At 40.1% G+C, this 252,138-nt stretch overlaps 6 protein-coding genes, 2 long non-coding RNA genes and 1 pseudogene across 10 annotated transcripts; 4 read left to right on the top strand and 5 right to left on the bottom strand.

The window, feature by feature from the left end:
- Positions 1 to 39,776: 39,776 nt before the first annotated feature.
- On the top strand, positions 39,777 to 63,369 carry C6 (complement C6). The gene is made up of 17 exons (XM_027714592.2): positions 39,777 to 40,002; positions 40,817 to 40,973; positions 43,202 to 43,346; positions 44,308 to 44,449; positions 45,298 to 45,436; positions 47,313 to 47,513; positions 50,569 to 50,809; positions 51,398 to 51,520; positions 52,456 to 52,622; positions 53,938 to 54,163; positions 55,307 to 55,478; positions 56,498 to 56,609; positions 57,033 to 57,165; positions 58,149 to 58,340; positions 58,853 to 58,943; positions 60,791 to 61,032; positions 62,932 to 63,369. Exons 1-17 carry the CDS (start codon positions 39,845 to 39,847, stop codon positions 63,111 to 63,113), a joined length of 2,823 nt encoding a protein of 940 aa, XP_027570393.2. The 5' UTR covers positions 39,777 to 39,844; the 3' UTR covers positions 63,114 to 63,369.
- A 19,036-nt stretch (positions 63,370 to 82,405) lies between these two features.
- C7 (complement C7) lies at positions 82,406 to 107,885 on the bottom strand. Its single transcript, XM_027714593.2, has 18 exons — positions 107,408 to 107,885; positions 107,056 to 107,111; positions 106,464 to 106,539; positions 105,344 to 105,485; positions 104,426 to 104,567; positions 103,487 to 103,625; positions 102,716 to 102,838; positions 101,408 to 101,651; positions 100,642 to 100,755; positions 96,824 to 96,990; positions 95,582 to 95,810; positions 94,873 to 95,044; positions 94,415 to 94,502; positions 93,017 to 93,149; positions 91,737 to 91,928; positions 89,319 to 89,415; positions 85,414 to 85,598; positions 82,406 to 83,508 (listed from the first exon to the last, which is right to left on the bottom strand). The coding sequence occupies exons 1-18, from the start codon at positions 107,411 to 107,413 to the stop codon at positions 83,321 to 83,323; spliced, it is 2,493 nt and encodes an 830-aa protein (XP_027570394.1). The 5' UTR covers positions 107,414 to 107,885; the 3' UTR covers positions 82,406 to 83,320.
- LOC113984518 lies at positions 98,665 to 99,815 on the bottom strand (annotated as a pseudogene).
- Positions 107,886 to 115,502: 7,617 nt separating the features above from the next.
- Positions 115,503 to 121,441, bottom strand: LOC120324434. 2 transcript variants are annotated; one of them, XR_005565741.1, is made up of 5 exons: positions 121,056 to 121,441; positions 119,323 to 119,450; positions 118,549 to 118,621; positions 117,122 to 117,265; positions 115,503 to 116,197 (listed from the first exon to the last, which is right to left on the bottom strand). It is a non-coding gene; the product is annotated as an uncharacterized LOC120324434 (long non-coding RNA). The 2 variants fall into 2 exon arrangements; XR_005565740.1 differs by having other exon boundaries at positions 118,549 to 119,450.
- On the top strand, positions 121,314 to 123,766 carry RPL37 (ribosomal protein L37). The gene is made up of 4 exons (XM_027714594.2): positions 121,314 to 121,405; positions 121,974 to 122,109; positions 122,398 to 122,482; positions 123,655 to 123,766. The coding sequence occupies exons 1-4, from the start codon at positions 121,403 to 121,405 to the stop codon at positions 123,722 to 123,724; spliced, it is 294 nt and encodes a 97-aa protein (XP_027570395.1). The 5' UTR covers positions 121,314 to 121,402; the 3' UTR covers positions 123,725 to 123,766.
- LOC120324433 lies at positions 122,798 to 125,268 on the bottom strand. Its single transcript, XR_005565739.1, has 2 exons — positions 125,116 to 125,268; positions 122,798 to 123,429 (listed from the first exon to the last, which is right to left on the bottom strand). It is a non-coding gene; the product is annotated as an uncharacterized LOC120324433 (long non-coding RNA).
- Positions 125,269 to 125,327: 59 nt separating this feature from the next.
- PRKAA1 (protein kinase AMP-activated catalytic subunit alpha 1) lies at positions 125,328 to 144,720 on the top strand (the record flags this gene model as incomplete). The annotated part of the gene is given in 10 exon segments (XM_027714577.2): positions 125,328 to 125,366; positions 125,368 to 125,515; positions 130,907 to 131,048; positions 132,280 to 132,373; positions 133,613 to 133,757; positions 135,473 to 135,560; positions 136,444 to 136,668; positions 137,992 to 138,478; positions 138,876 to 139,002; positions 141,579 to 144,720. Coding segments are annotated over 10 exon segments (1,740 nt in total), but the record flags the coding sequence as incomplete, so codon positions are not given.
- A 914-nt stretch (positions 144,721 to 145,634) lies between these two features.
- On the top strand, positions 145,635 to 180,900 carry TTC33 (tetratricopeptide repeat domain 33). Of its 2 annotated transcripts, none has more exons than XM_027714579.2 (5): positions 145,635 to 145,712; positions 145,907 to 146,135; positions 167,661 to 167,742; positions 173,220 to 173,351; positions 180,241 to 180,900. In XM_027714579.2, exons 2-5 carry the CDS (start codon positions 145,915 to 145,917, stop codon positions 180,589 to 180,591), a joined length of 786 nt encoding a protein of 261 aa, XP_027570380.1. In that variant the 5' UTR covers positions 145,635 to 145,712; positions 145,907 to 145,914; the 3' UTR covers positions 180,592 to 180,900. The 2 variants fall into 2 exon arrangements, with proteins under 2 accessions (XP_027570380.1, XP_039243007.1); XM_039387073.1 differs by lacking the exon at positions 145,635 to 145,712 and adding an exon at positions 145,747 to 145,837.
- A 7,035-nt stretch (positions 180,901 to 187,935) lies between these two features.
- On the bottom strand, positions 187,936 to 198,519 carry PTGER4 (prostaglandin E receptor 4). Its single transcript, XM_027714578.2, has 2 exons — positions 197,563 to 198,519; positions 187,936 to 190,079 (listed from the first exon to the last, which is right to left on the bottom strand). The coding sequence occupies exons 1-2, from the start codon at positions 198,391 to 198,393 to the stop codon at positions 189,486 to 189,488; spliced, it is 1,425 nt and encodes a 474-aa protein (XP_027570379.1). The 5' UTR covers positions 198,394 to 198,519; the 3' UTR covers positions 187,936 to 189,485.
- Between the last annotated feature and the right edge of the window lie 53,619 nt (positions 198,520 to 252,138).

Genomic DNA, 252,138 nt, shown 5'->3' with positions numbered 1-252,138 from the left:
TCTGCTCATGCCCCAGCCTGTTTTGATACCGGGTGTTGCCCTGACCCAGGTACAGCACTTTGCACTTGGTCTTGTTGAACCTCATGAGGTTCCCATGGGCCCCCTTCTCGAGCTTGTCCAGGTCACTCTGAATGACATCCTGTCCTTTAGGTGTGTCAACAACACCACTCAGCTTGGTGTCATCTGCAGACTTGCTGAGGGTGCACTCAATCCCTTCATCTATATCATTAATGAAGATACTAAATAACACTAGTCATAATATAGACCCCAGAGGGACACCTGCTGGTGCATATTTTCCCTGGTTCTAGCAGGAACACAGTTAAGCCAGCTTGGAGCACCACTTCTTCCCAGGATTAATATTATGTAACAGCTTGATCCAGTATCCACTGAATTTAATAGGAAAATGTCCTGTGTTTAGTATGGATTGATCATAAGATCGGTAAGTTGTGTGCCCTATAAGATGTGCCGTAATTTGTCCCATAGTGGAAACCTCATTTCTGCAGGACTGAAACTGCACTTAAAAAAAGATAGGTACAGTCTAAGCCTCTCTTTAAGGCAGCTATGAACAGAACACTTCAACTGATTACAAAAAATCAGTGCCAGTTTCATCAGTGAAAAACTTCTGTGGTAAAGAATGTAGTAGTTCAATTCTAGCAAATAGCAGTACTTTATAGTCTTTAAGTTGTCGGATATAATACTGCATAACACAAGATTGAAAGTCTACTGAATGGCACTGTTCTAGCAACAGAATCACTGATCATCCTACTTTTAATGAAACACATATAAAAAATATATTAAAAACATAGTGATTTATAAACTGAGAGCATTGCAACTGTATGACACCTAACTGGATAAAATGCAATCAGTCATATCTCCCGCACACATCAATACATAGGTACACAACTTTGGAAAGCAAAACATTTCATTTGTGCAAAACAACAGATGCTATTCCATCTTACAAGGAAAATGCTCTTTGAGATATTGCAGGGATTTATGGGATAGAACTAAGGTCAAGTTTACGTTGATATTACTAGAACTTTTGGTTGAGTGAGGAGAATGGCATCATACAATCCTTTGCTATTTTCTGTCAGATGGCTACCATCTCCCATCAGAGTTTAGAAAATCCAAAATGGTCTTATTGAACAGTTGGGCTACAGGGGTATTATAGAATTTTTGTTGGTTTTAGTTTAGGAAGTGGAATAAAAAGGACACTTGCTGATATTTTATGCAGAGAGGATGCCTTGGAAAAATGTGTGTGCTAGTATGTGTGTACTGTAAAGAAAAATGTTAAGTGTGTAATATAATGACACTTTAAATGTATGTATGTGACACAAAGACATCCGTGCACACTTGCATAATGATATTGGTGGTTCCGGACAGGAGTATTATAAATTTGTTTGAAAAAAACCATATAGCTGTTATAAAGTCATGATGCCTCCTTCAATAGCGTTTTCTTCTGTGTATGTTAGGACTGTAAGAGTCATCCTCAGTGAAATCTGTGATCTAAGCCAGTTAGGTTCTTTACAGCATTTAAACTTTATCCAGACTGCCCCAAAAATTTACCTAAGAGTCACAGTTTATCTTTTCATTGGAACAAGGGATAGGACTTTCACGCACAACTAAGCAAGATGTGGGGTGGTTGATACACTTTGTTTTGGGTTTCCACAAGCTCTCCTAGTAAAATTTATGTAACAGACGCATAAAATGAAACATCAAAATATATTTTTGAACCCACACCTGTGTGGGTGTCCTATACAGAAATGTGAAAATCTTTGCTTATTTATTGGCAGTGTGGTGTGAAATGCTTTTTTCAATTTTCCGTTTAGCTGGATTTAGTTGCTTCGACACTCTTCCTGTGATCCTTCAGCTGCTTAAATATAGTCAAAAGAGTTAATCTATCCTTCTAACATAGTAAAGTGATCTGAATCTTTGGGTGGAGTAAAAATTAGGTTTCTTTTTTTGGATTCTGGTTGAAATTCTGTTGCATCTGAGAACATCAACACCAGGTTCCTGCTGGTACCCCCTGCTCAAATCAGGGCATCACACACCAGCTACACTAGGCTTTTTGCTTACAAAGAGGTGTACTCAAGGCAAATGCTCTGCTGTATTTTAATAAAGTGTGTATGTGTGTGTGCCTGTATATGTGTGCCTGTATATATGAATAAGTATAGAGCTATCTAGAGTTTGTTAGCATTGTTATGAAATATTTGCTTAGTGTCAGTTTTATTCTAATTGTCATTTGGAAATAAATGAAAAAGAAAAAGCAAAGCAAAAAAAATCCTCTGACAAAAACCAGTAATAGACAAATCATATAGTTTCTCCATTAATGGGGAAAAATACTAGCAAAATGTTAAATTCTGGTCAGAAAAGTATGTTTTTGTTTAGCTGTCGATCTTTCTATTGGAGAAGCACAGCACTTTATGGTAGGAACAGGTAAACAATCTTGCCTTAATTACTAAAAGAAAAAAGTGCATTTGGGGATATGCTATCCATGCTCTTCTGAAGATTTCATCTGTGAGGGCCCAAAACTCTAAGTCCTGATAGAGATGCACTCCCTGTTGATATTGTTTGGGGATCTTGCCAAAAAAGAACAAGCCAGAAAGTACTATGCAGCACAACTGGACCATTCAAGAGCCCAGTTTTACCACCCATATGCAGCTAAAGCTCTCTTTGATTTCAACCAGAAACGTGCTTGCTGGGCTGGGTCAGATGTGTTATTCTGACCTTATTAATGTGGAAGGTTTCTTCATATGTATTATGAGGAATCTTGCATGGGCAATGAGATGACTGTAATCAGCCCATCAAGGAGAAAGACCTGTCTATACTATTCATCTGCATAAGCATCTATTTATTCAAATTGTCACGTTGTTGACTGCCAGAACATTTTTTTGCTTCCTATGCTCATTTTCCCCCCTGCTATGTTCATGATATATACATCAAGTACTGTTGTTTTCTGACATTTTTATGTGATTACTTGATCCTTTCTTTTCAACCACACATGAAAAATGGCGACTGTGCTACACACACAGAGTGTCTCAGCTGGTGTAGACCCACCTGGCTCCATTTTTCAGTTTACACATGCTGAGACATCTTTGTTCAGTACTGATCTAACCTGCAGCAATATGGACCAAACAGGAGGTGATTCCTGGAGTCCAGTTCCTGCCTGGTTTGGTGAGGGGTAAATCAGAATGAGACCACAGGAGCTTGGTTTTAAAATTAGTGGGTTATTTGCATTTTTTTTTGGCTGTTGGATACTTTACTGGTTTTGTAGGTTTCAAATCTACAAACCATTCTTTTAAACGTACATATGTATGTATATATAAATATATATGCATACATGCATGAGAGGGAACGTATGATCCTGTATGCTAGGCTAAGTCATTACTGATACAAATCTAGACCATTTCTGCTAACTTCAAAGTAGCTATTAAGCCTTTACCCTGAGATGAGAGGGAGCAGATAGTCAGTGTGTAGTAAGTATATGCTGTGTTGCAAAGGAAATTTAAAATTGTGGAGGTTCGTTCCACAAAATAAAAAAGGCAGAGTGCCCTGAAAACACAGTTCCAGTGCTGTCTATCCTGAATTTAGTATATGAAGCACTACTTATTAGCAACTGATTAGGCTATTTGGTGATTTCAAGAGGTCAGGTAACACCATTTTAAAGTTCTAAACTCTTTTTCAGTGAAGTAAAAGCTAATAGTGTATAATGTATTTGCCATATCTCAGTGGTAGCTTCTGTGTTACATACAGTCAATGTTGTTCTGAATTGTATATGTTTACCCAATGATGAGGTTTAAAATATGCTGTATAGTATGTGCAACGTATTGATTACAAGTATGTTGGAGTTCAGTGGTCTATTTAGTTTTTACTGTGCTGCTGTTTCGTAGGTATATGTGTGTATGGGATTATGAATTGTCTACAGTGTACAAGAAAATAATAATTAATCCTAAAGGAAAAGGGCAGTTATGTAACCTGCCTTAATGCATTAGTATAATATTGTTAAATCTCATAATTATCAGTTCTGTTTCAGATGTTACCAAGGGTTGTCCATAGAGCTGACTCCCTCACTTTTTGGCACTAAGGAGTTAAACTTGAAGTAACTTGGAGCTCACTTACATATTTGTACACTAAGAATAGGATGTTTGCCTGATCAACTACCTTGATTGTACAAGGTGGCAAAGACATGGTTTCCAGTGTGTTACAGATTAAATCACTTCTGCGCACACACAACTCCTGCTGAAGTCAGTGGGAATTGTAATCATGTAATTGAGTGGCCTAAAATTCATCTTCTGGAATACAGTCATGATAGGAGGATGGGGATATCCTGGCTTTAAGAAAGTGCCTGGATGCTATGCAATACTGCTCATGTCCTGTGTTGGAACATAGCTTTAAATTTGCAGGAAGAGCTTTGAACACTGCTCCAGTGTAGGTTGGACTGTAAAAATCCTCATGTGAAAATTATAAGTGTGATAGCCTGATCAGCCTGGCCTGCCCATATACAACATTCAGCTTTCAGGAGTCATGGCAGCTTTAAAAAAAACCAAGCTATAATAATTTCCCTGTGGCTGGCAGGACCTACTTAGGAATCTCTACATTGCCTACAGGTATGACTCCTCTACCATTCCCACAACCAGGTCTAGCTGTCGCTTCATGATTTCTTTCTAAGATGCCTCTGCATGAAGCCAAGGGTAGTTATGAAAGTTGTACTAATTAAACACACAGAGGGTCCACCTTGTGCCTGGCTGGTCAGAGTAGGCAAAGGGTGGTTGCCCTACAGCAGCACATTTGGTGTGAAATCAGCTTCAGTCAGACCCATGTGAACAGTTACTGAGGGAAAGCAGAAGTCTGATTTCAGACCCTCTTCTGTTATCTTTGTCTAGTTAAAATGCAGCATCTTTCCACTTCTCTCCTTTGCCTCTTCTCATGCTCCTTATCTGAACTTCTGCATACACATCCCTCTACCTGCCAGCTGTGAATATTAGAAATTCGTCAACCTCAGTACCCCGTAGCAGTCCACATGCTCTTATAAGATGCTAAGTGTGGGGCTAAAAGATGGCAGTGGACCTCATCTGATGTCCCAGGATAATTTATCTCCACACTATAAGTTGGGCACACTATAAGTTGGGCATCGTCTTAGATGGGCCTCAGCTTGGCCAATGCATATCTCCTAAGATGGAGGTACACTTACGGGGTTTTTTTCTGCAGTGAGATGGCAAGTACTAGCTTCTTCCTTCAGCCCTGGGTCCTAAAAATGTCAGTTTGACGGGGAGAGATTCCTTGAGTAGCTGCAATTAGTTTTGCTGTGAAGCTGAGAACCTTAAAGCAGAATCCTAAGGTTATGTGTAATAACTATTACTGAAAATAAAAATCTGTGGTTAAAGCCACAGTTTTAAGAAGAAAAAGAAAAATTATTTGGGCTTGCCAGGACAGCTGTTAAGTTTTTGACTGCCTCAGTCAGCAGTAGCTTTAGGATCATCTGGGTGATGATTATTAGGATGTTATTGCCACACTGCCTCCTGACACTGTTCAGGGTCTCTTTACAGAAGCCTTATTATTCCCAATGAGCATTAATGCATTTGAATGACTTTTCTCCATTTTGGTGGGAAAGATGATTGAGTAACACTGAGGACATGGAGCTCCCTGTGTGTTGTGCCCACAAAGGTTCACAGAGCTGCACCTTCTCGTTTTAGGATCTGTTCAATGGTACTTTAATAAATGTTGTGTAAAAAATGCCTACAGTTCTCTATAGCAAATGTGAATTTTTATGACAAGAATGTGTATTTAGAGTTAAAAAAAAGTAATATAAAATCCAGTTTCTTTGTACACAGTGAAACATCTAATAAAGCTCTGGTACCTGTATTCTTGGTTTTTTTTGTATTCTTGGTTTTTTTCATTGCTTCATTTAAGACTTTATATGCAGGAGGCTTTTTAAGCACAATTTTGGGTTATGGGGTGGAGTCGTATGTTAGGCTGTGCTTTTATGTTAGGGGCGTGCAAGGACTGCCCCATGAGGGCATTGCAGTGAGAGTGTCGTTTCTCCTTGGTTTCTGTGGGACCCTTCCATACCACAGGATCATAATGTGCTGTTCACACTGCCCAGGACACAGCAGGCTCTTGGCTGCCTCTTTCCCCAGGGGGGTTCTCCAGCCTCAATTTGCCTCAAGCACCAAGGGACCCAGCTGTGTAGCCTGCTCGAACCCAGGCTGCTGACTCCTGCCATTGCTGGTATCTTGTGAGAAGGAAGGAGACAGATCACAGGGATTGTACCTCTGAAGTGCCAGTCTGTGCTGTTGTTCCCCTGGGCCCTCCCAGCACTGCCGCCTGCAGCCAGTGTAGGCACAGTGAGCACTGACCACCACTGAAGCAAAACAAAACCTGCTTGCCTGCAGGTGCAGGTGGAGACTGCCTGCTGCCCCAAGTCTGGCTCCAGGACATGCCAGCGAGTAAGTGAGTCCCTCCTATCATCTCCCTGGTGTCTCCTGCGGGTTCAGGGACTTCCCTCAGAGGGCGACACAGGCAACTACCCACCAAGAGTGCTCTGCACCCAGGAGCACGGCCAGCAAGGCGTGGCTTTGCAGTGTCCTGCAAGAGTGAACTGTGGTATGTTACAAACTAAAAGCCTTTCTGAATGGCAACAACTCAAAGTTTAAGGTTTGTATTGCTTTATCTTCCTAGTGAGGCCGTAAATGTTGTTTTCCAGGACAGACCTCTTTTGCTCACCTCTCCTACTGCATCATGGCAAATCTGGCCCAAGTGCACTGCCTTCCTACACTCTGTGGCCTCTCACTTGGCCCAGGTGAAGCCAAGGAGCCAGGCACAGGCTGCCAGGGTTGCAGAAGAAGATGCCACGAAAGATGAGCAAGAGTCTCAATGACTCCCTGCAGAAACCCATGAATTAAATTTGCCATCTCTTGAAATGCCTCCCCACTTCTTCCTACCGCACAGGTACTTACCAACAGGAGTGTGTGACCTGCTCTGTACACAGCATGAATTTACATCGTTGCTAAGTGGTTACTGAGCAGTAAATGTAATCTTTAGTTTGGATCAGTATCAATCAGCAAAGCTTCCATCTCTCCTTTAAAATGTTGGAAGTCATACCAAATCGTCATGTAGTCAGTAATAGTTAGCAAACCTGCCCAGAAAGGAGGGCAGCTGGAATAAAATCTACAGCTCTTGGGAGAGGGGGAGAATTTAACTCTAGTGCTGGTGGAATGGAGCATGTCGGGGGTGGCACAAATTGCAGCAGGAGCAGATCAGCTGCAAGGTACCCAAACACGGGGCTGAATTTAACAGGATGGCTCTTAGTGCTTTTACTCATGCATCCAAAACTGAATGTTCAGGCTGGAAGGGGCAGGAAGGGGTAGGGGGAGGTCAGCAGGAAGATATGCACACAGAAGCTTCCTGCAATCTTGGGAGACCCAGTTGTTCCAGTCTCCATCAGCATTTCATAGCCTTTTACAGGCCAATGTGCACCAATGTCAATGCAAACAACTTCCCCATCTCTGTAATAAATTAACTGTGCAATCATCCAGTCAGTTCCTCCTGCAATACCCCCCTGGTGTTTCTATCTTAGACAAAATACATTGAACATGAGAGATATTGGGAAGGGAGAGGGAGTATATTGGGGGAGGGGAGGATACACTTGAAGATATGACTATCTTTCGCCTCTACCACAGTCACACAGATTCAGGCCAGCCTGAAAGTATGGTCTGAAAGACATACATGAGCACCTGTACCTCCAAATAAGAATATCTGAGCCAGGTGAAGCCACAGAAATAGAAAAACTTGAAGACTAGAAAACAATGATCTGCAGGCAGGTAGGATTTTGCAGGGCTTCTGGAGAGACATTGCTCCCTCACAGTATTCTGACTAAAAGGAAGAGAGCTTTAAAAGACTCCTGCTTGATTTACATGATGCACACTGTCCTTTCTCATTAAGCCTTTCCATCTATGCAGATACCTTCTCTTTCTGGTTCCTCTGTAGTTTGCATGGGTGTGGTGGTTTGAAACGCCCAAGAATCTAATTTTTAAGTTCAACCCCCCCCCCTCCCACAGTTTGCCCCTGGCAGAGGGTTTAGTGATGGTATGGACTTGATATCTTTTTCACCCCATGTGGAGAGTTTTCAGACAAAACACAACCATTCATTATTGGGGGGAGGGGAAAATATTTACAAAGGTTTATTTACACCCACATATATATTTACATTAAATTAAATTTCTCCTCTTCTTCAATAAAAGTCCAAGAAGAAAAGAGAAAAGTCTATCACCTCTCAGGCCACAGCTCCTTCATTTCAGTTTTTCGTGGCACTGGTTAGTGCCCTTCATTTTCCTGAGGCAGCAGATTAAGTATGGCAGTCAGGACTTTTGTTCTTACTTTGCGGAAATTTCAACCCCGAGCCCGAGCCTTCGGGTGATTTCCTTGTAGATCTTCACTCCTCTTGGGTTAGAACATTGAAGGCAGCTTTCAGTTCAGTCTTACGAATGCTCTTTTGCTCTGTCCCAGCTCAACAGCTTGATAGAAGCAGCAGCAGCAGCAGCAGAGGGCACGGCCACCTCCTCTGCATTCCGTCCTGGCTCAGCTCTCAGGACAAACTCTGGTTTTTCATCTCCTTTCTCCCTCTCTCTAGCTGCTGCTGCATTTCGAGACTCCCTAAGGGTTTGGAAGTCCACCCCTCCTCTTCAGAGAGTCTCTGGTTTTGGGAAAATAATACAGTTTGTATTATTATAAACCAACTCTGTTGAGTTCACCTCTGTTTTGTTGCCAGCTCTCCCTCCTGCAGGAACATCTCTGTGTCTTTCAGCTGGCTTCACGTTATCTCGTTGCTACTGGCTATCTTTTGGCTTTTAGCCATCACTGTCTCTGTTCAGGACTGCTCCGCTGCTGCTTTCAGTGTCTTCTGCTGCTGCTCACAGTAAGGAAACTTTTCCAGTTCTTGATTACGGGACAATGGGTGAGGAAGCATCATCCTCATTAGCAAAACCACTTAGCAAACCACTTCCATTCCCTGGGTAGCCATCACATTTCTGAAACTTGTATAGTTTTCAAGGAAGAATTGGAGGGCATGAGCTAGGATGTAGGTTAGATGTGTCAGGTACCACATGGATGAAACAGCCAGAATATATTTTACCTTGGAGTACAAAAACCGATTGGGTCCTGGGCTGGCTGGGAGTCCCCCGGGAGTCCCCCCCCGGCCCTGTGCGCGCTCTGCACGCGCGGATCAGGTCCCAGGTGCAGCCGCAACAGGAGAGGTGAGAGAGAGAGTGGGGGAGCCTCACCAGCAATTGCTGCACGCCCGTGGAGGAGGAGAGAGCAGCTTCGGAGCACACTGAGGTTTGCCGTTCCAGGTTCGGGGGGGAAGGGGGAAGGGGGTACAGGGGATGGGAGGGGGGGTACAGGGGAGTGGGAGTGGTGGAAGAGAGGGGAAGGGTATCGAGTGGGCCATGGGGGTCCTCTGATTGGCAGGAGGGAGAGCGGGGCACTCCTTTATGAAGTGTCACAGGTGAGCAGTGCGCCTTAAGATACGTGGTAACACAGTGGAGGAAGGATATGTTCAGGGTGGATAGTGGGGTTCCGTTAGAGTCATGGGGGTTACTGCCAAGTCAGGACCTTGAAAGGCACCCCAGCCTTGGAGGTGTACAGGGGCCAGAACGGTTGGTCGGTTTGTTTGTCTGTTTGGTTTTGGCTCACCTGCGGCTACTGCCCAGGTTCGGCAGGGTGGGCAGGACAGAGGGTTGTTCCTGGGTATCTCCTTATGACTGTATATAAATAGGTGATAATAATAAGTAGAAAATGTAAAACTTTCCCAAACCATTCTAACAGGAACGTAGCCTGTGTAATCCTATGCGGTTGCGAGCTATGCTGGCGATGGTACATGCCTTCAGTAGGGTCACCCATGCCAGACAGGTCAAAACCGCAGGGTCAGATACAGTACATCCGTGGGCAGGATGAGCTCATTAGCCTTCTGGCAGTCATCCTAGGGGAAGGACAACTCTAATCCCAAACCTGGGCAGATGGAGCTCGCTTAGCCCTGTAAGGCCATCCATCTAAGAGAAGGTTACTCTAATCAAACCTACGTCCTGAGGACCTTGCTGCCACCGTCCAAGCTCGCTCGGCCCCAGCAGATGAACCTCAGGATTAAAGGGTGGGTTCAGTTCCGCGCATACTGCATCTCACCTAAAAATCCATTGCGCAGGCTTGAAGGCTTTACCCACATGCAAAAAGTCCTGTAGCGACGGGCGAGGCTTGAAACGGCAGGTGAAAGGTGCACTGGCAGCCGCAGACCCAACCCTGCATGCAGGTGGTTCAGGATATCGGTCATTTGAGACTGACTGGAGATGACAGTCTCTTGGGGCAGCACCCTGAACGACCAAGCAGCCTTTTCAAGGACAGCACTGCTTGCTCCATTCAGACAGGGGCCTAGAAAAGGTGGCCTAAACAAAGCTCATCTCCACCTTCACCCAGTTGGTCAACCGCAGGCCAACGGGCATCTTCTACTAATGCGGTCACACAAAGATCAAAAGACAAAGGCATATACACCTGCCTCCAAAGGTGTACCTAAATTAACTCTAGCATGTTGGAACATCAGAACCATGCTTGATTCTGCGAATAGCGGATGTCCTGAGTGATGCTCTGCCCTAATTGCCCATGAACTGGCTCGTCTTAACATCAACATTGCTGCTCTCAGTGAAGTTCGCCTTCATGAAGAAGGCAGCCTCAGAGAACATGGTGCCGGTTACACACTCTTTTGGTCAGGCAAGCCCAGAACAGAAAAACATCTCTCAGGAGTCGGCTTCATGATCAAAAACTCCATTCTTCCCAAACTCAAAAATCTGCCGACAGGTCACTCTGACCGCATTATCTCCCTACGCCTTCCACTCCACAACAAACAACTTGTTGTCGTCTTTAGTATATATGCCCCAACTCCAAGCTGAAAAAGATAAATTTTACGCTGACCTGCGCTGCCTTACCCAAAAGGTGCCTGCAGATGACAAGAAAGGAATATTTGGCAAGCATGGTGTTGGAAACTGCAACAATAATGGTCGACTTCTGCTAGAATTTTGTGCGGAGCAACAGCTCACCATCACTAACACTATCTTTCAGCAGAAAGAGTCTGAAGACAACCTGGATGCACCCCAGATCTAAGCATTGGCACCTCATCGATTATGTCTTGGTGCAACGGAGAGATGTTCGCGATGTCCTCCATACCTGCGTGATGCCCAACAAAGAATGCCAAACAGACCATCGGCTCGTGTGCTGTAAACTCAACTTCAATCTCAGATTCAAACCTAAAAGGGGCAATATCCCAAGGAGGAGACTCCAAGTTAACAATCTCCAATCAGCCACAGTAAGAGACAGATTCCAGGCAAACCTTCAAACTAGGCTTGAAAACCACTCCACAGATTCTGCAGATTCCTCTCCTGAAACAATTTGGCACCATATTAAAAACAGCATCCTGCAATCCTCCGAAGAATCCTTAGGGTTCTCCCTCAAGAAGAACAAGGACTGGTTTGACGAAAACAATCAAGAAATCCAGGACTTGTTGAGGAAGAAGAGAACCGCCCACCAAGCACACCTTGCACTGCCATCCTGTCACGCAAGAAAAACAGTCTTCCGTCTCACATGCAGTAAGCTCCAACAGAGCCTTCCCAAATTTTCGTTTGCGAAGCCTAGCCATGAATGAGTGAATGACAAAAGCCCATTATTCGTTAATGATCTAAGTCCTCTGGCTTTGCTTTTCTAGTAACTCAGGAACATGGAAACCATCTGTCAGCTTGCATTCCAATCCAGGAAAACAGACTTACTGAGTAATACCTGAGTGAGTTGCTTATTTCTGAGCATCCAAGCCCTGCCTGCCTGATGCAGATCTGACCTGCTGCAGCCAAGAGCACAGACACCAGTCAGGGTTTAGCACTTTCATCTTGCTATACTCATGACCCTGGCAGTCTTCTGACCAGAGACATCGAAGATCTTGCAGAAGGTTTTAGAGGGTTGGTTTCTTGATAACAAATTGGCACACTGTTTCCCTGCAGTAATGGCAAGATTTACCCATGTTCATTAAACACTTGGCCCAAAATCTGAGCAAACTCCTTTTTCACTGTGTCATGTACCTGCAACCCCATAAAATTCACCTCTTCTTTTCCTCCAATTACAGTACTGAAAAATAGAAAGCGTGAAAAGTTTTCATAAATAAGACATACTGAGTGTACTTTTACAGGCATTAAGCCTTGTAGCTGATATAGACTTGCTGGAAGCTCCCAAAGTGGCCAGTACATTTTAATAATCCCATTGGGATTGCTTCAAGAATAAGTGTCTGGTTTTATATTTTAACTGAAATTAAATATGCAATTAACAGAGAACACAGACAGTGAATGTCTGTAGTCTATTTTCCAGGCTATTGAGAAATGTGTATTTGTCATTTGTCTACCTTTTGAATCTCTATTGACTGTTACCATCAGCACTGAAACAAATTGTAAATAATGGGGCAATAAAATTCATTTGTTTTGGTGGTGAAAAACGGGATCATGAGGAAAGAAATGGGAACAAACCAGAGCACATCATTATGAGTTAATTTGGGCAGCATCCTCATTTCAGTACTGAGTGCAGTTTGGTTAGGCAGTATTAGGGAACATGTGGCAGACGTGAAAAAGACACAGTAAAGTCAATAAGGATGAACAGAGCTGTGGCAAACTTTGACCTCGGGAAAGACAAGGTCAGGACTCTTTGGACTGGAGAAGAGGCTGATACGAGGAGGTGTGATAGATGGCTATGAAAACATGAGTATCATGGGTACAAGTGGTGGTCCACAAGCAGTGGAAGGAGGCATCAGCTGAATCTTTGCAGAGGCATGTTCAGAGCAAACATGAGGAGGGGATTTCACCTCCTGTGTAGTTACAACACTCCTTGCCCTGGGGTGCTGGGGTGGGTGTTGAATGGTTCCATCAGCCCAGAGGACGATTAGGCAAGTTCATGAAAACTAAATTTATTAAAGGTTACTAGCTACACAGACAGTGGACTCATCTCAGGGAATTACTAAACTGTGAATGGTTTGGTGCTGGGAGAAACAGTTGTTTCATAACAGAAAGAAAAATTATTACTTTTGATGGTAAATAAAGGATAATCTTTCACACGAATCAAAATCTGATAGCACTTGTCTAGTGATGCGTAAGGAAAAAGCTAGTTCAAGTTATATGGATGTGCAGATAAGCTCTGCTTGGGTAGCTCCCCCTTGAGCACTCTGCTGATTTGTTATCATAGGGTCACAGAATAATTCAGGTTCATTTATTTCCATATTTAATCCTTCTTAATACCCTTGGCTAGACAGGACTACTAGGTACTGAAAATATTTTCTTGGAGAAGATCTTGCTGTGTCTTCATTCATCTATTTGATGTACTGATTTTCATAAGACTGTCTGGAAATTCACGTAGTCCACATTTGTATAACAGTAGTTTTGTGGTTTAAAGATTTGAGCATGTCATTTAGGGCAGAGTGGAGAGCCACAAGCACTTTATTAGCTGTAGTCACAGCTTGCCACAGGGCCTGGTATCAAACTGACCTGCATGCCTTTTCTCCACAGTCCAATCAGAGAAGCTATTATTGTGTCTTCATTCTCCATGTTCAATGAAATAAGGAACACAATAGTCTTTTCCAGACGAAAAGCAAGCTTCCACATTGAATGCTTTGGGATGATTAACTACAGAGTTATATAAACAGGTAATCATACCCACGATTCATGGACTTGCACAAAATAGCAGCGCTGCAATTAATGAAACCTTTCAGAGATGAGTTTGTTGTCTACTTGAATTACTGCACTGCTAAAGCTCTAATATGGTCAGATCAGGAGCTTTTTTGTAATATGAGGATTATTACTCTGTACATCTGTTTGTGCAGACAACCTAGTCTGCAAGAAAATCAGGTAATCTGTATTCTCCTTACTACAACAGTTAAATGTGCAAGCTAAACTTGGCTGAACCTTTTTGTACATCTGCATAATTAGTCTGTGTGTAGCTGGGAAGCGAGGAGGAAGCTTTCGAAAAGCTTCTTGCAAAATCTGACGGCACCACTGTAAGAAACTGACCACATAATCTGAACATTGAGATTTTAGCTTCCAAACTCAAAGGTGAAAGGGAGATAAGGTGTATGGCCATTAGCTGTCCCCTCTTTGAAAAGCATCAAGGCCAAGCTTGTCTATGTCAAGGCTAGTGAAAATTAATGGGGGCTATTGTACCACATGTTGCCAGCAAGTACTGAAGTACACTTGCTGTTTCAGCAAGGACTAAGGCTTATTGCGTTTATTGCAGAAGAGGAGCATGAACTACCCAGCCAGCCATTACAGAGTACTTAAGATAAAAGAAATTTAGGCTTTTGGGTCTTATTGGCAATAATTAATTAAGAGCTGATACCCTTAATTCCCACTCTGTCCAGAGGAAAGTACATCAAGCATGATCTCACATTTCTAAAGGTTCAACTAAACAGTTCTGTTTTTATGAAATTTGGCTGCAGTTTAGCCTGATTAGGACAAATTGGTGATTTAAAACCAGAAACAGGAGCAGTTGAAAGCAAATGCAACCCCACCCTTCCTGGGCTGTTTGCTGGTGAAGGGAATAAGCACAGCTGCGGCTGCTGCTGCTGTCAAATATCTGTCATTTTCCTTCTGCCTTTTTTTTTTTTTTTTTTTTTTTTTTTTTTTTTTTTTTTTTTTTTTTTTTTTAATAAGGCCTTAGTCCTAAATTAGAGTTTGCTAAGAGGACTTGACAAAAAGAAATGTAAATCAACAATTTATGATGAAGCTGCTTTTCAGCTTTTAGGGCTGTTCTTTCTGTACATTGAAAACATCAGTTGTACAAAGGCTGCAGTTAACAAGTATGTGTAGTGTGTTAATTTGTCTGTAATCATGAAGTTTGACACAGTAGAGCTCTGAGCAGCTTTTCCTCTGATGTTCTCTTTCTGCAATCAAGATTTCATTTTATTATTTGATTAAATAAATGCAACTTTTAGAGTAAAAAAGAAGCCTAATTGAAAAGACCAAGTTACTGATACTGAGAACTTGTATATACATAACTAAATTATTCAGTGAACCTACTGCTATTTTTTTTTTAATTGGCCCCTTTTTCCAGACATTTGGAAAAAAAATCTCTTGACCTTTGAGTAGAATTAAATAAATAGCTTAGAGAATTATGCTTAGACAATTTTTGTGATAGCTTTTAGTCCCATAGCATTGAGTACAATAATAGAGGATTGGACTGGAATGTCTCACTTTTCATATCAAAACAAATGCTTGAGCTGCTACTGCTATAAGGTGCTTTTTTTCTGTTTCTTGGGCATGATGGACAAAACAGGACAAAACCCTTATGCTGTTAGTGAGTGGTGTTTAATGGCAATGTCCAGCAGCTCCTGTTACAGCCTTTGAGCATCAGTTAGATGAGCTGAGTGAAAGGAAGTGGTTCAGTGGAATTTCATGGTGGCAAAATATCAGTGGTAGCTTTAGTTCTCCTGTGTCTTGTGGGACCTAGTGCATGCTCATAAATAGTTTGTTAATAAATACAAACAGCATTTATTTACAGATTTGCACAAGGTCTCTCTTTCTTAAAGCCAAGTGGTAAATACTGTAACTTTGATGATCTGAGTGCTATTTTGATGCATTGAGAATTTATCATACTGAGGTGCAAGAACTTTGTCAATTTTTTAGAATAACCATGTAAAGGATCTGAACCAAACTATATTTACAAAGATCTGCCATACATCTATGTATTTTTATTTTTTATGTATTTTTATTCTCTAAGAAAAAAAGAAACAGTGATTCTGCCCTGTAAACATAGTGCATTCATAAGTGTGAGCACTTTCATGTGAGTATACACTTAAAAGAGAGAGATGACCTCTCCAAAGAGGAACTGTCTTGTGTTGTTATAATGTACAAGTTATCTACTGATTTGGGATTGGACTTTTTTCCTTTTTGAAATTTGTTTTCAGAAACAAGTTTTTTCAACACGAAGTTGCTGTTCTCTGTCATGTTAGACCAATACTTTCATGGTGCAAGATGACTAGACTTCAGCCCCAGGCAGTTCCCCAGGAACAGCTGTATGTGTCAACTGGTCTGAAGCTCTTCCATTCTATCCTCCTGTCACTCTTTTATGCTGCATAGAACGCTTAAATACTAGTAGATGTGGAAAATAAAGTATCTTGATTCAAGTCCATACTCCCCTAATAACTGGATAAGATGGAAGAGAACAAAATGGTTTGGGAACCTTTCTCTTGCTATTTTTGTGATTATGAAGGGGACAGGTAGCTTCAGAAGAGTAAAGAAGAGGACAAAACATGTTTGTCTCCTGTTTTTTCTCATGCATCTTTCCTTGAATTGCTATACAAAATCCGTGTGGCAGGTGGTTCAGAGCACATTGACATTCCAAACAGAAAACCCTCTTTCTGAGTAAAAGTAGATGTAGATTCTGCCTGTGTTATGTGTAGCTGCATATGTGGAGCCATTTGGGGGTCAGGTGCCATCTTTTAACATGTAATTATCTTGTGCTTGCCTCTTACAGTATTTCTCGTGTAGGAATGTGCCCTGGTTTTGCTCTCTTTTGTCTTTTTCTCACTATATTTGCTCCTCTACCTTGGAGCTTGCCCGACATTTATATTTCATGCATGGGTAAGATGGGTGCTCTAATTTGCAAGTATTTCATATTTACATGGCAGAAGTGTAAAGCCTTGGGAATGGGAGCTTCTCTGTAGATCTTGCAGGCAGCTAAGGACAGCAGTGGTGGAGGCTTGGAGTCTGGCATGTGCCCAGCTGCCCAAGGGAGAGCAGGAACAGCCTTTCCATGTGCTGGGGAAGGCAACATCTGCTACATTATGTTGCAAAGGATATTCCATTTTAAAGTACAATATGACTACCAGTTTCTATACCTTCAAGCTGTTCTGAAAAACCAGCATTTTCTTTGCCTGACTTGTATCTAAGCTGTGTTATTTGAGATCCTATTAACTACACTTTTATGCTAGATGGAGATGGCTCTTCAATTTCTTCACTGTATCTCAAAGTTTGTCTTCAAAGGTGGAGCTAGCTCTCCTGTCTGGCTAACACCTTCCTGATAGTTCCCTGGCACGTCAGGATATAAGCACGGCTCCATAATAAGTCCAAGTACCTTTGTGTTGCAGCTGTGTGTCCAGATGGCAGATAGAATACTGTCTCCAAGCTACACTAATCCTGTTGCTTTGAAGGTGATGAACTGCGCAATTCCAAGCATATTTGTGTGTTGCTGAAAGAAAGAAGAATTTTCAGGAAATTCAGGAGAGACATCTGACTCCAAAATGAGCTCATTCTCCAGACCAGACATGGGGCTTGGGTCAGTCTCAGCCTTTAAGGACCCAGTTCTTGGTTATTATAAATCCATGTGGTTCTGTTGCAGTTCCTAAAGCAAAACATGTACTAGCTTATTGCCTGGGTCTCATCTGTGCTTATGTCTCACTTATTTTTAATCACACTGAATCCATCCTCCTAGGCATCATCAATGGTTCAAAATACTTCCAGGCAAACTGACCTGCAAATCCCAGGGAAAGACTGTTGCACTGGTACAGAGAGTTTTACAGGAATTTTGCAGTGGTTAATGGTGAACTAAGAACGTACTGGTTCTTCTCTTTTCAACTGAAAGCCTAGCATGGAGTTTTTTTTAGTAGGGGGAAGGAAAAGGAAACATCTACTTTCAGGACAGTGTCCTCTCCTTCCCCATCCCCTCCCTGCCAGAAAATGTGTTTGTAAAACCTTAATACACTGAATTTTGATAGGATTTAAAGGATCTGGATTGTATCAGTCTGTGATAATTCCTTTCACAGTGTTGCTCAAGGATCAAATCAGGTGAAAAAGGGCTTTTGAAAAACAAAGAATGTGCAATGTGGGCAGCTGTGAGGCTGTGGGCACAATTTACCTTAGTGCCACCAGCCAAACATTGAAACGTGTTTGCGTGGTACTTTGAACAAATCAAGACTTAAATCAAGATAAGTTGCTGCTTTACAGCAGTGTAGCAACCTATAAATCCTACATTAAGGAGCCAAACACAAGACGTGCTTGCTTTGTCCTGAAGTCCTTACGTGTTGTCCTGCAAATACTCACTGTATTATTTCCAATGCCAACCACTGTTAAGGATGGCATGACTTGTCTTGTAAGTCTCTGCTGCTTGATTCAGCAGTGTTGTGACCTAAGAGTTATATTGCCATGATGTACAAAACACAGTAGTTCTTACACAAATCCATACATTCCAATTGTATGTTAGTCCTGGACTAAAACTGAATAGTAAAGCACTAAATAGTGGTGTTTCTTCTGCTCAAAAGGAGTGATGTTGAGGCTGCAAATCACACTCCTGAATGCAGATAACAAGGTTGTGGTGTGACTTATTACAGACCTGACTTTCATGGTTATCCCTGAGGACTTGAAAAAGATCAGTTATTGCTCATATTTGTAAATTCTCACATGAATAGTGCAGTGAGACTTCAAGTGATATTTAAAAAATTAATTCAATATTATAGTAGTGCCTGTTCAGCATTCTTGTCTTGTGTTAGGCAGAAAACAGTAAGCCTGGCTACAATAAACAGGGGCGCCTGCTCAAGGCAATATTTGTATTAAGTAAGTTGTGATTTCTTTTGGGAGAACATTCAGCACAAGCTCCCTCTTGTACAGCGTTGTGCTGAACGTGTCCTACAAATCTACCACACATAGCTTTGCTACTATTATGCTTTATTTAATTTAGTAGTCCTAAAACTGCTTCTGGATTACACCATCTTTCGTTTTAGGCAGATTGTGAGGATTCTAGAAATGGGCAGTCTGTTGTGAGGTATCGGCTGGTTCATGTTTAATTAGATAGTGCACACTCTGGGTAATTAATTTATTTTTCTTGAGGCAATGGATCCTTCCTTTCCTCAATGGTTCTAATTCTCCTACTAGGCTTTTATAGTCATATTCCTGTCAGTAAAGCTGAATCTCACCTTGTTCATTCATAAGAAAAATGGAACTGAGGTAATGTGATGATACAAACACAAACACCCTTTATTTAGGTATTTTGTTCCAAAACAATTAGAATGTCTTGGTCATACAGAACATGATCCTCTTTGTTATCATGCCCTTCTCCAAACTTCCAGTTCTACTTGCTCTACTAATCCCTCCTCTGCATACTCACCTTCTGTTACACTCATTGAATCTGACAGAGAAGCTTCTCACCTGATTAGTTTTTAATTTTTTTAATAATTAAAAAAAATATCCAGCCACGATCACAAAATATCTCAATCATTTCAAAATGAAGAGTCCTTTATGTTCTTCCCAGGGTCTTTTATGACCTCGCTTGTATGTATGACCTTTTCTAATCTTTGTCTGAAGGAATAGTCTTTTTATACCTAGAGATGGAGCTAACCATGGCTATAGCATTGCAATTGCACTGTTTCTATGCAAAATTCAGATCACTGGCCATTTTCTTACCTCTGCAGAGCAAGTTTAACACTACAGTGTCAGTTAGACATTATTGACTTATATTGCTTTTAATGAAATTAAAGGTATTTTGCATTACCTTCTTGCTCAGGGTGAATAGCAGAAAAAAGAAGGCAAATGTGTGATATATGTTGACTCATTTTTTTCTACAGGTTCCCTTAGGCTAAATTATTCCAGTGATGCAATAAGCTTTCTTCATCATCGTTAGGAGTGCTGCAAAACCTCTCATTATGGCTATCTTTATGGGGCAAAGGTGGTGCTGAGCAAGTGTTAATGTAATATACCTGGCACCTGGCAATTGCAATATGCTGATGCTGACGTAAGTGTTCAGCTCATTCTATGTTCTTTCATGAAGACTGGCTTCAAACATTGGAATGGGAATCTGTATAACCAAAACCGTGATCTTGGAAGATCCCTTTCATAGTCACCACAAGGCTTACTTGCAGCTTGTGGTGCCCCAGTGGAAAGGGATATGATGGCAGTCTGGAGCAGTCCGTGGAGAAGAAACCTTAACCAGGGTACTCCAGAGTGCTGCCAAACTTCTGTGCAAACAGGAGGGGTGAGTGGATATAGTCATGGATGGATAGATGAATGGATGGATGGATGGATGGATGGATGGATGGATGGATGGATGGATGGATGGATGGAGAGAAGGAGACCCATGAAGGACAGTGGCAACCGGTCATTGCAGCATTATAAATCGACAAGGAAAGATGAGTGTCACAGCTGTGGTGGTTATGTACCAGGAATGTATACAGCAGCTGGGAGCAGGGCTGTCCATGCCCAAGAACTGGGAATACGTGGATTTTGTGGAGGAAGTGTGGGTGGAAAAGCAAGCCTCAAAGTGCCTGCAGTTAGCAATGTTGATGCACTAGGGGCCCGAGTGTGCTGTTAGTCATGAGACCTCCTTCCTGTGCAGTTAAAACCTGGAGTGTGCTGTAGGCTGGCACCTTCACCAGCTGCCTTCATCAGCAGCCTCCTCTCATTCTGCATCTCTGCAGCTCACAAGCACAGAATGAAACCCCTCCTGGTATATTGCCTGCTTCTGCACAGCTCTGAATTCTCTCTCTCCAGTGCGAGTTTGTACAGCTGCAGGGAGCAAAGAGGGGAGTCCAGGCTGTTTGGCAATGTATGATGAGAAGCAGACCTGGCTGTCAGTGATGTCTTTATCCAGGAAAATTAATAACTTGAAGATTGTGTAGAGGGATATAGAGATGAACAATAGGGGATATAGAAGTGAATAGATCTTTTTTTAAGTAGATGAAAAAAGTCCCTGAGTCTAAAAATAGCTGAGGAAACGAGCAAGAAAAGTGAGTGACTTGGCACAGTCCATAGAAAAGGAGCTATGAGACTGGGTGTTGTAATGTTGAGTTCCTAACCTTGTGTTTGGTTGTCTGGACAACGCTTTCCTCTGCTGTCCTATCTTGAATTTCATTAATTTAATTATTTCAGTGGGAGTAGGAGCAAGACCTTAGGCTGGGATTTTCAAGGACAGTTGAGGGAGTCAGATACTTATGGCTGGTTTCTAGAGTGATTTTGTTGGTTTTGAAACCTATTGGAATGCCAAGATTTCAGTTACTTGTAAATGGTAGCTTAGGCGATTTGAAGTTCCTTTGTTCACCTCCTTCTTGATAAGCAGGAGGTCAGAAGAATTATGTGGACCCTGGTAGAGCTGTCGGTTGATTGCTGTGTTTGTTGGCCATTGCACGTAACTTCTGAGTTCCTTCAATAGTATATGCATATGCTTTCTACAGTACATTTTTAAGAAAATTAAAAATAAATACAAAACTAAGAATTGTGAGACAGGTAGATTTACAACAAAATCACAGTATGACCTACTTGATCCACTTCTTCAACACCTCAAAATGTGTTAATACAATAAGGCTGAAGATCATAAACTCAAAAATTACTCACTGAGGACCTACTGACACCTTGAGCAGAGGAAAGGATAGCCTGTGACTGCATGGATGTACAAAATGGGCTCAAGTAAGGAGTTGATTTACCTTCTTCATCACTCTGTGTGGGTTTCCACCCATCATCTGTTACAGAGGAATTAATGTGAGTAGATCATGCATGGATAACATAGATCCCCCTTTTTTCTCCTGGGTATGCAATGATTTATTGTGCAGCTCAGAGATTAAGGCTGCCAGATGTAGTCAAGCTGAGAGTTGGGTGAGCCTGAGAGTCTCATCACACACCTGAAGAAACTCAGTGGGAAGTGAGAAAAAGAGTGTCAGGCAGAATGGCTGCCTGAGCCATACATACATTACATAGCATGTAATTTCTCTCCCATCTTCATACATTTGTTCAAGGAGCCATGCATGCATGGATGCCGAGGTATTCACATTAAATTTACATTACACAGCAGCTGCACTCTGCATGCAGGTCACATGCGGATAAATGCAGCAAATTCAGAATGCAACTCTCCCTCAAACACGCAATGTCAGCGTAAAGCATGAGAATTAGAGAGCCGCAGCTGAAACCCTAGCCATTAGCATGCAAAGGAGTTCCAGTATCATCAGAGTTCCCTGTGCTTTGTCTTACCATAAATGGATCACGAATAAGACATTCTGAGTCATGGAGGAGAGCGCAGCTCCTGTAGTTGCAGGTGAGTGATGTAAAGATGGCATGGCAACCCCACCACCTCCATCCCAAGGACACAGGCAGTGACAGAGAAACAGTCATGTTGGCTCCATCAGCAGAGCTATCTCAGCAGTCTGTCTGCCTGCACTGAGGCACATGTGCACCTGCAACTATCCTGGCTCTGCTGGGGTGTTGGACTGGGAGTTTAGATCCATCCTAAGGCTTGGGTGGAGAGCTGAGAAAATGCCTTTCTAATGCAACAAACTCCTCCACTGACTTTTGGATTTCTTCTGGAAATTCCATCCAGTATTGAACAGAATTGCTTCACCACAAAAATGCATACATGTAAACATTTATTCATGTTTTCAGAACCGCAACTAAAAAGGGGACAGAGCTGATTTTGAGAAAAAATTCCTTTCAGGATTTGCGGAAAGGAATGGTGTCAGTGGCAAAGATGTTACTGTCCAGCAGGAACTGTGGTGAAACCTACCATGTCTAAAGCTTTTCTATAAGGGTAGGGACACTGATGGCAGAAGAAAAAGGTCATGTTTAGTCTCAGGAAAAGCAAAGCAAAATGCAATTTCCAAATTTGGCCTTTGTATGGGGTTCACTCTAAGAAGAAAAATCTGCTGCTTTCTTCTCTACTTCTGTTGTGGATGACCTGTAAAATAAGCACACAAATAGGCATGCACACGTCTGTCGTTCCAGCTGCAGTTCTGATTAGAAAGATCTAACCGCATACTTGTTCAAGTTACTTTCTAAACCCCTCGTGACTGATATTGTGTTGTTACGTTTCTTGGAAGCAGCCTGCTTCAGGTCGCAGAGTGTAATTAAAGGCAATTAATGCAATTACTCACAACTGTGCTACTGATAATGCTCCAGATGCCATTACAACACTATGCCTCCTGCTGCTGGTCCTCACAGCCTGGCCTTTATGTTCTCCTGGTGTTGTCATTGTGGTTAAACCAGGGGGCTGAAAATGGGAGTACAATTTATTGCTCCTAACTCCCCTCTCTCTGAAAATTTCAAGTGTGCTAGGCAGAGCTTAAACCCATTTGTTTACTCACTGACTGAGGAAGAATAAGAAAGATTCTTATTCTCTGTGGAGATTGCCACAGAAAATGGTCACACTTGAAAGGTTATAAAAAAAAATATAAAAATATGTTTTACAGTAGTCTGTTTTACAATTAAACATGTACTAAATCTGTTTATTTCTACTAATGCATTTTACAATTATGGAGTAGCTTTTCAAAGGGACTATAAGTTTAGGCAGTAAAATCTGAAAGACTTGAATTAGCTGTGAACTTCAAACTTTTCATTTGCAATTCATGCCTTCATTTCCCTTTTGTCTCAGCCACTGCCAAGTAATTTACAGTTCAAGAAAGGCTAATGGAGCTATAAACAAAGCACAGATGCCTCTCACATTTACTTTATTGGGCTGGGGTATGAAAATAGCCACTGCTTCCCTAGAATGGCACACACATAATTACAGAAGTACCTCAAGTCTCCTGCTTATCTGCAGGTAAACTGTACATCATCTTTCATCTTCAGTGGGGTTCACTTAAGCGGCTGAAACCTACCTGAATTCACTCCCTGCCCTCTGAGTTTATTTTTGTAAAGTGAGTGTTGGTCTACTGGGATGATCATTAAACTCATTAAGGCTAAAGAAGGATTGACTGCTCTAAGCTCAGTTTTAAAAGCTGTCTCAGATAGATAGCGGGATATCTTTGGATCCCCTTGTGAGCCTGTCAATCACTGCAAATACATTAAAGTTCAACATTTCCCACTTGCAGCAGCATGAAGCAAAAATACCTCAGCTGAGCTGAATGGTTTTGAAACAGTTTTATAGCAATGCAGTTGTGACTGAGTTCATTAGCACCAGGTCAGGGCTGCCTCCTGTTCTCCTGGGCCTTTCCCAAAATGCAAGCTCAGCAGTGCTGGAGCCTGGGCAAACAGCACTATCCTGTTGCAGCTGATGTCTTCAAGTACAGCCTGCCTCCAGGGCCAGCTCCTGCTCCTGCTGCTGTTGGAACAGGGACATGGGGTGGTCCAGGCAAGCCAAAAGCTTTGGCAGGGAGGGCTTAGCCCATCTTATTCCTTTCCATGAGTGTGGTTGCAGTAAAGGGGAGTCTGTGTCCTTGGAGAAACACAGTTGGATCCATACAATGTTTCCTTTAGAGAAGGCTGACTATGAGCAGGTGCTGGTAGCTGATGGTCAGAATCACTGCCAGGAGGTGTGTTAGTGCACACCTGGGTATTTCAGGACACAAGTGCAAATAAGCAGAGGTCAGCTGGCCTGGACGTGCACCTTGCAGTTCATTCCCCTGTTTGCTGAAGTTGTGTTTGCTGGGTCTGGGGCCTTGAAGGGCAGGCAATCCTATCAGACACAACTGGGCTCTCTGCAAAGCTGAGGCTGATCTTCAGCTGCAATGAATAGGCAAAGAAACTATGTCATGTATGTACCAGCCAGAGGTAAAGCTTTCCAGACTGACAGTGTTCATGAGCCCTAATGTTAAGCATTTGCATCTCAGCTGAAAAGAGCCATGGTTTGATTTTTAGTTCTGCTCAGAAATACCACTGGTAAAGGATGGTAGAGTTGCAGCAGAGACCTTGGGACCCCTCACAGCTTGGGACCCTTTTCATGCACTCCTGCCTGACACCAAACTTTGCTTGTTCCACTGTGTGTGATTCACAAGCACTTTGGAGAGCAGACATTTAGATGGGTGATCTGGCTATAAAGGGAGGTCAAAACCCAGATCTTTAATGTAGAATTTAGTATTTCTAATACTAAAACTACTTTACCAACATAGGGCATTGTTCCATTGCTACATTGTACAACCATATAGTACCCAGCAACTCTCAAGACTTTCACCCTCTTTATGGTTTCTCTTATCCATCTTGGCAGAGTGTATCAAGCATAAAACAGGTATGCACCTACTGCTCTCAGTTCCATTTCATTTCAGCTGCTCCACTTCAGCTCCCATTCCTATTGTCCTCAAACACACAGTGCCCAGGTGGACTAAGGAGTACCTGGCTGGGCATTGGAATCCCTGGCCAGCCCAGGAGCACCACAGTGCAGAAGCCATCCCTCTAAGTGTGGTCAGGAATGTCACCTTAAGTGTCATTGCAATGTACAAGTGAGCAGGAGTTTTCCTACTGAATTCAACTACACCTTCTTTTCAAATTTAGAGCACGCTCACTACAGTGAACTGACTACTGGAAGGAACAAGGTAAGAAATAACATGCCATTGGGGACAATGAAGACTAGGAAGATCTACAACTTGAGTGGTTCCTGAGCCACTGAACAATCAAGTTCACTGAACAATCCCATCTTCTAGTGTTAGAAACAGAAGATAGGACGTGAAATGTTATGGTAATCACCAGTTTATTGGAGTCAAGGTTCTGTTGACTTCAGCCTTGCTTTCGTTTCATTGTTGTGAGGCTCCTGAACACCCCAGTGGGACCTGACTGATGGAGGGTACAGCTAAAACTAGAATAGCCAGAGCACAGTCTGACACTGTGCTTAATGTCACCCCACCCTGCACAGGTGTTCACAGCAATGCTGACATTTTGTGTCAAACTCAGAGAGAAAGGGAAGATAAGGAGGACTTGTGATTCCAGCAAGAAGAAGAACTGAAGTTGTACAGGGTGAGCTGTTAGCAATCATCTCTGGTCAGTCCGTTCTGCTGTGCAGACTGGGATTTGAGCTACAGCTCTGAATTTTCTTTGTCTGCCTCTGAGTCATTGCCAAACACTGACAAGAACCCCTGATCTTGATTTGGCACATTGAAAAACAAGCTGTTTGTTCTCTTGGCTCTGTAATGTACTTTGGGTTTGACCTAGAAAGTTCATATCTGGTGGAGAAAGAATGCTTCACTGCCTGGTATTTTTATTTTTTGTCGTGATAAAGTTACCAATCATACAGAAACTTGGAAAAAAATGAGTTGCAGAGATGAATCAGCAGAGCTTGATTGGTATCAATTTACAGGCCTTGACTAGTGATCAAATAAATTAAATTCGCTTGCCCCATTACTTCTGATTCATCTAGTTTCTCGGTGGGTAGTTATAAAAAATCACAATTCAAAATATTTATTGTGTCAGTGTTAAATGCATTCTGTATTTTGCGTTTGGAGTTTGATTTCAACAGAGAAGCTCTAAAAAAACTTTTGTCTGTTGGTGCTCCCTAGTGGTGAAATTTGCCTTCAGTGAAGCTGCAGGAATTTTGCTAGTGATTGTCCAGTTCGGTATCTTAATTGCTTTACGTCGCTCAGAAAGCCTTTTTGGGGGTATAAAGTCATTCACACGTTGCAGGCTTTCAGGACTGTGCTTTCGTGTAGCACAGGGCCTTTATGATGTGAAAAATGGACACTGAAGCAAAGAAAATCCTTTTTCCTTCCCAAGCTTTTCTCAGTACTCTCCTTAGCATTAATGTGCGACATGAACTGTCCTAAATAGGGTGAGATATGCCATTCTTGTTCTTTTTCTCATTCTGTGTCTGACAGAAAGCTAGGCTAAATGCAGTGTGTTTGGCTCCATGGCTCCCCATAAATGTGCCAGGCTGGGGACAAAGCATTTGTGGAAAGGACTTTGATAAATACCTAACTGACCTCACTTGTGGGTTGAACTTTATGAACTTGAGAAACATCTGAGAGTGGAGGAAATCCCACAGCACAGGTCAATCCCTGCCTGCAAAACAGCTGCCATGTGCCACAGCTTCCTGCTCCAGGGAAACTACCACTAATCCTGGTCCAGGACAAGGCTGACTGTTTAGGTTCTACAGAGAAAGGAAAATTGTCGAAGGACTTTGAAAGACCCTGGAGAAAGCAGTGGAGCCAGAGCATCACTGCTTTTTGCCCAGAGGAAGTGAGCCTGGGCAGGGAATGGGCACACAGAAGTAGTGGTTAGGAATACACCCAGTTCCCTTCACCTTTTACGGGTGGCGTGGCTTTCAGATGCTGTTTTAATCAAACAAGGTCACTTACCAGATGCTTTGATAGATGATTATCAAACTTGTTTGATAGTAATTATCATTGTTTATCAGGGATCCTTTTTGCTTCATACCGTTTCTTTTGAAGCTTTCTCTATCCTTTTTTTTCCTGTCAGACAAGATATTATCTTCCTACCTTCAGTGTTTCCAGCACCACACTACCTCTTTCAGGAAGGTGAGATCTACCAGCAAACTGGCTGGAAGCAAATTGAAATAAATCTGTGGAACCTGTAAAGGAAAATTTCACCTTCTAGTAGTTGCCTTATGTACACACATTACTAGACCTTCCCTCCGCGTGCAAGAAAGCTCAGTACAGCAGATGACTCTTGCAGTTGCCAAGTGTACTTCCAGTGGCCTGGAGCAGTACCTTCTCCCCACATACTTTCCATAATTTGAGGCAACTTCTGAGAGGTGTTCCCCAGGCAGCATCCACAGCCTGCAGGCAGGCAAAACACACCCTGGCTGCCTCATTGCAGACAGGGAATAATTGCTGGTAATGGTGGGGAAGTCAGCTGTGACACAAGATGCTGTCTCCTGGACTGTAGGTGTGCTCGCAGGTACTCATGATGCCACCATCTGAATTGAGCAGTGATACAGCTGCAGAGTTAGTTGCATAAAAATACAGGTATTTTCTTCTCTCTTTTATTTAAAATACCTGCTCAGCTATGGGGTACAAGTGCCTCACAGCTCTGTTGTCCCTTCTGTTTTTGCACTCCAGAAGTACCATTTCACAACTTCCATCATGGCTGCTGGGTGAAGTCCTAGGGATTCCTGATCTCGAATCCTATTCACTGTCTCAGACCTCAGCAACCATCTCTCACTCCAGTGCTCCAGTGCCTATGGTACCAAAAGAAAGTGAATTTGTTTAATGACTTGTGCAATCACTGCCATATGACAGACAACGGTGTAGGATGAAGTGATGGTGCCATCATGTACATTGATGCTCATGGTCCAGCACGAACCATGGGCCAGGTTGATGAAGCAGAACAAGAGCATGTACCAAAAAGCTGCCATCCCTCTCCTGCATTCACTCCTCTGTGGCTGCGGACACTTATGGTAATCTGGGTGGTCCTTAAAAGCCTTGATGGAACAAAAACCATTCATTTTTGTGAAGGTGGAAGTCACGTATCTCGTTTGGATTGCACAGGAAAAACTTGCCCTTTATAGCTCCTCCATGCTGAATCAGGGTACACAGTTGTAACTTTTGCTATGTCCTGACACATGAACCCCTCTTTGAGTTTTCCTCCACAGAGGAATCCACCATGGTAAATTGTGTGTTTACAGAATTCAGAAATCATACAAAATATGTATTCTATATTATACCTGTAATCATGGCTGGGCTTCGCGAACGAAGATTTGGGAAGGCTCTAACCACATTTGTTACAGGCACATTGGTGACTTATGAGGCCAATACGAGATAGACATATCCGATTGCAAAAGGCACAGTAGAAAGACTCTTTAGATGGTAAATTCTGCAATACACGATTCTTTCTGCATTGCCTTTTCTTCTCGAGAGTGATCCTGCGTGTGTTCTCAAAGGAGACAGCTGCGTTATAGATGGTGTTTCTCCAGGCCTCCCGATTGGAGGGCAGAGTAGACCAGTTATGGTGATCAATATGGCCAAGGCTGAGATGTTGTTTCAAGGAGTCCTTGTATCTTTTCTTCGGGGCTCCTCTCTTGCGGCAGCCAGTGGCAAGTTCACCATAAAGCAGGATCTTAGGGAGGCGGTGGTCCTTCATCCTGGAGACGTGCCCTGCCCATCGCAGCTGTGTTCTCATCAACATGGCTTCTATACTTGTGACTGCTGCTTGCTCTAGAACAGATGTATTGGTCACAAAATCTGACCAGTGGATGTTTAAGATTGTACGGAGGCAGCGTTGATGGAAGCGTTCTAGGAGACACAGGTGGTGGCGGCAGATGACCCATGATTCGGAACCATATAAGAGAGTAGACAGCACTATGGCTCTGTAAACACTGATCTTGGTACTTTTCTTCAAGTGTTTATTACGCCATACTCTTTTGTGGAGTTTTCCAAAAGCTCTATATGCCTTTGCTAACCTGTTGTCTATCTCTCCGTCAATCTTACCATCCGAGGAGATGAGGCTGCCTAGGTAATTAAACTGTTGGACTGATTTGAGCTCTGATTGGCCAATGGTGATGTGGGGATGATGGGGGACTTCCTGAGGTGCAGGTTGATGGAGAACCTCTGTCTTCTTTAAGCTGACTTCCAGCCCAAAGAGCACAGCAGCATCTGCAAAGCAGGATGTTAAATGCTGCAGGGCTGCTTCTGTGTGGGCGACAAGGGCGGCATCATCAGCATAAAGCAGCTCCTGGACAAGATGGTTTAAGGTCTTGGTGTGGGCCTTCAGTCGCCTTAGATTGAATAGGCTTCCATCAGTACGATATCGAATGTAGATACTGTCCTGATCATCGAGGTCTGCCATGGCCCTTTGGAGCATCATGATAAAGAAAACTGTGAATAGGGTAGGAGCGAGAACGCAGCCTTGTTTCACACCATTCTTAATTAAAAAGGGCTCAGAAAGTGCATTGCCATATCTGACTTGACCGTGTTGATCCTCGTGGAGTGAGATGATCATTTTAAGGAACTTGGGGGGACATCCTAAACGTTCCAAAATCTGCCACAGACCTTTTCTACTCACAGTATCGAAAGCCTTGGTGAGGTCGACAAAGGTTGCATAGGGACCTTTGTTCTGTTCCCTACACTTCTCTTGCAGTTGTCTGAGAACAAATACCATGTCTGTGGTGCTCCTGTTGGCTCTGAAACCACACTGACTTTCAGGAAGGATTCCTTCTGCTATAGCGGGTATCAGTCTGTTCAAGAGTATTCTTGCCAGGATTTTGCCAGCAATGGAGAGTAGAGTAATACCACGGTAGTTTGAGCAGTCAGATTTAATTCCTTTCTTCTTATACAAGGTGATGATGACTGCATCACGAAGGTCTGATGGTATTTTGCAGAGTTCCCAACAGCGCACCACGAACTCGTGAAATTTGGTGTGGAGTGCAAGGCCCCCATGTTTCCAGATTTCAGGTGGAATTCCATCAATCCCAGCTGCCTTGCTGATTTTCACCTGCTGTATGGCCTTGAGGGTTTCTCCTAAAGTGGGAGCAGTATCCAATTCATACTTTACTGGTTGTTGTGTGATGGACTGAATTGCTGAGTCTTGGACTACGCGGTTGGTACTGAAGAGAGTCTGAAAGTGTTCAGACCATCGATTCAGAATGGAGGTTTTATCTGTTAGAAGCGTTTGACCATCAGCGCTGAGTAGAGGGCTTTGTACCTGGTATGTAGGCCCGTATGCTGTTTTCAAGGCCTCATAGAAACCTTTCTATGTGTTCTCATCAACATGGCTTCTATACTTGTGACTGCTACTTGCTTTAGAACAGATGTATTGGTCACAAAATCTGACCAGTGGATGTTTAAGATTGTACGGATTGTGATCACCTGTATCTGCGCATAATTGAGTTTTTTCAGCTAGATTGGTCCACCACTTGTTCTGGATGCAACGGAGTTTCTGTTGGAGCTTGCTGCATGCAAGACGAAAGACTGTTTTTCTTGCGTGACAGGATGGCAGTGCAAGGTGTGCTTGGTGGGCGGTTCTCTTCTTCCTCAACAAGTCCTGGATTTCTTGATTGTTTTCGTCAAACCAGTCCTTGTTCTTCTTGAGGGAGAACCCTAAGGATTCTTCGGAGGATTGCAGGATGCTGTTTTTAATATGGTGCCAAATTGTTTCAGGAGAGGAATCTGCAGAATCTGTGGAATGGTTTTCGAGCCTAGTTTGAAGGTTTGCCTGAAAACTGTCTCTAACTGTGGCTGATTGGAGATTGTTAACTTGGAGTCTCCTCCTTGGGATATTGCCCCTTTTAGGTTTGAATCTGAGATTGAAGTTGAGTTTACAGCGCACAAGCCGATGGTCTGTTTGGCATTCTGCGCTGGGCATCACACAGGTATGGTGGACATCGCGAACATCTCTCCATCACACCAGAACATAATCAATGAGGTGCCAATGCTTAGATCTGGGGTGCATCTAGGTTGTCTTCAGACTATCTTTCTGCTGAAAGATAGTGTTAGTGATGGTGAGCTGTTGCTCCGCACAGAATTCTAGCAGAAGTCGACCATTATCGTTGCAGTTTCCAACACCATGCTTGCCTAATATTCCTTTCCAGGCATCAAAATTCTTTCCTACTCTGGCGTTGAAATCACCAAGGATAATGACCTTATCATTTGCAGGCATCTTTTGGGTAAGGTGGCGCAGGTCAGCGTAAAATTTGTCTTTTTCAGCAGGGTCAGCTTGGAGGGTTGGGGCGTATATACTGAAGAGGATGATGTGTTGGTTGTTGTTTAGTGGAAGGCGTAGGGAGATAATGCAGTCAGAGTGACCTGTCGGCAGATTTTCGAGTTTAGGAAGAATGGAGTTTTTGGTCATGAAGCCGACTCCTGAGAGATGTTTTTCTGTTCTGGGCTTGCCTGACCAAAAGAGTGTGTAACCAGCACCATGTTCTCTGAGGCTGCCTTCTTCATGAAGGCGAACTTCACTGAGAGCAGCAATGTCGATGTTGAGACGAGCCAGTTCACAGGCAATTAGGGCAGAACGTCGCTCAGGACGTCCACTATCCACAGAATCGAGCATGGTTCTGATGTTCCAACATGCTAGAGTTAATTTAGGTACACCTTTGGAGGTAGGTGCGTGCCTTTGTCTTTTGATCTTTGTGCGACCGCATTGGAAGAAGATGCCCGTCGGTCTGCGGTTAACCAACCGAGTGAAAGTGGAGATGAGCTTTGTTTAGGCCACCCTTTCTAGGCCCCTCTCCGAGTGGAGCAAGCAGTGCTGTCCTTAGAAAGGCTGCTTGGTCGTTCAGGGTGCTGCCCCAAGAGACTGTCATCTCCAGTCAGTCTCAAATGACCAATATCCTGAACCGCCTGCATGCAGGGTTGGGTCTGCGGCTGCCAGTGCACCTTTCACCTGCCGTTTCAACCCTCGCCCGTCGCTACAGGACTTTTTGCATGTGGGTAAAGCCTTCAAGCCTGCGCAATGGATTTTTAGGTGAGATGCAGTATGCGCGGAACTGAACCCACCCTTTAATCCTGAGGTTCATCTGCCAGGGCCGAGTGAGCTTGGACGGTGGCAGCGAGGTCCTCAGGACATAGGTTTGATTAGAGTAACCTTCTCTTAGATGGATGGCCTTACAGGGCTAAGCGAGCTCCATCTGCCTGGGTTTGGGATTAGAGTTGTCCTTCCCCTAGGATGACTGCCAGAAGGCTAACGAGCTCATCCTACCCACAGATTTATTGTATCCGACCTTACAGTTTTGACCTGTCTGGCATGGGCGACCCTACCGAAGGCATGTACCATCGCCAGCATAGCTCGCAACCACATAGGGGTACACAGGCTGCATTCCTACTATTAGAAACGATTAGAGCAAGTCTTACACTACCTAGTTTTCTGCCATCTGTCTATATTCAATCCCAGGGAAACACCCAGGATCAGCCCTTTGTCCTGACCAACCTTTCAGGATGTAACAAATAAATCCAGGACATACCAAATCTTGGGCGGCCCTGCGCGGGACCGGGGGCGGCCCCCCGCGGCCACGCGAGAACCACCTGTAATATAATTTAATATAATTACAAATTAAATTATAAATTTTATGAATTACAGATTGGTCTAGACAGCCTATGCAGGAGTGATGCAAAGGGACTGCCCCAAGATGCTGCCTGTGTCTGTGGGCTCAAGCTATGGGCTGCCTGCTCTGCACATAAAATAGGAATACCAGGAACGGAAAATGCTGTTTTCTCCATGGACAGGCCTCAGGGTATGTGTATAGGTTTCTGACTGCAGAAGGGGAAAGCAACATTGGAGACTGCCTGGCCCAGTAGCAGGGAGCTCCAACTATTACAACTATTACAACCAGTATGAAGAAGGGGCATGTTTCTGACATCAGAAGAGGCTAATGGTTTTCAATTCTGGCAGTTTCAACTGATTTCCAACCCTTTCAAGTCAAGAAGAGACCTTTCCTGGTACATCTTTTAGGAGATTTTTTTTTTCTCAACCTTATTGCAGGTTTGTTCTGTCTTACCTTATTTGGATACATGAAAAACTCAATGATAACTGTGTTGAGGAAATTTTGCTCTGATTTGTTCCTGTCAAGCTTAATCACCTTAATTTGAGTATTCATAGGGTTGTAGGAAGGCAACTCTGTACATATGTGATTCAGGTTTTCCTGAGTACAGCACAGATTAGATCTATTTAGCAGAGAAAACTTGGTGGGAGGGGGATGCAAGGCAAAGAAAAAAGTCCATAATTTTGAAATTAATTTCAAGCATTTTTCAAATGAAAATTTCTATTTTTTCTTGAGAAGGAAAAAAAAAGACAGGAAAAACCCTTCCCCATTTAAAAATATCAGTCATCATAAATGCAACTTTTCATTAAAAAAAAATAGGGGGAAGTAGGTATTTTCTATAAAATGTTAAAAAGGCAATTTTCACTATAGCTTTGACATAGATTTAAATTGATCTCTCATAAATATAATGATCAGAACATGTTTTACTGGTCATTAATGATGTCATTCATTAGTACTTGTGAAGTGTTAATCAAGAAACAAAACAGTTAAGTGAATCACTTGTTCCGTATAGTAGGCATGCTTTAGATGCAAATTCCTCAACCCACAAGCAGTTTGAATAGTAGCTACTTAATGATAGCTTTTATTTATTCTGAAAGTGTTGTAAAGTAAGATGATGTTTACCTTTGCTAATACAAGGTGTGGGCCAAGCAGCCCAACTCATGCATCTTCCTTCCAGCTGTGCACTCAAATCCCTATCTAAAGCTGGGTGCTTCTGACCTCCTTCCTTCCTTCCTTTCCTTCCTTCCTTTCCTCCTTTTTTTCTTCCTTTCCTTTCCTCCTTTCCTCTTTCCATCCTTTCTTCCTTTCTTCCTTTCCTTCCTTCCTTCATTTCCTTCCTTTCTTTCCTTTCTTCCTTTCCTTTCTTCCTTTCCCTCCTTTCTTCCTTTCCTTCTTCCCATCCTTTCCTTCCTCCCTTCCTTCCTTCTTTGCTTCCTTCCTTCCTTCTTCCGATTCTGCTTTCCTCCTCCCTTGGTGGCTCGTTTGAAAAGCAGGGTGCTGCGCAAAGGGTGGCTGACTTTCCACCCACCCTCCATGAGGGTGGCTGAGTACTGAGTGAAGAATGCCTGTTATGCAGTGTTGGTTCCCTGTCCTCTCCTGTGCCGGTAAGGTGGCCCTTACAAGCATGGAGCCTGGGATTTAAATTCTCCATAATTTTATTTTTCCACTGTGTGGTAGATGAAACCCTCTGTTTAAGCATTTCAGTATCTGGCAGAAGGGGTGGTTTTTTTTTTTTTGGTTTAGGGGAATGTACCTGTGCTGTGGTTGTGCTGGGGCAGTCCTGTGGTTGTGCTTCAGTGCTTAGTCCTGGGCTACTACAGATGCACCAAATACTTCCAGCTTACCAATTAAACTCGGTGAAGCAGCAAATTCTGTATAAGAGAGAGAATTCCTGACTTCATTCAACAAAGCACCCAGAGAAGGAACCAAATTCCAAATCCTGCCTCATAAAGTCTGAATCTGCATATCCAGTCCTTGGACAGAAATAATTTTTCTCCACAGGTGCTGCTGTTTCGCAGAATCCTCTGTGCTGATACAACCTCTCTTCTCAAATCTTTTGGCTCTGCTCTTCAATCCCATATCTTCTTCAGATCTGGAGTGGCAGCAGGGAGGAGGCAGCAGCGTGGGCTTCCTGGTGAAGCAGAGCACAAGCGACGGGCGCCTGGCTGCCAGCAGGGTTGCCTGCCACCACTGTGCCATACCAGCGGCACTGCCACCCCTGTTCTCAGACAGCCCAGTGATGGATTGAGTATATAAGATATTTCATGGTTCATTTTTCTTATTGCCACAGGATGTGTCAAAACAGCTAAGTATTGAAGTCATTCAGATGGCCTTTTGTGCTTAAAGGCATCTTCATTTTTTTTTGTTTGTTTTAATATCCCTTCTCACAGGGAGCATAGAGGGAGGAAAAGCAACTCACTGAATTCTTAAATTTAAGTGCAGGGTGTATTTTCTTTCCACTCCATCCTGATAGGAAATTTTGATCTGCCATATAAGGATGAGAGATTTCTCTTCTGATTTGTTTTCAGGAAGATTTTGGGGGGGTGTGTGAAAAACTATCTGGTGTATAGTATCATTTCATGCTCTTAAAAATCCAGATTTTGTCAGAAAGCAAACACCTGAAACCATGTCTGTAAAATCTGTGTGACATGAATGATGCAGTGCAGTAAACTCTTGCTATTCATCATCCAAAGGACTGGAGGTAGGTTGGTAACAGTCCACAGTTGTGAATTTTATGAGACAGGATGAATGGCTTTTCCCATCTCTGCACCTAGGGGATCTGGAAAACACCAGGGGATGTCACTTAAAATTTGAGAGCTGTTAGACTTCTGTTTTGCTTACCTCTCAGAAAATGTTGTGGTATTTGGCCCCTTCCTTCTGTTCTTTCCCGTTTATAGTTCTAGAGTTTCTCCCTTGAGCAGTGGTTTGTGGTGAAAATGTGGGCTACTCTAAGAGGAGAGTTAGAGGTTGACTTGGGAAGATAACAGAGTTTTTTCTCAGTATGAGGAATTAGATATAGGATGAAAGAGATGAGACATGACCTTGTGAAACCCAGCTAGAAATGATACAATGTCAGGCAGAATACTTGTTGGATTTCTCTGCTCCCTTGGAGATAACATTTCCACATCCTTTGAAAAATGATCTTTTATAAACACATTGCAGCAGAGACAAGGGATGCTATGTTTGTTTTGCTGGATAAATATTTCTTGTAGAAATAATGAAATTGAGGCCATGAATATGTGCACAGACATTTCCAAAGTTTGAGTGTTGTAAAATGGCATGCATCTGTACACTGACCTCTTTGGGCTGCTCCTAATTTGATTCAAGTGCTTTGGTCTTCTGGGAATACTGCACCAGAGGTTGAGACCAGAGACTTGGTAAGGTTCAGCATCAGATGGGCATGAAAGCCTGAAGGACCACAGTCCAGAGGAAGAACATTTTTTGGTGCTGACACTTTTCCATGTGAAAATCAGTCCTAGATGACAACCTTGTTGGCATGAGCCATCATTTGCCATAATGCTGACTGAATTTCTGAGAGCTTGTATCTCTAAGCAGACTTATTTGATTTCTCATACTTTTAAAAGGTCAAGAGGAAACCTTGTGAGTAGCTGACTGTAAGAACAGAAGGTGAACACGAAAACTAGGGTATTGCCTGCTGTTTAAGATGCCCTAACACATCCTGTGGTATAACAGAAAGGTGTACATATGCAAGTGTGGACCTCCAGCCAATGCAGAGAGAGTGAGATTGCTTTGAGGATATCTTGTAGACAAAACTTGTGAGAAACAGGTAAATGAAGTGCAGTCCTGCAGTGACAGGTAGTGAGCTGCTATGCTTGGGAAAAACTGCTTTCTCTAGTCCCCCTGGTTACCAGAGTGCCCGTTTTATTGTTCTGCTCCAGGCCCTTAATTCCTCTCATCATCTGGCCTGTTTGCAGATGAGCGGACAGCTTCCTGGGGCACATCAGCAGCTGCATGTAGTTCTGCCAAAATGTGAGTTAGCAGTGCTCTTTGCTGCGGTGGCCCATCAGTTTCAGGCAACTGAGTTAAGTTCACATGAACTCCCATGTATGGGTGTACTCATGCTGTCCTCAAGCCCTGGCTTTGGTGAGAAGTCTATCAGTGCCTGTATCCACTTAATATTTCTGATAATGCTAACTGTGGCGCTTGCCTGCCAGCTTGTTCTCTAATTACAAATGGCACAGTCTACTTGTACACTGTGTGGTGTGCCTTTCCTTTGTAATCCTTTTAAAATTTAAAAACTCTTTAGTGACTCCTTGTTTTCCAGATAATAAAAAGTGTAAAAGTAGTCTCTCAGCTAGAAGCTTCTAGCTGTCTGCCTTACACTACTGTGAACACTGACTTGCAGCTCACAGGTGTGGTTTGTTTCTACAAGGCTTGAAGAAACCAGGCATCTACTCTTTGGGGTCCCAGTGGGGCTGGAGAAGCTGCCCTCAGTGAGCTGGCAGTGCTGAGGCTTAGAAGATGCCTCTTGAAGGGTAGAACGCAGTATTTTTCAAATAACTTTAAAAATCCCACCCAGCAGCAATGATGGAGCCAGTGATGACTATTTTGATTTCCCATGGCAAGTTTAAACAATGTAATAAGGATCTGGCAGAACATTGGTTTGCTAATTGTATGCTCAAGTTGTGTAACAACAGTTCTTGGCCAAACTCAGAATCGAAAAAAACTTGCAAAAGCAACTGGACATGAAGCTATGCAGGAAGCTCTTGAGTTGTTTTTCTTTTTCAAGGATACATATGACCTTAGATCCCAACAAATTGGAAAATATGTTTTGAGGACTCTGATGTCTTGGCATGTTTCTGCCAGTATAACAGAGAGAAGAGGGATTCAATGCAACATTGCTCTCTGGATGGGATGCATGCTGGGTATTTGGCAGCTTTTGAGTTCTGTTCCGTACTTTGATTATTTTTTTAGGGTGAACTAGTTCCTTGTTTTGTGCTTTTCATTGTTGTTTCTTTTCTGCATGGGTGTATCCTCTCATTTTCCATTTTAATTCCTGCCCTGGCACCTCAGTCATGGGGTCATGCCCATGTTGCAGGACAGAGGCTCTAAGCAGTCCTCGTCTGCTGGCAGCACTTCCCCAGGGTCATTGCCCAGAGCTCACCACCAAGGGCAAAAGGCGAAGAGCTGTAAATAACCCCAACTGTATTTGGAGTTTCGCTTTCTCTGGGAGCCTGACTTTTGGAGAGATGGTGCAAGAGCAGGCAGGTATTTTGCCTTGGCCAGGACATTTCCTGATGAAAGCAGTAATGAATTGTGAGCATGAGCTTTTTTTATCAAATTCTCGGTCTCTTGCCTTCAAACTGAGAGCAGAAGGGTTGTGCAGCTTTATCAGGCAGCACAAGGAGACCTAAAGTTCACTGAGCCACTATGACCTAATGCAAATGTGTTTTGATTCCTCAGCTCATGTTGGGCAGCTGCATTTGTATGAAGAGCTGTTCCTCCACAATGCTTTAGAACATACCTCCAGGGGTGCAGGCGGAGAGGCTGTTTTTTTCTGACCATTCCTGCCACCAGATCGATCTGCTTTCATTAAATAATAACCAAATCAAACAAACTCTCCAGCCTTTCATTTCAAAGACTGCAGCAAACCACACCAAGGTCGCACCAGTCTGCAAAGTAGGCTGACTTTGCAGCTGACTGTCTTACGGTAAGTCAATAATGTAGGGGTTGATTGGGGTTTTTTTGTTGGCTTCAGTGCACACAGGTTACAAGACACATGGAGAAGTCTTCAGTGGGTTTTGTTTTGCTTTTTCTTTAAGATTTTGAATTACCTCTCTCATATATTTTTATGGCTGTCGATACGCTTCTTATGCACTGGTTGGTGTTTTGCTCACTGATGGGGATAAACAGTGTTTTTCTATGTGCAGCACAGTGAAGGAATGAAGAAAGCAATTGTTCTATAGGACTTCATCTCTTTTAAGCTGGCATTGTTGGTGCAAGAAGCCAGAACTCAGGTAAGAGAAAAAAAGGTAATATCTGTTCTCTTCTTGGTCCTCTGGTATGACTGCGCCTTTCTCTGTCTTCAGTTTTACCATATTTTTGATTTAATTATACTTAAATCTCTCTGAAAGACTTGTTCATTGGTGAGTTTTTTGTGTAAAAAGTGCTTCTCACTATGGCAGCTGTGTGAAGACTTACTGCCTTTCTTTACTAAGGGAAGAAGCAATGTTTTGACTTGATGAAATGTTGTTTTTTCTCAGGAAGGTGTCAAAATCCTAACAGCGTATGTGCCCAAAAACGTAAAGTAGAAAACAATTTCAAAATTAATTTCAAACTTTTCAAAATTAAATATTTTTGAGTATTGTTTTAAAATAAATACCTTGATCTTGAAACTTCCTATCGGGTTTTGGTTTTTTTTGAGGTAAACCAAAATTATAATGTTCTACTGTAACAACCTATCAAATCTAGTGTTGATTCAATCTCATGATGAGAGGGGATAAATATTTTGTCTGCAAATTTTTTTTTTTTAAGTTTACTAAGCATTATTACTTCCTAAAGACTGCCTATAACCTTCTGTCTCATCAAATAAAGTTTTGCTGGAGTGAGAAATAGGCTAGATGTTCTGTTTCTACTGCAGATAGAAAATTCAGATGAGCTTTGAATATTGATGGTTTGCAGTTCAACAGGCTAATCAAAACTTTGAGAAGAGAGGATTCACTGCACTAAAACACTTACGTGAGGAGGGCTTAAAGGCATGTGAAAATGAATTGGTTACAGGCTAATAGATGGGGCTACTTACTTTTATGATCTTGTTTGTTGTTTTACATGCTTTATAGGAAGAGTTCTTTCATGTTTTTATATCTAGAAAATATTTTGGAGAATGCTTCTAAGCAGTGAAGAACAATAGCACGTCTTTATTTGTCACATTCAAAATGATTTATGAGCAACTTCTAAAACAGAAACCATGCACAGTCATGGTTAGTACTCCTGATAAATAAGTGACCAAAAAAACCATTGTGACTTCTGGTTCTCAAAGTTATGAACTGAATTACTGCTAAATGTGTGATTGCCCCTTTCTAGATGCACTCTTTAGTGCCTTTGTGTTGTGAAGCAGATTTATATGCATATTGGAAAAGACATCTCTGTAAGGATACTGGTATGACTGTGATAGCTTTTTGAGTGTTTGTTGCCTGTTCGTGTGCTGTAGATGGACACCTTCACCATGGACAAGACTCTGCTAACGCACCTGGTCCTGCTGAGCCTGCTGATTGGGAGTAGCCAGGGGTGCTACTGTGAACATTACCCGTGGGGGGCATGGTCTGCCTGTTCACAAACCTGCAATTATGGCACACAGACCAGGCACAGGTAGGGCCAAGCTATCTCAGTACTTCTATGTTTCTGTTTATTCTCTGTGAAAATACCAGTTCTGGGAAGGGGGACCTGTGTCTGAAGCTCTGCCTTCCACAGTATGCTGAGAAAAATTGTCATGTTCAAGTGTTTACCAGACAAATAATCATCTTTTAATTGCAAGACTTTAAAATTACAAAATTATGTATGTAGAACATTACTGCCCGTGGTGGGGGGATTGGAACTAGATTATCTTTAAGACCCCTTCCAACCCAGGCCATTCCATAATTCTATGGTACAGTGCTTCCAAACAAACCAGTATCTGGAAATATACATAGTGAGTACAGCCAGGTCCTTGAATTCAGCCCCTGCAAGCACACACGGCTGGCATTCAGTGCCCTGTGGTGGGAGCTCTGTCCAGCACAGAACACTGCCATGGGAAGGGTGACCTCCTGCATGGCAAGCCTGCAGAAACTTCCACCCTGCACCATTAGTTTTATGACAACAGTTAAAGTCAAAAAAAGATTCAGCAGCATTAGATTGGATGCAGCTCTGTGGTATAATCTAAACTTGTGATAAATCCCCTCTTTTCCTCCTGGCTCTGTCTGTACCTGTCCTCTGGGATGTCTGAAGTGACATGAATCAAAAAGAATTGCTCTTTAAACTTCAGACATATTTGGATTTTTCTTGTAAGCAACATTCTGCAACTACATATTATGTCTCAACATTTTTAGCTGGGCTCAAATAACTTTGTCAGCCTTCACCCACAGTTAAAGAACACCTACGATCTGTCTATTCTTTCCTAGGATAACTTGTTAATTTTTTTTTTTAGGCAAATAAGAATGGATGAATATTATAGCCAAAACTTCTGTGACCAGCTGTGCAAAAAGCAGGAATCTCGTGCATGTAACCAGCAAACATGTCCTATCAACTGTCAGCTTGGAGACTTTGGCCCTTGGTCAGAATGTGACCCATGCATTAAAAAACAAGTAGGTAGAAAATGTATTATATGCATTAAATGCAAGAAATTATGCTTAAGAGATCTCCTTGTTTCAACTTTATGACAATTGATCAGTAAAATGGCAGTTTAAGTTAAGAAGGGAAATTGGTTATGAATTATACAATAGAAGATGGAGGGAACAAGTTAAAATAAGCAGACCAAATCAGAAAAGGGCGATTGAGTGGAGTAAATCCTTTTATGAGAACTTGCTTCAAAGTTTCCACTGCCATAATTAAAGGTGAGTTTTTCACATAACGAATAAACTAAGCTGTAAAGTTTGCGTGTCTGTTTAAGCAAGAGCAAGTCATGGCATCTCAGCTTAACCATATCATTCTGTATGTTCTAAAGCAAGAAAAATAGAATTTAATCATCTGTTGAAAACAGTTAGCCAACAAATCCTAAGCCCCATTGGCTAGAAATGCTCAGGCTGTATCTTATAGTCAGGATCAGTTTGAGGTTGCTATTAAGAAATACAGAGCACCATTCCCCCAACCTTCACAGTATACACAAAAAAACCCCCAGGTGCAAATGTTTACTCTCTGTGGGACAAAGTCCTAGACAGTGTTTTTTCCTCTTCGGCTTTTGTCTGTTGACTGAGGGTAGACTTAGAGATGAGACAGTAGAGAGGGAAGAAGTGAAAAGTCATGTTCAAGTGAACTGTAGAAACCAAGCAAGCCTTGTCAAATCTAAGGTTGTAGAGGGTAGAGGAGAGTGGAGTGCAGATTGTTTGGGGTAGTTATATGTCTGGTGGGTCTGAGGTTTGAAGCTGACCATGATAGCAGCTCTGAGGTCCTGTGCAGACACAGCCTACAGCACTCTGAAGGTACCCCACAGCTTCAGAAATCAGTTCTTGAAAACCAATCCTGAAACACCTGTCAGACATCATAAGTATATCTTACATACATATATTACTTTCTGATGCCCATACAGAGTGAGAAAGCTGTTCTAGATGTGAGATGTGAGCCACCCACAACTTCCTGTCTTGCAACTGAGATAGACAGTGTGAGGGCAGAGCAGGAAACAGTGAGAGACTGGGAGACAGGAAGTTTCAAGAGCTGGAAGGGAGCATTTTTCTCAATTGAACTGATTTCAATATCCCCTTAAAATCTGAGGGTCTTACCTTGCATCCATATATAAAAGCATTAATTTTTACTAATTTTAAGTATTGATGCAACATATATGCTTCTTCAAGCAAAAGGTGCTTTTTTTGGACTATAATCCATTTTCCCCTCCAAACTATAAAGATCATTGCTTGTGATCCTTAACAACCAACAGAATGGATGATGTGATTTACAAGGTAAGAGTGAAGACTAGTCAAGCAAGTTCCCACTGAGGGAGAGAGATGAAGAAATGGGAGCTCACTCAAATAATATAGTCAGTGTTATGGGTCTGACATGGAGTACAAAGAAGCATCCTCTGAGGCCTGAAAGCCTTCTGGTGTTGTTCCCCACACTCTCCCTTTATAGTCACTTGGTTACTGGTTCTAGAATCTTCCTCCATTTTTTGTCTTCAGGGAGGGAAGTGACAGAACTCTGCAAGGGACCATGCTTTTCCAATGGAAAGAATTCTTAGAGATGGAACTGTTCAGTCACATGCAGACAGGTCTTCCAGAAGTCCCTTGAAGTGGATTGGAAAACATATCTGAAGTGCTTTATTGTTCTGCATGGAGGGTACTGACTTGGGGAAAGAAAACCCAGTGAGCTGCAGATTTTGCTCTCAGATCTTTTTTAGTAACAGAAATTTTCAGGAAAATCATTTTTGTCCTCCCCAGTCATCCAGTACTCTTTGGACAAGGGGCCCCACATGTGGGAACCAAGTCAGCTGGTTAGGGGATACATGGCACTGTTCAGACTATTTCTATTTCAATAGAGATGGTAAAGAACAGGAAAAATCTCTGTAAGCTTGTTCACACACACTTCCCTTCTGTACATTTAAAACTGAAGATACAGAGACTGAACTTTTGATTCCTTCAGTGCTGAAGACCAGGTTATCTACTATTTAATCATGTATGCTCCATCAGGGCTATTGATGCTCTTGGATGTCAATTCCCTGCCTGCCTTACCTGGAATGGTAGAATATAAGGACAAGAATAACTGATTATTTCCTTCAGGGCTCTGGTTTTGACTGATCTTCAGCAGCACTGAGGCGTGTGACTCTGCCTGGAGCTACAAAACCTGCTCATGCAAACAACCCTGGGTTATTTCTTCTGCCTTGCAGTTTCGTACCCGGACACTCCTGCGACCATCCCAGTTTGGGGGTCAGGCCTGTACCGAGCCGCTGGTGGATTCCCGCCCATGCTTCCCAACTAAGCTTTGCAACATAGTGGAAGTTGATTGCAAGAATAAATTTCAGTGTGAAAGTGGTAATTAATTGTTTAACTGTTGCATCACTAGTCAAAAGATTGGACACTGAGACAAAAAAGATCCAAATGATCCAGATCTTGCACATTCCGTGCATAAATTCCAGGGAAGAGGGACCAGGGAGAAAAGCCTGTGTAAGGATTTTATATGGCTTGGTAGAAGCTTATGTTTACAGTTTCTTTTGTAAGTAATTAAAAATGCGGGGCCCCCTGGTGGTCTAGTGGTTAGGATGCGGCACTCTCACTGGCCCGGGTTTGATTCCCGGTCAGGGGACTTCCCCGGGCAGATGGAGCTCGTCAGCCCTGTAAGGCCATCCATCTAAGAGAAGGTCACTCTAAACAAACCTACGTCCCGAGGACCTCGCTGCCACCGTCCGAGCTCGCTCGGCCCCAGCAGATGAACCTCGGGATTAAAGGGTGGGCTCAGTTCAGCGCACACTGTGTCTCACCTAAAAAATCCACTGCGCAGGCTCGAAGGGTAAAGACCTTTCCCAATCTTCGTTCGCGAAGACTGGCCATGAATTAAAAATGCAATATCTAGCCTGGCATGTCACTATGATCATGATAGCTAAACAGTAGCACTGTCACAATAATATTTCTTTGCACAAATTTTTCATGTACAAACATACCTATAGAGTTTCTCTGAACACAGATTCTCACTATTTTTATTAGGCTTGTGGCAATTTCTTGTTTGCTTCATTTTAAATATACCTGATTAGCCCCAAAGAAACTTTATCCACACATTCTTTTACCAAACTTAAGATTAAGCCTTTGCGGGCTTCAAAACAAGACAAAACTGGCAGAATTGAAACAACCATTTCTAAATTGGAATAATCCAGGCATTATAGTGCCTCACTGCTGACATCCACAGCAAGTTCACACTTTTACTACGGGAAAAGATAAGACTGCCCTTTTCTGCGTTCAGACATGATGAATCCTTGCTGTTGCTGTTTCTCTGGTGCAGGTCACTGTATTTCAAAAACCCTGGAATGTAATGGAGAAAATGACTGTGGGGACAACTCTGATGAAAGAAACTGTGGAAGGAAAAAGACTGTGTGTAACCGAAAGTATGAGAGCATCCCTGGTGTGCAGTTAATGGGCAGTGGGTAAGCCAAGTTTGTTTATTTTTTCATAAATTTAAGATTGCTATCTCACTAATTTACATAAAGAAGATAATTCCCAGCTAGCATGTGAGAGTATTCATTCAAACATGTAATCTCTCAAATTAAAATTATCAAGAAATTATAAAAATACAATAAAATCATCAGACTAGGACTTGCCCGCTGCATCTTCCAGTGTTACTCTGGCACTGCTGGTGTAGCAGATGAAGACCTGTCAGGGAACACGGCCTCTGAGCAACCTGTCCTGTCTCATAGCACCCAAAATATCATGGATGGGAAACTTCCAGCTCTTGGAAATACTTGCCCATGCAGCGTGTCAAGTACTTCAGAAATTTTGAGGATGTTCCTCAAAAGCTGTTGTTTGTCTGTGTTATATTTCACATGATACCAACCCCTTCCAGGCTACTAATTTAAGCAGTATAAACTCTAAACATGGGATACCTGTCCCATGGAGTCTTGCATTTTTAATTGAATTTTCATCTCAATGTGCTCCAGTAATATCATTTATGGTAGAAATGAACAACTGCTTGTTCTTTTTCCCAGACTGTTTTTAGGTCTTTCTCTGTTTAAGACTGACTGTCTCATGCTGACATTGGGATTATCAGTAGGATGAGATAGTGCTGGAGGTAGGAAACTGCATTGATGCTACTGCATTTTTCAGGTGAATTCAATGTGAATGACAATTTCTTGTAGAGGAGTTTCTTTCAAGGCAGTAACACAACCCAGATGCTTATACTCCTACAAAAGCTTCAATATATCTATATATCATGAAAAGTTTCAAGTCCATATGTCCTTCTGGGGTTGTTTAATCTCTGGAAATAATTTTTTGTTAGGTTTCACATTCTGGCAGGAGAAAGCCGAGGGGAAGTCCTTGGCAACTCATTCAATGGAGGACAATGCACAACAGTGAAGCGCAATGAGACGAGGAAATTGTATCGTGTCCCAGCGAATCTGGAGGCTGTCAGCTTTCAGGTACTCTCAAGCAGCAGCTCCTAGCTGAAAAGCCCTTGCTGTAACCCCAATCCAAATTATGTGCTCAAGTCTTAGGTAGTACTGTGTTTTAGGACAAGATTTCTCAACCTGGTGAGGCTTGAACATGCCTCAGTTGATGTGTAGAAGTGGGATATGTTTTGTGGCTCACTGAATCATATATCAGAGTCAACATGATTGATTTGAGCTTCTCCTGCTTCCCTGTGGCTTTGGATGTGCCTTTGTTCTGACTTGGTGCCAAGGACATCATCTAGCCAGAGGCTTGTTCAAGTCCAAAGCTTATTCTACCATCACTACTGTATCCTTGAAGTACAAAAGGCTGCAGCTCCTAACTCCAGCTTCCTTCCTGTTAGCCTTGGGACAGAGTTCCTCCCTGAGCCATTTCAACCCCTCAGTCCCACCTGTTCCCTGCTGAGCCCTTTCACAGAGCAGCAAAGAAAGAAGGCAGACACCAAGTTTGGGAGGCAGGAGGACAAAACATACACAGTCTGGAGAGGAGGCTTGCAGGACAGGTCAAGGGCAAAATGAACCTGGTTTGTATATCATAAAAAATCTGGGAACTACTGATTTGTCATTTTTTGTTACACATTGATATTTAGAAAATACTTTGAATAATATGTTTGGGGCACAACATCTGGCTGTATACATATGGGCAGGCCCTGAAGCCAATAGGTATTTTGCACTGAGAAGGAGAGAGTGCAGGTCGAGGAAAAAGGCTCAACTAATGGATGAAAACTGAACTGCTGGGTTTTGTCACAATTGTGTGGTGTTAGAATTACTTTAACAGGAACAACTGAACAAAGGATACCTTACTATGCTCAATGGAAACTGCAGTTAAATCGGCCATGACATGTAGACTTTGTCAATAATGGAGAAAAATTACTGTGGGCAGAAATATTCAGAGGGGAAAACCAATCCTTGGTTTGCCCAGGTCTCTTTATAGCTGTGAGGTTCATTAAGTTACTTATGTCAATTTGCAGGACTATTAAGGGTTTGTGAATCTCACCTTTGAGAATGCATCTGTATCTTCTAGCATTTAGAGCAACTTTTGGTATAGAAGTGTCCTTATAGAAGGAGCAGACTTGTATGACTTGTAAAACGGAAGTGTATTGGGAGAATGGACCACCTCACCTCCAAAGGTCCTTGGGAGCCCTATTAATTAAACAAGTCTAGAGGAGGGAAAAAAATCACATCTTTCAAAATTCCATAGGGATTTGCCTGAATTTTGGAAAATAAGTAATTTCTAATCTGATGCTGAAGTTGTCTTGGTGCTTTGCCCAATACCCTCACTAAGGTTTATCAACTTGATTAGGCAGGTTTGCTCACAGTTCCTCGTCACCTGCACTTAGACCATCATGTAGTATGGGTGAAACACTCCAAATATACTCTAAGACTCTCCTCTGGAAACCTGTTCATTCTTCTAGCTGGGAATTAAGAGGAAAGGTCAGAAAACATCAAGCTAGAAGCCACAGGGCTGGAAAGTAGTCATAGTGTGGACATAACATGAATGTCTGAAATTCTTTCAAAAGTGTTGAAACGCTTGTCGGAAATTATTCCTAAACTTTGGGGCATGGAGGTGGGGAATTTTACAAGAAAGTGTTACATGTTTTTTTGTTGTTGTTGTTATACAAATACCTATTAGAATGTCTGCTTCTTGGGTTCATCTTGCCTATTAGCCTTTCTCAGCCTCATCTTTTATTTTCAGAACAGTTTCATAGCTTACTTCCGGGTCTCATATAATCAGACATGTTTTTGCCATTAATAGAAAAACAAAAGGAAATCAAGAATTCATTTCTTAATAGGTTTCTGCTTCAGATTATTATTTGGGCAAATGTATTTTGCTTTACTGAATCTCCAGGTAGTAGATGAAGAGGATGATGTCACATCAGACTTCTACAAGGATTTAACTCCCCTGGGTGATAGTGTTTCTCGAAGTAGTTCATCCAGTCATGGTGCTCGAAGATCTTCTGGTATACCACTTTTATTCTCAAAAAAGACGCGGGTTCAAGTTACATCATCTTCCTCCTTCAAGAAAGCTATTAAAGCCTCATATGAAAAGGTAATTAAATCTTGTCTTTAGTTTCTCTCCTTCGATTGATTTCTGTCTGGTCATTTCAGAACTGAGCTACCAAAGGCTACTTTCCTTATCAAGGCATTGGCCCACTAGAATAATACATTAGAAAATTCCTCTTCTGGTACTACAAGATGTTCTTGCTTGCAACATACCTTCTATAGTGCAACATAGTTTTCTGGGTTTAGCACAGAAATCATAGCCTTATTCCATTTTAAAAAAGCATAGATTTGGCATTATCAGATTGGGTAAACCACTCCTTTTCCTATCCTAATTATAGATTAAGAGGGCACAATACCTAACAGTAGCAGACAACTCTAAAAATAAAGGAACTTCACTCATTAATGTTATACATATGCATGTATTAAGTATTAATCTACATTAGCTCTTTATCTGGTAACTAACTTGCATATTGGAGTCTCATGTTTGCCAAGACACATTTGCTCATAAAGATAATTTCAGAAATAACACATCCACAGAAAAGTTTCTCTCAACAGAAAACATTTTTCCTTAAGGTTCTGCACTTTTAATGCAAGTGAATACTACGGAGTATAAAATTATGTACTTTTATAGTTTAACAGCAATAAAGGATGGGCTATGGGAAAGGCCACAGGACTGAACAAATCTAGGGACTGTTGAAACCCAGAAGTTCTAATGCAACTAGAATGGAGGGGGGAAGGGCGGAGGAATTAGATGATCTTCGAGGTCCCTTCCAACCCAAACCATTCCATGAGTCTATAAAATAACATAAACCCACCAATAATTTCATCTGGTGTTGGCTAAAGACAACACAAGTTAAAAGCCCTTCTTAGTGGATCCATAGCAGGAGTTTTGAGTCTTCCTCATGTTCTCTGCTGTATCATACAGTAAGCCTCATTTTTATCTGTATGTGTGTGTGTGTATGCACATGTGTGTATGTAAATAAATAATATTTGTATAAATTTTATTAATGGGTGTGTGTAGATAGATATGTACTTATGTATGTTTGAGAGACCTAAAAAGGAATTTTTAATACTTTCCTAAATAGTGCAAATAGGAGTTTATATTGATAACTTAAAAGGAGGGGGAACTTACCTGGGCTTTATGAGGTCACATTCAGACCTATAGGTTAAACTGTGTGCATAAAAGTTTCACCTGAACATTCCAGGGTCTTTAGAAGGCCCTAGCCACTTATGCCTTTTTCCATATTGACATGGAAGATATAAGAAAACTTGATGGTTTTTAAGTTTATGTTTGTTTACCAGAAACTTTCTTTAGCTAAGTTGTCTGGTCCTCCAGTATGTCTTCCTGATTTCTGGTCCTTTAATCATAGAATCATAAAATGATAGAATAGTTTGGGTTGCAGGACACTTTTAAAGACCATCTAGTCCAACCACCCTGCAGTCAGCAGGGACACCTTCAACAAGACCAGGCTGATAAGAGCCCCATCCAACCTGGCCTTGATTGTTTCCAGGGATGGGGCATCCCCCATCTCTCAAGGCAATCTGAACCAAAGTTTCATCCTTATCCTAAAAAATTTCATCTTTATATCTAGTCTGAATCTACTCTCTTGAAACCATTACCCCTTGTCCTACCACTGCAGGCCCTACTCAAAGGTCTGTCCCTATCTTTTTTATAAACCTCCCTTGAGCACCAAAAGCTCACAGTGAGGTCTCCCTGAAGGCCTCCAAACTGAATAACCCCAACTCTTTCATTCTGTGCTCATAGGAGAAGTGCTCCAGCCTTCTAATCCTTTTTCTGGCTCTTCTCTGGACCCACTCCCACAGGCCCATGTCTTTCCTGTGCTAAAGACCCCAGACGTGGATGCAGAACTCCGGGTGGGGTCACACAAGGGCAGAGTAGAGGGGCAGAATCACCACTCTTGACTTTCTGGCCATGCTGCTTTGGATGCAGCTCAGAACACGTTTGGCTTTCTGGGTTGTGACTGCACATTCCCAGCTTATGTCCAGCCTTTCATGCACCAGCACCCTCAAGTCTTTCTTGCCAGGGCTGCTCTTGATGGGTTCTTCTCCCAGTCTGTACTCATGCCTGGGATTGCCCAGCTTGCATGCAAGTGCATGGTAAAACCAGCTAAGGATTTAGAATCAATATTTGCCAAAGTGATCTGGAATTTCGTGTCATAACTGAAATGTTAGCTGGCACTGCTGAAAATTCAGAAAGTGTGGCGGAGAAGAGCATCATAATCCAACAGAAGAAGTGATGTATAAATAAGTAATTGTATAAAGTGCTTTATAATGAATCTTTCCTATCTGCTGTTTGGTCATTTGCTCCTGTTTCCTGCCCCTGCTTTTTCTCTTGATCTCTTTGCTTTGGCCTTGGGATATCAGTTTCCTTTTTCACTTTAGAAATCCCTTTTTTCAGTATTTGCTATTCCTTTCCTTTCTGTTTAGTTCAACTCCCACATAAACAGCCTCTAGCATTGAAAAAACACAACAAGCTCTTTCAAAAACGTATATTTTTCCCAACATGTAAGAGATGTCCCTTCCAGCTCAGGATATCCTATGATTCCATGTTCCCAGTGTTTGAACATTCTCTTTTTACCTCTCATTAACAGCTTGACACCTGAACTCAATAAGGTCTTTAACCCTACAATTTCATTTTAGTTTTAGTAGATTGATAAATTGTGGAACTTTATAACAGTGAGTTAGGATCCAAAATACTCACTTCCAGATTAGTTGCAAACAACCCATAGATCATTATAAGGTGAAGCTTTTCCTCTGAAACTTGTGGTTGTCTGATCAATTGCTGGTGCATTTTTTATGGCAAGAATCCTTTCGGATTGGTAGGTGAATGATGAGTCCTATTTTTTTATTGGAATACAAATATTGGAATATTGGCTATATACTCCGAAAATGTAAGGAAACCTTCAAGAACCTCACAGAACTCTTGGAAAACCCACAGCTAGTTTGTTCATGGTTAAAGCATCATGATATACAGGATTATTTAGTTCTTGCAACGTATATCAGGATATACTCTTGGTTCCTCTACTTTCTGCACTTAACTCCCTCTGAAGGTGCTAAGACTGCCCTTTTCTTATTTCTAGAATTCCAACTTTATTAGAGTCCATAAAGTAATTTCTGTTGCAAACTTCACAATGAAAGAGTCAGATCTGCATCTCTCAGACGTCTTTCTAAAAGCACTTAACCACCTGCCCCTGGAGTACAACTATGCTTTATACAGCAGAATATTTGATGACTTTGGCACTCATTACTACACCTCTGGGAAGATGGGTGGTTCCTATGACATTCTTTACCAGTACAGCTCTGAGGAACTGCAGAACTCGGGTACGTAATCTTTAACAAGAAAATATTTGTTTACCAGTTTTTCTTATCACTGCTTTTAGGTCTTACACCACATTCTTCAACAGCAAGAAATTCTTTAGACTCTCACAGACATAGGAATTACTCACCCTGCCTACATACAGAGCAAGAAGAAATTTTTGCTCTATGCTGTCTTAATTTGAAAAGTTCAAGAGATTCTTTATTTGGTAAATGTCACTGTGTTCAGGGAAGCCACTTAAGACATTCAGATTAAGAAAAAGGTATTCCAGCATAGAGTTGTGTGGGACTCAGAGGTCTAAGTGGTACTTTTTGAGATACAGTTAATAAACTTTATGGTATGGATTAGAAATTACTCTAAAATTTTCTCATGACTGCCAGACTGTCAACATGAAAAAGCAATACCACAGAAATGGAAATCAGTCCAACACTCTTTGTACCTGGGGAAGCAGTTGCCTGCAGAAGTGAAGTTTCCAGTGGTGGGTGAGGAGCAGGGAAACCTGCTGGGTCACCTCAATGTAGGAACCTGGGGGCAGGGTGCCTGCCATGTATCATGGTTATGGTGATGAAGCTGCTGCTCTGTGTTATTTCTAGGCCTGTCAATTGATGAATCAACAGAGTGTGTCCGAACAGAAACCACCAAGCGTGTGTTCTTCCGGAAGAAAAAGAAAGTCAGTACCAGATGCACCACAAACAGGATGACTGTGAGACATGAAGGTGACCATGATGAGAACAAGGACCATGTCCTGTTACTTACCCTGAGAGATACCATTCCTCTCAGCTGCTCCAGATGACCTCCCAGCTTTGTTGAGCTATGGATGCTCTTCCACCACTGTCAGAGGAGCCAGTCTGCATCTGATGCAAGCACTGAAATCATCACCTTACTTGTAAATGAAATTATGGTGTAGGAGCAGTCTTCCTCTGCTCTAGAACACCATTATTGGGTAACCCATGGCACTGGTTCTCCAGTCAGTCACAGATCTGACAAACATTCCCCATGGCCTTGGGTCCAGGGCCAGGCATGCTAAACTGGAAGATAAGCACAAGTAGAAATAGGTGTTCGTAGCTGAGCCCCTGATCTTCTTTAAGGGTTGATCAGGGCTCATTGAGAGAGTTGGGCAGCAATAACACACTACCTGACCTTCCCCTCCCACCTTCCTTATGCCAAGCAGACATCTAGGTATAGGAGTGCCAGAAATGTGTCTCAGAAACTGCAGAAAGCTGGTGCATTTTCCACAAGAATGGTAAGAGTCATGTTCTTCATCACTAAAACCAGGGATTTCATCCTGTCCACCATATTTTTGTCCTCATTAGTCAATCAATTTCTGTTACTTAGGTGTTTACAGCTAGGACTAAATATCCTGCCTTGCAGTGTGTTCTAGAGGAGGCATTTTCCACGACTGTCTTATACAGTTCTGAATATCTCCATGGCTCATGTCTCAAACACATGTGGAATCTTATGGCAGGCTGCTGTCATAGTGTCATAGTGGGGATTGTTTTTCCAAGCTTAGACTTCATTTTTCCAAGGGTAGCTTCAAAAAATAAATCTTAATGTATTCTTTTATATCCTTTTACACTTTTTCTTAGAACTCTGTTGTTACATCCGCTGTCTTTGGAGGCCATTGTCTAAAAATACTATTTAACCATTTCAGGTTCCATTTTGGAGTCATCAGAACGGTCAGTCTCCCTAGTAAAAGGTGGCAGGTCAGAGTATGCAGCAGCTCTGGCCTGGGAGAAAAAGGGAGCTTTTCCAGGACACACAGTCTTCACAAACTGGCTGGAATCAGCAAAGGACAATCCTGTGGTGATTGACTATGAGGTAAGAGAAGAACAAGAAAAACACTGAGATAGCAATGACTCACGAGTTAGCAGCTCTTCAGAGAGCTCTGCAGGTGCTCTTTCATGTAAATAGAGATGATGCTGTGTGTGATATGAATGCACATTGTCTCAGTCTAGAGCACACATACATACAGGATTAACATAAATATACAAAATATTTTTTAGGACTACTTGTTTGGGTTTATAAGCCACACCAGGTTTGCATGGTCTGTGGACAGTGGGAGTAAGACCGAGGAGTATGAATTGATTGCTCTGGCACCAGCAGGGTGGCATGGGCAGGGGTTAGTTACTGTGCAGGAAAACAGTGCATGATGCTGGAAATGCTTTTTTCCCCTGTAATCATTCTCTTGTAAGGCATATGTTGCAGAGTATGTCAAATTAGTGAACTGAAAAAAAACCCCTGTGTCTCTGTGCTGCTCATTCAACCCAGCATGCCACTGCTCCTGTGAGTGCACTGAACTGTCTCCCTCCCTGGCTGGCACAGCAGCCCCTCGACATCAGAAGAAAAGCATTTGAGGCAAAAAACAAAACCTGCCTGAATGCAGCATGCAGTGAGGTTTCTCCCGCTGCATCTGCTGTGCTCCTGAAAGCAGTGTAGGGAAGTCTGACATGGCAGATTCTGGATGTAAGCAAACCCCATATCATCTATAGTGTCCTCAATTTTAAGACATAATATCACAGAATATGCTGAGTTGGAAGGGATCCAGAAGGATCATCGAGTCATGCACGGGTCCATCCCTAAGAGTCACACCATCTACCTGAGAGTATCGTTCAAATGCTTCGTGAACTCTGTCAGGTTTGGTGCTGGGACCACTTCCCTGGGGAGCATATTCCATTGCCCAACCACCCTCTGGGTGAAACACCTTTTTCTATCATCTAGCCTAAACCTCTCCTGACTCAATTTCAGGCCATTCCCTTGGGTTCTGTCACTGCTCACAACAAAGAAGAGATCAGTGTCTTCCCTCCCTTCCCCTCATGAGGAAGTTGTCACTGCAATGAGGTCTCCGCTCAGCCTCCTCCAGGCTGAACAGACCAGGTGACCTCAACCACATCCCACTTGGTTGATTTTCCCGTGGTTCACAGAGCCCTAAATTGGGGAAATAAAAGCAGTATGAATGGGATAATATAGATGTATAGCACTGTCATGCTCCTTTAAAGTATCCATAACTTTCAACATATCCAACTCCTGTGTGATATAGTTTCATATGTAGGCTCTAGTGCCTTTAAAATCCTTCTGTTACACCCAGAAGGACCCTGCCATGTTAAGGTAGCTGCTTACTGAACTTGTCTACCAGGTGTCGCCCATTGTGGATCTGGTGAGGAACGTGCCGTGTGCTGTGACCAAACGCCGCAACCTGAGGAGAGCCCTGAGGGAATATGCGAGCAGGTTTGACCCTTGCCAGTGTGCTCCATGCCCAAACAATGCCAGGCCTGTGCTCTCTGGGACAGAGTGCCTTTGCCTGTGCCAGGCTGGCACCTATGGCAAAAACTGCGAGACACGAGCTCCAGGCTACAAATCAGGTATTTGGGGTGACAGTGTCATAATGTAAACATGGTCCTTCTGGCATCCATTTGTCAGTGATTAATCTGACATAACCTTCCCTTACTAAATCCATAGCACTTCTTACCACATGCCAATGTCCACAAAGTATAGGAATAAAGGTAGGATTAAAGATAAAAGAATCAAACTGAATAAGCACATCTCAAAAGATATCATAAGACAAAAGATTCCTTAGCTATGTGATTAAGATAATAATGAATGAGTTGTTCAGCGATAAGGGTGAAGTTGAGATCAAAGATTATTGATACAAAAATTAAGAAACCATTCCTTAGTTTTCCCTATAGTGTATTATGCTTAAGACCAAATGGCTAATGAAGATAAAAACTATTGATTATAGTATAGAAGGAAAACGCAGTTGTCATAAGGAGAGGGAACCTAATCATCGTTCTGGAGAATTTAAAGAACAGTTTAATGCAAAATCATTTTTGAATGAAATTGGCACTAGTGCCATACCCATGGGAAACATATGTTTATATTCCAGGACCAAAAGTGGACAGAATAGAAAGTCACTTATGTAGCTACAGGTCTCATTATCTGATCCCGATAAAGAAATATTTTGAAAGAAATAAACAACTGAAGATGCACAGAAATGGATGTAAAAATATATTGTATGCTGTAAAGAAAGGGTGTGTACAGATAACATATGCCAGGGGTTAAGAGAAGTCAGTAGTAGTAGTGTTTTAATTTAACTGGTGTGGGATGTAGATTTGGGATTTAAACATGGTGTTAGAGCTCATATTTATTTAAAAACTCATTAAATACTGACCTATCTCAGAATGTTGTCAGCATCATGAAAACTCACACACCTGTATGTGCAATAAAAATAAAAAATAAGCTGCTGCTGGGTTTGGATGTTACTTGTAGTCAAAACTAGAAAGGTAGATATATTTTAGGTTTTCATGAAGCAGTTTGGAATTTGGGTGGCCACCTTTTGGAAAACTTGGCACTTTAGACACAATCTACTCTATTAACCGTAACAATTTTAAATCCTTTGAAAAAGGCTATTATGAATTTACCATCATCCCTCTCATATGTGACCTTAAAAGAAATATTGTATATGGTACAGATCTGCCAAAAGATGGTGTTTCTTTTGTTTCTTGCAGTTGCTGTAGATGGCAGATGGGGTTGCTGGTCTGAGTGGACTTCATGCGATGCTTCCTTCAAAACAAGAAGGACGCGAGAATGTAACAACCCCTCCCCAATGAACGGCGGGAAGCCATGTGAAGGAGAGAGGGAAGAAGTGGAGGACTGTTATGTCTCTGTGTTCGCAGACAGGTAAGAAAATAGTAGATCAAAAGAACTCCATAGTCATGGGACAACTAAGAAGCCCTCCAGAGTAGCTCTGTGACTATCAAGGAGAAATAGCAGACAACACTACTCTCTGAACTCTTGTGGTGGAGCAGGGAGAAGGGAAAGTCTGAAAATCTCTGCAACTTGCTGCAAATTTGGTTTTATTGATTGTTTATTCCTAGAAAATTGCTGATGAATTGCATACTGAAGTATACCTGTAGTTCTCGTATGCTGCTTTGCACAGCTTTTTGTCTAAAGTCATCTGCTTTAGTTCATGGGAGTTCACAATTTCCATTTTTTTACTGTCACATCCTCTTCTCTTAGCAATTTATATCCGAACACAGTCTCAGAATTCCAATGAAGCTACTAAGCTTTTCATATTCCCACTTTAAGTATGCCTGATTTACTGATTTTGCAGTTTCAACTTCAAATTCTAGCCCTGAACTGGCTTAGGCTTTTTCATTTTCAAGTGCAAGGCTTCAGTCTTTCTGCTGGGACCAAGAGCTGAAGCAAGATTTTCACTATCCTTGCTGTAGTGGCTGCAGAGAAGATTCCAGAGAGAACAGGAGAGGATTACAAGCACTGGGTTCCACGGTTCTTTGTAATTCATCTCAGTTAGACCCTGTGGGCTGTACAGCTCCGTGCTGACAGAGACCAGCCTCCTTTAACCACTGCCTGGTGGCAACAGAATTACAGGGACTGCTTAGAGACTTCCTGTTATGCTGTTCTTTGACTCTTTTTCTTACTCTATAAAAATATGTATTTAATTATGTTGATAGATGTATTTAGTACTTTTTTATTGCTCTCACATTCTTCCTCCTATCAACACCTTCAGTTTTTTGTCTACAGTCTTTTATTTGACAGAATAAAGTTTTCTCACTGTCAGGGAGGGGGGACAGGACACACTTGCAGCTCTCCTGATGAACATTCCTGACATTTTGCCATTGTTATTTGGTGACACCAATGCTTCAGATACATCCTTACAGCAAATTTTCCCTTTTCAGAGGTGCTCCTTGTATAAATGATGATGAAGCCAGAAGAGAAGAGAATGTCTTGACTGGTGAACCCGAGTCTGGATGTTCCAGGCCAGACCCACCAGAATATGGCTTTATCAGGGTGAGCATGAAAAACGATACAGAAACAAAGTATAGTAGTTGCAGACATGGGAAATTTTACAGCTTCTTTGCCTGATATCCAAGCTAGCTGCTGTGCTTGTGAGTGTGTTGCTATGTACATAGTGTTCTGTGGGACTCTAATCCACCACAATACATCAGCAACTGAAGAAAGTCAGGGTAAAACCCATTTCAAGTGGTCCTTGAATTCTTGTTTTGTAATCATGACATCAGTTAGTGCAACTGGACAAACTTATCATTATACTGGTGAATGGATGACTCCTATTCCAGAGTAAGAAAAGCGAATTCATTACATCTTATCAGCGTTTTGCCACTGTTTCCTTTGACAATTTTCAGTCTCATTACCATAGATTTTTGAGGGACTTTTTGGTTTCTTTTTGCTTTTTTTTTTTTTTTTTATTTGTAGAATGAAAAGAACCAGTATGCTGTGGGGGAAGAAGTTGAAATTGCCTGTGTGAGTGGTTATAGCCTCATTGGCTATCAATACCTTTGGTGTCTGCCAGATCAAACCTGGACACAGCAACATGTTGAATGCCAACGTAAGAAAGGAAACTAATTTAGCCCAGTAACAAAATAGAAGTGAAACAAAAAGACGTGAAAAAGATTTTAATACAGCTTTTAACAAGAGAATCTGTAATGACATCTGAAAAGATTGCATTTTAAGAGGGTATTTCATATAGAGATGGCAAAAATATACTGAGTCACTACATCGCTCCTCTTTCAATTCAGAAGTGTTACTATTATGCTCTTTGTAAGGATATTGTAATATTCAGTGCATTAGAGAACTCTCAGATGGATGCTATGAGGTCCTTCTCTTGTCTAGTTTTAAATACCTTTTACAAAAGGACTCACCTTTTGTTTTCAGACTTCAGATATCTTTAGGTTGATACAGTTGTGATGAAGAAACTATTTGTATAGAAATTTGTCTACTATTTTTTATATTAAATGGATGATGTGTCTTTAACCATGACCTCCCAGGCTGTCTTGAGAATCTCCACTATAAATCAATGCCTTGAAGTATTTATAGTGCAGTTAAGATTTAGAGATCAGAATTGGCCTGTGTTTGCTAGCAGGAGAGATTTCAGTAGTTTTCTAGAACTTGGTGTGATTTCATTGACTTAGTGTTCATTTTAACATAAAAAAAAGTTACTTGAATATACTTAGGAGCTTTCTATTGTCATTCATTTTGTTTAATTTACAAAAGAAAAATTAAAATGTGTTGTTAATGCCATTCCTACCATTTTTAAACTGCAAAATTAAATTACTCACATTGGCATACATTAGAAACATTATTGTAATTATTTAGTTATTACTTTAAAAATATTTTAAAGGCTATGACAGTGCACTGAAAATTTCTTGGCTTAATTGTGTTAATGTTTTATTGGTTTTGAATGTCAATCAAATGTTCAGTGTTACTGAATGTCTTTATATGGCTCTTCAGATAAAGCATTATGACTTGCTGTAAATATTCCACACACCATAAACACAACAAGAACTATGTTTTTTTTATTGTTTATTACAGCCTCAGTATGCCTCAGGCCACCAATATCTGACAATGTCACAATTTCCCCGTTTAAGCAACAGTACAATATTGGTGACACCATGAAGCTGAGCTGCCAAGCTGGGTTTATAGTCAGTGGTCACACAAGGTATACCTGTGAGAAAGACCTGTCCTGGATACCTCCTATTTCGAGGGCTATTACATGTAAGAAAGGTCAGTATGCCTGCAGATACTTCCCTGTTTCTATATTGCTGGTATGAACAGCACTGTTTATTTTAGCTAGCTGGAAATAGGAGGGGTATAAGATGCAGAGCGGCTGTTTTACTTTGTGCCTACTATGGTGACATATAATTTCATCCCCAACTTCTGCATCAAATTTATAATTTTTGGGTGCAATATGCTGTAAACTTTAATAATGAAATTGAGACACTGCAACTGTTTTCTTAAAAACCAAACCAAACCACGCTGTAATGAGAAGGTTTTATGAAAGCGAAGTAGGAAAATGCAATCTATTGACACATCAGCTTCTCTTCTTGAACAGAATTTTCCAGTGATTTTTGCAAAAAAACTGATGGAAATACATGTAGCATCCCAACCATGGGAGCTTTTGAAGAGATAAATGTGGGATGAATAGAAATAAACCCATTTTTAGCTTTTAAGGCAGGAATGTAAGATGCTTCTGTTCATTTTTACTAGTTACAATAATTCTCACTCTTTTGTTTCAGATGTACAATCTAAAATTAGAGGTGTTTGCAATCTAGGACAAAAGCAGGTTGGATCTCAGTGTGTTTGTATGTCTCCAGAAGAAGACTGTGGGTAAGTTAAGCACATTCAGAAGAAAAGTCAAAGTTTCTGTAATGATAGACCAAGAGGCCATTATGACATAGAACAGGAAGAGCAGCAAAAGATAACTGCAAATCAAGACAGCTCTCTGTTCAGATACTAGCTACCTATTCCTCTGTATGCAAATTACAACCCCACTTATAGCCTATGAAATAAATGAACAATCACAGAATCACAGAACGGGTCAGGTTGGAAGGGACCACAGTGGGTCATCCAGTCCAACCTCCCTGCTGAAGCAGGGCCATCCCAGAGCACATGGCACAGGATTGCATCCAGATGATTCTTGAATATCTCCAGTGAAGGAAACTCCACAACCTCTCGGGGCAACCTGTTCCAGTGCACAATTACCCGCACAGTAAAAAATTCTTTCTCATATTCAGATGGAATTTCCTGTGCATCAGTTTCTGCCCATTGCCTCTTGTCCTATTGCTGGGCACCACCGAGAAGAGCCTGGATGCATCCTCTTGGGGCCTCCCTTTATATACTGATAGACATTGATGAGGTCCCCTCAAAATTGTCTCTTCTTGAGGCTGAATAGGTTCAGCTCCCTCATAAGAGAGCTTTTCCTCATAAGAGAGATGCTCCTGTACCTTAATCATCTTTGTTGCCCTCCTCTGAACCTGCTGCAGGAGCTCCATGTCTCTCTTAAACTGAGTAGCCCAGAACTGGACACAGCACTCCTGATGTGCCCTCACCAGGTCTCAGTAGAGGGGCAGGATCATGTCCCATGACCTACTGGCAATGCTGTTCCTAATGCATACTTAATGTACCTAATTACATTAAGGAAACAACACACCGTAATCCATCCTTTCAATCTACATTACCATCTGCTACTGGAGTACCCAACTCCTTTCCTTCCCTTTCCCTTTCCCTTTCCCTTTCCCTTTCCCTTTCCCTTTCCCTTTCCCTTTCCCTTTCCCTTTCCCTTTCCCTTTCCCTTTCCCTTTCCCTTTCCCTTTCCCTTTCCCTTTCCCTTTCCCTTTCCCTTTCCTTCATTTCTCCAATTTCTATATTTTCACTGTCATCATCTTGCACAAAGAGCATGCAAGGATGGAACTAGATGACCTCTAAGGTCCCCTCCAACCCAAGCCATTCTATGATTTTATGATTCTCTCTTTGGGAAGAGACTAAGCTCCACAAAATTATGTTGCTTGGAAATGCACACACTTTCTAGGAATGAATCCACTCAGTAACCAAGAGCAATACATAAAGAAAGAAACTACAAGCAGCTTGGCTGGTTTTGCCTGCTTTTGGCCCCAAGATAACTGTGCATTAGAGGCAGACTTGCAGGAATGCATTAACTCAGAAAAGCCACACCAGAGCCTGAGGAAATTTCACATCCTTGTGGAGGTAACAGCATCTCCTTTTTCTTGTACAGGCACATGTCCTTTACTGTAGGGTGCACATGTCCTCATATAATAAGGAAAAACATGCTCCTCGTGAGATGGTGAACAAAGAGAATTTATTTCAAATTCGGCACTGGTTTTATCCCTCAAAACCATGTGACTTCTTTGACCAATAAGGTTGTCTACGTCGGCTCATGCTCCCTTGGGCACTCTTGCCCTGGTACATCCCCTGTACCTTAAACACGCCCCCTACACTTTACCTCCTATCTGTTGGATGGGACCACAGCTTCCTCATCTCACAGCACTTGTATCAGGGCCAGGTCCTGCAGCAGCTGGGACAGCCTTAGGTCTTTAGACCAGTATCTGGCCTAGCCATGGCTTTGCTGTGTTTCATCCGATGCTGGTGGAGAACTTAGAACTATGGACTTGTTCCAGAGAATGCTAAAATAATTTTTCTTTACTTCCTTTGGACAGCTACTACTCAGAAGAGATCTGTGTGCTACATGCTGTTTCTGAACAGAATGTAACCAAGCCCAGCTGTCAGTATTCAGCTGAAATGTGCCTTGGAGAGCAGTCATTTCATTTCATGCATGCTGGCCCTTGTCATGGTGATTCCAACCTAGACTGGGCTATTGAAAGGGCAAAGCTCTCTACAAATAGCTTGAAGAAAGTGCCCTGTGGCTATGACACCTGCTATGACTGGGAGGATTGTCCAGGTATGACTTCTGAATGGTGAGATTTATCCAGCCCTTTGGATCTAAAAGTGAAATGTGCTGACTCTTTCACTGCTCCAAGAATGGCACTTATAGACGTTGTGGTCCCTTTGGGCACAAGGAGTGTGGAAATGCAGTAAGTCCCGAGTCCCTCTTAGCAAGTGTTACACTTAAATATGTGCCTTTTCTCTTACCCACAACTACTCTATCGTTGTTACTTCCCATGAGAAAGGCACAAGAGGAACTTGGATATTAAGGGAACTTTTCCAGGAGAATTAACATTTGAACCTTTAATCACAAGAATGTAGTTGGTAATGTTATCACACATTCCCTGTGAGATACTAACCACTAGTTTGTTCTTCAGGAATTAATTTGGGCCACACCCTCTATAGCATATAATTAAATTGTGAAATTAGATCATGATACTACTTCAAAAGCAAGACTGGGGCCACCAGGCTTAATGGGATTTTAATGGTAAAATTTGCAAATACCCATATGTGAAAACACTGCTTAAGAGTTTTAATGAACTAGCTAAGCAGGTCAAATCCCTAAGAGGATTATTTTATAAATACTGTTGTGCAATTTGGCTATTTACTGTGTAACCAGGTGATAAGAGCAGTAGGTTTTCCTGTAAATGTCTGAGGTGCTGCCTGGCTCTGCACATCAAGTGCTTGCTAGGAAAAGGCTGAGTGGCAAACACGCTCACTCCAGCACTTGCTTCCAGAGACAACCATGATCCTTATCACACCAGTCTCCTTAATGGCAAATAAAGCAACAGCAGCGAGCAGCAATCCTAAAACCCTGCTTTAAAGATGCAAGATTTCTGCAACATAGGATTTGAAGCAGGAAGCTGTAAAATTACTGCATGAGATGTTGTTCTGTGCGGTGCTTGAGCAGAGGGCATGACCAGGTGTGTCTGTTGGGAGACATGCTCTGGTGGAGCCTCTAGGTACCTTTTGCTCCTGGGAAAGTGGTTATAATTTTAAGAAAACATTGGGCTTATTTATTCCAGGCCGTGTAAGAAGACTAGCTGTGCTCCCGCTGTGCCAGTGTCTTAAGGCTAGATCCTGTGCCAGCACTTCAGTATTTTTCTCTCAAAAGCCTACAGAGGTGCCCTGTACAAAAAAAAAATAAGAGGGGAGAAAAATACATTAAATAAAATTAGTGTTCATTGAGATCAAGAGATTTGAATTGGACTCCTCACCATCTCCACAGAAGTCTACTTTTCACGAATGTGCACAAATGTTTAGGAAATGAAAGTTCTGGTTTTTCTGAGAGTGAGTAGTAGGTATCAACACAGAGGCAGAAGATACTGCAGTGCCATGAAAACAGCCAAATGGAGGAAAGGACACATTTCTCATGTTTTAAGAAAGTGAAGGCAGAAACTTAGTTTCCTGCCTAGGGAATTTCTGGGAAAGAATATAAAGAGTCAGAACCTGATTAGATCAGAAATGGGTAATGAAATAACTGCCAGGACTGAACTTTACCACAGGCCAGCAGCAAGTAGCTTAGCATTCATAAAGGGAGCTTTAATGAAATAGGAGCTGACACAATATGGACCTTAAGACTCCATTTCATAGCAAGACTGTGTTCAAGGATAATTGGGAACAGAAAGTCAACTTAATATCTTTTTGTTTGGAAGAAAGGTAAGGGAAAGCCAGTGGATAAAAATAGTTAGATCAATTCTGCTTCTGTATGGGCCACTACTGCAAAAACTGCTATTTAAAGCTGATTATTCTTAATACCCCACCATCTAGTGTGTGCACTACAGGCTTTTTGTGACTAATATATCACAAACATCCAATGATGTTTTTCCCTGTTGGACTTTGAAATGTCATCAAACTATAATATTTGGTTTTAGTCATCACAATTTTTGCTAAATTTCCACACATTCATTCCCAGAGACACAGACCCAGTGCTCCTGCCTGATACCTTACCAGTGCCCCAAAGAAGACAGCCGCCCTCATTGCATCCAAATGGAGTCGACAGGAAGGAGGAGGACAGTCAGTCATTGTGTGCTGGCAGCCATGAAATGTGCAGGCATCAAACTGAAGGTGCTAGAACATGGGAACTGCCTGGCATGACCTTTCGACTCTCTGCAAACACCATGATCACCACGTCAAGCACAGGTTGAGCCAAGGGAAAAAGTTGAATATGAAGCAACGAGAAGATCAAAAACAAAGGATGAGAAAAAAAAAAGTAGAGCTCACTTTATCAGATTTTTGGGAGAAGGGTGGCAGTGGGCTTTTTCCTGTATGAAAACAATCTAGGGTGTGGGATACAGGGACTGCTGTCACTGCTGGTAATTCTGCAGATGTGCAGAGGGAGGGAGGGGACCAGATGGGAAGGGAGAAAAAGACTAAGTCTCCCTTAGTCCTGCGTGAAACTTTTCCTTTCCTCAGTCATTTGTTTCTTTGTCCTTGTGCTTGTGACTGCTATGCATTTTGGCTGTCTCAGTGCCTGAGTACCTGCTGTACCATCCAGGCAGGCAGACCAGGCACTTCAGCACCAGTGCACATTCTTTCTGATGCCAAATGGGGAGGGGGTAGCAGGAGGCTACCTGCACAGGCACTCATGGTACAAACTCAAGGAGAAATACAAAATACTGAAAAAAACACAACTATGCAATAACTGAGTGAAGTCTTCAAAACTATGTGATTTTTAATTGAAGGGAAGGGGTGTTTGCTTTTTGTGCTTGTTCTGGGCTTGAGCTTTAGACACTGCTGGGGAATTTTTATGGTGTCCTTTGAGGTGAATTAAGCACATGTTTGTACTTAAATATAAAAGAAACATTTAATGAACAATGCATTGGGCAGATGCACTGCAATACTAGGTTCTACTTGAAGAGGTTCTACTTGGAGTCTGCAAAGATGCATCTCAAGCAGGTTCCCTATATACACTTGCACCAGCACCAGTCCTGAGAGCACCTGTATGGAGCACCTCAGCCCAACCGTAGGTCCATTCCACCATCGTTCCTTGATCACAGATCATAACTGCTGAGCAGTTACAATTAGAATTTTCCCTTCAACACTAGCAATTTTACAACACTAAGGAATATAAACTTGCTTTCTGAGAAGGAGAAAACAGGAAGTCACTTTTTTTTTTTCACCAGCAGTTATTGAAACAATGAAAATCAGGCAAAAAGAGCATAGAATCGAATCAGAGAATTATAGAATTTCCCGAGTTGGAAGGGACCCACAAGGATCATTGCAGTCCAACTCCTGGTCCTGCACAGAACACTCCAAGAATCACTCTATATGCCTGAGAACATTGTACAAATGCTTCTTGAACTATGTCAGGCTTGGTGCTGTGACAACTTCCCTGGGGCGCCTGTTCCAGCACCCAGCCATCCTCTGGGTGAAGAACCTTTTCCTGATATCTAAACCTCCCCTGACAAAGCTTCATGCTGTTCCCGTGGGTCCTATCACTTGTCACCACTGAGAAGAGATCAGTACCTGCCCCTCCTCTGCCCCTTGTGACAAAATTGTAAATTGTAGACCACAATGAGGTCTCCCCTCAGTCTCCTCCAGGCTGAACTGACCAAGTGCCCTCAGCTGCTCCTCATACGGCTTCCCCTCAAGGCCCTTCACCATCTTCATTGCACCCCTTTGGGTGTTCTCTAATATCTTAATATCTTTCTTACATTGTTGTGCCCCAAACTGCACACAGGACTCGAGGTGGGGCTACCCCAGTGCAGAGCAGAGTGGGACAATCCCCTTCCTTGCCCAGCTGGTGATGCCTTGCCTGATGCACCCCAGGACATGGTTGGCCCTCCTGGCTGCCAGGGCACTGCTGACTCACGTTCAACTTGCCGTTGACCAGGACTCCCAGGTCCCTTTCCACAGTGCTGCTCTCCAGCATCTCATTCCCTAATCTATACACACATCCAGGACTGCCCTGTCTTCAGTGCAGAATCCAGTATTTGCCCTAGTTAAACTTCATATGGTTGGTGACTGCCTGGTGCTTTGATTTGTCAAGGTCTCTCTGCAGGGTCTCTCTGGTTTTGAGGGAATCAACAGCTCCTCCCAGTTTTGTGTAAAAAATTTAGTATCCCTTTGAGTCCTGCATCCAAGTCATTCATGAAGATATTGAAGAGCACAGGGTCTGAGACGGAGCCCTGCAGAACCCTACTAGTGACAGGTTTCCAGCCTGATGTGACCCCATTCATTATAACCCTTTATGCCTGATGCATCAGCCGGTTGCTCACCTATGTCATGATGCATGAGAAATGTCCACTGGTGAACAACCTGCCCCATGTGTAAGTGTCGCACCTTGTCAGAGGCTGGGCAGAGTCACCTGGGAGCTGGTAATGAGCTGGATGTGAAATGGTTATTTTTCTGTCCAAAGAAACACATTTGGAATATTATCAAGCTCCCCAGAACAGCAGCTAGTCTCAACTGGGTGGAGCTCAAGAAAAAGAAGAAATTAATCCTGCAACTAAATACAATAAAGCATTATGCTTTCTTGTTTAAAATGTATAGTAAAATTTTTTACCAAAACCTGCATACGTTTTCCTTTGTAGTTCTATATTTCTTTCCTCCAACCGAAGATCTATAATAGTATGCTAGTGGTGGTCTAGGAGGGGGTTGTAAATTTGTTTGTCTTAATTTTTTTTTTTTTTTTAGTGCCCTTATTTCTTCTTGTTGGTTGCATTCTATGGGGGAAGAATCACTCAGAATGGTTGTGTATGCTTTTCTGCTCCAGCAACAAACAATGAAGATTTCTTGCTCCCAACCCTCTAACCTTAATGATGGTTTCATTCCAGACTGATTACAGTGTGACTGCCTAGCAGTGTTTCTGCTAAAAGGAATTTTTTTCACTTGACACTTCTCACCATACTAAATTGCCAGACAAAGTTATTTCCTGGTAAACAGAAGGCAGCCAAGTGCTCCCTGACTGTCCCCATTTCTCCAGCACCTCTGGTTTCAGAGTGGTTGTGTGCTGTGCTAGCACTGGCATTAACTTCCATTGTTCTCTCTTGCTGGTGGGGGTAACTCCTGTAGTTTCTGTTTTACAGTTGAGCATTATGGCACAGAATGGAGACATCATCTGCCACTCACTGAAAAGGTCGTGATTATGTCATAAACTGAATCCAGAGGAAATCTTCAACATGCTGAAATTAGTGGGAGTTTTACTATTGGCTTCAGTAGTGTCTGGACTGCACTTGCAAGGACTTTGGGTTTGCTCCTGTGCTCTGTCACAGGGGTCACCAACCCTCACATCAAAGACTGTAGTTCTTTAATATTTCCTGCAACAACTATCTTTTCGTTAGATATGAGAACTTCTATTAGGTAATAATAGTTTTCTTGTTCACTGTGGGCAAGGAATGCCATCCCTCCTTTGCCATTTTAAGCTTCAAGCAACGTACCTGGCTTGATGGATCATTGCCTTGGGTCATAAATTATAATTGGGAAAGATAAAGCAAACCTGAAGGAATCTGTCAGGATAAACAAGGTCACAGAGACCTTACCAGTTCTCAAGGGACAGCTTTCTTGGTAATGCAGCTTCACTACTGCACAGAAAAAAAAAAAACACATCTATTTGTTCTTGTCATTAGAGAGGAGGCATTATCCAAAACAAATATAATGAGCCTTTCCATTGATGCAAACGTCCACACAACAGTGCAGCATATCTAATTTTTCACTGGCACAAGACTATGTGAAATGTGTATAGAATACACTTACCACATTGAGACAGCTGAAGCATGACTCAATGGCTGGACAATCAGCACCTGCTCTTGTGGGCTTCTCACCATGGCTTTTGTATAAATAGTTGTTGTAACGTAGAATGCAAAATTTGAGCAAATATAAAAGATAATTGAACATATATATTTATAGTGTCTGTTATAGTGATTATCCTTCTGCAACCTCAGAAAGGAGTAAGTAATCTAGAGTTTTCTCCATGAGTTTGAAGTAAAGTCTCATACATAGGTTTAAATATCAACAACCAAATTTTTGCTGATGAGCCACTGCTTAGGTATAGTATTAAATGTTTGAGTCCCGATGTCTTTATTTAAAATGCTGTGAGTGGTAACTGTCTACTGATTTAAGATTTTGGTGTAAAACGAGACTATGACTACTAAATGCAAAATTGCTAGATGCAGTAAGCACAGTAGAAAACAGGTACCAGTGCATTTACTAGTAACAATTCCCCAGTGAGTGATAAAAGAGACCATCACCCAGGTTTTTCCCACTGGGTTCCTGCAGAGCTCATTGCTCTCTGATGCACTCTTGAGTTTACACTCCAGCCAGGGCAGGAATGCATCTGCAGCAGCAGTATAAGTTGTGGCATTCATGACAGCTCAAGCTCAATGCATTCAGATATGTATTCGGGGGAAGAAGTCCATCATATTTCTTGTCACGCAGAAGTCCTTGATCAGTAGGCTTTGACTATTCAGAAAAGGTGTGCTTCAGCTGTATCTGTAACAGAAGCGACTTAACTTCACTGATGAAGGGTTATGGGATAGAGATGCCACAAAAAACGTTGTTTATAAACCAAAACTTAACCAAAATAATAACCCTCCTACTCAGAGATCTCAATTACTGTAAGGGCTCTTTCAACAGGCTCCCAAGGCTGTGTATTCATACGTGAGTAGGTGTGAAGATTTCCAGTGCAGAAGGATTTTGGCAATATGATCTTTCTTCCTTAATTACTGGGAGTGAGATTGCCCCTAAAGGTGTATGGCTGCACCTAAGGTAAGCATGTTTCACTGTCCTTTTAATCAGTTGAGGAGAGAAACTGTCCCTTGGAGGACAGAATTTCTGTCTTGTTAGGTAGACATCTCAAAACAGTTTGGGTGAGTCATGCCCTTAAGGTGCCTGTATTCCTCTGTTGACTGTGAAGGGAGCCGGGGGGTGGGGGTGTGGAACTAGGAAAAATACACATACTTACGCTATGGATATCTAAAATTGGATTACACTAATCCTACTTCTTTTATTTTTTAAAAATTAATATATATGTATTTGAAATAGATAAGTGTATATACTCGTAACATATGATTTCCAGCACCAGATTGTCTTCCAGATCAGCGTTGTTTATATTGCCACTTTTTTCAGGGATAACTGGCTCCACCCACAAGGGACCAAAGCTGCTGTGGGATTTAGCACTGTGATAACTCATGGTTAGAGACTGGCTCCCAAAGGGGTGTTAAGGACCAAATGAGGTGCCTGTGCCTCCTTCCCATTGCATGCTCTGTCAGCTAGAAACCATCCAGAGTTGTTCACATGTGGGTGGAAGAAACAGTGGTGTCTGTATGAGACACAGCCAGCCACCAACAAAACAGGATTCTGCCTTGCTCATGACGCAGTGAACCCAGTTGTTCCAGGACCTGCAATAACCAAACTCAGAGCAGACAAGACTTTTTTTTAGCTGAACCGATTGTTGCCTTTTAGATAAAGCCTGATTGCTAAAATTCCCATTTTGTCTTTGGAAGCTGTTACTTCCATAACTTGCAGGGTAACAGAGTCTTTCATCCAGCATTATCCTTACCCGGAGAAATCATCTACCTGGAGCACATATGGAATGTCAAGCATCAGGGCATGAGGGTCATATGCACATCTACGGCCCAGACCATCTTCCCGTGGAATTCCCTACCCTATCCATGGCCTAGGAAACCATTTCAGCCCCTCAAGGCCATCAGGCCCTGCCCTGCCTGGCCGTGGACCTCATTGGTTGGGATCCCTGCTTATGAAACAACATCCCCTGCTGGCCTTGGCCTGTCCCCATTCCCAGGAGGGTGCACAGGGCTAGGGCTGCCCAGCTCTCTGGGGGTAGAGTGGGAAGAGGATCTGTTGGAACGAGTCCAGAGGAGCACCATGAATATGACCAGAGATCTGGAACACCTCTCCTAAGAGGAAAGACTGAGAGAGTTGGAGCCATTCAGCCTGGAGAAGAAAAGGCTGCTGGGAGACCTTATATCACCTTCCAGTACCCAATATGGGCCCCCAAGTAAGCTAGAGAGGGGCGTCTTACAAGAACATGTAAGGACAAGGGGAAATGGCTTTGAACTGAAAGAGGGTAGATTTATATTAGATATTAGGAACAAATTGTTTAGTGTTACAGTGGTGAGGCACTGGAACAGTTTGTCCAGAGAAGTTGTGGACAGCCCAGATTGGATGGGGCTTTGAGCAATCTAGTATAGTGGAAGGTGTCCCTGCCCATGGCATGTGGGTTGGATTAGGAGATCTTTAAAGTCCCTTCCAACCCAAAGCATTCTATGATTCCATGATGGGTTTGAACTGCCAGGTGCTGCCTGCTGCTCTGAGGGTCCCTAGGGAGACTGAAGCCCTTGTGGCACCCTGACAAGAAGGTGAAGTTCATATTTATCTGGAAATTAAAAACATGTCAGCAAGTGCAAACTTTTAACAATATTTTCTTTACTGGGCATATAACCTGGTTACCGAGACTTTCTCCCTCTACTGTTCTCTGCTGCTGAGACCTAGCTAAATAATAAAATCAGTCATCTTCTTTTATTAGATTCTTCTGTGAGCATAGTGTAATTGTGCAGCTGATAGGAGAGCATTAGCTTTTATGTGATGATATCTTATTTTTCAGACAAATCAACTACAAAATCTATCACACTTGAGTGACTGCAGGTAACTGCGCACCAAGTGGGAATTTCAGGTCCCTGCTGAACAAGCAGGTCTTGTCAAATGCTGTCTCAGACACTGCAGGTTCTGGTCAATGTGACCCATGTATTAAAACCCACTCGGGGAGAAAATAAAGCTGATTATCTGCTGTTTCCTCAGCTCACTGGCTGTTTACGTGTCTCAGGAAGGCTTTCTGACACAGCACTGTAAAGCAGCCTATCTATAGCTTCATATTACTAGTCCCAAGAGAGAGCTGCAATAAACAGCAGAGAAGAAATAAGATCTGTTCCTGGAAATCAGCTCAGCTAGAGACAACTGAAACTTATAGCAGAATAAACCATGACTGGTTTAAAGCACTTAATATTTTGTTTATAATACACACCTGGTGTTTATAATACACACCTAACCAAGGTAATGCAGGTTATATCAAGAAGATGGCATAGGTGCCACTGCCACAACCTCTTTCCAAAAATGAGTCACTGAACATGCCACCAGCCTCTTTGAGGGGTGCAGGACTGAGGAAGGCTCTGACTGCACTGAAGCCCATCAATGCTTCCCTAGCACAGCTAAATTGCATTAAGAAAGGTGATCATCTTGGAAAAATATCTGTGAAAACACAACTTGTCTAAGGACTGCGTGGACAAAGAACCATGACGCACGCCAGCCAGGCTGCTGGATTTGACAAGCATGCTTCAGATTTCAGAAGGCAAAAATAAACTGACCTTTTATCAAATCTGGGGAGTAAAGATCTTTTCTGTTTAAGTTTTTTCTCCTTTGATAGTGACATCTCTGGAGATATTTGTGTCCTCAAAGCTGCAGAATAGAAGAAAATGAAGCCAGATTTCCAGCACTTGATTGAAAATGTCTCAATGTCTGGTAACCCCTCTTTCTGTGTCTTGGTCCCTGTAATTGTGACATTGACATGAATTTGGCTACTGAAAAGATAAAATCTTAGTGAGTATTGGAAGGAGACCTGCTACCACTGGGAAATGCATTCTTCAAATGCCTTGATTTATGTCTCACATTTTCAATGTTAAATTTGATGGTCAGTCCTTGGATTCACAAAAGTTCAGTGACTTCTGGTTACAAAGCTTTATACTGTATGTAAGGACCTGCTGATTTCATTTGCAAAAGTTTGAAAGGTACAAATAAGCCTGGCAAGCCAGTACCTCTCAACAAATCATTTTGGGAGCTTCTGTTATTACCAGTGATCATTCTAGAAAAAAAATCATTTTGCAAATAAATAGCACTTCAGAGTTGGACTTTAGCAATGGGCTAATTTTCTGGAATTATTTCAGAACTGTTCCTTTATAAAGCAGTTGCTTTTAAGATTTAATTTCTTGTGTAAGTTCAGGATATTTTTTGAGAGGAGTGATTTACATTCTTTGTCCCCAGAGGGAGGGGGGGTCACTGCTTCTTCCCCAGAAGAAGCAGAGGGAGGGTCACTGCGGAGGTCAATGACCTATCATGATCTCAGGAGAGGCAAGGAACTGGAATCCTTTATTGGACATACAACTTCATATTTAAAGGATCAGGGTTTACATATTCAACAGGGGGTTCTGCATATTTATGGTATTAAAATTGGGGGGTTTCACAAGGATGAGGTAAGGGAAAAAACCCAGGTTAACATTTTTGGGGTCTTAGGAATTACCTCATGGGAAAAACCCACTTTAACTTGGGCGGTGATTTTACAGGGGGGACGGGTAACACAAAAGGAGAGATAAAACACAGTGGGTCTTCCTATGTGTTGATCAAATCAGGGTATGATCTCTTTGGTTCGGGCAGGGCATTTGATAACATCATGCAAGGAATCTCTTCCATTGTGCTGGAGGAGGCAGGAAGAATCTACAGTGATGAAGTTACTACAAAGGGGTTTTCCCCAGCTTCTTTGACTCAAGATTTTCTGTTTAAGCCTAGCAGTTTCTTTGCTCATATCTAAAATTTGGAATCCAACAGTGTAGGGAGCGTGTTTAAGGTACAGGGGATGTACCAGGGCAAGAGTGCCCGAGGGAGCATGCGCTGACATAGACAACCTTATTGGTCAAAGAAGTCACATGGGTTTAAGGGATAAAACCAGCGCCGAATTTGAAATAAATTCTCTTTGTTCACCACCTCACAAGGAGCGTGCTTCCTTGTGGGAGGCGTGTCTGGAGGCACGAGGGATGTGCCAGGGCGATGGGCCCGAATGAACATGCACGGTCACATATAACTCTATTGGCTGAAGAAGTCACATGGTACACAGGGATATAAAGAGTGGGAATTTTGAAATAAACTCTCTTTGACCACACCATCACGAGGAGCTGTCCCATTCCTTGTTATACAAGGGCCACGCCGCTACACTTCCTTCTTTACCATGTAAAGTACCGCCATGCTACATATGGCACACCCAAACTTGGGACTGTGAACTTATATTAAGTCAGTTTAGCATATCCTGAATCAGGCAAAAAACTTGGTAATTCCAGTATTGTCTCAATTATCTTGAGACGGGAATTTTCACCAAAAAAAAACCACAGACGTCTTTAAGTCGTTGTCTCAGAGCATCTGAGAAACACAATCCTAGTTTAGTGAGCTCCAAAAATATTAGAGATAGTGCACAGGAAATAGAAGAAAGAAGAAAGAAGAAGAGAAAAAACCGACAGATCGAGGTAGTCGGAGAGGCGGAGCGGGGTCCAACATACACTGGAGCGGTGAGTCACGCTAAGAGGCAGTGCCAGCATCCTATGCAGCAAGGACTCTTCCCCTAATGATGCCATGTCCGCAGCTTGGAGACCCAGGTGGCGGAGCACCTTAAAACCGCCGGGGAAGCCCTGCTACCCGCCACTTGCCACGGCTCGGCTGTGTGTGTAAAGCGGCTCCACCGCTTCTGCCTTCTAACATCCTCAGCGCGGCCGCCAGACCCTGCGAAGCCCGCATCAGTTTTCTACCTAGCAGAAACTGCTGCAGCTCACTGCCGCAGCCTGCCACATCCTGCTGGCCCCACGCCATGCTCAAAAGCCACGCGGGACCAGCCGAAGCCGCGCCGCGACCCTGCCAGGCCTCCCCCTGCGCCACGTTCAAAACCACGCGGGACCTACTGAAGCCGAACCGAACACGCGCCGCGACTCCCCGCTGCAGCGTCAGAACCCCCCCACCACCCAGCAAACTGCGGGAACCCCGGAGCCGCTTCCCGCCGCCGCTGAAGAGCCCCATGCCAAGCTGCCCACGCCCGCCGCTTGCAGATGCCGCTTGCAAACGCTGCTTGCAGACACCGCTTGAAGATGCTGCTTGAAGACGCTGCTTGAAGACACCGCTTGCAGATGCGCCCGCGTCCGCGCTCACCAGCCGATCGCCTACTGCCGAGCACTGCCGCAGCCTGCAGCCGCCACGCACCTGCCGCAGCCGCCTGTCACACATGCCACGTGCCTGCCGCCGCCACCGCCCACCGCAGACGAGCCCGCCGCAGCCCACAGCCACCACAGCCCGCGCCCGCGCCGACGAGCCCTGCCACTGCCACCAAGAAACAGCACCTCTGCCACCCACGCAGACCCAGTCGACAGAGAACCGGGAGAAGCCAGCAAATAGACAAAGACTTTCCAGCAGCGCACGTCTACAGTGCCGAGACTGAAAGGTAAAATGAGATATTTTACCTCTACTGAGATATCACAGGACACAGATGCACTGGCTATCCTGCTAAAACCATATCACATACAAGCCACAAGGGCGGAACTAACAGAACTGGTATGCTTTATTTAGACAGCTGTCCCTGAACTGCCATTAGTTGAAGCCCTTCACATAGAAATATGGGACAAAATAGGAAACCTTATAAAACTAAAAGCTCAGGGGGGAGACCCCCAAGCTAACAATGCCTTTCCAACCTGGCAAGTCATAATGTCTGCACTAAGCCGAGCACACGAACGAACAAGACATGCATCCAACACCAACACACACCCCCCCGCTCACACTGCTGGCAACAGCCCGACTTCTAGGTGTAAGACCTCAAACGCACAAAGTCCGGTGGGGGAAGGGAGAGGAGCTGTTCGTGACTTAAGTTTTGGGTCAGGGACCAGGAGCCAAGGGGACGCAGGTCAGCGGGAGGAGACAGGGCCTGTGATGCGAGATCCCAGCCCATGGGACCAGCGCAGAGGACCCTGTAATAGCGATGGGGGGGTAACCCAGCATATTTGCCACCCCGCACCACAGATGATCACCGGCCACGTGCCCAGGGATGGGTGCCACCCTCTTGCCCGCCACATGGACCGGAAACTGACCCATCTCTCCCGGCCCCAGCTCTGCCCCACCCCACCCATAGGCACAAAGGGGGAGGTAACCCCGCCCTCTCGCCGCCTCCACCACCCACCACCACCTCCCCACAGGGAACCGGGTTCACTGGGGTCACAGGGGGAGAGGAATGGGGAGATGAGGAGGAATCCGGGATGGTTCTGCCGGGAGGGAGCGAGGTAGCAAATGGGGAAGGATCGGTTCATAAGTATGCCACACAATTGGAAGACAACATGTGGCTGGCTGATTTTAGGGAGAATTGCTCTGCTTATGCCAGTGACCCACAGGCAGGTGTAATAGCACATCAGTGAACCGGAGATAGAAATTATAGTTCAATAGATACACAATCTAAATACCATAGAGAGATATACGATGTAATAGCCAAACAAGCCCTGAAAGCTATGAAAAACCTTCACACTACAGACCAAAATAGCAACCTGCCCTCTACAAAAGCATTACAAAACTATTCTGAACCAAATTCAAGATGTTTAGATCTGCTGCAATCTGTTTTAAACAAACAAGTGGAATACAATTGTTGCCGTGAGAGTTAGGTGCTGAAAAAATCTCCCGGAGCAGTTAATTAGGGGTGAAATAAGAAAGAGTGTATTATGCCAAGGCAAAGATGTTACAAGACGCCTCCGGCCGTGCCTGAGAGGTTACATTTTATAACACCATCCATGCAATCCCAGATGTGTCCACCCTGTGGCCTTTACTCTGGACCGCCCCGGGTCCACCCCCTGAAAATGGGTCTGAGGGCTTTTTGGGACCCTCTGTTCATCCCATCTTCATCTTCATCAGAGCACAAAGGGTACATAGTCACCCAGTTTTTGACCCTGTTCTGTGGTTTAGGCCCTGATATGCTGTTCTGCCAACAATCTAGGCCTTGCCTTGACAAAAGACTAAACATTTCTGCTGTATTCAGGGGTAGGGGTGATATAGGGAGCATAGAATGGGGTAAGAGGGTTAAGGAATGTGTAAACAAGGGTACTAGAGGGAAAGGGATAAGGGAGGAAGGGAGGGATGCTGCTTTTAGAGTCTACTTCCACCACTAATAGAACTTACAAGTATTAGAAAAATAAAAACCATTAGGGGCTTAAGGTATCACAATAAAGCCAGAGACATGCTGTATAAGCAATTGGTTTTTGAAAAGGCAAGCTCAAGCTGTGGAGAAGCTTTGCAAACCCCTCTTGAAAGGGAAGGTTACAGCATTGCTGAGTTAGTTCAACCCTACCAAAGAGTTAACTCTGTGAAACACCAATCTAACCCTTTTGCTATAACCCTAAAAGCCCAGTTAGGAGTAAAAGATGAGGCCAGACACAGAGCTAGTTGTGTTACATGTGGTGACAGTAACCACTCTCAGAGAGATAGCCCTTGGAGACCCTTAGCAGCAACATCCCACAACTACCTAAGCAGCAGGGAATGGGCTGACTTATACCAAGGGTGCCATAAACAAGGCAAAGGCTATGCCATAAGCATCATACTTTTGCTGCCGTGCTGCTCGCTATCCTCCTCTCTGCCACCCGCCTTCCCGAGCAAGAGAGGAAGCAGCTTAAGGCAAGACACAATGTGCCAACAACCAGCCCCAAAAATACCCCTGTATTCTGCACCCCCAAGAAAGGTGAGAAGTGGAAAACACTGCAAATGTTAAGAGTAGAAAACACAGTCATAAAGCATGCGGAAGCTTTGCAGCTTGGACTGCCCTTACCTACAAGGCTTCCAGCAAATTGGCCTCTAATGATAATTGATTTAAAGAACTATTTCTTACCATCCTTCTGCACCCTGAGAATGCGCCAAGGTTTACATTTTCCATCATGGCCTTGAACAATGCACAGCCCATGCAAGACCACCAGCACTGCTGGGCTGTCCTTCCTCAGAGGATGCAAAACAGCCCAACGAAAAATCAGACAATTATCATACACCATCATATAGATAACACATTAATAACCACGGCCACAAGAAATGAACTGCCATTTGTTATTACTGCTCTAACCAAAACTGCCCAAGATGCAGGATTTCAGATTGTTTCAGAGAGGATCCAACCATCACAACCCTGGACTTATCTTGGATGGAAGATCACACAGCAAGAAATTTCCACACAGCCACTGCAGCTCGAGGTAAAGGACACTTTAACTTTACATGAGTTGCAAAAACTCTTGGGGGCCATAAATTGGTTAAGGCCTATTTTAAACATAACCACAAAGGAGCTACACCCTCTATTTGTGCTGCTAAGGAGAGACTCCAGCCTAACGTCTAACCAGTCTCTGACAGCGGAGGCAGGCGTTAGACATTTGTGCCAAGGCAATAGAGAATAGGCAGGGCAGAAGGAGAAATCCTGAACTGCAAATCTGCCTAGCCTTAGTTCCCAACAGGTACCAGCCATTTGCAGTCTTGTTTAAGTGGGATCAGAAAGACCCACTGCTAATTCTGGAGTGGCTCTTTCTGCCCCACACACAACCTAAGACTGTGTGGACCATTAACGAAATGTTTGCTAAGCTTGTCATTAAAGGCAGAGAACGACTGCAGGAACTGGACGGAATGGATCCTACCATCATCTACATCCCAGCTACGAAGGACAATTTGAATTGGATGTGGGCTGAAGACGTAGGATTCCAAGCTGCCTTGACAACCTTTGATAGCAATATTTCAATCCATCTCCCTAAACACAGATTGTGGGCAGAAATTAGTAGTTTACCTTTAAAGGCCACAACCAGATGCAAACACAAACCAGTGAAAGGCCTCAGAGCCTTCACAGATGCATCTGGAAAAACCAAAAAAAGCTGCAATGACTTGAGTAAACCCCGCCACAGAACAGTGGGAATGAGAAGTACAGACCATGAACCAAACTCCTGTACAGGTTCTGGAACTGGTTGCCATTCATATTGCCTTGGGGAAATTTTCTGAACAACTCTTTAATGTTGTAACTAATTCCTGTTATACTATAAGGTTAGTCCCCCGTTTTGAGAGTTAGTTTCTTCGAGATATTGTTAACCCTCACCTGTTGTTTGAAATGCGTTCTGCTTGGTTTCTTGTGATTCATAGAAGGTTTGATTTCTATAAAATACACACAAAATCACACATAAATTCTCTTTGTTCACCACCTCACAAGGAGCGTGCTTCTTTCTTTACCATGTAAAGTACTGCACGCTACACAACAGGTCACCATTTCTGTGCTCTGTCAAGCGGCCTGGTGGTATCTGTGCTGCTAAAATGAAAGAGGACCAAGTTGTGGGCTTTAGAAAGGGGCACATGAGTATCCTTCCTGTTGAATTATTTAATGTGCTTTTGGTCTGTGCTAACTAGGCCTCCCCTAAAAGAGCATTTGGGCACAGCTGAACTACTCACATGGGCCATGGACTGTTACCAGCACAACAACAGTTTTGGGGGGGGGGATGGTACTGGAAATGAACTGACCTACATCCTTTTGCCTCTGGGACTGTAAAATAAGGCCTGTCCAGTTTTATTTACTGATTATTTGCTCTTTCCCAGGAATTCTTAGACTTGATTTACTTTATTCACATGCCCATATCTGTTTTGAAATTCTCTAACATGCATTAGGGACAGACAACAGTCCACTAGGGACAGGCAACAGTCCAAAGGGTCAGTGTTCAAGGCCACAGAAATGTTCCAATTTTTGAAGTATAAATGAAACACTTGACCACAGTGTTTCAGTCATCTGAGATCTCTAAATGGGGCTGGGAAATTTTAAGAAACCAAGATCTCTTTTCAGTATTGAACAAAACCTCAAGCAAAACTCTATATGTTCCTTGAAGTTATTTTAAGTTAAACTTGCACAGTACAGTACCTGATCATATTAGATAATTTATGATAATCACCTCATATCCTTGGCTTCATCCCCTAGGGAATAATTTCTTAATAAATACATGGGAAATCCCAGGTTATTGCATTCGCATTTGTGAATACATGGTTATTTTGTCTGTGAAATTCCTCTGAGAGTTGCTGTGTCAACATTTGTTGTGCAACACTCTTATTTGCTGTGTAACAGGGTGAGAACAGCAGTGAGTTTTCCTGTAAATGTGAATTTTTTTCTTGGCTGGCACAACGTGTAGAGCCCTGCCAAGAAACACTTGGGTAGCGGCTGCATTCCTTACTGGCTTGATTGGTGTGCCTGGGGGTGTGTGCAGGCATGTGTCTGCACACGTGTGCAGAATATACATCTACTGGATGGACTGAAAATGCTTCAGCATTGACACCAGCACATGCTCCCATTGCTGATACAGCCATGGATGTTGTAGTCCCCCATTTAGGCTACAGCTGACTTGAATATGTGAGCATGCAGAGAGAGACTCCACCAAAAAATGTCATTCTTGTCACTGTAGGTACACACTGTATGTCAGGACTTTGGCTTAGTTTTTAGCCTTGTGATACATGTCCTATTTTTCTAAAATCAACAAGATTTGTAAATACTGAGAAAAGCCTTGACTGCAGCAGCAAAGCAGCAGGAGCAATTTGTGCTTGCTAGATGCAGTTGTGGCTGGCACTGCTGGCCCCAGCTCTGTATTTGTGCCACCTCTTCAGAGCCTTAAAGTTGGCTGAAGTCTCAAAGCACTGCCCTGTGCTCCTGTTAATCCATTCCAATCTCCCCAGGGTTTAGTAGCTCAGCAAATGTATCACCCTAGTGCAGCTACATGGTCTCTAGATCAGGCTATCGTGTCTAGACAGCTTAAAGAGCAGGAAGAGTAGATATGCATAGCCTAAGGCCATCTTTGGGATTCACAGAGATTTAGCTGTCTCAGAAAGAGACTTTATTGGTGATCTTCCATAAAATCTGGTAGAGGAAACAATGCAGGGAGAGAAAAAGACCAAATCTCCAACAATTCTGTAGCCAATGTCCCCAAATTTTCCCTCTGAGAGACACAGTACCTCTTCCTCTTGTTTCAACCAGTGTTTGAAAGATCAGGAGCATTTTGGTTGCGTCTTGGTGGGAACTTCACTCTCTCAGATAGACAATATCCAGTATATGTGTTCTGGGAGCAATGGTATGTACTGAAACAAAGATGACAATCCTATTTTCAGGGAGATATCAACATGTATGTGTCCTGGGAGATGATCCAAATAAATTCACTCTCACTTAAGAAATGGCAGTTTTGGCATCTTTTTCTGTTTTGAGAGAATTTGCAGCAGCCTTTGATGCTACATGTGCCTGGACTAATTGCACAAGGAGAATGCTTGTGCTTGTGCTTTATGCATGTCCCAGTACTTATGTAGTTCTCGTCATCATAAGATTTGATAACCTGCGTAACAGTTCCCAAAGTAAAAGAACATTGTTTGTGTTTTTTGGTTGCCTGTTGGGATCAATAAGGCTCGTAGTATGAGCAAGTGCAGTTACCATCATACATTGTGCAATTATTTAGGAAGTGAATTCTGCAATCACTGCAAAAGTATCAGTGTGCTTGCTGTGATCCAGTCTGGTTAAACTATCATTCTGCTCAAAAGTGCTATATGCAGCTGTTTGTCACTGCTTTATTTTGTATATTCACTCTTAAAACAGTTCTTAGAGGCTTTGATATAATAAAAATCCAGTTAGAGAGGTGCTAAAGTGAGTTGATAGTTTTCTCCTGCCTGCTGTGGTGTAGGGCTCTACCCACCGGCTCCTGACCACAAGAAATGAAAACAGGTGCCTGAGGAACACATGCAGGAGAGCAGATCCCAGAGGCTGAGCTCTGAGCAATCTGAGTTAAGCCAGCAGACCCAGTGTGCCAGCACTATCCTTCTGCTGGTAAGAGGCAACTCCTCTGTGTTTTGCAGTAGAGAGAGAAAGAAATCAATAGCAATTTGTATTCCTGTGACCCCTGTCACAGACAGGAATGTATGGCTCTGCTGTTACAGTGGCAGCTCATCACAGTGAGCAATGCAGCAGAGCCACAGTGTGATGGGAATGCAGCTGATCTGTAACAGCCTTATGAATATGGTGATGCAATGGTTTTAGGCGGGGGCAAGACCAGGGCAGGAGGTTATTCAATAAGATTCTGTTGGAGCTGGAGAGAGAAGAACAAAGAAGTGATACAACAGCTCCCAGACTGGAAGCAATTGGTAAAATCATCAGGTGTAAAGATATGTCCCCAAAGAAATTTCAAGCGTATTTCATCAGTTTATGACTGTCAAGTGAGGGGAAACAGCAAGTTAAACTCTGTGAGAAAAGAGATGGAATAGTGGAAGTGGACTGACCAAAGTTGTCTAAAGAAGACATTAATAGAATAGGAGAGAAAAGGGACCTCTCAGTGGAGGGGAAAAATATATCTTGCAAATGTTATTTTTTGACAGCTTTTTAATGTTTTCAGGTTATGTTATACTTCAAAATATTTTTCTTTCAGTTAGTGATGTCATGCTTTCCTCAGGGCACCAAACTGCTGATCTGTTGTCACCTGGGAGGTTCCTGCCCAGGACTGCAAATCAGGGAATGATTTGGGAACCACAGCAGTCTGCTCCATGTGTCTCTCACACAGGAAGGCAGAAGATGCCTATGGATGTCAGGGTATAAGCTCAAGGATCCATGAGAAGCCCACTAGGGATACAGACTCTCCTGTTCTTGAACCTGATGCTCTGCATGAGGCAAGCCTTTTTACTGAGTAGTTTGTTATATCTTCCAAGTTACTGGCCTCAGATGATCCTATCAGTAGGGATAAACAAGTTTTTCTATACCTAGATCTGTTTACCTTACATCAATGTGAGTTAAATGTAATCTGCCACAGCTGTCCAAAGCTCAGGTCATCTATTATAAAATACCTCCCAAGTACCTTGACACATGGTGATGAGGCAAATGCTCACGCAAAAAAAGCACGTGTTTTATTTAATTCAGGTAAAACAAAGGGGTTTACCACTCTCTGCCAGGTAATTTTGATTCCATGGAACCATGGTCCCGTCATTGTTCCTCCCATGTGACACAAATTCATCTGATTTTGCTTTCTTACCAAGAAAAAATATCCTGCAGTTCCTTGTTAGTTTAATATCAGTATGGTGGACCAGAGTGACTGGAGATGCTTCTGTACTGAAAGGGCTAAACTGTGGCCAGCAGATGTGCATATCATGGGGATGGATATAGGACTGGACAGACATTCGTCCCAGACATTGTTCTTACACCAGTACCTGGTTTTCCTTCCAGACATATTTCTTTGAAGAAAATTTCAACCTATTCACCTTACCTTTCCTCCCAAGCAGCATTAGACAGTCAGCTGATTCGTTAAAAAAATCAAAAAAAAGACACCATGTCTGTTCTAAAAACTGTAAGATATCCTCAGGTTTTCAGGAGAGGTGATGCAACTGAAATGCCCCGATGTGCCAGGGAAGTTGTAAGTCAGGCAGGGAAAGGACTGTGGTGTCACAGCACAAAGGGGAGCAGATCCTTCCTGGACACCTGCAGTCAGGCAGCTATGAGGGAAAGTGTCCACATAGAAGGAGCTGACTAGGTTGAGAATCAGGAGGGGAAAAGATGGAGTGGGTAATTAGAAAGAAAGAGGAGAGAAAAAGGATCCCTGAAAAGATTTAGATGGGTCAGACAAAGTGAGATGCTGGGGACTGAATGAAGCATCTCAAATGCAGCCTTCATTAATATTTTGTTTGCGTTGTCTCAGACTAATTTAGTTTATGGACATGGAGAGCTGTTTCTGCTGATGTATTGAGATGATTATCATACAATCTTATTGTTTTTTGGAACAGGAATTCTCAGCATTTCTTGAGGCTCTCTGCTGGTTTTCTACATTTCCCTATGTTTGAAGACATGAATCATCAAGTCACTATTATTTCTGGGTTATCTCTCATGAAATTTCCAAGTGATTTTCTCTTTTCTTCAGCAGCTATAGAAGCTATTGCTACCCAGTGGGCTCAGGGTGCAATCACATGTTGTGCCAGTTGCCACAAGAAAAAGGTTAGAAATTGTGGACAAGTGACTGGGGAGTAATCAAGTGGCAGACAGCTGAATGCTCTACAAACATGGTACTCCTGAGCAAATAATAAAGAGCTAATAGCCAATTAAATTTATTTGGATTTTATTCTACTTGCTTTCATGTGTATACTATTCACAAAAAATTATTATTTGCTATTAAAAAAAAATATATTTTCCATACAGCATAAAGGTCAGGAGGTCCTTTCAGCTAGTGTGGTGGTAACCTTCCCCCAACATAGCTGCCCCCAAAAGAGATAGTCTCCCACGAAAAGCACGCTACTCCTGTTCTGTCTTACTCCTCATTGTAAGCATTATCCAAAGCAAAGCTTTTCCAGCTGAGGGTAGGGATTACACAAGGAAGCTACTGGTAAAAACATGACTACCAAGAAAGATGTTTCATCTTACTATCTCATTGATAGTAAGAAATAACATCCCTTGCTTTAAAAGCATGCATGTTTCTTGCTGGCAGTATTGCACTTGCCTGAACACCCGTTTGCTATCCAGGCTTTTGACCTTGTTTGCATTCCTGAACAGTCAGAAGGGATGGAACTGCCAGCACAGGTTCATGAATGAACTTGTAATATGTAAGCAAAGGTGTCAGTATCTGACTACACCAGAGAGCATGCTTAGCTGTGTAAGGAAAGAGCGTAAGAGACTTCTTTTATTCAGGAACAGTCTTTGAAGACTGTCCAAAGGTATCTTCAGGGGGATTGAATACAGAATGTCTCCATTGCTGTGAGGATAAGTTTTCCCTAACAGCTGTCTTTAACCAAGTTTTACTATGGTGGAAGGCCTCTTTGTGCAACGGTCTGTAAGGAAACTGGTCTTGGCACAAACAAAAATGTACGTGACAGATGCAACTGAGTTACCTGTGCTCCACGTAGCTCATGATAACAATGACAATGTAAAATGGCAATTTTTCATTAAGTGGTTCTGTGCACAAGAATCTGCGAGCATAGCTGTGTTCTCAATGCTTTAAGGTAGCTTTCCCATTAACGCGCACTGTTTGGACCTTTAAGCCCATCAGGCTCGACAACAGGTTCAGTGCTGTGCGCACTGTTTGCTCAACTGAATAACACACAGTAGGAATAAACTGCTTTATTAAAAGAGAAGAATCATACCTCCTGCTCTGTAAAGCTTAGTCTATATGTTTTGCTGATATAGATGCAAAGCATATGTGTGGCTTTAGTAAAAACAAATTTACCATGTCAGACATGGTAATCCATCACTATAATAGCTACTTTGGCACTTGCACTTCAGCAATATTTTTTAAAATCTGATGGAAATATGAAGTAAACCTGCCAGTGCTAAGGCTAGTGCCTAAGCAAGAGCTCTATTGTGAGCAGTAGTGGCAAGTACATGTCTGTCTAACGAAGAGCCTCAGGCCTTGATTCAGAGCTGACCAGATGCATAATCTCATCAGCTGCAGTGGATTTCACAGCAGAGCTTACATTTGGCAGAGCAAGGTTCAAAGTATGTCCTGCCCAAGAGCTGACACATTTTGAGATATCCCCTGGCAATAACCAAAATAAACTGTAACCGTATCTTATTTACTCTGCACGTCGCAGGGCCTTATGCTGACAAGGGTGACAGCCTGCCCCTGGCATCTGAGCTGCCCAACCTCGCACTCCGTCATGGTCCGACGGGCAGCAGAGCCGCTCACTTCAGCACAGACCTGTATGCCTCCGTCCTCGCACAGACCGTCTTCATCACAAACACAGTTGTTGGATTGCACTAAACAAAAAGCACAGAGGAAAAACATTCAGGATAGGATCCAAGTCACCAAAAAAAACCAAAACAAACCCAGACTAGAATATTTCCAGTAAAACTGTAGGTCTGACAGAAATTTTCTGGAGGGTGCTCAGCACAAGGAAGACATGGATCTGTTGGAGCAGGTTCAGAGGAAGAAACAAAAATGATCGGAGGGCTGGAACACCTCTCCTGTGGAGATAGGCTGACAGAGTTGGGGTTCTTCATCCTGGAGAAGAGAAGACTCCTGGGAGACCTTATAACACCTTCCAGTATCTGAAGGGGGTTTATAAGAAAGATAGGGACAGCCCTCTTAGTAGGACCTACAGTGGTAGGACAAGGGTTAATGGTTTTAATCTGAAAGAGGGCATATTCAGACTAGATATTAGGAAGAAATTTTTTCAGATGAGGGTAGTGAAACACTGTATCAGGTTGACCAGCGAGATAGTGGATGCCCTATTCCTGGAAACATTCAAGGCTAGGTTGAATGTGGCTCTGAACAACCTGGTCTAGTTGAAGATGTTGTGGCTGATTGCAAGGGGCTTGAACTAGGTGGCCTTTACAGGCCCCTTCCAACCCAAAGCTTTCTGTGTTTGTGTGATTGTTTCCCTAACCTAATTCCCTAATCCTTTCAGTAATATTAGCTTAGGTTCTGCAGAACAACTAGAAGTAGAAACAAGTGGGGCGCTGCTGGGGCTTCCTCTGCTCAGAGAGGCTGATCGTGTTTGTGGGAAAAGCTTGCTCAAGGTGCCTCAAAGATTTCTCTGATATTACTGCTTGAACTGGTTCATGTATTTACAACTCCAGTGCTCAGATAACACGTAAGATGAGAGATCTGTCCTTGGACACTAACAAACTGATCATGCAAACTCTTACGACTCGTATCTTTATTTTCATACAGGCAGTTTCACTAAGATTAAAGTATTTGCTGCTATAAATAAATGTATGTAGCTGTATCAGTGACAATCACATAAGAAGATTTTACTTGAGATTTATTTTTCATAACAGTGGCTTTGTTTTGGTGTTGTATGCTTACTTTTTTTTTGCCAGTTTTTGTCTCTGCTGAAGCTTCAGCCAGTTTTATCTTTGGGTTTTTGCTATTATTTTTGTCTGTTCAAAAATAATAACTGTTAGACAAAACAGATGAACTCATATCAAGTAATCCTTTTTATTTTCAAATTATAACAATAACTGTGCCTCTAGCTTGGGCACTTCTAAAACCCTAATTTATTTCTTCATCTTACCTATTCCTGGCAACCCTCCATTAAATGCAACATAGTGTAGGACACTCAGGGAAAATATATCAGGGAATTTGAAAACTTCCACTGCAGACAGGTTACAAAACACAGGAACTATTTCCTCTGAGGGAAGAGAAACTGTGTGAGAAACTGGGGATAGACAATGAAGTACAAACAACAGTAACTGGCTTTCCTAGCTAGTATGCAATAAGACATTTAAATCCTTGCCACAAGATACTGCTGGGGAGACTGCTTGGCAAATTTCTGGAAAGGTTTACCTATTCCTGTGGGCAGTAAGGACTCCCAGAGGTAGAAATAGTGAAAAAGAGAAGGGCAAGGGTTTTACCCAAAACTTCCAGTGGACCAAAATGTTGACTCACTTAACAGGGACTAGGAATAAGCTTTGCCTGCATATAGTGTACTTTGCTACAATATCCTGTGGGGTTTTCTTTTCCATGGTTGGAGATTCCTGCTGTGTTTGGACACCAAACACTGGGTTGATGGTTTGAATCAGCTTAGCAGTGCATGGTGCTTCTGGGAGGAACTGGAGACGCCATACCAGGACAGACCAACTGCTAATGTGTGACTGGGGGTAAAGACTTCATTTTGGTCATATGAAAAATTTTGCTTAGAATTGTGACGAATCTCTTACCATTGCATTTTTCCCATGAACGACATGATCCACAAGGTATTTCAGTTGCCTGGGACATTTTGCAGTTTTCTGCATTATTGAGAGAATATTTTCTGCCTGTGCACTCCAAGGTATGCATCTTGCAAACAGTTAAATGTGTGTTTCTCTTGGTTCTTTGATCTGTAGCACAGGTGTCCAGGGAAGGACTGAAAACAAAAGAAAGGATTGCACTATTTAAATGTGCTTTGTCTTGGCACATCTTAAAAAGAGCCGAGAGAATGGAAAATATTCAGAGTCCAGTTCCAGTTTCTCTGTTCATTGAAGTACATCCTAAGAGGGCAGCAAGGAACTAAAGACATAGACACGCGAAAAATCCAGACTTCTTCCTTTTCCATATGGCACCTTAGCAAAGTCAAGATCTGTCCTGTGTGAAGGACAGGGATATTACTCTCTATTTGCCATTGACCTCTGTAGCAGTGAGAGACTTTAGATAAAAATACTTCAGACTTCAATTATTCTCTAATTTATGACATATACAGGAACATAAGTACATACACAGAAAACATTTTCATACATATAATGATATATATGAACATGCACAAATATTAAAATATTTTACAAGTATTTCTTAATTTTAATACATTAGGATATGCTTATAGATCTTTACTCTGCTGTCCTTTAAAAATCACAGCTTTTACTAAATAAAATCTTATGATTCACCATCAGAGACCAAAGATATTTCTGGAAATACACATCCATCTCCACAAAAAATTTATGAAAAATATTTATCCAGGAAACTTGCCGGTGTATTTCTTGAAATGTGGATAGTAACTTAACACCCACAAAAAATGTGTAGAAGTGGCAACAACAATTCTTGGACAACCTTGAACTGTATTTTGGGGACAGTTCCAGGAAGTTGTCATCATTTGTGATTCATGCTCTAATTGTAGGAGCGAAGGAAAAAAACCCTCCTATTACTTCAGTGTTTTAATCCTCAAACCCCTATTTTCTCCACTTGTTCTCAATGCAATCAGTGGCATGTGTGGAGTGAGCAAAAGAACAACCGTCTGGCACAGGGAATGCTGTACTTTCCTGGATGCACTTTACAGCCATGGGTAAGGTGCAGCACAGGCTACCAGAGAGCAGAGATGCTCCTGGGAGATGAAGAGCTTCGAATTCAGCCCTGAAGTTAGTGGAGCACTGCTTTAAGTGAGTTTCCTTTGCAGACAGAGTTCTAAGAAAAACTCCGTCTTTAAATGTAGTCTTAAATTTGGGAGAACAAAATGTGTTCCAGGAAAAGCAACTAATCTGTATTTAAGTTGTTTGTTATATTTAAAATTGTTCAGACACCTTCTTTCCTTGCCCATGTGATAAATCTCAGTATCTGAGTCTTAAGGTCAAAATTTTGTACACAAGGCAACCTAATTTATCTGAAAATATTAAGACCAGACCTATGCACTAATCTGCCTGCTTTGCACCACTTTAGCAACACCCAAAAAAAGAAAGGGACATGATTTAACCAGCTGCTGAAGTATGAATCCAGGAATTCACGGACTGTGTTGCCAAACTCACACTACAGTACAATGCTTCAAACTGTCTTGAGAGTTCTTTAAATATTTGCTATAGCTGGGTCATCCAGGAGAAAGCCAGTGGGCATCAACATGTTCAGATGCATAAGAAAAAGAATGGAGAATCTGCACTCAGAAGAGATATTAATAATTTGCACTCATTGCTGAGAAAGGATATTTCCCAGGGCTGGGAGCACCACAGCAGTCCAATAAAAATTATTACAGACAAGGAATAATCCTTGTAGAGTGAATGTGAGAAATGTAATATTTTTACCTGAAGAAGAAGGTTAGGATAATAAAAACATTTTACTAATATTTTATATTGTGAGAAATTAAATAATATCTGCAAGTCCACAAATACCTTCTTCCTCTCACCTACAATGAGAGGTAGGAAACTTTTGGTGAAGTGAAAAATTCATCATGCAGCGAATGATATTAACTTCCTAAAATTACATTCAAGACCCTAAGTTGTAATATACCACAATCTAAGAACTCTCAGGAGAGACATAGACACTATGCAAATAAATTTGGAGGAAAAAAGAGGGGATAGTACTTAAAAATTGTCAAATCTCATGTTTCACTGTGGAGATAGCTCTTAGCTCCTGGAGACTGAGGTTCCATCTGTATTAACACATCAGCTGTTCTCCGACCCCTTCCTTGTGCTAGAGACAGTTCACACAGAGTAGCTGGTGTCCATACTCTCTCTGCTCCCAGAAGATGGGGACTGCATCAGACCAGAATGGTCTCTGACCCTAGTAACTCCTATGCTGTGCCTGGGAATTATCCAGGAATTGGCTCTTGCCAGAGGTCTACCAGGAGCTGCTTTAGTGATTTAGCAGCTTTGGTGCCAGAGATTGTTCCCTTGCTCTAACTGATGAGAATTGATCTAACCTAAGGCACCATACCATAGGGACAAATTACCCCTCACCAGCCTGTTCTGGGGGTTTTGTGCTGTCCTGGGCAGTCTCTTGGAAACTGAAAGGATGGAGAAAGCCATGGTGTTCCTAAGTTCCCACACAAACTCTTCTTGTTCCCAGCTCTCTTCAGAGAAGAGGCTGGTGCTGAAAGTCACTGCCACAGCAAAGCAAGTTACTTCTGCTTTCTGAAGAAGGACCAAGATCTGCTTATATGCCTTACTCCTACAGCCTTAACAGGCTGGAAGATTAGTCTGCTTTGACAGCTGATGATTTATCTTTCTGTCATTAGATGTGTTATTTCAAGACAGTGAAAAGATGGCATCAGGTAACAGGAATGACTGTTATCTATCTTCTTGCTATTCTGAACATAATTAAAAAAAATAGAAAGGCAAGTAGTAGATTAATTATAAATGAAGCTTAAACAAATAACTAAATGTAATTCATTTAACTTCCAAGGTTACTATGAATCTGCCCATGGCCTTCCCTAGCATTGTGACTCCCCTCATATTCTAAGTAACCTTAACACATCCATAAACCAGAGAAGGAGTTGTTGCCTTGTTTAAGTAAGTATTGAGAGAAAAAGACCATAACCAGATTATATAAAATATTTAAGTGTTATGGATAGGAATAGTTACTTGAGATGACATCAAAGTTTCTTCCTCCTACTACACATGGATAAGACAAATTGGGTTTGTTATCCTGGCGTTTCCAAACTGCTCAGCTCCTGCTGTCACATAAACCTGGCCAGATTTCATCTAGAGCTCACACTCTGTGTGATGACTTTATAGGAGACATCATCCAGTCTATGCAAACCAGACCAGATGTTGGAGTGCTGAGCTCTTTGGCACATCTGACCATCAACGCCAGGTGATGTAATTTCCTTACATTATTTCTTCTGCATTGCTTATTGCAGAATATAGCCTCAGATCAAACAGGAAACAATAAACCCTGATCTGAAAACCATGAGGTCAGGAAAGTGATGTGATTGGACTACGAAAACTGCTCTGTAAATGTGAGATGAAATTAGATTACTGTGCCTTTCATAACTCCACAGTCTCTCAGCAGTGAAAAGAAATCTATTTTATTTCACTAGCTTATAGGTTTGATATTTATGTCCCAAGGGCCTCTGTTTTAAGGTTTGCTCCATCTTCTAAATCCTGAAAACATAATTTTATCTTTTTCCATCTATTTCACAGATAAAGCGAAATTCTCTCTTCACCTTTTGTCATCCAACCAAATTCCATCACTACTAAAGCCCACTGACAGTTCTGACAAGGCAGGTAAGTGATGAATAGGACATTGATTGAGCTGTAAAGCATATTACAATGCCTCCTTCTCATATGAGTAAAGCTTTCTCCTCTGTTATGGACTTAAGACTTAAGAACTGTAATGGCTCTTGAATAAAGTGAGAATGTAATTGCCTAATTGAGCCTGAACTTACCCACACTCATAGGGCATTTTGCACACACATTGTGACTGATATATCTTCTCCCATGGCTGACATTTAGGCTCTGTCACTTCTGGTTTCACACTGGGCACTGAAGTAGAAGAACACAAACAGTGATATTAGGGGTCAGAAAAACAAGGGTTGTTAAAGGTCTACTCTGAAATTATCAGTAGAGTTTAGCAGGCACTGAATTATACAATCATGACATAAAGTCACATTCTGCATGTTCATTAAAAGTATCTACTGCATGGAAGGAATCAACACTATTGAAAAGATACAATACACTTTGCAAAGTTACTGTGCAATAATTTATCTATGGGTCACAAGTCAGATGGAAAGAGACAGGTACTGTGTTCAATCTTAAGCATTCATCTAATTTCTGCTGCAGCTATTTGTTTCTTCTAAATTTAGCACTGCTGAATCGTAGATGGGAATGGCTTTGTCATTAGGTTTCAGAGTTACTGACTTCACTGCTGTCACTAGAAAAGCTAAGGCTCCAAAGTCCCCTGTAGAAACCTGAACCCAAATATTCTTATACACTGATAGTAATGAAAACTACAAGTTCCATCATTAGCCCTCAATCTGTACTAACTTTAAAAATAAAAGCAATAGTAATTCTTGGGGAATTTTCATCATTGCAGAAGTTCCATTCTTTAAGCACACAGTTGTATTCCAAACTTTGCTAAACATTTCTCTGGAGGTTTCTCTAGCAAGTAACAGCAAATCTTGCTAAATCCATTTGGACGCAAGTTCTGAGGAGGTTTCATCCTGATTTGTATTTTAGATTATGTGTCTGTTAACATGAAACTTTAGTACTCCAGAATGTTGTTGCCTTTCTCAAAAAAAAAAAAAAATCTCCAGCAGGCCTAACCCTGTCTTCCTGCAGAGGGGTAAATTTACACCAAAAATCACTGCATTTTCTTCATCCCTTGATGAAGGGGTTGCTGGTTGCATAGTTGATGGTTGCTGACACTCTTGCTGACTAAATACTCCCATCCAAACATATCTATGCCACTATGTCTGTGTATACATATCTTCTTAATTTTTACCCTTCTTATCTCATATTCCTTGGGTTTTTAACTCCAATTCCTTGGATTTCTAATCCAACTGTTGTCCTTTTTTAACAAACTTTTGTATTAATACAATGCTGCCATACAGTAAGGCACAAGCTGTTTCTAAAGGTAGAAGCATTTGAAACTTTCTAATTGTTTCTGGAATTTTAGAATGTGATGCAACAAGACAACAACAAAATAAAACAAAAACAAACAAACCCCAAACAAAACAAAAAACCGAACAAAACCAAAACCACCAAAATTCCCAAACCAACCAACCAACTAAAAAAACTAAGTTAAAATCACTGAAGCTAAGCCTAAGTAACTGGCAAGAGCAATTCAGCATTTGCTGCTCTGGCACTTTAGCAGCAGTGATTTGTTTACGTACGGCTATGTAATTCCTTCTGAAATCCCTGTGCTTCCTGTGAGTTTGGTTATGGCACAGTAGCAGATGACTTACACCAGGAATTTCACAGGACTGTTGTTTTTTGAGGTCTAAGCCTGACTGTCACCTTCGTCTTCCTGTAGGTGAGGAAACCTCAGGTAGCAGTTGGTTGATAAGGACAGGACAGACAAGAAACATAGGACAAGACTACTCTTCTGCAGCAGTGACTGTTGTCCCCAGGAGAATACAGGAACATCTGGGACCTCAGGTGAAGTTGTTACTGGCTTGAAGCAGCAAGCTGCTTGGGTGCCCCTGTGTGACTGATCAGCACTACAGCAGTGCTCAAGACAAATTCTTGTCCGTCTTCCACAGCTGGAAAAGACAACAGCTGCTGAGTGCTGTAGCCCAATTCCCCTTCTGCTAGTGTCTGTCCATATCAACCCAGAGCTTACAGCACTCACCATGAACTTAAAGCAGCATTTTCCCATTGCTTCCAGTTCTTGGACATTTACTTCATATCAGCTGTGTGACTGTCAGATGAGCAAAAGGAGTCACCCAGCCCTCTCCTTCTCTGCCATGAGAGGCTATGGTGTACGGAACAGTTTCCACATAGAAAAACTCTGTCTCTACGGTGCAGTTCATATAGTGGTGGTTTTATACAACATGGGCAGAAAGTGAAGTATACTTGGATGTCAGAACAGACAGCATACATCCCAGGCAATCTCTTAAAATGTTGTTAGTGACAATATGTGATAGCAATAGGGGAGTGTGAAGCAAAAAGCCATAAGGAAATCTCACATAAATTGCCTTAAGGCATCTTGTTTGAACAGACCACAGAAAACACGTTTTCTGTGCTTCCTCCTGGTGGCTTATCACTGGATCAGCAATAGCTCGGTCTATACTTTAACTACATAAGGCACAGTTGGTCCAGGAAAGAAACTCCTCCATTGTACTTGCAGGACTGCAACGGCTTACCTGGTGTCTTGCACTGGACAGTCTTCACGTCAGGAGACCACTTGAGACTGGGCTCACACAAAATGGACTGTGCCCCTTCTAAGTGCATGCTGTGTGGGCAGGACAGAGTTATTCTCTCACCAATCTCATACACAGCTTTCCATGGCTCTCCTTGCAAACCCCCCTCCAGGTTGGGCAGGAGACAAGCAGTTTCTAAGGATTGAAGCATTTGAGATAGCCACAGTGAATCAGTGGATCGCATAAAGCAACCACATATTTTATCGTCTTCTAAATTCCTTAACAAATTGAATGGTGAGATTGCCTATTTTCCTGTAGAAACATATCAGTCATGTTAGTGCAGGATATTAACTCATCACACCTGCCAAATAAGCAATACTAAGGACATAGTGGCAGCATCTGCTGCTGCTGCCTGCAGGTGCAGTCTAGCTTTATGAAGGCTTCTCTGTCCTTAGGACCCATGGTTCTGTTGAGAGTTCACAATAGGGAGTAACGTCCTGTAGAGAGTGGTCATACATACAGGATGCTGGGGAGGCCATGTATTGATACACAAAAAGATAACCTTTAAACAGCGTGGACTAGCATATATGGACAGTCGGTTCTGCTTGGAAGGAGAAAAGGATGCTGTTGAAACATCATGGCTAGGCTTCGCGAATGAAGATTTGGGAAGGCTCTATCCACATTTGCTACAGGCCCGCTGGTGGCTTATGAGGCCAATACGTGACAGACATATCTGATTGCAAAAGGCACAGCAGAAAGATTCCTTAGATGGTGTATTCTGCAATACACGGTTCTTTCTGCGTTGCCTTTTTTCCTCGAGGGTGATCCTGCGTGTGTTCTCAAAGGAGACAGCAGCGTTATAGATGGTGTGTCTCCAGGCCTCCCAATTTGAGGCCAGAGTAGACCAGTTATGATGATCAATATGGCCTAGGCTGAGATGTTGTTTCAACACAGTGCTGAAAATTCCCATGGTTCTTGCATATGGCTATAGGACTTGCATATAGCAACGAAGTGTTTCCACAGGAAGGAATTCCTGGACTGGAATTTAGTCTCCGTCACTTCCAGCCTTTCTTAAAACCAGACTTTATGGGTGTGTTTCTCATTCAGTATTACAATATCTAGATTCACAATAAAAGTCGGTTTAGACCTGATTGTGACTGGGGAACTGGGAAATGAGGGTGTGTGTTTTCCCCCTGCTGTTGCTGGAAAGCAGGTGTTCTGAGATGTTTCACTAGAATTCAGAAATGGAATTGTATTTCAAAACAAGAATCATTTAGACATACCTTGGCAATATCTGTCTCCAACTTGCCATTGTAAATTATCACCACACTTAGCAACAGGATCACCAACAAGAGAATATCCATGTCTGCAAGCATAAACAATGCTTTTCCCAACAGGGTATGAGTTTTCAGCATTCTGAAAGAAAATAAACAGGTGAAATTTTAGATATACAGTATTAGAATTAGCAGCAGCACTGAACTCTCTTTGATTTTGGGATGCAGTGGCTGAGGACAGTGAGAAGTATTAATGCTTCTCTACAATGCACTGATGAGAGCATCTGGAATATTGGGGGCAATCCTGGTTATCAATAGTCAGTAAATGTGATCAAAAGGGATATGGAACAGTACTCTTCTGATGATGCATAAACTGACTGCAAATACGGCTATTATCAAGCATTAGCAGGGTAAGATAAGATCTTGGACAACCTTGGGCTGGAGGAAGATCAGTAGGGTGATAATGGCTTTGCTAATTCTTAGGATGGCATGTTATCAGCTTTCAAAAGTTTAATATGGTGGACTGGAAGACACAGGTTTTCTCTCATTTTATATCCCACTGTCTTCCAAGGAGACATCTTATGAAAAATTGAGACTACTCTATGAGTTGCACCTTTAGTTTGTGAACCAAAAACATCAATGTAGGAGACAACTATTGAAAAAAAAAAAAAAAAAAAAAAAAAAAAAAATCCTGGCAAAAGAGGGAGAGCAAAATTTTGGATCTTGCCTCAGTTAGCAGTTGTGTAGAGGCAACCAACTGATTTTTCTAAAACTAATCCTTTTATCTATTTATTGAGCAAGGAGAATTTTGACGGCCTGATAACATGGAGAAGGCATAATCCATTCCTCCAAGGGAGGAATTTGGTCTCCTTCTTTAAATAGGCCCAAGTTACAGCTAGCCAAGTACCTTACCAGACCGCAGTTTCACCAAGGAACAAGAAAGTGGAATGGTGAGTTACAGAGTGAAGATTCCTAAAATTTGTTTATAATTTTGTTATATTTTGTTTGTTGGATGATTATGGGCAGTTTACTTTCTGTGTGTTTTTTTCTCTAGTTTTCTCTAATTTCCTGAGCTTTTATATGTAATCCATATGGCTCAGAAAACTTTTAATAAATACATAGGTTAAAGGACTTTTCTCTGTAGGTATTATCATGCAGAAAAGCAAAGATTTTGTTCTGGTTTTGGGGGTGTGCTTTTTTGGATTTATTTAATTTTTAGCGTGAAGTTTGGGATATTGTCATGTAAACTTCAGCCAGTGAAAAATGCTGCACAAGCTGCTATACAGTAGATCTGATACTAAGCTTACCAAGAAAAATACAAATTTGCAAATGAATGTCTGTATTAACTATAGTAAAGACATTGCAGGTAGGGATAGGAAAGATAACAGAGCGATAGAAATAACTTACTTGAACAAATCCATTTTCCAAAGGAGGAGGAGGTGAACAGAATTTTGTAGGAGTTATGGATAAATCAAAACAGTGTGGTTCAATCAAGCTATGAAGCAAACAAAAGTACAATTTAGTTTAAATTTAGTCTTTTTTCCTTTCAAAATGCTACACTTCTCAGTGAAGCCTGTTTTCAAGGCTATTATGCTCACATTTTCATCACAATTATATTTAAATCAGGCACTGCCAGGCTATCCAAGAGAGTGGTAAATAGTATGCTGTCAAGTTTACTGGCTTTTACCCAATTTTCTAGTCTTACCTTGTATTGGATTCACAGCTTTTGAATTTCATTTTCTCTCAACTGAAATACTAAAGCTCAGCAAGTGATCTTCTCCCTGAATTCAATAGCTTATGCACCCTTCTGAAATAAATTTTTAAATCTTTCTGAAGTTGTGCTCCAAATGTTTTTGATTGCTTACCGAAGATGCTGCAACTCTTCATCTTCACATGGTCTGCTTTCACTCTGCTCTCCTGTGCAGGTCTTCCCACCCCCATGTGGGGAGGGGTTGTTGCAGGTTCGACTCCTCAATTTCCTTCCCCCTGAGCAAGGACTCCAAGAAGACCAGCAGCTCCAGCGTCCATCAACAACACCTATTAAACATTTGGGAATATTTCACATTAAACCACTCTATTTAAACCACTCTCTCTTTAAAGCACTCTCTGTGAGTGATTTAAAGGCACAGGCTTTTCAAAGCTAGTGATAGTCCCAACTGTGTCCTTACAGAGAATTCCAGGTTGCAATGATCTAATCTTCCATCTTTCCCCAACTTGCCTTGTACATCAGTATAATTCCACAAAGGCTGTATATTATCACTTTCTGAGAGAAATTTTTGAAGTTATTGATACTGGTTAACTCAGGATATGTACTTAATTATAGATGGTAACATTGAGTAGTTACTATTGTCCACTGTATTTAACATTAATAATAAAACCAGCTCTTTGGTAAGTACTGTTTAAACATGTTAAACAAAGACTCAGGTTTGACATGGCCCTCCCCATGCTGTATGTCTGCAATGGTACCTGACCCAAGCAGGCACTGCATGGGTGTGCAGTGGGACAGACAGACTCTGGAAGCAGGAGGGCACAGTTTGTTTCTTCTAAACTCTCACAAATTCAAAGAGTGCTGACCTGGCTGATCTTGCATGAGAGTTCCCAGCTCACAAGCTGCTCCAAAAGTGTAAGGCTTGCAGTAACACACACATTGTGTTCCTTCCACAGCTGGTTCACCACCATTCTGGCAAGGCTGACATTTGCAGGGATGATTTTCAGCCATATATTCTTCAATTGCTTGTTTTAGGTAATGCTTTTTGACTGAGGAGCAGGGCACTTCCTTTACCAGCTCATATAATGGTGTTAGCTACACAGAGTAGAGAAACATGTAAATTAAGCAGTTATGATTGGGATATAAGGCTTTAAAAGCATGCAAAATAATTTGTGACATATGCTCCTGCACATGGGAATTAGCACATTAGATGTTTTAATTTGCTGACTAGCTAAAATCTTATGTTAGTATTTAATATTAGCCTTTTTCTGAAAAGTTAGCTCTGCTTAACACCATCTTTTAAAGCTGTTGGTAGATCAGTCATGTTTAAACATATTTGAACTATGAGGATATGGTTGAGACAAAAGTGTAACACAGACCACCAGCAACCTGGATTCTCACTCAGCTGTTCCTAGCATAAAAAAACTGGACACTTGAACAATCCACTATGGTGGATTTCACAGAACAGTGATCAAAGGTAACAATAATTGAAAATATTTTTTAATTTCGATTGCCTATTTTATATTATATACTTATATACCTATATTATATACTTTTACATTTAGCTGAAAACTTCCTGACAGAAATACTTTGGGTTTATACCATTCTTCAGTATATGAGCAGTTCCCAAAAGGGACGTAGATAAGGTTGTAGTGCGTATGGCCACACCAAGCTCTGAACTGTCTGTCTCTCAAAATCTCTAGTTATTCTAAAATTCTGGATGCAGAGTTAAGGCGGAGGGATAAAAGAGATACACAGGAGTTTGTAAGTGAAGTGGAAACCACACAGATATGTTAATATGCATTTCAGGAAAGAGGCTATTTCAAGTCTGGGCTTTCTCCAATGCTAGGGCGACCCTCTATTCCTAATCAGAAGTCCACTTAAGTCACTGAAGGCTGGTAAGATTATAGGTATTGACCTGCCTGTGGACTTAGATTTGTAATGTAGCTGATCATATTAACTTCATGGCATTTTCTTCCTGAGAACTTTTCTTTTTTACAAAGTGATCTGAAAACAAAATGAGTGTAGACCACAGCCTGATTAATCACCAGCTGTAGCTTAATAATTTCTCCCATCTGCTCACCTCTGGTTCAGGAAAGTAGCCTTACCTTTTTTTTAATTACTCTAGGATAATCTGTCACTGATGCAGCCCACAAACTGTAGCTTCGAGTGTTCCCAGCAGGATTATTCAGCTCTAGATAACTAAGGCCAGCAACAGCACCTGGGCTTCCTCCTTCTATGTAAGGGTCTCCTTTAATCTTATTACCACTGCTTCCTGTAGATTCAGGATAGGAAATACAGAAAATATTGGCATTGCTATATTTACAAATGAAAATAGAAACATTACACACAAAACCTATGCCAGCAAGTAGTGAAAGGACTCGCTAGTGCGGTTCAACCACCTGTGCCTGGATCAAGAGCTCTGTAGTGGGTTTCTGTGGCTGGGTTTTGGTAGCAGAGGGGCTACAGAGGTGGCTTCTGTTAGAAGCTGCTAGAAGCTTCCCCTGTTCCGTGGAGCCAATGCCAGCCAGCTCCAGGATGAGCTTCCTGCCGCTGGTCAAGGCTGAGCCAATTAGAAGTAATAGTAACACCTCTGTGATAACATATTTAAGAACAAAAAGATTGTTGTGCAGGAGAAACTCCAGCCAGGGAAGAGCAGAGTGACAACATGGGAACAACAATGCAGACACCAAGGTCAGTGCAGAAGGAGGGACAGGAGGTGCTCCAGGCACCAGAGCTGAGGCCCTGCAGCCCGTGGTGCAGACCATGGTGGAGTAGCTGTGCCCCTGCAGCCCATGGGGGACCATCGGGGTGCAGAGACCCACCTGCAGCCCATGGAGGAGCCCATGCTGGAGCAAGTGGATGCATGAAGGCGGTTGTAACCCCATGGGAGGCCCCAGATGGAGCAGGGTCCTGACAGGGACCCTGTGGAGAGGGACCCTGTGGACAGGGACCCTGTGGAGAGGGACCCTGTGGAGAGGGAAGCCCACACTGGAGCAGGTTTTTCCCGGGTAGGATTTGTGGCCCCTGTGGGGGACCCACGTCAGTACAGCTCATTTGTGAAGGACTGCACCCCATGGAGGAGTGACCCAGGGAACAGCAGTTTGGGAAGAACTGCTGCCTGAGGGATGGACTTACGCTGGAGAGGCCCATCAAGGACTGTCTCCCGTGGGAGGGACCCCACGGGAGCAAGGGAAGGACTCCTCTCCCTGAGCAGCGGCAGAAACAACAACTGACTGTAACACCCATTCCCCATCCCCCTGCACCGCTGGGGGGGAGGAGGGAGAAGATGGAAGGAAGGAGGGGTGGGGGGAAGGTGTTTTTAAGACTGTTTGATTCCTAACTCTTTGGTTCTTATCCTGTTAGTAATAAATTTAAGTACTATCCCCACTTTGAGTCTGTTTTGCCTGTGAAGGTAATCAGTCACTGACCTCTCCTGCTCTTATCTCTACTCATGAACCCTTAGCTGTTTTTTTCTCTCTCCTCTGTCCAGTTGCAGAGGGAGAATGAAAGAGTGGCTTTAGTGGGTATGTGGTGCCTGTCCGGGGTTATCCCACTACAGTCTTTTTGGTGGCCTGTATGGGGAATCATGAGGATTTTGAGATAAGGATAATAACTGGGAGAGGTAACAGGCAAAACAAGTACTGAACAATGCTAAAGAATGAAATGATCGTGGGGAATTTTTTGCTGTAATTGTGGTAAAGGTACAAGGGGTGGATTTTGTGTAAATTGTCCACTTAAGTTTGGTGTTATAGTGATGTTATTTTGATTTCTGGTTGGGGGAATTTTTGTTATATTCTGTTTTGGTAGGTTGTTACTTTTGTTTATGTAAGGGTAGGCTGTGTGATGAATGTGAAATTTAAGACTCTTAAATATGTGATTCATAGAGGTGAGGGGTGGAATGTCCCAGTTGGTCCATCCTGTTCGTCCCCACCATCCTCCTTGTCGGTCACATTGGTGTACTGGGCCAGGAGAGCAGCCTTCCTCTGTTTCTTCTCCTGGGAGGAGACCTCCTTGGCACGATCATGGAGATGGGCTCAATGACCCCCTTTAGGGTGAGGATTTTGTAGAACTGAAAGACCTCACAGGCTGACATGTCCAGGCGGTGCTTCTGCATCACCTCCAGTCCTTTCTGTGGGGCCGGGGAGCAGAGTTCCATGAGGTAACTCAGATAGGACTTGTTGGAGCTGATCTCGTAATAGCAGATGTTGCCATCGCCCTTCCCAGCCAGGTACAGCATGTGGTAGCATGTCAGTGTCGTAGAACGGGAAGAGGAGCTCCGAGAGCCCATCGATCTACTCCTCGATCAGGGGCATGAACAGGTCTTCCTGATTCCACAGGGCAATCTGCCATGTTTTCCAGTGCGACATGCCCATGGTGAGTAGCCTCTTAGTGCTGCCCAGGAACACCACCTTGTTGACACAGTGGTTCTTGCAGCCGGCCTCCTGCAGGACCCGCCCAGAGTGTGGCTCCACCACACGCAGCTTCTTGTCCTTGCAGGGGGTGGCCAGGAGGCTGCTGTCTGTGTTGAAGGACATGCACAGGATCACGTCCTTTTGGCAGTCAATCATCTTCACTGGCTTCCCAATGTCCAGGTTCCAGATCAGGACCTTGTAGTCGTAGCCGGCACTGAAGAGGATGTTGTTGGTGGTCGGGTGCCACTCGACCAGCCCCATGCACCGGCTGTGCCCATAGAGCTCCAGGATGGCCTCCATCATGTTCCTCATCAGCCCACCCTCAGGAATCTCCCAGATCTGCACCGTGGCGTCCTCAGAGTAGGATGTGATGATGTTCTCAATGAAGGGGTTCCACTTGATGTCTAGCACAGTGCCCCAGTGCCCACAGACCTCGGGGTAGTTTGGTTCAATCTGGCCTGTCTGACAAGGAAGGAGCCGCCACCGGCGCTCTTGGTGACGATGGCAAGGAAGAGGGCGTTGACAGCACAGAAGTGGTTGTCATGCACGTTCTTGGTGATGGGAATGCCATCGAAGCAGTGCTCAACTGCCTTCTGGCCAGTCCATAATCTCTTCCAGGATTCCTGGGAAATTGGGTTTTCCCATTCGGGCTTGCTGTGTGATCAGAGCTACTCACTGGCTCCATGTAGCACTGTTGCATGATGTGTTGAGGGGATGTTCCCTTTGAGCATCCAGTGCAGCACGGGCAAACGAGGTGCCAAGAGGAGACATGCTTCTGTTCCAACAACTTCTGACGTGGCTCGAACCCCCTCATAGGCTGCTAATATCTCCTTTTCAGTTGGCGTGTAGTGGGCTTCTAATCCTCGATAACCCCAGCTCCAAAACCCTAATGGTTGACCTCAGGTTTCTCCTGGTATTCTGTGCCAGAGCCTCCAGGTTAGGCTATGCTCTCCAGCTGCCGTTTGGAGGACATTTTGCACAGCTGGTCCTGTTCAAACAGGCCCCAGAGCTACTGCATGGGCTATCTCCTGTTTGATGTGCTCAAAGGCCTGCTGTTGCTCAAGGTCCCACTTAAAATGGGTCTTCTTCTGCGTCACTCGATAGAGGGGGCTCACAAGCTGACTGTAACCTGGAATGTGCACCCTCCAGAAACCCACAAGGCCTCTGCAACCGGGCACAGGAGAGAGTGAGAGAACAGCTTTAGTGGGTACCTGGTCTCTGGCCAGGGTCAACCCACTACAAGCTGATAATATATAAGAAGTATCTGTTTTTGCAAGTGTCCTGGCAGCCCTGACTTAGGGTGTCCAGAAAAGTGCTGTTTACGGGAAAGCATTAGCAATAATTGATGAGCATTGGAGAGCCTTTTAAATCAGGCACTTGGTGTCTGGGTTCAGCATGGTAGGACAGAATTCAACAAAGTTATCAACACCTGCTCCTCATTTCGATAGTTATTTAAGATGAGATGAAGGTTGGACATATGACAACTGTATGAGTCATCATTGAATATTTACCTGAAGAACTCTGCAGTAATTCATCCAGTTTGGTGCATTTCACTTTCTTCTTTTTCACAAAGAATGCATTCCATCCTGATGTGGTACACTCGTATAAGTTTGTTATGCTGACACCTGCAGATAATCCATCCATTAACAGTACTGTACACAGAAAGTGTGTTGGATTCATTTCTGAGTTTCCTGTTGGCTAGAGAGGTCATGAAGTACTATGCCTAAATTAGAAGGCAACTAACAAGTATGTGTGTGCTGTGGGAAGATCCACATGTTGGAGCCTATGGATGGAGGCTGAGAGATGAGAGATGCATCTGGAAAAGGTTTAGTTTCATTTATTTTCTCAGCAGTCCCTAATCCTGCAGCACTGCTCCACACTGATTACCACCATAGGTGTCACTTTAGTATTTTCTCTGTTTGTAATTTACTGTGTTTTACACAGTTTTACCCAACCTTCATCTCCAAATGACTTTAAAACTTTAACATTGTTTGAAATTTATATTGGCACTAGAATTGAAGCTTAGCCTGATGAGGTCCTCAACTGACTATCAAATATTTGCTATCCAGAGTGCTGCAGGTCAAACACATGGATCTAGGACTAAGTGTTGTGGTTTGAGCCCTGTTTTTAGTTTTCTTTCTTTTGCTCATGAAGAGAATGTGGTGACTTGTAGAAGTCTTTTACTTGATTTTAGATATTAGCTGGGAAAACATGCAAATAAATTTTTATTCTTGATTATTGACTTTGTTTCCTGCAATGAATACACTAGTACTCTACCTTCTGCTTTCATTTTGTCAGTATCCACGTAAAAAATAACTTTGTAGTGTCCTCCTAGAGATCCAGAGTGTAAGAAATGAGTCCCAAAATGTTCAATAAGTCTTCGATAGATGCTGTAGTCATAGACAACGGGAAGGTTGAACAATTCCTTCCAGAAAGACTCCGCAAGAGTGAGGAAGTCAGGACGGTTGTTAATGAACTGAGCAACTTCCACACTGTTCTCAACAACCATCAGCTGCTTACTCTGGGGGAAGGAAAAGGCATCAGTCATGCTCCATGTCACTATCAGAGTGGCTCCCAGTAGCAAGGTGGCATGCATATTCCATTGGCTACTAATCAACAGCCTTACATAGCTGTCTCATCAACCCAATCAACCTAAAAAGAACACCTTGAAGTCAAGAAATATCATTGGACTTTTATTTATACTTGCTGCAACATCTTTCTTTTCCTCCTGTGTACTTGAAAACTAGCATAAGCATAAGAAAGGAAAATATCACTCTGCAAAGCTAACAGTGGCTTCCAGAACCAGAAGCCTGGTAGTAGGAGGTTAACAAGCTTTTTCTGAAAGCAAATCAGAGGCAGTAGAGAGATGTCCTTTGCACTCTGTTTTGTCTAGATAAGTCTAGGGTCTCCAGCCATTTTGAGGATGCTTCTGAGTTATAAAATCCTATATGCCTATACAATATTATTCATTTCAAACTCTCATAGTTGCTTTTGAACTTTGTTAGGCTGAGTCTCAAAATCTGTCATCGCTAGTGTCTGCTTGGGGGCCACAAAATACACGTACTTGTTACTTGATTTTTTTTGCTATAACATATATAGGTTATACTTCATCATTGAGAGTTACTTCCAAATTATTTATCTCCTTTTAAAATAAGATGAAGGCATAAGCACTGTGACCTCCTGGCTGTTAAAGACATAAGATATCTCTCTCAATGGAGTTCTACAAATGGCACATGCATTATAAAGTAAATAAACATTAATCACAGAGTTATTGCAAATTTTTTGCTCCAATATACTGACCAAAAAAAAAAAAAGGCAATAAATCCCTAGTAAAAACGGAAAAGATGAATCAAATACCTAAAGAAGCCAAAAGAAGTCAAAGTTTTTCTCCCCCAAATAGTGAGGAAAACAGCTAGTAAATAAATAAATGACTAACAAATAGGTTTTATGGGATATTTAATGTCATGCACTTTTTACCAAAAATGTCTGAATAAAATAAATATTTGTATCTCACTATAAAAACACATAAAAAATGATGAAAATGTTTATGCAAAATACTAGGCCACAGTGACAACTTATACATACCTTTCGCAGACTTTCATTCTGTGAGTAACTGTGTCTATTTGAGTTTTCATACCTCTCTGTGTGTTTCATATAAGACCAGGTGCTGTTGAAAAACTCATAACTGAAATCATTCTGAACTTTGACCTAGAAGGTGAAAGATAGAAGTCTGTATGAAGAGGTTCATACAGGATTTTAAAATGATAACATAAAGAGTAGAGCAAGTCCTTACTGATGAAAAAAAAACTGATGTGTTTTCCAGGCTGAATCCATTTCAGATTTCATAAAAAGTACTGAATACTATTGGAAAAGCATTCATCCATATATATGGATGTTAATATGTGGATATTAAGTATTTATATTATGAAATAAAGTACACTAAGGATTGTTTGGCATGCTTTTGATAAATGTGAGACAAATTGAATCTCTGAGACAGTGACTTCAACCAAAGCATATCTCAAAGATTCACACAAAGCACCCCAAAGCCTTGCATTTCACCCCCAAAGCACTTCTTAGGGTGATTCAAACCATTACTTATACTAGGGAGATGGCTTTACATTCAGTCTAACTGTGAGAGATTTAGAAATTATATTCAGGGTTAATTTTTTTTTCCTTTTATTTTAACAAGACATACACCAATTTGCATTTCAAATAATAAGTGACTGCAGAGAGGGAACAGGTGTTGTTGAGCTGTGTTTAGGAAACATACCTGCCAAAGGCCCCTGTAAGCTTTGCATCATTCTCCCAGTTTTAATCATGACTGTAAATACAAAGCTGTGCTTAACGGAAACATACCTGGAAAGTATAAGCAAGAACACTTTCACTCAGCCTGTAGTATTCTCTCCCATCGCCACTAAAGACCTTTCTGCATTGCCCTCCAAAGCTTTTTGTGTGAATGACTCTTCCCTTGGTCTCACCAGTAATAGCATCAAAGCTAAAAGAAGAAAAAATATGAAAGGTCATTAAGACAGGGAGCCAAAAATTACAGAGCCATTATAACTGAATGATGGATCTGCAAAGTAAGATCTTTGACCCAAGAAAAGGGGTTATCACCTGATAGACTTCTATACATGCAGAACTGCAGTATGGATAGCATGTTACAATACTGAAAGTGAAATGTTGGATTTGTCAAGACAAATGAACATATTTCATTATGTCTTAACATTAACACGTTCGTGTCTTTCTCGACTGATTTTAAATTCTATTGTTCAAGCAATTACTGCAACACGAAAACAGCAGGGCACCCATGCCAAAATGTGGGTGGTTTTATTATATATGAAGTATATTGCATAACAAGGGATATAACAACACGAAAGATACTTAAGATAATTATTTTGCTAAGTTGCAGATGGGATGTATAAACAGAAATCCATATGGATCTACAGTACTAAATGCAACAGCAATGAATAAAAAGAATGAGCATTGCTGACTCATTTTTTCCATGATGTAAATCAGGGGTTATTAGTTGAAATTTAATTTTATATCTTAAAAGCTGTTTTTCAATAACAGGAATGAAAGACTAAAAGCTTTATTCTGTGCTTCAGATCAAAGGACCCGTACATGCTGGCTACACTGAGCCACTGGCATGATGGAGGCAGTTCTACCGAACACTTTTGCATATGGGATGTTTTACTATAAGCCCAGGAAGTCTATCTGTACATCTAGAGCTTGTAAACACATCAAAATGTAAATGTATGTGGCACCAGTAATATTGAGCCTGGTACGGAACATTACCCTGCTCCTGTGAGTTCTGAATTTGGAGGTGTTTTGTCAATATCACATACAGTTTTCTTCTCTTCACATCGATCTTCATCTGCACCATCTTCCTCACAGTCCTGATCGCCATTGCACACAAGGGATCTGCTAATGCACTGACCTAAATCAGAACAAACACGCACAGGCAAAGGAGTTTTTGTTAATTTAAAAACAGATCACCTAAAATCAAAGCAGAACTCCTTTTTATCTATTACATTAATTAGCATATTCACTCCCACAGTGAACAGTCTGTGCCCACAACAGCTTGTTGAATACAGCACACTTGAGGGAACCACAACCATTTGAGGCTTATGACATATCAATAAAACAGTTGACTTCTAGATTTATTTCCGAAGCTTTCACCCTTTGACCATCACTTATGATTAACTGTGATTATCTCTCTGGTAGCACCAAAACACGTTTATCATGGTCCTCTGTAATAAATGTCTACCTATTGAGATAATATGCTCTTCTGTGAAGGTAATGGAGGCTGCTTGGATACAATGATTGTTCTACGGAGCATTAGTTTCCAGGTGATTTCCAAGATACTTGGATATAGCACAGAACAGCTTCAAACGATCACATCTAAGGTTGCACTCCTTAACTACCTTCTCATAATGAAAAAGACTGTTCTCTGGGGCAAATAAGTAAGGCAGAATGAATTAAAGAGGGTACCAGGGCTACAGCATATTATCTGCAATGCTCTGCAATGCTCCAGATGAAATGAAATCCATGCATAGTTAAGGCTGGGAAAAAAGGAAACATCTGCCTAAATCAAATTCATCTGTATATCAAGAGTTCTGCAAAGACATTGCCCATTTACTAAAGTTCAAAGATAACAAGGTTTTCTTCTTAACTTCATGACTAGAAAATGGTGAAAAAAATCTTGGATGGTACCTGAGAAACACCTAAACCGATCACCACAGCCATCCTCTGTTGGACACCCCCTTGTGGGGGTGCATGGTCTTGTTTCAAAGGCATCCCCAGAGCAGGGGTTTCCCCCATACTGGCCATAAACTGCTACTGTCCGTCTCCGAACCTGAATGCAAATCAAGAGGTTTTAGAAAATCCAACTGTAAAGCAGGAATAGTGTGCTACTCTCAAGACAATGCTACCGCACTGCTGCTGTAAGGAAATGAGATATTCACTATTTTTTCGGAGAACAATCACACCTGCTATTAACATAATATGGTGTGGTGGTTTGAAACTCCCAAGAATCTAATTGAACCCTCAAATTAATAGAAAGACAACTCCTTTATCTATAAGGTCTTTAGACTGATGCATAAGCTTGGCTTGGTTTGTTCAAAAATGTAATACGTAACTGAAGACAAGAGAAAGCTGCCAAGAAATTTCTGGCTTTTTTTACATTCTTAATAGGACCAATCATGCCTGATATGAATTTGTTATTAAAGTTTCTCAGAGTAAAAAATATCTTTAAAAAGATGGTAAAATATAATATAAAGAGGGCTACTTTTTGTTTCTAAAAAAAGTACTGTCTCATGGCACATTTTCAGTTTTGACTAATCTGTTCTTAATTGATGCAACATCAAAATAGATGAAAAGGAAAATCAAAAGCAAGTGTCTTGCACATCAGTAGTTTCAATGTAAAAATCATCAACTTAGTTTCATCAAGGGTAACACTTCACAACTAAGTTTTCTTCCCTTGAGATGTGACACCACTAATGAAAAATCAGTGAAATTGGTACAAACCAGCATCAGTGGAGGAATGTCTGTGTTTACCAAACAGTTCAGTTGAGCTTTTTGAAGCCATCACCAAAATAAAAAGAGCACAAATTATTTTACAACATGAACATCCTAGCTTTGAAAGGGAACATACTGGGAAGAGACTAAGAACTTATCTTCTGAGTTCTCTGCTCTTTAGCCTTCTCATTTTGCTGGGGCTTTTGTGTGACACCTGATTTAGGGTTTTAAAGATACAGTGGCTCCTTAGTTACCGAGAAAAAAATCACATATGCTTATGAGGTCATGACTAGAGAAAAGATGTGTCCATTTATACCTGTTTTTGAGTACAGCCATTGCACTCAGACCAAGGGCCAAAAGAATTCCAGCGGCAATGGACTGGAGGGGAAGGGCTGCTCCAGAAGGCAGGTTTTTTGAATTAAAAGGAAAAAAAAAGGAGAGAGGAAAATCATCAGTGATTTCCATCCATAAACATGAGTGCAAAACTTTCCTACACAGTAAATCAGACCTTCAATAACAATTAGGATTATGATCAGGCTTTCTATAAAATCACTTGGATTTGCTTTTCATAGATAAGAATGAAATCAGTCTCAGCTTAGGTTTTCTGGTCACTCAAAAGAAGAAACTAGACACATTCGCCCAGTCTAAAGATCAGCAACGACTCTGTGCAACTATAAAACAAGTTTCAAAGACCAGCTTCACACTGTAAATCAGGGATAGGGCAGTCCCCATCAGGGAGCTGACAGGGGCTGTGTGTGCCACTGATGGCTGTGGCAGTACTGACACCAAACAGTGCGTATTCGTCCCAGGAAATACATCTGAAGACCCTTTTAAGGCCTGCCTTATGTGATGCACCTTAAGAATACATGCTTAGCCTTCAGCATATAGTTTGTTAAGTAAATATTCACCTGGCAAAAATGGGAAAGAAGCCTGAAACTTCCAGCAACAGAAAAATCCCCAGCACCTGAAAAAAAGAGAAGTAAAAGCAAACTACTTTGCTTTTCTGCTTTTTCCTCCCTGTTTCAGCTCATACAGCTGTTCAAGGTTTCTGCAATTTTTACACTAATCATCTAAGAAATAAGAGAAGTTCACACTTATTTTCTCAGCTGTGTTGTGCAAGCTTTTGTTTTTAATTTTCTTATTTCTTGCAGTGTTGTCCAATTACCTTTTCAGCTAACTATTTCCCCACTCAAAATCATATGTCGTTATACTTGACATATTCAACTTTATCAGTACTAATAAAGTAAGCAACTGTCTTACCTTCATGTTAGATGAAATACTCAGATATACAGCAATTACCAGGGAATATGCACTTCCAGCATTCTCAATTCAGCAGCCAAAGGAGTCAGTCAGTCTGTCTGCTGCTGTTCATGTCTTCTCCACTCTGCCTTGCTGTTCTGCTTTTCTTTCCCTAAAAGGGTTGAATACTGCCAAGGAATTTTAACCTTAACCCATCAGTCCTCCCCAGGGATGAAGTCTGCTTTGGGAACTGCTCAGTGTTTTTAAGATATATAAATCAAGTGTTGGATGTATTGACTGGGGCTGGCAGAAAATTGTGAGGAGCACTTACTGGAAGAACCATCACTTTTCCTTATCTTCTCTCTCACAGTTTCTTTCCTCTGAACAAGATTTTTCAGAGATCCCAGGTCACACACACTACATCACAGCTGAGTTCACAGCTTCAGTAGGAAGAGCTGCTGTTGATAAAGCCGATGTTGCTAATCACAAATCTTCATTCTCCACTGAAGTCTTGCTGATTTTTCTGTATCAGGTTTCACACTGAAAATCAGCTTACGGATCTGAATGCAAGTTTTGGTCAATTATGGCCTGGTTCCGCCTGCTTTTTGCGGGCATACTCATACAGAAGAAGAGTACTTCATTTTCTCTTTCCTCACCCTGCCATGCCTTCTTATTTTTAGTTTTGATTTGTTTCACTTTCCAGAGCTGACCCATTGCAGTAACAGCAACAAAATGCCACTGCTAGAGAAATCTACACTAATTTATTCTAGTGTAGCCCAGATAACACCCTCATAGAAAAGTAGCACTTCTATGTGAAAACTCTTCATATATTAGGTCTCAGATACCACACCAATTTTGAACTGCTTGCACAGTCCTCAGAAGACTAAATGCTTCATGTTGCAGCATCACTACATGGTCTGCTTTTAAGCCCTTCACTCTGTTGGCATGGTCTGCTTTTTTTTAAGGAGATACTCCATTCATGTGAGGGATGCCTATGTCCACTCCTCAGAGCCAATTTAGATAAGCCAGAGTCTTTGGGACTTTTCAGGTTTAGTAACTATGAAACTCTTAGATAATGTAGTTCATATGTTGTCATCACTTCCGTACATATTTTACTGCTTTTTATCGAAAACATCATGCTCCTATTTAGTTTATGACCAATTTGTGCAATTTGTGCAACACTGACAGTGGTCATTTGCCTACAGAGGAAATTATTAAAACCAAGTTAAGACCTTTAATAGCTGGCCCAGAATACAGAAACTCCAAAGAATATTTTATCTCTCCAGACATATGACTCGATCTTGCAGTCAGCTGTTGTAATAGCTTAGATAGCAAATTCACTTTCTGTAAGTACATCATTAGCTATAATAACCCTCAAGATAAAGATTTACTGTAATTTGGTCCCAAACAGAACATGCAAATAAACATAAGTAGAGCTAGCAAAGAACGTGTGTGTGGTGGCAGGGGTCTGGTCTTAATTAACAGGTAGTCAAATCATTAATAGTAAAGGGTGTCATATTTAAATGAACTTTTATTGATGGAATGTCTTCCTGCAAAAAGTATTTCAGCAAGACAAAAATGCTGCTTTGGCAGATGCTGTATAATAGTTCTTTTAGCACACATTTTCAGGTACTTCAACCTAACAATTTTATCATTTATTCGGAAAAAGGATCCTGCTTTTTTATTGATCCTGGCTTCAGCAGTAACAAAAGCAAAGAAATGGAACCAAAATATACAAAACAGATGGAGGTTAGAACTGGACTTGTGCACCTCCTTGGACTGAAGTCCAGAGGTCCCATGGCACTTCATTGGTTTGCAGTGGGTAGATGTTCAGTCTCCTCTACAACAGTGGAATTGTGAATGGCTGATTCTTGTTCCATTTCATAGGGTACTTACGGCAGCCTTTTTTTCTACTTAGCATTTACGCTCTGAATACTTCTGTTTAGTTTTCTACTTTTTTTGTGTTATTGACACTGAAGGCAATGTGCATGATAATCTACTTACACTTGAATTTTCTGATGACAGACTATGGAACACCTAGTACAGTCTCAGTCTTGACTGACAGTAAGTTCTACAATAACATCAATTATAATAACAGGCCTGATTGGGGAGCTCCCAAGTTACTTCCCTTTACTGCATGGTAGTGAAGGATGGAGTGTAACTCACAGAGAAGTTGAAGTTAATTTTCCCTTACTGTTAGTGAAAATTGCAACAATCTAGTACCCATTTTGCTGTTAAAAGTGTGTTTTATCATTGCAACTTCTAGTTCTTGCTAAACATTTCTACTGTATATTCAGAAATAAACCACCTTTAGACTTAAAAGCAATGTTTTAGAGGATCGAAAGAGGCGTAATTTGAGACACACAAAGGAATAGCCATGAGGCAGGGCATTTCTTGACTTGCACCAAATGATAATTCTAGCACAGGAATGATTAATGCAATGCTTCACTTGCTGGGCTAATGATATCCTGCCTGGTCTGGAGACAGCATGAAATGGTATTGTCTGTATTCTATTTCACACTAAGGTCAGCCAGAATATAATTATATCAACGATATTTCCCTGTAGACTTCCAGCCTTTTATAGGATTGATGCTAAGGTTACTCAATAGTTTACCAAGCTTTAAATAGTCTTGTGTCTTCATTGTCCAAGTTCATTATGTATTACAGCCCTAAAGACAGTCTGTGCTCTGTGACTGCTGCAAATGCCAAGGTTCCAGTGACAACTGAGTGGAGAAAGAACATCCTGTTATTATGGTTTTGAATTGTGAGATTGATTTGGAGAGTTTTTGTATTTGTTTCTGTATGCTAATGCCGTATTTATTTTTTTAAAAAGCTTTTTAATTGCCTGTTTTGCTTTTAATGTATTTGCTGCATTTCAAGGATTAATGACAATACCTTGGGATGTGTCTCCCTGAAATATGTCAAATAGCATTACTGCTGTGCTAACTTTAATGGAAATTATTCTCTCTCAGGAGACCTTGTAGAAGGATATTGCCTTAGATACTGGAATCTGTATGCTGCAGAAACTACACCAAACAATGAAGGGCTGTGAGGGTTCTGGTTTGAAAGAACTGGGCTAGAAGAGCTCATGTTATTAGTATTCAAAATTCAGAGAGCTTCAGCAGTATATTGATAATACGTCAGACTTGTCTAAAGCACAGACATTTCAGGCTGTATGTACACAAAGGTCAAACAAATAAGTACTGTTCTTTAGAATTATCGTCTGATCTTAGACCACAAGATGTGGTCTAAGAAATTCAGCAGCTTGATTCTGCCCCAAAAGTCGAATTACTATTCTGTTTTTTTCCACATCTTTGCCTGCTTTTACACCCAATCCCCTGCCATATGTTCCTTCTGCACATCTGGTGCTGGCTTTGGCACACTTCAGTCCTCTCTGAGAGCCAGTTTAATTTACTACAATGACAGAAAATAAACCCAGAAAGAAAAAAAAAGAAGAAAAAAGCAAGAACAACAAACAAAAACCCTTGGTGGTTTTGTGCTGGTTTTGAGTTAGAATGTCTCTCAGGAAGGCCTGGTAAGCAACAGACCCGTGGAGAAGGTAAAAACATACAGTCACAGAAGAAATATGGGACCAAAGAGGTGAGAAGTGGGAAAGGAAGGAAGGCAATGGGAGAATCTTCTGCTTGCAGATGCAGCCAGCCACTGCATCTGCTCAAGTGTCAGCGAACCAACACCTTGCACAAATTCTTCTGGTTGCTGCTTATGCTAGACTAAAAGATATAAATCACTCTACTGCTCGCTGCCTCCCAGGAATCTCCTGGACAGGACGGTGGCATACAAATGTGCTGTGTTATCTAGTGATCAGTTGCCCCATACAGGCCTAATTTAGGTTTTCATTTTAAGTTGAATATTTATTTTTCATTTCTACCATTACTGATACTTGCCTCCCTGAGACCTTCCACCTTCAGGTTGATAAAAATTGCTTAGGTTCAGACCATGTGCCTTTGGAGATGACAGCAAACAAAGTATGGGTAATAAATATGAGTGAGATTTTCAGTGGTCTTCATCGTCAAGGGGTGGAAGCAAGCATAGGTCCACTTTGAGTCCTTCTAAAGCTAAAAATCTTGCCCAAAGAGCTCAGAGGGTTCAGGTCTTCCGCAAAAGCTCTTCTGAGAGCTCATCTGCCAGCTGTGTGCAAAAGCAGAGGTACTGTGTCTACAACAGATCTATAAGCTCTCACTTGCGTGCGTATCAACAGAGGGCTCACTCACATAAAATAGGTGAATTTTATGAACCAGAGGGGTGATGTCATAATTTGAGCACTTTATATAAGCTAACACAGGAAGAGTCACATGGAACTGGCTATGTTAGATACTAGAAAAAGGTTCTTCCCCCAGAGGGTAGTTGGGCACTGGAACAGGCTCCCCAGGGAAGTGGTCACAGCACCAAGCCTGTCTGAGTTCAAGAAGTATTTGAACAATAGTCTGGGGCACATGGTGGGACTCTTGGGGATGGTCCTGTGCAGGGGCAGGAGTTGGACTTGATGATCCTTGTGGGTTCCTTCCAACTCAGCATATTCTGTGATTCTGTTATTGCATTTGTTCTGGCAGTGACACAAATCCACACACAACGTATAAAGAAGTGTCTCAGAAGTTAAACCACATGGAGGAATGCAGAGCCTGTTCTAAGCAATTAACCCTCAGAGCTGGACAAGGCCAATTTTTCACAAGTATCCAATGACTTGTTTTTCTTGATTTTTTTTCTTGCATTTTTCTACATTGTTTACTATGAATTTAATTTCTACAGATAAATAAATTAATGAGCAGCTTTATATGACTGCCTGAGACAGTATTTCACATTGATAATCCAGATCTCTTTTAACCTGAGGTCTTGGTGCTTTTTAAAATATCATCTCTTTCTTATTTCTCTGTAGAGTGAGCAGAATGTCCAACATCAGCCATTAGTGACCTTGCCCATGCTTTTATATTTCTGGTTCTTTCTCAGTCAGTGGTGTATGTGCATTATATATTCTAGAATTATTATTGTAACTAGTTGGAAAGCTAAAATGCTTGAAGCAGACCTTGAACAAAAATCTTTCATCAAAGTCTATCAGTCTCCCTCTGAAAATTTCCAAGTATCTTGAAATTAAAACCTTAAAAATGTTTTTCAATAAGCAGAACAAAGATTCCTCTCCTATAAAGGAGAGTTAAGGAACAAAATGAAGGCAGGACTTCAAAGAAACAGATCTTATTAGTATGTCTTTTTGAACTACAACATTTTTAGGACTATCTGAAATTCATTAAAATTTTTTCAGCTTACTTGAGAAGTCAGTAATTAACCCTAACTGCTACTGAGAAACTTTATGGGATATGCTTTTGTAGATAGCTTCCAGACGGAAACAAAGTTCAACAAATAAAGCAAGCTTTTGCAAACTTTAATAGATGCAACAGGCTGTAGAATCAGAAATGACACAGCATTGACTTCTGCCCTCCCCCATTCTTGACTGACTATGCATATAACCACTATCAGACTGCAATAGATGAAAACATATACCAGTAATAAAAAAGGGATGATATAGTTGCAGAGATTCACCTGAGCTCCAGAGAAATTTAGAAGTGCTCATCATTTGTTATTTCTTTCACAAAAAGCTTATAAGCTCTTAAAACTGACATGATGGCCTTTCGCGAGTTATTATGGCTTCTGTCTGTACTTGCAGCTCAGTTACAAGGAGCAGCACTGAAGTGCAAGGTCAGTGTGGCCATATTAATTATGTACTTTTTTATTTCCAGACATAAAATTCTCAGACAAATTCTTCCTATCCAGCCACGCAATTATTGTTATATACCAATTTTGATCAGGATGAAAAAGGTTCATTTGGAGTTATTTAAATCAGAAATGCTTTTATCTGGTACTGGAGATCATACCACTAAACATCTCTGAATGAATCTTCGTTTCTGGAGATCACAGTTGTTCCCAATTAGCCTGAAAAGACATCCTATTCTGTGCTCATTTGGTTGAAAGACCGTCATAAGAGTGCTCAGAAGTATGGTGTTTCTAATACAGGCAGAGGCTTTGTAGAACAATTAATAGCTAGGGAAAAACATTCAGGAAACAGCAATGTCCAGACATTTAGAACTTGCAAATGATTTTGAGATTTTTATAAATGATCAAAAAAAAAAAAGAGTTTGGTCTTCTGAGGCAGTAATGAAGCCAGATGTACTGGTTTTGGCTGGAGTGGAGTTAACTTTCTTCAAAGTAGCTGGTATGGGGCTGTGTTTTGGATTTGTCCTGAACACAGGGTTGATAATATAGAGATGTTTTTGTTATTAATGCTTGCACAGAACAAAGGCCTTTTCTGCTTTTTGTCCCGCCACACTGGTGAGGAATTTGGGGATGCACGAGAAACAGGGAGGAGAAATGGCCAGGACAGGTGAACCCAACTGACCAAAGGCATATTCGATACCACATGACATCACAGTCATGTATATGAAGCAGAGAGAAGAAGGTGGAAGGGAAGGACATTTAGAGTGATGGGGTTTGTCTTCCCAAGTTACCATTATGTGTGATAGGGCCTTGCTCTTCTGGGAATGGCTCAATACCTGACTGACTATGGATAGCTGTGAAAGAATTCCTTGTTTCTCTTTGCTTGTGTGCACAGCTTTTGCTTTCCCTATTAAACTGTCTTTATGTCAGCCCACCAGCTTTCTAGCTTTTACCTTTCTGATTCTCTCCCTGGTCCCACTGGTGCAGGGTGAGTGAGCAGCTGTGTGGGGCTGAGTTGCCAGCTGGGCTTAAACCACAGCACCAGGGCAGGGAAATACTTCCATGTAAAAACACATATCAGCCATGAGAAAGGTACCCTGAGAAAGGCTGGTGGTCAGTTTTGACTGAGGTGAATTACAAACTTGTTAAATGCTTGAGAGATAGAGCAGAAAAGGTAAATTACCAATATAGTTGCTGCAAGGATTACCATATTTTACTCTACTGTTAAAATACAGTAATACAGCATGAGTAGGCTTGGACTTGTCATAGTTTTGTGACCTTTTCAGAGTGCAACATTCCCTCAGACACTTTTCCATTCTTGAGCAGACACTGTTTAGGCTATATCTCTTCCTAACATATGTTCAAGTTCAACTGAAAACTGTGCAATTAGTTAATAAGGACTAACTACACTGATAAACCAAATCCAAACCTGTACATACTGCCATACTCTCCACCATCTGCATCAGTGCCATTCATAAAGCTCCATTTCTTTTCTGTGTCCTCTTTGCACACAGAAATAAGGCTGGGCACTGTTTTTTCCTCTATTTTTGTTAAAGCAAAGTAGTGTAAGAGGGAAATTGTGCATGGGTGTTAGGGGAATTCCCTGATGGAGCCAGTATGCCTCAGTTCCAGTAAATGCAAAGCTGAAAATGCCTGATACAGGGAAAACATATTCCAGAATAAACAGAAGATAGCCTTCGCAACTACAAAGTTGAGCTGACCTTTGTTAGCAATTCATTTGTACTTAGGGAAGGTTCTCAGCCAGTGAAAATAATAAAATGCAACAGTGATTTTGATGAAGAAATGTGAACTTACTTTACTCAGGGAATAAGCCTTTATCTTAAGTAAATATAGAACTTGCATTTGTCTGTTCCACTGCAAAGCCTTTTTTTCTTACAGTTTGTGTCTCATATCAGAATATTAAAGGTAAACCCCACAACTCCATAGAGGGTAAAGAGACCTATGTAAGTGTCAGGTTTTCCTGCTTTAAAGTGAGCTTACGTTGTTATTTCTAGAGAAGAGACAAAGTGACCAGGGAAAGCAGTCATGTGCAGTAGTCCTAGAGCAAGAAAAATGTAAATTCTTTAGGACTCCTAAAGCAAGATATGAGATAAAGTAAACAAATATATAAGCAACTAACATAGTAGGCTTATTTTACTGGTTTGCAGATTAAACATGAGTGTCTCAGTTTTCTTCAATGCTTTCTTCTTCGACCTTCCACTTTACTGCAGACACATGGGATTTCTTCCTGAATGTTAGATCTAAAGTAAAACTTGCAACTTACTAACAGTAAATGTAAGTGAGAAGTAAATGCATATTTCTGAAAGAAAATCAGACACCTTATATTTAGCTAATGCACATTTTATGCACAGCTTTGCATTTATTCACACACTTGGATACTTCTAATTGCAACATACACGAAAAGTTTGAAAATGTACTGTACCAGGTATATGCCGTATCCGTGCTTTTAACACTAACAGGTGCCAAACCTGGATGGATCTTGTAAAACTGAATTACCTGCCTACCTTGGGAGACAGAAGGCAGTGTAATAAGGCATGCATGTGCATTTTTCCAACATTTCCAGGAGAAGAACATCAGGTCATGTCCTAAGGAATGGCTGGTGATAAGTAAAATCATTCACATTTAGTAAAATCATACTTTTACTAAAGATAAAGTCATTCACATATGCACTTGGAGCACAGCTGAATAACACAAGGGAATGTGATGCCAGAGACATAACTAGGCAAGCAATTCCACATAAAAAGTGAGAAAATTTAGATGGTAAGATAGCCAACTGTTTGAATATAACTTTAAATTCAAGTTGGCTTCCTTTCCTGAGCTTCTCATATAGACTTTTCCTTCAACATTTCTGCAGGAAGGAGTTGGATTTTTCCCAACCAGCTGATATTGTATTTCTTTTCCAAAGATATTGCCTGTGTATCAGTCATACAGAACATTTGGAAGTATAAAAGAACTGACATTGAAAGTTTAGACACTCGGCTTCCAATTTAGCAGATTTCATCCACGATGCTTGGGCTTAGATATAGGCTATGTCTTGCTGTAACTCAGACAAGATTTCGATAATTTCTATGAAAAAATAAAGGAAAGAAAACATTTCTAGTACAGCTAAGTGCATACCATCGATGTGTATCTGTCTACACAGAGAGATACAAACATATATACATACAGGAGTAGGTGACATTTCCTTTTCACTTGTTCAATAATAAATCTTTGGAGTCGAATGTACTTTGGAATAACTCTGAAAATGCAAGTCAGAGACTTACCTCATTCTAAGGAAGGACGGATGTTTGAAATGCAGGCCTATCAGTGGGCTTGTAAGAAAGGGGCCATAGCATTTATTTGGCCAGCCATTATAACAGGAAAAGCAAAAACAATTTGAAGGCACAATTTGTGAAGATCTGACCTTTTCTTTCCAAGTACAAAATTGGTCAAATGCATTTTTCTGAGAAACTAACAGTCATAAAGATAAGAGATAGTTATGTCTCTATACTTAGAGGGTTGTTATAAAATCATAGCATGACAAGAGTATGGATGGAAGGAACCTCAGAAGGTCATCCACACTATTTGCCTTACCACTACAATATCCACTACACCTAAGCCATTTTAGGCAAACATTTGACCAGTCTTTTCTCAGAAACTCCGAAACCATCTGAAGGAAAACAAAGTCCCGTGCTTTGCAATTTGTACTGGTACAAAAATTTTCCTCACAACTCACTAAAATATTTTCTACTGCAATGTAATGTCTAGAAGCTGGGCCTTTCCACTGGAGTGTGATGCAGACTAAAAACCACACAGTGGTGGCTCAAATGTTTTTTGTACCTCTCCAGTTCTAGCTGTTTCTGTGTACATTTGCGCAGGAATAATGCAACAAAGGTTTAAGACAACAATATCAAGCAAAAAGAGATTAATATACATTGTTTTTTATCAAAATAATACTGACAAGACAAGAATATTTTGTGATTACACAACTGAGAAGAAAATGGTTGTCACCTTATAAAGGAACTTGTGGCTTTCTCCCACACACCCGGTCTGGTGCTCAGCCCAAAGGCCCATGCAACCTCCTCTGTGAGCTTGAGGCCAGGCAGTGAAACCCCCTCTAAGAATTGTGCTTTGGTGCAACAATGCACAACAGACCTGTAATGTATGTAAGCACATTAAAAGCTTAATGTATCTAAGCTACATTTAAAAAGCAAATAAAAAAAAAATCAAACTGAACGCAAAATGAGCCAACTAACCAAAAACTAGGGAAAATTTAAAATTCTGAATTATGCTGTTGCACTGTGGTACGCACTGGGCGTGTCCCAGGTTTGTAGCGACCTCTGCTGTACAGAGGTATGCTCTTCCTGTTCCCCTAGCTAGATGGAACAACAGACTTCAGTAGTGTTTCTATTGGGGAGTACCCAGGATCTCCCTGCAACTATCCATCCTACTTGTAAGCCCCCTTCAGGTAATGGAAGGCTGCTATAAAGTAATAATTAAAAAAATTAGTTTCATATTTGTTTTAATTCCTTCTACTGTATTTTAACAAGCAATTTCAGAAGTTAGTGATGACTATTTATTTTTTCTATCCATTTTTATCTTAAACAAATAGAAAGACTTTTCTATTATGCTCATTAGCTTCTTAGCAGGATATAGCAGCCTTTTTCATAAGCATAGTTTTTTGCTCATATTTTCTGTTATTGTCATAGAAATGTAAGAACTGATGAGATTATATTGTTTTCAGTTTATTAAGATAATGTACTGTTACTGTTTAGAGAGTTTTTACCAAGTTGTTCAGACAAAAAGTTTTACTTGAACTATACTGTCATCTTGTGGTGACCAATGTTTCTGTTCCAAATTCACATACGAAAGTTTTCAAACTAAAGTATCTGGACATTATACAAATAATGTTATGTTTCTTGTGCCTGCTTGGTAACAAATAATCAGTGTAGTCTCTTCCCCACTAATTCCAACCGATATATCTACCTCTGCAAATCAAGATGATATCCAGAAACAAAGTCATCCAAACCGACCCTGATGAAAATGTTGCCCTTGAATTCCTCAGTTCTAGTGCTGCATTCCTGAGATGTTACCCATGTCAAAGTGCCCAATATCCAAGGGGATACTGACCTAGGAGATCACACTAAGAGATAAAAACTTCAGCTTGCCTGCACCACTGAAGATAATTGGTATTAAGTGCTGACTAGCTTCAAGCTTACATGTGTGAAGCTTGCATTTTCACTCTTCCCATCCCTTTAAGTCATCCCTGCTTGTGCAAAGGATGCTACACGTGCACAAATGAGTGATGCCATATAAAGACATTAGATGGAACTTGCTTTGATATTGGTTGTGCATTTGCCACACACTAATCCTTTCAGCAGTGCTCAAGTTCCATAGAACCAGTACTACTACTCTGCTTTTTTTGAAGTAAATCTCACCATGGTCACATCAGGGCCTGTCTGGCTGAACTGCACTCCAGTGACGGCATGATGTAGTAGCATAACTTTAAACCTGAGCAAAACAAATGCCACTGAGGTTATTTGGTGCTCATACACACCTTCCTCTTTAATGTCTAGCCAGCCCTGGTTTTGGTTTCCCTGTCCCTGAGCTAGACTCATCTCTAAGGCTTATCTTTAAGGGCATACCTATTTTTTACTTCAGTTTTTTAATCCCACCCAGATCAGACAGGCTGCAGAACATGGTGCACAGCATTCGATAAATCCGAATCTAGATGATTAATAGGATCATTGTTTGCTGGCGTGACAAAGGGTTTCTCCCACCAACAAATCTTGCTGGACCAAACTCCTTGTGCAGAAGCTGTGATGGGGTACCGGCTGCAGTGACAGACTACTGTTTCCTACATCAAAAAGACAGTTCTGACGTCCAGACATGTCGCCTTCTAAATGTTGGACTAATTCCTATGCAACAAAGAAGCAGTGTGAATTAGTCAGTGCTAAATTTAGACTTTAGCAGCTGCCAGTACATAAGCCTGTGGGTTCTGAGCAGGCAGGAGTTCACTATGGGCAATGTATTAAGAGACATTTGCAGGGACTAAGAGCTTCTGAATAATACTGGGTCGGCCACAGCTCTGCCCATTCTCTACCCTAAAAGTATACAGTCTTCCTGAATACTAAAGACAACTGCATGATGGTACCAAAAATCTTTTTTCCAAACAGATTTGAAGACACGTAAATACAGAAGATCATTTTTACCCTACAAAGGACAAGAATAATTCCTCTAGCAGCATATTCTTGCAGGCAGCCAAATCAACAGACTTCCTTTGGAGGCTGTTGCCATGGCATCTGTCCAATGTTCATGGCATCTTCCAGATTTCTGAGATCTAGTGAGAAAGAAAGACGAAAGGAGGTACTAGTTAAAAGCCATACAGCAAAGCTGCTGGAGAAATATGACTCCAGTTCAGCCTGTAGGATATATTCATACTGTTTAAGTGGGATTTTTTTTTCTGAATGGCATTTCATTCATAGGACACTGAGGTTTCTCTTTTGATTTTTGGCAAGGAAGACAGAAATACTATAAAAATACTTGAGTCTAGTTATGGCAAAATTATTTTACCTAACTTCAGCCACCTATGTGCCTAGCCTACAGGGGCTGTCTAGGCCTCTCTCGGAATTCATGGAAGAAGGGTTCCTCCTAAGATTAATTTTTTCTCTCTACTTTAGACACCTAATGTAAGATGGGATGACTTACCATTTGGAACCACTCTCTCTTCTTTAACTATTGCAGGACTCAGTTCTACTGCAAACCAAAATGAAAGAGCTGAGTGAACAGCCTGGACCACATCTTTCTGTGCCTGGAAGCAGTGCTGCTGAAGGCAAAATGGCTTTTTTCCTTATCCCTCAGCCTTAGCAGAGGTCAAAAGCTAAGCACATAAATTAGCACCAAAGGAATTCAGCAAGAGGCCACGCTCAGAAACAAGTGAGGATAAATTAACCTTGAGACAACCATACATGGTTTGTCCTTCAGTGAAAATGTAGCAGTCAGACACAGCTTTACTGCCTTGGCCACTGTGCCAGGGGATGACTCTTTTTTTCTGGACAAAGAGCTCATGTTACAGGGGTTCAGCTCATTCATTGTCAGAGGTTTCCTCACAGTTTGTTGGCTTTTGGCAGGCCCAGACAGCCATACTTTGGAAAAACTGTTAGTAAATCAGGAGTGAGATCTAACCTGACAGATAAAGACATACTTTCATCAAGTACTGTAAGACAAGTTACATAATCCTACAATCAAAGATAAATAAATTCACTTTACCATCAATTTCTGGTTTTGTTTGGGATGACAAGATAATGATCTGGTAATAAGATGCACACAAATTTCTTCAGTTTCTCTCTGTACATGTTATTTCCCTCAAATGAACGCTTCTAAGATAAAATTGCACACAGATTGTTAGCCTACTGAAGATGTATAGCAGGCAGGCATGTGAGAATTTAAATGGAGCACCTAAACAAAAGCTGGTTTTCACAGAATCACAGGATATTCTAAGTTGGAAAGGACTCACAGTGATCATCAAAGTCCAACTCCTGGCCCTGCAAAGGACCATCCCCAAGAATCTAATGAACAAGAAAGCTGTATGAAAATACTAAGTAATTTGGGTCTGCTGTCATAAAAATGTAGATTGGATTTAATAGTAAAACGTAGGAGGTTTTGCTAGCACCATGTGCCTGAGAGCATTGTCCAAAAGCTTCTTGGACTCTGGACGGCTGGGTGCTGTGACTCCTTCCCTTTGTTGTGCTCCTGATGACCATTTCGATGCTTTCAACTGCAGGCAGACTGTGTCTTGCCGTGGGGGGGTCTGGGGAGGACAGGGACAAGCAGAGAGCACAGGAGGGCCTATTTTTCAAGGCAACTCACTTTGGAAGTATTTATTACAGCCAAGAGTACCCTGCCCCTGAATTTCACTCATTAAAAGTCACTCATTAGACCTCACCGCTCTCTATAACTAGCCGACAGGAGGCTGTAGTGAGGGGGGGTGTCTGTCTCTTCTGCCGTGCCTGCAGCGAGGGGACAAGAGGCAATGGCCTCAAGCTGAGGCACGAGAAATTCAGATTAGACGTTAGAAAAAAAATTTTCACTGCCCGGGGGGGTCAGGCACAGGAATAGGTTGCCCAGGAAGATAGTGCAGCCCCTCCAAACGTTTAAGCGGCACCTGGACGGGGCGCTGCGCAATGTGCTTCAGCGATTTAAGGGTTACAGTGGTGGCACCGCCCCCGGAATAGGCTGTCGTGGCGGAAGCGGGGCGGGGCTCGGTCTTTTCGGTGCTGCCGGCCGGGAAAGATGGTGAGCGGGGGTAGCGGGCGTGGGGCATCCGCCGCCATCCGCGCCGGGCCGGGCCGGGCCGGGCCGGGCCGGGGGCACCGCGGCGCTCGGCCGGGTGGCGGGGCCGGGGCCAGGGGGCTGGCGGCGGGCGCGGCTGCTGTGCGGGGCGGGAGGCCGTGGTGCGGTGCGGGGCCCTAGGCACCCAGGGAACCCTTTCTCCATACGCGTTGGCGCCGTGGCCGGGGAAGCCGCGCGGCAGCGGTGGGAGGGTGGTCACGAGAGGGCGGTTTGCTGTTTGTCGGTGAGGGGAGGGGGGAGCCGAGGTAACCGCGCCACGGCTCCGCTTCACTTCAGCACAGGGGCGGGGACGCAAAGGAATGGCGGCGAAAGGCGTAAGGAACACGGTTCCTGAAAATGGAGGCAACCTGTAGGCGAAACTGAGCTGTGGTTCGGAGTTAAGCGTGCCTCTGAGCTGTTAATATAACTTGGTCGGTTTTCGCATGTTTTTTTAAGGGTTGTTCTTTTAGTTTTCGTGACCTGGAAGTATTAGTGATGTTTCCAACGTGCCGTGTCTTGAAATGCTTTTCAGACGAAGGGAACGTCGTCATTTGGTAAGCGGCGAAATAAGACGCACACCTTGTGTCGTCGATGTGGGTCCAAGGCGTACCATCTGCAAAAATCAACTTGTGGGAAATGTGGTTACCCTGCCAAGCGTAAGAGAAAGTGTAAGTAACAAACTTTTACCTGTCTTCAGGTTTAAAAAACACTTGTTTCTTTGTCTCCTTCAGTAGTCTGACTTTTTTTTCCAGCCAAGGAGGGATATTGTGACACTTTTTGTGTTTGGAGCTTTTTCCAAATTAATGGTGACTTAACTATGTTCTAGTGTAGTATTGCTGCATAGAAACTGACTTGAACTATAATTTTTTTGTTAGCTTGAATGAATGTGTCATAAAAATTTAATGTGCAGCTTAATTATTTGGTGCAAATGAATAATAGTAACTTACATGTTTTAGATAACTGGAGTGCAAAGGCTAAAAGACGAAACACCACTGGTACAGGCCGCATGAGGCACCTTAAAAAGGTCTACCGCCGATTCAGGTATGACGTTTTATTACACAGTAGCATGGTGTGAAATCCTGCGTGGACATCACTTGATTATAAAATTTGTCATTCAAAGTTAACATTTTGATTTATTTTTTCTTAGTATCACTTAATGTGGTACGATCTTCTTAAATATATCATGAAATGATGCTTCATATCCCTCAGTCTTTGGTAAGACAAGGGGGTGTATAAAGTTCTGATGTTTCTGTTAAGTAAATATAGCACAGAACACAGAGGTGATTGTAATAAAAGAGACAAATCTTGAAATCATTCCAGTCCCCACTTGCCCACAAAAAAAATTCAGGACAGGAATAACTTTGGGAGCCTCTTTTTATTTAGAGTTCAGTTAGCAGTAAGTAGGTGTTACATCAGATTCTGAGTTACGGGTTTCTAAAACTTGTTACAAAGCTTTCAAGTTGTACTTAGGAGGTAGTGGTAGGAGTTTTATACTGTTGTTAAGAATTTCTTTTGTGTGACCACCATGTTCTAAAATTGAACTCTGCCTTCTGGTCTAATGAACAAGAAAGCTGTATGAAAAATACTAAGTAATTCAGGACTGTTGTCATAAAATATAAATTGGATTTAATAGCAAAATATAGGAGATTTTAAGTCTCAGTTTGGGGTGGCGTTGAATGGTCAGTTCATTTCTTTTGGTTAGCACAGTCTTTCCCAGTAGCAGCCATAAAATACTTTCCACTATGCAACTGTAGCTTGCTTTCTGCTGAGTGTTGCTGAAGTAGAAATGTCATATCCAAAAGCAAGATAGGGGCTGACGAGTCTCTGGTTGGAGGCATAGAGGACACCTGTAAGAAATAGACTTGTGATTCAGAAACATGACATCTTTGGCTGGATTGCTTGGTAGGAGCATGAAGTAAGGTGTGCCTTCAGCAGGTGTGCTGTACCTGGTGCAGTCTTGCAGCATTCACTCAGTTAATGACATCTTCCTGTTTAAAGAAATCAAATTTACTTAAACAGAAGAGAGTGAAAACCATGCTGCTTATTCAAGGCAATTGTTAATAAGATGTTTCTTTTAACAAATGCCTGTATGAATTCTGTACTGAGATAAGCTGAAAAAATGTAATGAGTTTGATCTAAAGCATCACTGTCAGAAAATAACCTGGGGCAAGCATCAACTTTTCAAAAAGTGATAACTGTATTTCTGTTTACAGGAATGGATTCCGTGAGGGAACCACACCGAAGCCCAAGAGAGCAACTGTTGCAGCCTCCAGTTCATCATAAAGACTCATGTATTTGTTAAAATAAATGATCTTATCCAGAAAATATTGTCACCTTTTTTTACATACTTCACCGAAATGCAGAATTCCTGATACTACATAAACACCTACAAACACAAATTCTTAAATGATTGATTTCAAAGAACCCTTTAATTGACTTTTCATTTGATAGCACCTCTGTCTTAAAAAGGACTGTTACCTTTGCACCGAACTGAAAAAAGAGGCTTGTCTGTATTACTCAAAAGAGCTCCCCTGTCAGAGAAATGGGGTATTGGCACTATGGACTTGCCTTGTGTGCCTCTGAATCTCATTGTGTCCTAGCATGGAGAGTCAGAATTTTGTCTTAAAGATAATAGCTGTAATAATAGCTTTATGTGATGTTCTTGGAGGCATTAGTGAAAGGGGGGTTTTCAGTCCTGCCCGTTTTTCAGTGCTCTGTGGCACAGAAAGGCCCACAAAGGTACTGCTTGTTGTGTGGGTCATGGTATGGTTTCTTGAGAAAAAAAAACCTCCCAGGTCTGGAGCACAAATACTGCCAGATACAGAGGGGTTGGAGATCTGCTGTAGGTGGGACAGGAGTTGCCCAAATGGCCTGGAGAGGTTGGTGTGGAAAGATGACTCGCAAAATTACCTGAATTAACCATGCTGGGTGTAAAAAAAAATGATAATTCATATGGTAGAAAAGTCACTGGGAGTTACATGAAAATTACATATTGATGCCTGATACATTTGTACCCTATGTAGGGTGTTACTGGCTTTCAAACTGCTTTAAGAAGGTGATCATAAGATGCTGCTATGAAAGTTTGGGGAATTACAGTAATCACTGCAAGGATTTAGAGGATTTTCAGATGTCTTGCAGAGACAATACTAGATACTCAAGAACTTGAGATGCTTTAAGACACTGAGGCTGTTTTACTGCAATTCTTCTGGTTTTGTCATGAACTCTCACAAGCAGCATGCTGCTTTGTCATTACTGAATGATCAGCAGTTAATGTCTCACCTTGTGCAAATCACAGAAGAAATTTTCAGCCAGGTGTAAAATTGGGGTGTCCCTGACTGCTCTTTCTTATTTTTTTAAATTAAGTAGAGTCAGTGCTTCTTCATGCTTGAGTGTACTGACTTCGGCTATTTCTAAAAAAAAAAGTGTTCCCCCTGCTGTTCTCTAGCATGTAGCATGCTGGCCTACATGCAAGGTGAATGAGTGGCGTGAGTGGCTAGTAAGGCAAACCAGAGGGCAGGTTACCTGCTCAAGGTAGCAGGAGTTAAGAGAGTCCTAATTTTCATTGTATTCCCGTATTAGGGTCCGGATTTGGGCCAGGGAAGAGGAAGTGAGGAGAACAAGCAGATTTAATTTACAAACTGATTGGAAATATAGACTTCGGAGGTCTATTTTACCAGAGCGGGCTCGCTGCAATGGTGCCATTCCTGCACTAGAATTCCAAGTACGCGCCCTCCACCTCCAGTCCATGGCGCCACCACGTGCCGCTGCCGCCCCCCGGGGCGCCGTGTGTCGGCCCCGTCTCCCCCCGGGGCCACAATGGTTCGTTCCCGGGCAACGCGGGCGGGCGCCGAGCCCCGGGTTCTCTTCCGGGTTCGGGTGCGGGCGGGCGCTCTGTGGTTGCTCCTCCCCCGCCGGTTCTCCGGCCCGGGCGGGCGGGCGCTATGCGCAGGCTCGGTCCTTGCCTCAAGATGGCGGCGGTGGCGGATAAACAGAAGCACGAGCACGGGCGGGTGAAGATTGGGCACTACATTCTGGGGGACACGCTGGGCGTCGGCACCTTCGGAAAAGTCAAGGGTGAGCGGCTACAGCGGGGCCGGCAGGCGTTCGGCCGCCCGTCAGCGGGGCCCCGGCCCGCGGGAGCGCCTCTCGAAGCGGGAGTTGCGCGGGCTGAGGTGCCGGGGTGGGACTGGCGGTCCCGCAGAGGGAAGCGGTGGCTGGGGTAGAAACAGCTTCCTCATCTGTTTATGCGGAAATAGCCGCTAGAAGCTAAATGCTGCTGCGTTTGTTTAAAACGGCGCCGGGCATGTAGCGAAAGTAGGGAGTCTTAGTTCTCGAGTTATCTTTCGTAGCGTTTTGCTGCAGAAAAGTCTCGATGTCCTTGTAAGGAGGGCAGGATTTCTTTCTCTACCAACAGAGAAATAACCGTAAAAAGGTGGGTCTGGGATTGTTGGATTAACCGGCAACAGAGCTGACTCACAGTTACGGAAAGATTTTGTGCTTAGTCTGCTTGACCAGTGGTTATCAAAGTTTTTCTCAGCTCAGACTTTAAAAACTTTACACCGTAGGGGTGTAGATACTGTGCTAGTATATTTGAAGGCTCGTAAAAATAAAATAGAAGTTAAACCTACCCAGCACAGGTGGAAGAACTGTTCATTAGCTTATTCTCACTGTTCCTGCTGTGTTGCTTGTGAGAACTTCAGATATTGGGGCAGGGAAACTGACAATATCTTTTCGCAAATGAGTTGAGTTAAGCTCAGTCTATATTGTTCATATTTTTTTTTTTTTTTTACTTAGTGGGTGGTTGCTATTATAACCAGTAAAAAACACACAGCTTTTTTTTTTTTCAGTGTAGATGTTCCATTGTATGTGTTCTGCACAAGCTCTTTCAACTGTTGGCATGTTCTGAAGACGTTACTAATGTATAGGAAAGAGGATATTTTTCTCTGGGAATGCAGTGGAAAATATTTTGAGAGCAGAGCCTCTTTTTCAAGGCACTTGGGAGTAGTGACGCCTAACTGGCAGCTGGGATACCATTCTTTTCCTTGGGAATTTTCTTTCCTTAAATAAAGAGAAAATAATATAGCCCAGAAGACAGGCATCAGGCTCTCCTTCCCCATGAAGGGACCATATGGTTGAGGGGAGGAGTCAAAGATGTCTTTGTTTTGGGTTTTTTACCCAGCACACTGCACAAAACTGAAATTGACATACCATCAATGTTTTAATATGCTCTTAAATTTAAGAGAGCTCTGTTGTACCCCTGCTTTTCTTATCCCTATGTGATCTACTGTGTTACTTTTGCTTTAGCTGTGTGTGATAAAGGACATTTTATTTATGATGCACTGATTTTCCTCCTGGGCACACATTTTCTTCATTTAATACCAGATCTGTGTTTTCCTCTAATTCTAATAATTTTCATATGGTTTCATCAATTGACATAATGTGAAAACCTGTAATAAATGTGTTCACTTCTTAAAATTCAGTTAGAATTGTCATTGAGCTCAAGTGATGTAGGGGGTCAGGCATATGGCTCCTTGAAAGTGGATGTTTAATTTTAACAGCGATGGCAGCCTGAAAACATTGAAGTGGAAAAACAGATTTTACTTGGTAATTGTTGAATGTCTCATGCTGTCAGATGAATTCACCCTGCTGCTTACCGTAGATGCTAAAATGCCAAAAGTGAAAAGCTGTGAGATAGAAGAATATTGAACTTAAACCAACTATATGAGACACATTCTCATTGAAACTTTACCATGATTCAGTGTGAAACATCTATCCCTAAGGTTGTCAATTTTTTCTTTAAACATTGCTGTTGTTTTCTGCTGAAACCAAATGCAAACTTTTATTTCCAGGTATTTTTTGATTTTAAGTGAGTTTTCATAAAAGGAAGAGTATTCAGGCTTCCAGTGTTCCATACTGAGAAAACGAGGGGTACTACTTCAGGCTGTAAATACACAAGAATTGTTCCAGGCCTCTAGATCTAAGTTATCAGTGCTAGTCTGTATAGATTTCAGACATAACGAAAGTAGGTGGTGTTTATCAAGGCAACAATAAGGGACCTGGAAATGGATAGTGAAGATCAGTATGATGTGTAATGTTGTGCAGCAGGTTGGCTTTGCACACCGTGAACTACCGTTTGGGGTTTTTTTCATGTTAGTGAAAACATTTGTTTATCCCATACTTTTAAAGGCTGCTTTCGTCTGAGCTTTGAGTTGGCTTTTTTGGCTTATTGCAGAATTGTTTCATTGAATACAACATAAGCTTGTTCAGCTTTTTTTTTTTTTTTTTTTTTTTTGCTACTCACTTAATGACTGATACTTCTATTTCATGGGAATGTTGTATTTACTCTGGATGGCCTCACTATCAGTTTTTTCCAATTGAAGAATTGCTGAACTAAGTTTGAGACCCTTGCTCCTGCACTTCAGCTGTTAAATGAAGTTGCTGCTGCTTTGAGACTGTCACTGTCTTGGAAGTCTTGCTGCTGTGCAAAGCCGCAGTGAAGCTTGAAGGCAATTGATATTATCAGAGAATAAAGAAATACAGGGAGATACTAGGTCTGTTAAGTGAACTTTTTTTTTGGAGATTGCTCTGAAGGGCTGGTAGGTAGTTGAGGATTAGGGTGATAAACATACCTTTTGGTTACTTGAAATTTGTTTGCGCTCCCTTTTATAGGTAATGCGAAGTAGCTTTCAGAAGGATAACACTGACTGCTTATGTGTCTACATGGTGATATCGTCCGAGATGATGCTTTCAGCTCTGTCCTAATCCCGAATTCAAAAGTGTCAGCAGTCTGTTACTAGTCTGTGTCTGACGTTTTACGTAACGGATACCATATCCAAGAAAACAGTTTTATTTTATGATGTGGATGATTATTGAAAACTTGTATCTTAAAAAGTTAGATGTGTTATAATTTTATGTTGAATTAAAGGGAGGCAAAAATTACTGAATTTGAAATGTTTTAAGCAAGAGAACAGGCTTTTTGGGATCTTTCTGCACCCAACCAAACCACAGTGTGTTTTCATTACAGTCATTTATTCAAAGTTGGCAGAGTTGAAGAAGCAGGAAATCTTGTTTTCTCCCAGTCAGTGAATAAAATTAAGGCTTGAGGCACACAGCCTTGAAGGCTATGACAGCTAGAATTGGTTTCAGTCAACTGCAAATGTTAGTTTAGTTACTTTGAATGAAAAATTTATTTTGAAAAACTTTTTTTGTGTGCCTTGCATATTGAACAAAGCTTGTAGCTAATAAATGACTTTATAATGTTTTTCTGAGTGCTAAGGAAGTTCTGGTCTAACATAGACTGACAAATCAAAAATGGAACAAATTGGCTCAAAAGTGAGGCTTTATAGCATATATACAGAATCCTTTATACACATAACACAGAACTGCATATATATAGATGCTAAGCTGTAGAATTGGTCAGATATATATGCTACTTACTATATTAAACATGCACCTTGTAAAGCAAAGGAAGATGCAGATTCATTCTGATTTTTGGTTAGTTTCTGAGAAGCTGTTTCTTAGTAACAAAAACTAATGTTACATTTAAACCTACTGTTTAAAGATTTTTTTCAAATACTTATAGCTTAGTTCAGTTCCCATTATGGATGGGCAAAGACCTTGTAATTCAAACGGAGGAGTTGATTTTCTTATTTTTTATGTTGAAGATTCTTTACCCCTTAGGGTTTTAACATAGGTGATATAATTTGCTGGATTGCTTTGAAACTTGAATCACATTTGAGCTGAAGAAAAGAAGGGGGTTGTGATTGCTTTAATTGTTGATCTAGTTCAAAGCAGATAATTCTCATACAGTTCCAGGCACTCACCTATCACTGCTTTGTGCTCTCTCTAGAACTTGTGGTGGATGTGGGCTTTGTCCTGCATTCCTCAGCAGTGGAAATGTGCCTGCCCAGTACTATGGTTATTGTGGCCATTTTTAGGTACTGGCTTCTGAATGAAGGGATATGTCTTTTCACCTTGAAGGCAGAGCCTTTCTGTGTTCTCAGGTACTAGAGATGTCTGAGTGCAGCATTGTGATGGTTCAGGGTCTTGGATAATCCACTACTGAGTTCCCTGCAGGAATTTAGAATGCTTTATTTACACAGTGGCTTGTAAGAATAACTGCTCAGATGCTTGTCATTATCTTTGCCTCTCTGCTAAGAATTTCTTCTCACTTGCATTGGTGTTTGGCTCAGTATTGGGGCAAAGGGCAGCGGGAAGATCTTGTGTTGTGAATAAAGTTTGCAGGTGGGTGTTATTCTGTCCAAATTATCTGTTGAATGCAGAAGGATTTTTGTTTGTCACTGCTGTTTAATCACAGCTTCCCATGAATATATTTAAACAAAGTTTGAAGCCTGGAGCTTATTTAAATTCTCAAGTGAGGGGAGGCACCCAGATAGTATATTCAGCACAGGCCTGTTAGTAATGTCTATTCATGTGGACAAGGATGGACCATGTCGGTGTCCCTGTAATTTGGCTTATCTTCAAAATGTTGGAATCAGGGTGGCAAATAAATATGGTATATTTATAATTACTGCAAGCAGAAGCCATGCAGATAGTGCAGCTTTCTAGTGGAAGAGATATTTAGCTTCTAAATGTTTTATCTGTGATCCAGTGTTGGGTTTAAGAAAAATATTCTTAACAACTTCATTGTGACTACTTGCAATAGCTCCTGCAAAGTTTAAGTCTTAAAGAGGGGCAACTGATTGGGAAATATTTTACAGTTTAAAGAAAAATTAAACTCCTCAGATTCTTTTCCACTTCCAGGAATGTATGAGGTTGCATGTTTGCATTGTTTTTCATTGTTACTGTTGCATTTCATTTTGTGCATTTCTGGTAACTTTTGCCACTTACTTTATATAGTAAAGCTCTGGTGTTAACTGCACAGACTGTGAGCTTGTAGAGCATCAGACTGGTCCAAGGACAGATACATTTTTGTAGGTAAACTGATCAGATGCTCATAGTGGTAATTCGGAGCAATTGCTGAAACAGGCTTCTTGAAGGAGGGATAATATCAATTTCTTTAGTAGAGTGATCTCTGCAGATAAAGTTGAAGAGATACAGGAAAACATGTTTGAGTGGGTTACCAAGTAAGCCAAAAGCTTGGAGTGACTTATACAGGGAGAGAAAATGCTCTCTAATTAGCAAGGATGGCAGGGTTTCAGGATATGCTTTGTTTTTGTTTTTTTCCAATATTGCAAAAAATGTAGTCATGCTGTGAGACTTCTGAGGGTACGCTTCAATGTTTTTCTTACATAGACACATCTTCTAATGCTTGAATTGTGGAAGAAGTTGGAGCAGGGCAGAAGAAATTACATACCATCTGATTTTCAACCTCCCTAAAGATAATGGGGATATGTGGAATGCTAACACCTTAACTTCTATTTCTTGGTTACAGTCAAAATGGGCAAATCAGGTCTTTACTGAGCAGTTGAAAACCCTAACTAAATACTTCCTTGTTTCTTGCAGTTGGAAAACATGAGTTAACTGGACATAAAGTTGCAGTGAAGATCCTGAACCGACAGAAGATTCGCAGCCTTGATGTTGTAGGAAAAATCCGCAGGGAGATTCAGAACCTCAAACTCTTCAGGCATCCTCATATAATAAAGCTGTAAGTTTTGTTTGCTGTAATCAAACATATTTAAGCAGTAATCTCACTGATCTGAAATATGTTTAAAGGGCAATACTACAAACAATATCTTGTCAAAAAAGTAACCAGCTTCAAAATCTGCAGCTGTGCCCTCTGTAACATACTTTCACAAAACTTATCTTTCCTGCAGGCTGGACAGCTTCCCTTAGATCTTTGCTTAGAAATTCTTTGGACAGGTATATAAAAGGTAATGTCATGACAGATACTTCTAGTAGCATCCATCTCTGATTTTAGAGGCTACTTCATTTTTGTTTTTCTGTTTATATTTGATCTTTTTTTTTCTGCTTAGAAAATGAGTTATTAAGAACAAATCTGTAAAGGTCATTCTTACAGTAAGTTTATGGTATTTTCTCAAAATGTTCTTAGTGATGTGCTGGTCAGCGATCTCTGTTTTTTCAGTGTAGATTGCTCTCAGGAAGCTTTTTCTGTGTTTAAGAACATGCAGTTTGTTGTATGTGATTGATAATTCTAAAATCTTCAATATAGCAGCTACCCCGTGTCTAAATGTGGTATTTACAGTATGCCTGTTTACATTTCTTAGTTTATCCATAGTTCATCAGTGGATGTCAGAGTACAGCTAAGTATATCCCAGAACAGACTCCTCATGTCTGGTCTGCGGAAACAAATTATAAAAATAATTGACTTTCTTTTGACTGTAATTTCCTGCAAAGTTAACCTGCACCTCTAGAGTGTAGGTGACTTTCACTGTCTTAGTCATGATGTTGGTGTTTTTTTATTGGTAGAATCTTGCTTCCCTACTGCCAGTGACAGATGCTATGTTTATGCAATCCCTTTAATTTGGCAACAGCTGTTACACTGAAGCTGAATTGTATTGTGTAAGATCAACTCACTCACTTCTGAAGTGGGTTAGTTTTTAGAAGACTATTGAGCTGATTTGTCAGCAAAATTGCTTGTGCTGCCAGTTAGAGTCCATGAATGAGTCCAAAGGACATAGCTGTAGCCAAAGCAAAATAGGAAGTGTCACTATACCAATTGAAATATCAACATGAAAAATGAAAGAGGCAACAGTGAGAGGAAATAGCTTCTGAAACATATTGTCGTTCCAGTAGCTGTAGATTGACTGAAAAAATATTTTAAAGTATATTTTTATCTGACTGTTTGTACACCTTTTAACTAAATGTAACTACTCTTTTACTGAGTGTGTAGACTAATAGATACCTTCTATTATCAGGTACCAGGTCATCAGCACACCCACTGACATTTTCATGGTGATGGAATATGTTTCAGGAGGAGAACTGTTTGATTACATCTGTAAAAATGGAAGGGTAAGAAGTAAGCCAACTTTGCAAATCGGTGACTTGAATTGTGTTATTGCTTTTGCAACATTCCTGTGTCACCCCACACTGAGGGGACAGACAAATTTGTTTCGGGTATCCTTGCTAGAATGGTACAATTAAAGGTTTATTTTGTCTACAGAATATTATGATTAGCACAGGATTTATGATTAGAGTAGCACAGGCTTTCAGTGAGCAGAATCAATGCAGTACAGTTTATAAATAGTTTAGTACGGAATTTCTAACACAACTTAACTTATCAAATCACCCAGACCCTCTGCAGATCTAGTCAAATCTTAATACATATTCTTCTGTGTCAATATAACAATCACAGTCTAGACTTGAAAATCATATGAAAGAATACAAGTGACTCAGTTCTCCGAGGAAGCAGGGTATTGTGGAGGCATCTGTAGCCACTGAAAAGTCATGAGTCTCATTCCCACTTATGATTTGTAACTGTTTGATGATAAAAGACACTGCTCAGGCTCCTGTTGCACTTCCTTATTCCATGACACGAGGCCGGCTGGTTGCCTGGGAACTAAAGGCTGGTAAGGAAGTGGGTAATCAGCCTTACATCCAGGACTCTTGAGGCTGGTGGGGAGGGTGAGAAGTCTGGTTTGTCTGCTTGGTTCACAGGATCTTCAGGGCCTGATAATGAGGGAAGGAGCATGAACACATGACTCACTTGGTCACAGATGGCTGCTTGCATCATAAAATGGAGTTATTAAGCTATCCTCATTATCAGGGGCTGGGACCGGGGGCCCAGTCACACTTTGTTAAATGAAGGTGTGTTTTCGTGTATTCTGCTTTAATTTTGCTGTTATCAGTTAAAATACACTTTATGACTGTGTTTTGTTCCAAAACTACAAGTGGTTATGTGTTAGCGCATTTCAGATCTTTATGTGTGACTTTGTCATAGCATTTTTCCTCTTTACTAATATGTTAATTTTCAATGGCAGAGTACAAACTAGATTGATATGTATCTAGCTGGAGTGGCTGAAAACTGTTTCTTCAGTAAAACCCAGTATTGAAAAGCTATCAGTAGTAATTGTGCACTTATTACTGTCTTTAAGTCTTAGAACAGCTTCTGTGAAAGCTCCGAAGTCGCCTCGAGAGACTGTATAGAATACTTCATTTAGTTGTTAGGGAAAAATTTCCTCTAGCTCATACAAATGAAAACAAGTTAACTTCCACTGTCTCATAATGGTTTAAAATCTTTGTCTATTTTAGCTTGATGAGAAGGAAAGTAGGCGTCTGTTCCAGCAAATCCTTTCTGGTGTGGATTACTGTCACAGGCATATGGTGGTACATAGAGATCTGAAGCCTGAAAACGTGCTGCTTGATGCACACATGAATGCCAAGATAGCTGACTTTGGTAAGGATTTCTTTTTTGTGTCTGATTGCATCTCTGGTGTTAGAACCTGTTAATAGCTATGGGAAACATTAACTAAAGTGTGTATACTTGAATATCCTGGTGGTGGGACACAATACAAGAGCATCAAGAGTATAAATCTAAAGCAAAATAATGTTCCTGCACATCTACTAAACTTGTTTTCCTCTCAAGCTTGTTTTTCAAGTATTTTCTGTGGCTAGGTCAAATTGTGAACTACTTTCTTTGGTTTTCCTTAACAGTACTTTCTCTGAAATGCTAAATGAACTTAGTTCCTGACCTTTCCACTTCAGAACTCACTGCTGTTGCCTGCCTTCACAATCCGTAAAATGTAGGTGCTTGGAAGGACAGTGCAGGAGCAGTTCACCATCTTTAAGAACCCCAATGCAATAGTAAAAGAAACTAGTCCTCCTATTAAATTAGACTGTTGAAAGAAAAAGAAATTAAAGTGTAAAAGTAAAAATAAGAACAGTTAAGTCTTGCAACCTCCTGTGCTTTTTTGCTATGTATGTGCTTAACTAGTCAAAAAGCTTATTTTTCATAGCTGTTTGTGACACAGTTGCAGAGAAGCCTTGCCACTAGTCCTTGGAACTATCTGAGTCAGGAACCCTTACCATATAAGCATAGTAGGGTATCTATGCTGCTATGTCATGATGATATATCTCATGTAGTCATAGTGGATAGGCCCTTGTAAAGTATTTTGAGTCTCCAGTGAAAGGTGCTAGGTAATGTTGAGTATTCTAAGTATGTTTTAAAATTGTGTTCAGCTATGGGCCCTGGGAATCATACTGATTTCTCGTGTGTAGAAAATGCTGTGGGTGAAATGGCTTACATGGCAAAGGAATGAAGTACAGTAACTTAATGTCAGTAAAACTGTAGCACTCAGTTAATCATGACTAGTTAATAAAACCTTTTGTGTATTAGGATATGAAAGCTAGTCAAGCCGTACTCTTTCATCTCCACACACCACCACTACCCCACTGCACACTCCCTGCTGCCCCATAAAAGGGCTTCCTTCTTGGAGACTGAGTTCTTTGGCTTATGGTAGTCTTGATCATGCAGCTTCTATTGAAGAAACTAGAAGATATTTTCCACAGGTCTTAGACTTTACTGAGGGCTGGTAAATGAAGATGGTCTAGTTCTAAAGCAGACTTTAGTTGCTAACAGAGTATCTAAAACTAAATTGCTGAACTGCAGTGATTCCAGAACCAGCTGAACAGTGCAGCAGTTTAAATTGTGGTGAAGTCATGTTTATTCCTCAGCTCCCCTTAGAGAATTCTGGGAAATTCTGTGGTAGTGTCTTTCACTTCGGCATTTTAGAAGCAAATGTGTTTTTTAGCACTTTCGTGTTAATGAGCAAAGTCCTATCTTGCTATTCTGCTTCATCTCTCTTAGAGCAGCTTTGTTCTCTGTCACGCCTGTGTCATCCAAACTGAACTGGTTTTTGTCTTGGAATGAATATGTTTTCAAACATTATGGCAATAATGTTGATGTTACTCAGATTTCTGGTAAACTAAATAGAGGATTATGTGGCACGGTCATATGAGAATTTCAGTAACTCCAAACAATGTTATTTCTTAACTGTGATAAATTTGTTAATTTTCTACTTTGATTTACTAGTGGTTTGTTCTAGGCGGTATATGCAGTGTGAAATCGTTTTGCTCCCTGAATTTTTAGTAGTTACTCTTATACACTTTCAGGTCTATCAAATATGATGTCAGATGGAGAATTTTTAAGAACAAGCTGTGGTTCCCCTAACTATGCTGCACCAGAAGTAATTTCAGGAAGGTAGTTTCTTTTATATTGGATACATGTGTGCATGTACTTCAGTCATTTTGCTGCTTGATTCTAAAGGCTACAAAACTAGTTCAGTTGACAACCTTGATGCTGAGAAACTCTGGGCTGTTAGTGGTATTGATAATTTTTCATGAATATTTAAAGCTTCTGTGAACTAGCTTTGAATAATTCCTGTAAAGTAGAGCTGATGTCTGATGCCCCAAATCCAGTGTGTACAATATGCCTGAATTGGTTTAAAAATCTCATGTACAGCTCATACCTTGGAAGGAAAGGTGCAGGCAAAGCCTGCTGTGAGGTTGAGTAGCAGTGAAATACCTGCTGCAGAACAGATACTCAGTCTGGAGGTAACTTGCCCTCTTGTGGACTATGATTGTCAAATCTGCCCTCAGTCAACTACCCTCATTTTGTCAATTGTTGATTGGAGACCAGATGTCTGTTTTACTCTGGCAGTAGCACACAATGTGTGATGGGTTCTGCTATATGGACTTGTCTTAAACTTTTTGGCCTCGATTTGGGAGATAGGTGACTTTGCACCTTGACTTTCCTCTAAGACATTAGTAACAATTTACGACATAGGCTTTTTTAGTAGTAGATGCATGTTTTTTTTCAGTTTGCCATTGTTTGAAATTTCATTGTGGATTATTTTTATATAATGGAGAGGAAAGCTCTGTACTTATGCCCTGTTACATATTAGAAGAGGAAGGACATTAAAGTTCAAGGGAGGCATGGCATAGAACTGAAATGGTATAGTACTTGCACATCAGTTGTCCTAAGTTAATGTGCTTTTAATTACTGTGATACAATGTAAGAAAGTTGAAGAAAGAAATATTTAAATGTATTGCACACAAATAACTAATAGTTAATCTTTTCACAGGTTATATGCAGGCCCAGAAGTAGATATTTGGAGCAGTGGGGTCATTCTCTATGCTCTATTATGCGGAACACTTCCATTTGATGATGATCATGTGCCAACCCTTTTTAAGAAGATATGTGATGGTATCTTTTATACCCCTCAGTACCTGAATCCATCTGTAATTAGTCTTTTGAAGCACATGCTGCAAGTGGATCCAATGAAGAGAGCAACAATCAGAGACATTAGGTAAAACTCTAACTGATGTCTGATCACCAGATGATGGAATTACAATGGTGCAAATCTGGAGAGCAAAGAAATCATTCATACAGCTTGTGCATGTTTTTTAGACTGAGATGAAAAATTCGGCTTCTGGTGGTTCGGTTTTAGCTCTGACAGTGCTCATTTTCAGTGGACAATGAAATATCTATTGGAGATCACAGTAAAACAAATTATGTTATATATAGAAGTTCTGAGAAACTTTAGGTTTAAGACTGCCATAGCAAAGCTGTTTACCTGTAGAATGCTTTGCAAAAATTACACTATATAGACTTCTCTGGGTAGAAAAAAATTGTCTTAGCTGTTAAGAACCACTCTTCTGTATTGTACATGTCTGAGGAAGCTCTTTAATCTGATAATAAAAAAGTTGTTGAATAATGTTGGTTACAGAGCGTGGATGGATTATAAATCCTTAACAGTTCTGTTTAGAACAACTAAATAACAGAACTAAACAACTGAAGCAAAAGTCATCTTGTTTAGTAAGGAACAAAGAAGCTTCTCCTAAGAGGGAGCAGGGGAGGGAGTCAGAAGAGGCAGCCCTTTCTGCAGCAGAGCAACCATAAGAAGAGGAGGAGGAGGAGGAAGGGACTGAAATTATAAATGAGAGAGAAACCACCTGATCCCTATCCCTAAATTATCTGGGAGATAGCAAAAAGATTTCAACCATCAACCAGGTGAGCAAATTCTCAGCTGGTTACTCCAATGCTGGGATGTTGGGGCCAAAAGTCAGGAATTAGAGGGTGAGGAAGCCTGGCAGCTGGGATCCCTTGCTTGGGATAAGGCCATTGACAACAGGATTGTAAAAGGATGAGGAGTCTTCAGTCTTTGGAGGTGAAGAAAGGTATCCCTTCAGAGAAGGTCTTGCAAACTCCCTAAGCAAATGGACCATCGCTGGAGGAGGTATATCCTATATCTGAGAGAATTAGCTGTAGTGGAGGTGATCTGTAGCAACCTGGATGACAATCATGTATCCAAAGACTGGTGAATATAATTTTATATAAAAAGCTGGTTGATGAGTTATAGAAAGATGTTTTTGGAGCTCAGGTAGTTGAAAACCTTACAGTGAAAAGGATTGGGTTTTTTTCAGTCTCTTGCAAAATATCTACTAAAATCTTGTGCAGGCGGTGGTTAACTTTATGTGCTGTTGTATTTCCTGTGTTCCAGGGAGACTTCGACTGGCAACTGTGATTCTTCTTGTACAGACTAAAATGAATTTTATTTTTTTAAAGATTTTCGTGTTAAAAATGTTTACGTTACTTACATGCACTCAGAATTTTTTATTTTTAATTCTAGGGAACATGAATGGTTTAAGCAGGACCTTCCAAAGTATTTGTTTCCTGAAGACCCCTCATATAGCTCTACCATGATTGATGATGAAGCCTTAAAAGAAGTGTGTGAGAAGTTTGAGTGCACTGAAGAGGAAGTGCTAAGTTGTCTGTACAGCAGAAATCATCAGGACCCTTTAGCTGTTGCTTATCACCTCATTATAGATAACAGAAGAATAATGAATGAGGCCAAAGACTTCTACTTGGCTACAAGTCCACCAGATTCTTTTCTGGATGATCACCATCTGTCTCGCCCTCACCCCGAAAGAGTGCCATTTTTAGTAGCTGAAGCACCACGTCCTCGCCACACTCTTGATGAGCTGAATCCACAGAAGTCAAAACACCAAGGTGTGAGAAGGGCTAAATGGCACTTGGGGATCCGGAGTCAGAGTCGACCAAATGATATCATGGCTGAAGTTTGTCGAGCAATTAAACAACTGGATTATGAATGGAAGGTAACAAAATAGAGGATCTTTACAGCAAACAATACATTTTTGTTTGAGCTGTGTAGTTACATAGCCCAGAGGTCTGAAACTGTATTTTCGCATACTGGGATATGATCTCATATGCCTGTGCTGTGCAAGAAGGGTTTTGGGGGAGGCTGTTCATGCTGACAGGAAAATAAGTTGTGCTAATATGTCTAAGTTTTCTGTTGGGGCTGTAGGAATATTTTTTTTTTCTGTTGGCTAAAAAAACCCCAAAACCAAAAACCACACAAAACCCCCCCACAACCCACAAATCCAACGGGTAAGCTTGTAATCGCTTGATAAATACTAGTGAGTTGAAATGACAAAAACAACATGCAGTGATTTGCAAGCTGTTCTGGTTACTGACTCATCTCCTTTGTACTAGGTTGTAAATCCATATTATCTGCGTGTTCGAAGGAAGAATCCAGTAACAAGTGCATATTCCAAAATGAGTCTACAATTGTATCAGGTGGACAGCAGAACATACTTACTGGACTTCCGCAGTATTGATGGTATGTGAAGAATTACTTAAATTAATTGAGTTGTAAGGGAAATCATTCTAAATGCAAACATAATTTATTTACTTAGAAGTGTTGCCCTTTATTATTTTAAACCAATCTAATCTGTATTAGTGTTTCTTTATTCCTTCCTGATCTAGTGTTCCTTTTTTTTTTTCCTCCTTACTGAACTATGTTTATTTCTACTTGTGAGTTTTCTCACTTTGCCCTTCAAATTTTCTTCCTGATTGTGCTGAGGTATCAGCTGCCAGGCAGAGTCAACCCACCAGTGCTAATGGTAGCTAAAATCTGAGACAGGAATTGTATGCTTGCAGTAACTAAAGTCTTGAAAACATTTGGTCTAATCTGTAGAAAGAGATATTTTATAGAGTGGCAGTAGCAGACCATCAAATCCTGGTTGGATGTCTTCCTGGAAATGAGTGGAGGAGCTAATAAACACTGACCACAATGCTTGTTTATGGGCATAGTAGAATAAAGCCAAATTACCTACAGCCAGTGGTGTAGATGACTAGCCTAGGAAAACATTGCATTTATTGAAGTGTGGCTTCATTACAGCATAGGATGGCTAAGACTGTGTCCCATGACAGTTTAATCTGATATGATTTAGCCATACAGTTCTTGCCTTGTTTCTTCTAACAGTACAGGTACTTGCTTAGATCCAGTGGTGCTTGACTGAAGGGACCAGTAGCTGTCCTGTGCTAATTTACTGCAATATAGGACAAATGCCGAAGACAGAAGTTCTCCGTCAGCCTGCACCTCAGGAAGTCCCCCATCATCCCCACATCGCCATTGGCCAATCAGAGCTCAAATCAGTCCAGCAGTTTAATTACCTAGGTAGCCTCATCTCCTCGGATGGTAAGATTGACGGGGAGATAGACAACAGGTTAGCAAAGGCATACAGTGCTTTCAGAAAGCTTCATAAAAGAGTTTGGCAAAACAAACACCTGAAGAAAAGTACCAAGATCAGTGTTTACAGAGCCATGGTGCTGTCTACTCTCTTATACGGATCTGAATCATGGGTCATCTACCGCCACCACCTGCGACTCCTACAATGCTTCCATCAACACTGCCTCCTAAACATCCACTGGTCAGATTTTGTGACCAATACATCTGTTCTTGAACAGGCAGCAGTCACAAGCATTGAGGCCATGTTGATGAGAACACAGCTGCGTTGGGCAGGGCACGTCTCCAGGATGAAGGACCACCGCCTCCCTAAGATCTTGCTTTATGGCGAACTTGCCGCTGGCTGCCGCATGAGAGGAGCCCCGAAGAAAAGATACAAGGACTCCCTGAAACAACATCTCAGCCTTGGCCATATTGACCACCATAACTGGTCTACTCTGGCCTCCAATTTGGAGACCTGAAGACACACCATCTATAACGCTGCTGATGCTTTTGAGAAAGCACGCAGGATCACCCTTGAGGAGAAAAGGCAACGCAGAAAGAATCGTGCCTTGCAGAATATACCATCTAAGGAGTCTTTCTGCTGTGCCTTTTGCAACCGGACATGCCTGTCTCGTATTGGCCTTTTTAGCCACCAACGCGCTTGCAACAAACGTGGGTAGAGCCCTTCCCAAATCTTCGTTCGCGAAGCCCAGCCGTGATGATGAGGAGGAGGACAAATGCCATCCCTATTGGAGAGGGGATGACTGCTTAGAGCCATGCAGCTGGGGGAGAGCAGCCTGCTACAGTCCTGGTTTTAACTCTTAGGGAAATACAACCCAAGGTCGTGGATTTGTCATATTTCTTCCAGCAGTAAAGCTGATTTGATGTTCCTTTCTCTCCACCATGGTTAACTATTCTCTGTTCCACTTAATTTGTACTTAAAAATAGCTTTGTGTAAACAGGAGAGATTACCTTGTCACTTATTTGTCCTGAAATAACTTCGCAGGTGCCAGGTTAGAGTCAAGTTAATGTTCAGTATTTAAAGTAAGAATTAGAGATGCTTCATCATAACACTACCACTAAGAGGAAACTATTTCCTCCTTATACTGAAGGTAAATGTATGCTGCTGCAGTACAACATTCTAGGTGAAAAACTTCCAGAATTGAAGGATAAATTAATGCAGATGTTAGCGATTAATTTAATATACTAATCATAATAAAATCATAATAAAAATGCAAATAATAACAATGTATAAATACCCAAATATAAAAAATAAAAATAGAATAAAGTGGATGCAAGCAAAAAACATCTACAAAACATTTGAACTATTACTGAACTTAATCTTACGCTATCTTGTTTTTGTTTTAAGTAACCTAAACTGAACTATTAGCTGCTGAAATAAGTTCATGAAAAATATGGCTGGTGCTGATCTAAACTAGATGTAAATGGTTGTGGACCATAGTTTAGAGTACAGAAATAATTAGCATAAGGACACCAGCTTTTGTGTTACTATGTATTTAAGCTTTTATTTTGTATCAAATATACAGTTTTCAAAAGCTATTTATGTATTAATCAAGATTTTAAAAGACAAGATTTGGAGGTGTGAGAAGGGGAAGGTATTTGCTTTTCCTATAACTGATTTGATACTGATTCCCAGTTTTCCTCCTCTCTTCTCTTGCCCCCAGATGAAATTACTGAAGCGAAGTCTGGGACTGCAACTCCACAGAGATCAGGTTCTGTGAGCAACTACAGATCTTGCCAAAAAGATTCGGATGCTGATGTGCAAGGAAAATCTGCAGATACGTCCCTTACCTCATCAGTGAACTCTTCGCTTGACTCCTCCACAGCTGACGTAACTCCAAGACCAGGGAGTCATACAATAGAATTTTTTGAGATGTGTGCAAATCTGATTAAAATACTTGCACAATAATTTTGAAGATGGGCTTATTTCTTTTATAGCAATAAGCATGCCTAAATCATAGTCAGATGCTTCCAGTTATAATCAAGTTAAATTAACTAAGGCGCTGAAAAAGCTAGCCACAATGCAATTTGCACGGGGATTAAAATTAGTATGGGCAGTTAGCATATATTATTTTGAAGCTCGAGTGAATTCTGATTGCCTGCTGCCCAATGGCATAACACAGGTACAGGAAATAACATGCCCTTTGGGTAGTGTTTATAATATTTTACATTGAGTGCACATTAGCTTGCATATAACATTTAAATTAGATGGACCTCCTTGGTTTTTTCACTGGTAATACATATGCCTGATGCACTGTAGGTAAATGTACACTTACTAGTTCAGTGACCCAAATATGACTTGTTGGTCACCCTCTACAGTTGTGACTCAGTTGGTCAAAACTATCATTAACAGTAATGTGTTAAAACTGCTATGTTTCTTCCCCCTTATTTGACAGTAAATAATAAAGACTAGTTTGATATGTTACAATGTACTATTTCTAACAATACATTTTATTACATGCATGCAAATCCAGCCAGTTGGAAATGTGTGCAGGTGCTCTTTAATGCACTGAGGGTGAAGTTCTGTTGGCAGTGAGTAGAGCAATTGAGTCCACAACAGCAGTAAGAGACTTAATGCTGAGAAGACTTGGCACTCCGTGGGCTAAATGAAAATGTTGCAGTATGGAGAACTGTGAGCAAGCCCCTGGTCTGTGCATATACCTTAGCGTGCTAGTAGCACAGCAGCTCCTACTGCAGGCTGAGAATCCTTTTTCTTAGAAACAGTTAAGGGCGCACAGCTTAAGGGCGGTTTCCTGCTATTCCAGAATCTAAAATTGACAGTTTTTTAACATACAAGTTTATACTTTGATACAGCTGGTTATCACATGTTAACTTAGGATATACTGTGTAGTGTTCGCTTTGCAGTTAAAACTACATATACAGGTTTTTATTTTTTCCCAAGCTGCCTTAATAGCAAACTTTGCTATTTAATGTAACTGAATTAAAGTCTAACTTCTCAATAGAACGTTGAAAACTGATCATAACAACTTGAGTGCTAATATTGAGAAAGTTTTCAATAGTAAATCACAATTACCCATAACAAAAATCTTTCTGCATTTACAGTTTTTGCAACATTTTAGGAAGAAAATTGAACTTGATATGTTAAAATGGCAGATAGTACTTGTACCTTTAGCCTCTTGCAAATTGGATGTAATTAGCCACAGTTCCATTTTCATCTAGCCCTTATTAGACATAAACAGTCATAAAATATTTAGGTTTGCATTCAAGAATTAATGTTCCCTTCAAAATAATCTTCATGACCTACTAAGTTTCAAGGGATAGGCTGGAAATCCAGGCATTACTATGAGCAGTGAAACCTGGACTCTTCAAATGGATGGCAGTTCTTGCCAATGACTGAGGTTTTATTCATGGGAGACTGCTAGCTACAGATATAAGAACAGTTTAATCCTGGCCACCTGGCATCAGTCCAGAAATTAATGTTTTGATTATGCACAGAATCTGAAGAAACATAAAGCTGCTTTAAACCCAGCTTCTGTAACTCTGTTCTGAACTGGGCGATTGTGAGGTCTGTCTAGTAGGTGGGTACTAGTTACAACTTCATTTCTTTATTCTCAAGTGTCACACGTGGTCTCTGTAGGGACTTTGGCTGTATCACTGTACCTCAAAGTGGAACATAAAGTTTTGCATTTAAACTCCCGAGGTTCAGATGTCAATATGAGGGACCAGTTCCAAATCCTACAATAAAGTCCTGTTTTTAGTCTTTGAAGAATTGGTTCTGGTGTACTGAATAAATCAGTGTTCATTTTTGTAATCCTTTTATTTCGAAATTACTAAATATTGCACTTGCATAAACACTACAAACGCACAGGTTTTTAAATTGCAGTAATTCCTCTTCTGGAATTGGTTTGGGATCACTTACATATGCTAAACTATTTATAAATAGTATCTGCTCCTTGTAATGCTGACAACAAATGCCAGGTGTCAAGGTGCAAATAGCTTTTAATTTTTATATACCTTTTTGGCCCTCTTGTGCATTAAGACAACCATGTTTTTTCCTTAGTTTCAGTAATCTGGAGGTTAAAGCAAGTTTCTGGCAGAAGTGTACAATACGTGTATTTTAAATAAAGTAAATTTTTATTGGTATGGTGGATCAGTTTTGATGGTCAAAGGTTTTTTGATTGAACCGAGATTTTTATAGGGAATGGGAGGGGTAGAAAGGGGCACTAACAACCTAGTTGAACCCAGTTGCCTATTGTGTGACTTTCCTATGCTTTGTAGATCTTGCTGTTGAAATTGCTTTCTTCACATGTTCCTATTGATCTTGCAGACCTTTAGCATTGCAGTAGAAGCTGCCAATGGGCTGTGAAATGGAACTTCACTAGAGAGTTGCCAGAGTTGTAAGGAGGCAGCTTATGGAAATACACAAATTGGTCAAGTGTGTTATCTGTATTCCCAAGCGCACTCCTTTTGGAGTACAATGAATTATCTTGCCTTTGTATTGTAACTTTTTCAATAACATGGATGAACCTGACTGTCCATGTGCAATATAACTCACTAGGTAATGGATAAAAATTCATCTTGGTTGTGCAATATTAAAAAAAACTTTCATGTTTGTCTTGATATTAGTGTTTAATACAAACTTTGAACTAAATTTTATTTTACCAGTTGATTACCATTGTAAGATATGAAGTCCTATTCTTTAACAAATATGTGCCTACTTCCTCTTAATTTCTTTCGACAAAGCTGAATGGCAAAAATGCTTGTTTATAACTGTGTAACTTTTTAAACTTTCAAAACTTAAAACCAAGTAAACATAAAATACTGAACCATCTTGTTTGAAACGGTGTGCATGCTGTCTTTCAGTGTTGTGTATGTTATAAGTTGACAAGAACTGTTACACTTGTTTTAAAAACAGCAGCTATTACAATTTTAGAAGGAGCAGCAACACGACAAAGGACTGCAGAATTCCCAGCTAGGCAGGCTGGTTCCCCAGCTGAGCTCACACGGTCTTGCTGTTTTTTCCTAGATCCTGTAAACCCTTTCGGTGCGAAAAAGGAATTTGCGATGGGAGGGACACTGAATACTCAGTGTAAAAGCTGCCTTTCCCCCCCACCCCGTGGTCACTCGCCTTGTCTGCCCTTTCCACTCATCGCGGATGGGGCTTTTGCCTTGGTATTTGTCCCCGTAACTTGGGAGCAGTTTTAAACCCTGCAGCCTGTCTTTTTTGTTGTTGTTTGGTTGTGGTGGCTTTTTTTTGTTTTGTTTGTTTGGTTGGTTGGTTGGTTGGGTTTTTTTTGTCTTCCGTTTAGAGTTAAACCCCTTCCTGATCAGCCTTGGTCACTTTTCCTTGTGGTATATCCCGGCGGGAGCCGCCTTCCCGCGGGGCGTGACTGTTGTCCCAGGCGCAGTCGGTGCTGCCGAGGTGGCCCGGCCATTCCCGCGCCCCACACGTGTCCCCCTGCGGCACTCGGGCATCAGGAACGGCTGGTTCCTATAGGAACGAGTGTTGTCGCCCCTCCGCTGTTGTCGCTCCGCTAACCGGCGCTGTCCCGGTCCGCACATGCATCCCGGCGGGAGCGGGGAATAGCCGGCCCGCCGCACGAGTTCCTTTACTCCCGGTAGCCTCAGGGCAGCGGGATTTCACACGCACTGACACCCCCAGCCGCGGCTGTCCTTCGGCGAACTACAGCTCCCGGCTGTCCCTGGCTGCCGGAGACCTTCCTTCCCTTTCTTTCTCCCTTCTCTTTTCTTCCTGCCGCTGCCGCCCCGCCTTTCCGCTTCCTGCTGCTGGGCCACGGCACTTCCAGCTCGGGGGAATTGCCCAGTGGGAGCCGCAGGTAACGGCAGTGGGGCTCCAAACTGGGCATCCCTCATTAACACCTGTGGTGGAACCATGGGCAGAACCGGCGTGGGGGACTGCCAGTCTGCTCCACGTTACTGCTCTGGGGTCGAGAGGAGTGAGGTGTGTTTTGTATTCTGTGTGCTTAAATGTTGCGTTACCTAACTACCGAAAATGTATTTTTTTCTCCAGTTCTCCAGATGGCTTGTTTTGGGTGGAAGAGAAAGATTGGTGAGAAGGTTTCAAGAGCCACTTCTCAGCAATTTGAAGCAGAAGCTGCGGATGAAAAGGATCTGGTTGGCGATGATGATACTAACTGGGTGCATGCAACTAAGAGAAGAAAGGAAATTCTCTTAGAAGACTGTGTGAAGAAAAGTAAGGAGCTCAAGGATGAAGGTGCAGACTTGGCTGAAAATAGGAGGTAGTGATGTTGTCTTACGCTTTTACTGAATGAGTACTATGTGCTATTTTAATCCCTTCTCTAAACAATAGGTAATTTGCTAGTATTTGCGTTTACGTTTTTCATATTCTAAAAAGTGATAATTTCATTCTGCCTTTGCTGTGTGGTACTAAATAAGTTGTTGCCTTTGGTGGTGGTGTCAGCTGTGAAGGAGCATGTGTTCTCATAACAACAACAAAAAAGAAGGCAAGAGATGAAAAACTGGTTGGATCTGAAAGTTGAAAGGGTAAATAAGATGCAGTGAGATAAGCCATACCGTAAGTAATGCTTTAGCTACTCTTGAAAATCTGTGTTTTCTCTTATTGAGGGTAAGCCTATTTTGAATGTGTACAGTGCCCAGGCAAATACTGCAAAGCAGCTAACGCGCTGTTAATCTGCTAATGCTTTTGGAAAGTCAGGTTCAGGGAGTTGCTCTGCATGTATTTTGCTTTGGATGTTGTATATCTTTTCTCTGTGGATTCTGGTGTTCTTTTTTGTTTTTTTTTTGTGTATTATGTAAAGTGCAGTGAATCTCTTGAACAGCAGCAAATAATCTGTTGTAGATGTGGTTTAGGGAGGGGAAATACTGAGCAGCAGGTAGGTTTTGGTGCTTTTAATATCTTCAGTTGGTCTTAGAAATTGAGTTCTCCATTACCTGTCAAAAAACAGTACAAAAGCTTAACCCATCCATAAGGATTTCTTGTAAACTTAGAGAGAACTATATCTCATCAGAAATGCTTTTAAGAACCACTGAGAAACTCTGAATGGTTTCTAACAGTTATGAGAAAAAACTTAACATTCATACCTGAGGCTTAACAGAAGTTCTTACTTAGAATTGTAATTTCCATCAGTTACTCTAGCATGCTCTGTACAGTTCAGGCAATGATGGTGATGTGGTGCTGCTGGGTACATAATTTTCAGGCTGATTTTTCTCTTAAAAAGAAAATCACATTGGTTGAAGGATAAACTTACAGTGTGAGACTTTTATTACTTAAACAGGTGAAACAGTTGATGCACCATTACAGGGAACTTGAGGAAGCAGACTGAAAGGAGTGTTTATCCTGTCAGGTCGAAAGTGGTTGCTGTAATTGTGTTCAGATTTATGTGGTCTATTTCTTGAATATCCATCTGTACAACATAAGCAGACATAATTAAATACTTAAGGTAGATTCTTTCCTGAAATATGACGTAGTAACAGTTAAGGAAAGATTTGAGTCGAATTGTGTAGCATGTAGGTAAAAGGATGGTATCTCTTCCACTGAAGAAACTCAGAAGAAAGACAAAGAGTGAGCACTAGAGACTAACAAAGGTTGGTTCTTAGTTGGTGTCACTTGTGGAGTGGAGATAAGGGGATTCGAAAAGAAAACAGACTTGTGAAGAAGCAAGAGGCTAAATAAATAAAAGAATGGGAACTAATAAATTCAACTTCATTTCTTATAGAAGAGAGACTCAGAGGTAATGTGCATGGCAAAAATTAATATGATGAAAGGTGAATTTTGTAAGTGGACCTACTATTACTTAGGTAAAATAGTGATTACCACCTTTATGTGGTGTCAATCTTTTTAGCTTATTTTCTGGTAATGGAAGGCAGCGATGGTGTTAAAATCCTTACCATGGATTTGTTAGTCTCTGTGTGTATAGTAAGTCTGTTTCTGTGGGTAAGTGAAATCTGATCGTCTTATGTTTGCATAAACATAAATCGATCTCAGTAGTTCTTTGGGGGAGGGAATAATGAATAGGCTTCCTGGGTGTCAGAATTTGTACAGCCGCTTTATTTGCCCATCAGCAAACCTGGGAATGGTGTGGATGAATTGTTTGGGAGGTGGTGGCACTCTGTGGGTTTTCAGCTTTGATGGAGCCTACTGGAGGAGTTATTTGTACTTGCTGTAATGTGTGTGCATGAACCTGTGAAGCTGAGACAGAAGAAAAATGGTGATGAAGACAACAGTTTCTGATGCATATTTTAGTCTTTTTGTGGGATGGGAGGAAAGATTAGGAGACAAGCAGAAAAAGGTGTTACACTATGTTGACTGTCACAGTGGATCTGTTATTGTGAAAAACATGTTAGGAGATCCTGACCTAGAAACTTGGTAAGTAGGCAGTCTTGAAGATGGCTTGTGAATGAGTGATTTTGTCAGAACAGCAAGAAAAGGCAGACGTGGAAGAAGTGTCATATTTGTATTTTTTGAGGTTTGAGGAGTAATTAAACAAATATGTACAAACATAACACAGTCTTTTGGGAACAGGCCCATAGGGAGATTCTTGGGGCTGTCCTGAGCAGAGCCAGGAGTTGGACTTTGATGATCCCTGTGGATCCCTTCCAGCTCAGGATATTCTGTGATTTCTGTGAACAGAATACTGTCTGTTGATGGAAAGAATGTAGAATATTCCAGAGGAGAAAATGTTTTTGCTTATAATGCTGGTGGATTATCTAGCTTGAGACATCAGTATGGATGTGCCCATACACACTGGAATTAAAAAAATAAGGCAACAAACTCCAACCGCAAAAGCAAAACCAAACCAAACCCCCAAAATCACAATCCAGGTTAGTTTTTTTGTGTTGATAGCCCTACACTGTTTTAAATCTAACATAAGTTCATGTGCTCAGCCTCTGTATTTTGAACACAGCAATTGTCATTACAGTATATTTTGACTGGTAGGTAGGGAAGTCTTCGACTATGGCCACACAACGGTGAAAAAAATAAAGGGTTTAGGAGAGTTTAAACAGTGGAGTATAATGTCCTCAAGCGTATGGCATGTGAGAGCTAACAGCAAGAAGAAAAACTTCTGTCAGACTAGTATCCTCCGTATAACTGAGTTGCCTATTCATGCCGGTAGCTTTGCAATCACCCTTTTGTGCTGTTTTCAAACTACGAACTTCCTTATCTGCCCAGTAAGTGGCGATAGAGTTCTTCTCAATGTGCCCTGAAGAAGCGCAGAATTTCTGTTGGAAAAAGACACTATTGGGTTTAAATTCTTATTGATTTGCATTTAATTTTTCGGTTTTACTAAACTGAAGTTAATACTGCTCTTGCTCCTGATGATGTTTACTCCATTTTGTACTAAAAAAACCAACTCCATCTCGATTGGGAACATCTTATTGTTGGCTGGAACACTCTTATGTTAGGGATTCACCTATAAAAATAAATATTTGTGTCACTTTGTCACTTGGTGTATAAATTATACTGATTAATAAGATTTTACTCTTAATTTCCTTTAGACTTCGCAGCAGCAAATTAAATAAGGACATAAATTAAGCAAATTAAATAAGTGCAGTGAGCACACCAGATAACAAGTCAATTTTTATGAAACTGTTTATTTTTCTAGAGGGATTAATTTTTTAGAAATACTTAATTTAATTTTCTGATCTACTGAAAAAATTGGACTTTTCTGGAGGGTCAGTTTTTCCACATTTTAGCAGCTGAGACTTTTTCCTCTGCTCATGCCAGCATAGCTCCAACATGTGTAGTTTGTGATTTTTTACCTATATATGGTATATACCTATATATGAGTTTATTTTTCTCACTAGACATTGTAAGATGTCAAATGATGAAGCACATACCTTTAAAAAGTATCTTTAGTGTAGTGGTAAGTCAAGTGTCACTGAACAAGTATGTTTAGCAGATAGAGCAGAGGAATAACACCTATTTAAATTAAGTTGAAAAGCCTTCCATCATGTTGTTTTTACTCTTGTATTTGTTCCATTTGTCTGTGTCTTTCAGGTTTAGATTATGATAAGTACTTGTTTACTAATGAGTTATGAAAATGCCAAAGTAATAAAATTGCTTTCAGATTATATTGATAGTTCATTTTGATGCAACTAACATGGCAAAGGACAGAGATCATTATGTTGAAATTGCCTTTCAATTTTCAGTCAATGAAACTGATGTTACTTACCTAATAAAGTGCTAATAAAGAGGTTTCCCAGAAGATCCAACAGCTACCTTTGGCAGAAACATTTCAACAGCTTAATACTCTTAGTTACATTATGGAGTAGCCCAGGAAAAGTGGAGTATGTTAGAGAGAAGAGGGATCCAGGGGAGCTGGTAACATTTGTTTTAAGTTACTCCTCTCAACTCAAGAGTTATTCATTCTGATGAAGAGGAAATCAAGAAAAGGTGAATAAAAGTCCTTCGTGGATGTACAGGAAGCTCCCGACAAAATCCAAACATAGAATGGAAATGTACAAGAGGTGGGAGCAGAGTTGTGTTATGCAGGCATGGGTTGGGAAAGCCAAAGCCCACCTGGAGTTGAATCTGGGGAGGGATGTGAACGGCAAAAAAAAGAGGGCTTCTACAGGTGTATCAGTAGCAAAAGGAAAATGAAAGATGTGGGTCCTCTACTGAATGGGGTAGGGAATCAAGTGATAAATGATGCAGAACAGGCAGAGGCACTCTCTGTCTTTTTTGCCTAGGCCTTTACTTGTAAGACTTACCTTCAGGAACCGTGGGCCATGAGACCTGAGGGAAAGTCTAGAGCAAGGAAGACTTGCTCTGGGTGGAGGTAAGTTAGACTATGAAATGTTTAGATAAAACTAATGTATAGAAGTTCATGGGACCTGATGGGTTGCATCCTGGAGTGCTGAGGGAGCTGGTTGATGTCATCACAAAGACTTCGACTGCATTTGAAAGGTCATGACAGCTCCTGGGAGCTGCTAGAAAACAAACATCACTCCTTACCTTCAGGAAGGAAAAGAAGGAGGATTCAGAACTTTTAGGGCAAATAACTGTAAAGCTATCTGTGGGAACAAATTATTCTGGAAACCATTTTGAAATGTGGGAAGTACAAGAAGGTTGTTGGGAGTAGCTGGCATTGATGAACAAAGGTGCAATTATGATTGGCCAACCTGAGAGATGACAGATGGATCAGGGAAAGGTATAGATTTTCCATCATTGTTGATGCTGAGAACCCACTGGACAGAACTCCACCTGAGCAACCTCCTTCAGGTGACCCTGCTTTGAGCAGGGTGATTTGACTAGATGATCTCTAGAGGTTCACTCCAGTCTTGGCCGTTCTGTAAATATATCCCATTAAAGCTACAGACACAAATTCAAAAAACTGCAGTTTGCTCTTCCTTCTTACCCTCTGTCTGCTAACTGACTTCATTTAAAGCAAAGATTTATTTCAAAAAGTTAGAAAATCAAAAGGATTGATTCAGTAGATAATTTGGGAGTCTACAAATTCTTATCTCTGGCTCCTAGAATAAAGGCTAAAATTCTGTTAGGCTGCTGGGTATAATGTATTGGGAATGTTGATGCTTCCATAAGACTAATCTGAAAGCCCTACAGAGTTTTGATTTTTATGATTAAGTGTGGGAGAAATTGTTGGAAAATGCTTATGATGAAACTAGGAGAATGTACTAAGTACTCACTCCTACTGTTCCTTGTAGGCTAAAAATAACTGGTATCAGTCCGGATGTAATTTGCATGCCAGGAATAATTAGCAGGTATATATAGTGCTTTCCTCCTTCAGAGTGAATTACAGTATAGTATCAGTGTTCTTCAAACAAAATCAAACTTTTTAGTATCAGTAATTATTATCTTTGATTAAGTTGAGAGTTTTCTAGGGTCAGTCATGCAAAAATGCAGAGAAAGTAAGTAGGTTTTGCACTGTAAGTAAAAATGTACAGTGTGAATAGGGGCTTGATTAAAATTTTCTTGAGTTCTAGTCAAAATACCTGATCAATTTTTAATGTTTTTCAGTGTTTAGCATTACTAGTTTGTGTCTGTATAAAACTTGGTTTCTATTACGATTCCTTGAGAATGCTTTACACATGGGACGCTCACTAAAGAGCCTAAGGGTGTATAAGATGGAAGTCTTGAGTGCAGAACACATGAGCTGAAACAGAAAAGGGTGAACAAGTAAGGACCTTGTACCTTCGTTTTTTGGAGAAAGCATGTTACAGCTTCTCTCTTATTAGTCAGAACATACAGATTGTTTTTCAGGCCTCATAACCTTTCTACAGAATTGAAAAAAGTGCAGAGAGTGGTTTGTAGTGTTTAACACGCTCCCGTAAACTGCTATGTGAAGTCATACATAATTTTTGTCTAAGTTAATTTTTATTGCTGACTCTATTGGTTTATGCCACTTACTGATAGGGTTGTTGCTTCCTGGTGACGCATCTCCTCTCATTGAGGAGGAAGTTTTTTGCAGACTGTTAAAGTAGTTCTTTAAGGTGTAATTTATCTTTAAATTAGCTTTTTTCTTTTTGCTCTGGAAAACATTATTTTCCAACAGCTGGTTATTATTGGCAAAGCAGGAGTTCAGTTATGAAATTGTTACTAATTTAGTGCAGATTTTTCTGAGAGTGTGCTCACAGAGTTCGCATGATTTTGAGAGTATCTTTTTGTTAGAATTATTGTTCCTTGAGGATGTTGAAATATGACATTGCATGATCCATCTGTATTTGAATGTGTGCATATTTTTGTAGGTATGTATTTGTAAATAGAAGCAGAAGGAATATTTGTAGAACAGCTGTAGACTGTTCTATGAATTTTTATATATATATATATTTATATATATACACACACATCTATTTGTATTTTCCTTAAGAGAAAGCATAATTTAATTGATGCCTTTGTATCATCCTGTGTAACTTCAGAAAGTTATTGTCAGCCAAGATACAAATCATTATTCATTCAAGGTTGCTTGGTAATGTAAGGAGAAAGAGGTATTGACATAATTAATCTAATGGGTACTTCACACATGTTACCAGGACCATTTTGTGGTGCTTTTGCCTTCCTGAACTGGGTGGCTGTGGACAAACTGGGAGAGGGTTGTCCGCAGCCATGCCAAGGCTGCAGCTGGGAGTAATGCTGCTCAGATGCCAGTATCTGGGAATGTTCCCTGGAACCATGAGTGTCTTAATGCAGGTACAAGCTCTGGGGCTGCAGCATGGCTGAAGTCCTCCTGTGAACACTTCAGGTGAGGGACCAAAACTTAGTTGAGGGGAAATTGGGCCTAACTGCGAGTACTTGCTTGGAGATCAAGGATAATTTGTGTTACCTGACTTTGGATTTAAGTTTAGAGGGTCTGTTCCTTGTATGTGTGAAATGTAATTTACAGAATTTTGTAAGTGGAAAACTGTTTTATTCACTGTACATCTGCTATGTAGTGTTTTTTTTTTTTAACGAGTTCTTCAAAAATGTGTCTATGTACTTAAAACCTCCCCTCATACTTTAGTTTTTGTCACTCATTATCATAGCTGTGCTTGAAAAATTAAAATTCTGAAAGCACATGTGCTGGCGTATTTCTAGCCTTGTAAATTATACAAAAGTAGAGTAATTAGTTCCACCTTTTTTTACTTAATTCTTCTGAGAGCCTGTGATTTTCTTTGAGTCTGATGTGGGTATACCACCAGTCTTTGAGATATTTTCTGACATCAATGTTTACAACCTTTTGCTGCGTATGAGGGACAATGGGTTTATATATCAGAGTGCAAGTGGTGCACTTTTTTTTCCTCTAAGTGCTGTGTTGAGGTGAACTGTTTCGCTGTGAGTTTCTCTCATAGACGGATTAATCTCTGAAACTGTCTTCTTTCCTCTTCTCTTGCTGCATATTACTGTGATAAACTGAGACAGGGATTTTCTTTTAAAATATTAGACTTGGTGACAGTATAACCAACACTATTGCCATCCTGCAAAAAACAATCTCTGCTAGCAGGTCTGTACTGGTAGATGGCAGCTAGAGGTTCGTGTTAATACTTGAATGCAAAAGTCTGTCTAGCAGATTAAAGAACATGTTTCTGACTTGAGCTAAGAGATTTTGCCTATAACTTCAGTTAGACATTCTAATAGTGCAGCTTTTAAATGTAGACAATTCTATTATTTATATACCTAGTGTAAAACCACTTAGCAAGAGGCAGTAATTTACATTAACAGTATAAGCAGTTTTTGCACAGAAATACAACCTGGGGCCTTTTCCATATCCTTCATAGGATTCCCGGTATTAATGACATCAAGGTGGATACTGTACACTATGATCATAGCTAATTTTTTTTTAAGTTACGGTTTTGTGGGTTTGTTTATTGTCTGGATCTACTGTTAAATACATCTATTTGCTTTTACTTGAATAATAAACCCTTTGAATTTAGAAATTATTTTTTCGTAATATTATTTCTCTTCATAGGGGAAGCTGCAGGGAAAAAATTAAGTGGTTTCCTAATTTAATATCTTTTGTCCAGTTGTTCTTAAATTCTAGTTATTGTTGCTGACAGAGATAATATTCCCTTCCACTGCTTTTGTTTTAACTGTCTCTGTGGTTCATGGAATTTAATTTTGAAACAGTAATTCAGTGTCCTTTGCCTGATCCATATTGAACATGGTGTATATCTGTTGTTCATATCTTCTAAAATTAAAATGTACTGAATTTAAGGGATTATAATTGCCCATCAGCATGTGGTTCAGGAATTTCCTAAGGAAGTAGGATATGACATTGTGTTTTGTTACAAAGATCTTGGTTTCTATGTATATGTCAGCTTGCTTTCCAGTTCCCTAGATGGTGTCCTCCACCTCTTAGGGCATATTGTGAAAGTATCCTTAAACTGAAAAGGATGCTTAGCAGTAAAGGCTCAGAATAAAAATTGTTCAGCGGGGTCCTTTGAAGGTGTAATTCAAATAGCAGGTGGGGAAAATTGAGAGTGGTACATTCTTGTTTTACGTTGTGGAAATATTTGGTTTTGTAGAAGTGATGATTGTTAAAGAGTTGACTTCATAACATAATGTACTACCACAAGAATAATTGCTTGGAAGGGTCCTGTACAGTAATCAAGTTTCTATTATTTATGTCTAGTATAATATATTTTATTATTTATGTATTATTAAATTTGTATTATAGGGTCGTCAAATTTTTAAGAACCTAATTTATTGTGTGTGTTGCCTGTCTTTATTGGTTTTTTTTGTTCTGTTGATTTATTTACATGGGAGTTAATGATGTAGTAATTTTTTAGACAATTGTTAAATTACGTCAGGGCTGAGTTAACTGAAAGCAAGGGCTGGTGTGCACGCTGCATAGCTTTGGTTGTTTGCAAGTCAGATATCTAGTCCAAGGTTGCAGTTCTATCACTGATTATGCTGATTTGAATTGGGGTCAATGTGACCCAGCACTCCTCCCCTTTCATTTCCACCACTTTGCAATGGTCCAGTTGTTTTTTTTTTTACTGTGGGAGGAGACAGCTCACAGTACCAATTTGTCATAGGACTGGAGAAGAAGCCTAGCTGAGAAACAGTCTATTTCTGGTTGCTACTTGGTGTTTTCAAACAAACTGGTGTTAGGACAGGTCATAACCTGGTTTAGACTGTTGACTTGGTTCAAGAAGCAAGAGCTTTTATATTGGTGCAAAGCAGGGACAAGGGAGGGGGCTGAGGTAAAGAAAGTGCAGAACGACTTTTGAGGACTGACTTAATAGAAAGTTGCAGAGTCATTTGAAGACATTTGTATTTGCCTTTCAGAAATGTGGCAGAATTCCAATACTTTCTGTATTGTGGGTGGAATTGAATGAACAAGGTTTCAGAAGTTATTTATTTTAGTAGCTGATTTCTTTTGTGATATTCAAAAGTAAGAAAGGAACTCCAAACAATACTGGAAAAAAATTTAGAAGTGTTGTTGACATACAGAATGAAAGAAATTAATATAAAATTAGAATAATAAATATTAAAATGTTCTAATGAACAAATCACTGTAATAAAACCTAAGGCAACGTTCTGCAAATTACTTGTATAAGCAATTATACTGAGCATTTTGTAACAAAAAATCTTTAACCTGGCTCTCTTTTTCTGTGTAATTTATTGTTTTTTTAATATAATTTAACTGATTATGAGGTTGTCAAAGTTATTTGGTTTTGGTCATCGTATTCTGGTAACAAATTGAGGCTGAGAGAGCAAAATCTTAAACATTGAGCAAAACTGGAAAAAAATCTACCAAGGTAGGTGCATTTCTTGGTCTAAAGACAATTCATTGGTGCTGTTAGAGTTTGTAGATGGTAGCTTTTGTTAAATCCAGGAAAAGGAATTGTAGAGAGATAAGGCTTTTTTTAAGTCAGACTTAATTGTGTTTATCTTATCAGTGTGATCAACTTAATTTTTAAAGAGAGAAGGTAGCAAAGAATTTATGTTGAAGGGCATATTTTTATAGCTGAGGCAAGAATCTTTTCTCCAGAATGCAACATTAAAGCTATCAAGCTTTGCTTCCTTTTTTTGTTTTTTTTCTCCGTATGAAAAGATCTTCCAGGTCACAGATGCTTTACAGCCTTGTTCATTATCACAGCAAACTTGTGTCAGTTTCCCTGTTTGCTTTTCTGAAACTGTGTTATAAATATATAGGTAGTTTATTGGAACAGCCTTCCAGAACTCAAAATATTCCTTGGAGGTGTTTCCTGCCAGGTAGAGCATAGGATTTGAGTCATAAAATAAGAGAAAGGATTAATTTTAGAAGTTGGGATTCAGGAGCATGGGATACTGTGGGCAAATGGCTGGAGTATTCCTATCTAGTAGTTAATGTAGATAAAAACATCTGATGTCTTAATCTTCTGTTGAATCTGTAATGTTTTATTTTGCATCTCATGCTGTGATATGGGAAAAAACGAAGTGAATAGCTCAGACAGTTCTTGCTGTTACCTCTCTTTTGACAGGCATTGCTATATGTGTGCAAAATAACTGCCAACAAAAACCATCAATCTGAATCTGTTGGTTCCTGCAAGGTTGCATATCAGTAGAAACAGCAGCATAGTAACTAACTAACTAGCTCTGTCATGGTAATTGGAACACAAACGTGCCTCTTCTGACCCTTCGCAGAACATTTCTGTCTAGTGTAGCTGAAGCTCACCCCTCGATGTAGTGCTGGTAGTGAGAGTTCCCACCCTTCTTGCCACTTTCACGTGGATGAGTTGCATTATTATCTTGAGATTCAGAAGTATGTTAAGTTTCCTTACTTCCTTAGATGGTGATATCCAGTCTCCATACAGTCATATGTATATTACGTCCTCGTAGATAGAGTGTTCTGTTTATTGCACGTCTATATTTCACTTATTTCAGGAGACTTCATGGCTTTTTTCACTAGTATTTGCATTAATACTTCATAGTCATTTGACATCAATACCTTCTAATAGTTTCAACTCTGTGGAAGGCTTACCTGCCTACTTAACTTACTGGAACTTTCATGAAAAACAAGATAAAATTACCTTTTAAGTATCAAAATACCATAGAGAAGTACATGTTTCCCCTATCTTTGTCTTTCTCTCGGTTTTTGTCTATAACCTTTGTCATTATTATTCTGTGATGTTGACATCAACAAACATTGTAAAGAGCCAGAAGTAATAGAGGGAAAGAAAATGAAGGGAAATTACATTATTTAATACAGATAACAAGAGCACGTCAACTGGATGAAATGGAACTGATCAGAATAGAATGTGAGCAGACTATTGCTTCTTGTGTATCATCTCTCCCCAAATCTTTTGTCATGTTAATACCCTACCCATGAGCATTATATTTTGGCAATAAGTAATTTTAAGAAAGATAGAGGAATGCTGGTATCTAAATCCAAGAATTTTTTCTTTGATACTGTTGACAGCTGTTGATTCCGTGCATTAATTTCTATGTCTGATTTCTGAGAACCACTAGGATCATAACATGTGGTGAGAGACACAGAGCTGTCAGCCGTCTGTGGACAAATAATTAAAAGGTTAAAAGGAATAAATTCCTACTCAGCTAAGAACAAAACAGATGATACCCATCATTCTAGCTCTATTATTGTGTGTCTAAAGGGTGTCTGAACAAATAATTCTCAAGACAAGAATATTGCTTCAAACGGTTTTTCTTCTACATTTTCCTTCCTGCTGCTTTCAGAGGAACTGCAGTTGAAACTATTTTGAGGAACTAAAGCTTTGTATTCAAAACTTAATTTCAACAATAAAAATGCATTACTTCTCTGCGAATACTTTAAATACTATAACTATTGCAGTATCTGATACTTGATTTATATCAATTTGCAGCTTTTGTTTAGGATACTAAAATAGTGAATTGATTTTACTGAAACAATTCACTTTCGAAACTTGTAAGGTTACGATATTCTGTTCTTACTGCTTAAATAATGAAATGGCAATAAAACTTGTATTTCTCTTCTTAATGTGAATTTCCATGCTTCTCCTATTTGTCAGTGTTTATTTTGGCTTCCTACAGAGCTCTCATCTGTAAAATGACAATCAATACCTGATTTTAATTATGTTATGTTAAATTACAAGTCTGATATTTAATGAAATACCCTGCATGTTTATACATGGTTGGAAAACAACTTCTAGAGCCTGGTAGAGGGATTGTTATGTGTCATCTCTTCAAACAACTGTGGTCTAATCTGATATTAATGCTGAACATAAAAGCATTTGAAACTGTATTTTTTTAATTATATGAATGTAATTACAATTTAGGTTTTTTTAATGTTCTTAAATGAACACCAGTTATACAGCACACCAAACGTTCTTTTGTGTGAGAATATTTCTGAGTGGTGTGGAATGTCTTGACAATTTCTGTTCTTAAGCACTCTAGTATGACAGTGTGTGAATACAGCTGTTATTTCCTCTGTATCAACAAGTCTGTTTTTAGCGCTGCCTTTTTAAATAGAAAAATTACTGTTCTACTATGTGTTTAAGAAAAACATGTATGTCATATAACTTGCAACTATAGATATTGGAGAAATACAGATAAAAGATTAGCTCATTTGTAAAGTGGTTCTCAAATATTGCACTCTGGTGAGTAAGATTTTGCATTTGTACACATTTGTACACATTTTACACCTTTCACACATTTTTACATCTCTCTATGTTCTGCTTTGTAATTACCTGACATTTTGGTATTAATAGAATACAGGTAGAAATAGCTTATTTCTTTTGTCTCTCTGTTAAGGTCAAACGTTTATCCATACTGTAGTTTTTAATTATTGCATGGTAAAAATCTAAATACTTCTCACTGCAGTCTGTTTGTTAATATTTCTGTAGTTAATCAGGTATGCAGCCAGTGACAGTAGTGTCATGTGGTTTTCATGCAAAACTAAACCAACAAAACTACCATTTGATTGAAAGAAGCATAATTTCTTCCAGTTCTTTTCCTCTACTCATTAACAGCCTGTAGAGAGAACTTGAGCCATTCTCAATTAAAAATGGCACTGCTGAGTTTTCAGTACTACTACAAATGATTAGCAGTGTATTTCTTAGAGTTTCTAACAGTCATCATGATGTAATATTACTGCAGGTAAGTAAATTCCTCTGTGTTATATAAGTTTTGAGAGGAAAATATGAAGTAGCAGTGCCAAGTCCAGTGAGATTCTGCAGCAGGGCCAGAAACAAAGCTGCAGAACATCCGGTTTCTAGAATTTTGCATGTGATTGGTATGTTTAACTAAGTCTTTGTTTAGTAATTTGCAACTTACTTGTTTTTTTTCCTGAATATGAAGGTTTTTTAAACAGAAAAATATGTGCTTTGATCTTGCTTCTTAACCAGTTATATAATTCTCTTCAGTCAGAGCTGAAGTAATGGTGTTGTGTTTGAAGAATCAACTCAACCATAGGCACATAAATACATGCTTTCCAAAGCCCCCTTTGAGGAGAAAGCACTGAAATTGCACACGCTGATGGCCCAGTGTACAGGGCACAGGAACAAAAGTGATCTGCAGTTAGCTCCAAGAGATTGGATTAGCATCTGGATGTTGCCTTTGTATTGAAAATTTGGTTGTCTCCTTACAGATGAGTGCAGATATCTGAGTGGGGTGGACCATGAATCAGTGATGAACCAGATTGTAAAGAATGGGGTAGAATAAGTCAAAGGTGGCAGAGCCCTCAGCTCACAATTCACTATAAAATGTATTTGTAAAAGACATATTATGGCAGACTATCAGGTGTGGCACTGCTCACTCTTCATTTCCTCTGTCATTTGTTGCTAAAATTATTTACTGCAGTATATTCCATTCCTGGGTCTCAAAAGATGGTTGTGATGTAGTAATGAATGATTTTTTTTTGAGACTACTTTGTCATATTGTGTTTGAGGAAATTGAGTGTTATTCCCCTGTGAGAGAGGATGTCTATCAGAGACAGTATCAGAATCCTGCTTCTGTGGCTTTTGCTTTGGTATATTTGCGTTTTGGTATGAAATTGTTTATCTTTCTCCAGTATTGTATTTCATGCTTTTTTCCTTGATAAAAGTAGTTTCAAAACTGCACTTTCTTAATAGATGCAGTGATAAAAAGTAGCCATATTTACATATGTAGCTGGACTAAAAATTAGGAAACTCGTGAATGGAACTTACATTAAGAACTTGATCTTATAGTTCAGAGTGATGACAGGTGATAATTGCTTTTGGCACATGATGAAATGGTATTTCCCATCTTCAGTGGAAGTTCTTAAGAGAGATATATCTCTTTGAAATATTTGTGTAGCTATTTAATTTTGTGGTATTAGTTGATTTACATGTAACAGTACTTTGTATTTGCTGCATAGGTAAAGATTCATCTGTACAAACCAGACTTAGTTTCACTCTGTACACTACTAATGTCCAGGTGTCAATGACCTGATTATGAGTGGTCTGATATGTGCAAGAATAGTAACTCTGAATACCTAGCTGTGTGCATGCAGTTTTGTTCCGTTGTCAATTCAGGATAATTTACCTACTCAAAGGGTAGTTGCATCAAGTTTGTTTGTGTTTATCTCTCCTTTACTGTAGGGTAAGACATTATATATGGTCAGGTGCCGTTGAAGAATTGCCATGTAGCTCTCTACCTGTGGAGGTTAGTGTGGCCACACCTAAATGAGCCAGTTAAATTAAAACGTTTTATGGGAATTTTTAGCAGATAGTTAAACTGTTGTTTTCTCTGTGCGTAATCAGAAATAACCACAAAAGAGCTATGCTTTTGAGCAGTAATGATGATTCATCAATAACGTCAAAATTGTCTGACAAAAAGTTGGAAAGTTGCTGAGAGTTCAGAAGAACATTTTAAACACATGAAGCACAATAGTGAGAGTACCAGTTTTACGATGGTTACCAGTGAGGTTGAACGTGCTGAATGGCACTAACTGTGGACAAGATTTTTCTCTGCATGTTTAAGCAAACAACTTCCTTTTTGCCTCTTTTTACACTGTTCTTCTCTAGGTGCTTCTACAAAGTTCGGTACACCTCCCACCTTTTACTTTAAAAACCACACTGGCTTAGAGAAATCTGAAGTTGTTAAACACAAAAAGGCATGTTACGTGTGTGCTCTTTATTCTTTTTAGTTTCCTCATTCACCTGTTTTTTGAATCTTTTCTCCCACAGTCTGGCCCTGCATCATGTCCCAGCTTAAAAAGGGAAGTTTGTTCCTGTAATCAACTGCTTTCATTTTCATTTATCTTTTTATGTCCTCTGTATAATTACTGTCTAGTGCTCTTTTTCTCTACCTTCCAATGATGTCTGAATTTGACTCTACACTAGGTTGAAATTGTTCTAGCTGGTGTTGCTGGTGGCACAGATCGTTCGTGTTCATCCTCTGTGATAAGAGTGTTTGACAATTACTCGTATTCCCTTTAAAATTTACTTTCCCTTTCTTAGCTCTGTCTAACCATGTTTTTCCTTATTCTCCTATAACATCTGATTGTAGGAGTGTCTGTCCAAGTCTCAAAGAAATCCAGGAGTTACATTTCCTCATGCCTTCTCCTGGCACTGTACTTCTGTACTCTGCCTCTCTCCTGCAGATGTGTCTCATTTTGTCTGAATTTGATACCATCTCTTCTTTTTCAGTATATCTGCAGATATTTTCAGTGTCATGCTGATCATGTCCTGTCTCACTGTTCCTGTTAAACTATAGGACTCTAAATCCTGCCTGAGCTGCAGTGTTGCTTTCTAGCATTAGGTATATGTGATTCAAAAACTGATCTCTGTGTAACTTGAGTGTTGTTTTTTTTTTAACCCAGAAGCCTCAAATTAAATATTTTTTTCTTTGGGAATGAGAGTTTTTAAAATTAGTTTGTTTAGGAGTTTTTTGTTTGAGTCCTGTTTTCCCAGAAATGGTGTTGAAAAAGTGAAGTGTAAGCATGAGATGTTTGTTTCAAAACTTTAGCAAGCTGTAGAAAAATGTGCCAAGTTTCTATAGCTCCCAGATGGTCAGTAGCACATCTGAAGAGAGCAGTTTTAGTATGTTAGGGGAGCTGTGGGATTTCATATGCTGTTAAATTAAAATTGTCAAGATCCATCTGGTCTTCTACGCTGATGCCATTCCAGATATATCCATTTGTCAATAATTTATTCATTTTTGTGGCTTTGCAATAAAGAGGAGAAAATACTAATTAAATTCTGATTAAAACTGTGTAATTTTTTTCTGTAGTGAGATATACTACTTTACTGAAATCACAGTGGGTAGATAAAGTTAAATATACCGTATCTGTATACTCACATAAATAGTAATTCTTTCAAAATATGATAGTTTTTCTTAAAAAATGCTTTATGTTACTGTTTAGGTGCTTAGTTACAATGTATGTGCAGATAAGGGTTTTAATTTTTCTGGAAATACTAATTTCATAATCTATAAAATTAGGGTATGTCCATTATTAATATTCTGTGACTCTGTTACATTAGATAAATATATGTAGTAATCCCAGAGATCTAAACATGAATGGGTCTATTTATTGTAAGATTATAATTTGCTTAAAATTTGTTTTCATTTAGTGAAGAGAAAATCATATCTTAAATCACGTAACACTGACGTTGCTGATATCTTAGTATCATATAATCCTAATGAACACTAAGAGATTTTCTACTTCAGTTCCTGCTCAAAGCAAAGTCACCTTCAGTAAGTTGCCCAGGACATTGTTGAGTTGCATTTTGGATATCTCCAGCGATGGAGATACGTTTAAACAGAGTTTTCTGTGCTTCAGTTTGTGCCTGTTGCTTCTTGTCCTGTCACTGGACATGACTGAGGAGAATCTGGTTCCATCTTCTTTACTCTCTGCCCCACTTCCAAATGGGTAATTTTGCACCTTGGTAAAATTCCTCTTGAACCTTCCCTTCTCTAGGTTGCATAGTCCTATTTCTCTTAGCCTCTCCTTATATGGCAGGTGCTCCAAGCCCTAAATCATCTTTGTGGCCCATTGCTGGACTCATCCAGAGATGTCCATGTCCCTGTCACACTGGGCAGCTCAGAAGAACTGGACTCAGCACTTCACGTGTGGTCCCACGAGAGTTAAGGTACATCATCTCTGTGTCTGCTGGTGATGTTAAGGCAGCCCAGGATGCTGTTGGGCTGCTTTGTCACAAGGATACACTGCTGGCTCACACCCAGCTTCTTGTCCCCCAAGTCTTTTATCTGCAAAGCTATAGTCAGTAGGCCCACAGCCAACTGGTTAATTAATCCCAAGCCAACTAGTGTTTGAGATTAATCTCCACTTGAGCAAATACCAGAGATTTCTGAAGAAGGCTTATAACATCATAGATCACCAGTGGATGTATCTGTGGTTTTTTGAGTCTTATTCTTGTTTTTGAGATGTTATTTTTGAGACAAGTTATTTTTGTTTTGTAAGTGCTAGGTTTCATATTCCTTTTTCTGAAGGGACCCAAGATTCAAATGTGTGTTATTGCTTGTCAAATCTGATTTCCTTTTATGACAAGGTAACCCACCTAGCTGATCAAAGGAAGCCAGTGGATGTAATCTTTCTGGATTTCAGTAGAGCTTTTGATACTGTCTCTCACAGGATCCTTCTGGGCAAAATGTCCAGCACACAGATGGATAAACACATCATGCAGTGGACGAACAACTGACTCATGGGTCAGGCAAAAAGGGTTGTAGTGAGTAGGGGGACATCACATTGGTGACTTGCCACTAGTGGGGTTCCACAGGGCTCCATCTTCGGCCCTGTGCTCTTCAGCATCTTCATAAATGACTTGGACACAGGACTCGAAGTGATATTAAGTATATTTGCAGACAGTACAAAAGTGGGAGGAGCTGTTGACTCCCTCAAAAGCTGAGAGGCCCTGCAGAGAGACCTCAGCAAATTAGGGGACTGGGCAATCACCAATGATATGAAAAGGCAGGTGGTGGATTATGCTCCTGGGATGAGGCAACCCGGGGTTTACATACAGACTGGAGAGCAAGATGCTGGAAAGCAGCACCACGGAAAGGGACCTGGGATTCCTGGCAAGTTGAATATGAGTCAGCAGTGCCCTGGCAGCCAGGAGGGCCAACTCTGTCCTGGGGGGCATCAGGCAAAGCATCACCAGCCGGGCGAGGGAGGGGATTGTCCTGCTCTGCTCTGCACTGGGGCGGCCTCACCTTGAACATTGTGTGCAGTTTGGGGCACCGCAATATAAGAAAAATATTAAGCCATTAGAGACTGTCCAAAGGAGGGCAGCGAAGATGATGAAGGGCCTTGAGGGGAAGCTGTATGATGAGCAGCTGAGGTCACTTGGTCTGTTCAACCTGGAAAAGAGGAGACAGAGGAGAGACCTCATTGCAGCCTTCAGCTTCCTTGTGAGGGGAAGAGGGGCAGGCACCGATCTCTTCTCTGTGGTGACAAGTGACAGAACCTGAGGGAATGGCCTGAAGTTGTGTTGGGGTGGTTTAGGTTGGGTATTAGAAAAAGGTTCTTCATCCAGAGGGTGGTTAGGCACTGGAACAGGCTCCCCAGGAAGTGGTCACAGCACCACGCCTGACAGAGTTCAAGAAGCATTTGGATTATGCTCTCAGGCACATGGTGTGACTCCTGGGGATGGTCCTGTGCAGGGTTGAGTTAGACTCTGATCCTTGTGGGTCCCTTCCAACTCAGCATATTCTGTGATGCTGTGTATCAGCAGTGCCATAGCATGTGTTCAAAACGTGTGCTCTCTCTCCATATCAGACATATGGGAAGAAGTCCTGGCAGACCTTGGTGAAGCAGCATTAAGCTAAAATTCATTACTTCAGTTTTTCCAGCTGTGACATGGCGGTTTTTGTAGCTCAGCTGATGCATACATGCTTGTGACCTGCTAGTCACACTACTGTATGTGAGCTTGTTTAATTTGTAAGAAAAGAAATGGGAATAGCAAATGGAATGCCTATTAAATATGTGTTGATTAAATCCAAAGCACATGTTATATTTATGTTGAAGCTTTTGAAAACTAGTTACCTTCTCGTAGTGGTAAAGGTCCTGTATAGTTTAGCTCAAAAAAAGATACTGGGAACCATAAAATGATTTATTTATTTTACAACACTACTCCTGAGTTACCTCACTTTTTATTTCAGCCACGGTTTATGGTTTTCATAAAACATTTACTGGAACATTGAATATACAACTGTACCTTATATTCCCAGGAAACTTTTTCAGTCATTTGATATTTAATACAGTATATAATCTTTTCCTTCAGAAGAGAGAGGTATAAAATTCTTTCATTAATGGACTATCTTTACTTAAATGATTTTTTCTTAAATTTGTGTTACTAGAGCAAGCAACATGCTTCAGTTTCTCTTAGTAAGGACCTTAGTTTCTCCTGGAACAGCAATGAAAACATCCTTTTTTCTGCGTATTTAAAGGAATAGAGCAGTCATGTTTTATCAGACTTTCCTCTCAAGGAAATACATGCACTGAAAAGATGACTATTTCACAGCCATGTCGGTGTCTCCACACTGTGAACTGGTAGTCAGTCCTTTTAGCAGTCAGTTCAGTGTGTACCTGCAGAAAACTTTTCCTTTACCAGCCCTCTCCTGTTGTGTTCTCAGGCTGGGAAGTGATTCTGACATTCTATTGTCCATTCTCTTGGATCATGCTTCCTGAGGCTCACAGAGTTAAGTAACTTATTGTTCACACACAGAACCACACATAGCGTAGTGTTTCTGTTAATGGGCTGCTTTTTTTCCCTTGTCCATCTTTATTCTGTTGGCAGACTGCCGACAAATTGGCAGCAAAACCTAATAAGGTTTGGGGGAACATTAGCTTGTATTTGGCGCTTCCTTCAGAGGTAGTATGTTCTGGCTATGAATTTTTATTCCATTCAGATTGACACTTCGAGCAATGTTCTGTTCATAGAAGTGAAAATTATGATTCCTGAAATGCAAATTTTTGTCTTATATCTTTCTACTTGCAAGATGCCAGTTCCTCTCTGGTTACTGATGTTATTACCGTATTTGGTCCGTTTTCCAAAATCTTTTTTTACTAAACCTTTTTCCTACATTTGTAATATTGTACCTTTCTGCATGGCCAGGATACCACCTAACTGATCAGAGAACTTCCCTTACTCATGTAGACTTCGTTGTGCAAGGTCCGTGGTAGGTCTTGAACAAAACTGTAAGCTTCTATTTAAAAAGTAGTCCCTACCAAAATAACAGCTTAAAATGTACAAAATATCATGATGGTTTTTTAGAGTGAACACACCTGCCCATAAGGAACGAGCTGAGATGACAGAATGCACAGCTGGTGGCTGAACTTTGAGGAAATGTGGAGCTTTATTGGAACATCCTTTGCTTAGGACTCAAATATCATACTTACTAGTGTAATTTGCAAACTAATAAAACCTGAATCATAAGGAGAGTTTGACTTCAGTTGCATTGCTTTTCCAGTCTTATTTTTCTATTCTCAATTGGTTCAGAACTTTCTGAAGTCTTCATGTGACTCCTCTGGAAAACCTGGAGGTGTAATAAAACCCAGAGGATTGAAAAATGGGGAAAGGAAAGAGAAGGAAGAAGGGGGAGTAGGGGAAGATAAGAACTGTTTCCATATGAAGTGCATGTAAAAATTACGGTAGTTTTATCTATACTGTATTAAAATTGCAGCATGTATATCTACCAAGAGGAACTGTTTTCATACCTTTACTGTGTAATTAATATAAATACAGGAGTTCCTGCACAGTTCCATAACAAATGTGGATTTTTAAACAGATTCAGAGAACACGTGGTATCCCACAGACTCATTAATATTGATCTGATGCCACCTTTAGGGCTGAAAGACTGTACCCCTGTAACTGATCTTGCTATTCCATTACAATTCTTCAATATGGGCAAAACCATAGTATGCATTTGATCAAGTTTTACCTCATTGTTCAAGACAAAGAGCTAATTTTTATTAGTTTTGGTCAACTCTTCTGTTTTGTTCTGTCTTCTAGGATAGTCAACATATGAAACTAGTGTATGCTTTCCCAAAGTTGAGTGATTTCAGTATAGCTGTTTACTTTCAACTTTTTATATTTATATACTTTAGTTCCTTAGGTGTCCTTAGATTATTACAGTATCTTACAGTACAAAAAAGAAGTTTTAAATTGTGACTGTATCAAGTCATGTAGCTTTGCTACAGATTTCCTGTGTTTATTTGTAAATTCACTTGAGGCCAGTTGTATAGTAGTACCTAGCATGTGTTCTGTCAAAACAAGTGGCTAGTTCCTGAAAACAGTTCAGTATGTCTTATGGGGAAATAATTAGAAAAATAATTAATACTAATCAGATGCCATGGCACTTTATTTAGGACAATGTCAGGATATAAATAGAAATATCCAGTATCTTTAAATATAGTGACACTGTAATGTTGTTTTAACTGCAGGTACCGAGAGGCTATTTTCAAGTGGGATGAAGCACTTCAATTAACTCCAGAGGATGCTACACTTTATGAGATGAAATCACAGGTAAAACATGACAGTTCTTTATCAGTTGAGAAATTAAGAAAAAAAAACAATGTGTTTGTCAGCAGATACTGGGCAACATTGTTTAGTTGTTGTGTGCAAGAACTACAGCTGAGAAACTGGCTGTGTGACTTTGATTAATCTTGTAAAATATCTTTCCCTGTCTAATGAAACCATTGGAGAGTAATGAAAGCAGAAAGAATAAAGGAACCCAGGCCTCAGCTTCCACCATGCCTTTGCTTGCTTTCCTGAAGAGGAGAGCAGGGCTAGGCAGTTCACTCTTTCTTTTTTTTTCACATCCTTACATTGTGTAACACTTCTCATGGCTGGGCTTCGCGAACGAAGATTTGGGAAGGCTCTAACCACATTTGTTACAGGCACGTTGGTGACTTATGAGGCCAATACGAGACAGACATATCCGATTGCAAAAGGCACAGCAGAAAGACTCCTTAGGTGGTATATTCTGCAGAACACGATTCTTTCTGCGTTGCCTTTTCTCCTCGAGAGTGATCCTGCGTGTGTTCTCAAAGGAGACAGCTGCGTTATAGATGGTGTGTCTCCAGACCTCCCGATTGGAGGCCAGAGTAGACCAGTTATGGTGATCAATGTGGCCAAGGCTGAGATGTTGTTTCAGGGAGTCCTTGTATCTTTTCTTCGGGGCTCCTCTCTTGCGGCAGCCAGTGGCAAGTAACACTTCTATTACACTGTGAATGAGAACACAAGAAAAGCTTATGTACAGAATATACATTTATAGAACTCTTTAGTGAATCTTTTTAACCAAACATCTAAACATCTAATGTTTCAATTGGCAACCTCTCTTTCGTATGTGCAAATAATTATTACAGATGTTTTTTGCAGTATGACTTATGCTTACTGGAAGCTGTTTAGTATAACGTGTAATTTGATACCCTTCTACTTCTAAAGGCACTAATGTGAGCTGTAAAAATCCATTTTTGCCAAAATATGTAATTAATTAAAAAAACATTGTGGTTAATATTTAACTGATACTGTCTTAGAGCTGACTGTGTTATTCCAGTGCAGCATACCAATGCAAATACTGCGGCTGTTCATCTGTAGCTCAATGAAAATGTTTTGGAAGAACTGTACAACTTCAGCAAGGGCTTAACTGGCACTGAGTCTATAAAAATCTGCCTGTGTTGGTATGTGGGTCACATAATAGGGGGGGAGATTCATGGTAAGAATGACTTTGTGCAATACGCAAAGATTCTTTATGGTCTCTACTAATTTTCTTTCAGCAGGGAAAAGTCTATTCATGAAGTAATTTCTTTTGAGAATTTAACATTGGAGGATGGAGTGTTTGTCATGGTCTTGAATATCTGTCTAATATTCTGTTACATTTATTAAGATAATCCTATATTATATAGGATTATATAGCAGCTTCCCAGTTCATGAGTATTTCCTTTCTCAGCCGCAAATTTAACATTTTCAATACTGTGTTGTTTAATATCCAGCTCAGATAAATATACTAACAGCACAGAGGAAATCTGTAAATGTTTATGGTAAGTTCTTAAAGCTCTGTATTTTAACAGATGTAGGACAAATGTCTTTTAGCATTTCTGAAGAGCGGAAATAGCGTTTAAAGTTCCTAGTTGTCAAAGACACTTGCAATAACTGTGTTTCCAGAAAATCACATGGGAATTGTGGAATTGCTCAACTGCTTCAAAAACCCATAGAAGTTGATGAGATTTTTTTTTCCATTTCCCTCAGCTAGTCTTTGACCCACTTAAAAACAGATTTTATGGTGTGTGGAGAGGTTAGGGGTGCACTTTTCTTTGCATGCAAGATCTGTCTGTATATATAATTGATATTCCATTACCAGCCTCAGCTGCTCCCATATTGCAAGAACGAGTGGCAAGTAAATGTTTATGCAAGTTCATTTTTACATTTTTGTTGAAAACCAAAAATCTTTAAAAAAGACCCTACAACAACAGCCTAGTGTTGATTGTAATGTTAGATACGTAGCATTGTAACTATGTTAAAAGGAATGTATAAAGACTGCCTGTATTAATGCGTGAAACTAATTATGAGCTGAATTTCTTAGATATTGACTGAATTACTTTATTACTGCTTTGAATTACAAAGATGGAGGAACAAAATTCAACATATTCTTTAAATCTGTGTTTGAATATTTGGGGACTGGACCATGTGGGACTCCTTACTGTGTGAAGAGAGATATCAAAGGACTTGATACATTGTGATGTTTCTAACAAATTTCTTGAAATGAGACATTCTGGTATTCTGTACCACTCCTGAGAACAAACCTGGTTAGTGGTGCTTATCTAGTGATACTTCTACCTCAGATCTCAGATAACATAGTTGAACACACTATGCAACTGTGACAGGATTTTTAAAGGACACAATACAATTGTTTACAGACGTTTATAAAAACAAGTAAATTCACATGTAAACATTCAGGTTTAGTTCCACTCAATAAGCTTTTTAGATATTTTGTCATCAGCGATATGAGGATCTAGTTTTGTACAGTGCTGCATCCTGAATTTGCATTCGTTGAACAGGACCAGGATTTCAGATGTATGTCTCCTCTTTGTTTTTGTAGATGAAACCCATCACACTCATATTCAGATAATTCCATTTCCTCTTTTCTAGAGGTTTTTTTAATCTTGAACTGGGTGAACGACTTCCCACTTAAGAAATTATGAGATTTCTAAGACAAGACCAGACCTAAACCAAGTTTAGGTTATAAAACATCGCTAATAATCGCTGATTATTTTTAATTTTTTTTTTTCCTTAAGTTGGGATGTGTAGTGAGACGAGTTTACTATCAGAACATTCATGTAAACTCCAGAAAACGAAATTGCAAAAAAGCATTTCTGTGTGGTGTAATGGTAATCACTTTACAGCATGGATAAATGTAAGCTGCTTATGGGTAGGATGAATTTTATTCATCTGTATTTTGAAATGGGTTTCTGGATGGAAAAAGGAATTGGGTTAGTTTCACTGGACTTGGAATGTATCTATATATAGTGATTCAGCCTCAATCCAGTGAGGTCATTTAAAACCAGAATTTACTCAGATTCATAAAACTTCCAAAATATTGTGGGTAGAACAGGATTCTACCCACTACTTACTCCGTTACCTGGATTATTAATACTTGGCCAGTGTCTTGATATTAGTTGCTACATTTAACTAGCTTTTTGCCTCTGAGTTCTTCTAATTCGTCGAATCTCTCATGTATGGCTTTTAAAGATATATCTGTTAAACTAAGTCATTGTATGACATGGATGTTGTTTGTTTTAATGCATGTAACAATGGTAAATCTGTTGGAATAAAGTCCTGAAAATCCACTTACTGAACATCTTTATAAGACATTTCCCTCTAGTCAGTTTTATATATACATGTATATATATGTACAATGAGATTCTTGAGATGAGTACTGGAAAACAGAGTGCATTAATAAATTTATTCTTTTGCAATGACTGACAAGAATTGCTGAGTCATTTTGTTAATAACTGAAAAAACTACCTATGCTGGACAAAATGCATATGCATTCAAATATGTACTTGTTTTAATGGACTTTGAGAAACTGATGCCAAAGTTACTAGGAGCACAGTAATTACTACCATGATCTGGAAGAGCATTTTTAAAGCAGCTGTCTACGTTAGTACACACAACAGTCATAAATAGATGAAAGTGGAATAATTGCCTTTTATTACTGAGGTCATAATTCAGTAAACAAAACATTAAAATTCATTAAAAACTACAAAAGACTCCCTAAACATTTACGTAGATGTTTTGGAATTTTGGAATTTGCAGTAGAAAGTACTGGTAAGAAGTACTGAATACTTGGGATGCATAAAAATGTTCTGGTGAATGTGTACTCTTTGTTTTCTCTTTAGAGAATAAACACATTAAGACACTAATGTAAAAGGTAGCTGATAGGTGCAGAATCACTTAATCTTGGTAGGATGTACACCTGTCCACTAGTAATAGTTTGATTCATTTCACAGATCTTCTGCAGAAAAGAGAAATTGCACTCAAACCTGTAATTGCACTGAAAGTTTTGGAAAAATACATAACATTCATTACATATCATTTGATACAAAGCACAGTCATTTAGAACTGTTGAGGGAAAAAAGGGGAAAATGACATATGACTGTGGGTTGTTTTTTAAAAATTTTTGAAGTACTTCTAAATTTTAAGGTACAGTCCATTAAATGGAATCAAAGAGAAGCCGTAGGATTAGTCTTCAGAAAAATGTAGTCATACTAAAACAGCAGAAGTATGTAGGGTTTATCAGAAGCTTTGTTTGTGATGTGTCTTGGTTTCTTCAGTACAGGATTACTTTCTGTAAGTCTTGCCTTCCTCTGTTCTCCCCCGCCCCCCTTTTTTTTAGTGTACTCACCCCTGTGCTGTGCAAGTACTTTACGTTAATTACAGTAAATACCGAAGATCATCCCATTTGAATCCTCCTTTACTCTGCACTCATATTTATCTATTTAATATACCTTAGAACAGTAAGATTAGATAAATGCTTTTTGCACTTCAGCAATAGTACTAATATGTTCTAAAATTATTCATCATACTTGTGGGTCAGATGGGATGAAAGTGGTTGCCCACACATGAATCTTACTCTTGTGGTTGACATTCTCCTCATACTGCAGGAATGCAGTTGTCATTTGTTTCTTACAGTGGTGTCTACCACCACAGCATGTGGGTGTCTGAAATCATGACCTCAGAGTGTGATGCAGGTTTTCAGATAATGTGCCAATCTCATGGTAGTCTTGGAAACATATGGCAAGCTTTGAGCCACATTAAGTATTGCTAACTGTGATTTATAGGCTTAGTTATGGAGATTGAATGCAAGAACAAAAATACTATGGTAACTGCTGAATAACAGATTTTCACTTTCAGGAACCACTTTTTTTCTTCTTTAAATAGACTTCATGTCTACACTAGGCTTTGCTGTTGCAGAATGCTTACTCTCTAAATACAAGTCATTGTTAAGGTCTTTTTCCATGCTGTATTACAGGAGATTGTTTCTGTAATTATATCATGTGCACTGTAACTGTCTTCGGTAGGTTCCAGTCTTCTATTAAAAAGAAAAAATACAACCCAGGAGTTTTTCAACAACAGTTGCACATTTATTGTGTTTAATTCTCCATGTGTTTGTCCTTCGGTGTATTCTGTAATCCTTTTACAGAGTGTAGGGTTTATAGACAAGGGGAGATGCCATCAGAAGCAGTTCCATTTACTTCTAATGGAGTTGCTTAAATAGTTCAGGTGAATCAGCCTCTAGCATGCCTGTTTGTCTCCATGGGGATAGAAGTGAGTTTGGGTGACTGTCTGAGATCAGACAACTAAACTATAAAAAGCAAGATAAGATGAACTGGCCCTTAGTTATTGAAACAGTGGTTGCTGCCTGGGTAATCCCAATAAACTTAAACTTTTTTTCAATTTTGCTTATTTTTCTTCCTCTTATTTTTCTGTTTCTTTTATAGGTCCTGATGTCTTTACATGAAGTGTTCCCAGCAGTGCATGCAGCAGAAATGGCTGTCCAGAGAAACCCACGTTCCTGGGATGCCTGGCAGACTTTGGGACGTGCCCAGCTTGGATTAGGAGAGATAGCACTGGTAGGAAAGCAGAATTAGTTGTGAATGAGAAGGAAAGAACAGAAATATGAAGGTAGCTGTATATCCTGATGGTAACCTGAATGTAGACAAGGAAAAAGATTGTTGTTACTTATCTCCCATAATTTTCTCTACGTTATTGCTTTTCACAAATCCTTCCTGTGCGGTTTTGTTGCTGGACTTGTGAAAGACCTGCCTAGCTTGAAGACTTTTGTGTTATATACTATATTTACATGGTGGCTTTACGCAGTAGAATAATTATGTTGACATAAATACATATTCTAGGTGCTATACTGCTACAGGTCACCATAATTTAAAGATGAACATAATGTGAAGTCCCAGTTGATATTGAGGCTCACTTCTATACATGCCTGCTGATAAAATTCTGGTTTCTTGTTTTCCTTGTCTCCTGCTCTCCTGCTTCACATGCAGCAAATCATGTGTTCTCATTCCTGCTTTCCTCTGACTCCTTGACCTCAAATGGTGGCTGAAGTTGCTTCTTCACTTAGTAACACAGCAAAAAGCCAGGGATGCTCTGTAGTAGTAGATGAAGTGCATCTTTTTTCTAGCTGCAGCTGTATGCCATGGTGCTATCTTGTGTTCATGATGTAACGCAAAGGGAGACTTTCCCCCTATGTCATATTACCAGCTGTGTGTAAATACTGTAATATATAGAGTATAATAGATTTCTCCTAGTTGGTGTGGAAACACAGCAAATGACGTTTTAAATTCAGACACATTCACAAAAGTCCATTAGAAGAATAACTCATCATGAGCTCTCAGATAAGAAAAGATACTGCTTACATTTCAAAACCAAAAAACTAATTTTTAAAGTATAGTAAGGAGCAGTATTTAAACAAACAAACCAAAACAAACCCAAACAATGGGAATAACCTAGAATTACAGAATCGTGGAATGGTATGGGTTGGAGGGAATCTTAAAGATCATCTATTTCCAACCCTCCTGCTGTGGGCAGGGACACCACCCTCTAGACCAGGTTGTTCAGTGCCCTGTCCACCCTGACCTTGAACACTGCCAGGGATGGGGCATCCACAGTTTCTCCGGGTAAGCTGTTCCAGTGCCTTACCACTCTCACAATAAAGAATTTCTTCCTAAAATCTAACGTAAATTTCCCCTCTTTCAGTGTGTACCCATTACTCCTTCTCCTGTCACTACAGTTCCTGATGAAGAGTCCCTCTCTGGCTTCCTGTAGGCCCCCTTCAGATACTGGGAGTTTGCTATGAGGTCTCCCTGCAATTTTTTCTTCTCCAGGCTGAACAGCCTGAGCTTCCCTGTCTTTGTAGAGGAGGTGCTCCAGTCTCCGTAGACAAAACCTAAGGCAAAACTGTGCATTGCAGATGTGCAGAGTGCTCCCTTTGTTGTTATAGTATCATAATATGAAATATATCACATAAATCCATGCATATCTGCATTACAACACTGGTGACATTCCATGGCTTTTGTGGTGTAGAAGGTAGGGGTAGATGGTCTGTTCTGTCTGGATCTTTTCCTTTTAAGGAAGGGATGAAACCTTTGCTGTAAATTATGTCCAAGATTTCTAAATGCATTAGGCTCAGGAAATTCAAAGTTTTATTTCCTTCAAGGGTCCTGGGTAACTAATGCTTCTTATTCTGTAGAAAAAGCTACAGCTGCTGTAATATCAGTTATAAATAGTGATATATCCATACTACTTTTACGACCAGGTCTGCTCACTAGGTCCTGTAAGCTTTGCCTACGTAGGCAAATCATGTCACACCAGTCAGAATGGATTCTGATTAATATGTTCTCACATACAGAGAACTTGGGGAGTTGTCCAAAAATGTAGATAATGTTCACTATTTGTTTGTCAACCAAGCAATTTTTAAGGAATTTTAAAAGGTTAAGACTGAAGGAGTTTTAAAATATGAAATGAGTTCATAATTATTGAACCTGTGGAGGCTTCTTGCCCATGTGGTCTAAGTCATAATTATCCTTTTTCCTCTAGTCTTTCATTGCCATGATTTTCTAATTTTTCCCTGTATTATATTTTTTTACAAAGAAAAATTAATAAAGCATAAGTGTCAGGGCTTTTTAGTGGGTTTCTTTGAGATTTGGAAATTAGTACCCTTCTCAAAAGCAGCTTCTTCTGTTTCTTGTTTCATTTCCCCAACCAGTGTCTGTCTTCATTACCCTCATCTTACCAATGGTCTGTTGTAAATATTTTTATTACTTCACAAGGGATGATGCATTTTTTCATAGAGGAAAAAAACGATTGTATTTTAATTTGAAGTTTCCCAGGTCTAAAATACAGCTTCCAAACAAATCTAATTTATGAACTAACATATTCATTTTTTGCAAATAAAGATTTGTTTTGATTTAGTTTTTGTCAAACTTGTGATAGAAAGAATGATGTAAATTAGTCCCTTTTTATTTTACTTTTTTAAAAATTGTTTGCTTTTTTTTTTTTTCTGAATTTACTAAATAGGTTAATTCAACAGTACTACTTAAATGTGAGCTAGGAGAACTTTATTTCTGTAAAGACAGAAATTCCTTAAATTCTACACATCATTGTACAGAGCACAACTGAGTAAAGTTGCAGTGTGAATGTAGAAACTGTAGAAATTTAGTCAGGCTTTCAATATTTCATTTAATTGTAAATATTTGGGTTTACAACTTATATTTACTGTATTGGTGATGACATCTTAACCAGTAACAACATTCACATAGCTTCATTAGAACAGCTCTTCCTGTGAAACAGAGTAAGCCCCATACTTTGATTAAACAGGAAAAAAAGAACAGCCCAAACAGAAGCAGCATTAAAAAATCCCAAGCAAGAGAGGACCAAACAAAAGTGACAAGTTTCCCATGGTGGAGAAATTCATCGGCCATCTGGAGATGGTGATGGGCAAGCAGCTGCAGGTGGCCCTGCTGGAGCAGGGGATTGGCCCTGGTGGCCTCAGAAGGTCCTGGCCAACCTCAGCCATTCTATGATTCTGTGACTGACCCTGTTCTGGGTCCCTGTCAGATCTGGAGTACTGAGGATTACAAAGTGAACTGGGTAGATGTGTAAATATGCACCAGTTTTTGCATGCTTTTTGTTTGATATTTCAAAGGATGTGGTTTGTTGTATTCTTACTAAACAGTTAGTGGCTTAGCAGTCTTTATGTGTGACAACATTTTGTCAAAGGAATATGAATACTGAGATCACCCCTTTCTTTTATTTCTCTTGAAAGAAATAGTTTAGGTATTGTAGATAATGATGGGAGTTATGTGCTCCCGAAGAGAGAAATGATTTATTGGAATCCAGCTAATTAATATAACTAATTCTGAATTTGAGATAATTTTTCAAAATGTTACCAGTGTTAGCATTTAGAAATGTAAAAAATTTTGGTAATCAAAAGGAAGCTGATGGTTGGCCTTCCACTGAAAAGCTGAAGTATTTGGGAAATACTAAGTTAGAGAGAAAATGCCATGCTTTGTAAGTTAAAGTGGGGTTCCGTTATATTCTTTTCAACAGATTTTAACAGTCCTACTGAATTATAAGTAATAACCAGTTATATTACTTTCCCCAGAAAGGTCCTGTGTTAGTCCTGAAGTGTAATCCTTTTTTTTTTTTTTCAACTGCTGTTGGAAATCGTAAATGTGTTTTGTGTTAACCCACCTAATAATTTTTAATGAATGAAAGGATTTTCTAATCAGATTTTCCATCAAGAAAGCAGAAGGGCAAACAAGTCTCCAAAAGTTGAAATGCCCTTTTCAGGTACATTTCTGCCAGGGGTACTGAGTTCTTGCAAGTGATTGCAACTGATATAGCTGGTGTCTTCTGAGCATCTTTGGCAGATGCTCTGAACTTTTGAGAAGTACATTTCTGAACATTTTGACCTTGTAATTAAAAGTGCTAGCTAAAACAGATGCACAAGATAAGACAAACTGGGATGTGGCAGAAAGTCTGTTGTACAATTGTTTTGAAATTCCTGTAATAATTTTAGCAGTAGAATTTGGTAATAGAGAGGTGAATGTTTTTTAGTCTCCTGGAGTGTCCTGGTTTGCAAGGTAAAAGTACTCATACCCCAGAGCTGGATGCAGTGCTCCAGGTGGGTCTCACCAGAGCAGAGTAGAGGTGCAGAATCCTCGACTTCCTGCCCCCTCTGCTTGGATGCAGCCCAGGACACTGTTGGCTTTCTGGGATGCAAGCACGCATGGCTAGCTCATGTCCAGGTTTTCATGCACCATAACCCCAAGTACTGTGTTGAATGCTGTAAAAACAAAAAACAAATGAACAAAAAAAATCCGTATTAAAAATCATTAAACACAGAAGAAGATTGTTTGTAGATGTATGCATATCTTCATCGGTGGACATCCTTTAAAATAGGTCAGAAAGTGTCTCTCAGGTGTAACATAAAGGCCTAATACATGCTTTGGTGGCAGATGCAAACTGCATAACCTCTTAAAATGCTCCCTTACCTTTTTTAGGGGTTTCTGTATAGTGACAGTTGCTAAGTCCATGAGTTATAAAATCTTGTAAAAACTGCAGTCTGATCAAAACTGCCCTTCACATTGAACGACTGTGCAGACTAGCAGAAGAGACTGCTCATGGGACAAATGAAAGATTGTTTTCTGCTGAATACTGTCTAGTGAGATAAAATGCAAAATACTTTAAAAATACAAATTTTTCAAATATTTTAATTCCACAAGCAAAAATATCTTGCAGTAGATTTTACATTGCACCTCCCTGCAGAAGCAAAACCAGATACATGACTATGTACTGATCTAAAGTCCTGTAGTCCTTACATGTGGGATCTCTGAAACCACAGCTGCCCTTTAAAATGAGGCTAGAAATACCAGTTTAATCTACTGTCACCATGTTTTCCTATAATAAAACGGGCAGTTGGCAAAGGAGATTTACATCTCCATTAGGGGGAGATTTAGAAGTAGCACTCTTCTTTTCTTCTGTCTTAAAATAAATTAGTGGCTTCAGGTGCAGTTGCAGTGGCAGCGTAAAATTTTATATCTATGATAAGTCTGTATTTTTCAGTACTACATTGCTGCTTTCAAATTAATCCCTCTGATCTTTTGCAGCGCTTAAAAATTTATTATTTTACTATTTCTTTGTAAAAATGTCACACACAAAAACTTTCTTCTAATTGATTTACTAAGATGATCTTTTTATGCTTTATGAATCATCAAAGCAGCTTCAAAGCTTTATTTGGTAAGATTTTTTTCAAAGCTTACCTTGTATTTTATTACTGTGTTTAACATTGTTTATTGTGCATGAATGTAACTATATATAGACAAGCTTTAATCAGGGGACCTCTTCCATGGAAAGCTTAAAAGCAGATGGTTTTTGTTTATATTTTGTTTTCAACAGAAATACAAAAAAGAGCATTTAGTGTTTACTTGGAGTTCATCTATCCCTGAAAATTAAAAGCTAGCAGAGTTGAATAAAATGACACTGGTTTACAAGAATTAAACTGCACTCCTCCTTCTGTTTAAAGTTCAACATGCTCCTACACTTCAGAGCTGGCTGTTGACCAATAACCAAAGTATTTTTTTTCCCCCGGAACTGAAAGGCTGCCTATTACAACAGCAATAATACTGGTAGCATAATCATAATTTCTTATTCTGATTTGTATCCCTTGTCTTCTGAGTTCACGTCATACAGGGTTCATATATTCCTCTGTGCCATCAGAAGTACGAACTATCGGTTTCTGTCAATGCAGATGAAAGCTTGTGATTTTGCAAATTAATTTTTATGCTTTAAGTATTTATAAATTACAATAGAATATGGAATCTGATGGTTGTTCTTATGTCTTTAAAGTCTTAATATGCAAATTGCTATAACTCTTCTCAAATATTATCCAAATCTATATAATAATCCATATAATCACTCTTTTCCCAGTCTATAGGAAGGCTTCTGTATGTTCTCACACAAGAGTTTGGTCACTACCATGACCATTTTTGTATCTGGCTGTACAGTCATAAATGTGAAATACACACGTCTCTGTACAGATGCACATAAGTTTGAGTAAGTAAGGTCAGTCTTTACCTTTTCACTGTTAAAAAAACTAAAATACAATACATTTGTAATTCTTGGTCTAGCTTTTTTCCAGTATTGTAGCAACCTCTTTTTACTGTCAAACAGCGCATCTACTGGATTTAGATGGTCACTTTTTTTTTTTTATATATTTAACAATTTATGTGCTGAAGATTTTTGAGTCTTTTCCTAGTTGAACTGCATGAAAGGAGAATCAGTATAAACTTTACTTACTTGTTACTAATATTACATGGTTTATGAGACTATAGGAGTTCTTTCTGAGAGGAACTCTCCGAGTTGAGAGTTTATTTGCCTACTTTTACCCATTTATTTAGGTGGTTTTGCAAGCACAAACCTGTTACAGAAACTGCTTGTCATGGGGCTACTATTATTCTAGTATTAGGTCTGTATATGAAGTGATTGTATGCTAATTTAAAAGCAGCAATATTAGCGATACTTTAAATTCCAGTCATACCTTTTCTATATTTCTTTAAACCATATCTGCTTTTGCCTTTCCATACATCTGATGATGAGAGAGACGTGGAAAAGAAAACCATCAAACCAAAAAATTATTTTTGCTTTTACCTTTTTAATTACAATACTGTTTTTCATATACATGAACTCTTTATCTGTGCCCTTGTTGCCAGGTATCTGTTTTGTTTATGCGTTTTCATACTTTCAGACACAGTTGTTTGGGAGTGATGCTGCTATGGAATGTAAGCTGAGGGAGGGTTGCTCCAGTAAAGACAGTTTGGAGTAAAATGGCTTTTGTCTTTGAATGAATGATGTATGTAATTTTTTTGTTGTTGTCAATTTTTATGATGAAATAGGTAGACTTTAGAGTGTCCAATCTTTGTTTCTTCCCTCTTCTGTTTATAGGCAATCCGAAGTTTCCAGGTATCCTTACACATCTTTCCAATGAACCCCGAAGTATGGAAAGAGGACCTTTCCTGGGCCAGAAAACTACATGAACAGCAGAAGGCAACAAAGACTGAATCAGTGCAAGCACTAGTGAAAGAAAAGGAGCTTGCACAAGAACCAATCCCTGACTATGACTTTGAAAGTGATGAAATTGTGGCAGTATGTGCTGCCATCGCAGAGAAGGAGAAAGCTCTTTCAGCAGCTAAAACGGTAGTGATTGTGTCTGCTTCAGGTACAGTAGAGACTGTTACTGAGAAGGACAATTGTCCCACAACTCCTGATGAAACCCTCTTCATCAGAGCCCGATAAGACAGCCTCATGGGTTGCCATCCTGTTTTAAGAACTAGTGTTATTTATTGTGTTTATCTTGCTTTGTGTTTGTTTGTTTGTTTTCTTTTAGTGGTAGGAGAACCCACAAAAGTTAAAGAATAGAAGTTAGTTTTCTTTTGTAAATTAAAAAATCAATGACCTGAGTTGTTGCTCCACCCATGTTTTTGGAGAAGAAAGCCAAGAGCTGATTGTAAAAAGCTTATGAACAAATGGCCTCAAATCGGGAGGCCTGGAGACACACCATCTATAACGCAGCTGTCTCCTTTGAGAACACACGCAGGATCACCCTCGAGGAAAAAAGGCAACGCAGAAAGAACCGTGTATTGCAGAATACACCATCTAAGGAGTCTTTCTGCTGTGCCTTTTGCAATCGGATATGTCTGTCACGTATTGGCCTCATAAGCAACCAGCGTGCCTGTAACAAATGTGGATAGAGCCTTCCCAAATCTTCGTTCCGAAGCCTAGCCATGATGATGATGATGATGATGAACAAATGTAATCTTAAAATGCTTAACTGTGTTCTAACAGCTGCTTTCATCTTGATGTATTTCATAATTTTACAAGTGAATGTCTACATTTTTCCAGTAATTCGGAAGCTTTTATTTAAACTGTAAAAGTGTTGTGGTTTATCCCCAGCTGGCAGCTCAGCCCCATGCAGCCACTCACTCACTCCCCCAGTGGAATGGGAAAGAGTGAAAGGGAAAAAGCTTGTGGGCTGACACACAGTTTAATAGGGAAAGCCTAAGCTGCCCATAAAAGCAAAGCAAAACAAGGGATTCGTCCACTGCTTCCCAAGGGCAGGCAACTGCTCAGCCATCCCCAGGAAAGCAGGGCTCCATCATGTGTAACAAACATTGGGAAGACAAACACCATCACTCTGAATGTCCTCCGTTCCCCTACCACCATCTTCCTCCAGTTCTATATGTTGAGCATGGTGACATTTGGGATGGAATATCTCTGAGGTTAGTTGGGGTCAGCTGTTCTGGCTGTGTCCCCTCCCAACTTCTTGTGCAGCCCCGGCATCCTTGCTGGTCGAGTGGGTTGAGCAGGAAGAGATGTTGACACTGTGTGAGCACTGATAATGAAAAAGGCCCTATGTTAGCAACACTGTTTCCAGCACAAATCCAAAACACAGCTCCATACTAGCCACTGTGAAGAAAATTAACTCCATCCCAGCCAAAACATGCACAAAAAGAAAAAGGAATTTTTAAAAATTATTTCAATAATTATTAATTAACATTATTTATCTTCCACTCTAAGTTTGAACTGTTTTCTGTTATCAGCAGTCTTTATTCGCATTAAGATTACTTTTTCTTTGAGATAGTTTCCTATGAAGCAGAGATGGATTATTATTTTGCATGTATGTGTATGTGTGACAGATTTGGTTTCTGATTTGTAGTCTTATGAAATCAAGTAGCAACCTCTATGTTGCTTTCATAGGTGAATGGGTTAAACACTGATTAGATGAAAGGAAATGCTATAGCAAACAAGCCCCTGAATGCATGCTTATACTAAATGTTTCACCAGAAGAAAGAACATTCATTTTGAGACTGAAACTGGCCTTCCCTTATCTTAAGTGCTGTGCTGCAGACATCACCGAAAGTAAAATGGTGGGAGTAGGAAGTAGGTATGGCTGAGGTGTATTGTGTTCAGCCTTTTCTTTCCTAGTGAGGTTAATCTGATAAAGGGAGTAAATTTGTTTTTCCCAATTCCTATGACCTGCCACTAAAAGTATGTTTTTAGTGAACCAGTTTTTCAGGACAGCATTACTTTTCATCCTTTTTGGATTTTGGATGCTGTGGTGGGCATTCACATGGTGTTAACGCAGAGACATACTGTAGGAGATTTTTTCAATGTTGATCTTTCTTTAGGGGAAGGTGGCAATTGGTTCCTCGCACAGGCAGTTCAGAGAAAGTAAGTCAGGCTGTTGCTTTGATGTGCTCTGTGCTGAGATTACTCTCATTTCATTGTCTTGGAGACATGGCAGAGATGGTTGCCTCCTAACTGTACTGGAAAAAATGGTCAACTGAGGGATTCCTGAATAATTCAGGATTGGGAACATGTCATTTTTACTTGATTAAGATAACATTTTGTTTGATGACATTTGAAAAATAGTTTTGTAGATGAGTGAAACCTTTTGAAATCTTTGCCTTTTTCAAGTCTGGTTTCTAATTTTAAAATAACATGTTTTAAAAGAAAATAATGTTGCTTGAGAAGCACGGTAGTTTTTGCAATAGAAAATGTATTGCAGAAAAATTATCTCAAATCATACCTTAGTATATCTGATATCAAAATATTTTTATTTAAGAGGGCACTTACAGTCTTTGCAAAAATTAATTATCCCTTTCAAAAACTTAATTGCCATGTATTGTACTTACTAAGTTTTCATTAATTTTTGCAAGATTCTTCCTGAATAATATGTTTTCTTGTATGTGTGAATTTTTAGATTTGTGCTTGCGGCAGTCATCAAGGAAAGGAAGATGCAACAGCCAGGGGGTTCGCACAGAGTGGTAGCTCAAAGCTATTGCAACTTTATTCTGGGGCGCTAGCTCTATTTATAGAGTCACGTGGGAAGATTCTAGAAATTGGGGAGGAGCCTAGGACAGGCAGGAACAACAACCAATCACGAGAGGAAGGAGGTACCAGAGGATTAGTGGGGGCCAGTGAGGGGAGTATCTGCAATGCAGCAACTCACAACCAATCAAAAAATAGGGGATAAACGTGAGGGGAAAATTACAATACCATTTGGTATAAACTGTGGTATAATAAATATTTAACTTGTATCAACAACTTGAATCAGTCTCTGTTAAGTCAACAGTCTCTGTCTTCACAAATCCATGCTGGGTATCTTCAGAACATGTCCTCCTCGGCTGCTGCCTCAGCCATAACCTCCTGCATCTGCTTCTTCCATTTCATAAATTTGTCTCTCTCTTCATCCATGCCCTCCGCATGTGCTTGCACAAGCACAGACAAAGTTACACTTCTTAATATCTTCCGAGTATTCAAAATAATTACAATTACATTGACTAAAATTTTTTAAGAAATGTAAAACATCATCCTACATTTTTATTTGTTCATTCAACAGAAATAGATTTTAAATGCTTATTGAGTAGGCATTTGATTAAGATATGGTTTGACAGTTTAAATTGTTACAGGTGAAGGATTTTTTAATCTTATTTCTCCTATCAACCTAAATTATACAATCTAGTCAGTCATGAGAAGAGTTAGCATGAGAAGGATTTGGACAGATTTCTTTGAAGACAAGATGTTCTGCAGCTAGGAAAAAATCTGTGAGATACTCTAGGCCATGTTTTCATTTTGAAGGAGCTTAGCTATATCCACCACATCTTTTCTTTCTCTGCGCTTTAAACTTGCGTCAGTGTTCTGTATTTACTCATAAAGGAAGGAGTTTCCCTCCTCTCTAGAGGCTCGTGTTATCACAGAATCTGTTTCCACTGAAATGATCCACAAAGTTCCTATTGACTTCAGCACTGCAGGGCCAAACTAATAAAGGACTGTGCATCTACACCATCAGGCAGAACAGCTGCACCAGGTTCCAGGGGTGGTTCTTTCCATTTGCACCAAAGTGTGTTTTCCTTCTGATAAGATTAGGTTATGAATTCTAGGTATTGTCAGAATTGTGGTATTTTGTGGAGCACTGTAGAGCAGATAAGTTCTCATGGCACTGTTATTCTCAAACTGGGAAGAAGTTCAAAAATTGATGATTTCGACATTGTTTTTTGTACGGTATGCTATGTTTTGCATGTATGGAACTTTCTGGATCTGTTTGACTAAAATACTGACTTCTCTGCTACTTAGTGATGTCTGTTTATTCTTTTGGTTATAACAAAAATAAGTGTTATTGCCCATTTTGGAATGCTCCTCATTTAATAATTGGCTTCTGTCTCTGGGAAACACGTTAATGTGTTACAGTAAAAAAAATTAAAGACATCTCACTTGATGCTTTTAAGCCTTTCAGGGGAGCAAAAGGAGATGTTATCTGAAATAGATACCCCTTTGACATCAGGAATTTATTTTATTGTTCTTCATCCTGAGTAGTGGCAGTGACTGCAGTAGCTTCCATGTGTTTGCTTTCCATGTGAATCATACATTAAAATGCTCAAATGTTGCAATGTTGTCAGAGGAAAGCACAACAACAACAGCAGGTTAGGTGGATTAATTTGCTTGATTTAAAAATCTACAGTTAAACCTTTAAATGTATTTTTTTCCCTTTGAATCCCTTTATATCCAGTGGAAAGAAATACACAGCCTCACAGGGCTATTCATATGCCTTGTGTTAGATAAGTATCTTAGAATTAGTTGAATCAGCCTCCCAAGGTGCCTAATTATTTCCCTTGACTACAAGGGAAGTTCAGATTGACTGACTGGCAGTTAACTTCAAATGCTGAAACTGGGCATGTGAGTTCCACTCATAGAGGGAGGTAAGTATTTCATAAAAACTTAAAGATAGATTATACTGAGAGAGAATAAATCCTTTCTGACAATACTAGAGGGTAAACAAAAAAGTATGGATCAGATAACACAACAGTGACTCTTAATTTGATAATACCACGAGATAGTGGGTGTTAAAAGTAATCATGGAGGAGGAAAAAAGCAAATCTAGTGATTTACTCTTCCAATTTCTGAAAGTTGTCTGAAGTTGTCTGAATATCTCTTGGTGTTGGGGATCAACATCAGAGAGGTAACTCTGGAAACTTGCCTGGCCATACAAGGTCCTCTCAATCCTAAAAACAAGGGGAAGGAGGTAAAAAACTTGTGTTGAGGGCAAGTGCTATCTTAACTTATTTTGAGGCCATACAGTAGCTATAATACTATAATGACCACAGCTAGGACTGGGGCACAGGAAAGCAGAAGCATGTGGGCTTGGTTTGTTGGCAGGTTGCAGGCACCATGTGTTTCTTGTAAGTTAGTATCATGTTAACTTTGTGTTCTCAGATGGGCTGGAGGCCTTGGGCTGTGGTGTCTCCAGGGAAGGCTAGTTCAGAACCAGGAGGAGCTGCTGGGAATGGATGACTGCTGGGTCCTGCTGGCCTCGTTTTGAGGGCTGATTTTTTAAGAGTCACAAGGCTAGGAGCTCTAGGGGTTGTAGAGGATAAATGAGCAATGAGAAAAATTAGGTCTGGGGATTGAGTTGACTTTGGGTTCACAAAGCAGGAAATTTAGACTTCAGTTGGTTTCCAGATCCAGTAGATCCAGATCTAGACCAAGGCCTGGGAGTGGAAGGGCCTGGTCATAATTAGTAGCTCTAATGGTAAATCTGCCTTAGGTAGAATAGGTTTGTTGTTTTGTCAAGGAGCAGAACTAAAAACTTTCAAAAGCTTCTCTGTTTAGGATGCTGGCTGGTGCCAGTTGGAGATGGCAGATTACATTGATCTTGTTAGTGCACTGGCACTGTGCCTGTAGTGCCAGTTTGAGTCAGGCAGTGCTGGTCTTGCAGACTGCAGGAATGTATATGCTTGATTTAAAGCAGGATCCTGGAGCCCACCCTTAGAGTCCAAGTCCTCTCACAGTATATCCTACACCCTAAACCATTCATAAGGCTAACTTAGTGATCAAAGATTCAAATTAATGCACAGATTGTCACAGAAACCACTGTCTTGTACAGATTCTGGCTCTCATCCTACCTGTAGTGGGAGGATCCTCCAAGCTATGCCACAAAACAGGGGCTTCAATTGAGTTAGGGCTGGGGCTTGGGGCGTGGTAGCAGGGTCAAGAGGTCTAGCAATGCCTCTGAATGGAAAAGGTTTGGTGAAGTGGTTGGGATGTGTGGGCAGGACAAGCTGCTGGAAGTGAGGGAGGGGGTGTGCCAGTCACAGGACTAGCAGGGTGGAGTCAGATACAAGTTTGGTATGAGGAGATTTTGAATGGTAAATCAGTGCATTTTCTGTGAACACAGAGTGGTGAAGGTGGATGCAGATGTGAAAGGCCATTCTGAGGGAATATGGATCTCTGGGGGTTGGGAATTTAGGGGAGCAACTCTGTGTGAGAAGGGAAGCCCTTTTGAATATGTGGAAACTACTCATAATACCTTGGACGAAAATAACCTCCATTTGGCAAATTATACTATACAAACGTGAAGCTTTATTTTATGAGACTTGCTGTGCTCAGGGAGACTGAGAAATATAATTCAGCAATGTGTTTGTGGTAGGCATTGAAGGAAGGTGCTAAACCTGAGCGGACTGTGGGTGAGGTGAGAGAGGTGTAATATTCTTGTCACCCTAAAAAAAGGCGTGCTTGCCCAGTCCTTTAGCTGGACTGCTCCTGAACAGTCATCTGTGTTTGCACTGGCAGCCGAGGTGCTCCCATTTTGCCTTTGTGCACTGCCATGGAGCTGTGGCAATTCTAGTATTGCTCAGGAGACTTTGTAATCTGTGGGCTGGTTGGGAATCATGGATTTGTGTTGATGATGTGTGCTGCGAATCCAGTCCACTACCTGACACACCCAGAATGCTGTGGGCAGGAGGAACACCTCAGGGTTATCATATATGTTTGCTGAGGGAAGTTTGCTGAGGTCAGCTGCTTCAGATGGTCTATGTTTCCCTGAAGCTCTTTTCACACCACATGTATTTCTCATCAGTAATGATGATAAAGAATAATAAAATCATATTAATGAAATAATTAAAAAAATAAAAATAATAAACCCTTGCTTATTTAAAAACTAATTATACACTGTAGATGTTTAATTCTGTCATTGCATACAGTACCAATAACACTGGTGTGCTGCTTTGGGCCAGCTGCAAAGGTGTGGTCCCATATTGGTACATGTGGTGTTAGCTGCAGGTAGCAGTCCCACCTTCCTGGTCTGCCAGGTGCTATTTCCTGTCTTGGGAAGTATGGCGACTCTATTCTATTTGTTGGTAACTAGTAAGCAACAGACCATAGTTAAGTGGTTTAATTGCAAAGATTGAGGCAGATCTTTATCTGTAACTGCAGTAGGAACTTGGGTAATCTGTTCTCCAGCTTAACTGGTGGAAAACTGGCTTTTGCTGCAAATATTTGTGTAGAGATTTAACTTCACTTTCTATACATATGAAGGCAAATAAGCTCATCTGCTCCCCCGGTAAAGGACGATGTCTTTCTTTGTTTGCTTACTTAAAGAATTTTCATGGCTCTATATCAGTGTTCTTGGGAACATTTCTGAAGATGGCTACCTCTTGCTGATGGTGATCATGCTGTGGTGTTTTGGAAACTTACAGGACAAAGTATGTTTTGGCAGTAACTGAGCACAGAGCATTCCAAGATGGGAGGCTTGTTAAGGTGAGGACTTGGCACTGAATGGCAGACTCATGTAAACATCTGAGATCAAGCAGAACATTTCCATTTAATTGTGATCCCCAAAATTACTTTGGTCGGTACAACTGCTTAAACATATCAACATAAGGCTCAAGATTTTCATTACAATATAGCATTCACATGAAAACACTTTAAGCAGCATAACATGCTTAGTATTTGACAAAACATCCTCCAGATATCTGTACAGAATTATTTTGATACACAGTGTTTCTGGAACAAGATCTAACCCTTACAACATAAAACACAAAACTTCTTTTTGTCAGTGGTTAACAGCTGGTTTTGGTGATGTGTTTGCCATAAAAACTCTAGCAACAAATGCTTTTCAATGTGTTCAAGACCAAGATATAGTTCTATATAATCTATACTTTAAATGAAGATTCTGCTTCCATGGTTTTGTACATTTATTTGATGGAGTATCAGATTACACAGTCATAAAATTCTATTTACTATTTAAAGTAAAATGATAAATGTTATGAAAAAATACCTTTATTACATCAGTGATGCTTTAACTAAAGTGAATATTATGACTATTAACCAGGAGTTGAAAGTTTTGGGCCCTGATATTGAAAGCACTTCTATATGTCCTTAGCTTTACATGTAGGGAGTCTCCCTGGCAAGAGAGGGACTACTCTCATGGGCGTTGTTAAGTGTGTGCCTAAAGTGTGCAGACTGAGGGCCAAAGTACTTGGAGAGGCGCGCACGTGTCATACAGAGAAACATTCTCAGAATATAAATAAAATTTGGTTTTTTTAGTATATACATATACTGAAAACTAATATTCTTAACTAAAAGGATGTGTTTTCTTTTTCTCTCTTAAAAATGCATATATTCCCATTTCACTCAGAAAGTGCTTATGTATTCTCAGCTAGATAATTTACATCATCAGCTGTGAATCTAGCATGGACAACAAATCTAATCCAAGAATGTCTTATCAGCAGGAAGTACTGAGGGAAGAGAAGGCTGGCAATTGTTTCTATATACCTTGTATTAATAACAAACCTTCTCATAGAGAAGAATAGACTTTTAAATATTTTCAATCCTGATATATATACAATGATAAAAATTCACATTTTCATGCTTTAGTGAGACACTTTAAAATAAAATCCTCTCAGAGTAGCAGGCAGCTCTCAGAGTAGCTATGTCCAGTTCCTAGCAGCTGCCTGACATTCAGCTCTAGTACCAGAAGCTTAAACTCTTGATAGCTGAGCAACCATGGGGAGAGAAAACACAGTTCCACTAGACTTGGAAAAGGAAAAAAGAAAAGAAAAAAGCAAGTGGTGGGTCTTTTTATTTCTCACAACAAGACCAGACCATTTATGTTTCCAGTCCCATCAGACCTGCACTGTACCATTTCTGATGGCAGGGCCCAAGTGCAATGTCTGTTCCACACAGTCCTCAGTAGTCTAAAAGAAATGTACCCATCGCACAGCAAGAGAAAAATAGCCCTTTGAAGCACAGCTGAACCCCTCTTCCCATGAATAGGCAGAACACCTATCTATTGCACCAGTTTTTCCTATGTACCAGGAAGTATCCCCAGGGTTGATGCCTTTCATGGCAATCTAGATGCACTTTTCTGATAAATTCAATGTCTCTGTGGGGAAGGTGACCTGGAGAGGGCCACTTTTGGATGTGGAGCTGGCCCCGCCGCCAGACTTGATTTCATTCACCAGGAGGACACTCTCGGAGTCCTGTCCCTGTGAGGAGTCCGAGGTCTCGGAGCTGCGCAGTGTCCTTACAGATGTGGTGTCGGACTGGGCCAAGCTGGCGCTGGGACCTGGGAGCAGCACGTGGCCCCCGATGCTGCTTTCACTTAACTCCGGGGGGTAGAGCAGCGTTTGGGAGGTGCTGCTGATCTCCCTCAGCTCACGGGAGATGAATGAGGGTGACTGACTTGACATGGCAGAGGAGGTCCTGCGCCCATCCACGCAGTTGAAGTTGCCCCCTGAGTGCTGCCTCCGAGCCCCTCCAATACGGCAGAAGAGGCACTTGATCTTCTCAATGGCTTTGCTGAGCACAGTCTTGCGGAGGAGGATGTAGACCCATGGGTCCAAAATGGGGTTCACTGAGGCGATGCGGATGGCTTGCAGGTCAGGGTTTTGCCTGACATCCTTCACTGGTGCCGGCTGGTACAGCTGGTTCACGAAGACACGGACCTACCCAGGACATGAGGGAAAAGGAAGACACAGTTACACAATTGCATCAAGAAAGTAAAGTTTACATTTCGAAGCAGAGATCTACATTTGCTGCTGCAAGCTATGACAGAAGAAGAGGCTGGCGAGGTCAGGCATATCAGACTGGCGGCCCTGAGTTCATTTTTCGAAATAGCAAAAAAAAAATCAGACAGATGAGAATTGGCCACCTATGTTACATGTAGGAAAGGACTGGATTTTTCTCTTTTTTTGCCTCATAATTAATCCCTGAACCTCCAACTTTTGGCTGATGTTTTTAAAAATTCCTGTGAACAAAGATGTAGACTTGTATCCTGCCTCCTTGGTACACCTTGAGTCTTATGCTACCTGCAACGAGGTAACTGACTGGGGAGACCCGATCGGTTCCTCCAGCAAAGGCCTTATCATCATTTAGAAATGAACTCAAGCACAGATGATAATCCAAGTACGCAAGACACTGGAAACAAGACCAGAGTTGTTGATTCACGAGTTTAGAAATGCATTTTCCTGGCACCTGTCCTTACTGGAATCGTTTATATAACCTGAAATGTTCGCTTGCTGCAGCATGGTTTGGAAAAATAGAAATGTAAAAAAAGAAGGGAGGGAAGAAAAAGAAAAGTTCTCCTACACAAGCCAGCATTTTGGTTTTACCTACAAAGATACTGAAGAAGTGGTCAAGAATTTAAGACGTTGAAGTTGCTGTGTGAAGTGACTATTTAATTAGCAATTTTAGTTTATCATGCACAAAATTTAAATCTAAAGGATCCTGTCTTCTACACAGAAATGTCTTCTTCAGCTTATTCATCTAGCTGCTTCTTCAACTGGTCCCTTTCCTTGTTTAGAAGCCACTTTTGTAAATGGTACTATGAGTTAGGCACAGTTCAGTTTCTTGGATATCATCTTTCTAGTGTCACTAAGGAGAATGGCATCACAGGAGTTGGTTATGTTGATCAGTCTCTAATAGCTGTTCTCCACTTTAGCAAAACTGTGCAATGTCCAATTACAGGAAGGCCTAGGAAAGCCACTGAAAAGTGGATAGTGAAGATTCTATTTTCTTCAGATTCTCTAAGGTAAGTCAAAATAAATAATTATATTTTTATCTGATACAATAAAAATCCAATAGCAAAATGATGAGGTTTTAGAATCTCATCCTTTACTCCTGAAATGAATCAAGTCTTGCCTAGCTAGGAGGTTACAGACAAGGAAGCAAGCAAGCATTTAAATAAATAAGCCAAAGTAGGACAGCCCTCTTAGGTAATTTTTATTAGAAGTCCTGCATGTGAAGCCATCCAAGTCTGATGAAAACTTTCACAATACTTGAGAAATCTTCCTGCAAGAGGGCAATGTGGTGGCATTCAGCCTTGTCAGGATTCAGAGATGGAGTGTGCTCCAAAGCTATCAATGAAGTATGTTTAGAATAACACAACGTCCCTCTGTGGAAGCCCTGTGCATACAGCCTCTCTCAAACAGTCTGTCAAATTGATGGTTGACTGTATTTTCTTTCTCAGCACTTTTCTCTAGGATTATGGGTAACCTAGTGAATTCAAAATATGGGAAAATCTTGAATTTAAACAGCAATATAGTGATCCCAGTTCTCATTACTTTTTATGATTTCTAACACAGCAGATGTCTTTTTGACAACTAATTTCCTGACCTTATTTATCTCTTAAGCCAAATGTGCCATTCAGGTACTTCAAAGAGTATTCCTATGCATAATGAACTTATTTTTACGGCTTTTTCCCCCTTTTATTAAGCACTTTCCTATTATTTTTAATATTTTTCTTTTTTTTTAACCATTTATTTTATAAATAAATGTATTTATACACATTTAAATTTAACCTACTTGTTTTATAAATAATTTTCGCTACTTATGTTATAAATAAACAACAAATAAATGGTTTATAAATGAATTCTTTTAAAATAAATAGCTTAGAAATAAATTCTTCTAAAATAAATAGCGTCCTTTGCGATGTTGTGTCGCTATGTGGTTCCATGACTAAGAGAAGGCGAGCCTCTCCAGTAGCCGGGATTTTTAAATACCTGCAGTTTCGCTGTTATTCGTTGATGATTCCTTAAAAAACGTCCATAATTAGGGATGGAGGGGGTCCCGTCCCGCCGGGGGCCGGGCGGTGCCGTTCCCGGGCTCACCGCGAGGTGGCACCGCTGCCCCGCCCGAGGGGACTGTACATGGATGTGCAGTATACGTGTGTGTGTATATATAAAATATATACCTAATATGTAGTATATGGATGTATAAAGTGCATGTATATATATGTATTTATAACATATAACTATATGCAGGTCACATATATAATCGCGCCCAGGCCGGGTGTCCCCGGGGGGATGGGGGGGCATCCAACCTGCACCTACATCTCAATGCTTCCCCAAACGCCCCTTTCCCTGCCCCGCACCGCAGACCCCTCGTGCAGGCGGAGGCACCCCGCATCCTGTGGATGCCGGCGGTCTGTGTGTATTTCAGGCGCTGAGCACAGGGCAGGTGCATGCCCCACGGCGGGGACCCTCCCTGCCAGCAGCTCACACAGCCCCACGCAGCCACGGCTGGGGACAGGAGACGTGCGTAGGGAGGGATGTCCGCTGACAAACTCACCCGGGTCAAACAACCAGAAGGCACGCTTTGAAGACAACAGAGGCAATACACAGTTCAACTCGGAGACGTGATTTTTTATTTTTTTTTTAATCTTTTTTTTTAACTTGCAGCTATAGTTACACGTCAGTGATTTAATAGTCGGATTGTTCTTTTGATAAGCAGCACGTGAAACTAAGGTACCTGTTCCACCTTTCTCTCTCTACCTGGCAGACTTTGTGGAAAGGCGAAAATGTCTTCAGGTGGTGGTTCTGTGGCTGAAAAGGACTATTGCTGATGGTACAGTGCAGTTTGCTTTATGCTATCTCTGCATGCTTTATTTCCTTTTGACTGATACACAGCATGTATAGGTTAAACATTCATAGAGTGGACCTATTCAGTGGAAATTCTGACTGTACAAAACTGTTTCTACTTCCCAGAAAGGTCCCATAGATCTTATTAGAAGCTTCCCAGAATGTCATATGCATGTATCAATTCAGACCTGTGACTGGGGTTACATCTTAAGCACAATAAGGTAGAAAATTTATCTATGTTGGAATGTCAGTTCTATCCTTCTTCACTTATTGGTGAAACAACATTTACTAACGTATCATATAAAAGAACAGCAAGCAAGGTACCCTGTTTCAGCTAAAAGTCCTCTGCTGCAGGAGGTAACATGATAAAAAGATACTGCCTTGCATCTGCTGAGCAAGTGCCAAGTAAGTGGAATCCACTAAGTTATCTAATCCGATGCTTGAATTTGTGCAATTTGAAATCCTAATTAAAGAAAGAAGGAAGCCAGAACAATTCAAATCTCTAAAGAACGAGTTTTGTATGTTAGCTTTGTAACGGTAGAATCCAGACAATGTATCTTATTTAAAAGTATGAGCAGTTTGTTTGCAATTAAGAAGCACATAGCTCTAAGGTACGTTGAGTTTATGCTCATGATAGGTAGTCGTGGGATCAAAGTTCTGCGTGCTGTTTGTGCTTTTCTTTTGTACTAACTACAGATGGAAGTCATGATTTCTAATCCTATGAAGCATTATAAAGTGACTTTTATAGTTACAGTCACACTAGTAATTGTCTTCACAGCTCCTACCTGCCCTCAAAATCTCCCCACATGCTGATAAGATAAATTTAAAAAACGTATATGGCAGTAAGCAGGAACAAGTTTTTCAGCTCCATAAGCCAATAACCTTTGCCCTTCAAGGGGTTAGTGTCTGCTTGGTGGATACTCCACTACTAAAAAATAATGTCTGACACCTTGCAGTCTGACACTGCAGACAGTGCCTGATATTAAAAAGTTGAAAGCAGCCAAGCCAAAAGAAAATCCACTTTTAGTTCAATTAAACATCAAGTTAGAAACTCCTGATTATTTCAGGCAATCAACAAGATGTACACCCTGAAACATTACATTTTATTTTTCATCATAATTTAACAACAATGTTCAGTGGTCAGGATGAGAAAAAGACCTCACACTTAAAAATTTTAAGAGTATTTGACAAACTGCGGGACAGAATTACAGACTTTGAGTAGTGTGTGCCTATTTACTCTTGAAAGAGTTTAGTGTTCTTTAAAAGGCTGGATAATAATTTCTACTCTCTCCTTGACAAAATCCCTCCTAATATATCTTATTCCCTACATTTTACACTGTCCAATTCTAATTTCTAAAAACTCAAAATATTTTAAGAGATGACATAAACAGTGTGGAGATAAGAGTCAGCACATAACCTATGAATTTTTCTTATTTAATTTTTAAACAACTGTCAGATTTGTGTCTTTCACACCGCTTTCTGCACATTGAGAACACACTGTTATATCAGAAGTTTCCTTTCACAATTTTTTTCATTTAACTTCTCTGATAAATTTGATCAGCTCCCAGTTCTGTCAAATTCATTCATCATTTTACATAATCCCCATGATCTTGTTACAGCACTTGTTACTGTAAAATTTTGCTGATTTTATGAGTAAGTCACTAAAACACTAAACAACCCTACTTGTGAACTATGTGCTGAAGCATTTCATTATTAAAAACTGCTGTTCTCTGTGACTCAGTTATTTCAGAGCTATTTAATATTTCAAGACCTGAGTTTTGTTTTTTTTTTGTCAAACCATAAGTATCTGCTATCTTATTGTCTTGTGAAAATGTTCATTCTAAAATGTTAGAGGTTTATGTGTCTCTTTCAGCAGTTGCTTTGCTCTGACTTAACTGGTGGTTTATTCAGCTGAAATCATCAGCAGGAAGTCAGCTCCCCAGAAAACTTCAGTCACAAAGCACCCTCTGAGCCCACTCTGTGTGTCTGAATCATGCTGGCACCACCACTTCACCATTTGTATAGTCTTGATGACTGCCAGGCTGACCTATTATAGGTGAGCCTCTCAGTCAGTGAGGACTTTCTAAAACTCCTCTGAGTCATGAAAATGTAAGTCTGTATCTTAGTAATTTACATATTTCTGCTAGTGGCTCGTTCCCAGGATTTATAGCATAAAAGTGTCACTTCTTAGAGTTTCCCCATTCTTAACCTCAGTGTACATACACCCAGAGGGCTTAACACAGTGTCATGCATGGCAGTACATCATGGCACAAAGAAGCACATGTGGCTGTGGCTTATTCCCACAGAGGGAGGCAAATGACTTAAAAAATCTACTTAACAATGAAGAAATTTAACCACACTGGACACTTTGATGATGTGAATCTATGTGGTTATTTAGTTGGGTTTTTTTTAGAGAAAGGTTCCTTTTATTTTTAGTCATACATTTAAGTGAAATTAGAGTCTCTTACCTCATTTCAGATATAGAAAATATGTGCTGGTTTAGCAGGGAAAATCTAACTTATGTGAACACTCCCAAGGTAACATTGTGCCTTTGTAAGAAGTGAAATCAAGGTCTGGGAGAACTACACACCTTTATCACCTGCACCTTCACATACCTCTGCTATATGCAAGTTTTTCAGTAGCTACCGTTTAAATAATAAACCTATTGCCTCATCCAGCTTCATTAATTTTAACTCCCAACGATCCAGTTCCCTTTCTGGTAACCCCTACCTCTTGATTTTTTCCCCCCTTTTTTTTTTTAGGTTTATGTGAAAGACTGCCTAGGTCCAAATGGATATAAACAATTTCATTTTCCATTTCACATCCAGTCTCCTCAGCCTTCCTCTAGCTGCTTTGCCACAGGATAAAGTTTGGCTTTTTTCTGAAACTGCTGAAGTCTATCTATCATGTTACAACACTGTATTTAATTCACAGAACCTATTCCCTGCATTTACCAGCACCTCTTGAAAATGCAGTATTGTTCCTTTTGTGAAGTAGCTGTTTTCATGCTAAGTTAATCAAATTAAGTAGTCACCCCTCGCTACTGTCGGTGTTTGGGCCACCTGATGCATCCCCCTGCAGCCAGTCAGCTCACTCCCGCAGCTTCTGGAGCTGGACTGCGGGGCAGGCTGTCTAACGCGTGTGCTCCTCCCAGGGACACCCTGTGTGCAGCTGCGGCAGCACCTCTCGACCTCCTTCAGATGTCAAGCAAGGAGCACATTAGGCACTGTGCTCGGTCATGCCTCGGCAAAGTGACAACGCCGAAGAACAGGAGCCGGCAGCCTGGGCACTGGTGCTCCAGCACAGCTACACTTCACTAGCTCCTGTTTATGTTAGTAATGTGGCAAAACTGGCCCAACCCTTGTGATTACAGCTCCTCTGAGCTGAGGGGACGGACTCGCTGACAGCTGAGTCCTGTTCACATGCCCTTCTCTAAACTTCCTTACACTGTTTTGCATCCCCAGCTGGCCAGCTGTATTTGACATACATTATACCCCCTCTGTGACAGAGGGATCACCCTACTGATGATAAACCACCTTAAAACAATCCTTCCAAAAACACCCTTCTGTCTGACAACCACTGCATGGGTCCCTACTGTGTTTTGGAACATGGCAAATAAGGCAAGACAGCTACTTGTTTAATGTCTCTGAGCCAGAGGAGGACAGAGGTTTGCCAAGCTTTATTATGGTGCCTGCCAAACAAGAACTGAGCTTCCAGCTGGTGGGTTTCATTTGGGTTTGTCTTTCTTGGAGATAAGGTGGAGGAACAGAAAAATGTGGATTCCGAGTGTTCGATTTAATGACACTAATTATATCAGCCTTTTCAGAAAATTAGCAAATGGTTAGTGGTAATGTTATTTGACATTTCAGTATGATCTCAAAGTTTATGTGGGCCAGATTCCTCCAACACTCATTTAACTGAGCAATACTGCAACAGGTGGTTCCACTGAGTTTACTCCTCCTACTGTGTGGGGAGCTCCTGGAGGGATGTCTGTGTGGGATCTACCTCAGAGATCATGCATGACTCCCTGAGGAAGGGAAGCTTAGCTCAGGTTTTGGTTGTCAGGCACTCTGAACGTTGCTGGTGCTAGGTGAACACAACCCTGTCTTCCCTCTGCACATCAAGGATCGCTGTACAGCATATACTTTCCTGTTCAGCAGCAGTATGCACAAATTTGAAACACACCAAACATCTAGAAATGCAGGCCAGACCCAAACCTCACTCATCACAAATTAATTTTGCAGGTGAACTTTAAAGTGCCTTTAGCTCTCAGTAGGATTTTTGCTATGTGAATTCCAGCTGAACGGCAGAACGATCATTGAGAATTTTTGGCACTCTATTTTAACCAACCAAAGGAGTCCAGGACTTGGGATAAGCATGTTTCTTTTTGTGTAAATATAAATCTACTCAACTTTCTCTCATCACGCACGTATGTTAGCAGCCTTTGAGTTATTATAACCCTTTGTGACACTAGCTAAACAGGAATCTGTCCTACAAGCACAGACTAGGAGGAAAAAAGACTTTGCATCTGTTTGATGGAACAGAAGTAAGGTTGCATGATGTTACTCACCACCAGAGGAATGGAGCAGATCACCACCACCAGGGAAGTGGCAATGAGCAGAATGACCATCTGGATCTCTGCTCCGGCCATCCGACGGAAGCTCCGGCGTCTGCGAAAGTCAGATAAACGGCTGGAGGTGGTGTCTGTCCCCAGGGACGTGCGTCTCATGAACTGGCGGTGCATGCGAATGAGGGCCACGCACACCAGGATGTTGCAGATCACAGTCACCATGATCAGAAAGGAGCTGAAGCCTGCATACATGTAGGAATATGCTGCATGGGTGGCCTCCTTTGTTCGCCAGTCTATGAAACACCAAGTGTAAGGGTACTGCATGGTAGATTTGCCGAGCCCCATGCTGGGGAGGGCGCAGAACAGCACGTTGGAAGCGTAGATGGCAAAGAGTGTGAGCCCTGCCAGCTTCTTGTCCACGTAATGGTTGTAGAAATAGGCATGGTTAATGGCCAGGTATCTCTCTATAGACATGGCACAGATAATGCTGAGGCCAGAGAGTCCAAAGAAGAGGAGGATGAAGGAGCTGTACTCACACAGAGCAGGTCCTCCTGGCCAGCGGTTCTGCAGGTAAGTGGCAATCGTGACTGGACTCACCAGGCAGGTCCCCAAGAGATCGGTGACAGCCAGCCCACAGACCAGCGTGTAGAAAGTGGTCTCCTTCTGCTCCTTCCTGGACTTGCAGAGCACCACGATGGCTATGAGGTTGCCCACCACGCCGAAGATGAACATGACGGTGGGGATGGTGGGGGGCTTCCCGCCCTCGGCCCCGCTGGCGGTCCCGTTGGCGGAGCCGTTCGCAGGTGACATGATGGTGGAGTCGAATGACATGATGCTCACACTGCAGGCGGCGAGTCCAGAGACGGCAAGGTCGGCTCCGAAAAGGAAAGGACGAGGAAGGAAGGGACGGGGGTTGTTTAGTGAGAAAGTAAAAATTCAAATGAGCAAGAAGTTTAAAGAAAAAAAAAAAAGTGGCGTGTTTCAGTTAAGGAAAGAAAGAAAAAAAAGTCCTAAAAAGGGGCCGAAGAGGGGTACCGTCCGGCAGCCACCGACCGCAGCCGGGGGAGTCGTGGCTGCCTGTTCCTGCCGCAGCTCCGCGCCCAGCCCGGAGGGGGATCGGGGATCGGGTCCCGAGCCAAGCGGGGCCGAGCGGAGTCGCCTCACCGCCTCTCACTCCGACGCCGGCCAGCGCTCAGCGCCGCGCTGGGGCGGCCCTGCGCGGGCGTGCGGAGGTGCCCGAGGGGGCGGCGTGAGAAGGTGCCGAGGCAGCGCGGTGGCCGCGGATCATCCCCGTCCCGCCGGCCGGCGGTGTGCGGGGCGGTGCGGAGCCGTGCGGGGAGCGGGCGCTGTGTCCGTGCCCGCGGCGCTCCCGCCGAGTTTCGCCGCGGAGGGCGGGGGCGGCCCGGGCAGCTCCTGCCGCCGCTCCCCGCCCTCGCGCGCCATTGGCCGCGCCGCCCGGGGCAGGTTGAACGGGGCCGGGCCGGGCCGAGGCGGGCGGAGCCGGGCGCGGAGCGGGCACCTGTCCGAGAGCTCCGCGCCCCCCGCGGCCGGAGCCGCCTGTGCCCCCGAGGGGCGGGGGGCGAGGAGTGTGAGAACCGGCTGCTCGCGGCTCCCCCAAAGCGCTGGACGGCGCCCCAGGGGAGCGGTGTTTCCCCGGCAGCTGCCGCGCCCACCGTGCTCCGCCGTGGGAGCAGGGAAGGGAGCCCGGGCTCCACGGGCAGGGCTGAGCCCGTGGGAGCCCCGCTCGTACGCGGGCCGCTCGTCACAGAGGAGATGCCACATGCCGGCAGCCGGTGCTCTGGTACCGGGGCAGCGTGACCGCCTTGTCCCACTGAGATCTGATGTACGGCTGATTTCCTGATGTACTGTCTGAATCTGGCCTCTGTTTTGCGTGGGTACTGAGCACAGGAAGGGTGTGTGTACATTCAAGGGATGCATTTGTATGTTCCAAGAACTTGTTGGGTCTTGACTGAGACAATCGCGTATGAATTGGAAATAGGGTTGCACTTGTTGGCAGAGCACTATGATTGTAGTTCAGTCTTATCTGGGCTGATGGAAGGGCAGCAGTCTCTTTATGCAGTGCCATGTGTGGCTTTCACCCGAGAGATGATGGTGGTGATGTAGTCCCTAGCCCAGAGATGTCCACGCCAAACCTACGACCACAAGTATGTGCATGAGTGTTTGTACTAGTGACCTGTGCTAATGCTTTTGGCTGAGGGATGAAGCTCTGCACTGTCACAATGGACTTCATACCCAGGTTCAGCTGGTCTAATGCCCTTTCTTGTACACTTGGTGACCTTAGTTGATAAAAAGAATACAACAACCTGTGTCCCAAAGCATGACTTTTATATCCTCACAGGAACCTCCTCTCTGACAAAGAGAGGCAAAATGTCATAAAAATCTATTACTTGTTAGTCCTATTATCCTCCTCTCTCTATTTTTTTTTTTAAGGCCTGTGAACATGATGCCTGTGGACTTGCTATCGGTAAAGGTACAATAATACCATGACATACTGATGACAAAAATACTGACAGAACAAAATATGTGAGGACAAGTGTGTACTGTGGGAAAGAGAAGAAAGAGTTTCAGTTTTCAATGCTGTATGAGCAGACATAAAGAAAAAAAGCTTTTTTTTATTTGATCAGCTTTTTAGTTATCTAACTGCTTTGAAAACTGAAATTCAGGTTTAGTAAAAGCTTTTATGTAGTGCATATAGAGATAAAGAACCTATGGCAGTGGTGTTGATCTGGTCTGCTCAGAGAAAACAAACAGCACTTTTCCTTTCATTTTGCTAGTATTGGCAGCTTTTTGTCTTTTACAAAATTAGAAAGTCATTCTGTCACAAGCACAGAGGTACACGTGGGAGCAGAGGTTGCTCAATTAGGTTTGCCTAATTGTCAGAAGCAAATTAGAAGCACTTCAAAATAATTCTCAAAGAAAGTACAGCACAAAGGTTGTTTTTTCATATCTTTTAAACAGTTTTCTGACTGTTCCAGGAAACCTGAACCAGGTTCAGAGCAAGCTCTTAATTCAGGAAGTGTAATTGCATGTGCTTTCTCAATAGTCCTTCTTTCCTGCACTGATACTTTGGTGTTCTGGCATTAGAGGCCATAATTTGGGATTAAATTGACACAGGTGCAGCAATATTTACTAGTATGGGAAAAGAACTACCTTGCTTCTGTGAAGCGGTACAAAGGTTTTTGATGACTAAAGGCAGAGGAAATTATCTGTGTTTCTTTGTTGCTGCCTTTTTTCCACTTTTCTTATCTGCCCATCCAGTCTTTTGAGGTATTTAGACCATCTCAAAACAGGCTGTGTGTCTTCAGAAGGCTCAGTCTATAGTAGAGGTTGCTCAGGTCGTTCTGTGGGTGCATTGACATGAGTGTATATGTGAAAGAGTGAATGCTATCTTTTGCTCTGTAAGGTCTGTCTTATAATGGATGCATCTGAAGAACTAATTAAAAGGTGTGACAAAGGAAAATCAATGAAGAAACAACAAAAGTATAATTTTGAGTGCAAAGATAGTAAGATCAGTTTTGTGAAACAATGTTAGTTCTTTACTTAGAGAATATTATAGAAGTCACCCACAGAACTGTGGGACAGGTTTCATGTTAGCTTACTGTGTCTTCCCACTGCGTAGAACTTTCAGAGTTTTAGAAAAACGCAGTAACTTTTGGGAGTTTCCCTCTGAACTAATGGTAGAACTCCTAGTCAAGATGAAATGTATAATCATGTGAAATCCTTAGTCTTCAGAGCAAAGAAGAGACTCAAAGTGGAACTGAAAATATGAAGAAATTCCACTTGTAACATGAGTTGTCATGCTCTCATAGCTGAAATGTCACATGTTGTATCATTGAGTAACCACTAAAGAACTTCTGTTTGTGAGGAACGACTTAGGTGAGAAAATATGATGAATTAAAAATGAAAGCTTTAGAGTGGTAACCATCTATGGAAATTCCCCAATTAATTTAAAAAATACTAGGTTAGAAAACAGAAGGACAGACAAACTAGTTAGAATTTACTTTTACTTGCCTTAGAGTAAACTTTTCTGATTATAATGTTACAATTTTTAGAAGGTTAATTCTGAAACATGTGAGTCAACTACTATAGCCTAATTAGTTGAGCTGTGTACCTAACTGTGCTCATAGTTCTAGCCTGATGAAAGATTTTAATTAAAATATTTGACTTTTTTTCTTCCATGGCATATTTATTCAGTGTGTCTCATCTGCCAAGTGATATCCCTTATAAATCTCCTTTAGCCAGCTGATGGTTCCAACACCTTACCTGCACTGCTCAGAGGCAGCTGGAACATAGGCAAATAAACTATGCACTGGTTTCCCTCCTGTGTGTAACTGTGGTTTTAACACCAAAATGCTCATGTAGACATTTGAACTGATTGGCATTTTCTGGCAGTGCTTCTACGAGCTCTGCTTCCAGAGGAGCTGTGTGTTCAGCAGTGGAAGTGTATATACAGCCAATTTTGGAGCCTTTGGACTGCTCTTAGTGTGCTGCAGGTCTGAAAAACATTTTGCATGTTAAACTCCCATTACATATCTGGAGTTCAGTAACATTTTTGACTTAACAGTTTGCTAACCTTTCACCTTTCATGGGAAAGTTGTGTATGGGAAAACTTTATTGTTGCTTTTTTGCTTAAATTTTGTTCAGCTGTCATACTTTTGACACATAAAATTTTTCAGGAGAAAACCCAACTGTTGGAGTAAACTCTGTCTGTATGCCAAAATAAAATAATTATTAATAGACAACAGAGGTAGACTGAACCAAATGTTACATAATGATCTTTCTTCAATGAATAATTAAATGAAAAATTACACAAGGAGTAAGTTGAAAAAAAATATTTCAAAGGAAGTGGAAATTCTGTAACAGCATTTGACAGAAGTAGCATTGTAAGTAGATAAAACTTTTATATTTTAAATATTATAATACTTTTCTGCCCACATATTTTTGTATAAAATCATCACAGCTAGTAACGGTAATATTTATTTTTTTTAGGAACTCTGGTTATTACCAGTATTACTAGCAATGTTACTAGCACTTCTCGTACATTTCCGTTGTTCCTGATAAAACATCTTGATGAGTGGGGGCTTTCCCAGGGCGGGTGAATTTTCTGGTGAGTGAGAGCAGTCGTGTCCCATTCCTGCTCTTCTTGCTGCATGACTATCTAGGAGAGAGCTGCAAGCTGCCACTGCCAGGGGATCTAGTGGTGCTCTGGCATGCAAGGCACCTCTGCACTCCCGTGGGACACTATCATGCCAAAATACACAGCTCTGTAATTTACTCCACTGTCATGTGTTCCATATTAGTCAATCATGCTACTGAATTTTGGTTTTTTTTTTGTTTGTTTGTTTGTTTGTTTGTTGTGGTTTTTTGTTTGTTTTTTTTTGGGTTTTTTTGTTTGTTTGTTTTTTCCCTGTTTAAATGATGCTGTTAATCTTTATAGTACACTGAATGGGTTTTTCCTCTGTAATAGCATTTGTCACTGTGGTGATACATAGCTCTATTTTAGCAGTTATGAAGTCTGCATTAATAGTTAAAATACTTTTAAGTTATTTTTTCAATTCATTTCTTTGGAGCAGTGTAGGTTAAAATAGCTTCTCTCTCAACTGTTGCTTATACTGCTTTTGTTTTGGGGCTTGTTTTGGTTTTTTTGTTTGTTTGATTTGTTTGTTTTGTTTTGTGGGTTTTTTTAAGTTTGGCGGGTTTTACTTGCCTTTCAGAGGCCAACAGCAGAAATGGGAAGTTCTTAGAAGAGTCCTTAAAATAATTTTGACTATTTCAAGCATTACCTGATGAGTTGTAAGTAGCCAACTAAGTCAGACCCTATGCAGAAAAAAAATGTTTTGAGTTAAATGCCTCTTGGGCACAAACTGTTACCTTCACTGAAGTAAAATAGTATTTTAAAATAAATGCTGGATTAGTTTTACAGGGGACTTTAGAATATACTTTGAAAATATTAGTAATTGGAGGTTTTTGTATTTTATTAGCTTTCTGCAGCTGGTGCTGTGTGGTGTTTCATTTTGTTGTGTGGAGTTGCACTACAGTAATCAACAGCTGTGGTGGAAGCTGAAACAGCCCGAAACTGCACAGGAAGTAGTTATCTGGCAGGTCCTGTCCCAGTCTAGCTGTTCTGCAGATTTTCCTTGAGAAATAGTAAGACTGAAGACCCTTTCCAAGGGTCCTGACTGTAATGCTGGGGCAGTATCTGTGTGCCAGAAATTTCAACAAAGTATCAGGCTTTATTCTATTTGGGTTTTTTGTTGGTTGGTTTTTGGTTTTTTTTCCTTTTTTTTTTTTTCTGGAGGTGTGATGATGGTATTCTAGGGTGTGTTTCACAGCTATATTCTGTGGCTTTGTAGAAAGAACTGAAGCTGTGCATTTTTGTTTGAAAGTTGGAACTTTTATCAACTCTTAAAAGCTGTGTACCAAAGGCACCTGTGGTGAGATCAGTGAACCTGTGATTTTTGCAGCTGGATTAACAGTCATGGAAGTGGCTTAACTCATGATATGGTTTTGTAGCATTCCTTTCTTTTTTGTCATACTTGGCTTTGTTTTTTGTTTAACACCTCCATGTAAAATAAACTGAAGTTTCTCTGGAAAGCATACAAGCTGTGTACAAACTGTGTTCTCTGTTTCTATCATGATGCACTCCAAGAAGATGGTCAGTAATTTTGAGACGAAATTTATTTTCTTCCATGAAGGTACCTGGACCATCTTCAGAAAGAGGGACGAATCCTTTATAGTATATGCTGAGGCTGTATTCTACCTTGGCATCATGAAGGCTGGCTTGGGCATGCGATTTGAGGATAGATGTGAGTTATGATCAGCCAAAAGTTTAATAGAAGTTTCTTCTTGTACCATCCTGCCCACTGTGGGGCTGGATTTGAAAGTGTTTCTAGCTGTCAGGATGGATTAATAATTAGTAGTGGAATGCAATGGCTCTTTTGTTATCTGGTGGAAGAATTATCTGAATAAATGCTGAATCTGGGCTCTTTCAGAAGGATTTTTCTTTTTTTATATTGCTATTGCAATTATTCAGAAAGTTTTTGTACACTATGTAGTTACCGTATGTGATCAAGTGTTGCACAGGGTGAACTATATCACATTAAGTATTGAATTCTGAAAGATTCCAGACCAAGAAAATAATAGTACAAACCAACAAGCTACCAGATACTATTTGTAAATCAGCAGCTTTGTTCTTAGAAAAATCTACTTAAGCTCATTGAAAAAAGGCTAATTTTGTGTGAATGATTCATGTATTAGGTGAGTCATTATCTTTCACTAACATGACACTGGCTGCAAAATCGTTGGAATAAGCTCCAGCTTTAGTAACTCTGCAACAAATGATGAACTATATTTGCTGCTGAATGCCTCAAAGAAGGTCGGCAAGTTTTTAAGATGTTTTCATGCCTGTAAATTCTCTCTTATTCCAGCAGAGGGTAGTTTATCCTCTAGGAAGCTAGGTGTGCTGAAGGAATGATCAGGAAAGGTAACTTAATGATTCCCATTTCCTCTTATTTTAGATAGGGCAATAAAAATTAACTTTAACAGACTGACCTCATAAGATTAACAAATACTGAAACATACTGTTAGGCTACAGTATGTTCTTAGGCCGGGACTGGAAAAGGCAGCCAAATTCAACAGTAGTCCCATTTCTGTCCTGCCACCAAGTGCTTAATTTGCCCTTCAAGAATTACTGCAGTTTGTTTGTCTGAGAACAGTTGCATTATCAGCCTGATGCTTAAGGGCTACTTCACTTTCATTTGTCAGCTAGTAAAGTAAATACAATATGAAGCACTTTTTATTCTGAAAACCTAAAATCATTATAGTTGAAGAGTATTTGACTTGCTTATAGTTTCTTAAAAACTCTTTTTGCACTGTACCCATTGCTGCAGCTGTTGCTAAGGAGGATATATATTTGTGGGTTGTTTTGCATCTGCTCTCTGCTCTGCTCACTGGTGACTAGGGGGATGCTCTTTCTGAGTTCTCCTCTGATATTTTATTTTAAATCACTCATCAGGAAGCAGTCCTGAGGTAAGCTTCTGCAGCTGTCAGTCCTGTGATGCAGCACAAGCTCTCCTGATACGAGAGCATGAGGGGGGGCAGTGACCCCTGAGTAGTTGAAAGGGTAGCTGAGCGGGGGTCTGCAGTTGGTTGTTCTGTTGCCATGTTCAAATGAAGCCCTGTTACTCAGACTTTGTTTCCATTCAAAGCAGAGTTTCACTTCCTCGTGGATATTGGCCTTTTTGCCTGATTTCTAAAAAGAGTAGTTTTGTCCACTGATCGTGAAAGGAAAATACAGGGAGCGCTCTCAGAGATCCATGAGGAAAACTATGTATATGTCTGTACTTCAAGCAGATTTGGTCTCTGTGGATCTTGTAGCTGGCATGTGAAATTTTCAACACAGCTACTGATAAATGGCCTAACTGAATAGTAAAAATGACATAACAGCTACTAATATTTATCATTTAATTCATCTTAATGAGAGGTGTAATACGATTAGTATTATGCTGCATATTTTAATTTTGAACTTCTATCTATCACTTGGAGTTTTCCCTGTGGCTCTTTCCTCCTCCACCCCCTACCCTCCCAATATATGTCTAAGTCAGGTAGGGCTGTAATTAAAATCTGGCTGTATCCTAGCCTCCCCTCCCCTTCTAGTATTGAATTTGCTTTCATAAATGACACACTGCTGTTTTCTATTTATTATTTATTGGGAAAAAAAGCCCTGAGTATAACAGGGATGAATAACATGTGTAAATTCTTTATTTTGGAGCAATACAGGTATAATCAGTTAACTTGATTCTATTTTTTAAACCAATATTCTACATGATCAAAGGAATATAGAAAAACTTTTACATGGATCAGTAGAAGACATAGGTCATGCTCTCTACCAATTATATAAGAAGCCTAGGCAATTAATCTCTTAGGGCAGGCACTTTGCTAAGCTATTTTATTAACGTGGCATGATTTCAGGCCTGAATACCAGTCTAAGATCACTGTTGTCTAAACACCAGAGAGAAAAAAGGAGGAGGAGGAACCCAGGACAGATTTTCCAAAGTCATACAAAGGGTTAGTGCCAGAATTGCTGCTTGCTGCTCCCTTGCAATTTTGCTTGACTCTCTTGCCTTTCAAAGTGGAAATAACTTCGGAGGAGAAAGATCCATTTATAGTTGATTTAACGTATTTCATTTGAATTTTATGCTGTATCACTGGTAAGCAGTTTGCAAAGGGCTAATGCCTGGTTAACTGAGACTGTAATCTTGTCACAAATGAAGAATGTCTGTGTTAGCAATTAATATATTTTAAATAGGCATAAGTAAAATATGAACCACTGCAGTCTATAACAACAGTTCACCATTTAATAAAGGTATGTATTAGCTTAGTACTATTTTTGAGAAGTTTGTAAGTGAATATTCATATGTATATCTTTATACATCTTATCCATTATTCTGGCATCTGGCTATAGTACAGTTACAGACTGGAAAAAAATGAACTCTCTGAAAATGTAGCTAGATAATAGTTTTATATAATATACACATTGAATTCCTGATGTTGTTTTCTTCACCAGCTGGAAAGCCTCTCACTGTCGGAAAGGCATTCAGTATGTTTGACATTAAGGGTGGGGGAATGTTTGTGTAATTATAAATGTTAGACTTGCAAACACGCCTTTTGATTGCAACAGCCTGAACTTCCACATGTCAACAGGAATTGTAACTTCACAATATAAACCTTGGTTTATGTACCTTGGCACCTTGCTTCTTTCTATATAGTTTCAGTATGTATATTGCTAACTCCTAGCTGAATTTTACATGTGTGCACGTTTCAGATGAGGCATTTAGATAATGTAAGTATTCTTGCATAAACATTCAGTTGCTACAGCTACTGTGTACAGCTGTAACAGTTTTGGTATTGTGATGAAAGCTGAAATCGCACCGTGTATGAGTAATTACCTGTGATCATACAGGCTTGTGATATCTTGTGCAGTGCTGCTGAGCCTAGAATTAATTTTAGAAAGCCTGCTGAGGTCTGAACTCAGCAACCAACTCTATATGGTCCCTTCCTAGTTATGTACCACGAAAAACTTCAGTGCTTTTTAGTGTCTCTGCAGTGCTTCACAGGCTTTTTTTTCTTGTTGCAGTTTTGTTCTTTTGTTTCAGCTGGAACACTTATTTAAGAACTTTTTTATGGATTCAGAAAGCAGAGTGGGTGAAGGCTTCATCTGATCTGAGGAGGAAGAAAGAAGATTGAAGTTGCCACCCTGCCATGTGGAAGATTGCACTTTTAGACTGTTTGTTTTAGTATGGTAAATGAAGTGTCTGTGTGCTTCCCATCCTTTCTTAGATAAAATGACTTTCACATGCAGGACATGTGTAGTCTAATCCTGGAAATGATCTAAGAAAAATGATAACTCAGGATCTATTAAGTTTTGTACCAAGTATTTCTGTGCTGTTGGAGAACCCCTTCAGACATGCTGACAAGAAAGAAAAAGGAAAACAATGCAAAGGAGTGATGTTCCTTGTTGGATGATAATGGCCTATGGAGATCTCAAAGGTTTATGCCATCTCTTTTGTAATTTCTTCCTGCATGTGTCTCTGTGATATGCTTACTGCAGTAATGCTTCAACCACACCTACCTGAACAGGTGCAAATATAGCACTTGTGGTGTTGTGGGACACCCCCTCTGACATTACAGATCTTGAAGGAATGTGTGTGATGCAGCACTCAGTTCATGGACAACTATGCCATGTGGAAGGCATTCCTGCATAATGTCCTGATGCATATTAATTAGACAAGCAAGACACTCAAGTGATGTAAATCAGATCCTTTCTTGGAAATGTGCTGATTTATATCACAAGTCAAAATCTAACCCAGCAGGCCGAATAAGGAGAAATGATGACCTGTGTTACAAACAACCTAAACTAATTTTTCATGTATTCAGGGAGAAAGATACATGTCGAATGTTTTATTTTAGTGATTAATGCTTAATCATGTTAATTTTATTAGTATGATGAGAGAAGGGATATTATCTGTAAAGGCTGTGGAAAGATGGCAGCTTTCAAGAGAGTTGGTGTGGCATAGAAATTGTGGGAGGTTTGGTGATAAGACTGGAAATGTTGGAAGAAAGGAACACGACGGGAGCACATGGAGAAGCAGAATTGGGGAAGACTTGTTTTGAAGGTGCACTTCGTTATCTGTGAACTTCATTGTTTGTATATCCTGAAAGTTTTCTTCATTCCATTTCCTCATGACTTTCTATTGAATTACAGTAAATACTCTCAGTCTGAGCTGCTCACTCTATTGACTAATGTGCACTGAGAATTGTGCTGACCCCAAGTGATCAAGGTATTTCCCCACTCTGGCAGTGACACCTTTCTTCTTGATCTCTTCTCTAAATTGGTGGGTACTGCACTCAAAGAAAAGCACAAGTTGTTGCAGCTTCAAGCTTTGCTGTACCAGGGTGCTCGATGTCTGTGAATTCACATCATTAAAATTATCTGCTTAGGAGGCCCCTAGGAAAAGGTGAGTTACGTGGCAAATCCCAATAAGCTGAATGGAGAACTGCTTGGGAGGGATGTTGAAAAGAAGTTCAGGTGTGGCATTGCCATAAGCAGTGTCATTGTCTGGGACGCCAGTCTCCTTCACTGCAGGATCCCTTTACTGAAATTAGACATATGACCTTTTTTGTTCAAAACCTCTTACTGTTCTGTTCCTTGCCTGCCACTCCCAACGCGTGCTATGCACTACCTCAGCAGTTAAAAGGCATCAGGCTTGCATTCTGTTCCTTCCTCTGCCTGAGGGAGCTCTAATCAGCATCTCCTATCTTCCAGGAAAGTATCCTGGCTATAAAATACTGAGGTGGAATGGTTGCAGTGTCTCCTTTTGAAGGTGTTTTGCTGTGCGTGGAATAATTAAATATTAATTGGGAGTGCAAAAGAAGATCAGTTTATGAATTATCTCACACATCTGGGAGTAGAGAGACATGAGTTTTAAGCCCTAGCTCCAGGGAATGATTGTCATTAGTCTTGCAGTCTGTCTTCAGCCTCGTTTTCTGAGGATGTCCTTGATTAGATTGTCAGCTAAGGGAAGCAGCGGAATGTGGAACTATCCATAGATATGAACAGAAGTGAAACTCCTTAAAATTAAAACGGTACTAGAGATGTCAGCTATCTTGAGCAATAGCAGCTGAGTGTGCTGATATGCTTGGTTAAGTAACAGTGATGATGCTGAGTATCTAATTTTGGAACTTAAGCAGCAAATCAAGCATCTAAATTCTACCTCTAGCATAGTTATAAAGATCTAACCATGCATGTCATTGCATGCTGAAAATGTAGGGTATTTTTACAGTCCCGTGCAACCTCTTGTGCTGCTATCACTGCTTTGATCCTTTTTGTGTTTGTGCTTCTCTCAAACTTCCTCCCGTTTCCACAGCTTTCTGTTTCTGTGTATATTTACATTTATTCTGGCGAGAGTGTCTCAGTTCCTTTTTGCTAGATTCCATGTCTAAAACTGCTTCTTCAAATACACTACGTCATATGTTTGTTCAAAGCTCATTGTCTTACCAATAGTTTCTGTAGGTTGTTTTTAGCTTTCATCACTTCCTCATTGGAGTGCTTTCTGATACCATATTAACCAACTTGATTAATGTATGGCAATGATAGGATCAATGTTCTTTCTGCTTACTTTTTGTTTCTTACAGGAACTAATCAGTCTATTTTATTGGAATTATTATCCTAGTTTGTGTTGTTTATTTTACTGGATAGTCATTGGTAATCACCTTTTGAGAGATTAATGGAATGGAGAAATGTATACAGATTTAAATAGTAGCAACTGGCTGTACTAGTTACATTTTTATCAGTCGTCTGCACTAGTTTTAATGACTGTGGTGGGTGTTAAAGGTAGCCCTTTGCTGCAAACTAAATTTTTTTAGCAGAATCCAGAAACAGTTGTGGTAGTTTGCTTTCAGTGTCAGAAGGCTTTGCTAATACTTAGTGTGCTTGTAACACTTTTCCAGTAGCTAAGAAAACCTCACATAAAGCCAGAAATTTCTGTAATAAAATTTGTGACATCTGCAAATGCCTAGTGTCTAGAAATTGTTAATACAAAAGATGATGTTGTAGACTTCAATTTTTGGAGCAGTTCCTACTCAGGAAACTTAAATGCCAGAGTCAGTTGTAGTGAACAGTATTTTGATAAAGTGTGTCTGTTATTGCAGGACCTTACTGGTAGTTCTTAACATTGTGTTTTGTCTGGGAATAAGAAGAGAATGTGTTAGAGCAACACCAAAACTTTTATAAACTAAAAAATCTGGTACCAAATGCTTTTTAATAGTAACCAGAAGCCTGTTTTAGATGTCAGAAATATCACAGCATGGCAGATTAGTGGGTATTTTAGTGATACAGAGAACTGCAGTATCTATTTTACTAGACCAGAGTGAACTTTTCAAAATACTATTTGTTTTATCTGAAGGACACACAGATGTTGGTGTCAGTCCATTTTAAAGAAAATGGATCATCATGACATTTTGAGGGCACCGGTAGAAGTAGTTTTGACTGTATGCCTACCCACAGATTGAAAAGTGCGATGCATTTTCATTCAGCCCCAACACCTATGCCTTTTATCTGTGCAGAGACAGAGTAAGAAACACTTATTCTTATAATACTTTTATTAAGTGTTTGCGCTGTTAATTTCACTTTTTTGCCTGTGTGCTGCTTTAAGCCAACAGCAGAGTGTGATGTATGATTTTCATTCAGACTGATGAACTCAGTTACTGCACTAAAGGTGTTTAGCATTACCATAATTTCTAGTATCATATTTCAAATCTGAATTAACTGCTTCTATACTTTTTTACTCTCCAGCTCCGCAATTATTTAGTATTAATGATAAAATGTGATTCTCTTTGTGAACTTAACAATACAACCTAAAGTAGTTATGATGTTGGTCTTATGGAAAAAAGTATGCAGATATGCTTGGAATTTCCCAGTTACTAATTTCTTTCTAATCTCCCCATAACAGGGAAGTAGTCAAAAGAGGTTTTGATAGCCAGCCAAGAGAGTTGCATCATAAAGGTTTTAAAATGACAAATTAAATTCCATTAATTATGACCTGTTTCTGTGAAACTGTACCGATGCACCTAATTCAGAACGTACTGAAATCATGCTGTGCTGTTCCTGGCTCGTGTTTTCAGGATATTTATGTTATCAGAACATTTGCTAAATGTGGTTTAACTGAAGGTATGTTGAAAATGTCATCAACCACTGTCATGATGAGAAGTGCAAATGAACTAAAAGTTCCATTACTTTTTTGTCAGCTATATTTCACTTGCAAAGCTGTATGTTAGGAATATGATTTTTTATTCTTTTTTTGTTTTTAAAATTATTTGTGTGTTTTTCTTTTCATTCTTCACTTCTGTTTTTCTTTTTTTGATCAACTGATTTTTTCAGTTTCTCAGAGAGACCTGAACAGTGTACAAACTTGATATAAAATAGTATTGCGTAACAACTAACATAAAGTAATACTGGGTGACAGCTACAAACCCTGACTCAGAGTTTGTTTTTTTTTTAACTCTTTTTCTTATGTTGTGTGCATGTTTATAAACTACAAAACTGCCACTTTGGGTTATTAGTGGAAATGATGCAGTTTGTGTATGGAACAGGAGGGTTAAAAGTAATCTAGATCATGTCTCCTGTCTTCAGATCACCAGCCTTAATGCCATTTCTGAACTCCTGTTGGTCATATGGTTTTGAGGAAGATTGCAGAGGGGCATAAAAGAAGAACTACATTATAAATTTACATTTAATTTCCTCCATGTGCTTCAGTTTGGCCTCCAGAAGTTTGTTTAGCAGAATGCTTAGTAGAGGCAACAGAAGTCTTGAGCACTAATGAAATACAGAAAGATAAATACACTTCATAATAAATTCATGTTACTATCCACTCAGAACAAATTTTAAGGAGGCAAATGAAAATTAAATATTTATAAATAAAATGAACTGAATTGCAAAACAAATTTCAGTCTTTAAGAGGAAGGGGAAGCCTTCTGAAAGTTAAAATTGCTGTTACAGTAACTGGAAGGCTCAAATATTGCACAAGAGATTTGACCTGACAGCAGATGAACAGTTTAGGGAAATGAACAACTGAGCAGCTCTATTCCCAGTAGCTGTAATAGATTCAGCAGATTCTATTGTGGAGATTATGACCTCTGGATTGGAGGGCTATTAAGGTATGTAATTTTTTTACCAGTTTTAAGCCTAAATGGTCTATGTCTAAAAAGCACACTGAAACACGCTGTTGTTAGTTTTTAAAAGAGTAGCTCAGACGTTAGTAGAACTTGTCGTTTTGGAAGGGATGTATACTTTCACCCTTTCTCTCTGCTTTTCGTCCTACTCTTGCTATTTAATCTTCACTTGTTCCCAAGCCTTTGCCATGGTATGTGGATGCTGTCTTTTTGCTAAAAATAACTTGCAGTTTAAGAAGAATTAACAAAGAATTTACTTGATGTTCTGCTGAAATCTGCAGTCCACTCATAAACCTTTCAGCTTTATATGATTGAAAGGCAGATCTTTGTCTTCATAGAAATTAGATCACAAATAAATGAGCTATATGGAGATTTTTACTCAAATAATGACTCTATGCAGATCTTTACAAATCTATACTTGTTGATCTGTATTGTAGGGGCCGATAAATGTCATACTTTGTATGAAATTTGGCTCAGGATGAAAGACTGAAAAAATACCTGAGAGAAAGTTCATTACTTGTTTTAGGATGGCCTTTCAATAATACAATGAAAGAAAGACACATTTTGAAATATCTCCTCTCTTAGTTAGCTTTAGTTTTGCTTTCAAAGAATGTTTCCCTGATAAATCCAGCATTTCCCTCTTTCTCTCTTGAGTCAGAGGACTGCCCATGTCATCATTTCCTTGGTAATTATGAGGTCCTCCCACAAGTTTCTCTGTCCTTTTCCTTCTGAGTGATGCTGTTTCCCTTGCTCTTTTTCTGTATTTTTTTTCTTTTTGTGTCACCACACGTACATTTCCCAGTGGCTTCTGCGAACACTGACTCCTGGCTTTGGCTCATGTCTCCCGTATCCCTGGTGGTGTGTATCTCCATTCCCCATACACTGTAAACCAGGAAAAATAGCTAGTGCTTTTGCTTGTTTTGTCCATTTCCAGGTTTGCAAATATAGATGTGTTCCTATTGCCATAGTACTGGGTAAGGTAAATATTTTCTATGTGTATATTTCTTATAGTAGCTGTTGTTTAAAAAATAGAGCTGCAAATGTTTTTTACAGAGTCAATCCGTCCTGAATGAGATTTGAATAAATGAAAAAAAGAATTTATAAGCCTTTTACTGTGCCATGAAATAGTGTCTGACATTAAAATAATGAGACAAGTACTCCCAACAGAACTGGAGAACGTATAGTTCTAAACACTCAGTAAACATATTTCTTGGCTGAAGTATTTATTTTAAAATCCAATATAGTTAGTAAATTAGGTCTGCCACCTGTCTGTAATCAGGAATGGACAACATCCTGGAACAGAAGTGAAAGTGAACAAATTGACTGAGGTTGAGATTGTCATTTTAATTGCATAATAGTAAATGTATGTCAGTAGGAGGGACAAAAAGAAGAAGAGGGAGATCAGAGGCTCATGGGAGCGTGTTACCGTGTAAGTGTGCTGGCAGTTTCAGAACTGTAGTGTTTTGAGAATGTGAATTGAGACTAATTCAAGTGGTAATGAGCACAGCTGTCTAAAAAGCAACAATGAGACCCAGGAATAAAAACAGGTTTCAGATACCTGTTTTAAGAGATATTGCCAGTACCTTATTTGCTGGCAGATAGGGACATCCTGAACTGGAGAACAGACAGTGAGAGTGGAGGGCCAGGGCTGAAACCTGCCCATTTAGGGTTTCCAGAACCTTGTGCCAGTGTTGGACTTGAGACACTGTGGTCTACTGATCATCATCCTGTAAGCTGCAGGACACGGGTAATTTGGTTTTTGTGTTGCTAGATTGGCTGGTGGGAAAAGGTTTCAAAATGTGACTTGCAGCAAGTCTCACTGACCATTTATAGGAAATCTGAAAGGTCTGATGCCATTTTCTCAAGCTTTGTAAGCAGCCTGGAAAGTCTTGCAAAACCCATAAGAGATACAGAAATAATGGAAATTAAAAATCCTAACATTGTTTTATTCTATGTATATTTATCTATTCTCAGACTTAAAAAAACAAAGTCTACTCTTTAACCTGAAATATGAAATATCAAATCTCAAAAGATTTGAAATATCAAATGCCAAAAGATCTAGCCCAGGAACTGCAAAATTATATGTGCCAGATTATTTTCAGTAGTTTTTGTTGTATAATATTTTTGTTTTTTCTAATAGTATGGAGTTATTTGCTAAAAATAATCCATGGAGATTGTCTCTTTTTGCTTAGAAACCCAATAGCATTCAGGATTCTCAAATTTATGAACAATTTAATACAAGAATTAAAGTTCTAACAAAAAAAAATCATGGAACAACTCAGCAGGGATTTAGATATTCTATGTGGTAGTCATTAAGTGCTTTTTTTCTGCAGCTCTCAGGTTCCATAATGATCAATTCTGCAGAAGCAATCTAAAGTCTTCTTAAATTGTTGCCCAGAGACTTTCTAAGGTGGAACTCAGTGGCACGTGAAGAATTTTATGACTTTGGTTTTGTGAAATTTTAAAGATGGACCTAACTTGCTGCATTAGTGCGCTGAAGGCAAAGACAAAAGCATCTTACATTTAGAGGCTTGCTTTGTTTTTTGCATCTTCAGTGGAAAGATGTTTTGCACAAACAGTTGAATGGTCTGTAAGAAAAAACTTGCTCTACAAGCACTGTTGGAAAGAAATGTCATAACTCTGCCCTACAGAGTATAGGGAAATTGGAGGCAGTTAAGCAGATTTCATATGATTTCAATTCTTACAGTGTTATCTAAGTTTCTTCTGTAATGAAGGGACAATCTGGAACTTCCTCCTATTTCAAACTGCAGTTTTGTCACCATTTTAGATTAAAGTGGGTGCAGGCTGCTGTTCTCTACTTGCAGATTTTTTTTTTTTCTCTGTAGGTGTTCGTTGAATCATATTGGGTTTTAGGTTTCTGAAAACCTTGAGTGCTTTCACCCGAATTTGGAGGTTCATTTTTGCCTTAATCTGTTTCTTGATCTCATCAAATGTGAGCATACAAAGGCCGGTAGGAATGTGCAGCTGTGGGAGGACAGGATTGTTCCTTTCAGCAGTGACCTGAGTTAAAATACTCCTCTATTTTAGGTGCCACAGAGATTGTCCTTGAGAGCATGTAGAGTTGTCCTCTGAAAGTACCTGTCCGTATCTTCTGACTGTAAAGAGAATCTTCTTAACTTATTGAAACAATATTCTTTATCTTAAGTGGTAACATCAAGTGGGATCAATCCTGCTCCCAAAGTCTGTGTTTCCGTACATGGTATTGTGTAAGTACAGACTTGTGGTAGGATATGGGCAGATACCTTTAAGAAAACAGCATTAATTTAAAAATCAACTTTCATGACATTTTCTAAACTTGCTGTTATTGTGTGAGTGAAGTAAGAATCTGCTTTTACTGCCCTGTCTACTGACAAGTATCACTTTTTGCTTACAACTTTGTTCTGTAAATTAATCCTCCTGATATTCACTTAGTTGCAACAATACACTAAATTGGATCAACTGAAAGCACTATATTTATGGAAATCTATTAAATTAATTTTGTTGTTTATATTATGTAATTTGATTTATCTTTTAAAAAACTTGTGTTGCAAAAAAAAAAATTATTATAATTTAGATTTCCGTCCAGTGGAATTGTGAGGAATGGGTTTGATTCTGGAAAATGCTGCCCATGTGAATAACACCATGAAATAAACAGCTAGAAAATGTCTGTCAAAATTCATAGTGAACCCATAGTATATGTCTTTAAAGTATTAATATTGAATCCAGTGCTTTCAGTATTACTGTCTTTGGGTTTAATGGTGAAATAATTCAGGAATCTGTCTCCTGTTTTTTCTTTAGTCTCTTTGCATTTTTTATTGTTGTTTACCCACTGAATTTGGTTTAATTTCCCAGGTGGACATTTTTTATTTTAAGTTTTTCCCTAGCAACTTTCAGAAGTTGCAATAGATGTGAAGAAAATAGAAGGAAAAGTTGTGGGGTTTTTTTACTGTAGTGTGTTTTTCCAAGAGTACTTTATGAACTTTAATCCTTTTTTCAATGGAAAAAAACTTTCTCAATTTTTCTAGGAAGATGACAGTACTTCAGTCACTATGAATAAAACAGCATTATATGTTATTCTCTTACAATAAACCCCACTGTTTTTTATAAACATTATAAAGATATTACTCATTAATCAATGCCTGGAATTGAGTTTCAGCTTTAGCTTTCAAGCCTATTCCAAGGAACAGAATAGGAAAAGACCGGGGAATTTTTTTGTATGGACATGTCTTCTGGCCGGATGTTTTTTTACCATGGAGGTAAACTTTCTGTGTGTGCTTTGGCTCTTATTTTGAACTGCTCATTCTAGAGAAACAAAATAAAGGAAAAAAGAGGCTTAAAGAAGCATGCTTTTGACCTGAAGACAGCTACTATGGAGCTTCCAATTTTCATGGTATTAAAGAACAAAGAGACTTCATTGAGTAATAAAATAAAATAATGGAAAATGTGTCTATGAGGTTAAAATAATTGTAGTGATACAATACTGTGAGAACTATGCCAAAGCACAAGGGGATGATTTGTTCTTAATATTTATTTCCAGTGTCTTCTGTTGTTAAACGCAATTCAACAAAACATTATCTCAATATCAAAAGAGAACGTTCTTAATGTCTGTCCTACATGTGATAATGCTGATTCAAACTTTTTTTGTCCAAACTGTTTGTAAACTTACGCTTGCCCTGCAAAAAATCAATTATTTGGCAACCTACCTACAAGAGCTGAATTCTGGTTCATCTTGTTTTATATGAGCTGATGTAAATTCTTTAGACCAATTTGCCACTTCCATTTAGGCTGAATTACTTTATGCATGTGAAGGGGCATTGATTCCAAAGGAGCTCAAATGCATGGGACTGTTCCGTGGAAGAAAGACGGAATTTTCTTGGCTCTTTCTTTGATACCAGAAAATCTGTCTGCTTTATTCTATGCCTTTTAAGAAGGTAAGTTCATTAGATCCCAAAGCATATTACTCTTTGTGCCTTTCATTTGTATGTGTGGTCATTATAAAGTAAGATAGTTGTTCCAGGAACTAACATTTTCATCTCAAGATGCAAAAATACATACATTTAAGGGGATGTTTTCTGGCTGTATGTCTATGAAGCTACAACTACATTTTTGAAATCTTAGCTTTTGAAATTTCTATCTTCTTGTTTATCTGTGATGTGTTAGCAGCCATTGTCTGTGTTATCTTCCTGTTTCTGATGACAGGCAGAAGTACCTTTACAAAAATTGTTTGAAAGCCGGGTTTTACTGAAGTCAGCAGCAGCTACAGCTGTTAACTGCAGTAGGACTAAGATGTCCTCCCCTCAGTGGGACATCAGCAGCCTTTTGAAAGAGAATTCCTGCTTTTAACGAAATTGTCTTAAGATTCTTCTTCAGGATGAATTTTACTGAGGACCAGCACAAAGGCATAAGTGGAATATGAAGATAACAGTTTAGTCTGGCTCTGGACCTGAACATTCCAGAGATATATTTCATTCTCTATAAGTTGTATGGCCACAATCTTGATTTGTGCTTCTCTTGTTTATACACCATTCTAACACATGATAAATATGGAAAATACTGCATAGAAGAAACTATTTTTGTTGTTGCTTTAGATATAAACCATTGACATTCACCTCTAGCTTAAATTCTATGAATCATTTCCTTGACTGCCTTTGATGGCCATTTGTTGCTGCTTACATTACTAGCAATCTCAGAGGTACAAAAGTGTACAAATCATTGATTTTAATTTTTTTTCATTAATAATATGATATTTTGGAACAGAGTGGTATTATTTGATAATTTTTTCACTTGACAGCTGTGTTGCTTTTATTTTTTCTCTTTTAATGTCTTGCACTGCAGAGGAATGTTCCCATACTAAGGGAGTTGGATGAATGCAATAAAGAAGGAGTTAGTTTAACTTAGGTAATATGAATGTATTTTGATGGTCCCTCTTATTTGGAAAACTTTTTATTAGCATTATTTAATTGGTGTTTCATTTTGGAGAACTACAATTGAAAAACATGGATAAATAAAGACTGTAGAAGCATCAGGTATACAAACCTGGTACTTGACTCAAGTTTGCTGTTTGTTCCATTTTCCTTTTATAGCAAATGTTTCTTGTGAACAAAACAAATGATGTCTACATTTGATTCAACAAACACAGCTGGTGTTTGAATCCTTGAGGACACTTGAAGTTAAGACATGGTTCTACTAGGTCAAAACTCTAGAAATACATCTAAATTTACCCTCCATCCCTTTCCCATCTTCATTTATGCCCTGGAACATTAAATAATACAGTTTCTATAATTCTACATTTTAGCAAGTGCACTAGAGCCTTGGATCTTCCCTCTGGTCCCCTCACCCTCAGCACAAAGTCTTTGCATCAATCTTCTGGCATATGTAGTTGAATTTGGTAAAGCACTGAGGGAATTATGATTGTGGAAATAGAAAATAATATATAGAGACACTGGACTAATTAATTTGTAGAATAAGATTTTTTTTTTTATCCTTAGAATTTGGAAAGAACAGACATCAGGAGGTTCTTTGGTTTTGTTTTTTAATGAATGACTGGCAGAAAGGTGGATTAGACATTTTTTATGTTTGTACAAATCTATATTGTGCTGTAAGAAGAAAATTCCCTGCTACTTAAAGAATTTACCTAAGACATGTAAACTGTTAAAAAGCCATGGGTTTTTCATATAGAAGGGAAACTACTTTTGAATATCAGCAATTAGATAGCAGAATCTCACACAGGAAATGAATTAAAAATCCCTCTTACAATATGATGTGTAGTCATCTTGGAGTGGGTAGATTTCCTGTGGCCTTTTAGATACTAACTGCAATAAAATAAGCACTTAGATTTTCTGTTTATGAAATTAAATCTCATGCAATTGTATTTCCATGAGTAAGATTTATGGTTAAATGTAATAAAATGTGTAGACCAAACTGAGTCATAGCATTCCCTATAGAGAACCCTGCAGTTGGTGGACAGTACTGTTGTCGTCAGTGGGACTGTTGAGTCTCTGAAAGGGTTGTACAGATGGGCTTTGCAGATAGGTTGGGGTTTGTTCAGAGGGAATATGTCAACATTAATTTCTGGCCAAATTAAACTGCCCCACACTGAGGGTTATGTTGAAGTGAAGATAAAATTTATTCAGTGCAGCTTGGTGTTCTGCTCACCTGTCCACGTCAGGAGTTCTGTGTGTATGCATTGGCAATTTCGTCAGAGTCCATTCAGGAGCCATATGTTTATGCAGAGCCTTTACGTGCACAACATAACATTCCCTCCAACAGTCTCAAAACTGAAACATGTTTCTGCATGATCTTTCTTCCTTTTTCCTAGATGAGATCAGACCTGCTTTCTCGTGTAATGGATTAAAGTGACCTATTGTGGCATTGGAATACTTTAAATGATGTGTGTAGCTCCTGACTATCAATATTAATCATTCACCAACATGAATCCATGCAATCTCTGTACAGAAGAGCAAGCTGAACAGTCCCCCTGGTATGTGATATTATAATTTTCATATAGTTATGGAACTGATCTCTTTAAGTCCTTTAGATTAGCAATGTCATATGAATTAACAATACTTGCTATTTTCTTTTCAAGAAGACACTGAAATGTCACTTGTAATCCAGGGTGGAATCTCATTAACACTGAAGTCCATGGTTTACACTGATGTTTGCATTGAGGTTTGTGAAGCAGGATCAGGCCCTGAACCATCAGAATGTGGTTGCCATTGCATTGAACAAATCTTTCACCTGTGGTGTAAACATTGTACTCATGCCACACAGAACTCCAGGATCTGAGATGGCTGGCATTGCTTGTGCCTCACCATGTCCACTTCACAGGACATATAAAGCTCAAAAGAGAATTGGAACTAGAAATGAGATGTTCTCCTCGACAGGAGCTCTGCCTCTTAAATAACTACCCAGTTCTTTGAATATGACAGTAGTCTGGGCAGTTTAATATTTTTCATCCTTTGCTACAACAAATAGTACAAAAAACTGAGGAAAGCAGCATAGAGGGGTAAAATAAGTCATATGTATTAAAATATGTATATGTGTTTGAATGAGAGGGATATAAACACTAGCAGAATCCTGAACAATTAAAATTGTTCCTACTAACTTTTCTGGCAAGTTTGCTGTTGATTCATTAGGGTCAGGAATTTATCTTGAAACAGAAATTGAGGTGGAGAGTTAATTGGCAGCAACTGTACTTGTCAGCAGTGAAAGTGTAAACGGATTTTCTGCTGCACACTATTATCTGGAATATATGGTGTGCTGTGGTAGCACACTGTGTGCCATCTGCCTCACCCTTTCATGTTACTCCCCCTCATTTTTAATGACTTGTTCTGTATATTAAGTGTGGAAAGTATTCCAACAGTGAGACTGGCACATTCTTTACACAGCTGAATTGACACGTCTGAAGCTGCCTCTGGCTACTGCTTATAGACGGCCTTGCCCTTCTTTCATAGAGAATATGTTTTGCCTAATTTTAGTCATGCAAACCCTGCAGTACGATGTTGTCATAAGTCCTTGCGCAGTAGAAGGCAGCAGTCTGACTCCTTGGCCATATATGGCTTTTATGTTGTTGCCATATGCCAGCTCTGACATTACCTGAATATCACGTGTTTTATTTTGTTCAAACTAATTGTATTAGAGGGAATAAAAAGGTTTTCTACAAGAGATAAAACTATCTGTCTACTTGGGACTTATGTAATGACAGTAATGAAAATAACAATAAGTAATTGTATTTTATTTGATTTTTCCCTGGTCATAAAGAAAAAAATATCACCAAAATTTAAAAATAACAGACCTCAGATGCTGGTATTCCTGGAACAGGGGTCCAGGAGCTTCTTTGTGCCGGAAAGCAGTACTAGGGCATCAGCCTGGCTATAGAACTGGGCCTTCCCTGCTGCTGCATCACCAGAACAGCCACTGCTGTGCTCTGGCCCAGGCCAGCTGCCCCTCTCCAAAGCAGTTCCTGGGCAACATTCGGGAGTGGGCACTGTCTAACATCCAGTTCTAGGTTGTGCCATCTCTGCTTTGCAGATACTTCAGTAGTAGAGACCTGATCAGTTCATTGCCAAGTGGCCTTTGTGTTCAAAAATGGTCCTGGGGCCATATTTACTTTGCCTATCGAAATATACATGTATATATGCATATATAAACAAATAAACAAATATACATATATCTAGCCAAAAAATCTTAGTTCTGTGAAGAGGAGATTTGCAAAGCTGCATAAGCAATTTGCAATTTATTTTGAATATCAGTGTGTCCTGAAAGTGTAACTCCTGTCAATGTCCCTGAAAGTTGTACCTAAAATTACTAGCCACTCAGGCACACACTTTGAAATGTAAGTCACTTTCCTAAGTGCCTTTGTGGAGCCTCAAACTACAGTCACTCCTTGAGTCACTTTCTGGACTGAGTTCCTGTTTTCCCATCTGCTTACAGCATGTTAACTCAGCTTTAAAATTTATAAGTGTGCCTTTTCTGAGGCCTGTGCCAGCACAGCTTTGCTTTCATGCATATATGCTCCATTTTAAAGAAAGAGTAATTTATTATATTTTCATCTTTAAGTAGGTTAGTTAATGCTATGAGAGGCCTAGCATGATCTTCCTTACCTAAGCTTGACCTCTGCCAGTTGTGTATTCACATTTTTGCTTTAGTAAAGCCACTTCTGTTTAGATTTTATAGTTGTATTCAGAGCATCCTTGTACCTTCATTTAGCTTAGCATTCATTCCTGTCATTCTCAAGTTCAACTTTGATGATGATTTTTGACAGCTTCTCATAAACTGCTTTTCACTGTTTCTTTCCGGTGGTTGGGTGCTCAGCTTCTGTCTTAGTTGTCTCCATCACTGTTGTACAATGCCCATCACTCCTTTGTCTCTCACAGATGTAGGGAAGGGACAAGAGTAAGACTAATGTTGTTGTTGGTTTAGTTCAGCAAGCTGCAGTCAACTCTGTCCATTTCCAGTTAGCTGAGGAAGTACAAGTAATTGCTTGTAAAACAGGGTAATCTGCCTCCTAGGTTTGGCTTACTCCTTATCCCTAATTGGTTTACTGTTCCATCCAAATTTTGTTAGCACTTTGTAGTTCTTTTCTTTTCTTTTAATTGCTTCCTAACATATAGAAAAAAAATGAATGTAAGCACTTGATATTACTCACATTTACACTGTATACAGATTAATTATGTGCTAGATGTGAAGTATCTCCTATTTGCGTTTAAATTTGTAAAGTTTTCATGTCAATTAATAGCCTTGTTCTTGTGTCATGAGTCAAGGATAAGGAAAATCTGCATTTGCTTTCTCCATACTTTATCATTATGTGTGTTTGTTACTGATGGCCTGCTCCTTTCAGTAGCTGAGTAATTATTTTTTGTCCTTTCTGATTATTGTATATGAGGTTTCCAGCGCTTTGATCATTTGCATTGCTTTTCTCTGAACCTTGCCTAGTTCTGCAGTATCCTTTCTGAGACTGGGTAATCAGGAGCCCATACAGCATTCCAGATGAGACTCCACCACTGATTTATATCATGGCATTACAATACTTTCTGCATTATTCACCTTCCTAAGTCTTATCCTTCAAAACATCGTCTGCTTTTTCTGCCACAACTCAGCATTGAGCTGAGACCTTTAATGAGTTTTCTACAGTGATACCAGACTATTTTCAAAAGTTCACACAGTTAATTTAGGATGATGAAAGTATACTCTTCCTTTTTATTTCTGTCCAATGTGGGTTATTTTGTATGTACTAACATCGAGTTTCGTTTGCCATTTTGATGATTACTTTGGTTTCTCTTGTAAACTTCTCGCAGTCCTGTCTGGACTTGACCCTAAATAACTTTGAAGCACCTGCAGTTTTCCTTGCTTACTACTCAGCCTTTGTTCCAATTTTGTTTCAGTTATACTTGGAAAGAAACAAACAGCTGGATCTTATACTGATCAACTTTTTCAGTAAAGAAACCTGACTATTTATTACTGCTCCTTTATTTTTATGTCTTAGCCAGTTCTGATTATAACAGTATTTCACAGCTCAAATATTTAATATACTGCACCTCCCCTGATATTTTGAAAGAGACTTTGTTGAAATCTGATTTTTTTTTAATGTTTTATTAAGATACCAAGCAGCTTATGCATTTTGTGCATGTTGATTTGTGACACATAAACTCCAGGCTTCTCAGGCTGTTTATGCATAAATCTATTTCTCTAATTGTCACCCCTCTGTCATATTTTTCAATGGTGAAAAAAAAAAAGGTCTTGAGTTCTCTTAGTTAAGTAGCAGAGTAAGTGGCAGTCATAGGAGACAGGACAAAGCATGGTTCATAATACGTCATTCACATTGTTTAACCTATTTCTTAAGGTCTCTGATGATGTCTCTCAAGCCATTTGTCTCAAATCTTAACCTGTCCTTACACTTATAAAGGTATCCTGAACATTTGCAGACTTCCCTGTTACTTACCTAATCACTTTTCCAGAAACATGCTTCTTTGCATGTCCATCCAAGACACAGATATCAGATTATTCCCTCCTTTTTTTCACTATTAGACTGTCTGTAGTTTATTTTTAAATTTTACTGTCAGTCTTTTCTTCCTTACGATAATATTTCTCAATACTTTTTTCAGAGATCATGAGCTCTAGGTTTTTAGTTATTATTGTTTCATGCTGTGTCATTTCCAGATCATACACAACTTATGTGAAATGCAGTTCTACAGACTGGACAGAACTAAAAATATAGTCATATAAGCTTGTCACAGAAAGGCAGTTTCAAGCATCAGAAAGCAAAACCACTGAGAGTGTCCAAGAGAAGGAGAGCCCCAAATCTGCTGTTTGTTCCACTGATACTTCCCATTTTGATGTTCCCAGATACCTGTCATCAACTGACATCTTTGAAACTCAGTTTGTCTCCTAAGACTTTGCTATCAGTATGTTTGCTAGGAGAGGTTGAATAACCTCAACAAGTTTGGCTTTGTTTATTTTTTTTGGCCTTTAATATTATGATTTTGTTGAACATCTTGGCTGATATTTCCATTGTAGGAATATTACTTCAGTATCATTCTACACAAAAGTCTGTGAGACACCTTTGCTAACTATGTTGGGTTTTTTAACAGCTTTTAAGGAAGAGATTATGAAAAATAAGAGGCTGGTTTTATTTTCTTGGTGGGATGATTCTTTGTCTTCTTTAGGATGCAATGAGGGTAGAGAAGCAAAATCTTGGGCCTGTGCCTTCACAGGTATAAATTATTTGCTAAAACATTTTCAACTTTTCCAGAAATGACTAGACTACAATTTTGACATACCTGCTATATTTCTACATAGTACAACAGGAAATATGTGAAAAATACAATGATTACGTTACAGATCCCATGTAATTAAGTTTGCCTTTGAAGAGAAGTTGGAAAATTGTGCTGGAGAAAACTGTTTTTATCTTGTACAGATTGGAAAGAAGAGGACTAGTCTGTAATGTGATTTAGGCTTTTAGTTTTAAATAAAGTGAGAATTTGAGGAGCCCTTGTAAATTCACTGTATGTGAGTCAAAGAAGTTACAGCAGTCCTATAGTTCAGGTGGACAGTCTGCAAGTATTATGAGTACTCTGCTGTCTGTGCCATGCATTGTGTTTTGACAAAAAAGTAAAGAGGCACAGCAAAGAGGCAGAGTTTGTAGGGTGGTGTCAAGAGGAGTGGAGCCCAAAGGAAAAAAGTAAATGAATGAAGCAAAGAAAGAACACTGCTGTGATTCTGAATGATGGGCCATGATGTGCATTATTTAGCTAAATGTTTTCTGAGTTCTGCAGATGAAGACTGGACATCACCCAGCCAAAGCTGTTAGTTGGCCCACAGAGCACGGATGAAACTAAATGAAGATTTGCTGAACTTTCTCTGTTTCTCCTACAGCTATCTTTTTGGTTTTTGAAATAAGGTAAATAGAACTGAACATCGTCTTGCAGGTGCAAGTGAAGTGCTGCTTTCTGCAAGGATTTTATGATATTTTTTTGAACATTCTTGCTGATTATTTACTTTTGGGGATACTATTACACACTGAGCAGCATTTGTAATTAAATGATCATCAGTGACTGCCAGTTAATTGAGAAGTGAAAAATATTCAGGTTAGACCATCTTTGCTTTGAATGGCACTTTTGTTTGTTGCTGTCCATTTGCCTAGCTTTCCAAAGATCCTCTGATAGTCTCGCAGCATTTAATCTTATCTACAACACTGTTGTGTCATCTGCAGATTTTGCTATTGCGTTGCTCGTTACTTTTCTCAAATGACTCATAAGATTGGATGTCCCACCTTCAATTTACTAATGTATTGCTTTGTTCTTTTCTTTCAGATTCTGTCTGTACCATGCCAGTGTTTTATTAGATGCTCAACCTGTGAGAAAGCTTCTTCTGATGACTTGTACAAAATTTTTCCTACAGAATTAATATCTCACTGCCATTCAGATATTGACAAGGATTTCAGGATTGCCAGAGGTTAATTAACCTGGGCTCTAAAGTTTCACCAATTGTTTTTCAGGCTTTCTTGTGGGGAAGCGGAGGAGGAAGTATCTGTATTGAAGTCTTAGGTATGACAGCAATTCACACCAACATGCCCAACCTGAATTGAGTAGTTCTGATGGTGATAACCACATAACTGTGGTAGTGGGGAGCTGAGGATGCAACAAAATTTATGTCTGGAAAACTATATAAACCTCAAATGATCAGCCAGCCCATTGCAGTTTCTTACTCCAGTTAGTGTTCTATCTATTTCCATGCGGTAATCAGTTTTTTAAATGCAGTTTAAATACTGAAGTTTTTTTGATAGTACCCTTAGAGGATTTCCATTAGAACAGTATGAGCAAATTTAGCTTCTTTTCTTTTCTTTGTTTCTTTTTTTTTTTCTATGTAGATTTTTTGGGAAGTCTGTACTATGGTTCCACTCTCTGTTTCATGGGCTTGTGGAATACGCATCAACTTGACTTGGTAGCTTCTGATTTCCTTCATTTCAGCTGAGACTGACATGCAAATATCCCTACTCACACTACTTGAATATGAACAGGCTAAGAACTTTATTACATCCAGAGCATTCCTATGATAGCATAGACAACACAGGCTAGATGTCCTTTGCACATGATGCACAGTATATATTTGTTCATTATGATGTGCTGTTTATACACCTATCTGTATTAACATTTACCATCTGTTTTGCTTCTTGCATAGCCAGGTGATGCAGCTGTCCAAGAATCAGTAAATTATTTTACATAGCAGCTTTATCATCTATGGTTTTCTTTGCGTAAGTCTCCCCTCCTATTTCTAAGCATATCCTGCTAGTCTCGTTAACTGTATAATTGATTTTTATCACCTATCAGCTCCTACTAAATATGCATAGATGTCTTTTCAAAGATAAAATTCTCCCACTTTTCACCAGTGAAATTCACATCTGTGAATTTTGGCTGTCTATATTTATTTCTTACCCTTAGGACAATGTTTTGTGAGAGAGGACTTTAGTGCCTAAGGAACATACTTATACAATACAGCTTGGCAGGTACACAGATGATTATTGTAATTAGGAAAGGAAAACCCAGTGCATAACGGACAGGTAAACACATTCACATGTAACTGCTCAACACTGGATTTAATTTTGTGACCATGTCCTAGTGACAGGCATTTTTCAAAGCTTTGAGATTTTGGTGGTTCTGTGCTGGCTTACAGTGGCTGAAGAAGTGTCCCGAAATACTCAACGCTTAGTTTTCAGGAGGTGGCTCTCACTTGTGGAGTTTACTGGTCTCCCTCTTTTTTTTCTTTCCTACAACTCTCTCTCATCACCTGACCTTGTCAGACTGTGGTCTCAGAACTCAACCTTGTGTACTGAGAGCTGTCTGGAATTATGGAACAAGACAGTGTGGGGCAGAGGTAGTTTAAGCTAAATCTAAGGATGTTAGCTAGGATGTCATTAGTGTAGCAATGCCCAAGGTTACCAGCTCAGTATGAATTAGACCATTGCCCTGAAGAGCACTGTGCCAGCACTGTTAAGCTGCTTCCAGCACTGGAACTGGCTCATGTGGAGATATTTCAGCTCTTCCTGCACAGCACTGCTTTTTCTGTATTAACACACTTTTTTTACCTCTTGGGTAACTTTACTTTTAAGCCCTGGCTCAGCTTGTGCTTTCAAACCTTAATTGCTATCTGTTTCACTGCCTCTCCTGGGAAAGATCATCCTTTCAAGTCTCTGAATATATGGAAGAGGGTTTATGATGTCATGTGTAACAGCTGCTTCTTTCTGTTTTGGCAAAATCCATTCAGCTGTTAGTTTTTTTTAACCAATGTATTCCAAGATAGATCTTACTTAGGATCTATCCCAATGCTTAGAACAAGAGATGTAAGGCACAAGAGGAAACTCAAGTACAAAATCCACATTGTTACAAAAGTACTCAATAATAAAAAAAGTCAATTCCAAAAATGTTTATTTGAGCAATTACTGTTTCAGCTCCATGCCTTTTGTCACGACGTGTTCTGTGACGATGCCAAATGTAAATATACTTGCTTTTTTAGGTTTATGATGAGTATAACTCACACAACATCAATTCAACCTTGGGCCTATTCCTTTTCTATTGCACTATTATGCTCATGTACCATCAGTCAGATAGGATGCTTTTCCTTTTATTTTATCTTATCCTTATTGCCCCAGATGTCCATGTTTGTAAGACTAATTTGGAAACATGAGGCAGAATTTTTCTCTTGAACAAATGAGGCCATCTGCTCAGTAGTGGAATGACAAGGTCTGGGTCTGAGGATGTGCGAAAGAAAAAAGTTTGTTCTCAGACAGAAAGATTAATCCTTCCTTAGGGAAAAAATTTCCCAGTCTGCTCATTGTTATCTGTGCTGGCATCTGTTGTGATGTTAAACTACATGGTGACCAATAAATCCAGGTACCTGAAACTGTCAGGTTCATATTTCTTCCTTGTCCATGAGATGTAAGCTAGACATATGACTAGTTTAAGATGAATATTCAGTAATAATGCTTCTATAAAATTGATTTTAAAGGAATGGAAGAAAAATGACTGTAGCTTGCTGTCACATGCTTCATGGTCTTTCACCTGGAATGTTGATAGGCTACTGATAGATCCATTAGCTCTTCCTAAGCTCCACAGTGATTTTCTTCTGCATGGCAAATGAGAATAAGCCTATTGAGGAATTTGACTTCTCATTCTGTAAGAAGACATCACTCATATTTAAATACATACATAATGAGCATCTGTTTGTATTCTGTAGTTAGGTTTTATCTTGCTAGTGTCATTCCTGTCTGGTTCTGGCTATACTGAAACAAGGAAAACCAGTGAGCTGATGCCGCTAAAGTGAGTCAAGCCGAGCATACAGTTTAGCTGTGTAAGCACATCTGATTTCCTCTACATTTAATTCAAGGAAATATAAGTATTTTGATCACATGCCAAAAATGTGAGATAAACATGTCTAACTAATAAAATATTAAAAGACAAATAATGAGGCATAAAACTCATAAGTACATACACCTATATAGTACCAGTATGTGCCGACACTGGACTGTGTAGGAGGCCTCATACTCACAGATGTTTATTCTTTTTATCAGAATCAGATAGTTGTCCTCCACATTAAAAGGAAACTGAGGTCTGAATTGAGTGAAATCTGAAGAAGTAGAGGAGTCTATCCCAGGAAAGAGTAAAATTTTAAAATTTTTTAAAAAATTAAAGTTTTAAAATTATAAAATTTTTGCAGTAGTGTGAAGTTCCCCTTGAGCCCAGCAATGAGAATAATTGGTTTGAACAGCCCTCAGCAATAACAGCTTTCTGGACAAAACAAAAAAAGAAATATTGATTTGGAATCATCAATCTTTCACATTTTTAACCTCCTAGTATTGCGTGGTACAGTAGTGTGCATTTACTGTTTTTTCACTCACCATAATTTCTCTGAATTTTTAAAATATTCATTGCTTCTGTTACATTTAAAATTCGGCTGTACTTATTTTTAGAAGGAAATGCAATTTCTGCGCTTATAGCGTGCTAATTAGGGTTATAGGGGCTCTAAGATAAATATCACAGTATTAGTTGACCGTAGAGATAAACATAGAAGAGTATTCTAATTTCTTTTTTTTTTTAATACAATGAGTCAATCCATTTATATACTCTCATTTCCTGTGAGTAGAAATTAATTTTATTTTTTTTTCACAACAGACTCCTTATATAGAAGAACTGGTGTTTTTTCCTGGCAAGTAGGAATACTCCTCTGTCTTACCGTGACATTTATTTTACAGTGTATGGGAAGGACTCATCATTCAGGCTAAACCTACTTGTTAAACAAGTGGAAAGCTGAATAGATATGTAAACTTTGTTCTGATTCTGCAAATAAGCGTTGCTAGAGTACTGAGTCTTCATTACTAAGGCCAATATAATAGGACATGGATACCTGAATTAAGTAGGAGAGATTTCCAGTGTTCCATTAGGAAGCACACAGGCCAGGCTGCCTGCTGTGAAATTTTGCAACCTACATACATTGATTCCCACAGCTGATCAATATAGGAGCTCTTTGCTTAGGCATATGTTTTCTCAGAGGTTTATAATACCACTGTTTCTATTTTGAGATGAATTCTGGACAAACAGGATCATAAAATCAGATCTCCTAAATAAAGGACTGATGATGAATTAGGCAAGCCAGTTAATTTTCCTTTTTTAAATAATTTTGGCTAATACCTAGTCTCATTTTTAAGAATGCGATTTGGTGCTGTTCCAGTGAAATCAGCAGAAGACCTCCCTCTGACTTTAACAGAGGAAATGTCTTTATGAAACATGTTTTATATAAAATCCTTGAAAAGTCAAAAAGAGCCGTATGAGTTTTTCTTTGAAGTTTTGAGAGGTCAGAGTTAAAATATAACTGTTAACAGCTCCGGCAATTGAAATATTTCCTGCAGTATAAATTCATGCCTATCCTGGGTTCTGCCACCAGAGTTTTCAGAGGTAATAACCTGACAGTAAAAGTCCTACAGTGGTGTGTGAACACTGCTTCTTGGGTGGGAAGGGGGTCAGAAGGAAGTGTTTCCATTAAGAGTGCCAAATTGTATTTAAGTGTGTAAGGAAAGGTGTGGAGTCTTAAAAATAGTTTTTTGTGACTTTTAAAAAAATATATTAGTAATTTTTGCCAGATTCTTTTGTGGTAATTGTGTAATAATGTAATTGTGGCTACTCTTACATTAATGTTTTAGAATATCCAGTTCCTGGGTAGTGTTACTGCAGAGACCAGACTGGTTAAGGGAACACTTTGTCTATCTGCATGTGTAATCAACCTACTGTGTATTTGGTGGTCCACCAACAAATACACATGAGTATTCTGTACTAACAGCTCTAATCACACTTAACTGTGATTAGAGTTCAGCCTTAGTAGACACACTTAAGTCTACTAAGTGTTAACCTATGGAAGGTAGGTTAACAGACAAACTGTTTTTACTGCAGTTCTTAAAATACCAGGAAAATAATAGTAAGAACTGCTAGAATCATAGAATCACAGAGCTCCATCTAACCTGACCTAGTTACCTAATCAGGACCTGTTGGGTTTGCATTTGGGTTTTGATGTTGTTATTGTTGCTGGGTTTTTTTTTTTTTGTTTTTTTTTTTGTTTGTTTGTGTTGTTTGTTTGTTTTTGTTTGGTTTTTTTGTTTTGTTTTTTTTTTTTATTTTATTTTTGTGGAAGTAACAGCTAGTTCTGTGTTTTCTGTTGGTGGTGGTGGTTTTTTGTGGATTTTTGGTTTATGTGGTTTTTTCTTCTTTTCTTTCTTTTTTTTTTTCTTTGGAAATTTCATGGTCATGATATCAACAAATTGTACAGTAGTTATATTCAGATACTAGTTTATTATGATAGAAGGACAAGTGCATCTGGAGGCTAAAAAATTTGGAGCAAATTTCTGTTCATGACCTATGCAAGCCACAGAGTGGCTGAGTGTAGTTTAATATTTGTTAAGCAAATGCATAGATAAACACATTGTTTAAAACAAATGGAGTGTCATTAAACTTGTTTAGCATACTGAGAAAAAAAATGACATGAACAGAGAATGTTTAGAATAAATTTTGTCAGATATTTATTCAACAAAGCTTTTAAAAGGTGTGGTGTAGTGATATTTTGAAAACTGCCAAAGAATACTGTTAAAGGAAGGGTCTTATTTCAATACTTACTCAGAGTTTCTGTTGTTAGCTCTTGTGTGAGTCAGTTCAAGCAGATATCTAAGTGCCTACTTTCATGGACCTAACTGGGACTGCTCAGATGCTCTGAGTTATTCCTATGTTATAAAAACACTCTAGTTGAAAATCTAAGCCCTGAGCTCTGTACTGTTAGCTGGAGCCTTGGGGCTCTAAGGCTAAGATGAAACTTGGAAGCTCATAATTGTTAATGAACTTCATTCCTTTAGCCTTATTTGGAATGCATTATGGCCTTGCCACCTGGGCAAACCTTGTTCTTAGGCCAAACAATTAATTACCATAGTTTCTAGATACTTGAACAGGACTCCATATAGCCTGGAAAAGAGACTCCTTCAGGAAATGACCTGGGCACTCAGAACACCTCAATAACCCCTGCTTTCTTGTCTCATGACCGTAATCATCACTTTCATTTTACATTAGAAATAATCTAATACTTCCTCAATTACAGCGTGAAAACAGATCCGCAGCAGTGGCATATTCTGTGAGTATCATTAATATCTTAGAGCAGGTCTGCCTTTATGCATCCTGTTCTATCAGTGACCTATTCTATTTGTTTTCTTCATCTATTTCTCTTGCTCCCCAGCACATGGTCTGAGATGCTTAAGAAGTTAGACTGCATCCTGAATATCCATGTACCGAGTGTTCCCTATGGAGCGGAGCCATCGTTTCCCCACCAAAATCATATTCTGCAAAGCCTCTTGCAATGCTATGTGTGGAGTGTCCTTTTTCCTAAAGCCCACTTTCAGGGAAGGGCTTCCACAAGGAGGAAGGTATCTAATAATCAGGTATTTGGGAAACAGTTAAAAACAGGTTATCTAGAATGAGGCCAAGTAGGATACCAGTTTTCTGCCCTCCAGCTCTCCAAGTACGAGGACAAGGCTATGTAATTTGAAATAATCTCAGTTTTGTGTGGTACCTTCATAAAGGACTTTCCTTTTTGCTATCTATGGAGTACTTTGAAAACCTGCATTGAAAGGATAGAGCAGATTTGGGACATAAACACCAAGACTATCTCTCTACACAGGCAGTGAGAGAGTCCTATTTAACTGAGTACTTTCCAGTTTTATTTCAGTACCTCAGACCACAGGCCATGGAAATGTGTTTGGACCTCTCAAGGTTTCAAGTTGAACTTTGTGCTCCAAGGAAGACTGTCATTAACATTAGGTCAGCCTTGTCTGGCCAAGTCTAAAAAACCTGCAGGGATGGAGATTCCACAACTTCTTTGGTTGCCTGCTCCAGTGCTGCTCTGCTGTCACACATATAGGGCCTTTTAAGAGCAAGTAAAATTCACGGCTGTGGTTTAATCAGTACCAAGTCCAAAAATATTTCTCAGCATAGAAAACAGGTACTATAAATTCATAGAATTTCAGTCTGACATAAGTCAGTGATGCTACTTAAGGAAGGGGAGTACAGTGAGAGCATGTGGAACTACATTGCAGTGGGAAGGCTTGCTGGATGATGATTAAGGCCTTCCCATTATCTATTTCAGTTCTAAATTCTGACAGATTGTTAGGAAAGTTTAAATCCCATGAAATACTCTTTGCTTTATAAATGTCAATATCAAACTGCCATTTCTGAAAAAATGGAAGAAGTACCTTTCAAAGGTATAAAAGATTGTGGGTACTGGGAGGAAAGGAATTTTTTCCCCTGTGCCAGCATGTATTAAAAGTATGAGAAAAACAAAATAGTAACATAAAATGCCAGATTTGTCCTGCTTTTTGAAAACAACAGTGCCATAACAGAAATCATTGATTCTGAAAGTTTTTTTACATCCAATACAATTTTCTGAAAAGACAACATGCAGTTTACTTTGTAGGTCTCTGGAAATGTTTTGTATCCTGTAGGAAAGAGTATCTTCTTCTGCCCTTGACAAACTGACTAGAAATGAGGAAAATAATTTGTAACATGAAAAACTTTGTTCTTTTATGCGTATTAATTTATAATGGGTAGCTCTCTTCTTTTCTTTTGTTCTTAAATGTATTATACTTCACAGCTTATCTGAATTCAGGAAATAATCTTCGGACTGAAAAAATTGTTGAGGTTTTTCTAGGCATCATTTCATATTGCAGAGAGAAAATGGAGTAAAGTGCTTTAAAGAGCACTTTAAAGACTGCAAGCATTACAAGCAAAAAACTAGAAGCTTTGATGATGAGGTAATCACTATTTTCATATTTACTTGTGGTCTAGCAGTCACTGTGTCCTCTGCATTTTTTTCCTATAAGAATGTCATCAATGTCCCACAATTCATCAATGAGATGTGTGTATGTTTTGACTCCCCGTGAAGGAACAGAGTCTTTCTGACTGGCTGAGTAGCTGCATCTGTAGGGCTATCCCTGCTGCATTCATTGATATTATTCAAGATTATATACTACAGTTTCTGTAACTGGTTATCTTTAAGGGTATGATCCAATCTTCATTGAAGCCAAGGAAGAAATGTGACTGGTTGAAAGGGGTTTATTGCTGTAATTTAACTGCATATGTGCATGTGCTTCCAAGGATAAAGTCTAGTTGAGAGTCCACTTTGAGGGTGGTATCCTAAAGGTCTTAATTTAAATTCTTCATCATGCATTTGAGCAAACTACACACTTCAGATAAATGTGGAGAACATTTGTGTTGTTAAAACAGGACTATAATCCACCATAAAATGCAGAACTTTTAATATTTAAGAGTAAAAAACAGAGCGTATCCTTCACCCTAAAGTAGCGTGGCTGTCTTACCACAGTAGATTGTATTAATTGTTGAGGAAAGTAAAATTACATCAGAATGCTAGATAAACTCATGGAATTTGCCGTAGTAGGTCAGCAATATTTAGGCTTTCAAGATCTATAAAAGCAATTCCACAGTTAATTATTTATCATTAGATTGAAAACTGTTTCGTATCTGCTTTGTATTACTGAAGTTAGAGTTTGCTTTTAACTTCCACAAACTTGATGTTTGCCTAGTGCTGTTTCCCCATAAACGTTTCTAATCAGACAAAAAAGCTACTAAAACAGCTCAGGCTGCATCAGTTCTAGACAGTATCATCTCCAGCAACCGTATGAACCTAGGTGTCTTCATTTTGGCAAGTCAAAACTAGACTTTTCGGAAGCATTACAGTTAGTTTTTTAGGGAAATCACTACATTTTAGAATTAGCTCTTAAGGAGAAGACGTCCTTGAAGTCTGTGTTATCATCATTATCTTTATGGAACATATTCTGCCGTAATGAACTCAAGGTTTATGCTAAATCCAGTATAGATGGAGAGTTTCCTGACATAGTGATTGCCTCCGCATTAGCAGTTGCTGAATGTCTTTAAACAGGTTTTCATAAAAATGTTGAAATATAAAGGTGTAATTCATATGTAATAACATTTAAAAAAATTCAGTCCTTAAATTTGCCTCCCTACTATCTTCTTTCATGGGGAGTGTCCTATCCAGTTGATGCAGTTGACAAAAATCCAAATTCATTGAGTAGAACAAATGTCACTAAGTAAAGCGTAATGCATTAGCAGCCTTAATGCATAAACTGGACTGCGGCAGAAGGGACCATGTCTCTTTCACTCTTTTTTTTTTGTGCTTATGAATAACAAAAGTGATTAGTATGTAGTGTCAGCTCTCTAACTGCCAGATGGAAAAGTGACTCTTCACTTACAATATCTTTAAGCGAGAACAGAATGTAGTAGAAAGAAAATATTTTTCTTTTTTTCTTTTCTTTTCCTTGGCTCTATAGCTTGAGAGAACTAACTACCTTAGAAGCTTGAGCTGGTGGGAGAGCAGCATTGTAAAATGAGCGAAAGAGAGAGTGAAAGCCAAGCCACAAATAACTGGAATATTGTGATCCCTTAAGCCCCACAGTTAAGAAAGGGAAAAAAAAAAAATCTCCTTATTGAGAATTCAGAGCGGGCAGAGGAAATAAAATGGGTGAACCGCAAGATGGAAAACTGGTCCCAGACTATGATGTTGTAGTGACGCAGCTGAAAAAGGTGCTGCGGCACAACGCACTCTCCTGAGAGCAAGTCATTTCTAAAGCAGAAAAACCACATGAAGACAGTGAGTAAGGGAAATTTTAATGCTAAAGTAGACTGGAAGAGACTGGAAATCCAAACTGTTTTCAGAAAGCAATTCTGTGTCTGAGTGAAAAACAATGAACCCTTATCCACAAGTGAAATGATGATAGAGCACATAGAACAGCTGAGAAAGTAAAGGAAAAGAAGTGGAAGGGAAAAGAAAAGTAACCCTGCAAAATGCAAAAAAAGCAGAATGCTTGGGTGAAAGCAGAACAGTAGTCATGGAAATTTAATGAATATGTTCATGGTGAACATGGGTAAATGGAAGATAAGGAGTGTTTCTCATAATGAAGAATGGATCAATTCCTGGATCAAGTCCTGGCTCAGTTAGCTATAGATGTATCAAAACTTGTTTGAAACCAGAGGTATCAAACCCTCTGTCAACCGTAATGAAGGATTAACCTCTACTAAATGATTTTCAATTTATCCAAAGAAGTCAATTTTTTTCTTTTCTTGATCAAAGACTTTCCTTGTTTAAATTAGACAGTACGAACCACAGGGACTAATAAGGTATGGAGGAGCCATCTTTCCCATTTGTCTTTATAGAAAGACATTTTCCATAAATGTTGAATATGATTATTGAACAGCATGGTTTTAGAAGGCTTGATGATAAGTCATCCATGTCTACAGAAGCCAACATTAGCTCCATTGGTTTGAGCATGGTGCTACTTATGCCAAGGTTGTGGGTTTGATCCCTATATGGGCCAGTCACTTAAGAGTTCAATTTGATGATCCCTGTTGGTCCATGCCAACTCAGAATATTCTGTGGCAACTCTGAATATTTTTTTTCTGATAACAATGACAAGTGGGGAAATGGAGTCCTGGACTAGTTTCCCAAGTTCTCTGTTCTGAGATTGTAATCTTAAATCCATATAAAAGAAGCATTTGTTAAAATCTGTATGTCTCCCTCATTTGAAAGGTGCTGCCCTGTAACTTATTTTCTCTCTTTTCTTTTTATTCCTTTCTTGATTACCTGAGATGTTCTTCTTGGTTCTGAAGGCTAGAACTCACAACAAAAAATTAAATTGTTGCATTCTTGGTGAAGATTTACCTCTGTCTGCAAGATGGCAAATTTACACACACTGGGTAAGACTTAGTTGAATATTTTCATACTTATATCCCATAATGTTTGAGTATTACTATGAGTATGCAGGGTTTTCCGTGTTAAGGAAATGAACAATTTGAGTATGGCACCAAGGAACACTTCTGTGCTTAATACTTAACATTTGCACAAGTTCTTGGAATAAGTTTAGGATCCACATGAGGAGCAAACTGAATCTGAAGTGAAACTAAGTGTTAAGAAAACTCAGTTCTAAAATTTGCTACAGTGCTAATGAAATGTAAACTTTAATGAATATAGTCCACATTGATGATATATTGTTCAAAACTAAGCAAACATTCCCATAAAAAGCCTTTAATTCCAGAACCTTTCCATGTTTAAAAAAAGGCAGGTACTTCTGCCTAAACCGATAGACAGTTTTTTCACTGACTGTTTTCTTTACAAGTGCACAAAGGACATAGTACTTTCCATTTCAGATTGGTCCTAATGCAGTGATGTATTCAAATTTTTTACCTTTACAATTCTTCCATATGAGTAAGTGATTTCTTCTTATCCTCCCAAATAACTTGGAATGTTGTAAAAAGTAGGTCTTTTCCCGATTCTGCAGTTTTTTGTGCCCTTCAGTCTACTGCTGCCATTGAGGGGCTCTATGCTCTGTCCTCTGACCAGGAAAAACTATGAAGACTGCACACACTGGAGACTGGGGATTGGCATCTGGATCTTGAAAAAAACCCTACTCTGTGATTCCTTCTTGATTGATGCATTAACCTCAAGCAGGGTGAATGGAACTGCAGCCTCTTTCTATATCTGAGTATGGATATAGTACTGTTGTTATCTTCAAATTAAGGGAAGACTTAGAAGACCATGGCTGTATCAACATATGTCTAAGTGTCAGATTTAGCCTTTTGCTTGATACCAGACAGACCAAGATCCAAATCTTGGGTCATACCTTTGTCAAAGCTGTGTTGTTATATTTACCTTTGATGGACAAACATGTAGATGTGCCTGTATCTCTGCAGAGGAACTCAAACTTCCTTCTCCCTTTTTGATCATTTCATAGCCTTTACCATTTCTCCATGTAATCCCAGTCTCTACACGGAAGAGATTGGAGTCTCCTATTGGGAAGTTCACATTTCAAGAAGAGAAAAGCTGATCATGCCAGCTGAAAGAGAAATGTTGGTATTTTACCAGGAGGACTTCACATAGCAATACATGGTAAACAAATTGGAATGATCAAAAGCCATAACAAAAGCTGGTGTTCATTCCCACATAATTAATTCACTTTTAAAGTAGATACACTGCTTAAAGGTTTGATCCTGAAGTTTGATCCTCAGATGAGCGGACACACCTGACACCTCAGTGGGCCTAAGTGCATGTTTAGCTGGAAGACTGAAACTTTAACCAGACTTATTTGGTGCACCAGACTTATTTGATGCGACATCCCAGTAGGTGAAACTAGGACTAATGGAACAATTAAACCTATTTATGTGTGTGACTGCTTTGTTCTAAACTTTCAAGAGTTAAACTTCAAAATTCTTAATTAGTGATACTGAAAACTGAAGTCTAGGTTGCAAATACAGAATAATCAAGTCAATCTATCTTAATAAACATCAAGAAAGAGAGGAATTCTTTATAGAGGGTTACTGGGAAGTTTATATATATGAGTTCACTCAGATTATATAGTTTTCACTCAGTCCTGGTGAGGGCTCACCTAGACTCTGTGTCCAGTTCTGGGCTCCCCAGTACAAGAGACATGAAGCTCCTGGAGCAGGTCCACGGGGCACAACAAAGATGGTGAAGGGACTGGAGCATCTCGTACAAGGAAAGGCTAAGGGAGCTGGACCTGTTCAGCCTCAAGGAGACGACTGAGAGGGGATCTCATCAATGTCTGTCAATATCTGAAGGGAGTGTGGAGAGAAGTATAAAGAGGACAGAACCAGGCTCTTCTCAATGGTGCCCAGCAACAGGACAAGAGGCAAAGATGCATCTGATGCATCTGATGCACAGAAAGTTCCACCTGAACATGAGGAAGAACTTTACTGTGCAGTGACTGAGCACTGGAACAAATAGCTCAGAGATGTTGTGGAGTCTCCCCCCCGGAGTTATTCAAGAACTGTCTGGAGATAATTCTGAGCCATGTGCTCTAGGATGGCCTTGCTTGAGCAGGGAGGTTGGATCCGCTGACCCACTGTGGTCCCTTCCAACCTGACCCATTCTGGGATTCTGTGATTATGTGACTTGTTCCTGGTTTGGTTACCAGTTATATTTCATAGTTAGTAGATTATTGCTAGCTTTCCAAACAGTGGGTTTTGTGTCACGAACACATGTCCTTAGGAATTAGACAGAGTATATGTGAGAGATTATTGATGTAATAACAAGTGAAATAAACATTTTCCCTGTAAAACATATGGATTATTCATTATATAATTAAAGTGCTTAAAGCTAAATGAAGTTTATCTCATATTTGTTCAGTATGTGATATGAAAATGTTTTGTTTTATTCAAGTCTTAGTAAGCTAATTTATTTAAATAAATAATTAACACATTATACAAAGAAATGGAATCAACAATGTTTTCATCATTTTATTGAGTTTTTATGTCAGTGTTTTACTCTGTCTCATTTAATCTTGGTAAAGGGAACCCTTTTATTAACTATTAGTTTGCATTTTTCCGAGCTGAAATGAATATAAAATAATATATTTGTCAGAAATCAATATCAGGGAGAATTATGGGAGATTTAAATCGCTTGATACTCTATCTGTTTATTATTCTGTACATTGTCAGCCTATGAGAAAGTCAAAAAGGACAGGATATGTGCTAGAATAGAATTTTAACTGAGATTCATTGCCACTGTAGCAGAAGGCACAGAGAGTTAGAAAAATTAAGCAGTAATTAATTTAAAAACCGCATGAACTAAATAGGCCTACACATTAAATATGAGAAGTAACCATTAAAACTGTTCTTGGAGGAGTATGGGAAGGAAATCCTTTCATGTCTAGTGCATAAGGAATTCAAATTCTTTAGATTTACAATGGAAGGCAGCCAAAGATTTTCTGTAAAAAGGAAGAAAGACCTGTGTTAAATAAGTGTTTGCCTATGAGAATGAAACCTGTAGAACTGCGTAGGAAAAACAATGCATAATTTTTAACTACATTAAGATGCTGCATAAGTAGAAAAGCAGTTAAGAGCAATTTAATTGAATGCAAGAGAAAGACTCCTGCTGACCTGTCTATGCTTTGAATTAAATATAACACTCAGAAATTTCCATTAGATGGTGTTCACTTACTTTTTCATAGCATTAGATAGCACGACTCACTATCAGCATAATATAAATAAAAATTGGGGATCAGGGATTTCTAATTTGTTTAATGATAAAATTAGTTTAATGAATTTTATAGTTAACCAACAAGGTTTCATTTTAGCAGTTAAGAACCTAAAAAGTGTTTAATTATGAGTAGTCATTTGCAATTGTGTTAGATGTTTTAATGACACATAAAAGTTCTCAGCATGTGCTAGATAGTAGGCAGTTTACTTTAAATCCTCTTGTCTCATGCTTTTCAGGATGAAGTCACATATACGGATACTCTTATAACATAGAGATGGTCTGTGTCTTTTGGTTGCCAGTTTCAGTTCTGAAGGCCTCTTGCAACAGGGCCTCTTTCTACTTGTGGTAGAAACTTCACACACGCGTGTTGTATACAACACCCTCTTGATATTAAGCAGGCACATCCATTTACGTTGTAGAATGTGGAGACAATATGAGAATAGGAGGCTCTCATATAAGATGGAATTCAACAAGGTGCATTAAATGCTGGTGAGGCAACTTGACTGAAAACAGATGTCTGGTTACATAGTATAGTTAAAGCTTGCCCTATGGGTGTTACTTTATGTTACTCACATGAATCACACTACAGATTTTATTGGTAAATATGGGATTTAAAACTCCAGTAAGATTGAAAGGAGGTGATGAGCAACCATATTTATGTCCCTGTTCATTACAGGGAAGTTGGACTAGATGATCTTTAAAGGTCCCTTCCAACTCAGTCTATGATTCTATCATTCTATTACTTTATGATTCTATGATTTTAATTAAAATAATTTAAATTCTTCTGTCAATTCCTGAAGTAGATTGAAAGAATACTTGAAGTGTAAGCAGTTGTTCAATCTCTCACAACTCAGACAAGCTTCAGGCATTGTAAATTATTTTTATGTCAGTCTTTATTTTGTTAGTAAATGAATTTATAACACAAGATAGGAGAAACTTTAATGAGAAAAGCAAACCTTCATTCTTCCAGAAATCTATGGTTATCATGCATGCTACTCTCTCATTCTTCCCTTTCTGTACACCTAGAAAAAACTTAACACACCTTGAACTTTTCTCCTCAGAAATTAGCCGTTTTACTGTACTATTTAGACTGGAATTTTAGTTTGTATCATCTCATTACTTCCATGATATTGCTTTCAAAAATAAGTCAGGTGAGGATTTCCTTGTCTGAAGTTTAATTCCATATGTTCTGACTGTCAACCTCTAGGTTCTTGGTGTCAATTCACTGGAATTATTCCTCAAGAATTTTAAGTAATTCCTTCACAAGCATGGTTTCTAGTATTGAATTAATGTTTTAAATCACAATATAACTGTAGCTGCATGTTTCACAGAGATGTGAGATCAAATGTTTTGCTTTGTGTATGCTTATTTCTCAGATTCCTGTAGTAATTAAAAATTTCTTTAAGAAGTGTTTTTTTTCTTTCAGTATTGTAACAACCTCTTGCCAGAAACCAGTTTAGAATATCAAATGCTCTCATTTCTATATCCTACATCCTTGGGCATTGTCTGTCTTTGTTTCGGCATGGCAGCCTTGCTGTGTCACAACCCCACTTACGGTGTTTCATTGGCTGAGAATGTAGAACATGTGGTTTTGGCTGGAATCATTCCTGAACTAGCTGAGACACTGTTGCATAAAGCGCCAGGGGTATTTTTCTGCTGTATCATCCACTGACCTCATAGACGGCAGTACTGAACCAGTTCTCCCATACAAGTGGTAATGCTTGTGTTATGGTTTTGCTTGGCTGGAAAACTCTCTGGGCACATCGCAATTTTGTCCTGGCAGAACAAAGCATGAAACGTAACAAGAGACTTGGATAACTTCTAGTCTCTGTGTGTGCATGCTTTTTTCCCTAAAGAAACAAATGGAATGGTGCTTTACACATGATTACAACTGTTCCTAAGCTAAGGCTGATTCACAATTCACTGTAGTCAGTTTTAGGACTCTCTTCTACTGATGGGTCAAACACTAGGATATCCTCAGTGTGAGCTGGAATAGCTAACAGTGCTCTGATTCCTGATCTTCAGTAGGGATGAGAGGGGCTTCCATGCATTTTCGTTCTGCCCTTTCTATTTTTTCCCTTCTACCTACTTCATTTTTCCTTCATTTTCCTAATACAGGAAAAGAGGAACTGACACAAATATTATTAAATATTATTTTTCATATTATTTCTTGCAGTGGGTTGTTTCCATCTACATCTGCTTCCTTTATTTGTCATGTTATTGATTTATGAGCTGAAAATTCAATCACAGTATTTTTCAATAACCACTGAAATTCTTCTGTGGTCTCCAGTGCACACTGAAATACTCCAGAATGCTGCATAACTCCTTGTCAGTTATCTTTTGGGTAAAATAACATTTAGTAATTTTACTGTCTACTTGAAAGATTAAAAAACCCACTTAATCTTACTTGTTACTTAATAAATCATTATGATGTAAGTCTTGCACAGACAATAATAACAATGAGACAGTTTATTAATTAATTTATAACCATCATGGTCTGTTGAATCAGCAAATAAAATTCTAGATAATCTGTCTGTATACTATTTAATCTATATATGTCAAAGTTTATGTGAACTTCACTTACAAGTTTAGTCCTTGCTTTTAGGCTAAAAAGCTGTACTGTATTGTAGCATGAATACATGGTTGAAATGAGTAAAATAGTGGTTGCACAGAAGTACATGAGAACACTGAAGTGCTAGGACTATTCTCTAGCACTTCAACTTGCATGAAACAACCCAGACAGTAACAGCATAGGAAAGTGAATCCTTTCTGGGTTGTTCACTGGGGCTGTTTAATTTATGGGCATACGTGTGGACCATATGACCAAGCTCTTGTTTAACACCTGAATTCCACTCTGAGCTGTTTAAAAATTCTTCCATTAGCAGTGGATTCTGGCATTTGACCTAGTCCTATTAGCACTGGAGACTTACCAGAAAAGTAATTATTAACTTCTATTAAACAGAATCACAGGCAAGCTCAGTCTCCCTGAACAGCAACATAGAAGAGAAAGCAGTTTAAACTGCAGAAGGTGCCTTTGGCTGAGCTCAGAAAAGCCAAGAAACAGGGAATCTATCTCTGTTGAGAAAGAGTTTGAAGAAGAAAACACTTGAAGCAGTAATGATTTTCCCAGTCAAAGTCTTGGCCACACAGTCAGCCAAAGAACAATGAATCAATACAATATATCAAGTTCTGGACAACACGAGTAAAGGAACTCTCACAAATGACGTCAATCAGGATTTTGGCATTATAGTGATTTACATCCCTGTTCAGCACATGATTAACTTCAAGTCTGTGAGTCAGTCAAATGAATGAGATCAAAATTAGACAGATTCTGCAGAAAACTGGTAAAACCCACCATTTATTTTCCTATTAATTAATCCTATTTTACACCAAACACACCTACCCTTATTTAAAATGCAGAAACTTTCTGGTTGTTTGTGGCTAAGAGGTGTGCTTTTTTTTGAATATACAGTTTGTGTCTTCCTACACCCTTGTATAATATGTACATCCATATGCTTATATAACATATATAGAAAATATATGACATATGTACATCAAGGGTGTATGTGCATGTTGCATTTTTGTCCCTGATAATTAAATATACAGTCTTTATGTTTTCAAGCTGTAAACAAGAAATTCTCTGGCATGCCAGCCTCTGTTCTCTGTAATTGTTGCTTGTGCCTCAAAATCCTTTGTGGACTACCATAGCTGGCAAAGACTCCACTTGTGTCTGGTTTAGAAACCATAACTTCTTTGTCACTCTAGCAAATCTATCATAGGGAAGAGTGGCCTTATGAAACTAATTTCTAACTGGAGCATATTAGTGTGTTGCTTCTTATAATCCATTAGAAATTATTTTTGTTTTTACTTTTGTTATTGATCCTGTTGAACCTGCCATATCAGACTGAGATCTTCTGCTTTATGCAGCAGGTACTCCTACTGAGTGCTGTATTTGAGTCATTGCTTCTTTGCTTGTCTCAGCTGGAAGATGCTCTTTGTGTATCTCATAATGACCTGCCCTGCTGACTCATTTGATTCAATCTTTTGAAAAGGACAGTGTTGCTCTCTTCAGTTAGTAAATCAGACCACGTTGAGCTGAGGGCTCTGTAAACAAATGCTGCTGGGCTTAGATTTTTATCTGCTTTTAAAGCCAGTTCTATATCTTTAATTATAGGATGCACTGATTATTGCCTATTAAGTGTTATGTGCAAATAACTGTGTGATGGTCTGTAAAGCTGATCTTTATGGCCATTGCTGGAGCGATGCCCAAGAGGCAGAACAGAGGAAAAGCAAAATGGCTTTGCTTCCAGTAAAATGCTGTGAAACACAGCAAGATGCAGAAAAGGAGTTAGCTGCAGCAGGTGCCTCAAAACTCGTGACTAGTCAGAACTGGAGATCCAGCTCTTGCTGGGAGCATACAACTGAGTTCTCTCAGAGTGCCCAGTAACCATGCAAATATGGTACAGAAAATTCCCGAGACTGCATAGCAATGTAGCTGTATGCAGCAGTACAGAAAGAGCATTTGGATGGGCTTGTGATAGAGTGCCATCTGAGAAGCAGCAATGTTCTCTGCAGATGAGTTCTTTATGTGTAACTGATCCCTATATCTTCAGTTTTGAAAACAATACCTTCCTATGGAAGCTGTTAAAATAAAGCTAAAACTTGAGGGGACTCCAGCTTCCTTTATTATCCCTGAAATTGCCACTGATTCAAAGAAAAACTCAAAACATTCTGGAATGTTTTTGCTCTGTAGGTTTGGCAGTATAACAGTGTTGCTGAAGCTCTCAGTCTGTTAAATGTCTGGAAGACCGTGTAGATATTACACATAATTAGGGCAACCACTTCCCTTTGTGTCTGATCCAGCAACCTAGTATGATTTGTGCAATCTAGTATGGCAAGAATTAACATGACACATCTGAGGAAACGTGAGACCAACCTCACAGCTAATAAAACTGAAGACAGTTGATCAAACAAAAACATCTGCAAATCTTATTTTTCTTGTCTTTGATTAAGCATGACACAGACTAAGACTGAGAGGCTTGTAAAGTCTAGACAGTGCCAGATCTCATAAAGATGCTCAGCATGGGTACCAGTGTGCAATCAGCTCCTTTCAGCCACTCATTTTTTTGCCTGTGGAAGGACCAGGCCAAATGCAGCATGTGTTGCTTCCTTCCTCCAGTGCAGAAGTGAATGACAGGATGATGGCTCTGGAGATAAAGACCATGCACCACAGGACCAAAGCTGTCCCTTTTTCACTGCGAGAAGCATTAATAGTAGTCCTTTACTCATCTGAAAGCCCAAGGAGACACTGCTTCCTACAGTCTTAGTTCTGAGGACCTTGCAGCTCCAGACTATAATGTAAGGCTACAAAAAATCAGACTCTGAGACACTGACATATAAGGGAACTCCACAATAGAGGTGATCTCTGCTGCACATCTGCTCTTAAGTGGCTCTTGGAGCAAAGAGGTAGATGACATCGTGCTGGGCTTTGAGGAAGTGTGCTACAATCCAGCTTCACACTGGTGCTTTAGGATAATGGCTTTTGTAAAAAACTGTTAAAGGTGTTTCTATCACACTACAAGTCATGCTTCAGCAGAGTGTGAGAGATGGTATAATGTTTTGTTCTGCCTAGAGACTTAAACCAACAGTTCTTACCAACAGCTTTTTGCAGGTTAAACAGTGCTGTCCTTTCTCATATTTATTCTTTCTATAAGAATGACAATATTAGCCCCTTTCTTGTGAGTCCTGTGCAGTTAACCCACAGTTTTTGAAGGGCAGTTCAGAGGGCTGAATGCATGATTCCATCAAAGGCCTGACTAGTGATCAGTAAAGCAGAAAGCAATACTTGTGGATAAACATCTGAGTATGGGTTTGTCTGTTTTTTTGCAAGAGCATTACTTTGTTGACTCATATTCATCTAGTGATTCATTATAATCTGTTCTTGGACAAAACATATAAACAAGGTTTATCCCTAAGGATAATCTTATATAAGACCCTCCTATATATTGAGTTTTTCCCTTCAAGACTCACAAAGTTTCTAACTCATGGAAAATCCTGACGGTGCTTAGTTTTGGACTAAATTAAAAAAAAATATTCAGGTACAGGAGTCAAATGTCTGTAACATCATCTAGTCCTTGTATGCTGCACTGCCACAAGCATTATTTTTCCTTATAGAAGAGTGATAATTTATCAAACTGGATAACACCCTGCCCACAGTAAACACCGTGCTAGTGAGGGGGCTGAGTTTGGAGGCTGATCAGCTTCTTTTAGCCTTTTCTTTTCCTGTAAGCCTGGGAAGGCAGTGGGCTGTGGAAAACAGGCACATGTTTGTAGTGTCAGCTTTACACTCAGAATTTCTGCAAAGCAGAAACTGTAGACAAAGCTGACCAAGTTTTGAAAATGCACCCTTTTAAAATTTTTACTTTTTTCCATGTTTTCCATAAGAGAATCTAAGCTCACATAGAAGATCTTAGTATTTGGAACCTTAGTATCCTATTATTTTCTATTATATTATATATAAGATACATATAGTCTAATATATTCTGTTAGAATAAGATCTTGGTATTTAGAGATGGTCTCACAAAAGTGAGTCCAAACTGCCTGATTCTTCATATAGTACACTGAATACAATCAGGGCAATTAAAAGGCCTCAGAACTTTCTTTTTATCTTTCTTTTCTTCCTTTCTTAGAGACTATACTAAATATCATTACAGCATTTGCTGCAGGTCTGAAGCTTAAAAAATAGATATTTACGACTCTGATCTAGAGAGCTGGTGAGGGCTTGAAGCTTAGTCAGTCCCATGAGGAATGCTAGTAGAGCTCTGTTCTCATAGTGGCCATGTACCTCAAATCTCAAATTCTTTGAAGTGTCTCAAGTTTAGATATCTTTTTCCAATCTCTCCAGATTTACATGGGCTAATCAAGTTTTAAAATACATTTCTTAAACACATACAGATTTACGCAGATTCATGCTCACTTTACATTGAATGTCAGCAAAACCAGGAAAAAGCAATGAAAATGTTTTATTTTATGACCTCCAGGTGCTTTTATCTTCAGTTCATATAGGCAGGATCACTGGGAACAGTGCCAGGTCTGCTAACAGGAAAATTCTTTTTGTGTGTTTACTTGATCGTGAATTGCAAGATATGCTTGGCATTGTAAAACCAGCAGACACAGTTTTCTGAGTCAAGACCTTAATCTTGAATAAAAATACCAACACTGGGGGCAATCTTCTGAAACGTTTGAAGTCCCTGTGCATTACTTTTTTGGCTGTATTAAGTTCACCTTGTCAGCTCATTCAATGACTGTTCAGGCTGATAACTGGCTACTAAAAATAAATTCTTTAAATCTGGACACTAACATCCTGTTTTTTTCAAGAATCAACAGGTAGGTTCCCAGATCTTAATTATTTACTCAACCATCCAAAATACCAGGAGATTTAAGCAGCTTCAGTCACTATAGTTATGAAATTGTTGATTCAAAAAATGATAGTAAACCTAGAAAAAAGTCCAGAATTTCTGAATTTCTACTTGAACACACTAATTTTATTGTAATAATTTCAAGTCTTTAGAAAGTACGGAAACAATCAGTTATGGTTGTTTAAGCTAGCAAAATGCTTTTTGTTCTGCTAACTTTTCCAGGTTTTCCTGACTTGAAGGTGGCATAAGCTATAAGCAATGTATTGATTGTTTGTATTCATGTAAAGCTAAAGGGCTATACAGGAAATGGAGAATGATTTGAGATAATCTGAGATTGATAATGCTATTACCAAATAATAGTAATATCAATATTTAATTAAGAGAGCAAAATTACATCTTTGTATCTTGAATGGGGAAAGTAGGTTTCTAAAGTAACTTATGATGGGTAGGGAATTTATCTGTGATTGTATTTGTCCCAAGAAATTGTGGTTTTCTCATAATTTAGGAGAGAGATTTTGTCTAGTCAAACTCCTGTTTGGCAAATACATGATCAAAATGAGGCCTGCAGAAAAAGTGCACCAAATCCTTCAAATGCAATCTTCAGAAAGGATGTTCTTCTGTTTTAAATTGAAAATCCCAGAAAAAGTCATAGTTTGGTGAATCTGAGACAAAAGTACATCTTTTCGGATCTCCCCATCATCTAAGCTGTTTAGTCTGTTTCTTCTTATTATTCTTATTTTCCTGGCAAAGCATGACTAGGAAACAATACACTCTTTGGCAATTCAAATATAGAGAAAGAATCCAGAAAGCAATAGCAGGGAATAGAAGGATGTGGTGTGGCAAGTTGTGCTGTTAGCTATGGATTTTTTTCATAGGAAATGTAAAAATGGTACTTGTTCATTCTTGCAAGCTTTCTTCTCAATAAGAATGGGCCGTATATTTTGTTCCTGTTGTAGAAATATCTGTAATTGCATGCACTGTTTATATGAAAATAGTATGGAGGGATAAATTCTGGGTTTAATTACTATGGTGTGAACCTTAACAAGCTTTAATACATTCCCTAGAATCCTCCTCTCTTTATAGAGTCAATAGATTAAAATTCTAATTGAATGTGGGAGAGGGGAAATTATCGGTAAATCACAGGAAAATTCCCAGACACTGTGAAAAGATTTTTATTAGCTATTTTTCTATACTGGAGACTTTATTGCTGCAAAATAACTGGGCAGATTTCCCTCACATGTTCGGTGCAGCAGGTAGGTCAGAGGAGGTTGGTGACTTTCAAGTAAGTGTAAAGGAAGCACTAGGCAAAGTAGGTAAATTGGGTGTGAGGACCAGATGTCGTCCTCCTGACAGCACTGAGGAAACTGATGTGAAGTTGCAGAACAGCTGGTCAAGGTGGCTGCCACAGCTACAGCTCCAGAGCAGGGAGTAGTCCAATGCTGTGTAATCCCATCCACAAAAAGAGTATGGAGGAGTCCACAGAAAGCGGGTCTATAGGCATCTGTATCTGTGTGAAATCTACCGTTGTGTGCACAAAAGCCCACACACACTGAATTCTGCCATCTTTGACATTTCAGGGTTAGAAGTTGCTGATATATGCTAGGGAATGACTAACCCTGTTTTCAAGGTATGTATCTCTCTTAAAATTCTCCAGTGATTTTTTTTTACTGTATCTGAATGCAATAATACTTCTGAAGAATATATTTAGAGCTGCAGGAGAGGTTATTCCACATATTAATAAACAACTCCAATAAATATTGTTCAAGAACAAGTCATGAGAGATTAAGACTCTGATATCCCATGACTAAGTACTCAATTTTTTTCATTTTGTACATAGAAATAAGGCACAGATGTATAAAATGGACAAATGGAACCAAAATAAAATAGACAAGAATTAAAACAAAAAAGTAAAAAAAAATAGAACCCCCCATAATTTTCTACATGTGGCAATAATTGACTGGATATTTTGGCAGTAGCTTTCCTTGCTTAGCAAAACTCTAAAATGAGACATTCTGGATATTTTCTCAAAGGATATGAGTACATTTCAGTTATTTGAATGTTGATAACACTATCAAAATATCCTTGTGTTTACTTCAACTTTCTTTAATGCAATTCCTTTAATCTGTTTGGTTTAGCTTTTAAGGCCTGACTTTGTTCCCACTGAAATCAGACAAAAAACCCAAACCAAAACATGTGATCTCATTTGGGCTATACTAAATGTTGCGCAATAACAGCTCTGGGATCCCGAATACAAGAAGGACATGGATCTGCAGGAGAGAGGTCAGAGGAAGCCACTAAATTGATCACACAGCTGGAACACTTCTCCTATGAGAAAAGGCTGAGAGGGCTATTTAGCCTGGAGAAGACTCCAGGGAGACCTAAGAGCATCTTACAATACCTAAAGGGGCCTTACAATAAGATTTATTGTAAGGGTATGTGATGACAGGGGGGAATGGCTTTAAACTCAAAGAGGGTTGGTTTAGATTAGATGTTAGGAAGAAATTCTTTACTGTGAGGGTGGTGAGGCCCTGGAACAAGCTGTCCAGAGATATTGTGGATGCCTCATCCTTGGAAGTATTCAAAGTCGGGTCAGATGGAGCTCTGAGCAACCTGGTCTAGTGGAAGGTGCCCATGGCAGGGGGTTTGGAACTAGAGGATCTTTAAGGCCCTTTCCAACCCAAACCATTCTATGATTCTATGAATATTTATTTTACATTTGGGGTTTCAAAGAGGACACCAGTTGTAATGCTGGCCCTGGGTCCCGGATGTTTTTAGGGATGCTTGACATCAGTTGCTTTACTCAAGCAAGTAAGGGGTGCTCAAAATCACAAAAACTTGTAGGATAAATGTCTAAATGGCTGTAAGCTGAATGTTACAGAATCTGCAGCTATAAAGATTTTTCAAGCAACTTCTAGCATTACTTATTTAAACTGTCCGTGGCTAATTCTCCTATTGATTTTGTATCACTCATAAAATTAAGAAACATTAATACCTTTATTTTTTAAAATAATGAGTCCTACCTGCCTTATGCTGAAATCACAAGAAGAAAATGCATTAAACCAAAGCCACAGAGGAGTGTCTTCTGGTGTACAAAAGCACAGAAAAGAATATTACACTTTAAGCCATCTGTGACTTGCTTCAGAGTACTCTCCCTTCAAAAAAACAAACCCAGCAAATCCCAAAACTAAACCGCTAAATTAAAACATTTTTTAGGTGGGAGTTGAGCACTTCCTGCAAGATCTGGAGTTTCCAAAGTCTTGCTACAGTTTATAATCTCTCAAGATGTACTGATTACCCAAGGTGCCAAGTTACCCAGCACAAAGAAGCGTTTACTAATTAACTTTGAGATAGGTTGAGCACTTCTTGCAGGGGATTGCTGTTGAAAGAAGCTTGATCTGGATTAATGACTTGCTTTATATAAATTATCTATGTTTGCAAAAGTTATTGATTTGCATAATGTAAAACTTCTGATCCATATTTTAATTGAAAATTCTTAAACTTAGAATAAAAGCAAAGTTGTATTTGAGAGTATGATATGAAAATTTTTGGTGCTGGTTTTTGGAGAGAAAAATGGGAAGAACTGTTTTATATCATGGCATTACACAGTTCTGAACAAAAAGTGTGTTTTGGAATTACTTTTGGAATTTAACATTGGTGTTAAATAGAAAATGAAAATACCTGACTGAAAAGTACAGAATTTAAAACAGAGGGAACTGGTGTGAAGTGATTCTATATTTTGCAATAATGTTATTTTAAAGATGCAGGGGAAATCATAGTTTCTGGTAAGGAAAGGTCTTACAAAATTTCTCCATTCCCAGTTCATGTGGTTGAGAGGTACTATTTATCCATGCTGTTTACAGTTAATGCCAATTTATCCAGTTCTCATCAAAGTGTATGTCTGTTTCTTCTATGTCCTTTGAATCTTGTATAATGCAACTCTCATTATTGTTGATCTTTTCCAGAAAGTTATGTGATACTGCCTGGTTCTGGAAGTTTGGAAGTTAGTGAATTAGTCTGTCCGTCTTGGTTTCCATCTTCAACTCCCATGTTTCCTTTTTTTTTCCCCATGAAATATGGTCTCTTGAATTACAACTTTAAAACACAATTTGGAAGTGTTTTACAAATAGAGCTGAGGACGTTCATGTTAAGAATTGTGTAACTCTGACAAAGTAAATGCCCCTTGTAGGTATCCTTGCAATGCTGATATTTGAAAGGAAACTTTCATCACTACAGTCTTTGACTCTGTTATTGAAGTCACTTGCCAACCTCTGTAGCATGACAGAACAAAATCAAATCCATGTTG

Source organism: Pipra filicauda, unplaced genomic scaffold (assembly GCF_003945595.2).
Source record: "Pipra filicauda isolate LSUMZ 115617 unplaced genomic scaffold, ASM394559v2 scaffold52_size3558583_pilon, whole genome shotgun sequence".
NCBI lineage: Eukaryota > Metazoa > Chordata > Aves > Passeriformes > Pipridae > Pipra > Pipra filicauda.
This window is presented reverse-complemented; position numbering and strand designations above follow the sequence as displayed.

What these genes read in the sequence shown, in the direction of transcription:
- C6 (XM_027714592.2), top strand. Translation starts at nt 39,845, where the DNA reads ATGGACACCTTCACCATGGACAAGACTCTGCTAACGCACCTGGTCCTG. An exon ending in GTGCAGTTAATGGGCAGTGG is followed by an intron (nt 44,450 to 45,297) that starts GTAAGCCAAGTT and finishes ATTTTTTGTTAG; the next exon opens with GTTTCACATTCTGGCAGGAG. An exon ending in GATGACTGTGAGACATGAAG is followed by an intron (nt 51,521 to 52,455) that starts GTGACCATGATG and finishes TAACCATTTCAG; the next exon opens with GTTCCATTTTGGAGTCATCA.
- RPL37 (XM_027714594.2), top strand. An exon ending in TGCCAAGCGTAAGAGAAAGT is followed by an intron (nt 122,110 to 122,397) that starts GTAAGTAACAAA and finishes TACATGTTTTAG; the next exon opens with ATAACTGGAGTGCAAAGGCT. An exon ending in AAGGTCTACCGCCGATTCAG is followed by an intron (nt 122,483 to 123,654) that starts GTATGACGTTTT and finishes TTCTGTTTACAG; the next exon opens with GAATGGATTCCGTGAGGGAA.
- TTC33 (XM_027714579.2), top strand. Translation starts at nt 145,915, where the DNA reads ATGGCTTGTTTTGGGTGGAAGAGAAAGATTGGTGAGAAGGTTTCAAGA. An exon ending in GACTTGGCTGAAAATAGGAG is followed by an intron (nt 146,136 to 167,660) that starts GTAGTGATGTTG and finishes TTTTAACTGCAG; the next exon opens with GTACCGAGAGGCTATTTTCA. An exon ending in TTTATGAGATGAAATCACAG is followed by an intron (nt 167,743 to 173,219) that starts GTAAAACATGAC and finishes TTTCTTTTATAG; the next exon opens with GTCCTGATGTCTTTACATGA.
- PTGER4 (XM_027714578.2), bottom strand. Translation starts at nt 198,393, where the DNA reads ATGTCATTCGACTCCACCATCATGTCACCTGCGAACGGCTCCGCCAAC. An exon ending in TCTGCTCCATTCCTCTGGTG is followed by an intron (nt 190,080 to 197,562) that starts GTGAGTAACATC and finishes TGTCCTGGGTAG; the next exon opens with GTCCGTGTCTTCGTGAACCA.
- C7 (XM_027714593.2), bottom strand. An exon ending in TTCTTTCCCATTTTTGCCAG is followed by an intron (nt 106,540 to 107,055) that starts GTGAATATTTAC and finishes CTTCTGGAGCAG; the next exon opens with CCCTTCCCCTCCAGTCCATT. An exon ending in AAAATGCCCTATGAGTGTGG is followed by an intron (nt 85,599 to 89,318) that starts GTAAGTTCAGGC and finishes TTTTGTTTTCAG; the next exon opens with TCCTTCCCTGGACACCTGTG.